Below are 284,983 nucleotides of genomic sequence, written 5' to 3'. Positions count from 1 at the left end.
TTTACTAACAGAACATAGTTGCAAATCCTGAAATGTGTAGGATGCTTATTTGTTTATCAACAATATCATCTTCCAGAAATAAAAAAGTATCTTTAAAATCTATCAATTGTATCATTGGTGCTTTTACTCACCATAGCTTGAGGATTATTTGCAAATTGACTATCAAAAATAAAATATGTTCTTTTTTGTCTCATAGGTTTAAGGCTGTTTCATTAAAAAACACATTTTTTACTATTCATCTCCATGTAACTTTTTTTTAACATATTATTGCAGCTCTATGTTATATTTAATCACATTTGTTGCTATGGTTTGAGGTTTTCATGTCCATCCATCCATCTTCCTCCGCTTATCCGGAACCGGGTCGTGGGGGCAGCAGACTGAGCAGAGATGCCCAGACTTCCCTCGCCCCAGCCACTTCCTCCAGCTCCTCTGGGGGGACCCCAAGGCGTTCCCAGGCCAGCTGAGAGATGTAGTCTCTCCAGCGTGTCCTGGGTCTTCCCGGGGCCTCCGCCCAGTGGGACATGCCCGGAACCCCAGGAGGCATCCGGACTAGATGCCCGAGCCACCTCAACTGGCTCCTTTCGAGGTTTTCATGTATTTTTATAAATCCCAGGACTCTCTGCCACCTTGAGGCTCAAAAAGTCTACTTTCATAGCTTGCCTTGCTTATTTAGTGCAAAACAAGTCACCAAGCACATTTTTGCACAGATTAAGTCCATTTTTCAGGAAGTTATCTTACATTTTTTCCCCTCTTGTTTAATTGATAATTAAGTGTTTTTGGTTTTTTTAAGAGAGAAGTTGTTCAATTTTAAAGCATCTTTTTCTGCATTGCATCTTGTGGGGCTTGGAGACTAAATCAGTAGTGCAATTTCTTAACTGATCTGTACTTTCACCAGCAGGGTGGAATGGATGGTCCATTCAGGTCCATTCACTCTGCTGTTGCCATGGATTCACAGATCAAGGGAACCCCATGCATGTGTGTCACCTTAACAAAGCTGCCTTCAGACTCTTTTAGGGTGCCACTCTGCAGTCTACTTGGGTTAAACATTAGGTATCATGTACATTTTAGGGGGAAATATGCTATTAAATCAGATTTTTAAAACGTACTCCACTTTCTTTGTGCCACATATTTCCTCCTGTGCAGCTTGGTGAATATCGTTTATTATTTCGTCAAAACATTGGTGCACGGATCCTTTCACAAGCACAAATGGAAGCTCTGTCTTTGCTATCAGGAAGGACTGAGAAGGACCAACACTTGGATCCAGAGCCAAGACTGAAAGCAACAAAGGGTGCTCTGCTCCCTCCATTTCTTTCCATTTGCCTCACATTTTTTGCTCCAGGAATGAACAGACTACCACATGTGTGGTGATATGAATTTTACTAACTACATTTTATTTCATTTGTAACAGTCACATGTAGTCCAACCTTTGAACACTTGTAGAAGTTACTTATTGACTTTGTGTGGGTTTTTGCTCATGTGATGCAGTCAGAAGTTAGGATTGGTTAAAAATCTTCAAATAAATCCCAGAAGGTTATCTTACTGTAAATGAATGTGGTTTGTTTTCAGTCTAACTTTGTGGTCGTCATTACATTAGATCTCTCATAAGCCAGAGGTGTGGCACTTGTTTTTCCCTGCAAATTAACAACAACATTTAAATTGGAATTTATTTATTTTAGCATATGAGCCTATAAATTAAAACAACAATAATGAGTTTTGCACATTCAAACTGAAACAGTCTGTGTTTTAACAAAGTCTTACTATTCCTCTTTTGCCATCTACTGGGCTAATGTCTGAATTACCCAAACATTTACCGTACTCACTATCAAAGGCCTCATTGGGGTTATCTGTTTTGTGGAGCCTGTTCCAGTTCTCTTCAGGTAAAGGCAGGACCTCCCCAGGTCACCAGTCCATCTGTACTTCAAAAGAAACCAATGAAAGCTGTTTGTAGCCTGTGGCAGGAAGCCAGAGGTCCCAGGGGAAAAAATCAATGCAAGCAGAGGCCCACAGCCTGGAGTTCTTCTTTCCATGAGCCAACAAGCAAATCAACACCACGCAGCTCTGAAAAAGCAATAACTGTGATGTTAAAAATGTATGTTTTCTGTTGCAGAGCTTGTTCATGATATATTTTAGTCGGGTAAAGATTTGGACATCACTAAACAAAAAACAGTTTATTTACCTGCATTACAAATATACTTAGTAAGGGTTTGACAATTAATCGACTTAATCGATGCATCAATTTGTATTCCTAGATCCAACCAGATCAATCTGTCAAAGGCAAGTTGTTAATCAAATTATAAAATTATAAAAACCATCATAAAATCATTCTAAAATTGAATAAATTGATTACACCCATATTGGAAAATACCATTTGTATTGAGATATGGTAGGTTTATTTTACTATAACGTTAAAACAACAAAGTACCATCATAGCGGACAACACACACGTGATGTCAGCAAAAACTGATCAGTCCGTTATTCCAGTCTAATGAGTGTAAACACTTTGAATTTATCAAAGTCATGTGACCATACAGTGTGCTAGAATGTTCCAATAATGTTCCCTTTTGATTATTTTATGTGGAAAAAGAACAGTGGGCCAAACTTTAAGAAACTAAAATGTGAATGGATTTGACATTCCTTCTTGTTTACTTGTTTGTTTGGACGCATATTTCATTTACACTTGATTATCTTGAAGAAATACAAGGAATGTGGGAAACTTCACCTGCACTGTTCAGTAGCAGGGATTTCTCTCTGAGTCACACTGGTTGAAGTTTTAGCTAAAGATGTCCTGGATCCATTCTAGGTCAGTGAATCGAATTGTTTAAAATGAACACACTTGACTCTGAATCGTATCACAATTACCACTAATTCTAATATGAATGTTAAAATGAATTGTTACACCCCTAATACTCACTATAAGTGAGTATACTTGAAGTTATCTTTTTAGATACTATATTGTTAACTTCAAAAGTTACAATTTAGTCTGAAATAGTATTCAGTTAGTATACTTCCTACACTACACTTACAGTACATGGTCTGCACTCGATAGTAAACTTCCTGTAGACTAGAGCAAACACCAAGTATGCTTGATAAAATAAACTATTTTTTGCTAAAACAGGTTTAATTCTTGAAAAGCTTAAAGGGTAAAATTGCAATCAATAAGATATTTACATTTTATTTTACTAAACAGTAAAATTCTTTCAGTTGTTTTAAACAGGGTGTTGAAATGACTTCCAAGAAAAAAAAGAGGAGAGCAATAAAAACCCCATCTCTGATTTGAACCCAGACTGATGTGGTCAACCATTATGTCAAAAAACTGCTATGGGCACTTTGCAGTAGTCTATTGTCTTTGTGTTATTTTTGATCAGGACATGTTTAGCTTTGTAGCTTAAGGTGTGGATCCTTCTCCTTACTTGATTACTTACCTTAGTCAGACATCAGGTGGCGTATCTGATCTAGCTCAGCTGTTTGTCTTGGTTGAATTAAAGACCCACTATGATGAAAGTGCAGTTTTATAAACGTTTTCTTGAAGCATTTTTCTGATGATGGAGGACATACATAAAGAACATCAAGTTTAAAATGTATGAACATTTTTTTGTTTAAACTGTTGTGAATCCGGAGCAGACGAAAAAATGCTGTTTTTAACCAAAATCTAAAAACCTGTTTACTTCCAAGCTATGGACAGGACTGTTGGCGCGGGGCAAGCCCGCTCCCACTTCCTTCCCCTTTGGTCCCCTCTCTGTTTACATTTTCTATTGCTACCTTACAGCCCATCACAACCCCAACCTAACATTAGCGGAGCAAGAAAAAATGGTGGGCAGTATTGGAGAGACCCAACCGTTCAGTTTCGATCCAGATTCCAGCTCAAATGAGGAAAACAAAGATGCACATGGATCTATTTCTCTGTAAGTTGATGCACCAGAACTGAGTGCAGGGAGCTTGTGGTTTGGTGTTGTATGTCCTGTCACATCTACAATCTTTTTCCCACTGCACCTTTTGTTCTGCTTTTGATTCACAACAATTTGAATGAAGAAATGCTCATTTAAGTTTAATTTGTATGCCCTCCAACATCACAAAAATGCTACAAGGAAATGCTAAAAACACCAAAAACTTTAATCAGAGTGGCTCATTTAAGAATACAGTTTTGGTTTGCAGTGGACCATTTAAGGCCACAAAATCAAAACTTCTGTTTTTACATTTTCCAATACACTCTATCTGCATGAATGTAGAAGTTGGTAAAGAGTGAAAATAATCATGCATGAAAAGAATCTGCTTTGTGGTTTACACGCAAAAACATTGATTAAGCTTGACATATTTTTCTTGGATATATTATATTATTTCAAACATTTGAAGATTATTTTTGCTGCAAGACAGCAAATAAGGCTTAATTTCTGCAAAGAAGATGCCTTTTAGTTTTTTGAGATTTTAGCATTCTGCAAACTGTTGTATGTGCGTTATGGACATTACTTGAACAACAACATGGATTTTTCTTTTATTTGATCAAAACAATTGGAACCAGGTTAATTTTTGTTTGGTTTGAAGTTTTCTTACAATGCATGTAGCTGCTCAGCTTTTTTTCAATGAAATGCGTTGAATATTGTCAAAATTTCTTAACTTTTGCTCAACTATCCTGGTTTTTGTTTTAATTTTCTGTTGGTTTGTCAACCAACTATTATTTTGTTCTACTGGAAATGTTAAATGTGTATGTATTCCTTTTTATGTGCAATGTTGGGTTTTGTTGTTGTACAATTTGTCATTTCATTTTATATTTATATTGTATTTCCTGATTGAGTCAGCAAAAAAGCAAAGCCACCCTTCTGTCTACGGAAGTTTGAAGATACAAAACCATTCCCAACTGAATGTTTTTCAGTTGGGAGCAAAATTCAAAACTAACAACAATAACTTGAATGTTTGGACAGTTTTTGTGTATGTCTAGGGAAAAACAAAAGAGAAATCATAAAAATGTGTAAACATTAATCTCAAGTTCAAGTTCCTATTTTCCTGTATATAACAGGAGGAACTGATTGGCTGTTTCAGTAAAGGCTGGGTATTGTAGGATATGTGCGGCTCTGAGGTGTTGTAGATCTGTTTTTTGCATCAAACTCCACATCCCGCTACATTTTCTGCTGCCCAGGCTTGAGTCAATCATTTCAAAGTGATCTGCTAAAAAGGATGAGGGTAAGGATTTTGTGGTTTTGTTTTGGTCTTGGTCATTGTCGTTTTAGGTTTTCTTTTTGTCAGTCACACCAGTTTCAGGGTCATGATCCACAACTGTCTTCAGTTCAGTTAATTACCCTCAGCCTATTTAAGTGTCTTTGTTCCTGCTCATCCTTGTCAGGTCATCTTCTCTGCTGTATCACCTTTTTATTTCTCCCCGTAGTTTTTGTCACGTTTCAGTTCGGTTATTAAATATTTTATCTTCTGTCACCAAGCCTTGTTTCCTCCATTTTGGGTCCTCCACCACCAGTTCATGACAATGAAGTTGAAGAAAAACGTGCTTGTGTGAAATGAAAACTGGACAAAACAGCTGCATATCTCTGCAAAAAGAGATATCAGATATAAAATAAAATCACTAGAAAGCAATAAAAAGATCTGCCCATTCAGCAAGAAAATTCAACTTGAAGATTTTTAATAAGATATTAAACGATAGAAACAAGGAATTCCACACAATCATTCAAAAAAAATTTTTTATTTTATTTTATTTATTTTTTAAAGCAAACTGTTGGAATTACTTCTAACTGAATTCTAAACAGCCCAATAATAAGTCATTTTTTGCTAGTTCTAAGCAAACGGTTTGTATTTTTTGAGAATGTATGCACCTAACGCTAGTCTATTTTGATTACAGTGACAAAAACTGGTGGAATAAGTATAAATGAGTCAATTTAGGACAAATTATGAACAAAATAAGAAAAAAAGTTGGCTCATCTTGAGAAATCCTCTTAAAATCGAAAACTGGCCCTTATTCTTAGAACTGAAATCTAAATTTGTGCTTCCAAAATAGTGACAATCAATGCCAGTCTAACTTTTCAACATTTATTGAACTTTAAAATAACATCCTTAAAATTAAACCAAAAATTGCAGTGAATTTTGAGAGTTTGGAGCAAAAGAATTTGACTCATTCTGATAATAATGGGACAAAAAAAATCTAAACTGTGCTGATTTGGAAAAAAATTATTTTGATTTTGTCAAAGTGTAGAGCAAAGACAAGTCAAAACAACTTCAATCCTTGTAAAATATCTTGAATTTCTAAAAATAAGGTTTTAAGTGTTTGAAAGGATCAAACAAACAGAAGGATTTTCCTAGGTTTAAAATGACACTAAAGCAACGATTTCTATTTCAAGTCAGTGGAGCAATTGTACCTGTTAAAGACATGGATTGTAACTTGCAGAAAACCTGATGACAGAATAAAATGTTTAAGGTGTGAAACAGCATCTCTTATTTTTTCAGTAAATACTTTTCCTGACTTGAATTGGTGTGTTGTTTGCTAAACTTGATGCGCTGAGATGACAGAGAGAATTGGAGTGTGCAGCAGTTTTGATTAGAGCAGCTATCATACAGGGTTAACTGTTAAACCTCAAGAGGGAGGAGTTAGTGCAGTTCAGTGGTAACACACCTCATCCCCATTTGTGGTTTGCTGGCCCCACTGAATACAAACACAACATGGAATCCAATGGCGGTAAGAAATTTAAGCTTTTTTTCACTATTATGCTTTATTTTGAATGTATTACTGCCTTATCCCTGTCCATGTGGTTGGCACATCAACATCTTCTGAAGTAAAAACTTTCTGTTGCTTGTTTTGGTTGAAAGTGACAGCTGTGCTGCTGTCTATGAACAGATAAAAATTAACCAAATAAGGGCTTCGATTAAAAAACATCTCCAAAAAAAAATGCACAGTAAAATTGACATTGTGGGGATCAGTTTATCTGTCAAGTGTGTGTCAAGGATAAATAGTCAAGTGCACAGAATCAGATCAGCTAATGCCGGGTGTCTTTGTATCTGCAGGGGACTATGACCCACATGTCAATAAAACAAGGGTTCATGGGGGATAACAATGCTGTGCAGGACAACCAAATCAACTTAAAAGTTGGATTTTTGCTGTTTTTACTCCTTGGGTTTGAGTTCATACTTTGCATCAGAGACACATGGACTCAATGTCAATGACATGTTGGACTGAACAGATAAGACGTGTTACAGATTACAGACTGCAGTGCTGCAGCTGAGGACATTTTCATATTTCCAAAAGCTCCTATGGGAGGAAAGGAGGAGCAACAGCATCTAGTTTGGACCCATGGAGCTTCATCTCCAAAGGGAAACATAAAATTCAATTCTAAATTTTCTAAAAGCAATCTGAAAGCAAACTTTAATAGAGGCAGTTTTTATGTTCATGTTTGACGTGAAAGTATTTCCATGTTTTATAGTAACCCTCCTGTTTAAAGGGGACAAAGAGTACAGATAGTGACAAAAAGTCAAACCCTGTTTTATGGCGTCTCAGACGATGGTCAAAGTCAGCAAATCTGTCATCCAGGGCTCAGATAGCCCTGCTGCTGCTGAGGCCTGTCATCACAGTACTGTGTTGACTGAGAGAACCACATCAGGTAAGTTCCAGTCAATGCACCATACAGTGGCTGACATGCAACGATCACGTGTGTGGTGTGTGACGGTTCTGCAGCTTGTCAAGTGTTACTGTATAAAATCACTGTATAAGCAGGCTCCTTAGAAACAAGTCAAAAATGTTTAACCAACTAAATTAAGTAAATCTGCCAAAAGGATAAGAAGATGGTCTTACGACAAATTTTAATTTTGAGCAAAATTTCTAGTTACTAAGACATGTTTTCTCAAACTGAGATTATTTTGCTATTGGAAACCTTTCTTGATAAGACTATTTTTCCAAAAATAAGACAATTTTTCTTGAAACAGTGATCTTTTGACTTTATGTTTTTCCAGTGTGTACAAAGTGTGAATTTTGTGTTGCTAAAATCACCACTATTGTTTGTTGTTTGTCTTTCATGCTTTGCTGGAAACCACCGGTTTGACAGAGTAAGTGAGCTTTTCTTCGTTTGCATCAATGCCTCTTCAGTCAGTGAGCAGCGTTCTTTTTAATTGGCTAAAATGCAAATGTCATCATATAGTATGAAAATCAGAAAACACATGGACTTTTAGCCCATCAGAACAAGTCTTACTTACCCTTGTGCTATCCTAGGCACTTTAACATTGGGAGTGGGGTCATCTAGACCCTACAAGACAGTGCGCTGAACCTTTTTTCTTCAATGATTTGTGATCTTCACTGGTGTCCGTGGATTACATGAAATCCTCTTCACCTTTATCCACCTTTTTCATGGATAACACGTCACTGTAAGGGTGGGGTCATCTGGACCCCATAGGATAGCACAATGGCTAATTGGTCTTGATGGCATTAAGAAAAAGGGTTAGTAAAATTCATTAGCTGAGCTGGCAGATATTTGACTTGTTTCTGGTCAATTTCTACAAAAAACAAGTCATTTCTTGCAGAATTAAGATGCTTTTTTGCAAACTTGACTTGGTTTTGAGAACTTCAGTGATAAGGTTTTAGAAGATGAAGTTGCATTAACATAATCTGTACTGTGATCAATAGATAAATCACACAAATATCTCAATAAATGAAGAGTTTGATTAAAAAAATACAAATATTTAAATGTAAAATGTGTTCCTCAGGGAGAAAAACAAAATTATTTTACACATCCAAGTTGAGCAAACTATTAACTTTGTGGGTTTTTTTTAAGTCACTCTTTGATCTTCTTTTAAGAAGGTTTGTCTTTAATCCAAAAGAAGGAATAGACAATCCAGCGATGACGGCTACAGACAGCACAGGTATGCGGCATGCAAGCCTGTAACACTGTAAAACCAAACATTAGAGAGGTCTGCTGTGTGAGGAAACACTTCTCTACCTGTCCCGCTTCAGAGCAGGAGTCAACACCCAGACCACACCTGTATGTTCTCAGACGGGAGGAGGACGAAGGCTTCGGCTTCGATCTGCCAACAGGGACAGAGAAGGACAACGGACATGTGATTAGAAATGTTACAGCAGGAGGGGCGGCACAGCGCAGCGGCCTTAACGATGGCGACAGAATCCTGGAAGTCAATAACTGCTATGTTGATAGTTTATTGTGTTCTGAAGTAAGAACTTCCCCTCATTTAAAAAGGACAAGCATTTTGATCTATAACAGATCTAATTTATTTTCCTGTCCATCAAACAGGTGGCAAGAAAAATTAGGCAAAGCGGACAACAGTTATGCTTATTAGTGCTGGATGGAGAGGCGTATGAACGTGCTCTGTCTCAGGGTGTGGACCTCCAAGGTCTTGCCAGAACACATAAAGGAAATGATTTAAAACCGCCCAGGCTATGCCACATCACCAAACACCCAGACTCTGGCTTGGGTGTCCACTTTGCCCCCTTAGAAGGTAAAGCATCTCTTGAAGATCCCATTGGGATTTCTGCAAAGCTGAGGTCAGTGCAGAGGGAATCAGCTGCTCCTCCTTTGTCTCCTCCTCAGGAGAAAAAGGTCGTTTCTCCGTGAATGTGGTGGCAGGAGGTGCTGCTGAGAAGGCGGGGGTGCTCAAAGGAGATCATCTGGTGTGGGTTGATGGAGCAGTGGTGTCCCATCTCACACACTCTGCCCTCAGTAAAATGGTGCGTCACTTCTTCCTGGGATGGTGTGTAAACCTTTCGCTAAAGTGTGGAGTGGATTTATTGAGCTCTGTTTAGCATTCATCCTCCTCATTTAGATGAAAAAATGTGGCAATCACATCACCATCATGGTGATAGACAGCGAGAGTGAGATGATCTACAGGCAGAAGAAGATTCCCATTCTTCCTGCCATGGCTGTTCCACATAATCTGCCTTTTCGGGCCAGAAAGCTCCACCTCAGCAGAGGGGATGAGGGCTACGGTTTTGTCCTTCGGCTGGAGAGGACAGTGTCAGGATGCACATGTAAGAGAACTTAAAAAACAGGTCAAACATTTCAAAATTTCATTGTTTGACTTTTAAAAATCCTAAATTTTTTGGGGGGGACAGATCATTTTCTACGTCAGGTGGACAGGGGGAGCCCTGCAGAGGAGGCTGGCATGACCGATGGAGAGATCTTATTGGAGGTCAATGGAGAGTCAGTAGAGTCACTGACACATGCCGAGATCGTGGATAGAGTGAGACTGAGTGGAGACAAGTTGTCCCTCACCACCATCAGCTTCCCTGGGTTGGAGTTTTACACAAAGGTAAGCCTCACTTTTCACACAAGTTCATGTTTTCCAGAAATGATTTATTTTCATCCATTGTGGTCTTGGTTTATTTTAAAGAAGGCTTTTATTTTCACGTCTTGTTCGCTTTGTTCTCTCCCTGCAGCTTGGTCTGTCCCCTGAGCTCTTCTGTGAAGATGATGCTGCCAAGAAAGAGGAGGACAAAAGTGTCTCAGCCGCTGCAGAGGTAACCAAATGACCAATAAAAAAAGAAAAAGACTCACACCATCCAAGAGCTTTTTCTCTGCAATAAAACTCGATGGGCTATGTCCCACATTAAAGATTTAGTTTTATGGACTCCCATCAAGTTCATCAACAAGCACAAGGCGGGAGGGGGGCAGAAGACTTTGGAAGGGCGGCAAATGAGAACAGACGAGTGGAAGGACATAAAACATATATTTCCATCAGTTCTAGTATTGCTATTAATATTTAAAACCGCTTGGCTGAGGTGCCATTACTAATACATAAAGCAGGTTGTATTGATCATTTTATTCAGCTTTGTCAATAATAATACTTATATTGACTAAAAAATGTGGGGGGGGGGGGCTGCCGCCCAGATAGTCCCACCCCTGGTTCCACCTGGTAACACTGAAAGCTGCAGTGTAGAAAGATGACGATGTATTTTATCCCAAAAGAAAAAAGTAAAATGTGATTGAGCCTTTGTCTTCACATTGAAGATATTTTTAGCCAACTGATCTCAAGAATGAAGGACCAGGACTTAAACAACAGCAAAAACACAACACTACCTTAGGAGAATGCAGGTCACAGGACAGGACTAATCCTTTTTCAACATACAACAGTCTTTAACACAAGTATGAGACTATTTTCTTTCCTGCATGTTAAAAGCAGAAGGTGAGAAAACGTATAAGCTGTTGGGAGACTCACATTTTAAAGGGCCTATACAATGCAAAATAAACTTTTAAGTGTATTACAGTGTTCATTCCTCATTATAAACAACCCTAAAGCGGTATTTTGACACATTATGATTTTATTGTTCTTCAGAGTTTTCCTCTGAAAGGCCGGTTCTAGGTTGACTTCATGAAATGGGGATGGCAACCCTCAAGGAGCAAAAGGCATTGCCTCAGAGATTCAGATCATTCTTTAGTGTGCCAAAGGTAATATGGATATGCAGAAAGACTGGAAACTAACTGAACTGGTATCTTTAAATGTTTTTAAGAACAAGCTCAAAGCATCAGAGACTGAAACAATAATGTGCAACTGCTTTTTATGATGTATGTGGTTTTAATTATTGTTTGTTTTTATGTATTTTTGTATTGAAATGTGCTGCCTCTTGGCCAGGACTCCATTGGAAAAGAGGTTTTTAATCTAGATGGAACTTTCCTGGTTAAATAAAGGTTAAATAAAAATTTTAAAAAATGGCATAAGATGCCATAAGCATGATATAAGGCATTTACCTGTAAAATATTAGAACAATAAGCAGGGGGAATCATTCTTTCCCTTTTAAAGGTCAAGGTTTCTACTCCCAAACATCTTTTTTCTGTTAGACTGAGGAATAAGGCGTTTAGAGTGTCTCTCTAATGCATTACTATGTTTAAAGACCCACTCTCATAATCTTTTGATCTATTCTAAAAGCCTTCCCAGCGGTCTTTTGATTATGATTATACCAATTTTTGCTAAAATGAAAACACCTGTGTTGTTTTCTATGACAGTTTCTGTAGAGCAGCAGTAGTTCATTAGAAATTAGTCTCTGAATTGTGGGTGGGACTGTTGCTGAGTGAGTGCCCCCCCCCCCACTTCCTCTCTTTGTTGCTGAGAGCTCTCGGTTTACAGTCTATCCTGTTAGCTTACAGCCACTCTCAACCTAACATTACAGATGCAACAAAAAAGGTGAGTAATACTGGAGATATCCAGATGTACAGTTTAGATCCAGATTCCAGCTCAGACGAGGAAAACAAAGACGCACACGGATCTGTTTGTCTGCAAGCAGCAGGAAGCTTGTGGCTTGGCCAATGTATTTTCTACGTAGCAAATGAGCTCTTTTTCAAGCAGTTTTTCCTCTGCTCTTGATCGACAACGATTTGAATAAAGAAATACTGACAAATTCATTTTTAATATGTGTTCTCAAAATGCCACACTTTGTAGCTAAAACAGAGAGATGTTTGTAATTCGTATTTTGAATTATGGCTTCACTGCTGTACTGCCACATAATTTTCTCTTTGTCACATGCATGCTCCTATTTAGATGTTTATTCTCACAAATCTGTCTTTTTTCTTTAAACTTCATGTATGATCACAAAAAAATGGTCATTTTTTGTTTTAAACCATGTACAGGTACAGAGGTACAGACCCATGTCAAGATTTTGCTGTTTGCTTTTTGATGCATAACCATGAAACAGCATCCTGAGGGGTTATTTCCCACTTTCTAATTTGAAACTCTTTTTCAAGGCAGGGTACACCCTGGACAAGCTGCTAGTGCATTGCAGTGCCACATATCTAAATAAACAATGAAAATAAGACTTTTAAAATTAACCCAAATAAATGACAACCAAAGAGTCAACTTTTGTAGTTATTCTAAAGTATTCAGGTAGATACCAATTGTTTTCCAATTTTTGTCTTCTTTGGCTTTCTAATTTTATTTTTGTCTGAACCAACTTTAAAAAAAAAAAACATTCAAGCTTTGGTCCATTTTCTGTTTTTATGACAACACAGAATCAGTCACCTGTTTTCAGTCACCTCTTTTCATTTGTGTCTCAGCAGGAAGAAGAGGAAGTCTCCGTTTTATGAATTGCAGTCATCAACCAGCAGAGGAAGTTTCAACGTCAACTCACCCAAAACAAAAAAAGCTTTAGAATGGGAATAAGAGAACATCTAGAAAGCCCAAAGTGAAAATAGACCCTGTGGACTGAGACTGAGTTGAGCATGTAGAAAACTGCAACATTTCACATCAACAAAAACAGAAAAAAATGGGAATTCCGCTACAGCAATCTTACGCAGAAAAGGTCGTATATGACTTAGCAATGTCTACATTTAAACATATTGAAACTGGTGAGGAAGCAATCTTCTGAGAGGACTTTTTTAATTTTGGGGAAGTATTAAAAACAACATAAACTGTCAAAATATACAGAAAAGAGTCTTTGCAGGAATGTCCAAATGAAGTCTGAATTATGCTTTCTTTGAGTAATATCAAGATAATATGATCCGTTTGGTAAATGTATGATTTGCTTCTTCTGTTATTTTGCTTTTAAGAATATTTTTGTCTGTATGTTTTTCAAATGTTTAGGTTACCTGTGTACATTAATTTAAAACTTTAAACAGAGTATAAGACAACAGGTGACAGCAAAAAGGAAGAGCTGTTCTAAACAGTAATGCAGGACTTTTGAGCAGATAATAACAGCCAGAAAATGCTTATTTTCATATGACAGAACCTGCTGTTTAAATATTTATCTTTGAATAAATCATATAACCTTTGCGTTTATCATATTTTTCCTGTGACTTTCACTGCAAATTATGTGTGCTACTTGTACAGGAAGAGGCTTATCTAAAACCAAAGTGGTTGCGTTTAAGTGTGTGTGTTTTGACAGAATAAAGTTTTTTTTAATCACTTTGAAACGTTTTAAATAAATTAGATTACACAACAGTATGTTATGTTGTTAATAGTAATAATTTCATAAAAATAGTATGTAAAAAAGCATTTTTTGAGCTTTTCCCATTCAGTTAATTAAATTTTAATTGTACTTTTTCTGTTTGTTATTAATAAAAGTCAAACTTAAGTCTTTAGGTTAGGCGTCTTGGATAGTTCAAATACATTTTTACTGACATGAAATGAACATTTAATTCTTACAATGACTTAGTTCTGCCACAAGCTCTGTGGGTTAAAAAAACAATATGACGGTGTTTTATCACTAAATCTTGGCCCTGGCTAAAATTGATCACTTGATTATAAAGCTCCAGCAACTTGTTGCTTTCTGACGCTTCATGATCTTACCATGATCGCTACTATAATCACCCCTCTAACCCCCCCATCTGTCATCCCTCTCTCTTCTTTCCTCATTTTCTTTTCCGTCCGGCCCGACAAAAATTTTTTTACAAATATAATTAACATGAATAAAGTTTAGCTGAAATTACAAAAGGGGTTTATTTAAATATACATCTGGTGTATCATAAGATTCACAACCCCTGATGTAAAAGTAAAATATTCAACACAAAAGGTTTTCAGCTCTCATCTGTTTGCTTAGCTGTTGGACAGGACAAGTTCGGGGGAAAATGATCATGTCATTGCAAGCCAACTCCACAAGAGGGCAGCAGAGAGAAGCTGTGGAAGTGAATTTGTTGGTATTAAAGGCAAAGAAGAAAATTGTCAGGTTTCTGTTCAGGCAAATGTTCGGGCAGTTGCGGTTCCGGTCCTTGAGGTGACTTTCAGTCGGCTAACAGTAGTGGGGTTAAGTCAGCGTCGACAAACACTTCAACATGGCTCAGGCAGTGCAGAAATTGGTCGCTAAAGTACCTAGTCTCGTCGGCGGTAAGACGTTAAAACATTTTAGATTGTTGTTATCGACTCACGGATTCATTAGGCAGAGTTACGCATTTTAGCGTCTGTTGCCCACTGGCCGGCACACACTCACCTTGACGCTGACACGTTTTGTAAACTACGATTGAATTTTGGGTATTTCTGTTTAATTTGACGGTCTTTGCACAGGCCATTGTTTAATTTCCCATGTCCTTTCAGCTTTGGACTCGAGCTGCACGAAAATTAAAAATGTTAACATTTTATTGTTATGCTAGGTGGCTAATGCTAGGTAGCAGCGCTCCGATGCTTTCTACTACTAGTGCTGCAGCTTCAGTCCCATATACATACGTTTCTCCGCAATAAATACTAAAATAAAATGTTCATGATTTAGGCGTGAAGATTATCGTAAAGCAGTTTTTCTTAACTTTTTGCGATCTATGACAAGTATAGCAGATTAGCATTTCTCTAATTTCTAACAAAGTTTAGGTGTCGGTAAAATAACATTCAAAAACTGTAAAAAAGTATTTGATTGAATACCACTTTTGCCTTTTGTAGACTTTTGAAACGTGATATATATTTTTAGCAGTACATTATGACCTGAAGTTTAAGTTAATTAATCGAATTAATTTTTAATTCAACCTAATAATTGCTGTGAAGCCTTTTTTCATTTAAATTCGGGACATCGTAAACGATGGGGAAAAAACCCCTACAAAACAGTGGTTTAATTTTTTTTAATTTTATTATAAGACTTAATACTTTTGCTTTTACACCACCAAGGGTTTTTTTCCCCATCTGAAACGATTAAAAAAAACAGGTCCTAACTAGTGATCAAATTTAACACATAGAAAAACAGCAAGAAAACTTCAACAATCCTCAAAATTTGTTACCATAAACTGTCATTAAAACTTTGATCTAAAATAAAAGTAGGTTATTGTCTTTTAAGTTGGCACATCAATGATCAAAAAGGAAATGTGTAACAATGTTGAAAAAGCATTAAGCCCTCACTTCCATAGGGAATGGTGATTAACACGACCAAAATAAATTATGTGCCAATTTTACTGTTATTAGTTGCAATTAATGTGATATTTTGATGCTGTTAACTGCAAAATATTTTAACAACAAGCAGGGAAATCATTTCGTACTTTAAAGATCAGAATTTCTGCTCCCAAACTACTTTTTCTGTTAGAGTATCAGAGCTTTCTAAATGGCTCTCTAATGCCATCGCTTTGTTTAAAGGTCCAAACTCTCTACTTCTTTTAAACTATTGTCAAAGCGTTCCCAGTGGTCTTTTTTTATGATTATGCTGTTTTGAGCTCAAACAAACAAACAAAAAACTGTTTTGTAGGACATAGTTTCTGCAGAGCAGCAGTAGTTCATCAGAAATTCAAATGCAAGTTGTGGGCGAGACTGTTGACGCAGAGTAAGCCCACCCCCAATTTTTGTCACCCCCCTTTTTACACGCCCTCCCACTAGCTTACAGCCCCTCACAACCCTTACTTTACAGAGGCAACAAAAATGTCTGTGATTAATTAATTGCAATTTATTCGATATTTTGACACCCCTAAAATGAATGTATACCATCTGTTTATTCTTTGAAGAAACCAAGATGTTAAAACTCTAACCTAGATCTATTCATAACTATGTCTTAAAATTTGTCAATAAAATTTGCGTTGTCCAAGTTTTTCAAGAAAAATGTGTTTTGCTTTCCACAGCCGCTGTCACCTATTCCAAACCTCGTCTTGCAACCTTCTGGTACTACGCCCGTGTGGAGCTTGTGCCCCCCAGCCCTGCTGAGATTCCCAAAGCCATCGAGGGAGCTTCAAATCTGATCAAGGGTTTCCAGACAGGACGCCTTGGTCAAACCACTGTGAAGGTACACGAGCAGCAGACAGACCACTGAATGTGTGTTGTTATGCATCCATACATTAAACTGGAAAAGAGCTGGGCATGTGAAAAAAAAATGTAATAATATTTATTATATTGTCAAGCTCTCGCGTGCTTTGGCTGATCTTGATGTTTTGATGAGGTTTTTTACAAAATAAAACGGGTGCAAAAGATTGAAATATTTAGAATTAAAAATACAAAATATAAACATTTTGACATGATTTCAGATTATTTCAGTTACAAAAAATAATTTAGAAACTTCGTCTTAGTACTACGTTTAATTGCAACTGATCAACAGTAAATTTCCCCAATTAAAGATAACAATAAAGCGTCCTGTTTTAATAAATGAAAGATGATTACAACTACAGTGGAGGAAGGAAGTATTTGAACTCCTGTTGATTTTTTTAGTTTTTGTTTCCTCACTTAATAAAAAAATGATCTTACTGGTAGATTCATTTGAACTGCAAGAGATTAAAAAGAAATTACAATTTTTAGGAATTTGTTTAAACTTATTCGCATTTCATTGAGGGAAATGAATATTTGAACCGTCTTGCCGCAACAATTTAGTATTATGTGGCAAAACCCTTATTAGCAGCACAGAGGTCAGAGGTTTCTTGTAGTTGGTGAACATGTTTCTGCACATAGGAGGATAAATTGTGGTCCACTCTTATTTACTAAATCATTCTGATTTGGTGGCTGTTGCTTAGCAACTCAGAGCGTCAGCTCTCTCCATAGGTTTTCTATAGGATTGAAGTCCAGAGACTGGCTGGACCACTCCATGACGTCGCTCCGCTTCTTCTGTCATGCCTTGGTTGCCTTGCTTGTATATTTTGGGTCAATATAGCAGGAGGACTTTGTGATCTCTGTAAAATGTTAAACCATTGCAGAGTCAAGGATTCCCAATGGTTTTTTTAGTGACTGTGGTTCCAGCTGCTTTCAGATCAACAACTAACTCCTGCTGTGTTGTTTTCATTTCTCTCTGTTCTCGTGATCATGGAAACCCCACCAGGTCAGATCTGGTTTGGAGCCTAAAGGTGGATTGATGGTCATGATGCACCAACAGTTGTGACCTTAACCTCCAGCTTCTTGCTGATGGTTTTGTAGTCCATTCTGGAAATACTTATTTCCTTCAATGAAATGCAAACAAATGTAAACAAATTCTTTAAAGTGGATTTCTGTTTTTTTCTCTCTGATTTTCTATCTCTGTGTTCAAATGAGTCTGGCATTAGGGTGAAAGACTATTTCTTTTTAGGTGGACAAACCCACAAAATCAGGATCAAATAGTTATTTCCTCCACTGTATCTTCTAAGAGCAGCAGATGTTCAGTCATTAAGACCAATATGAACAAAAGGATTTTGTGTTTCAAACCCCAAACATTGTTTTTTTATGGTAATAATTTCACATTTGACTGTTTTTTGTTTTTTTTTTGTCTGACGGTTTTCCTTTTTTTTAATGAATTAATGAACAAATATAAGAAATAATGTGCAATCTATGGGGTTGTTCCATAAGTCTATTCTAAAATAAATGTGTTAACTGAATTCGAGAGCCTCATTGCTGACACGAATTTATTTATTTTGCAAATGATGTTTAAAAAATAGTTTTCTCTCTCTCAAAGATTTGATTTAATATTTTGCATCGAAGCCATTGACAAACATTTGTTTCAATAAGTTGACAATTTGGTCTAACCAAAACAGTGAAAACTATTGAGAGATGTTTTATTTAATGCTGACATTTTTAAATGTGAATGATGTAAATATTTGATGCATATGGGAAAAAAAAGTGACGTTAAATGTTTTCGTTACAGGATGCTTTAAGGAATGGACTGGTGGCCACTGAGGTTCTCATGTGGTTCTACATCGGAGAGTGCATCGGCAAAGGAAGCATAATCGGCTATGATGTCTAGATTTTGGACTTGATGTTTTGTTCTTTGACCATTGTATGCTCAGCTTCCTGTAAGAATCCTGGGAACCAATAAACAGAAATTTATTGTTTTTTGATCTTGTTTTTTTTTTAAATCTTTTTTTATAAACGTTTAGAGATGAATATGATTTATGAGCAGCACACTTTATCTGATATAAAGGGAAAAGTGGCACAATTTCCACGCAACATATTTTTTGTTAGCATAGATAATAGCTAGCTTGTGATTAGCTGCTCAACCCTGGTTCTTTAGATCTTCCACCATGTCTGATTTCCACTTCTCCCTTCTGATTTGTTGACTAAGATGTCTTTCATGTTGACTGAACACACCTGATTCAGGTAATGTGCATGCCCTGACTGGGTCTGGATCTCAACAAGCAAGGGGGGATGCGAATTCAGTTTAAGCACTGAAAGTGCTTTTAATAATAAACAACCAAAATTATAGACAGCCTGAAAATGTGCTGTTGCATGACTTTAACGTGCATGTTTGAAAAATGAAGCCAACCAGATGAGTGCATGCAGGGCAGCAGAGAAGAGGCAGAGCTGTAAAACAGTCGCGTCTGGTTGTGGCACGCAGACCAGCCCAACAGTCTCTATGGTGGATCTTTTTATCCCTCCGATTCTCAAACAGCTGCACCTGTGCAGGAGGAGGACAAATAAGGCAGGCAACAGGAACAGACTCATGCGGCCCAGAGCCGTAACAGTGCAGCAAAGCGTGCTGGAAGATCTGGAAAACAGGTAGGTAGATGTTGAGGACCTGGCCTGAGCAGCCTTCCTCTAATTGGAAAAGTCAAATAGAAACGGACTCATTTTAACCTTTGGTGCTCCTGGACAGCTGCTGAACAGTCTGTTTCTGACATGAGAAATGTACAAACTTTGAAACTGAAACGATCAATTTCATAGAAATCGTAAAAGGAAATGGCTGTTTGTGCTCGCTAGCTGCACTGTTCTTTACGGTTTTTGGATTATGCTCATACTTCTTGCACACTAGAGCATGTTAAACTGTGAAAATCTCTTGCCTAAGGCAAATATGTTATGTTTTAAATTAGTGAAGCTAAATTGGTGAAGCATTTCCTGCAGCCCTTCTGGGACTAAATTACTTATTCTTTATGTCTTGTAGAGTGAATTTTAATAGGACTAACTTCTTTTTTTTTTTTTATTGCATCACCTTGTGACTTTGCCAAACAGGAGAATCCAAAGAATAGCCATACTTGTTTAAATAAATGCATTTATACCTCTTAATTAAAGGAAGCATACCAAAATATGTCGGATAGTCATTTAGAAATCGTTAATTTTATGAATATCTTTCTTTGAAGTTTCTATACAATTGTCATTCTGCTAATTGGCAGTACCACATTTAGCCTGGAGAGGGCGCCCCTAGACCTTAAGCGCGCTTTGTGGTTAATTGTTTCGAAAAATCTACCATTTTTACACATAAAAGGTTTAATCTCTGAGTACAAATACAACCGCAAGTTACTTTAGTTTTGACATTTTTATAAAACAAAACAAATTCTACACACTTTATTTGCGGGTCAAGCAACCCAACCTTCACATATTTTGTTCTTTATTTAAAGTACAAATTTACAAATCAAAAACAAGCCCTTTACTGCATAGTAGTTAAACTCTGGCTGTCCTACATTTTGGTGGACATACCTGAAATGAAATAAGAGCTTGGTCAAGAAAAAAAAACTGATCACGAGAAGAACAAACTGATATAATAATAATAATAAAAAGATTTCACTGAATCATTTAAAACTAATGCTAAGCATGACTGTAAATGGCATGACTGATGAAATGCTGTGTTTAATTCAGCTGTAAAATTGACCAACATCGGTTCATCATGTTTTAGAATTTGCTGTAAAAACAAAACATTTTGCGATTCAGCCTTTTGATATTCACAACATTAATACTTTAAAACTTCAAGCAGAGTTGTGCTCTTTGCTTAGCTTCAGCAATTGTGTACGGATTATCTTCATTGACAAAGCTACCACTAAAAAGGTGATGTGAATAGAACTGTAAGTACAGAGTAAAAAAGTGGAAGCACACTGAACATTTGCCGTCAAACATAACCTCATGACTGTTTGGTATGATGTTATAATAGCTGCAAAATACATTCTTTCAAAAAAGCACTGATGAGTAATATAAAAATATGATCAGAAAAGTGTTGACATTACTTGACGTTACAGATTTTTACAGATGTTCCGACCCCAAAACCTGGATAGAGGGGCTCTTGGAAGGTGGTCTGAAACCTGTGCAGGAGGGTCATGGTGCTGCCTATGCTGTAAAAGGCCAATACACCTGCCATGTGGTCCAGGTACACGCCTATCCTGGGGGAGTGGGGGCCGTGGACTGCTTTGTCCACTCGGTTGTGCCAGGCAGAGTAACCTGAGTCGGAGCAGAGAAGACTCCAGGATTTGTCGTTGTAACCCAGAAGACAGAGTGAGCCTTTGCCCTTTCTGCTGAGGCTTTTGTAGGCCACCCCGATGGAGAATTCGCCGCTCCACTCGATTTCCCAGTAGAAGCGGCCTCCGGATAAGGCCTCTCGACACAGCACCTGTGCAAAACTGTCAAACCTCTCTGGGGTTTCTGTGTAGGGCTGCAGGTCTCTGGTGCGGATGACTTTTCTGCTGTTGTCTGAGATTTTCAGCTCCTTGTAGGCTGTGCTGGGGTCCAGTTTCAGCTGGCAGAAGTCTGGAGAAAAAAATGGCACACATTTAGATAGAATTGCAGAGGAAGAAAAAGAATCGGTGCAAATGAAGAATGCATTGATGTCAACGTGTGCTTTAGCTGCTCACATTTGACAAAATCTGCTCTGGTCTTTGGCTCTGGAGGATGAGAGTTGTCCACTGTGATTTCTTTTCCTGAAGAATAAAGAGAAGAAGCACTTTATGAGTCTAAGTTGAGCTTCTTACATAAATGCCTTTTATTTCTTTTATCACCAGTGATTTCCTTTTTTTGTTTTTTGCTGCATTTTAACCAAAATCTTAAAAATGCAATCGATGAGCAGTTTGTTTCACACAATTTACTCTGCAGACAGTGCAAAAATAACATGCAGACAGTCACCTCTGCTCCTCCTGTCCAATGTTCGGCTCTCTGTCTGGTAGACCGGGACCTCATTAACTGTGAAGCAGAATCACATTCAGCGTTATCAGCTCGCCATGCTAAAGTGTTGACTCGTGTGTTTCTCTTGTAACCCAGGTCACACCTGATTTGGAGATTTTGAGCATCTCCTCCCTGCCGAACTCCTCAAGCCGCTCCTTGATCTCTGCCACAGCTTTCCTGACGGCCCCGAAGGAGAAGTCTGGGTTCACCGTCACTCTGGGGATGAAGCCGTCATCGGTGGGGGTGCAGAGGTAGTTGAAGTTCTGAAGGGTGGAGCCCACAAAGGTTAGCAAAACCACAGGAACCAGAAGGCAATGTTAAAGCTGTACACTGCAAAATTTGTAGAAATAAGTCAAAATTCTTACCCCAGTGGCAGAGTTTCTTTAAATAAACAAACAAACAAAAATCTGCCAATGGAGTAAGAAAAACCTTCTTACTAAGAATTCTTATTTCAAGACAAAAATACTAGTCACACCACTTTCTTAAGATTCGGCTATTTGATGTTGTGATACAAATATTTCATAGAAAACAGGAGGTTTTGCTGATATCATTCTCAAAAATGCTCTCACTCTAAGCATTTAAGGAGTGCTGCTTCCAACTATGTTGCTTATTTTTAAAAGATTTGATTAGATCCAAATCAATGTCTCCACCAGACGGGACAGTCCCTGCAGACGTGGATGTTCTAATTTTCTCTGTGCCAAACCTTTCTTCTCATGAAGAAATACCCGCAACTGATTAACAATAAAGGAGAACAGATTTTTGTCTGAACAGAGTTATTAAAGTGCAATAATTACCAAGAATTTATTCTTTTTTTATATTCTTTGTGTATAACAACATGAAGATTGTTTGATGTGACACTCTTCATCACAGCTGTGATGAAGAAGTAGAAGAACACAGATTCGGTTCATGCCTTGCCTTGGGCAAGACACATTCTTCTTGTAGGCTGATGCCAGTGTTTGACAGTGAATGGGACTGTGACTGTAAAGCGCTTTGGGGCTTCAAGGAAGTGGTTAAAGCGCTATACAAGTTCACGCCATTTACCTTTTACCATACACAGCAGCTCACTAGCTGTGTGGAGGATCTGTGAAAAGGTCTCACCTGCAGGAAGTGAATGTGGTCTTCAGTGCTGTAGAGCTGCTTGAGCCCCGACTCCTTCTTCTTCAGTTCATCAATCTCTTGCTCCAGGCGCTCGATCAAAGCCTCGGACTGGTTGAAAGCGGCCTTCTCGTTGATGCCGATCAGCTTTGTCACCTCTGACCTCATCCTCTCGATGGAGCGAATCATGTCCTCGAACATTTTCTGGCTGTCCACCATGGCTCTTTGGGCCGAGTTCTGCCCAAAACACGGATGTTTGTGAAAAACGGGACCTGCGGCGTCGTATTTGTGTGGGGATGGGTTAGTTTACAGACACTTAACCCTCACCTTGAGTGAATCCACTGCTGTCTTGAGCTCTTCCAGCTCCTTCACTCTCTCCTGGCATTTTTGTTTAATCTCGCTTTGGGAGACTCCCAGAAGTTTCTGCAGAACAAAGAAGAATTACAGAGCCATCTTTATTGTTTTTTTCTGTCAGCAGGCACTCCTATGCTGATAACTTCATAGGCCTCCTTCATTTTTGTTTTTTTGTTTTTTTTGTCGTAGTTGGCAACAGAAATGGCATTTTGGTGAATTCATATAATAGAAGGTTTTTAGGGGGAATTAGCCTCATGCTTGGCGGCTGTGGACGCACATTCTTTCTCATCAGAATATCTGGGGGGGGCTTTGGCATGTCTAATACACCCCTATGAAAGAAACTACTTAATTCTGCACGCTTTTATCTCAGAGGGAGACGGGGGGGGGGGGTTCTGTAAGGGAATTCTGGCCGTGTCAGGAATGTGAATCTACCGCTGCCCAACTTTTTAAAGAGATGTTTCAAGGTGCAAACAGGCCTGAATAGAGGGCTTCTAATTCTGCTTTTACTCAAACCCACCGGCCCATTCTTCAAGATAAGCTTGAGGAATGTTGGGAATCCGATGGGGGTGGGGGGGCTACACAAGAGGGGGAGGGTACAGAGCGCGGGAGATGGAGGGAGAGTTTCTGGTTGTAGATCTTCGCATGACACAAACCAGACTCTCCGTAACGCAAATGCATTACTTCATCATGGGCTGTCAACTTGAAGCCTTCCATCCCGGTCTGGGACAGCTACAGCAACTCCCACGTTCACCCTGCAGGGTCTTCTGACAGTCTGATCCACTACGCTCCGTTTTACAGTTTGTGCAATTTGTGAGTCACTTGGAAGCTGGAGTACAAGTCTGAAACACTAAGCTGTCACTCCCCGACATTCCAGCACCAGGCCACATCCACTCCCACAGGTGGGAACCAGCTCAGACCAGGAAAGTGTGGAGTTTCTGTGTGTTTATTCACAGCTGGATCACCACATTCTCTGGAAAGCAGCTTTGAGGGGTGAGAAGTACAAGGCACCCCCCCCCTCCCCCCCACTGTTCCACTCAGCTAATCAGAGAGCTGGATTTGTTTTGGCGGTGGTGAAAGCCTGCCAAGGTAGCTGATAACGCGGGTAAAATAGGTCAAAGTACAACTGAACAGTACAACTGCAGAGACAGCAGTGAGAAAAAAACACTGTTTGCTTTTGCTCAGGTCCATGTCAAGTTTGTGATGACTCTTCACATGACAGATGAGCGGCTGCAGACGCGTGACGGATGTCTTAACGGTAGTTTTTGAGTGAAATGAGAAGCTTTCCCACCTGTTTCTCGCCCCTCTCCGCCTCAGCAGACACAATGTCATGGCCCTTGTGTTCGCTGACCGTGCAGATGGCACAGATACACATCTGGTCAGTCCGACAGAAGAGCTCCAGGGACTTCTGGTGCTGAGGGCAGATCTTCCTGTCCAGGTTTCCCAACTCATCCACCAGCTTGTGCCGTTTGAACGTGGCCGACTCGTAATGTGGTCTCAAGTGCTTCTCACAATAAGATGCCAGACAGTTCAGGCAGGACTTGACAGCTTTGAACTTCTTCCCAGAGCAGAAGTCACAGGGAACATCACTTGGTCCAGCGTAGGCGTTTCCCTGCGTCGCCGTGAGGTTGAGGTTCAGACCGCTCTTCTTGATTTTCTCAGCCACCATGCTGAGAGTGGCGTTGGGTCGCAGCACAGGCCGCTGAGTGAACGTGATCTTACACTGGGGACAAATGTAAATCCCTGTATAGTCAGCCTCATTCCAGTAGCCACTGATGCAGTCCATGCAGTAACTGTGGCCACAGGGGATCGCCACAGGGTCCTTCAGGAGGTTCATGCACAGCGAACAGCTGAAGTAGTCTGAAGATGTCTGATCTGCCATTGCGATGGACTCCCAGCCCAGTCAGACCTGTGGAAGCAGAAACAGAAGAACAGACGTAGACAGAGAATCCGTTGAATCGTGTGTAGGAGCCCGCCCTCAGGAGTGTGGTACTGCCTGCCGAGGACAGGAACTACTTGTATTTCTGAATTCCTGAAGTTATTGATTGAAAGCAGACAAGTCCCTCCCCCCTGCGCCGTGAGTGCCTCAAGCCCTGCCCAGTTCAGATAAGCTGGTTGAGCAAGAATCCCGAGGGAGGGAGAAAAAGAGGGAAGGAGAGACAGCGGGCAGAGCAGGGGAGGAAAGAGTGAAGGAACGAGAATGAATGAAAAGTAAAAATGTAAAAGCACAGAATGTGCGTGAAAAACGTTTCCTTTTCCTGCACAGCTCGCTTCCCTCTTGCATTTCTCACGGGGCTCATCTGTGGGTGAACTGTGGACACAACTTTTTGGCAGCTGCATTTCCACCTATTGTTTTCAGACAGAATCGCCATTGTCTACACCGGGACAAACATTAAACTGGCCGGCCGAAAGAATTTAAGGGACCACCACCCAATAAATAAACAAACACAGAGCTCAAGCTGAGTCTCTGAATGATATCAAACACTCCTACTAACATGTTAGCTCTCAAAAAAAAAACAACTTTAAAGACCCACCCTGATTTAAAAAAAAAAGTGTTTTTGTTGTTTTTAACATGTTCCTGTGGCATTTTTCTGATCATGGACGACATATTGATGTGAATTGGGATCAGACACAAAATGAAGTTTGAACAAGAGCTAATTTCTTATTTAGGGAATATGCTGGGTGGGCCACAAGCTCCTTACTCCGCTCCATTCTGATGCATCCACTTACAGACATGTTGATCTTTGTTTTCCTCGTCTGAGCTGGAATCTGGATCAAAATTGTATGGATGGATAGATCCAATTTTGCTCCCCATTTTTGCTGCACGACAATGTTAGTTTGGGGTTTTGAGGGGCTGAAAGCTAGCAGGAGAGTGTCTAAACAGAGAACTGGAAGGAAAGGGGGAGTTGCTCCACGGCAACGGTCCCACCCACAACTGAGAGGTGAATTTCTAATGAACTACTGCCGCGCTGCAGAAACTATGTCCTAGAAATGTCACAGGTTTTTTTATTTTTGCAAAAAATGACATAATCAGAATTAAAAGACTAGTGGGAACGCTTTTACGGCAGAACAAAAGATGATCGGAGTTGTAACTCACAGAGCAGCCTGACCAGTCAGGCGACTAAAGGAAGTCAACATACAACTGTCAAATATGTGTAGTATTATTCAGGGAGCAGGAAAGAAAACAGTCATGGCGGAGACAGTCAAATCACGAATGCAGGTGCAACTGCAACATTCCTGAGGTGTTGCAATTCATTGCTTTCACAACAGCCTGCACGCTTCAGTCAAGTTACGTTGCATTCTTGACATTATTAAGTGTTTCCTTCACATTATAAAAACTCACACTTTATGATGAGCTGACATTAAACATAAAGTCTGTTTGACGGGAATAACTTAATCTAAGTTTTTCATTGTGTGAGTCATTTAAAAAGCTTTTTGGTTCAGATAATAAAAGGAAAAAAAACTTTGCTGACTGAAGCAGAATGATAAAGCAGTTTAAGGAGTACACTGGCTCCACCCTAAATTCATATCTAGCATTACTTCATGCATCTGGTAGTTTCACCTCACTATATTTGGTCAGGTTTCTGATAAGCCAGTTCCCGCTTCCTTCCTCTGGAGTAAAGGCTGCACTCTGCTTACAGATTAACCAAGCAACTCTGTTGATTTAGAATAGAAAACTGGAGCATGCATTATAAGGGGCAGGGCAGTTTCTATGAAGAAACCAAGCCTAATAAAAGAAGAGAGGTCAAATTACTGGAATTAGGATGATTTGGAAGCATCATTGTAAAAGTTGTAAAAATCTTGCTTTGCGTTGATAAGGAATATAAAATCCCTAAAGTCATCGTTAGCGCATTTGAGCTCAAGTGCTCAGTCGTCATTTTATGAGGTGTGAGTGGAGGAGGAGCGCAAGTAGCTGTCAATGAAAAATACATATGTGATACTTCAAATTTAAAGGTTTATCATCAACATTAAAAAGCAAAAATTAACCAAAAGACACTTCATGTTTAAAGGTTAATCATTAACATAGAAAAGCAGAAAAAACACAGAAGATGCTTTGTGTTTAAAGGTTTATCATCAACATAAAAAAGCAGAAAAAACACAGATGATGCTTCCTGTTTAAAGGTTTATCATCAACATAAAAAAGCAGAAAAAACACAGATGATGCTTCCTGTTTAAAGATTTATCATCAACATAAAAAAGCAGAAAAAACACAGAAGATACTTCATAATAAAAGGTCTGTCATCAACATAAAAAAGAAAAACATACACAGAAGTTGCTTCACATTTTATCAATATTTATCATTTAGTTCTCCATGCCTCTGTTTGATGCAGTGCGATTCACGTACTGTCCCTCTTTTCCCACTCCCCCCGAGGGGGAGTGCTTCCAGATTCCAGTTGGCTCATCCATGCTCCTGTACCTGACCAAGTACCTCGTCTTTTGCTTGCCTCTTCTACTGCTCCCACACTTGGGTGGATCCTGCTTCTGGCTCATTTCTCGCATTATATTAAATTGAATTGAATTGAATTATTTAAAAACACAGAAGATGCTTCGTGTTTAAAGGTTTATCATCACATTAACATATTGTTGTTACCCTTTCGGCACATCCTGTCAAGGGTCACCCCAGCAAATCAGCTTTCACTGATTCTCACAGGTGATCTGGCAGACAGTAAGTGCAAAGAATACAAACAAAATAATTTATATTTAAAGGTTTATCGTGAAATCAACATGAAAAATGCTTGTGTAAAGTTGTAATCATGGGCAAAGTTGGTGACATTTTATAAAAATGTCATACAACTCAAAATGTCAACCCCTTATTATAAGGATATTGTGAGAGGCTGAGCTGACATGATCCACAAAATGATTTGGACTGAATATCCATTCAGTTTATTCAATATTATCAAGCTTGTATAAAACACAGAGCTATAAGTGTGATAAGCAAAGAACAAAGCAACAAGGCGGTTAGAGTAAAAACTTCAAAGTGAGCTGAGATCCAAGCTTTTGCCCCTGAAAGAATAGATTGGAAACATGTCTCTGTTTTGGGAACCACCCATCTCAGCAGAGAGTCTTATGTAAGCAATGAACTTCTGACACGTAGTCACTTGATTCATTCTGCTCCCATAGTTCTCTTTGTAATATCTCAGATTTTGAAGCTTAAGAGATAAAGATGAGATGAAGAGTTCTGTTCGGTAACCTAGACAGAGAAGATAAATGGAAGTTATTGTCTTGTATGAAGAATTTTATTAAATCAAAGTCCACCTTGTAGATAAAAATAGAGACAGATGGCAAAGCCTCTCCCATTTCTATTCTAAAGCACAAAAACCGTCTGCGTTTTGCTTGCTAACCTTGAAAAAACCACGTCATCAATCTGACATTCCTGTGGAGGTATTTCGGGTCACTCCTTTTTGCAACATTGCTCAGTAAGGTTGTCGTTAATTTGTTTATGAACAGCTTATGTCTCATCGCAGCCTTCCTGTCAGGTTTAAGTTGGGTTTGTTGCAACACCTTCATTCTTTGTTTTTTGTAACACATCACTGCAAAGTTGGACTTGGGAGTCCTCAACTTATTGCATAAAAGATAAGTCACTAAAGCTTTAGGATGGCCTGCCATTTGCAATCAGAATCCTTTGGTATGTGTGGGTTTGTGGCTGTCTAAGCGACTGCAAAGTCCCAGTGGGACGTGGCCTCAAAACAAACTCATAGATTGTGTCTCTCACCCCCTTGACAGTTGTTTGTGTTGTGGTCTTGTCTCTGTCATGAGCGATTACGAGTGGAATTGACACTTTAAAGCTTTTTCTTCATATTTTTGAAGATTTACCAATCGACCAAATTGTCTGAAAAATGATCCAGAGCAACAATTGCTTCTTTGCAAATGTTTTTTCCTCCTTGTAAATGTATTACTTTTAACTTGAATGCTGAAGAACATGTTAAGCATTGGTTTTCATCAGATGTTCATACATCCCGATGATCCATCTGATGGATTTCTTTTGTTTTAGGCAAGTGGAAAAGTTGTGTTGTTTGGCACAAGTCTTAAAGATACAATTACTCTTTGTAAGATAGAGTAAATTGCTCTGAAGCTGCCTTTTAAGATAATACCACAGAGGTAATAAAAAACACATGTGCCAGCAGGGGTGTACAGGGAGAGGAAGGTGAAAAACAGTCATCTAGATCCATTTTATCTATTATTTTTTACAGAAAAAGTTTTTAAAAGCTTAATCTGGACTTAGTTTTTCTAAGATGACGATGGATGGACTCTTATCCTATAGAAATTCTTAATTCTCAATCTAAATGTTGCTGTTTTGTCCTAATAATTAAGGTGTCATGCATGGAAACGTTTGAGTTGGTATTTTATTGAACTGTAGCTTTGTGCAGTTAGTAGGAAATAAATTAATAGAAATATACTTTTGTAAATTGCTATCCAATAGGATGGATGGTGTGGACTTTGTTAAAAGTCTGCGTGGACTCTTCTGGGAAACTGTGGGCCCACCAATCTAAATATTAGTGGTGGCACTCCCTGGCAGCTGATCGGAGAGAGATATCCTAAGATGCTGAACTAGTTTGTACACAACTTCAACATTGTTATTTTACCATCAAATGACTCCACAAAAAGATGCATGTTGGTTTATACCCTGGAGAATTCACAGGTCAGAATTGGCCACTGTTTCTTTTCTTCCTATTTTCTATTTATATGCTTTTATTTTGAATTTTTTTTAAATTGCTGCTACCCAAAATGAACAAACAAAAACGTCAATCTGACTTTAAAAGCCCAGAAGAAATTTGTTCTTGGGTTCTCCAGGGTTTACATTCTTCCCTTATGGTCAAACCATTCAGCAAAGAAAATCATTGAAATCCCAAACTTTGAACCAACAAAATCAATGACAGTGAGTCCTTTCAGAGAGAATGTGCAACTTTTCCTAATAATAACTCTGATATGATAAAAAAAACAAGCTGTGACTTCACTTTTTCATCACTTTCTGAATTATTTGTAGATTGCTGATTTGAAAAAGAACTCGTTTAATGTGTCCGGCGAGATGCTACATTTAGTCTTCCAGGTCAGCTTGCTGCTTTTGACACAAAACAGACCCTATGTAAGGCCTGGTGCTCTGGTCCAGCTCTGCTGGCTCCGACACAATGGAATCTTTTAAGCAAGCTTCCCTGGCCCTCCTGTTATCTGGGCTATCAAGTGTAGTTGCATTCCTCTTTCCACCCCAACAGGACTGAAACTCCACTCAGACTGGGAGGTGTGGTCACCGTTCAAAGAATTAGACTTCCAGCTCAAAAGATTCAACTTATTGGAATTTATTTGTGTGTAAAAATGAATTTGTTTTTCAATGTAAACTGTTTTGCTGTTTAATCAGTGTTAACCTGCAAGCAGGGTCGACTTTCAGCAGGATAACGGCAGTGAAAAAAAGTTGGTAATTAACTGGTCTCGGGTGAGATGAAGGTCAAAATCTCTGGAAGTTGACCAGCTAAAAGCAGCTGAAGTTTTAGCTTTACAGCGATAAGTCTTCTGATCAGTGAGTCTGATGAAGTGATACCTCTGTTCTCTGCAATGATAGCTGTATTGTGATTATTTAAAGGACCGAGTATAACGTTGTTAAGCAAGAGGCTAATTTGAGTGGGAATATCTGCTGGGCAGTCGGACAAAGGGGAGTTGGACACACCTGTGATTGCGTCACTGTTTTCTAACTGCTGTATTTGCATTTCTGCCTTTGCCTGGGTTTGTTGTTTATTTTACTCCAAAAAAGAAAATAGTTGTCAGTTTTGCAGATTTAGATACAAAAAGATTCAGAAAGTGTTCATCAAAGCTTTCGTTTTCCATATTCAGAGCCAAACTTTCAGATCTATAGATCTTCAGGTGTACATTTCTTTCATTCCCTGTGCGTTTTGAAAGGGATGGAAGTTGTGTCCTTCCTTGCCCCGCCCTCTTTTTACTGGTTTCGGCTCAACCTGTTTGACCTCCTTCTGTTTACTCTATATAACTTGCACCTGTACTACCAGTAGGATCACTTTGCCACAGTGCTGACACAAGTCCAGGTCCCTCCTCACTGCATCTTCACTGAGTTAGAGGGAACACCTACGTTTTCTCCATGTCTTTTGAGCAAGACGCATGCTTCCTCTGTAAGGAGGACCTCAGGGACCCTGTGTCCATCCCATGTGGACATATCTTCTGCTCCATCTGCCTGAAGACCTACTGGGACCATGCTGACCACACAGGCTCATACCTCTGTCCGCAATGCAAGGTCAATTACAACAAAAGGCCTACGCCAAGACGCATAGGAGGCTCCCGCTATGGAACCCTCAACCGCAACTCCGAGCCCTTTCCGCCACCGCCTCCTTCTCCTGACTACAACTACGCTGGACCCCAGGATGTAGGCTGTGACATCTGCATCGGCAAAAAGCACAAAGCCATCAAGACGTGCCTGATGTGCCTGGCTTCCTACTGTGAAAAGCATCTGAAGCCTCACTTTGAGTCAGCTACCTTCAAGAGGCACAAGCTGGTGGATGAAATCGGCCACTTGGACCGGCAGATCTGTCCGCAGCATCAGAAGGGTCTGGAGCTGTTCTGTCGCACTGACCAGATGTGCATTTGTGTGCTGTGCACGGTGAAGGAGCACAAGGGTCACGACATGGTGTCAGCTGAGCAGGAGAGAGCCGAGGAGCAGGTGGGTGACATTTTAGGAAATGTTTTAAACAAAACACAAAGCTCCAGAATAGTTTCTTGTACTTTATATGGGACTTTTGGGAATGATAGCAGCAGTGTGAAATCTGTGAGAAAGCAGCTAACAATACATTAAACAAAGCTGGTTGTCCTTTGTCTTTCCTGAGTTTAATGAGCTCAAATTTAAACAGACGATACATTATTTGGTCGAACGAGTCGATATATCTATTTTTATTTTATTTTAGCAAAGGCTTGGTGCCACCCAGGCAGAGATCCAGGAGAAGATTCATGACCGTCTGAAGCAGATGGAGGAGCTCAAACAAGCTGTGGACTCACTCAAGGTCTGTGACCCGATCATTCATCCAACAGATAAGAGCCACTGCAAACCAGGAAACAGTCCTTCTTGTAGATGGCAGCTCCTCTAAGTGTTCTGAATCTGCGTGCCTCGCACTTTATATTAGAAAAACCCGTTTTTTTTTCTGTGCAGAACTCAGCCCAGAGAGCGCTGCAGGAATGTGAGAAGATGTTTGGGGACATGATGCGCTCCATCGAGAGGATGCAGCAGGAGATGGCCAAGCTGATATCCACCAACAAGAGAGCGGCACTGAGCAATGCCGAGGGCCACATGGAGCGCCTGAACCATGAGATCGCTGACCTGAAAAGAAGAGACAGTGAGATCACCCAGCTGTCCCGCACTGAAGACCACATCCACTTCATCCAGGTTAGCATGGCACCTGAAACAAGAGGCATGCTCAAACTAACTCCAATAAGTGCATCATCTGTAAAAGTCATGATATTTTTTATTGTCAGACTTACCACATGCTGATAGCCCAGACTGAGGCTGAGGAACTGCCTTCAGTTACTGTCAACCCCTACTTCTCCTTTGGCCCTGTGACCAAGGCCGTGTCTGAGATGAAGCAGCACATGAACGAATTCAGCAATGATGAGCTTGTGAAGGTGGCCAAGACAGGTGAGCGTGGATCACCACCAGAACACTGACTTTATTACTTCTCAAAAGCAGTTATCTCCACAGCCTTAGCCATGCTAACTCCTGTGTGTTTTTTATTTAATTTTACAGTGAACAAAATGAGCTTCTGTGAACTGGATGATGCCAAAAAGAAACGATCAATCAAAGGTAAGTCAAGACAATAATCTAGCATCTCGTTGATGACGATGACAAAGAAGCATGTGGGATCTAAATAAGTGTGGACAAGTTTTAGTGAATGAAGTCAGATCCTTTTCTGAACTCATATTAAGAGTGCTGTAAGAAGAAATACAGTCCTTTCTAGCTACCGGTTATCTTTTCTGAGACAGTTGTGATGACTGTCATTGGTGCACATTGAGCAATTGTTTTCATTTTTTTTCCGTCTACACAATTTTAATTTGAAAATCTGTGTTTTGCATTTGCCCCCACAGCTGAGGAAGCTCCCATGTACAAGTCCATGCCGGTCAGAGAGCCCCAGTACCGGGATGACTTCCTGAGATGTGAGTCTATTTTCTGCAGTGACGTTGCTCTCGTCGCTCAGTTCAGGAAATCTAGACGCTGCTGAGATTCTCTGTCAGACCCTGTGGCTGACCACTAAACCCCAACGCTTTCGAAACATTTCCCATCCTAGAGTGTTGACAGAGACAGGGACAGATGCATCACAAGTATTAAAAGTCGCAGGCACTTGTTCAGGGTTTGTGTTTCCCTTACAGTTGAAACACCTTTTTTCACTTGTTTTAGTAGCTCTAAAAAGCCATTTCCATTCGTTAGTCCTGCTCCAGGAGCATAGAATTTCAACTGAAAACAGACTGTTTGAGGATGGCTCTCACCTTAGACTTGAAAATGTTTGGGGAACAAGTTTGTGGTCAAATTCACAAACACTGTTGATGCTTCTGGCATTCCAGATCATAGGCCAGCCAGAAATAGCCGAGGCTATCGAGTGTCCCATCAACTGTGACCTGCAGAGGCAAAGGTGCACAGCAGGCAGGTGACCCGCTGATCGTTTTGCTTTCTGTGTGTCCAGCCATAGGGTCTCACACCCTTTCTGTGAAGCATGACATTACAAACGTTGGTTAAACTTCTAACAGAGCTAGAAAACTTCATGACGTCCTGCTAACCTTAGGACCCTGTTGTTTCCTGTAGGATGGTGATGGGTGCTTTATCCGCCTCCTAGAATTTCCTCGTTTATGTTTAACTCTAACAATAAATTCTCCCTCCTGCTGGATGAATGTTCACTCTGTCTTCTGTCCCTCTGCAGATGCCTGCCAGCTCACTCTGGATCCAAATACGGCCTACAGACAGCTCTACCTGTCTCGTGGAAACAGGAAGGCCACCCTCAAGAGAGACACGCAGTCCTACAGCGATCACCCCAACAGGTTCGACTCCCTGCCTCAGGTTCTGTGCAAAGAGCCCCTTGCTGGAAATGCTTTTTACTGGGAGGTAGACTGGAGTGGGGAGGGGGCAGCCATAGGAATTGCCTACAAAGGCATCAAGAGGACAGGCTACGGTGACCACGCCCGCATCGGTCACAACCGTAAATCCTGGAGCTTCTTCTGCTCTGACTCCAGTTACTCGGCCCGCCATAGCAAGGACCAAGTTGAGATCAACGCTCCGTACTGCCCCCGCATCGGGATTTTCCTGGACCATGTTGGAGGAACCCTCTCCTTTTACGCTGTGGGGGACACCATGTCTCTCCTCCACACTTTTAAGGCCTCCTTCAGCGAACCTGTTTATCCAGGGTTCTGGGTTTGGTATGAGTCTGCTGTCACCATCGTCCAACTGTGAATACATTACAAATCAATGAGTAGGAAAAATATTAACACAAACTACTTTTCCAAAAAGATTTGATTTATATATATATATATATATTTAGATTTTTTTTCAAAGAGAGATGTAGAATTTTTTTACATGTGTACTAATCAGGGGAAGTGATTTGTGATGAATGTGAATAATCTTTGAATGAATGTAAAGTTTGAAAAGATGAAAACAACTTACTGCAGTTCAAACCTATTTTAGTCATTTTGTATCTGTATTTTATCAATAAACATTTGGTTTCATGCTGTGATTTTTCATCCTTTTATTTAAGTAAAACTTATTTTACCACAACTTTCAGCTTCTTGTCCCTTTTTGCTCACTAACATGAACATCAGGTATAAAAATGTAACATTTAGAACTACTAGACACACCTAGATTTAACATGAAATTGAACCTCGTACGGAAAGGACCTCACACTCATTTGCCTGTTTGGAGGAAGTGCGATCTCGGGGAACATCCTGTTCTGTGGCAAGTCACAGGAATTTACCCCGCCACCACTCCTACACTGTATGACAGAGGCATTGTCTTTTGACAGTTCACAATCAGCAGTGCCTTGATGATAGACTAATTTGTCGTAAAAGGATTTCATAAAAGTAACTCCAATAGTTGGATTTAAGCAAAGATCGACATCTGGACCTAAAACGGCACAAAAGACAAAAGAGCTGCTCCATGAAGTGTTTCCAAAGTCACTCAACCCAACGGACTCTGGTCCGTCTACACAAAAAATGCAATTTGTGAGTGCCTCTCAGCAATTCAAGTGGGTGCTGCTGAACTTGTTTGCCACACCCAACAACTGACGCCTGAAATGAAACAACGATGAGTTTGCTTCATCCTTGTCTCTTTCATTTCAGTCTTGAAGAACCTGTCATTTTCAGCATCCATCTGTTTCCTGAATGAAACATTATGATCTGGAACCCTTCAGCCTTGAGGGTTGAATTTGATGATTTATGGAAAGGATATTAAGACCCCCTCTGTAGCACTTCAGAGGGGTCTGCTCCTTCGAGTTATTTCGTCTAAACATTTTCAACAATTTCTCTGAGGATAAAGAGATTATCCTCAGACTTGGCAAATAAAAAAGGGAGATGCAGTTTTTTTACAAGGTAAATAATAAGAAACAACACCCATTCCTACACTTCATACCTTATGTAGGGGTTGTTTACACTTACTCCCTCTAACTGAAATATCTCTACAAGCATCATTTAGTTTCATGTGGCTTCTGTCATCAATCCTATAACTTTGGTTTATTAGTAGATCTCTTACTATAACTTTGTCTATATGAGGATCCTTGCACAACATTAATCTTGCATCCTCTAGTGGAAAAATCTGTGCAGTGCTGCTGGGCTTTTCTTCAGACTAATCAGGTTTAGTCACATCCTCTGCAAACCAACAGGGTTTCTTTTGGGTCAAAATGGAAAGTTTTTGAAACCTCTTAGTTTCTCTGACCAGTTTTGGTTCAGGAGATCACCTATGGATTATATAAGTCATGATAAAGAGAGAAAATTACCATAAGGACTTCAAGCACACATTATAAAAGCAGTGCATATTAAGGGAGTACATGTTTTTTAATGCATGATCATATTTTTACATTTGTTGGGAAATAAATATATGAATATTTGTGATGTTTTAGGTTTAATTATCTTTTTTTCAAGGTAACAGCATGATAAGTTGTTTAAAATGTGACGTTTTCTTATGCATTTCTTTAAGTTTAAAGTATTTTTTTAAACTACAATTTTAGATTCCTTGGTTTTATTTTGTTCAGATGACTGCAATCCAGGTCTTAAATTATTAGCAACCTGAGTTTATTTTTCTTTCTAATCTTTAATCTGTATTTGAATGCTTAAAATTTCAGTTCTAATAGTTATAGGTATCAAAAATGCCAAAAACATTATTTGTTAGGTAGTAAATTTGACACACAGAAAGATAATTTCGAAGTATTTAAGTATTTTCAGGTTATCATTATCGTGACGATCAAGACAAAAACGTAGCTTTCATCTCAAAAACAAATCCGGGCTTTTACGCCAGATTTGTAATTCACATTTGAGTCTATAGAGGGCAGTCCCAATAAACTCTAGTAGCGGAACTGAACGGCTTCGCATGTTTCTTGTCGGACACATTTAACCAGTACTCCCTGAGAAAGAAGCGGCGCTTCTCACGTTTTTTAAGTGTGGCTGCGGAGGTGAGTCCTGAGTTTGTAGTAGATGTTAAAATCAATTTGGACTTTAATATTTTCACCCAAGTAGTATAGCCAATTTATTTTTAAGTACTTCCGCGTGTCATGCAGGCTTTTATTACCCGGCTAATATGGCGTGTGCTGTTGTTTTGCGTTATGAACGGTGTGAATGATGCTAGCTTGTTTGCTAATATCGTTAGCTGATGTTACCTGTCGATTTTCTCCCCCCGTATTCATATTAGAAAATAAACTAATTTCAGTGAAGTGTCAATTTTTCTAAACCTGATTTACTAATACTTTCCTTCCTAGATATGTTTCACAAATATGCGTATATATATTTTAAAATGTCAAAGAGTGTTGACTAAGCTTTGCTGTTGTGTTGTGTGTGGTCATTCATTGCTGTCACTATGACAACGGACAGGACAAGTGGAGCATAAAAGGAATTCCACATTTATATTGCTTTGACAAAGTCTATGTGGAAAACACTAAAACATTGGTGAATGGAGGATGCAAATTTTAACTCTCTTTGGAAACGATAAACATCCAAAAGTGTCATCGATATTTGAACACACACATAAGGAATTCTTGCTGTTCTTTTTCATAAGCAGGATTTTTAAACAAACAATAAAAAATGCTCTTAAGATTTAGTCAAAGATCAACGAAGGCCTAAACTCCTCTGAAAATATTTGTTCTTTTGTTTACGATGAGGCAAATTGTTTTAAAAATGTTTCTTTGCATTTTTTTGTTTTCTTCTTGTCATTGATGTATTATTCTACAGATGGCAACTACAAAAGTGCCAGAGGTTCGGGACATTACACGGATTGAAAGAATAGGTAAGACCCCATGCAGATTTTCAACACTTTAGAAATAAATGGTAAGCTTAAATTGAATGGTAAACTTTAGAACATGCCTTATCTCTACATGAGCTGTGTGTATTTATTTTTGCTATGATTTCCCGTATGTTTGTAATATTTTGTGTAATAGTTTCATCTTTGTGTGGTTAGGGGCCCACTCTCACATTCGGGGCCTTGGTTTGGACGATGCTTTGGAGCCCAGACAGGTAACGTGCAGCACTTCTGTTTGTTGATCTCTGTTTTGACCCAAGACTTCAGTAGTTTTAGGTGTTTGTAGTTTTGATAAAATTATGGCTTTTTTTTGTAATTCATGTCCTTTAAAAAGGCAAAAACTTAACAGAGGAAAACATATTTGGATATTTTTAAACTGCTGTTAAACTTGAGAGGTTAAAATGTTTCGAATGTACCTTTTAATGTTTTGTTGTGTGTGGAAACAACATGAAGCAGTATAGAGGTAGTCAAGTAGCAAAGCGAGACTTGATTCTAAAGCCCTGTTGTCAGCACTAAACCCACATGTTGTGATTCCAACAGGAAAGTCTTTTAGCAGCTTGTTTAAAGCATTCAAAATGTCCCTTAAGTCAAAGGATAAAATCCGAATGAGGCATATTTGCTGCTGAACGAGTTGAGTTCCCTGTTCACCTGCAGGTGTCACAGGGGATGGTCGGCCAGCTGGCCTCCCGTCGAGCAGCAGGGATAATCCTGGAGATGATCAAAGACGGACACATCGCCGGCAGGGCCGTTCTGATTGCTGGCCAGCCGGGCACGGGGAAGACGGCTATTGCTATGGGTGAGCATGGGACCAGAAATGATGCATACAAGTTTCCACCTGAGGCAAAGTTCTGTTGGCTATTTGAGGCTTGTTGCATGTTTTTCTTTCATCTACAGGTATTGCTCAGTCTTTGGGCCCTGACACCCCCTTTACAGCTCTGGCTGGAAGTGAGATCTTTTCCCTGGAAATGAGCAAAACTGAAGCACTGAGCCAAGCTTTTAGAAAAGCTATAGGAGTGAGAATCAAGTAAGTATATAAACAAGGTTTAGGTTGTTTTTTTTGGATAGAAATTAAGTCCGCTCTCTTCCCCCCCATAAATCCAGAGAGGAGACAGAAATCATTGAAGGGGAGGTGGTAGAAATCCAGATTGACAGACCCGCCACTGGAACAGTAAGATCCTTTCACTTCATAAACAGTCTTTCCATACCATAGCTTTAGAAAACGTTGATTTATTTAGCTGATTCGCCTCATGTTGAGCTGGTTTGCTTTAATCAGGGTGCAAAGGTGGGGAAGCTGACTCTGAAGACTACAGAGATGGAGACAATATATGACTTGGGGAACAAGATGATTGAAAGCCTCAGTAAAGAGAAAGTTCAAGCCGGGTGAGTTCATCTTCTCCTCATAAAGCAATATAAAGGTTTGGGTTTTGTTTTTTTCTCAGTCCTATCTAAATGGAGCTTTTCTTGTTTGTCTTTAAACACACTTTTTAGTGATGTTATTACCATTGACAAAGCCACCGGGAAAATCTCCAAGTTGGGGCGCTCCTTCACTAGAGCCAGAGACTACGACGCCATGGGAGCCCAGGTAAGATCTCTGCATGGGACAGTTGAATACCATACTTTGAATTTGGGTTATAGTCAAATACAAAGTCCACCTGAAGCCTCTGTAAGTGTTATCACTTGAAGATTATAATGAATACTATGATTTCAGGGTTCCCTTGCTATATCACAGTTCACCTTTCGCTTTCTTTTACTGCAATTCTGCACGTTTTTTTTTTCTTTTTACAGCACTGTGTTGTGCGTCCTGATTGGCTGTTGACCTTGTCAATTAATCCCCTCTCTGTTCTTTACACAATGTGCTCATCTTACCAGAGTTACATCAATCTTTTGTCACAATCAGATCTTTGTTTTCATTCTATAAAACAGAACTTTGAGAGTTTAAACAAGAGAGACAAGTGTGAAAATGTTCATGTTTGTCTGAGAAAAGTGTAAAAAGTGTGTAGTGAGGAGGTTTACGGCCTTGAAACATCTGTAATCCTACTTCACGGATTTCACCTATCGTGGGTTATTTTTAGAACGTAACCCCAGCGGTAAATGAGGGAACACTGTACTTGAAAATGTAACTTCAGAACTGGTTAATCTCAAAATCTTGGGTTATGATGACATTGATTTGCATAAAACTTATCTGAATATTGTTTATCCCGAGAATCCTTTCTGCTCAAATGAAAAAGTGTCTCAAATAATGAAGACTTGAAATGAAAAAAAAAAACGTGGATTCTGTCATTTAAGCTTTAAGTTTCACTCTGTCAAATGAACCACAAATGAGTAATATATAATAAAAAATAAAAAGATTTAATGGACCACAAACTTGGTCAGTAGCAGATGTTTGTCTTTGCAAACAGCAATGACTGCAACTCAAAGAAGGACACTAAACAAAATCTGACAGCAGACACGGCGTAATAAGGTGGAGGGATGGAACACAGGGAGCAGTGACGTCTTGTTCTGCAAAAGCAGGTGGGGTTGAAGCTGTGACATAGTTTCCAATGCAGGAGTTCATTAGACATTTGCCTCTGATTTGTCGGCGCGAAACAACCTTCCCGTCCCTGTTGCTGAGAGCTCTGTTTTTACACTCTCCCACTAGCTTACAGCCCCTCACAACCCCAACCTAACATTACTGCTGCCACAAAAATGGCGAGCAATGTTAGTTCTATCCAGCCGTACAGTTTAGATCCAGATTCCAGCTCAGACGAGGAAAACAAAGACATTCATGGATCTCTTTGTCTGCAGGCGGATGCATCAGAATGGAGCGGAGCAGGGAGCCTGTAACTGCCGATTGTAGTTTCTACGTCATAAATGGGAACATTTTCAAACAGGATCTGCTCCTGGTTCACAACAATTTGAATAAAGAAATAGTCAGAATTGTAATTTTCTTGATAAGTTTCCTCCATCAAGAGAAAAATCTCCCAAGAACAAAATAAAAAACAAAAAAAACAGGGTTTTCATTAGAGTGGATCTTCAAATATGTTTAGGGGATGCACTTAAATTTCAAAATTCACTAAATGCGGTTTCATTACGAGAATGGTATTTGTTTTATATTTGTTGTTGGTGTTGATATTCCAGCCAGTTTTGCGTTTTACTGACACTAATTTGAAAAAACAAAACAAAAACTAAAGAATTTAATCAATTACAATTGAGGGTAAAAGATGATCTAGTGATTTTCTCTTGAGAACCGTCAGCTGATCCTTAAACCGCATCAGCTGTAACTGCTGTCCATTTCCTCTGCTTGCAGACTCAGTTTGTCCAGTGTCCTGAAGGAGAGCTGCAGAAGAGGAAGGAGGTGGTGCACACAGTGTCCCTCCATGAGATCGACGTCATCAACAGCCGCACACAAGGCTTCCTGGCTCTGTTCTCCGGAGACACCGGAGAAATCAAGTCGGAAGTCCGAGAGCAGATCAATGCCAAAGTGTGTGAGTGGAGGGAAGAAGGCAAGGCGGAGATCATTCCAGGGGTACGCCGCCGCCTGCATTTTGGGATCCTTTTTGTGTTTGGTTGAGGGTAACTGTGTGTGCATGCGTGCGGCTCCAGGTGTTATTTATTGACGAGGTGCATATGCTGGACATGGAGTGCTTCTCCTTCCTGAACCGAGCCCTGGAGAGCGACCTGTCTCCAGTCCTCATCATGGCCACCAACAGAGGCATCACTCGGTACTGTTCATGCTGCTGATTCACTTCAGCTGTTTCCTTTGATGTGTATGGCTTACGCGTCCTTCAAAACTAATGCTCTAAAATTTAAAAGTTGTTTTATAATCTTTGATTTTTTTTTTCTCCCCCCCACAAAAACATTCTTTGTTTTATTTTCGTACGTTTTCCCACAGAATTCGTGGCACAAACTATCAGAGTCCTCACGGCATCCCCATTGACCTCCTGGACCGGCTGCTCATCATCGCCACGTCCCCGTACACCGAAAAAGAGACCAGGCAGATCCTCAAGATCAGGTGGGAGCGCGGGTTTGCTTCCCGCCACCGAACCCTGCTCCTGTTTTCAGCATCACTCACATCCACTTCCCGGTGTTTCAGGTGTGAGGAGGAGGATGTGGAGCTAAGTGAGGAAGCGCACACGGTGCTCACTCGAATCGGCATGGAGACGTCGCTGCGTTACGCCATCCAGCTGATCAGCACTGCAGGGCTGGTGTGTCGCAAGCGCAAAGTAAGCTCCACTACAAGAAGATGCTCTCAGCATCACTGTTTTCTGGTGTTTTGGTAAATGAGAACATGTGACTGTTTTCATCACGGAGGGATCTTTTTGTTTGTGCTGCTTCAGGGGACAGAAGTTCAGGTGGAGGACATCAAACGCGTTTACTCTCTGTTCCTGGATGAGGCCAGGTCCTCTCAGTACATGAAGGAGTACCAGGATTCCTTCCTCTTTAACGAAACACGTAAGTTTCAAGTTTAAAAACAAAAACCAAATCTCAACACTTTTGAATTTCTCAAAGTCCCACTCCGATCCCAGTGTTCTTTTTAATTATGATGTTGCTGTTTTTTGCCAAAATCAAAAAACCTGTCGTTCTCTAGACATAGTTTCTGCTGCGTCGCTCGCAGTAGCTCATTAGAATTTCACCTTTGAGTTGTGGATGGGACTGTTGGTGCGCAGCAACTCCGCCCCCTCTTCCCGTCCCGTTGCTGAGAGCAGGGAGCTTGTCTCTCGCTCAGCATATTTTCTACCTCAGATACGCTCTTTTTTTTTTATGTCCTTCTGATTCACAACAATTTGAATAAAAAAGTAATCAGAAATACAATTTGTATTCTTCATTTTCTTTATTTAAGCCTCTATATCATCAGAAGAATGCCACAAGAACACACATTTTATCAGAATGGGCCTTTAACTGCCCCCTTTTTGCATTTGCAATGATAACTTTTATACTCTCCCTAAAATATTGAAGGACGAAAAGTACATTGAGCGTGTTTTTGTGTTGCAGAAACGGCCGTCATGGATACTTCATAACGAAAACACAGCTCAGCTTCTCTGCTTCTTCTCTCCTAGATTCAAGCAGTTTAGGACTGAATCCCCACTTTGAGTCAAGTGATTACCTGAAGTAGAGATGAAATATGAATTCATTAAAGTCCTACATGTTTCCATTGGTTTGCTACTCATTTGGTGTTGTATTCAGGAATTTGTCATAAAATCACAGAAATTGTGGATTTACCGTAACTGTGTTAATCAATGAGGCCTTTAAGCCAGGAAACCCATTCCTGTGGTTTGTTCTTTGTTTTGATTTGTCACTGCTTGTTATTTTTGAACAATTAAACGGACTTTTGTAGTCATACTCGGTATTTTTAATGTCTCATTGGTTTCTAATTCTCTCCAAGGTTTTATTTGTGATTTTAGTCTGAACACTGAGACCAAACCTTTACGGTTACATGTGTTTCCGAGTACAATGACGCACCTTAGCAAACGTGGGTTAGAATTATGATGTAATTTATGACAGTTGTTCTTTTTTTTATCTATGTTTCGCATGGTGTGGCTTTTGAAATGGATTATGAATTACAATTATTTGTTTAATGTGCACTTTTTTTCATAAAAAAAAGCTTTTGAACACAAGTGGAAAACTTCAGAAGTGTTTGAGTTTCACCTGAAAAAGATTGAAACAAGTCACTTTAGTTATTCTTTGCCACCACCAGGTGGAGCTCTATGACTTCTGCTCTGGCCTCTAGGATTTCTGTAAAGGCAAACTGATGCAGTGATATTTCTGCTAATCAATGAAGTGGTCATGTGCTAGAGAGGGCAGGCGGTTTATATATAAAAGACTGCAGACTGAGGTCAGTGGAGAAGCATGTTCTCATGTTGTGATGGTTTATTCGGACTGAAAGAGAATGAAGTAGTACTAGAAGTTCTAAAATAATTCAACAGTCGTCCAAAAACTCTCACTTTAGAGTCCTAAAATATAAATTAGGAATCCATCTGACCTAAAGGTATGTAAATGAAGTTCATGCTATTGTGACCTCAAGATTGAGCCCCATTGATCTCAATAACATCTCAAAGATGTTTGAGGCAGTTATTGGATAAAAAACATTTTGGTCTCTATAAATGATCTGAACCAAACAGAATAAAACAACATTAAATCAATGCAACTTCTAGATCTGCTTTATTACTTTAATATTTTTAGTGAAGCTTGAAGACTTGTTGGGCCTCCGTTTATGTCCAGATTGGATTAAAGTTTATAGAGTTTTAAAAAGTACTTCTGTGCCTCACAACACACATTGTTATTAAAAAGGAGTTTTTTACATCACAAAATATTTTAATCAAATTGAGCAAAGTTCTGCCCGAAGCAGGAAAATTCAATTTATTTTCTTTGCAGTGACTAAGAAGTCTCTTTCAGCACAGATGAGTTGCTGTTGAATTTTAATCTTTCAGTTCATTCCAAACAAGATTTTTACACCCCGTCTGACTTCAATAGACTAAAATTTGTTGCACCTTCTTCACAATTCCACTTTAACAAAACTGTCCCAGAATAAGAACGGGAGTGCAGAAAGGGTTGGATGGAACTGCTTCATGTCTGACGTCACACTCTGTCAAACTGGTTAAATGTTTGCAACATGCAGAATGGTACAGAGCAAAAAAGGCTTCTTCACACATATGAAGTTGATTTCTTAAAAAATAAGAGGATTTGCGGAGTTTTTGAAATACCTTTTCAGGATTTGAATGGATATTTAATACCCGTAAATGCTAAATAAAAGGTTATTTTAGACAATCAACATGTTCTGTCTGAGCTTTAACAGTCCTGCTGTGTTAACCCAGAGCAAAAGTCAGTCTGCAAGTATAATTGAAGTATAGTTAGGCTATACTATAAGTGATACTATTATAGACTTAAAATGCTCTTATTTAGTCTGAAAAAATATTCAGTTAGTTATACTATACATAAATGGTCTATGCTATGCTTACACTTCTTTTTGGATAACATCCTAACAATCGATTCACATAAGTTATGACAAATTGGTTTATAATACTAAAAAGAGTCTCTGTCTTTTGTGTAATTGCATGCTTTGTTTCCCACCCTGCACTTCTCTTCTTTCCTTAAACAGACTTTTCTGGTTTTTCAGCCTTGTGGACTCTACAGGAACTTTAATACTCAATGATGTAATTATTAAAGCTTTTATTTAAAAATTATGAACACGTTGCACATTTTCCAAGGATCCATTCATATTTTTCTGCTTTGCTGGGGGACCCTAAGGTCAGCTGAGGGACATACTGGTACTGTAGTCCATCCATCACGTCCTAGCTTTCTACTGGAACTCTGAACGTCAGCCTGATGGGACATGCTTGTGACATTTTCCCAGGAGAGGCTCCAGGAGGCATCTGGAGAGCTTTTTGAGATGGCTCTACTCCAAGCTCATTTCTTTAGATTCTAAATGATCACTCGTCTTACAGAGGAAATTCACAGGGACTGAGCTGGAAACTAAAGGATTTGCTTTTCAGCTCTTTCTCAGAACAGATCGATACACGGCTGCGTCACTGCAGCTCCACACCCCTCTGCCTGTCAGCCTCATGGTCCGCCTTTCTTTCTCTCCTAAGATCCCGGAACTCTGCCACTTGGTGCAGAAGCTCCACGTCTGCCTGGAAAACTGTTCATTTGAAATATTTCTTCTGTGTGTATCTACATGAATAGGCAGACAATAGTCTACTATTTTAAAAATCCAAATAATGTCATACTGGCCAAAGATTTTGGCTGTTTAGTCTGATGAAAAAAAAAACACCATAAGAGTCTGGATAAAGGCCTGCGTCTGTTGATGGACCTGGAACATCTACCTTTATTGACATTAGTGTCCGAACCACTGCTGAGAACACTCGTTCAGTCTCCATCACGCCAACAAGACATGTACGAGTCTGGGGTCCGTCTGCTTGGTAGATCCTGACACGGCTAGTTAGGTGAAGCAAAAGTGATGTGATGCTTCTGCTCTGCGGCTTGCTGGGACACAACAGCGGAGTATCTCTGGCCTGTGTTGCGTGGAATGGTGGGACCTTGTCTGTCCACGGTCGGCTGGCTGCCCTCAGAGCGAGCCGCCTCCACCATGACTTCACTTTTATCCATTTTCTTTACAGAGTTTGCGTCGTCTTTCTCTGCTGCTGTCTTCTTTGATCTTCTTTCCCGGTGATTCCCTTCTTTTGTTTTGCTCCGTTCTTTTCTAGAGATTAGAAAATATACAAAACATCAGGATTAAGGCAAAGCGAGTTTTCCAATGGTTTGGTTTTGGTATGATACAGAGCGTCATACTTGAAGTTTATTATTTCAAATTTTCTCTCTCTATAGAAAGAGCTGGTGTTCATCATGTACAGCAGAATCATATCACATACAAAGGCTCCCTGAAAGACAAAAGAACAGCAGTCATTTGCCTATCAGCTGATAAAATAATATTTTAGTCTAATAAATTACTTACTATACCCATCAGAGCAACACCAGAGCCAATAGCAATTATTGTAGGAACAATATTGAATTTCCCTGCCTGCAAAACAGTAAGATTTTCAGTCTAAAGCCACAATGGTGCCCTTTTACTCAGGAAACAAACTGCTCATAACTCTGCCATACCTGACCATTGATCATTATATCAAAGCGAATCCCATACACTTTATACAGAGTGCGATAAGTTTCACCCTTTTCATCCTTGTAGTACCTGGCATGTCTGCAGGGCAAACGCATCATTAGATCAAGCATGCGTGGAGGCCGACAGTGTCTCTGTGTCCGAGCAGACGACACACCTGAAGTTGTATCCTGATGTGATGGAACTGTTCAGGTTCATGTCTAGTCGTGTGAAGCTGTACCGCGGGTTACACTCAGAGGAGTCTTTGTCCAGGTCACAGTTCCACTCAATGAGAATGCCCACAGAGCCGCCCTGAAAGACACAAAGGAAGTGACCGCAAACACAGATTAGAGCAAGTCACAGATGGCGCTGGGCGATGTTATGGTCGCCAGATGCTGCCTGATATGTTCTGCAGCTGAAAAGTACAAGGTGTCTTTGTTATCCTCATGGGGTTGAGTCATAAGAAGCAATACTGGTGAACCTGAATGTGTGACAGTGGAAGGAGGATTAAACCCAAACATATGACAAAAAAAAACAACTGAACATGACAAAGCTTCCATTTCCCAAACTAAAACAGAAAAGCGACATGGAGATATTTTAATCCTTGACATGTTGTTACTGTCTCTTTCAGCTGTATAGGATGGGCTTAAACATAATGACTGGTATGAAACCTTAGAAGGAAGACTGAAAACCAGCAGTTCTCTGCAAAAAACTACAAACAACTCTGCAAAAAACCAAAGGAACTTGATATCTCTCACAGAAAGGTGACGATAAAAAAATCTGACAAATAGGATGTCTTCTCATTCATTGATTGCTTTTTTTTTTTAAACAGACAAAACAATTCCTTGCAACTAACTTCTAGGATGTATTTATTTTAAAGTAAAATCTCAATTTATGTATGTACTATTTGTGTAAACACTGAACTTTTTAAAACACATAATGACAAACTAGAAAAGAGACTAAAAGGAAAGAAATACTAGAAATTCTATTGTAAGAAGACCTGGAAAAAATTATATAAGGTTAAGCAGATTGAAGAAGATAAAATCCTAGGACCGTCTGTTAAAGAACAAATGAAAAACTAGTGTAACTGAAACGATGAGAGGGAATTATGGAGATGAGAAAACCTCAACATCACTGGAGGTAATACATAGCACCAGTGATTAAAAAAGGAAAACCAGCATCCATGTGACATCCATTAAACACCAAAACTGACATGTAACTGCAGTAAAAGATAAAGAAGACTGAAGATCCACAAACTCAAAATCACTAATACCTGTTGAAAAAAACCTGTTAAGAGCTGAAATAATAACAGACCAGGAAGGAAACGAGACAAAAACCTTACTGGGTGGTCATCTCCCTTTATTTACCCCCAGATGGGAGGCAGATTATCAGTGGTCTTGAACGTCTTCCAATTCCTAATAATTGTCCCCACATTTGATTTCTACACACCAAGCTGCTTACCTATTGCAGATTCAGTCTTCCCAGTCTGGTGCAGGTCAACAACTTTTTTTCCGGTGTCCTTTGACAGCTCTTTGGTCATAGTGGAGTTTGGCGTGTGACTGTTTGAGGTTGTGGACAGGTGTCTTTTATATAGATAAACATTTCAAACTGGTGCCATTGATACAGGTAAAGAGTGGCAGACAGATGATCCTCTTACAGAAGTAGTTACAGGTCTGTGAGAGCCAGAAATCGTACTTGTTTGTAGCTGATCAAACACTTATTTTCCACCATAATTTCCACCATAAACTGGATTTTCTGGTTGTTTTTTTCTCATTTTGTCTATCATAGTTGAGGTCTACCTATGATAATAATTACAGGCCTCCCATCTTTTTGAGTGGGAGAACTTGCACAATTGGTGGCTGAATTTTTGCCCCACTCTAGATCAACCTCTGATAGAGGACGTACGGTTCCCTCCTTGCCCACCCATGTGTCTGAGTGTTCTTTGCCAAAATACTGAATGGTTCTTGGTGGTTGATGTTCGGCAGCAAAGCCTCCATCAGTGTGTGAATGTGTGTGTGCATGGGTGAATGGGACTGGGACTTTAAAACGCTTTAGCCTTACCGGTAGAAAATCGCTATATAAGTACATGCCATGTACCAAATTTGTCCTTAATCCTTTAATACCGCAACTTTAGCTTTGATACTTTCTTTTTCCATCAGTAAATATGCTTCCAAAATCTTAACACAATCCACTCTCTCTACTATACAGTGTGTTCAAATGGAATTTCTCTACCTTGGCAGCCATGTCCTGGAAATCATTCCCAGTGTTCCTGACCAAATCTCGGAGCCGGAATATGGGACAGTAAGGATGGTTCTCTCTGTCGTAGGAGCATTTCTTCAAGTAGCTGTCATCCGAGGTTTCAAGGACATTGGACCTGAGAGGTTATAGAGGAGTTAGATCAACAAGCTCCAGAGAACTCTTCCTAAACAAAGCAAATCTCAATATGCACATATGGTAATGATGTAGAGACATTTCTAAAGATCAGAGTTGAACAGCATCATAATGACAAACTAACTGGCTTTAGCCCTTTGGCTCAGCTAAAGGGTTTTAATGGTTTGTAACAACACTGTTAAATCCAGACTGATAACAATGTTTTTTTTAGTTTGTATATATAATTATGTTGTCTAGAATCTATCGTGACTTGATGGTTGAAAAAACATTCAAAGCAAAAACCAACTGAAGCTTATTTGTTTTTTATTTATTTGTGGATCAATTCAGAGTGATCGTTAAATTGGGGGCCTTCTCTTTCATCATTCTTAATAGTATTTTACCATGAGATGTTCTTGTGGTGCAATGTTCCCAGAAGCTCTCTGACATTACCCAAGTCTCGACCACCAGACAGAAGGTGACACGTGCTCCATAGAAGGAGGGGGTTTCTTCTAATTGAAGGGTTTAATGCAACCTTTTCTCCTCAGTCTAACACCTCTTCTCACTCCCAGATGGAGCCTCTCAGACGGTTTTTGAGAAAGTCCCGCTTCAATGAAAACCATGCATTTGGTGTTTTTAACATGTTCTTGTGGCACTTTTCTGATGATAGAGGGCAAAGAAAATAAGCACAAAATAGCATTTCGAAGGTGAATTTCTTATAAACTCCTGCCGCTCTGCAGAAACTAATTCCTAGCAAACGACAAAGGGTTTATTGATTTTTACTAAAAGCCATAATCAATAGACCACTGGGAATGCTTTTACAATGGATCAAAAGATGAACGCTTTGAGCATCAGGAAAATCACAGAAAAAATCCAATCCATTGTTATTAGACTTGTTGAAAATGGAACGTACCATTGTAGTGCGTGTGGTTAGTGTATTGTGAAGTGTTCGTAACACTATGTTAGTTGAAAGTACGGGTGTCAAAAGGTTGCCCTTTCACTCTAGTTGTAAAAAAAGCTTTAGTCACTTACAACTGCCCTCATGACAAGATGCGAGTAAGAAATGAGCAAATCTGTATGGAGCACGTAAGTGGCCCACAATTATTACATAAAACGGAACTTTTGGGCTTCTTGTGCAGTCTGCAGGATTTGGCGGGGCAAAAGAATAAAAAATCTTAACAATGTGCCTGCATCTCACCTACTCCAACCTTACCTACCCTTACGTGTCGTATAAGTGGTCACTATGAACTCTTCCCCACAGCATACCCATTGAAAAAATTTTGCATGAAAATCTTAGCTCTACGGGTTCTCTCAGCGCTGTACAATTTGGATATTTTGTATGGACCCCCTGTGCGCTCCATACAGGGATGCTCATTTTTCGCCTGTAGACAGCTCCGTACCCACTCATAAGGGCAATGGTAAAAAAGTCCTTATTCCGTGTTGAGCTTGGCTACCAAAATAGATTTATGGATTTGGTGTCTCTAAAGTCTTTGAAGTTATGTTTGTCTGGCTACACAAGAGTCTGCATACCCCATAGTAGGATTCCAAAATAAATGTTAAAAGACGTGGCTGATTGATTACCACAGTTCTCTGTAACATTAGTGAAGTATCTCACCAGACCATCCTGTCTGGAGTCACATGAGGTGTGCTTAACTAGACTGAGGAGAGAAGTTTAACTTGGACTTTAAACAGGGAAAAAAAAGCCCTTCTTCCAGAGAAGACATCACCCTCAGCCTACCAGTCAAGACTGACGTCATTTAAGAAAAGCTCACAGGGGGCATGTCCTGCAGAGAAAAGCTTACTCAAGTTTCAGAGAACCAAGACCAATTACTTAAGCTTGCGTTATCCAAATGAAATAATGGTGCAGTGACCCAGCAGTTTGTTGCTGTTCAATAATGCAGATCAGGAATTCTCCAAAACCTACTAGATAAAGAGTTTAAGATTTATATTTTTTTGACATAATCAATAGCTGCTTTAATTTCTAAATTATTCTTAATAACAAAAATTAAAAACTTATCTAGATACTTCATCTGTGACCTTTATTTAGCCTCATTTTAATCCTTCCCCTCAGCCATACCTATGGCGTTTCATCTCTGCCATAAAGGGAAAGGGCGTAAAGACAACTGAGCGGGCGTATTCAGGAACTGAGTGAGTAAACCTTACAACCGCGCAGGCGACCCTGCATTTTAAAACTGCAGGCCTGCAATCCTAACTGAGCGGTGATCCTCCGGGGTCAGTTTCTCTTTGCGCCCTCACCAGTGTTCACACCCGCTGAATACCGCCCCCCAAGTGACAAAAACGCCCCCTTCACACTGAGCGTAAACCCTGGTGAGGGCGCTAAGGAGAATTGACCAAAAAACAACCGTCTGCATTTACTACAGCTGTGGCGTCAGTGATGGAGCAGTGAAAGATACCTTATTGATACCTTATTGCTAACACGTTGGAGTAAACATCCAAACCATTTTCGGACGGTGAACTTATTGAAAAATGCTGAAGGCTACAGAAGTCTTGTGCCCAAAAAAGCAGTTGACCTTTGCCAACATGAGTCTGTCAAGGATTACGATTGCAGTTACAACATCTCAGAGGAGACTTGGGTGGCCAAATGAAGGAATCCAGTCATTTATTGTATTTTCGGTCACTGTTGATGAGAGCACCAACATCACAGATGTATACAGCTGTGCATATATATTAGAGGTGTTGAGGAGACCATCACAGCGGATTTTCTTGAGGTAATTGACACAACAACATCTGCTGAAATAGTGAGCTCTCTTTTTATTGCGCCAGACGATGTTGGAGTGAACTGGTCACGTGACGTCTGTCTGGTCTCTGATGGCATCCTTTTAAAAGTCAGGAAGAAGGCAGGTGTTGCAACAAAATTCAGGCAGCCAACCAGGAAAAGATTCTTGAACATTTCATTGTGTTTTGAACACTTAAATGACAGCAAATGTGTTTCTGCACAGGATTTGAATCCTAATAGTAAATGGTGTATACTTATATATCGCTTTCTACCTTCCTCGAAGGCCCAAAGAGCTTTATAGTCACAGACCCATTCACACACACATTCACACACTGGTGGTGGCTCTGCTGCCGAACTCTGGCGCCAACCTTCCACCAGAGGCAAGGTGGGGTTCAGCGTCTTGCCCAAGGACACTTTGACACATGGGCAGGCAAGGCAGGAATTGAACCCGTAATCCTACAATTGGTGGTCAACCGCCCTCCCACTCCACCACAGCCGCCCCCCTAATTATTGATATATTGATGGCCGGGTGAAGTTTCAGGAGAGAAAGGAGGTTAACTCCAAATTCTTATGTTCACAAATGGTTGCAAGTTTAATTTAGTTTATTTTGTCATTGATTTGCACATTTACATTTTGGGTAGGTCTTTCATTTTTTTCCATATCCCCTCTTGAGTTTGTTATCGGGATTGCTTCAGTGTCAGATGTAAAATATTCAGTCTGTATAAAATTGAATAAACCAATTTTTTTTTTTTTTTTTTGTGAAATGCATTTTATTTGAGAGACATTGGCCTCTGTGAATGAATGTGTTATAATAAGTGATTAGGCTACCATGTTGGTTGAGGCATTTTGTCCAACTGAGTAAAACAAAAAACCAAAGCTGTATTTTGCTTTTATGTTACTGGTCCGGTCAACTTGGGATCAGACGGGTTGAATGTGGCCCCTGAACCAAAATGAGTTTGACACCCCTGCTCTAGCGGCATGTGCAGCATATCAGGCTCACCACACTGGCTGCTTCTCAAGACACACTGTTACTGAATCTGACTTCCAGACGTGTAAAGTTTCAGATCATTTTGAGCAACCCTGATCTTGGAGGATTGTATTACACGTCCATCTCTGTCAGACACGTGCACTCCAGCTTAAGTGAGGAGCTTTGGAGAGATGTTTCTGTGCTTGAAAGAAGATCCTGACTGATTGTTAGCCGTGGATCTGCTTTCCTTCAGGGTGTGAGCAGGGAACAGCAGTGAGTGCAGTGATGCATCTGGCTGGGCAAGCCCCATTTGATCTGTCAGCTGTCCAGAGCAAGGCCCGTTGTCAAGGACGTCTCAGATGACTGTTTCACTGTCACATTGACTGCAATGCATGGACTGGTATAAATAGAGGCTGGCTGCATACTAAAAAGCTATTTAAAGCAGCCATTGAAACATGTATACTCCCTATCTGACACAGTGCCACACAGCCTTGAAACCACAGCAGACATGAGCAGACACTTACAGCCACTTACTTGGAGAATTCAAATTTTGGGAACCTGATGAAGTTCTTAATGTAGATGGTGAAGTTTTCTGCTTCGCTCAGTAAGGCCTCCCTTAAAGCAGAAGACACAAGACTAAGTAAGATCCTGCAAAAAAACACGTTACAGTCCACAAAGGTTGAGAGTGGAACACAGTAAAGTGGCATTAAACAGTAGATTTCTGTGGTTATGTGAGGAAGGAAGAACTCTCACGTGGGTCTTTTGCTGTGTTCTACAGGACACCAAGCATAAATTTCACAAGTCCCGGTGCTGTTCAAGCACAAGCCTGTCATTATTCCTACCAAGAAGGAAAAAAAAAGAAGTTTCACCTATTGACTGTATAAGAGAACTGGACTGAGCGAGTGTGACATCACCCGAAGAAAATGTCTTGCTTCCGCTTCCAACAAAACGACGCCAATTTCGTAGCCTTTTTTTTGCAATACAGCCATCGCCATGTTGGAGCTAGACGTCATCAGTAAGCAGTGATTGGTCTGAGTCGCTCTGAAAGCACATTTTTATGGCAACCACTCGCTCCAATCAGGGCTAAGCATGTTAGAAGACCACACCCCTACCCCTGAAAGCTGGCTGGGGAGAACCTGTCAATCAAACGCTTTGAATGTTGGACGCAGGACAACATTGGCCTATTTTTATTGAGGTCTCTGATTGGTCAGTTTATAACTGGAATAAGTTGTACTACAGAAACAAATATGAAAAAATGAAGATTATCAAGAACTTTAAAAATGAGGTAGCAGAGCAAGAATGGTCATTCTTACCAACAGAATGATTGAGGAATAGCTGTTAATTTCTCTACAGAAGTCAATTAGATTTTGGAATTTTATGACAAATGGGTACTTCCTGTTTGGAAAGCAATAAGGAGGGCGGGTCTTTCCAGTTCTCTGTAGTCAATAGTTTCACACAATAAACCAAATTACCGAAATGTACTACTAAAACTGTAATTTTGAGAACATTTTTGATTTGATTGACTTCTTAGCGTGGAATCCTTACCGTGACCAGCTGCAATGCTCTCCCCTTCAAGACAGTCTTCATCACTCTGGCACATTCCATTTGGCACCTTAGGACTCTTAGAGCAGAGAACGCTTTTAGGAGGAAAACAGGGATACTTTGAACAAAATATGTGATTTTGGTGCACGCTCACCTCAGCACAGAACCCCAGCCTCTGATTAGGGGTCTCTATGTAATTTGTCACAATGAAGAAAACCTGCTCCCCCTGCCAAGAACAATTAAATCGATGAGGGAGATGGAGAAGCAAAAGGTTAAACCAATTGCTGTCCAACAGGGGAGCAACATTGTTAAATCAGCTTTAAAGTTGACAAACATCGACAGACTCACGTTTGGAGGTATGACGTAATCCTCAGCGCTCCACAGGTAAGGTCCTGTCTGTGAGGAGTTGATCAGAGAGACTCCTTTAACTTTGGTGATAACTGAGGTCTGGACTGCCTCCTCTTTCTCCTGGTACCCTTTCTTCACAACAAACACCCACCTTGGATATTGACCACAAATTCAGCACTTTTAGATCTTTCAGAGACATTCTTTTTACTTATATGAAGCACATAATCAACATTTTACGATGATTTCAGGACACATAGATGCAGAGAATATTTCTGCAGTTTGTTCTAAGCAAGTGAGTTATTTTCTGCATGCAGCTCTGACAATGAAGCAGTTTTGCAATGACATGCATTTTGCATGCATTCATGCATGCATGTGAGAGCTGCACTGGGCAGAATATAACTTTATTGCTGCTCTGTAACATGAAACGAGGGGAGATTTCAAAGACAACATAGATCAAGTCAAGAAACGTTATGTGTGTGGATTCACACAAACAAAGTCTGATTCCAGCAACAATTTTACACCCATGATATAATACCACCACCAAATCATTTATGTTTAGTTTGAGAAACTCTCACCCGATAATGTATCCCAGCACGGCCAGCTGATACAGCCTGAACAAAATCCCGATTCTCCTGTTCTCAGCGATGACATACTTCTCTGTCTTGTAGTTAAGGAGAGAAACGAAGAAGCCCCCCCAGCCAGACATGTCTCCCTGCAACACGCTGATCTGGACTGAGGTGGTGATCCGGGTGTTCCAGCTGAAGTGCAGCAGGCGATCCCACTGCTGGGGGGTTGGAGGCTTCACCTCACAGAGAGGAGTTTGTTTTCTAACTCAACTTTAATGACAGAATAAAGAACAGAAGTCCACCTGGACTTTAAATCATTCTACAAAACACCAGAAGACATGCAAAAAATATGAAGGCTACATCTTTTAAAGATGGGGTGTCCAGCCTTTTTGCAAAGATGCCCCGATTTGGTGGAAATGTGTGAAAGCCAGTCCTTACAAATAATATTAAATGCAAATGAGCTGAATGGCACATTTTTCATTTCTTCAAATAAATCTGTTCTTCTCGTTTGGCCCTTAAGGCTCTGAAGGTTAAGTAGCTACGGGTTTTTGCCACAGGTTTACAACGACTTATAACGTAATTTAGCCGATTCCATTCAAGAAATTCTAAAAAAAAATCTTGGAAAGTGCACAGGACCGCATTGGCAGGTGGAAATTTGAATGTGTGCTACATTTGGCCGGACTTTGGACACATCCGTTTTCAAAGGAACTGCATATTTTTAAATATTTTTTATATTTTATGTTCAATAAAATAATGTAAACCTCTGAACTGTAAATGTTGATTGTTGATGAGCAGGTTGCACAGTATTTTATTGTTTTTTCTTTTACCTGTTAGCTTTTGTCTAGTTCATAATAAAGTTTGTTAAAAAATAGAAATAAATTAATAAAATAATTTCTAGGACAGCTGTTGGTGGACTTTGTCAAATGAAGGGAGACAAATGCTGTGGTCAGAAAAGAGGAAGATCAGCAGAGAAACAGAGATCAATCAAGGACAGGGATGGAAATGTGTTAACAGGTTCCCCAAGTACGATGGAAAGATGGAAGAACTTTGAAGATCTGATGGATGAGGAAACTGTTAAAGAGCACAGAAGAGAAGAGGTTGATGCTGTGGAGTAGGAAGTAAAAAACATCAGTAAGGATGAAGTGAGGACGATACTGAAGAGAATGAAGAGTATGAAGCCAGTTGGTCCAGACAGCATATCGGTGGAGGTATGGAAGAATTTAGGAGAGGTGTCAGTAGAGTTTCTGACTGTTTAACAAGATCTTGGAGAGTTAGAAGATGCCTGGGTAATGGAGGAGAAGTGTTCTGGTGTCAAATTTTAAAGACCCACTCCATTTAAAATCAATTTTTTTGGTGTTTTTAACATGTTCTCGGTGCTGGTGGACATTTATGAATACAGTTGTGAATCAGGAGCAGATGCAAAAATGCCATTGGAAAAAGATTGTATTGTGTGATGCACGAGCTACTACGGCAAGCCACAAGCTCCCTGCTCTGCTCCCTTCTGATACATCCACTTAAAGACAAAAAGATCCGTGTACGTCTTTGTTTTCCTCATCTGATCTGGTATCTGGTTCAAAACTGTATGGCTGGATAGCTCCAATGTTGCTTACCATTTTTGTTGCACCAGTAATGTTAAGTTTGGGGTGTGAGGGGTCGTAAGCTAGCAGAAGAGCATGTAAACCGATGAATGATGGGAAGGGGGCGGCTCTAATCAACTACTGCTCCTCTGCAAAAAATATGTCCTAGAAAACATAACCGTTTTTAAAATTTTAGCCAAAAAATGGCAAAATAATAATTATAAGACTACTGGGGACGCTTTGAAAATAGATGAAAAGATTATCGGAGTTGGACTTAAAGAAAGAAGACATACAGATTTTAGAAACTATAAGGGAAAAATCTGATGAGTTACACAGTGAAGTTGTGGAAAAGCGAGGTGAAGCTAGACTGAGATCAGAGGTGAAAATTTGTGGACAACGGTTTGGTTTTATTCAAAGAAACCAAGAACTTCTTTGAGTGTGTTTCTGGAGACGAACAGAGAAGGACAGAAGGAGCTGCACTGTGTCTGTAGATCTAGAGAAGGTCTATGACAGAATACAAAGAGAGGAGCTGTGGTTTTAGTTTTAGAGCGTTGTTCATGACATGGATGAGAGCTGGAGGACAGTGGTGAGGTGTTCTGTTGGTGCTACTGAAGACTTCAAGGTGGAAGTGTGACTGTGCCAGGATCAGCTCTGAGCTCCTTCTTTTTTCCACGGTGATGGACAGACTAACGGGTGAGGTTAGACAGAAATCTCTATGGACCATGATGTTTGCAGATGTGATCAAAACAATTATAAAACAATTAAAAGAAAAATCCTAAATGTGTTGGAATTTAAGCAGCTGTCTGCTTCTATATGACTAGCAACATTTTTAGAGCTTGATGATGAAGATTTATGTTAGTTTTGCTTCAGTTTGAGACCATAGTACATAAGTACATAGTACAAAAAAGGTGTAATGATTCATTTTAACAATTCAATTTATATCATGATTAATATTAGTGTGTATATACTTTAATTAACTTGATATTTATTTGACTCTTCTGTCTAGTAGAATTAAGCTGTGGTTCTTCCATTTTGGTCTTCTCCTGCATATAAAGCGATCATTAACATTAAACCACGTCCCACTCTTCAAGGTGAAAAGTTGCAGTGGCTCATCAGCTCTTTGACCAAGAAGTGTCCTGGCCTTCACAGGTGCATTGCCGGGTTAGAACTATGTGGAGAGGGAGTTTCATAACTACACATGCCAATGTAGCTTGAAGAGTTCAAGTCTTCTAAGGCAAGAATTGGCTCAAACAGCTGCTACTTTGCTTAACTGGAGGAATGTATGGGGATATTGTGGGGCATGTACTGCTTGGGAGAGGATTTACTGGGACAAGTGAAAACAGACCATTCTGGAATAAAGTAACCTCTTCAGCATACAGTACTGTGGTAGAACAGGCACGCCACCAGGAGGACAAAGGCTGTCTCACAGGGGAACTATCGAGTTTGAGAACACTGTGGTATGACTTAAGGAAGGAACTGTTGGAAACTGCTTTCACATTTGATGGGTCTGTTATGTTCTCGCCTGGCCTCAATTAGGGATATGGAGGGGACCCTGTGTCTATCTGTAACCATCCTCAAACACATTCTGGTTTGCTGGTAAAATAAAATAAAACAACAAACTGAATCTTGACCAATAGGAGGAGCCAGAGACAGCAGGTTTCTGTGTCCTGGGGAAATGCTGTCATGAGCATAAGACCCTTCGATCCTCTGAACTAGTAAGACGTATGTTTTACAGATTTCTGTTCAACCCATATGAAACAAAAAAACGATATCTTGAATGTAATCTTTTTGCATACATCCTTGTTAACTGCTAATAGGTCCGGTTTTCCTGTAAAGTTGAAATTATTGGATGAAGCGATGTTCCATGTCAGAATTCTATGTCTGTTTCCTCATTCTTTAGTTTGTGTAAAAAACACACCTTGTTGTACCATAAATAATTTGAAACTTTTTTATCCACTGTAATCTTGTATTTGTTGTACTGATAAAATAAAACATTGTGGCAGGAGCATTTTCAGTCAGCAGCGTATGTTTAGATTTCAAGTCATTCAGGACTTGGAGATCATTTAAACTCAAACAGATGTCCTCTAGATCTGTTTTTCCAACCAATGTGCTGTAAAACACTAGTGTGGTGTCAGAGATGGTCAGGTGTGCAGTGAAAAATGATTCAAATGTACCTAATTGGTATAAAAAAACAATCATTGCCAGGATATCAGTTCTTTTCCTCCAAACAGGTTTCACACTGAGAAAGTAGAAGCATTACCTTTTCATTCTTATTCAAGACACTTTGATAAGAATGACTAAATTGTCAATATGGACTATTTTTTCTTTAAAAAAATAAACGATTTTCAGCTGGTGGTGTGCTTTGTGATTTTTAATCAAGGGAAAGGTGGACCTTGACTCAAAATAAGGGATGATAAACTCTGGTCTGGTCATTGGCTTTTATCATTTCAACCTAATCTTTGAAGTTAAATTACTGTGAAAGAGCTTAGCTTCCAACCCAATGGGCGATTGTCAAACTTGTAACATCAGCTCAATGTGTTATTACTGTACTTAGTTTTTTTTTTAAACCTTTTACACTTATAATTTCCTGGGTTCATCGAATTTCATGTGATCTCAATTTAAATTTAAATTGTACTTATAGTTTGGTTAAATTGCTTATTTAAAGATGACATTTCTACTAAAGCATAATTAATATCAGCATTAGGGGAAAGAAACAAACTGATATATCACGGTTTATTGGGTCAGGTTGCCATTTAGGTCAGGTAAAAACATGCTGACATGCATTCATTTACTGGCCACCCCTCAAACGCAGGACAAGGTGGAGGGTGGATTCTTTCTGGATGTTGTAATCGGAGAGGGTGCGGCCATCTTCAAGCTGCTTGCCAGCAAAGATCAGCCTCTGCTGGTCAGGGGGAATGCCTTCCTTGTCCTGGATTTTAGCTTTCACGTTCTCAATGGTGTCACTGGGTTCAACCTCGAGGGTGATGGTCTTGCCAGTGAGGGTCTTGACAAAGATCTGCATGCCACCCCTCAGACGCAGGACAAGGTGGAGGGTGGATTCTTTCTGGATGTTGTAGTCAGAAAGGGTGCGGCCATCTTCAAGCTGCTTACCGGCAAAGATCAGCCTCTGCTGGTCAGGGGGAATGCCTTCCTTGTCCTGGATTTTAGCTTTCACGTTCTCAATGGTGTCACTGGGTTCAACCTCGAGGGTGATGGTCTTGCCAGTGAGGGTCTTGACAAAGATCTGCATGCCACCCCTCAGGCGCAGGACAAGGTGGAGGGTGGATTCTTTCTGGATGTTGTAATCGGAGAGGGTGCGGCCATCTTCAAGCTGCTTGCCAGCAAAGATCAGCCTCTGCTGGTCAGGGGGAATGCCTTCCTTGTCCTGGATTTTGGCCTTCACGTTCTCAATGGTGTCACTGGGTTCAACTTCAAGGGTGATGGTCTTGCCAGTGAGGGTCTTGACAAAGATCTGCATGTTTACACCTGTGAAAAATGATTTTGCTTTTAGTATTTGATATTTATTGTCTCGAATGTACACCACTATAAATGTATCATCCTGTGGAATGTTGGTGAATATATATATATTTTCCTTTTTTTTTTTTTACCTAACAACATTGGCTAAACCATCTTACATTCACATAAATCCAATAAGCAGGTCAATGAGTGATCTTGAATATAAGTAATTCTCCTGAAACATCTTCATTCATCGGGGGGACGATTCGAGAAGCTGCGCCATGATTTTACAAAACGCCATCGTTAGCGGTTTCCTCCCTTTAGCTAACGTTCAGGCCAAATAACGATGACGCCAGAAATTTGGTGTCGCTGTGATTCAATTAGGTCAGCAATTGTCTTTAAAACCGTTGTTTTAAAACAAAACAGTAACGACGACACTGAATTACTACAAACAACAAAAACGTGTGACGAAACAATTACTGCCCAGTCAAAAATCAAGAACATTTTTAAATGCTTTTTTCTGATGCGCGTCGGCGGTTGACAAAGTAAAGGGGGATCTAATTTAGTAGCACCGAATGTTTTATAATGATAACCAAACTATGATAAAATAAAATAAAAACCAGTACTTACAGTGTCTGGTGATGTACAGGTAACAAACGCCGCAACCCTAAATGAAGGCGCACGCCTCAAAAACGAACGTTTTTATTTCGTCATTTGACCGTAAAGTATTCATCCGCCAACAAAAATAGTCCAAGTGTGTGGCAAGTCTGTTATGTTTTATTAAATCATTCAACTCTACTTTCTTAAACCAAATCAATTTATATTTTAACATCAGTGTTGGGTTTAGATATCTTTTAGTATTATGCATTTAATTTGAAAATTAGATTCAATTTTAACCATATTATTTTTCTGTTTTTCAATCAATTAAACTAAAATAATAAGAAAAGATTATGTTAGCCTAGGGATCGTTGTCCGTTTTTTAAACAACTGAAACAAACGAATAAAAAAAGAAACATTTTTTAGCCAAAATCTTTTTTTAAATAATTTCGTCATCTTTGTAAAAACAAAAATGAAACTTGTATGTTTTTGATACATTTTTCTCGCAATATAGTTTAAATAGAATACATTTGTAAATTGTAAAATAAACGATGTTTTCATTATCTGAAACCGGAAGTACTTGTGCAATTCGTTTTTTCCAATAAACTTTATTGCACAGTTTTCAAGTTACAGAAATTCACATTCAGTTGCACAATAAAGAAACAATTGTAAATATCAAACACACATAGAACACCAAACAATAATAATAGTAATAAGCCCTGTGTGTGTCTTTTTTTTTAAATGCTCATACACAAATCAAGTTAGGGTGAACAAACGTTATAAATGCGCATATCCTTGTCCAGTTCAGTTACTTATGAAAAGTTTTCAGCAACCCAGTAATCCTAGAGTGAAATCACATCTGAGTTTAGTTCTAAAGCAATCCATGCTAACACTAACAACAGATCCTGAGAATTTTTTTTCAGAAAAGAATGTCAATAACACAACATAAACTATTTTAGGTTACATTCATTAGTGGACAAAAACGAATTAGAATAGTAAACAAGAACAAATGCTTCAATGAGAATGAAAAACAAAAAACATTGTGGACAGTACCAGTACTCAGACATTAAATACTTTTTTTATTAATATCTCTTGTATATAATAATGTAAAGTTAAAGATATTAAATTTGATTAGGTAAATTTTAATTTAAAAAAGTGTAAGCCAAACAGACAAAAAAAATCTGAATCTTATTTGGATGTTTTTCAACAAATAATATTATCAATTGACAAAGTCAGAAGAACAATTAAAATAGATCCCATAAAATTTAAAAGTCCTTCAGAGGCTGGATGAGCAAAGAATACGCCCAAACAATAAGCAACTATAGAATTAATAGATTATTTTAGCAATGAATTGTGGTTATTGTTGAAACAGTTGTTTTGTGAGTGCATAATAAAAGTCACTCCGCAGAAAAATGGTGAGTTGAATATGGAATAAGAGAATCCACAGTGGAAACTCCTGTTTTATTTGTTCCTCACAAATGAAACATATCTACTATACTGCAGTGAGAAAGAAGAAAAAAACATCAAGTATTCCTGAATATTAAACATTTTGGTGTTTGTTTAGACAGATGCTTATTTTAAAAAATGACCCATGTCATTGTAGCATCTTGTTGGAAAATCACACCTACTCCTGGGGCCTGTTTCAGAAAGGAGGTTAAGTGTAAACTCTGAGTGCATTAACCCTGAAATCAGGGAAACCCTGGGTTTTCCGTTTCAGAATGGGAGGTTTGTTAAACCAGAGAAAGCAGAGTAAGTCAAACCCGTTTCTGAAAGAGAGGTAACTTTTACTCGGAGTCAGTATCCATGGTTACTTATGCTGTGAACCAAACCTGGTCGGGAGCAGGTTTTATTCTCCAAACTCAAGGTTTCTGCCGGTCCCCTCCCCTTTTTAAAGACGAAGCGGTATTTTTCGCTTTAACCTTCATTGCCCACATTTCCGTCACACAGAGACGGTATAAGCGACAAGAATGGCTTGTCCTTTTTTGGAGGACCCAATAGACGAGGAGGCTGCATTAATTCATAGAGAATTATATTTACCTCGTATGAGGATTTTGAGAAGACTCAATTTTTTGTCATTTCCCCATACGTTTTTGTTTGAGCATTACCGTTTTTCGTTGCAGTCAATTTAATATATACAATGAAAACAACATTAGATATGTATTGCTATGTAGATGTTTCATATGTCAAATATTGTCAACAAAGCCTACATCCATGACATGCTCACATTTGACCTGATTGAATTATGTTTTTATACTTCATTTTTAGCTGCTGCCATGTTCTTTTAATTCCTGCAGGATTGCATCTACATGAAAATGAAATCAGGGACATTGAATTAGATTAATGTAACAATTACTTTTTGGAAACACAATTTGCTAGCACTGCTTACTTTCTTAATCCCATATAAACCTATACCACTTGATCAATACAAGGGTAGTGTTGCAGCGTGTGTGTGCTGAGCGGGGTGCGAGTGCAGGTGCAGATGGGGGGGGGGGGGGGTGAGCACGGAGCGGAGGTGTGTGCGTGGTATATATTGTGTGTTCGGAGGACGGAGCACTTAGTTAAATAAAGAGAAGGTGTCATTCCCAGAATAACTGTTTTGGAGTCATTCTTTATCCGCTCTGGAGGTTGAGGGTTTCCAACGGGAAGTGAACCCCGAAGGAGAATTCCCTTCGGCCCTGAAGGAAATCTCCCCTGCGCTTCTGACCACGGTCGGAAAGACGAGAGAAAAGAAAGGAGAAGTCTTCACGCAGCGTAGACAAAAGTTCACTTTGAAAAACACAATTGCATGTATTAATATTAAACTGACCAACGTTTGCAAGAGGGGAAGGTTAACAAAAAAGTCCTCTAAACATTACCGACGTTAAAGGCATTTCCCCCCCCCAGATTGGTTCTGTACACTATGCAGCATTTCATGCATTTACACCAGGAATAACACTTCAAAAGTACACCTTAATATCGCCATTTTGTTATTTCACACCTTACGCTATTTAAAAAGTTATTACAGCCAATATTTATAACAATGATTTAAATGCAAACTTCCGCATTAACTTGAGCAGCTATGTTTTCCACGCTAACTGTCTCTGTTTTGCAGATGCAGCGGTGTTGCTTTTCTTCTGGAATATGTGCTCATATTCACTGTAACTCTGCAGCAGCACGTCAAGTTCAGCTGGCGAAAAATACGCAGACCTCTTTTTTTCATGGTTGCCATGGTGACTCGTGATATCTGCGCTCCATTGATAATGGCTTCTTATAGACGCGGTGCGCACGCTCACCTCCGAATCAGTCCACTCAGAGTTGATTGATCTAACTCGGATCAGCTTCTCTGAAACAGAAAACTCAGAGTTGTTAATCTCCCGATTGACCAACTCAGAGTTCAAGTTCAACCTCAGAGTTGGTTGAACCTCCTTTCTGAAACAGGCCCCAGGTCATAAGCAGCAAGGACAGTAGGTAAATATGAATAAACACCAGAGCATCAGCACTTTAGACATGGAGATCAGTATGACAGTCAAAGTTGGCATCAATCATACATGGTAAGCTAAATAAGTTTGCTCATCGTATCACAGTTCACAGGTTTCTTAATTCCAAGACAATGTTGGATTTGTTTGTCCCACCTTTTAAACTTAGTACTTTCAGAATCAGGACTGTATAGCACTCTTGCCTCACAACAAGAGGGTCATGGTTTGATTCCTGGTTGGATTCCTTCTATGTGGAGTTTGCATGTTTTTACTTGTGCACCCTGGCTTCTTCCGACAGTCCAAAAACATGCATTGTGGGTCAGTTGGTCACTCTAAATTGGCCATTGGACAACAACAAAAACAATAATAATAATAATAATGATAATAATAATAATCCATTTTTTTAAAGTGCCTTTCACGAAACCCAAGGACACTTTACAAAACAAAGGTTAAAAATAATAATGAAAAGCACAATAAATATAAAAAGACAAAATCAAAGTGAATCAGGATGGAAAGGCAGAAATTAACAGATGAGTTTTGAGTTCAGATTGGAAACTTGGTAGAGAGTCTATGTTATGGAGGTCAGGAGGGAGGGAATTCCAAAGTTTGGAAGCGGAGCAGCTTAATGGCTCTGCTTCCCATGGTGACGAGTCTGAGGAACAGAGAGTTGAACAGAGGAGGAGGACCAAAGAGAACGAGAGGGAGTTTTGATATGGATGAGGTCGGAGAGATAAGGAGGAGCCAGGTTATGGAGGGCCTTAGAGGTAAACAGTTGAGTTTGAATTTGATTCTGGAGGTTATGGGAAGCCAGTGCAGCTGGTGGACAACCAGGCTGATATGACTGAAGGGAAGAGGTTCTGGAGATGATGCGGGCAGCTGAGTTCTGGACCAGTTGGAGCTTATTGAGGGTTTTTTGAGGGAGACAAAGAGAGGGGAATTGCAGTAATCTAAGCGGGAATTGACCAGACTGTGAACCAATATAGATGATGAGTGGATGGTGAGGGAGGGGCGTAGACGATTAATGTTACGTAGATCTAGGATGACACCCAGACTCTTCACCTGAGGGGAGGGGGTGACAGAAGATGAGTCGATGGCAAGAGTAAAACTTGTGGCTTTGGAGAGGGTGGATTTGGAACCAACGAGACGCAGCTCAGTTTTGTCCCTATTGAGTTTGAGAAGGTTTGAGGTGAACCAGTTTTTGATTTCAGATAGACAGGAGTGGAGGAAGGAGGGTGGAAGAGAGGTGTCAGGTTTGCTTGACAAATGGAGCTGGGTGTCTTCAGCAAAACAATGAAAATTAACATTACATATACAGAAAATATTACCAAGGGGTAGAAGATAAGTAATGAAAAGGAGAGGACCAAGGACAGAACCTTGGGGCACACCAGAAGAGATAGAGGAAGGCTGAGATTTAAATGATTTAAGCTGAATGAATTGGGTGCGACATACGAGGTAGGATTGAAACCAATTGAGGGGGTTGGAGATGATGCTGACGGAGGAGAGCCCTTGGAGGAGGATGGAATGAGAGATGGTATCACAGGCTCCACTCAGATCAAGGAGGATGAGAATGGTGATTAGGCCAGAATAAGCTGCAATGAGAAGGTCATTGAGCAGAGCAGTTTCCGTGCTGGGTGAGGGGCGGAAACCAGACTGAAAACCTTCCAGGAGATTATTATGTTTCAAATGGTCATAAAGTTGGGAGGCGACTATTTTCTCAAGAATTTTGGAAATGAAGGGAAGGTTAGAAATTGGATGGAGATTATTGGTGCCATTTTAAAAAGTGATGGGGCAGTACCAGATGATAGAGGAATGAATAATGGCAGTAATAAGCGGAAGGAGAGATGGGAGACAGGGTATATCTAAGGATGTTGGGAGGGGATTGAGATAACATGTGGTGGGTTTGGATTTTAGGATGAGAGAGGAAATGTCATCGTGGTCAGGCAGTTGAAAGGAGGAAAACATATGATTGAGAGAGAAAGAGTCAGGGATGGGAGGGAGGAGAGAAGTGCTAAGCTGTTGATGAATTACTTGAATTTTCTGGTTGAAGAATGACATGAGGAAGGGAGAAGGTCAGGGGGTTTGAAAATAGTGTTCATCAGAGAAAAGAGATTTTTTGAGTTGCCTTTGTTTGTGGAGATAAATTCAGAAAAGTAGTTTGTTTTTGTGATAGAAACCAGGTCCTTATACTGAGTGATTTATAGATTTCTTTATGAATGGTTAAGCCAGTTCTTTTATGGAGTCGCTCTAGCTGGCGACCTTTGGCGTAGGAGCATGTGAATGTGTGGCCCTGCACCAGATTTCCAACCTGTACCCTTACCTTCACCCAACAGTTGCTGGGATAGGCTCCAGCAACTTTTTGACCCCGAAAGGGATTAAGCGGCTTCAGAATATGAATAGATGGACTTTTTTGATGGCTGCAACCATAAACATAAATTCAGGTTTATATCCCAAGCATATGTACAAGGACCACATCAATCAGGACAAATTCAATCTAGAAATAATGTAGAAATGATCAATATATTTTAATAATGACTATACAAAAACTTTCGCAAAAACGGCTAACATGTAATGCCATTATGTTTCCTGCCTGAAAGATAAAAGTTTAACTATTCCGGTGATGGGGACAAACCTTTTAGGGTCAAGATGGCAAGCAGCAAGTTGTCTGAGGGTAGACTTAGGATTCTGTAAAGTAGAGCATTAGTCAAAGGGACCAAGCTGACCCGTTTGTCTGATTATACTGGCATATGGAAGCACTAAGGTAACTAAAGCATCCCTTAATGCCTTATTCATCTTTGAGGTAGAGTTTCTGGGTTTGGAACAAAAGCACCCCAGCATGTTGGTTTGTTGTGAGACTTCCCAGCTTGGATATTTTTTCTGGAGAAAATTTAGACTGTCTTTGAGCCAGACCTGTTAAATAGAAACAAATGAAACATCACATCCTATAGTTATTCTTAAGTACAACAACATCTGTGAGTTTTTTCAAATAGCAATATTAAAACTAGTTACAGTTGCTGTTGTACATAATGTAGAACAGCGTGCTAAAGAAGGCAGGAGGTCCTTACAGTCAAGCCTGAGACAGACTTGTCGGAGGTATCTGTCTTCAACAGAGGCATTCCTGGGGCGTACTAAACTACCCTGACTTTAACCCTGAACTCTGGCTGAAATGTGCCTAAACTTGCTTACTCTGGATATGTGGGTTCCAAAAGACCGGATATGAGTTAGCGTAATTACGCTTGACTTGGTAACCCTGGATTAATGCGCGTGCACAGCAAGTACATAAAGAGATTCTCAATGGATCGCCCATTTCCAGAGTCACCATGGAAACGCGTGGAGAATAAAAGAGAGTGTTATACTTTTGAGACGGAGTCTGAGATTTTAATGACGGCGTATGAAGATTATGCGATTATACATCAAAAAACTAATACGGCTGCATCAGCAAAAAGAAAGAGTTTCTGCTTGGAGAAAAATAATGGACCAAGTAAACGCATGAGTTTCTATCTCATTTCTATTTTCATTGAAAGTTATTTAGTTACATTATTCAACCTGATTTCTTGTCTATCCAACTCAATATTTTTTTACAACTCAAATTTACATAGTTGTAAAGAATTTTTTTTTTACATAGGGCTGCACGGTGGTGCAGTGGTTAGCGCTCTTGCCTCACAGCAAGAAAGCCCCCAGTTCAAGTCCCAGCTGGGGGACACAAAAAACACAACCTTTCTGTGTGGAGTTTGCATGTTCTCCCCATGCATGCATGGGTTCTCACCCAGGATCTCCAGCTTCCTCCCACCATCCAAAAACATGCTTCATAGGTTAATTGGTTAATCTAAATTGTCCATAGGTGAGAGTGAATGCATGTGTGATTGTGGACATTCTACCCTGCAACAGACTGGCAATCTGTCCAGGGTGCCCCCTGCCTTCAGCCACAAGTGGCCAGGAAACGGAAAAGGAATAGTGAATGAAGGAAATTTACGTATTTATCTAAATAAATGTCATATTACTCTAATTCAATTAAATGTTTTGCATCTTCATTTATAATACTTCTTGAACTCTCATATGTCTAAGTTTGAGCCTGCAGATATTCTCATTTTTATAACAATAAAATGAAAGAAACAAGAAGAATTCACATTATGCATGTCTTTTACCAGTTCTCCAAATTTAACATTTTGCTACAGAGCACTAGTGGTGCTAAATAACCTATTCATCCTCTCCCTCCATCTCACTCATAACAGGACAAATAACTAGACAATACGCAGTAAAAGAGCTACAACTAAACACATTTGGTCAAAAATCCACACTTAAACCCAAATCCGTCCAGACAGGGAAAGGGAATGGTATCCCACAATTCCTTGCGGTGCCGATCTAACATTAGCACCAAAGTTACACCCACTTGATTGAATTAATTTGAATGAAAGTAAAATAACTGTCTGATAACTAGGTGTTATTTTTAGGCTGACTTAACTAAAAAAAATATTTATCTTACCTGAAGCAAATAATTAAGTTAGATCAATGTAAAAAAGTTTATCTCTACAACATCCATACGTGGTCTTATCACCCTCTCATGGAGGAAAAAGTGTTATCTGAGCTTCTTCATCCACTAAATTATCTTCAAATGGAAACGCCATGCTCCTTCACCTCTCTGAAAACAAACTAACCTTCAACTAAACATACTCCAGACCAGGTTATGTTCAGAGCATGAGTTGCTATGGCCACTTGACATATCCTGGAACGTACCTCCATTTTTGGAACCGAAAGCTGAGGTTATCCGCTTCCTTAGCCTCAAACTTATCAAGGTAACTAGCATAACCTGCTTTCTGGAATACTCTCCTGGCCTACAGGTCAGGGAAGTTAATGTTTTGACCTCGTGCCAGAGGAACATTCCTGGGCTAACTTGTCACCACAGTACGGTGAAAAAAAGGCAATGTGTAAAATGGCAATTAAAATTCGAATGTCTGGAATGAATTGAATACCAGATGTGGTCATTTGACCTGCTTTTATTTTTACTTTGACAACTTTACTAAACTGACTGGGTCCATCTTGGCAGAATATGACTCCAAACCCTGAACCTCTGAGTTTTTTGGAACACATTCCATAAGCTTGTAAAAGCTGACGATCTACCCTTAATTTAAATGGCCAATCTCTAGTTTTTGATTTTTGTTTTTTCTTTGTAACTGTCAACAAGGTTGTGGTCTCTTGATGTTGTTATGATAATTAGTTCTGGTTTGAAGGGCTTCCTGTTAACATTGACCCACGGTTCAAAGTTCACCAGCCTTCTTACAGTTTTACTAGGCCAAACATTTTCTGGAAAAGTTATTTATGTATTTGAACACAAAACAGTAATTCTGTTTTTTTTTAAATAAAGTTTCAGTTGATGATTATTCTCTCGTGAAAACAAAACACTAAATAATTGGAAACGTCATCTTATGCCAGGTTTTACACCATTACAGAACTGTTATGCTATTTTTAACAAATGACACGTCTGATCTCTGAACTTTTTCATCAACACATATTGTATCTTTATATAGCATCGACTTTTCATCAAAGCCCTCGTGGTTTTTTTTTCCAGATTTGGTTATTTATTTACAACTGGAACATATTTATTGAGAAATTTAACTGTCAAATCCATTTTTTTTCCAATTTACAACAGAGGAGTAAACATTTAAACTAGTGATAAACAATAAAATAATTACTTTAAAGTTTTATTTTATCACTCAAAGAAAAAAACATGCGTATATTGAAATATGTGCAACGTTTTGCATTATTGCGTGTTGTTGCAGATCAGTGTGTTGTAGTTGTGAGTCTTCAGCACAATCACATGAAGCAACAAGTGAGTGTGTGTTTGTGTTGGCTAAAGTTAGTTTGAACAAATACTAGAAATTACCAGCGGACCTGAATGCAGCAAAAGTGAGCTCTTAATGAAAACGCATAAGTGCGGAATTTCCATGCAGCCCCTGAATGCACTTCCTACTGCGGCGTGTGTTGCTACTTAATTTGTGCACCAAAGTCAGAAGTTAAATCTTTGAATGAATTCTGAGATTGATCTTTGTGGTTGCCAAGTGAAGGGGAGGCAGACACTTGGTTGTGAGTTGGAGCCCCCGGTCAGAGCAGTGCTTCACCAGCCAAAGTGGCTACTACTACTAGTGAACTTCTGTTTGACAAGAAGGGATGACCCAGAAAGGCTGTGTTACATTTCAGCAGAAAGTGGCAGCAATGCAGATTTGCTGAACTCGGTGGTCATAACTGAGTTGCTATTTCTTTTGAAGAATAATCTTTTTTTTTTTTTACCACATGCTATTTAGGAAATGTTTTCAAGATGCCCAACCTCCTCTCATTTTAGAGCACAAAAATCCCAACTACCCCTGGCTACAGTGTGCAGACCGAGGCGTAGCTCAACGTGCCCACTTCATGTGATTCTTCTTTGTTACCGCAATTGCCGAAGGACCCCGAACGGTTATTGTACCTTTACCGTATTTTCCTTCGGCTTTTATAAATTTTCATGTTACTTTTTTTTAATTCAGGAAAAGATTAGTTATTTTATTTTTGGCATATATGAAATAGAATAGAACAAAATAAAATAGAATACTTTATTAATCCCTCGATGGGGAAACTCCTTTTGTCAGGGGCATCACACGCCTGGATTAATAGTTTTTTCTTTTTTCACTTTTTTTTTTTTTAGAAAAAAAGACAACCCTTTATTTGATGCTGTAGGAAAAAGAAAGGCAGACTGAACAAAACGTATGCGGCGGTCGCCAACTAAACGGCTCGTGTCACTTAAATATTTCATATTTTGCACTAGACTAGAAAATATATTTTTTTCCTGCCTCTGTATTCTCTTCTGCTCAGAGGACGAACACCCCCCTCTTCTTCCTCAGCAGACGCAGCAAGTCAAGGCCAGACTGCAGTTTGACCTACTTTTGAAATCTCGCGATAGCCTGTCGCGTGACAGCCAAAAAGCTGGATGAGAACTTGGTAGCAGACATGAACCCTGGGCTGCAGGCATGTGGTAAACGGCTGCAATCAAACCTGATGGCAAATATCACACGAACACTTAACGTAGTTTGAATATTTGCGTCACACCAATTAATGAATGTTAACTAAAACTAAGTTAACTAATGTTAGGCAGTGTGTATTGGATTTCTAAAATTTCCACCGTCAAGATGTTTCAAGACTAGCTCTTCATTCCTTTAATTTTTGAACAAAGGCAGATAAGATATGGGCAATGATTAAATATTAACCTTTCCTTCATAGAATTTTTTGGAAGAGCCTTCATTTTCAAGCAGTTTTTTCCATTGACATTGTTTGCCCAGATGAAAGCCATTCCTCTGACCTCACCCATTACTGCTATAATTTAATACATTGTTCAGGTTCACCTTGCATACTTTTAGACTATTTCTGATTGAATATACCTTTTTATCTAAATGTAGTGTTGTCATCTAAAACACAGGATGCTTTCGAAGCTGTACACCACTAATAAAAAATGGAAACCAAATATAACACTTAAAACTGTTTATTTAATCAAATTATAATTTGGTCATTTTTGCGACAGAAAATCTTAACTTTACTGGCCACCCCTCAGACGCAGGACAAGATGGAGGGTGGATTCTTTCTGGATGTTGTAATCGGAGAGGGTGCGGCCATCTTCAAGCTGCTTGCCAGCAAAGATCAGCCTCTGCTGGTCAGGGGGAATGCCTTCCTTGTCCTGGATTTTGGCCTTCACGTTCTCAATGGTGTCACTGGGTTCAACCTCAAGGGTGATGGTCTTGCCAGTGAGGGTCTTGACAAAGATCTGCATGCCACCCCTCAGACGCAGGACAAGATGGAGGGTGGATTCTTTCTGGATGTTGTAATCGGAGAGGGTGCGGCCATCTTCAAGCTGCTTGCCAGCAAAGATCAGCCTCTGCTGGTCAGGGGGAATGCCTTCCTTGTCCTGGATTTTAGCCTTCACGTTCTCAATGGTGTCACTGGGCTCAACCTCAAGGGTGATGGTCTTGCCAGTGAGGGTTTTGACAAAGATCTGCATGCCACCCCTCAGGCGCAGGACAAGGTGGAGGGTGGATTCTTTCTGGATGTTGTAGTCGGAGAGGGTGCGGCCATCTTCAAGCTGCTTGCCAGCAAAGATCAGCCTCTGCTGGTCAGGGGGAATGCCTTCCTTGTCCTGGATTTTGGCCTTCACGTTCTCAATAGTGTCACTGGGCTCAACCTCAAGGGTGATGGTCTTGCCAGTGAGGGTCTTGACAAAGATCTGCATGCCACCCCTCAGGCGCAGGACAAGGTGGAGGGTGGATTCTTTCTGGATGTTGTAGTCGGAGAGGGTGCGGCCATCTTCAAGCTGCTTGCCAGCAAAGATCAGCCTCTGCTGGTCAGGGGGAATGCCTTCCTTGTCCTGGATTTTAGCCTTCACGTTCTCAATGGTGTCACTGGGCTCAACCTCAAGGGTGATGGTCTTGCCAGTGAGGGTCTTGACAAAGATCTGCATGCCACCCCTCAGGCGCAGGACAAGGTGGAGGGTGGATTCTTTCTGGATGTTGTAGTCGGAGAGGGTGCGGCCATCTTCAAGCTGCTTGCCAGCAAAGATCAGCCTCTGCTGGTCAGGGGGAATGCCTTCCTTGTCCTGGATTTTGGCCTTCACGTTCTCAATGGTGTCACTGGGCTCAACCTCAAGGGTGATGGTCTTGCCAGTGAGGGTCTTGACAAAGATCTGCATGCCACCCCTCAGGCGCAGGACAAGGTGGAGGGTGGATTCTTTCTGGATGTTGTAGTCGGAGAGGGTGCGGCCATCTTCAAGCTGCTTGCCAGCAAAGATCAGCCTCTGCTGGTCAGGGGGAATGCCTTCCTTGTCCTGGATTTTGGCCTTCACGTTCTCAATGGTGTCACTGGGTTCAACTTCAAGGGTGATGGTCTTGCCAGTGAGGGTCTTGACAAAGATCTGCATGCCACCCCTCAGGCGCAGGACAAGGTGGAGGGTGGATTCTTTCTGGATGTTGTAGTCGGAGAGGGTGCGGCCATCTTCAAGCTGCTTGCCAGCAAAGATCAGCCTCTGCTGGTCAGGGGGAATGCCTTCCTTGTCCTGGATTTTAGCCTTCACGTTCTCAATGGTGTCACTGGGTTCAACCTCGAGGGTGATGGTCTTGCCAGTGAGGGTCTTGACAAAGATCTGCATGTTTTTACTTTAAATAAAGAGCAAAAATACAAAAAATTAAAAAATGTTTTAAAATTAAATAACGTGTAAATCTATGTATACACTGTTGTAATGTAAAATTTATCCGTTATATCTGAGGACAAACAGTCAGGGGCAGCCATTTCAGTTAGACTTAGGGCGCCATTTTGATATCTCGCTGACCTTCTTTGTTCGTCGGTCGAATAGCACTACAGGCATTTCTGCCATTTACTTTTATCTGAAAGTAAATTATAGCTTATCAAATAAAAAGAGGCAAAGGATATAAACATTTATGGCGGGGGAAGAAAAAAACCGTATCCTAAATTACGAGTCAACGTAATGTAAACGGAGAAGAAACGGTTCGCCAGCAAAACTAGTATGCCTTTGAATTAAAAAATAATAAAAGGAAAACTTTGAATAGTTAAAATTCAGACTTACACTTTAACTTGTGGCTGTTAGACGAATACTTATTTAGTCTCCACGACGACGTCGAGCTCTCTGCGAATGCTGAGAATAATGCCGGACACCCTGTCTCGGCAGGCTTATATGTTGGGTCTGCGTCACATGTTGAAATCAATCCGCATGAAAAAGTAGTCCGTCAGTAAACATAAAGATGACGGCGTTCAACCTAAATTTTTGAAAATTCCAATTAAAAACACGTTGGGATAATTTCTTGGCTGGAAAAGAGAATATTATATCAAAAACTTTATGTCTAAAAGCTTGTTTATTTCCAGAAACAGTAGAGATCGTTCTCGGCGGAGTAATACATCCTAACGTCCTCCAGAATTTACCAGAACCATATGGCAACAACCCGTATCCGAGATCTTTCGAGTTCCTGATTGGCCAACCTTCTTGTTTGTCAGTCAGCGATTGGTTGCTGCTATCCAGAAAGTGTTGAATGACAGTTTACCCGGATGCTTGAGGGTGTTTTTCAAACGAAATAAAACGTATTTAGAAACATGTTGTTTAAGTGTCTTCAGACATATGAATCATTAGGTTTATGTTGTTATTCATAGACCACTAATGTATAACCCCGACATTTTAAAAAATGTTAATCAAGTCTGAAAGGGCATGACTAAAGGTCACGAGGAAATGAGAAATTATGCTGATGTCACTGTTATGTGAATGTCAAAAAAATAAAAAATATAATATAAAATAATATTAGCGACAAAAAAATAAATAAAATAAAAACAACCGAAAAGCACTACTTCGAAATATCATTAACATTTGCAACTGACATAAACCTGCTTTTATGTTTCAAAACTATGGCCATTTAATCAAATGTGACTTTTCTTTTAGGAGAGTAGTAATTTTTACATAAAACAAACCTAACCAGTTCTGATCATGTTTTGAATGGCACAAAAATGAGATTAGATATCAACATTGTTGAACACAGTCAAGATTATCTTGATTTTTTGAGGGACAGGTGATTGACTCATGCTTGAGAGCCGTGATGTTTTCTTTAAGTTAGAGATAAAAGAGTTCCATACAGGTTATTTCTTTCCCAGTCTTGTTTGACGTTATACTGACTAATAGAATATGTTTTAAAGTTCATCTTGTTGGCATCATGGTTACTGTTGTTTGTAACCAAAATAACTACTCTTGGAATTACATAATATGGTTCTGGAAAACAATCTATTGTTAGCACATACACCAAATGTGTTGGTAGAGTGACCTGATCAATGAAATGATCTTCTATATTTAAGGTTGATAGTCCATTGAGAGAATCACAAAAAAGTTCCACTATAGTTTGACCATTGATTTTTGTCCTAACCTATGACTCCTGAGCAAAGTGAGTGACAGATCAGATTGGAGTCTCACTGACTTGGTTTTTATTTTTAGAACACAAAATGGACAGAGCTAAGTTGGTCTTAAGATATTTATTTGGGTCATAGCATGAACCCAGTCCACCCAGCTGCCTGTCACATGACACTGAACCTGTGATACTGCTCCCCTGCTTTCCACCACCAGGCCTCATCTTGTTGGGCAACTCAGAAATGTGTTTGTGCAAGTCAGCTGTACTTTGCCCTTCCCCTTTTTTCAAAGAAATATTTGTTCCAGGAAACCTAATTAGCTTTTTTTGGTGTAGGCCTTTGTGAAGGCCAGTTCAGCTGTGAAGCAGTTACACTTAAGATTAAAATGTTTACAGCAAAGCATATGTATTAATACATTAACCAACAGTTGCTCTTATGGCAGAACTAGGGCAGAGGTTTTTCTCTAATCAGTGGCGAACTTCAGACCGGCTTGACGTGTTCTGCCAGAAAGGAGGACTGGAACCTTCTGGGTGGAACATCCTGATCCACGTCAACAGGTTTCACAACAAACAGTTCCAAGTTTCAGCTGACCTTTATGTAAGTGTTAGGTAAATGAATTCCTTTTCTACTAGATATTCTGGAAGCACTGCTGTTTACTGAATTGTACTAGCCCTATTAGAATAACGGTTTTGATGCATTTTCTTTTTCCAGACCATGGAACTGGTGAAACACTCAGGCAGCTGCCACTGTGGGGCTGTCAGATTTGAAGTTTGGAGTTCTCCGGATCTCCACGTCTTTCATTGCAAGTGAGGAATTTTCAGTTATTTAACACAAATATATCTGTATATTTTAAATGTCTTTTTCCTGTAGCTGGAAATTAATTGTGTATATCTATATATCTATATCTATTTTTTTCAGCTGCAGCATTTGTACCAAAAAACAAAACCACCATTTTATCGTCCCCAAAGATAACTTTAAACTTTTACAGGTAATTTACTAGCCAGGATTTTAAATCATGGGTCTAAAACAATTTTTAACATTAAAACATAAATGATTTATTTTTCTTCTCAGGGGAAGGAAAATCTGACGACATACACCTTTAACACTCGTGCTGCCAAACATACCTTCTGTAAAACCTGTGGAGTTCAAAGTTTCTACACGCCGCGCTCCAACCCCGATGGCTATGGTACAACCATTCCATGACAAGAAAATAACTGCTTTACTGTCAAATAGTTTAATTTCAAAAGAAGATAACGTTCTTTAAAACAGAAAAAATCTGACAATGAGATTGGAGAAAAAAAATACTTTTTTTTATAACAAGACAAAAACAACACTACAGAAATATTTTACATATGTACTTAAAAAATTATGCCACATTTATTTGGTTGATTTAGCCTTTTTTAAAAAACAATAATTTCCTAATTAGAAAAGCTGAATAACTGTTTCAAAGAAGAAATGTATGTATTTTTATATACCAACTCAAACATTGATGAAATCTAAATTCTATTTACAAGCCTCTGTATTGGCAAAAAAAACTAAAATTTAAAAAAATATTCATCAATGTCAAACGTTTTTGATTTGAATATTTCTCTTGCAAAACAGATTGATCCATTTTACAGCAACATGGTGTTTAGAAAATATCACTTTTTGCTGTGTTTACAAATGAACAAAGGAATTTTTACTGCTTTTAATTAGCTATAAATTGAAAAACAACACACAATAAAGTCAAAGCAGGAGCCAAAAGGCTCATAATGGGTGAAGTTTCGTAACAAAAGAGCCACATGTTGAGACGAAAGAACCACCCTTTGTCAGTGTCATCGTTGTTTGTGCACAGGTGTTGCTCCCCATTGTCTGGATCCAGGTAGCGTGCGCAGTGTGACGGTGGAGAGGTTTTGTGGTGAAAAGTGGGAGGAGAGCATGGAAGCACACAAGACTATCCGAGACATGTCCAAACCCAACGAGGATGTGCAGCAGAAAGAGTAGACCCACAACAAAGGCGTTTATTTGGTTCAATCTGTAGTTAGTGTTATTTTACACAAACACAACAGTCATTCGTGTTTTAAAAAAAAACTGTAAACATGTTTTACATCATAAAGAATAAAAATATATATACAAATATATATACATATCAAAAAACAGTGTAAAATCTGTCTTTTCAGAGCAGCCAGGCAGTAGATTTCAACTTTAACGTAACACAGAGGTGAGCTTTTAATAAATTTTGGTGATCTTTGGTCCCCGTGGAATCACCAGGAATGTGTTTACAAACATGTAGCGTGAGAAGACGATGTAGAGGCGGCGAAACCACAAGAGCTGAGAGCCATGACACAGCATGGCGGCCTGGGAGAGAGCATGATAAACCCCATTTAAACCCTGGACTCCTCACTTCTTCAGCACAAACACACCATAATCTCATTACATCTCGCTCTTTAAGAGTCAACAGGCTGCTTACTTTGGCTTGTTTGTATCCCTGTGAGCCAACAAGGACGCAGAAGTGTGATGGCAGTAGCCAGCTGAGGGGAAGCTCCAGGAAGGAGAAGTACTTCCTGAGAAGGCCAACAGTCACCAGCGAGAGAAAGGTGCATTCTGGGAGTGAAGACAGAAGCAATGTTCATTGTCCTGTAAAGTTGATGCTCAGCTAAATAAATGAATACTAAAAAGGACACAGAAAGGGGAAGAGAACAATAACATACCATCACATGAATGAGCAATAAAGCAGCTCATCTTTTTATTAGGCCTTCAAGAGTTTTGATGCCACACCTGAAACTAGCTGGAGCTCTGAATGCCCCAAAGGAGACACCTAAAGATGTTTAATCCCACCTTTAAAAGAGCAGCCACTTTAAGGCTGATAACAATGAAATATCTGTCCTACACAGCAAAGCCGCTTTAAGATTTAAATTAAACTATTTCTGTCTTGTTTTACTGATATTAAAGCAAAAGGGATGTTATCAACTCCTGGGAATCTGTCCTGATTAACTCAAGGCCAAGTTAATTAGGTTGTACAACTACATTTCTTGGGCTAAACTGAAACGCCTTCTTTCATGACTGAACTTTAGAGCAGGAAGTCGTGCATTTTTACTGCAACTGTTAATGTTATCCCTTGTCTCCAACTGCTGCTCATCCCCCTCATCACTTTGGCTGCATGGATGTTTTAGGCATACATTCAAATTCTTTCACAAGAGTTTCTTTCATTGAAAAAATTCTAAAGATATCATCATCTGAACAAAGAATGCCCTGTTCGTACACAAATGATCTCTTTAATATGTTTATTTTTTATCTGTAAAAAAAAAAAAATCTGACAGCACAGCATAATGTATTAAATTTGAAACAATTCATTTACTCTACTTCCACAGTCCTTGGCATATTTGAACCTGTTTTCTTTAATTCAGAAGTTAGTTTTAGTGACTGTTTTATATATTTTTGGTTTATGATTGACAGCTACTTTTACCGACTTATGTAGAGTTCAACCACAGTTGCTCCAAATGGTACGTTTGGCATCAGGACCGATGGGATCCAGTCGTTCAGCTCACTTGGCTGTTTGGGTTTCAAATAATTCCAACATGTTTGTTACTTTTGCTTTTGGCGTCAGCCCGCAGCAACACGCCGCTTCCTTCTCAAAAATCCCTTCATTTTAATTTGAAGTTAAAAAAAAAATTCCAACTGTGTCATTTAAAAAAAATTCAGAAGAAATGGAAAGTAAAAATGATAAAAGACACAAAGATGATTCAGGTGCATGAGGAAAGCCCCCCCACCCTTCCCCTTCCTGCTGTTATGCTGCTACTAGCAGAGCATAGCAAGGAGGATGCACAAAACAGCGAGATTTGTGGACAGTAGAGGGCGCTGCAGACTCACACAACCTGGACCAGTGTTCATAGCTTATTGCAGCTGCTCAAGATTTAGTCAGAATAACACAAGCTCCTAAAAACAATATTTTGTAACAGTAAATCTGAGGCGGCCTACATTTTTTGTGGCAAAACCTACCGTTGGGCACTTCTCCGGTGGAGACGAGATGTCTGCAAGGGTGAAACAAAAACCAATATGACTATCACTCATGCTGCACATTTATCCGTCAATCTATTTGCAGTTAAAAGTTTTCATACGTAGCATGCATCGCAGCAAAGTTTCCTTTCAGTCCGGCAGTTCATACGTGTCAAGAAAAACACAGTGGGAAACAAACAAGCACTCGGTCTTTTAGCCCAACTTGAATCATGAGATGAGATTTGAACGGATCAACTGTTATAAACAGATGCGGCTCACGGAATGACACAGCCTTTCACAGAAAACAACAGCACAGATAAGTGGGTAAAAAGTCAGGGGCATTTTGGGGACCATCATCTACATTTCCCAGTGAACAGGACTCTTTTTTTTTAACAGTGTTTCATTGAGTTTGCAGTGTTGGCCTCTCCAAACCAACTCCCCTCTCTGCACTTCAGGGACAGGATTTATGGCTGTTTGTTAGAAGCAGAGAACGGAGCCTCTGAGGACTCTCTTTGGATGACATCCCAGCTATGCGACGGACCAGTTCTGAAAAACACTGCGTGACTGTGTGTGTGGCTTTGTGAGGAAAACAGTTGGAGAGACCATCGTTTTAGTGGAAATGCTCAGGATTTTCCTGGACAGAGTTTTATGATTAAAAAGCCTTCTGCTTTCAATGTTTTAACCAGGTAAAACCCATAAAGAATGCAGTTGTGGAGTCTAGTTTTTTAATGCTAAAGCTAGAATTACCTGATAGCTTTATAGATGGCTACATGATTGGCATGGCCACTCACTCCAGACCCGTCAAAAGTCAGCACCTGAAAGGATAAAACCAGTGGAGGAAAAGTCAGTGTCAAAAAGGGAACAGATGGAAGGAAAAAAAGAAGAGATTTGGGACTGAGGCTTTGATGTCTGTGTCCCACTGCTGAGCAGCTAACAATCTGATACTTAAAAAGCCCGTCTTCTGCATGCATGCTCAGAATGAAACAAAAGAAAGTGCGTGACTATAGATATGAGCTGCAGTGCTCACTATTTTTTCCTGCGATTACCACTTTCTCTGCACAGTCTAGGCTCCTAATTCTCGAAATAACTAAAAAACTTTACAATATTATTGGACAAAAGAGAAAGAAAAAAGATGCCTAATCAAAGAGGCATTCAGTGCAAAGCAAAAAAAAAAAAAAAAAACAGTGGCATTTCCGTGTTTTTTCTTGCTTTGATTCTTCAGAACAAAAGTTCTTCTTTCGTGTGACCACCAGGACTCCAGGCTTTTTTTAGACAGGATGGGAGGAGACGAGATGTTTGTTAGATAACCCAGAAATCAGAGCAAAGTGTACTGCGCCAGTTCAAAATCTAAATCCTTGTTTTTTCTGCCATAGCTGCAGTGCTGTCTTTAGTCAGAGCTGCGATACCTTTGGCTGCTGTGTTAGAGCAGATGCAGACAAAAGAAAGACTGGGTCTATATTTGCAACAGTCTCTGTTTAAGATAATATCACGGAACAGAACTGAAGTGGATGAAAATCTCTGAATAAACACTGGAATTGAATTTGAACTTTGTGCTGCAGCTGAGACCATTTCCCCTGGTTTTCCAGAGACTAAAAATGCTGTGTGGGTTGGACTGAACCAGATGGTGGCTGAAAGGGATTATTACAGAAACCACAGTCATACTGAGATAATGAACAGGGAAGCTGTGGCGCTAAAACCGAATCATACAGGGCAGAAATTCGTTACGCAGAATGGCATGGAACGTAAACAATGTAAGAAAATATAAAACCAGGAAAAGAGAAACTTGAAATGCAATAATTAAATACACAGCTGAATATACCAGGTTGAAGGTGTGAGCTCTTAAATGCTTTGCTACTACAGAGGAAATCAATGCAGTGCTCCATTCAGCTTTGGGATCATCTGGAAGTTTTCTGGAAGACAAAAACAAAGTAAATGTTACATATGTGACTTGCTTAAAGACCCACTCCAATGAACTTGTGTTTTTGGTGTATTAACATTCTCCTGGAGCATTTTTATGATAATGAAGGACATATATAAAAAAATACTATCAAAATGGCATTTCTGAGTATTTCTTTATTCAAATTGTTGTGAATCGGGAGCAGATGGAAAAAAAGACGTTTGCAAAAGCTTGTATGTGTGACGTAGAAACTACAATCAGCCACAAGCCCACTGCTCTGCTCCATTCTGATGCCTCCACCTGCAGACAAATAGATCCATGAACGTCTTTGTTTTCCTCGTCTGAGCTGGAATCTGGATCTAAACTGTTAGCTACAATATTGCTTCCTATTTTTTGTCGCTGCAGTAATGTGAGGTTACAGATAGGTGACGGGAAGTGGGGGTGTGCTTATTGTGCACCAACGGTCCCGCCCACAACTCAGAGGTGAATTTCTAATGAACTCCTGCTGCTCTGCATAAACGATGTCCTAGAAAATGACACTGGTTTTTAGATTTTGGCTAAAAAAAAAAAAAAAAGAATAATCACAATTAAAAGACCACTGGGAACGCTTTGAAAATAGTTCAAAAGATGATCGGAGTGGAAGTTTAGGATGGAGTGCGAGTTCAAAGGGTTTAAACATGTTCATTAGTCCAGTGTAGATTCTGTGCACTGTTACAGAATGGGCTTTTATTGGGTGCAAGGATGAAGAAGTACTGAGAAGTTCAAAGGTTAAGGGTGGGAAGGCCAGCCTTTCATCCAAAACTGCAGCCTGGAGGGAACACAAACACAAAGCTCACATCAAACGTCCCGACTGGCCTGCTAAACATGCATAATCACTTGGTCCCCCCCCCCTTAAAACTTTAGTAATAAGTATTGTTTTCACTTGCATCTTAATGCCCAGACCCGTCACAAACATTTGTAGACCTAAAAGTGTCTAACAGTCCAGCGTGAAGAGTTAGAGACTTAAAAATGTTTTGGACTAAGCTCACAGGAAACTAAAGCAGTCAACATCTGACTTTAAGGGAAAAAATGAGGATCTTGAGACTTCAGAAATTTGTGAAACAAAAACCCCGAATCAGAAAGTAGAAGGTTAACAAACAGAGGGGAAGACATCAAAAACGTTTGTACTGTTGAACAAAGGTGAAACGATTAGCTACATGGGAACTCTTGGACTCTTTTTGAGGATTTGTGGAGCAAATCCTCAAAAAGTTAAGTTCGGCTTCTCGTATGTCTTCTTGCGCAGCATTTTGTCAGCCGGCGCCTCCCTGCCCTTCCCGGCCAACAATGATCTGGTGCCAGCTGAACAAGAAAAGGGAAGTGATGGATTAGAGCAGAAAGCTACATGTGACAGTAGGGTCAGGCTTTGGGTGTATGAGATGAGGCGGGTGGTCAGCATAGCTAGGGTGGGAATGTTGCCGGGAGGGGGATTCACAGATAGTTTCAAACGGTCTGTGCAGGAGTGGATGCACTGCTCTGGCACTTTGATACCACTGACCTACATACAAGAGAAACTGCAGGCATTTTGACTTCAACTTTAGAATGTTATTTGAAACATGATGTGCTGTCTAAACCTCGTTTTTTTATTTAAAAAATGTCTCATGCAAAACTAGCAGCTTAGTTAAAACCCTAGAAAAGGTGTACAAGTTTAGGAAAAAGTACAGGAACTTCTTAATCATCTTTTTTTTTTTTGCATTTAATTTATCCATAATTTGATTACATTTCATCTCACAGCAACTGCGCTGAAGCAAAAGCTGAAAGAAGGAAGGGAAAAGACAAAAAAATACAACAAAAGATTCCAGACACCTGACCTTTCTGAAGCAGCATACAGGCTGAGTGTCAGCTTCGCCATGGCAACAGTGCAAAATGTCCTAAAGTAACCTACCCACCCTCTCTTTGCAGCTTTGCATGTGGATGTCTAATTGCTTGCAGGCATTTGGATGCGGTTGTTGAACTATGGCCTACTAATGAACTATGAATGTGTGTGTCTGTATGTGTGTGTACACATGAACGTGTGTGCGCGCCACAGAGGGCTTGTTTAGTCTGGTCACATGGACCACAGGCCTGAGAAATTGCCAGACTTTTGTCCGCACCATCAGATCATATGTCCTGCTGGGAACGGCTGAGATGTAACAACACGCTGACAGCGACTCCCACAGTAAACCGCCTGCCGTAATGAGGCAGTAGCAGATTTGGCGATGGCGGAACCAGTCACGTGTTTTCGCATTACTTGCTGTCACGTGTTTTGCTGCTGCTAAAATGAAAAAAAAAAATGGTGTTAAGAGTGGAAGCGAGGATGTTTTGAGAGCAGATTGTGCAGAGAAGGAGAACGACTGAAGGAGGAGTGAACGGAAAGGCAACCGTTTGGCCGTGCAGCCGCCTGTGAATGCAGCTGATGAATGTCTGCAGACTTAAAGCACAGCCAGAGGTCAGTGCCAGGGCTGGAACCTCTCACTATAGTTTACTCCACTGTGCCATTGATCAACATCCATTTAAACCTTGTCTGGGGATTGGAGAGTTGCTGCAGCTTTCCTCTCCACACATTGACTGCTGTTTACGTCTCTGCAGAGGTTTACACTAATCCAATTAAAAACCAGAGCTTTACATTTGTGGTTCACTTTTATAGGAGATTTAGGGGGTTAATTTAGAGTGTACAAACAGCACTGAACTCAACGATGACAAGACAGAGTGAAGCTTTGGTTGAAAGCAATGAATAATGCAACAAAGTGGAAAGGTTGGATTTGTGCAGCGAGCAGCTATAATCAGGCCAGAGTGCAAAGAGAGGTCAACCCAGGCAAGCGGGAGACGGCGGAGCGCGCTCACATCAAGCTCGATCACAAAGGCTCAAAGTGCACTGAGGCCCCACACAGTGTCAGCACCGCTCTCCCATTCAATATCATTAGATGGAAACTCCACATTGATATAGGAATTCATGTAATGTTCCTGTCGTGTGACCAGCCTCAACCAGATCTGTCAGCGTCACATGTGACCCACGCTTTGTGCTACCAGCTCGCATGACAGCACCCTGATCAACCCGACAGCACAGCAGACCGGAGCGAGCACTTTGTCAACATTTATTTATGCAACGTGGAAAGACGACATTAAGGCCAACTTTTGATGACACGGCAACCTGTCCTAGTTACTGTTTGAACTATAAATAAACCGTTCCCTGCGTGCCCAAAGCAAATGTTTCCATCTAACAGATTCTAAGGATCTTCTTTAGGAGTTTGTCCTTTGCTAATCTCACTGTGATGTTACTCACTGAACAGGTAAACACCGCCGTTTATGACTTGACTGAGAATTTGGAGAGATCTGCGCCTGTAAAGTATGGAGCCCTGGAAAAAAATAAAGGTTTCCTCAAATTAATATTTTGTGGCCACAAATTAGCGTTTTGTGTGCACAAAACACACAAAAACAAACAAACAAAAATGAGCATTTGGGGCACACAAATTAGTATTATGTGGGCCCAAATTAGTATTTACTGCAGACAATTTAGTATGTTTTGGGCTCAAACTAGCATTTACTGCACACAAAATAGTTTTTTTTTGCCAAAAATTTGGATTTTGTAGTCACACATTTGTAGTAGGAACTGATGATACAAAGGAATTTGTGTCCACAAAATGCTAATTTGTATACGCTTAATACTAATTCATGGCCACAAAATACTAATCTTTGGCCGCAAATGAGTATTTTTAGGGAGGAATATATGTAACAAGAAATTACAGAAATACAGAGCTAAAATCGGAAACACATTTAGAGAAATTAAAACATCTCATGTATGAAAAATTTTCTGATAAAAGGTAATTATGACCATTAAAATATTTTTACTATTAGACTCCTAATTATTTTGAATGTTTCAAATTTGAATTGACAAGGTTAAGAGCACAGCCAACCCGTTGTTGGACTCGCACAGACGCACAAAATGAAGAACAACCTGGAATGACCTACATTAGCAGTGTTTAGAGCACAGCCAAAATGTCTCCCACTGTCCCTGGCAGTTGGCTCGAGCAGACGTGGACACGGGGAGGAGGAGCAGCGGGGAAAGAGAGCATGAGAAAGAAGGAGTTTGGTTGGGGGGGGGGGGGGGGGGCACAACGGCTGTGAGTTTTGAACTCTCAGAAAACACGGAAGAAGGAAAAAAGGGCCATGCTCCAGTTCAGCAGAAGTTCAGACAGACCTCAGATCGAAGTTCAAATGTTTTCTGGGGGCGCATGATAACGTGCACGTGTACTTTAGACGCAAGCGCACACAAGCAGCAGTCTGTAGAGCAGACAGAATGGGCAACCTGCCAGCTTAATACTGAGTGTTCCAGGTCAGCCCTGGAGTTCATGCTGCTCTCCTGCTGAGCCAGCCTGCAGAGACTCATGTAATCACATGCAGGCAGCGCAGGGCTTTCTATAAACTCAAAACCTATTTCAAAAAGGAAAATGGTGATTTGAACCAGTGCCTAAAAACAAATCATTGACATACACGCTTTCACAAAAAACTAACAATCTTCGAATTGTCTCATCACGATGGTACATGAAAATTCTTGCTGATCATGTGAAGTTTACCATGGAATGCAGATATGTTCAAACATCCTGCCGTCTATGAGAAGGAGATGACAACTGTTAGCGCATCCAGTTACCGACTTTTTCTGTGCACAGACCTTTGGCGGAATGAGAGAACTGGACTTAGTCCATGCACACCCTAACTACTTGCAAGCGGGCTGCATGAAATATGTCAATCAAACATTTTAAATATTTGATATGAGACCACCAACTTTTACCGAGCCATCAGTTTCTAACTTGAATAATTTAAATAACAGAAAAAAAAAAATTCTGAAAAAAATATGATAAGCAAGAAGATGCTTTACAAAAAGGTATCAGAGCTAAAATGGTTATTCTGACAAACAGAATGATTGAGTAATATCTTATTTCTCTATAGAAGTCTATGAGATTAAGGCTTCTTGGAGCCAACAGGTACTTCCTGTTTGAAAACCGGGTGGTGGGGGGTCACTCAGTCCTGTTCTCATATACAGTCAATGGTACAGCCCGATGCGCAATGTTTACCTACATGGGTTAAAAGAGTGTGATGTGTTGTAGGGGAGTTTAGGTCTATGTTTTACATTTATTTACTTATTTATTTTTGGAGTACAGCACTTTCTGCTATTTTGTATGAAAATAAAGACTGATTTAATTTAATACTAAACTAGTCTATGGTTCTAACTGGAACTGTTGAGTAAGAGACTGAGGTGTGTAGTATGAAGGAGTTTAAATTCTGTGTATGGTCTACCCTAAAGCCAAGTCAGGGCTCTTTTTTAAAAAAAATTTTGGATGAAGAGAAATGACTGGTAATGATAGGCAAAATTTCCAAGTGAGCTTTGATCACTCAATCAGTGAGAGGAAGTTAACATTTCTCTTTGAATCAAACTCACACTTACTCCTCATCTATTATGGTGATTCTGGAGTTTGGTATTCCCAGAACGGCACAGCTGCTGACAAGTTCACGATGACGTTCCGGTCCTTGATTGTAATAATTTCCTGCAAAACATCAGAGTAAATTGGGTTAAACACAAAACACCAGTTATTCTGGGTCATATTGTTGTAGTACTGCAATATAAAGGGTGGAATTTATGTTTCTTTCTTTAATAAAACATACTCTTAGCAAAAAAGTAGTTTATTTAGGTGTACTACTACTACAAGTATATTTGATTTGAAATTTCCTTTTTTTAATATTGTAAATGTGAAATGTTCCAATTTAGTCTGAACTGAAGTAGTTTTCAGTTAGCAAACTTCCTAACCACACGTACATGTTCTATACTATATACTCAAGTATACTTAAGCTTCAGGCGTCATACTTTTGCTAAGGGGTACACAGTTACAATCTCCTATTAATTAGTCAGCACTAATAAAGTCTTGATCATTTAAATTGACAAAAATATATTTAAAAAATAATTAAAATATAAAAAAGTGAGTACCTTCTGATAAACAGAGTAAATGAACGCTAACATTTAACTCCCTGAGTCGTATGATCGTCGGCGCAAAGAACATGCACTCATCGTCCGGATGCGCAGTTACGATCAGGGCAGTGACGTTAGCGTTGTTTAGTTCTCTGTCTGCGGATATTTTCATCACACATTTCAAAGACTTCACCAACGTCCGCCTATGTTGGAGGTAAATGTATCGTATGCATACTAAATACGATAAAATCACGAAGACAACTAAGTAAACGTACATTGTTGTATCCGTTACGATAAACAATCCGTTTAGGAACAAGTCTGATTGGTTCCACCTGAAAGCAGTTGTCTTTTTTTTTTTTAAATCCTCCACTGTGGTAAATAATATAATATATAGAGAGTAAATAATTATCTAAAAGCTCTGGATTTCCTAAAATATCTTTTGAATTGAAACTCTACAAATATTTTGTGTGTTTTTGTCTTAATTTATTTTAAAATATATACACGCCTAAAAGTGACTTCTACTTAGATATTTCTGGTCTGCATGCAATTAAGTCTGTATTAGTCCTCTAAAATGTTGATTTGAGTCGATAAAATTTAGTTTGAGCAGGGACTTTAAATGTTAAAAGTATAAACACGGGGGCATTACCGGGATGAGGGGAAGGAGTTTCTTGTTACACTACATTGTCCTTACAGGTACATAAAAACACGTATTCTTTTTTTTACATCATGCTTAAGCTTTGGGATTTATTGATTATTTTATAGTTTTTCTTGATATATCTTAGATAAAAATAATTTCAAATAATTTTATTTTCAGCTATATTGGTGCCACCAATTTACTTTTGAATGCACGCTTTTTATTGCTGTTAGGACGTCGACCGACAAATGCGGCGCAGCTTTTACTCGGCTCAGTCGTTCACAACCCGCGGATTTATAGTCAGTACTTTACGCTATTATCCTCCCCGCGTACCGCTTTTCCCAGCCTTAGAACCTCCAGATATGCGGTAAGTCTAAATAAATAACATATAGCACATATACGTTTCCATCTAGCAGGCTACAAACCGACTCGGTTTACCTAAAAAAAAAAATCAGCCATGCAAGATGGCGACGTGGTCGAGAATTCAAAGGTGAAATACATTTTGACTTAGCTAGTTAATGTCTGCGAAACCCCAAATGTGCCTATAACACCTCAAGTGCTAATGTAGCCACAAGTTTATATAGTCGTTTCTTGTTGTGCACATTTCCGGGGATGTTGTGGAAACGGTTACCACTCCCCCCCAACAAGATAAGCTACAAATCCAACAACTGCGCTTATGACAGTGGCTAAATGACAACACAACATTTTTCACCCGATTCTCCAAACATTCAAGGCGAAAAAAGTTCCCCAATATTTCCGATCCGCGGATATTATCCATAAAAAACAAAACTAAAAAAACAATGTGAATACTATTTACGTAAAAATGACCACAAGCCTAAGTTATGGGGGAAGGATATGCTGTTTTGGTTATGGTTACAGTCTTGAACAATAACGGATGCTATAGAAAAAGAAACGTGGTTTCGAATGCAAACAAGAAGAATTTTATATGAAACACTTAAAAAATAATCTGGCATGAAAGATTCACAGAACACCTTATACCTTAACTAGCCCCGGAACGTTTCTTATTATTTCACTGTGTTTTGCAGTTTTTGCTGCTTTGTGTTATAGTTTGTTTACCGTTTCTGTAAGATTTTTTTTAATTAATATATGCAATGCTAAACCATTGAAGATGTTGGATAATCTTTAATTGGTGGAAACAATCCATTCATTTATGTAAAACAGCCTGTAAGGAGATTAGACAAGGTGGAGTTGTAGCAGAACAACTATATTGTTTTTGGTTGTACTAACAAAGCAGATATTAGCAGCGTTAGAAATAAGGGGAACAAATGGTTGTCCTGTGGACAACCTGGCAAGTAATACTTGGTTGTCCTCCCCAATTTTTGGTTGTCCTTCGATACCAATATTCAACATCAACGAAACCTACTCAGATGTCAGTACTTACATCTTTATTTCTTCTGTACATCTAATATCAACTGCCTCTTATGATGGACATTTAAAAAACTCTAAATATTAAAAACAAACATTTTACTAAATATTGAAGCATCTGGTTACACAAACTATTGCTATGTAAATCAAATACTGTTACAGTCAAATAAAAATACTTTATCTTACCCTATATCAGAAAATTGATTACATTAACCAACACTGTAACCTAATGAGTATTTTTTTTTAATTTAGAACACTTGTATGGACTGGGACTAGTACAGCATTCCAAATATAAAGTAATATTTATATGTGATGAAAAGTTATAATTTGATATAACATCTATTTCAAATAAACACGTGTGTAAATGATACCATGTTTACATTGTGCGCTGCAGTAGCAGTAAAGACTAATATCCCTGATCTTTTAAACCAGACATGCAGGTGCAATGTTGTCATTTTTGACAAGTAATTTCAGACAAGTTCCTCAAGGGATATGTCATCATCATCAACGTCCGACTCAGTCTGCAGGGGCTGATGCCGCTCACGTCTTCGGGCGTACTTGGTTCTTTCGGAAGTCACGTGACATCGTCTGTGCACACTCGGTTTTATCTTAAAAAGTCGGACGTCGGTTTCCCAAAAACTTTGAAAAATAGTTGAAAAATCCCAAAATGTTGAATAAAAGACCAGGTTGTCACATGGACAACCATCAGGTTCATTTTTGATTGTCCTCCGTGAAATCTGGTCGTCTTGGACAACAGGATAACCGCTTATTTCGAACGCTGTATTAGGGACCACAAGCCACAATTTTATAGGTTCCAGAGACAGAAGCTGGTGAGCACCAAGGATCGAACTTCCAATTCTGAACACAAAAAAAAAAAAGAAAAGCCCAATAGACCTAAAATTAAGGAAGTTACCAATATTTCATGCCTTTGTTTTGCGGCTAGAAAACTTGGTAATAACTGGTAGATATATCAAGGTTTTTTTTGTCCTTTTCGACACCACATCTTCTCTGATTACATTATTCAAGAGATTCTACAATTTTTAAATGTTTTTTCAGTAGATGGTTCATTTTGTTATTACATGCTTTAAATCTGCAGAGTTCAGTTTATTATTCTGTATTAAGGGGTTGAACCTGTGACTGCTCCTTACTGCGCTCATTAACATTTTCATCACCGTGTGACGTTTAAGACTCGGGTCTGCAACGAGGAATGTCGCGCGTTTCATCAGGTTTCCTCAGTTTTTAAGGGATGGTTTTGGGGACCTACCGGTAGTTTATCTTGTACCTTTCACAAAACTGTGAAATCGACCCAAAGTCAAGAGAAAGCTGCCGTTGACTCACAAATGTCCGCTGAGTCCACTGTACCTTGTTCCAAATCAAAATCCCAGTAAGCACAGTGACACTTAAATTAACACTGTACATTTTCCAATGCGTAAAACAAGTTCTTCAATGGTGAAGTGAACATGCACAAACGGCATGCGCAGTAACACCCTTTGCTGTACCTACAGATATGAAGCTGTTAAAGGCATATATGTGCTTTCTTTTTTGTTTTTTGTGTCTCAAACATGCCAACTTTGTTGATTTAGTGTGAAGACAAAATGCACTGCAGAAAACTAGGCTCTTTAGAAAACAACAGATCATTTTCTTTTTTTTAGGTAGTAATAACTTTGCTAAGTGAGTTTTTGAGTTACCTTTTGTAAGGTTGTGCATCTTTCCCTCTTACAAGATGCTATACACATCTCTAACACACTGTCCACGAATTGATATGTAAAAGATTCAACTAATTTCATGGTGATAAAATACAGTTCAATTATTTTACCTAAATGGAAGCAATGTAGATGTGTATTATTTATTTGGCATTTAAAACTATAAATGGAAATGCACTGAAGCAGAGAAACTTGTTTTTTTCTTAATGGATCGTTTTATTCATTTATATTTAAGCAACAAAAATAAAATGTAATAACTGCTTCAAACAAAAATATATATAGTTTGGGTCTTTTAGACTGTTTTGTTCTTTGTAAATAACAAAAATATGTCGTCATAATTATTGAAGTATTGTCTGAAGTGCAGTGAAAAATGGGTTATCATGTGTTAATAGCATACAACACACATCCCTCACTGCGGTTTACCTTCAGCCAATTGGAATTGACCTAATTTGGTAGAAGCAGGTTTTTGATTGGTCTTGTTTTTGTTTGGACGCAACAGAATGAGAATTTGACAAAGTTTGACAGAAATCGATTATATACTTTCCAATTTAAACCTTTTTTACCAACATGTTTTTGTAGTTGTGATTTTTAACTGATACTTCTGTTGCTCAATCGATTTTTCTATACATATCTTTATCTTTTTCCTCCCTTAAACCCTTGTCACTGTGTCCAATTGAATTTTACAATTATAATGTTGTATTAGAAACGACTAGTTTAAGTCTTGAAATCTCTTGAAACTTGAAACAATCTTGTCTGAAAAGGAACAAAAACTAAATTTTTCTTTTAAACCTTGCATAGTTATATTGACTCATTTGTAAGCATCTCTTAAAACCAGAAAAGAGCATGCCATCTTAGATTATGTGTTCATCATTGGTGCCTATATATCAACAGTTAATACCACACTAGTAGGAAGTATTAGAAGCACACATCAGATAACTTGATCATCAGTCTTTTTTAGTTGTTAGGATACCATAGTTGGAGCAGAGGAAGGCAATTTTAACAAAACAGGGTTATCTTTTTGGCATGATAAAGTCCCTTCAAGTAGCAGCACAGACTCTTGGCAAATACTGAGTATCTGCAGAAACTGAGGTATCTGCCAAACTTTTAATAAACGAGATGGGCACTTGGCAAGCAAATGCCTCTTCTAAAGCCAATGCCCGAAAAAGTACTGACAAAAGGAATCAGAGATCTGCACAAAGATTTAATGGCTTCTTTGTTTGACCATGCTTCACCAGGTTCACTACATTTAATCTGCTACTTTATGCATAATCTAGATGACGGGCACTAAACATACCAACTCCATTAGAGCAAACCTTCACATCCTAACCAAAGACTTCAAAAAAGACAAATAATCGAGTTTGCAGAAGAGTGAACTGAACAAAAAATGTGTTCTTAGTCTTTGTGTTCAAATTTAGAATAATTGATGCATATATAGTATTAATATAGTTAACTGTGCTCCACCAAATTGTTTTTTTAATCACTCCAGAGCTTCAAAACCTGTTGATGCACACTTACTTTGTTTAACAATGCAAATCTATAAATCATTAAGTTGTATTTATATTGTAAATTCAGTATATCAACTAACTAAAGCTACATAATAGTTGTGATATCTAACAAATTTGTCAACAGTCTGCGCATATCACATAACAACTTTGGACTTTAAAGACTCTTAGAGCGCTGCTGTCACACTAGCAGGTTTGATTTACAGCAGGGATTGTTGAATCAGATCTATTTTTTTTGGGAACTTTGAAAGTTCTTCTCCTCTCGTGTGGACCAAGCATGTGAGAGTCAAACTGCATTCACCTCTGGATGCTATTCGCGCATTAGGGGCGTCAAGTCAATGTACAGACGCGATCTGAGGACCCATGGTGCGATTTGGGCGTCGGGTGCGCTGTGTCAGCGATCTGAGGACCCGTTGCTGCATGATTTGGGCGGCAGACGTGGCTAGGGCGTGTAAACTAATCAGGGACTCGGGCTTTGGGCAAGTGGCCCTTTGAGTAACCTGATCAGCACGTTGAAAAAAATCCAACATGGCTGCTTGATGAGCAAGCACATTTTTGGACAGGCGTCGAGCAGTAAATTTGACGCACGGCAAAAGAGAGGCGTCCGTTGGGAATTTGACGCGTGAATTGCATCCGCTGTGACTGCAGCTTAACGGTCACTTTTTTTTTTTACAATAGATTAACCAAAGTGTGGATGTGTTGTGTATTACGCAGAACGAACGAATTGGCCACCATACTGTAGAAGCTACACTGTTCTAAAAGATTTAAAATGTCTGATGAAAAGTAATCATAGTGTTGGAAAGGGGTAGAGGCGCTTATGACGACATGATAATCAGATCATCCATTGTTTTTTCTTGTTTCTATTCTTGGTCATGCGAAATCACACCCAAAGTCTGCTTGAATTTGCACCAATATTTCAAGCAGTTTGACTCACTTTTGAGAGCACCACGTGTGGACGCAAACCAGACGAAGGCGTGAGACTCTGTGCATTCTCTGCCTATTTGTGAACTGAGTTTATCCCTGCGTAAATGCAGTCTAGAAACTGCTGCTTGATCACAGAAATTCCAATGTTTTTAAAGGGTTTTAGCCATGAAACACACCATGAAATATGGCTTCTCACACGCTCCATTGAGCAGGAAACTGTTGGTGAGTTGGACATAATTCTTGTTATAATAGTTTAAAAATGTACATTTTGAAAAGTTTAAAATGCAAATTTGGGCAAAATATAGTATTATTTCGGACAGAAGAATTGTTGACATCGGATTTACGTTCTATCTTATAGCTTTTAGTGCATTATAATGCACTTAAGGATACATTCTCATTATATATTTATACGCATATAATTTTTTCATTTTTGTCTATTTTAACAAACGTTTTGATCACCACAAACTGGTTCAGTCCAGCATCACTCTGTGGCTTCTAAACATAATGTAATAGTGTGTGCATTCTGATTTCTTTACATCTCTTGCTGGCAGGCTAAAATTCTGAGAAATACAGTACAAAAATACGAATACCTTCGTTTAATCTTTCCTTGAGAGGGTGGACAATTTTGATTTAGGCATATTTGAACCAGACAATCTGTATCAGATACAACTGTATTTGGTCCTAAAGTGTAGTTTTTTATTTAATTTTTATTACTCTGTACCACGTTTGGTCAAACTGTATCAAGGCTGGCTTGCCGAGGTTGGTCAGAGGACAGTGCACCAGATTCTGGTACCATGCAGGTGTGGTGCAATTGCTAAATGTATCTGGTCACAATTCCCCAGAGCTATCAGCCCAGAGGGATCGTATCCCACGCTGTGACCAGAAAGGATGAACAATACCAATAACCGATGATTTTAGGCTTAATAACTTTCTGTTACAATTCTGTTGGAATATGGTTTTGGTTTTCCGTGGCTTCCTTTTTCTTGTTGAGGTACATCTATTTTTGATTTCCAGTCCTGCAATAAAATAAAATAAAACTGGAATAATATTTTTACAATATTATTGAATCAAACAAATACAAAAATACTATCATCCAAAAGTTGGCAATGAGATATAACTGTATGTGATTGTAATGGGCATAATTTGCAAAAGTGGCATAAAATCTGAAAACAACTGTCCTTTTAGAAATGTTCAAGGAAAAATTCATTATTAAACTTTATTATTTTTGTAATAAAAGAAATGTAATAAATGTTTTTGAACTTTTATTTTTCCATTTATTATACCAATACATACAGCTTCTTGAAATAAATCGGTAAGCTCTCTTAGTGTGCCGCTTTTATTTAGGCAGCTAAAAGATTTTAATTTTTAATGACCTTGATAGGTAAAAATATCAGAACTTTTCATAAAGGTAATGTGGGCACTCTTGCTTTCCGTCACCTGAGCCAGAGAAATGGAAGATGCACTTGTTTTCACCTTATTACTCACTGTAAGCATCAATGGTCCATGAAGAACAATCCAACTGAGGAGACGGAACGAAACATTTATAAGGAAACCCCTAATTCTAATTCAGCATAAAACTTTAAAGTAGGAAAGCATTTTTACTAAATTATTTTCATGTAAAAAAAAGTAAGATGGTGCCAGCGAAAAGCACAATGCGGACAAGCTGTCTGTTTTAGTAATGATTCTGTACTTTTTAAGGTTCAGTAAAAAAGGACAAAAACTGGAGTAAGATTTCTTTTATGATTGCTAAGCTCTGCATCAAAACCATCACGCACACAAATTCTTAATAGATTTAATAAACACTGTCTTTAGACACATCTATTTACCTAGCAGAAGGGGAAAAAAATTATTTTATTGAATTGCAATTATGGGCTGCACGATATGAGGAAAACTTGCGATATGCAATATTAGTAATCAATATTGCGATGACGATATAACTTGCGGTACATGGACAAATAGAAAAACAACCAAAAACAGAATTTCCCTTTCAGTTTAAAAGTTTTACTCAAATGACCATTGTCTACATAGTAGGCTTACATTGATCATACAAGGGCTACATCCGATTGGTCAGCATGTAAAGGCATCCATCTGATTGGTCAAATGCATATTGTATCTATTTGATTCGTCAAATACTTGAGGCTGCCATAAGCAATGTACTTGTTTTACATGTTTTACAAATGGCAAAAAATTCTTAAACTTAAGTTTCCAAATCACTTAAATTATTATATTTTAAAACCTTTTTGTTTGATATTGCGGCAGACCTTTCAAATATTTTCATTATCAGAATTTAATCAACATACTATTTAAAACATTTTTTTAATTTCATGTCCCCTTTCTGAAAACTGCTATTGTGTCTTTCTTCATGCAGGTGGTTTGTGTCTCCAAAAATGGTCTAGCTATATGTTGTGATCGGTGAAGCATCAACAGTCTGGTACAACTGAGCCAAGATGTCCAGCAGCTCGGGCTACCCCCCCTCCCAGGGGAGTTTCAGCAGCGAGCAGAGCCGATACCCACCCCACTCTGTCCAGTACACGCTTACGGGCTCACGCCACCAACAGGTAAATTTACCTTGTTGTCTGACTCGACCGTCACCTTTGGTCCAACTCTCTCACTGAAGTTTGTCTTTTCTGTAACCTTACTCTGAGGTATGTTTGTAATAAAGTAAAAAGGCACCAGAAAGGTTTTTTTTTTTAATTTCACCTGTCTGTTCATTGATGCACCCTCTAAATCACCAAATGGTTTTGACACAAGATTGGCAGAGTGAAGAGATACCATGGGAAAACAGGAGTAACAGATTGTTAGAACAATGATTTAATAGCTTGTTTGTCTCCCACTACATAGAAAATAAAGGGTGGTCATGAAAGAAAACCACTAAATGTCATCTTCATTAGCTCTACTCCAGATTATCTGTTTCAACTTTTTTTAAATTCAGCCGTTTCATATATATGGTCTTTAACAAGTTACTAGTTCCTTAAACCTAGACTGAAGTTGACTTGAGTGGATTTGAGATTAGAAACGTGAGTTGTTTTGATTTGGTGTTTGATTTTTAAGAACTTTCAAAGAAAGATTTTAGTATCAGTATTGGCAAACACCTGTTTGAAAATATCAACATTTAGGAAATGATCAAAAATCAATAATCTTTTCGTCCAGTGAAGCTTTTTCTCTTCTGATGTAAACAATTCACATGCAAGGAAGCGGCAATGCAATCTTTTTACTGTACAGCAGGGAAAACCAGAACATGTAAAATTACAAGATGTAAGACAGTGGTACAAGGAGTACATTAGACTAAAGATGCCATATTTTTTCTAACCATAGGGCACACTTAGTCCTTTAATGTTCTCAAAAATGTACAGTGCAGCCTCTAAACCAGGGATGGGCAAACCTTTTTGACTAAAGGGAGAAAAAAAACATTAAAAAGGATTTTCAATATAATTTATTCCTGTTTGGTGAGCCAGATTGCATAGTTTGCCCACCTGATGCACCTTTTGTATGAATTCTAGTTGGGTTTACTGACCTATAACAGATTTTCTGTGGAACAAGACACTGTCAAAATGTTTTAGGATATATCTTAAGTTACGGTAATTACGAAGCCATTTTACGGTTTGTTGAAGTACTATGGATACCATTATGAAGTCAGATTGGTTGCTAACACAGTTCACAAGAAAAACTTCCCATTTGCCCCTTTTACCAATCGTCTGCCTCTTGGTCCTTTTAGGCATTCTGGGTAGTGTAGTCATATTGCATTATATGATCACTGTGATTGCTTAGTACGCCCTGTCATCTGGTACGCTTTATGTATGAAAATGGATCGTTCATTTTCTGTTTATTGATATTGAGTCTTATGGTATGAAAAATACTGGACACAGCTTTCAAGTAAAGTGGATGATTATTGCACTTTTACAGGTTTTATTTTAATACAAAAACATTTGCCATGGACATATTGCATATTTTGGTAACAACTATTAGCAGGCAGAGAAAAAGAGAATCAAAGAAAAAGAAAAGTACAATTATTGTTACAGTACCTTACATTATTTTACTTATTTTGGCTAGATATAGATCAATTCTACAAAAGTATTTGTTAATTTATGACATTTCTGCTTGGATAGATGTCTCTTTTGTTGTTGTTGCTGGTTGCTTAAATCTACATTGCAATGTACAGAACAGAAATGTGGATCTGCGCTCTGCATTGCTTTGCCAATGGTTGTTTCTTTGATTCAATACGGTACAGAGGTGACATACTCTTTATAAACTCCCCCTTCTTCCACTTTCGGCTTCTCCCATCAGGGGTCGCCACAGCGAACGAGTCGCATGGTAGATTTGGCAATGTTTTACGCCGGATGCCCTTCCTGACGCAACCTTCTCAAACCGGGCTTGGAACCGGCAGAGGTAGAGAAGGGAACAGGGAGCAGCCCGGAGTCGAACCACTCCCCAAGGAGCTTATATTAACACTTCAGTATTTTAGATTTCCAATTAAGACCTTAAAGGCCCACTTTAATGAAAATGGTGTATTTGGTGTTTTAAAGTGTTCTTGCAGCATTTCTCTGACGGTGGAGGACATGTATAGAAAATTGATGAAGATGGATAAAGATAAAGACGCATGAAGAACTTTACTAGAAATTTACTAGATATTCAAATCGTATTTGTTGTCAAAATATGATTATTTATTTTTTGACAACAGAAACATTTTTATTTATATTGTTATTCACATTTTTCAAGTACTGTAAAAAAAAACTGGATAGAAATGTTACGTTTTAGATTCATTTGTTTTTTTACTGTTGGAAATATTAACAAAATAGATGATAGAAAAATAGAAACTTTTTCAAGAACCTGGTGCTTACAATGTTTTAGTTTAGTTTGAACTTTGTTTGGTTTTTTTTTTTTTTTTTTTTTTACTCGTCTTGTCCAGCAGCTGAGCAGACAGATAAGACCTGAGGGCCTCTTGTGTTGGACAGATGTTACTATTAAAGTAGGAGGCTACTATTCTTCGGATATGTATATTTGTATACACCTTTATTTAAAATATTTCTGCATACATTTCTTTTTGCACTCGACTGGAGCGAAGAGAGGCAGTGGGAGATCAGGGGTGGGGAACAAGGGTACAAGAAGAAAAAAGAGAAGGGTGAAGAAGTTGGAGGATGATTAAAAAAGAGGATAAGGTAGAATCACAAAAGGAAGCAACACGTTGCTCATGGTTTATCATTATTATTATTTTCAAATGTAGATATTTATCAAAAGGGCTGGCTCTAACTACAGACACACTCATCCACACACTCAAATATTACAGGTACACTTGTTGGCTGCAATACATACAGTCAATTGCCCCTTTATTAGGTACACCTTTCTAGTACCGGGTTGGACCCCCTTTTGCCATTAGAACTGCCTAAATCCTTGGTGGTAAAGATTCAACAAGGTACTGGAAATATTTCTCAGAGAAGTTGGTCCATATTGACATGACAGCATCACGCACTTGCTTCAGATTTGTCGGTTAGACATCCATGATGCCAATCTCCTGTTTCGCCCAAAGGTGATCTATTGGGTAGAGATCTGGTGACTGTGTGGGACATTTGAGTCCAGTGAACTCATTGTCATGTTCAATAAACCAGTCTGAGATGATTCCAGCTTTATGACATGGCGCCTTATCCTGCTGGAAGTAGCATCAGAAGATGGTACACTGTGGTCATAAAGGGATGGAGATGGTCAGCAACAACAGTGAGGGTTGGCTGTGGGGTTGTAACCAGGCCAACTGATACTAAGGGGTCCAATAGACCAACACCATCAGCCTGAGCCGTTGGTACAAGGCCGGATGGATCCATGCTTTCATGTTGTTTATGCCAAATTCTGACCCTACCATCTGAATGTTGCTGCAGAAATGAAGACTCATCAGACCAGGCAATGGTCTGAAAATTGGACAATTTTCTATTGTCCAATTTTGCCGATCTTGCGTGAATTGTAGCCTCAGTTTCCTATTCATAGCTGACAGAAGTGGCGGCTGGTGTGGTGTTCTGTTGCTGTAGCCCATCTGCCTCAAGGTTGGTAGTGTTGTGCGTTCAGAGATGTTCTTCTCCGACCTCTTGCATCAACAGGACATTTCCACCCACAGAACTCACTGGATATTTACTCTTTTTGGATCATTCTCTGTAAACTCTAGAGATGGTTGTGGGTGAAAATCCCAGTTGATCAGCAGTTTCTGAAATACTCAGAGCAGCCCGTCTGGCACCAACAACCATGCCACGTTCAAAGTCACTTCAATCATCTTTATTCTCCATTCTGATGATCAGTTTGAACTGCAGCAGATTGTCCATGTCTACATGCATGAATGAATTCAGTCCCTACCATGTGATTGGCTGATTAGAAATTTGCGTTAACAAATAGTTGTGCTTGATAAAGGTGTGCTTAATAAAGTAGCCAGTAAGTGTACATATCAGGTCACACGCACATACATATGCATACAAACACATGTCAACCATATACAGTCGGTACAGAAAGTATTCAGACCTCTCTAGACTCTTTCACTCCCTGTACAATTGCAGTCATCTGCCAAAATCAGGAATGCTCATCCCACCTCTTAGTCATGTACACTGAGTGCCCCATCTTGAGAGAAAAAAAGAGGTGTAGAAATTTCTGTAAATTTACAAAAAACAAAAACTGAAATATCCCATGGTCATAAGTAGGGCTGCACGATATGAGGAAAACTCATGATATGCGATATTGGTGATTAATAATGCGATAACGAGATAATTCGCGGTATATAAACAAATAGCAAAACAACCAAAAAAATCATTTCCATTTAACTGCAACAGTTTAAAAGTTATACTCAAACTGACCCTTGTCGACGTAGGAGGCAAAGATCAAACATAAAAGGGCTCATCTGATTTATCAACAACGTAAACGGGTCCTTCCGATTGGTTAAATGCACAAAGGGATTTAATTCATCTGTTCAATATTTCAAGCTGCCATGCGATTCTTTTAGCACATTTAAGGTAAACATTTATTGCGATTTTCGCCGTCTTTTGCGGTATGCATATTGCACAGCTTAATGTCGCGATAACGATAAATTTGCGGTATATTGTGCAGGCTTAGTCATAAGTATTCAGACCCTTTGCTGTGACACTTAAATTGAACTCACATGCTGTCCATTTCTTCTGATCCTCCTTGATGATTCTGCTTCTTCATTGGAGCCCAGCTGTGTTTAATTAAACAGATCAGACTTGCTTTGGAAAGCAACACACCTGTCTATTTATGAACTCACAGCTCACAGTGCATGTCAGAGTAAATGAAAGTCATGTGGTTGAAGGAACTGCCCGAAACAGAATAGTGGCAAGGCACAGATCTGGCCAAGGTTACAAGAGGTTTTCTGCAGCACTCAAGGTTCCTAATAACACACTGACCTCCATAATCCTTAAATGGAAGAAGTTTAGGACGACCAGTATTCTAACAAGACCTGGCTGTCCAGCCAAACTGAGCAGTCGTGGAAGAAGAGTCTTGGTAAGAGCAGTAAAGAAGAATAGTCTGGTTTATCTCTTAAGCCCTGCTGCTAGACCCTGACATCGGTTCTTTTCTGTTAAGTCAAAATTTAGTGCCATAGTTGCAACAGTTTTCTTGGCGCAAAAAAAATTCAGTGCAGGTATGATTGATTAGTATGCACATGCGCACTGTTTTTCTTGTGGTTTATTCTTTGACTGGAAGTAGTGCACTGTGTAAGGAAACAAAAAAAATCGCAGTATACATTCATCTGACTTATTTTATCTTTGGAATGGACTACTTGTATTGCTTATTTTAACTTTACTGTGCAGAATACAAATGTAGGGAGAAAGTGGGAAAAGGAGCACAGAAACAAGGTGGTCTTAAATTAAACATTTACCTTCTCATTCAGGAGAAATGTTTGTTTTTAAGTTGTAAAAACAGTTTAACTCAGTTTATGGAGATTTTTTTTCCTCTTAAGCTTCTGTTTGTGGCACTTTTGTTCAGAGATGTGTGAAAAGTTGAGAAACTGCAAGCTATTGTAGCAGAGCCGGTTTGGTTGATAGTTCAGACAAATTTTGGCATGGATGTACCTTAGGATCTTCTCGTTCAGAAAACCACATTAGCCACGAGAAAAAGCCAAAATGTCGGCCATTTGCAAAGATTTTCAATGTCTACTTGCCCCAGTCTCAAAAATATCGGCTATTTATGCACAAAATGTCTTTAAACTTGAGGGGTACCTACAAAATACTATTTTAAACAAATATTTTAAAATCTATCTATTTTAAATGGCTAACATGCTTTTCTAAAGGGGAGATCCTAAGGTACATCCATGCCTAATTTGGTGCTTGTTCTACAAATGGACAATTATTTTAATTACTGGCTCCACTCTTACTTTTATGTTGGAGTCATTTTCAGAAACTCCTAGTTCAACTGTTTTAAAGGATATCAATTGTTACCTCATATATAGACCTTGGTTTTGTTCTCTTTTAAATCTATTGCTTAGTTCTGTAAAAGAAATGAGAGCATTAAGTTCAAGGACAAATTCCCAATGTGAATTTGTTTTCTGTTGTAATTGATGAATGATCGTTTCAAGTCATTTTTGTATGACATACTTCCTAGAAAAGTCTTTTCACTGAAAACGCTCAACAGACCATTTCTTGGCATTGGGTTGTTTGCTTAAATCCTGGACAAAACAGACATTTGGAAATGTTTCCTTCAACTGTATTTGCTTGCTCATGTTTGTTCAGCAGTCATACTGAACTGATAAGTTTTAGCTGTTCCCTGTATGTTTAACTATGCTTAGAAGAGTTCAGCCAGTTATGTCTATGGTCTGCAGAGATTGATGACCCAGTGTCATCTTTTTGGATAAGTTGTCATTTTAGTATGAATAGTTATAGTACAACAGTGTGCATCTATGGCCTCCTTTACACTGCAGGTCTTAATGCTCATATCCGATTTTCTGACTATATCCGATTTTTTTTGACGACCCGCTTACATCATCTTTTAAAAGTGACCCGTATCTGATTTTTGCATTTACACTATACATTGCTGAAACTATCAAACGTAGACGTTCTGAGGGAATACGTAGCAGCATTTCCGCCTTCCGCGGACCTTTTTCAGATGTTTGTGATTGCGGTTGTCATGGAGGCAAGTCGGCGACGGAAGGATGCGTTGCCTTGGGCGCTCCAGAGGGGAGAGGAAAAAGGAGGGCTGCTCGGCCGTCTTATATGCTCTCTCTGAGTTTTGAATGAGGAAGTGTTTGCAGACGTTGTGCTGTCCGAACAGTTTGATCCAAGTGTTGAACCTTTCCTGCGCGATGACTTCTCTTTTCTGACCGTAGTCAGAAACACACGGGAGATTTCCTCGGGGTTCACTTTTTCGTTCTGAACCCTCAGCCTCCAGAGTGGGTTAAGAAAGACTCCAAAACTTTTGGGGGAGACACTTTATTTTTAATTTACGGTTCTCCGACAGTCCCCCGCTCCGCGCTCACACTCACTCACTGTCCTTACACAAACACACACGCAAGCGCGCGTGCGCGCGCTCACACACACACACACATGGTCCCCATCATACACGCCCTCCAAAGAAATAAACGGCTTCTAGCCTGTTCCATAGCAACGGTGTCCCGCTTCATTAGTTACCGTTTGGGTCCGGACCGGACATAACAGCGGTTTCCAACTACGGTCTGAAGCCTGAGGCTGAAAGGTAACACGCTGACAGCAAAATCAGCACAAAAGCACCTTAATAAGTCATGTGATCTCAGTTGGTGGTGTCCTGAGTTGACGTCACTGACGTACGACTCGCATTTACTGGGGAATATCCGATTTGTCTGCTTACATGGCACACGCAAATGCATGTATCCGATTCGTTTCCGATTTATTTCCACATATGAGAGAGGCCTGTATCCGATCTGAGAAAAACGGAATCCATGCACTCTTGTCCTGCTTACACGTTCACCGATTATATCCGATCTGTGCCACATGAGAGGAAAAGATCGGAATTGGGTCACTTGAACCATGCAGTGTAAAGGCGGCCTATGTGAATGTTTGTCTTTCTGCTCACAGTTGTAGCCATGTCTTTCCACAGAAGTGCATTAACATCTCCTGCTCTTAGAAATAAGAACAAGAAGCTTTATCAGCAATGTACATGTTAGGAAATAATAAATGTTTGTGTAACAAAAAAAAAAAGAAGATAAACAGGGTTAAACAGTTTTCTTGAAGTTGGCTCTTAGTTGTGAAGGTGAAGATGTTGTGCTACAGTCTGTTGGTTCCAGCTTTACAAACACTGGGTCTGCCAGGGGGAAGGCTGGCGAGTAGTGTGTGTCCTGGGTTTGTGGGGTCGTTTCTAATCTTTCTGGACTGTTAAGAAACGCGACCTGAGTAGATTTCACATAGACGTGGACACCGTGATGTGGTAGTGGTAAACTGTCTTGATGAATTGCTAAAGTTGCTGCTGTGACACAACATTATGTACAGCAGAGGTGCAGAAAGTCAGTTCCTTTTCAACCTTTTAAAAATAAGACATTGCTAGAATTTCTTGAAGATGTAGCTGGTGTTGGATCTGGATTGGAAACTCTGAAAGAAACTGTCCCTGAATCTTGAAGTTTGTAAACACGGTTGACGTCCTCGCCGTAGATGGTCAGGCCTGAAAGTCAAACTAACTTTAACTCCTGGAAGTCCATGATGACTTCTTTTTTTGTTGTTTTTTTGGGGTTGAGGGTTGAGATGGTTGTGACGACACCACACTTGTAGTGTCTGGACTTCCTCAAATCATTATTATTACTGATCAGGTACACAGAGATTGTGTCATCAGCTAATTGAATGTGTTGAGTGGTTTAGTATTGTGTGTGTATAGAGTAAACGAGAGAACGAGCCCTGGAAAACTCCAGTGTTCAGGATGATTGTTGAGGATGTGGCAGTGTCCGTCCTGATGGAGGTGGGTTCTCCGCCATAGTCTGCAATAGACTCTGTTGTGTGTGCCAGTCTACTGGGGCCGATGGAGTTAAACGGCAAACTAAAACCCACAAACAGCACTTGCATTTACATTTATCAAACTTTAGTGCTTTTATTGGATTAATAAAAAGAAAAACAGAGCATTTTTGTGTGTGATTGGCTTAGTTTGACAACGATCCCGGGTCCTTGCCAACGCTCAGAGTATGAATGTTGCTTTTAAGCCCTTCAGTGTTTTTGCCAGAGCTCCGGATTAAAACCAAAGTAATATTGTTATTTCCAGGGGTTGTGCTACTGAATAGGAATTTTTGTGTGCGTGTAAAGCTGTCAACTATCATACTCATTAAAACTGTCTAATGTTTGTTGTCATTGTGATTTCTGTAGTTGTAGTCATTTTTGCTTTCGTTGTGATGAGCATAACAGCTTGTTTCTCCAATGAAGTTGTTCCTTTGTTCTCTGTTTTTTAATCATCCTGATCTTAATCGGGTTTTATTAAAGTGTATTATGTTCCTTTTTTCCTTCAGGAGTTTGCCGTCCAAGACTATCGTACTCACATGCAGGATCCACAAGGTCGGAGAAGGTTGTCTCTACTTTCTGAATTCCACCCTGGGATTGAAAGGTAGGAGCCTCGTTTTAATTGCCTCATTTTGATTGTACCTGTTTTTTTCACTTACTTGACCCTTGTTAAGGTTATATTTTTCCTGATATGAACAGTAGCTTTTCCACCTGCACTCCTTAGCTTCAGACACATTTCCCTCCATGTTTTCATACACCAGGCCTCCAGAGAGGCGTCATGGTTACGAGCCCCAGTTCCACTCCATCTCAGCCCAGTCTGAGCATGAAGCCTTGGAGGCTAAACGCCCTCGCATGGAGCTCGTTCCTGAGCCCCATATCTCACGCACCCCTCCCACTTCGGGTGGCCTTGGACCGCCCATGACACACTCTGGACAGGACAGTTTACGAGCCACTGTGGAGGTAAAAAAGGTGGGGCCTATTCCTGTTACGCCTTTGTGAACCAGGAAGCTCTTGTTTTTATACTTTTTGTGTATATGCTTTGCTGTGTTAGTTCTAAATGTTTGTACAATGATGTTTTTTCTTTGTCAGGAGTCTCAGTACATTGTCAAAGTGGAGTCACCAGCTGCAGGTGGACCCACCCTACACATGGGTGAGGAACAGGACAATTCTCCTTCCAAACTGTCCAAGGAGGAGTTGATCCAGAGTATGGACCGTGTGGACAGAGAGATTGCTAAAGTGGAGCAACAGATTTCAAAGCTAAAGAAGAAGCAGGTGATTGCAGTTTCTTTATATACATTTGTAAAGGACTTTGAACCAGATTTTTTAGATATAATTGTTTTTTTTAAATTTATTATTGCGATAATGATTTCAGTAAAATAATGAGTCATTAGAAAGAAGAATCTTAAAGGAAAGATTAAGAAGACATCAGCGACTGCATTTATACAAACAGGTGTCCTTTTTTTTGTCAAGTTAGTTGTAAATTCAACAAACTGCTCAAACTAGTAGCTGTTGATTCCACTCCCTATGAGAGCTGCTGACCCACCTTTCTTTTCTGTCATTAGTATTTTAATATCATGCATTTTATTATATTGATCCAATGTGTTGTCCTTTTAAGTTTGAAATCTGTAACATCAACAGTTTTTCCATTTTTTTTTCATTCTTAGTACTGGACTTATTTTTCTATAAAGGTTTGAACTTTGACAGTTTAAACAAGAGAGAATAGTGTCAAAAATGTTCATGTCTGTTTGAATAAGTGTGTAGTGAGGAGCTTGATAGCCTTTTAACATCTGTAATCCTACTTTGTGGATTTCACCTATCGCTGGCTATTTTTAGAACATAACCCCAGTAATAAACGAGGAAACACTGTATATCAAAAGTTGAACAACTGAAGGAAAAAACTCTTTTTTGACAGACGTCTACTGCAGCAGAGCTGATTACTTTTACAGTGTTCCTGTTTTACTCAACATCAAGAAACCTCAGAACCAAAATCTCAACTTCCATCGAATTTAGAAAGCATGAAGAACAGGGTTAATTGAGTTCTACCTTTTCCACAAATGGGTGACAAAAAAAATAAAAAATACCAAACCTGGGCACGTGTTTTTAACAAACTTGGCGTTTTGTTTTTTTCTACTATGATGCTGGTTAAAATGTCCTGTTTCATTGTTGTCCCCTAGCAACAACTTGAGGAGGAAGCGGCGAAGCCAGTGGAGCCGGAGAAGCCTGTGACCCCTCCCCCGGTGGAGCACAAGCACCGCAGCATAGTCCAGATCATCTACGATGAAAACCGAGTGAGCTGTCTACTTCAGACACAGAAACACTCTCACTAAGCATCAGTGTAGCACTGAACTGATTTCAGTCTTGTTTTTAGCATTTTAAATTCTAAAATATGTTTAAAAAAATTAGATAAACTAATCAAAGGATTTCCTGCTCCTGCTTTCGAGCAAGAATTGCTGCAAGACTTTTATGAACTACAAGTGATTCTCTTGGTACTACCACAGAAGGAACACTTTCTGCTTCTGCAGACTGCTCACTCATTCCGTGTCAAAAATGGTCTCAGCACGCCCCAAGTTTGAACCATACCATAGGAACCATACCCCAAGTGCCATAACCATAAATAAACATTAGAAATGTGCTTCTAAATGATTCACCTCCACTGGGCACAGTTTTGTCATGTTCTTCTGATGATTCTATCAGCTATTAGGTAATCGAGCTTAAAAAAAAAAAAAAAGCAGTGGAGTCAGTTGAGCTAAAGTCAAATGCGTTTGCAGGCCCTCTCTGGATGTAGGATTACTGAAATACTAATCACACGCAATGGTGTGTTTGTGGAGGTCACTGCAGTTCATCTCTGTCAGACAGTGTTGTGGTCAGATAGCTTGCCTTTTCCGTCAACCATTAACCCTTTAGGCTGCAAAGCTGCTTATGCTTTGTGCACGACCCAGTCTGACAGCTGTGACTGTTTGTCCCCATCTGTTAATGACAGCATGTCATTTGGCATGATAAGCATCCATTTTCATTCTTCTCATCTTAGATAGTTAATAGTAAGCAATGACCAAAAAATGCTTTTGTCCTTCTAAGGAGATTTATGAATGTTGGAATTGTTTTAAAGCCCCCCCCCTTTTTTTTCAACTTAGTTTAGCTCAATTACGTTTAAATGTAGTTTAGCTTTTTTGTTGTATTCCTGCAGTTTGTGATACTGTGCTCCATTTTAATTTTGTTTCAGTAGTTTAAGTTGGGGAATGTTTGCATGCATTGTAAAGTTTTAGGAGTAAAATATGGGGTCAAATCAAGATCAGCTTAAAGTGAATGAAAAACCAGATTGGAATTTTAAAAGATAGACATTGTAAATTTAAAGTATATATTGAAAAAATTAAAATTTTAAAATTGAAATATTAATTAAAAAAGAAAGAAAAGTCTACACTGTTATCAATGGGAAAGATGTTTATTTGTAACAGCTGCTGTTTTGTGTTTTCAGTGTTTGTTTTTCCACACTTCTGTCCTCGAACATTCAGGGACATGTTAACAACAGACACTGTTCTGGAGCAAAAATGATGTCACCATAACCTCCCTCACCAGGTGTCAATCATGTCCCGGTAGCTGATGGGCCCAAAGCCCCATCCCCATGTAAAATTAGGCTGAACTCCAAAAGCACAGAAAATTCTGAATGAAACTGTAAGTTGAGGACTGAGAGTAAAGAGTGAGGAAATGTTTTTTTTTTTTTTTAAATACAAAACAGCAGCTGTTACAAACATTTTTTTTCAGTTGGTAACAGTAGCTGCGTTTACATGGACAAAAGTAATCGGAAAAAACGCCTGATCAGAAGAAAAGTGTCATGTAAACACGCCGTTCGGAATACTCTGCTCCGATCAACTCATTCGGAATTTCTTTCCAATGGAAATAGGTGGATTTTGCTGATTGTTGATCTGATCGCGGTGCATATAAACAGTTTATTCCGATCGTGGGTTGCTACTGGGCTGGTTTTGCGTCATGCATAGACGGTGTGGCGCTCCAGAGGAGGCTTTGGAGTGCAAACAGGAACGGTCGCCTGCTCCACCCATGCAAAGCGTGTCTCTGAGCAGAGCAGCCGGACTCATAGCTTTGTGTTTGCGGGGAGTGGAGGGTGCTTTGTTACAGTGTGCGCTCAGGGGGAGGCTTTGGACCGCAGTCCGCCCGGCTCTGTGTGAACAAACTGCCGGACTCATTCCCCGCTCAGGTGTCTCCGAGCGTGGAATAGAGAAATGCTGCGCAGTCCTGAGAAACCGTGTAAACAATCACGTGGATTTGTATTACCAGTCCTGTCCAGACAAATAAAGGCTGATGTTGTTCCCACATATGTATGTGCAGCCAAGATGCAGATTGCAGCATTGACCTTACGGATTTTAACTGCATCCACGGCTAAATGTTATTAGCACGTGTTAGCCTGCTCCTAACTCTTATTCCGGGTCAGTTCGACCAAGGATAAAGCACCGGCCGCACAGATTAAAAAAAATTATGAGTGAACAAGCACCTAATAATAATCATAACAATAAAAATGGCACATTTAGAAGATCATCTCGCTCTATGCTGCAGCTTTGTTTGTTTACAACTGAACTCGATTACGACCGTTTTTCTGTATTTTTGATAGGTCTGCGTATGTCAGAATTCCGATCAAAAGTGTGGCAAATGTAAACGTTTTTTATAATCAGAGGAAGTTTTCCTGTACCCATGTACACAGTTCAATTCTAATCTGATCTTTGCTCCGATCAAAGATATTTTGCACATGTAACACCAGCTAGTTTTAGGTTTGTAGCTACTTTTCTATTCAAGCTTCAATATATACACCGGTATATATTTTTTTCCAAATTTACAACCTGGTATTTCTGATATTACATTCACTTTAGGCTGATCCTAATTTGCCCTAAAAGGAAAACCTCTTAAATATATACTAAAGCAGATTATATTTAAGTAATTCTAGTTTTTGTAAAATATGTTTAAAAATGACTAAACTGGCTCAGATCTTTGTGCTTTTTTTATTCAATGTTCATTATTTAATCCTCTCTCCTTAGAAAAAAGCAGAAGAAGCCCATAAAATTCTGGTAAACCTTGGTCCCAAAGTTGAACTGGTACGTTAGTAAAGATGATCAAAATAGTATCTTTGTGGCTGATTTTATTTAATAAATTTTTCTTTTCTTCAGCCGCTGTATAACCAACCATCAGACACAAAAGTGTATCATGACAACATCAAGACGTGAGTGTGGATTTTCCTTTACCTGTTTAATAAAGTTGTTTGTCTTGCTGCGTGTAACGCTGCAGCCTCAGAGCTCACCAAAAGGCCCCAGGTGACTCTGACCTCAGTTCACATAAAGCCAGCTGATAATTCTGTCTAATCTGATCGCTCTGTCACCTGACCGAGGTGCTCTGTTGAGGAAGTGAGAATGTGTTTGTCTGCATTTGGTGACTTTAGGGTAAGTTGTATTAAGGGTTGAAGGCTGTGCCATCAGGGTCAAAGCTTTTATCAGCGTGTACCTTGGGAGCAGCCCATCTGGCTCAACCTTTTATCAGGACAGAGACCAATCTTGTGTGAACCTGCATAAAGTTCGTCGTCTCAGGGTCAACAAAAGACTTCCCAGTATTTTGCTCCACACTCTGTGTCTGTGGAATAAAGAAAAATCAGAGTTTAATTCTTTTGATAACTTATAAAGGTGAATTTATTGTATTTATTATTTTAATGAGATAAAAATCCACAAGAGTATTCAGTTGTCTGATCTATTCCTGTTGTTGTTGTTTATTTTTACAGAAATCAAGTAATGAGAAAAAAGCTGATTTTGTTTTTTAAGAGAAGGAACCATGCACGTAAACAAAGGGTAAGTGTCCCGGAGGCTCACGGCATCCAAAAAAAAGGAAAAAGAAACAAACACCTACTTATGTTTCATTGATGATGATGATCATTGATCACTGGAATTCATGTCTGAACCTTTTAATATTTGTCCTCCATCATCAAAAAATGTAACAGGAACTCATTAAAACCCCCAAGACAGGATTTTCATAGGAGTGGGTCTTAAAACACAGTGAAAAAGTAGTATTTAGTTTTTAATTACATTCTTATTTACCAGACCCATTTATATTTCACAGCAAAAAACAAATCTTATCCGGTGTATATTTTAGTCCTATTTCATAGAAAACATTTTAAAAAGCACTTTTTCGTTTATGCTTGTTCCTGCAAATAATAAATTCCACAGTTTTTTAAAGAGGCTTTGTCAAAAAATTAGCTCAATTTCAGTGAAATGTTTGCTTTAAAGCCATTTTTTCTCATAAGAAGTCTGTGAATTCTGCAAATACACTCAGTGAGATTTAATTTTTGCTGTCTCACCGAAATCTTAGGAATGATTTTTCAAAAGGTGAAGAACTGCAGCACGACTAGCTGAAGATGGCTCTATTCAATGTCAGATCACTTTTAAATAAGTCTTTTATGATTGTGATCTGATTTTAGCCAATGATTTAAGCTCTCTGGTTTTTTTTTTTTTACTGAAACCTGGCTTGGCACTGATGCACCAGCTATTCTCACTGAGGTCTCTTCACCTAAGCTTATCTTATTATTTTCTATCGGGGAAGGAAAGAAATGTGGCAGAACAGCATCAATTGCTCACAAAACAATAACATCTGAAAATATTGTACTTAGCAAATATTCTTCATTGCCATTGTGATACTGTGTATGTTTTTAAACTTAAATCTCTAGGCGTTGTGCAAGGCATAAGAAGCGCTTTTTCTAAAGAAAGTTGGATTTGATTCAGCTGTTTAGCTAACATGTTACTGTTCATTGGTTGAATGTAGTTTCAAATGTAGCTCGACTGACCCCAAATTACATCAAAGGGCTTCCTAACAAAGAAAGAAAAACTCACAAAATACTGAAGGAAAGTAAATTTTTCCCAAGATTGTGGAAGTTGTAAAATAATGCAGGTTGTTTATTTTCAGAACAGGAAACACCCTGGTTTCCCCCTTCGTCTGTCTGAACCGTTACCTTTTTGTGACCAGCTGAATAATAAATATTTGCTGCATCAAAGAGTTCAGAGAAATCTACAGCCTCCCTTATCTTTTCAGATATTGCAGAATCACTTGGTGCTGTAAAACTCTGCTTTTTGTGTATCTGCAGCTCAGTGAGTTTAACTTTATCTGAGCCCTGCAGAACATTGTGGACTCTGAATGATGGCAGAGAGCACATGGACTCGCTCCAGCAGGAAGATGAATTGTTTGTTCTTGCTGCAGAGGCCGGAAATGTGGCCGTGTTGTTGTCTTGGAAGTACTTTTCCTAAACATTTTAACGGTTTCAGCTCTGAAACGTTAAAAAAAAACAACAACAGCTGTGAAAAACCGAGCAAGGTGGTCAAGTGTGTCAGATTTGTAAGCTGCAAGAGTCAACAACAGACTCAAAATCTCAACACTTACTGTATACAGCGGCGGGATGAGCGGTTCTCCACTCACAGCCATAAAGCGCCGAGCGCAGATCAGTTTTAGCTTTCTCAAGTCAACTGTAACATTTTTTGCTCAGTTTTAAATAAGTCTAAACTTTACATTCACTCTCTGAGGATAACATTTGGTGCAAGTCAAGTAAAAAACAATTATTTTGTCATCCATCCTGTTTTGTTTTTTGTGATCCTCCATCAAAAAACACTACAGATTTCTCCGGCCTAATCAAAGTGGGTCCCCCTTGTTTCAAATCAAAATGAATGAGATGGTTCCATAAACTACTGTTTTAGGATAAAATATGAGAAAAGGCTTTAAAGACTCACTATAATAAAAATCCTGTTTTTAACTTGTGGCATTTTTCTGCTATAGAGCACATATATAAGGAAAATCAAGCTTAAAATTACATTTCGGGGTACTTCTTTATTGAATTCCGTTTGAAGAGCTTATTTATGAAATAGAAATTATGCTGGGTGGGCCATAAGTTCCCTGCTCCGCTCCATTCTGATGCATCCCCCTGCAGACAAATAGATCCATGAATGTCTTTGTTTTCCTCGTCTGAGCTGGAATCTGGATCCAAACCTTTTGGCTGGATGACTTCGATGATGCTCGCAATATTTGTTGCACCAGTGATGTTAGGTTGGGGATATGAAGGGCTGTAAGGTTGCAGGACAGCGTGTAAACAGAGACCTCTCAGCAATAGTGCTAATGGTTCTGCCCACAACACTGAGAGGAATTTCTAATGATCTATGACTGATCTGCAGAAACATTCCTAGAAAATGGCACAGGTTTTTTGATTTTGGCCAAAAACAGCACAATCGTACTCAAGCGACCGCTTTTAGTGGATCAGTATAGTAGATCTATAGATTAACTTAGTGGGTCTTTACAGAACATACTTTGGGTAATCATCATGTTAGCGGAATATCATTAAGGGTTTAATGTATTTTAATACCATTCTTTATTCCTTTTAACAGATGATGTGATATTTTTTTTTTTTTTAATTTAGGGCAGCTGTAACTATCTTTGCTGTTGAATTTCTGCTAAGTTGCAATGCCGATAAGTCAGTCTGGTGTGGGTACTGAGTGACGGCGAGCCCTGATCCAGTTGTCTGTTCTTTTACACGCAGGAACAGAAGATCTGCCAGCGCTACGACCAGCTCATGGAAGCTTGGGAGAAGAAGGTGGAGCGCATGGAGAACAATCCCAGACGCAAAGCTAAGGAGAGCAGGACACGGGAATATTACGAAAGACAGTTCCCTGAGATCCGCAAGCAGAGGGAACAGCAGGAGCGCTTCCAGCGGTAACACTCCTAACCAGTCCAGTCATTGTAGAAAAATAAAAATAAAAAAAAGAAATCGACTGTTTTTATCTTTTGTATATAGCACAGTGTGGTTTGTATGGGGGAAATTAAAGTGATGTGTAACTATCAGGTCTGTTAGCCTGATGAATCATTTTATTTGAATAAACAAGTTGCACAGAAAATAAAGTGACATCCAATAATGAGAAATACTTTGACTTTGCTGTTCAAATTTCATCTTTTGAATCCAGTCAAATGTGCCGATTTGTTTTCTTCTACAAGGTAGAAGTCCAAATAAACAACACTGTGCCTTATATGGTTTGAAATTGTACAAAAAGAAATATTAGTGAGTCATTTGTTCATGAACAGTTAAAATCTGAGAGTAAGTTTTTGTTTTTTTTAAGGTCCAAGCCTTATGTGAGATGAAGAATTGTTTGACTCAGAACTAAAGAGAGACGAGCTGTTCTAATAGGGGAAAACGTGTGGATTCTTTGATTCTAAGTGGAATTAGAAAAATAAAAGTGTTTCATGGAATCCCTGAACTTGTGAAATGAAATCGATTCTATCTTTATGGGAGGAAAGAACAGTTTGGAGTTGAGTCTACATTTGTTGATGACAACAGGGCTTTATTTTGTTAAGTAAAATATATTTCCAAAGGATTTTTCTCTTTTTGGGAAAAAATAAAAACATTTTAACGTTAACATATTAAAGTTGGCTGCTAATCTGGGGGATTTTGTTGATAGACATTGGAAAAAAAGACATAACAATCAAAGGAAGAATATTGGTCTGATCTTTGCATTGCCTTTAAACGTAATTGAGCTTTCCACCAAAATAAACTACTTATATTTTTTCTATTCTTTCATACAGAGTTGGACAAAGAGGAACTGGTTTGTCTGCAACAATTGCAAGAAGCGAGCATGAAATTTCAGAAATCATAGACGGTCTCTCCGAGCAAGAGGTTAGTGTTTATGCAGAGCATTTATTTGTCCAGAAAATGGCAGAGATTCCTGTGATTTCTTATCTTTTTTTTTCATGAATGCATCAGAAAGCTTTCAGAGTTAAGCTGCAGCTATCAGAAAAAAAAAGATAAGAAAAAAATCACTTGTCTATTTTTAATGGCGAATGCGTTACTAATACTATAGAAAAACTGTATTATGTTTGGAGGATTTAAAAAAATGGATGCATGAACAGATCCAGGACATTTAAAATTATCAATAACAAACTTTTCAAAAATACCTAATTTTTAGAGGATAAATCATAATTTACTTGAATATAAAAGTATATGAAATTGAATGTGTGGTATTAAACAAGACTGCTCTTTGCTAACCCCTGAGCTCTGTGCTCTTCAGAACAACGAGAAACAGATGAGACAGCTGTCAGTCATCCCTCCCATGATGTACGACTCTGAGCAGAGGAGGGTGAAGTTCATCAACATGAACGGCCTAATGGATGACCCCATGAAGGTGTACAAAGCCCGGCAGTTCATGAATGTTTGGACAGAGCACGAAAAGGAGATCTTTAAAGAGAAGTGAGTTTTGTTTATGACACTAAATATCTGAATCTGTGGGTTTTTACTGCGTTCAAACAAACCGAGACTCCTCCAAAGAGCAACGTGCTTTTCACACTGCAGAACCTTTAACACCCAAGATTCAGCTCCAGTGATGATGCTCTTCCAACTACTGTAACTATTTGACCGTTTATGCAATTAATGCTATTCCAATGGATTGCGCAGCAGGTAAACTTTATGCTATCATATTATATTTAAATTGGACCCTTTTTAAAGTCCAAAAACATTCTTCATAGGTGAATTGGTTAATCTAAATTGTCTCTAGGTGTAAATGTGAGTGTACACGGGTGTGTGATTTGTGGCCCTACGACAGACTGGAGACCTGTCCAGGATGTCCCCTGCCTTCGCCCACGAGTGGCTGGAATAGGCTCCAGCAGCCCTGTGACCTTGAAAGGGACAAAACCGATTTAGAAGATGAAAGAGTTGCTATTTTTGTTAAAGCTCAGCTGTCTGTTGCTTCTGATCATAGTTTCATAAGTTTGTCTCAGGTGCCATTATACTTTGTTATAAGTTATAAAAGGATGTTTAACTTAGTTTGGTCTTAATTAGTTAATAATTTACATAAAAATGGATAGCTTAAATAATGCAATTGGGTAAAAAAGAAAAAAGAAAAGAAAAAATTCAATTATTTACAATTTCTATGCTGCAGTTTAATTCCTAAAATTCCTAAACCAGTTCATTTCAGAACATTTCAATAAGGCTAAATTATAAAACGATAAAATTAGATGTAGTAGAAGTAATACTAATAGTAATAACAATAATAATAATAATAATATTTCTCTTAAGAACAGAAAACAGAAGCTTAATTTGGATGTTATTCCCCCAAAATCGACATATAATAGGGTTACAGTGGAGAGGGAATTTTTACAAAACTTTAAAACTCCAAGTGCCATAACCATATTTATTGTTTTTTACTAAAATCAGAATTCTCTTTCCAGGTTTGTACAGCACCCCAAAAACTTTGGCTTGATCGCTACATATCTGGAGAGAAAGGTGAGCTATGTCCATTTTTTTTAAACAATCTTTTAAAGTAAAAGTCTAAATGGAGACTTAGAAGAACATGAACGCCACTATTTATAATTAGGCGTTTAGATGCTGTCATTAAAATTTTGAGATTTCTGATCTATGATAATTAAATTTCCACTCCGATCATCTTTTCATGTGTTGTAAAAGTTTCCCCAGTGGTCTTTTTTTTAATTATGATCGTGCCATTTTTATCCCAAGTCAACCTGTGCTGTTTTCCAGTACAGTTTCTACAGAGCGGTAGTAGTTCATTAGAAATTTGCCTCTGTTTGTGGGCAGTACTGCTGTTGGCATGGAGCAACCCCGCCACCCTTCCCTTCCCCATTGCTGAGGGAAAGGGAGTTCTGTTTGTGCGCTGTTTGCTAACCGGGAGTTTGCATATTTTCTAATAAGTTATTTTTCCAACTGAATTTTTTTTTGTCTGCTCCTGATTTACAATAATGTAATTTAAAAAAATACTCAGAAATTCAAATTGAGCCACATTTCTTATATATGTCCTCCATCAGAAAAATGCAATAAGGGGCAGGTTAAACACACCAATTTCATTGGAGTGGGTCTTTAAGAGTGTTTAGTTCTGATAGACCAGACAAATGAAAGTAACTGTTGTGCCCCTATTTTTTTTTTTAGAGTGTGGCTGACTGTGTCCTGTTTTACTACTTGACAAAAAAGAACCAAAACTATAAGACGCTGGTGAGACGAAACTATGGAAGACGGAGAGGAAGGAATCAGGTAAACCTAAACTTTCCCGAATATATTTTGGTATTTTTCCTCCACTGTGTTAAAGAAGAAAAAAAAATCAGTGAAAAGCAAATGTTCCTCAGTGGAACAGCAGGAGTCTCTCTGTTAGGACTCAGAAGGCACACCTGACATTCATGGTGTGATTATTGTGTAGGAGAGTGATCCACAGAGACCTTAATGTGGCAACTGATTCAGTGTTATCATGTGATCTCCTCAAATGGCAAACAATAAATCTGTGACAAACTAAAAAGGTTTGGGTCTTTGGATTTAAATGCATCTTCAAATCGCAGGAGCATATTATCTGCTGCGTGAGGGGGGGAAATAATCGAGACTGGAAAATACCACTGTTGTGGTAACCCTTCATATGTCTCTTTCCTGTTCCCTTTTCCATCTTTATGAGTTCTGATCTCCGTTGGTTTCTGAATGTACCTGCAGGATTTATCTGGCAGCTTGACCCCGAGAGAGCACAGCATGCTGATTGTTGCTGGAGCGTTTGCTCTGCTGTTAGATAAACAAAGGAAATGATGTGCGAGTGATGCTTAACCAGATGGGAGATGCTGAGACTTGACTCAGTAGATGAATCTGCTGAGTCAACTTTTTTTGAACAGTCATTCTTCTTTACCAAATAGCTTTGTGGTAATTGCTGGTGGACCACCAATTTTTTTCTTTCTAGAAAAAGGTCGATTCTAGATAGATTAGACTTTCGATGGAAAAGGATCACGATTTGGCTTTTTATCTTGAGTTTTTCCTGCTGTCATGGACTTAAGGCCCGTACACACCGGGACGAATATTCGCCAGGCGTTATTCGCCAGCGTTTTTCGCCACATTTTTTGTGTTCACACCCAGGCGATTTTCGCTGACGATGAGTGGAGTGAACATGCAATTTCATTCCCTGACATTAGATGGCGCTTAATGTAAAACAGAAATACTCCTGTACACAAGGTGGCGCTGCGCAACTTTACGCTTCTTAAAGTCGCTTTTCACTCAGAAGAAGAGAGCAAGTATTTACACGCTTGTCAGAATCAAACAAAGAAAACATGAATATTTCAAGCACCAGTAGCTCCAACTGGTGCTTGGTTCGGGGATGTTTTAGAATGTCCGTCATTATTTCTTCGCGGCTGTGTAGACGCTACTTGGCGTCTATCTTCTTCGCTGGTATGTGTGCTCAGCAAGGCAGTTTTGTGTTTGAGCGCCCCCAAGTTGTGTTTTACTGTAACTTCAGAAGCTCCAGACACGTGAGCAAAAGCGCCATTCTCATTGGTCGAGTAGATTTCGACGCGACGCGTCGAAAAAAAAAAACGAACCCTTGACGCTTTAACGCGTGGCGTTTTTTCGCGTCGGTGTGCACACTCTCGTTGGTGCCCTTTGTTTTAAACGTCGGCGAAAATCGCCGGCGAAATTCGTCCCGGTGTGAACAGGCCTTAAGTTTGTAAAACAATAATCTGAAGTGAAAATCAAAGGTTTAAACCAAGGTGAAAGTAGATTTTTGTTTATGCCGGTACTTCAACAAACCACGTCAACGTAAAACTTTTTAATAGCAGTATAATATTGCATATTAGGGGTGTAATAGTTTGACGATGAATTGATTTATCCAAACAGATTGATTTGTCTGATTCAAGTTGTTAATTGAATCAAATCAAACTATATCATTTTGAAATCTTTTCAAAAATGAAATAAAGTGAAAAGTGATATTAGGAAATACCATTTGGATGGAGAAACTGTAGGTTTGAGTATAACGTAAAAACAACACACGTGTGATTTTAGCAGAAAACTTATCAACCATCATTCCAGTCCAATGAGTGGAAACACTTTGAAGTTAGCAAAGTCATGTGACCATAGAGTGTGCTAGAATGTTATGATAATGGTCCCTTTGGATAATTTGGATGTGGAAAAACAACAGTGGGTTGAACTCTAGGAAACTTTAGGAAACTAAAACGTGAATTCATTCATTCTTGTTTACTTGTTTGTTTGGACACATATTTAATTTACATTTATTTATCTTGTAAGAAATCCAAAGAATCTGGAAAACTTCACCTGCACTGTTCAGTAGCAGGTATTTCTCTCTGAGTCACACTGGTTGAAGTTTTAGCTAAAGATGTCCTGGATCCATTTTAGGTCAGAGAATCAGATTGCTTAGAATGAACAAACTTCGTCTATGAAAAATGAATCGTTGCAGCAACACAGATGAATGCAGTTGAGAATAAATCTTGATTGTAAATAAAAATGTAGACGTGGCTTTGTTGAGAAAAAAATATTTAAATGGATTATTGTACTGAAGAACTTGATAAATGCAGAAAATGCACTTCCTCCTTTCTCATTTTTTTCTTCTCTACTAATTTTGATTTGTACATATTCACCCTCACTTGCAGTCTTCTTCCTGATCAATCTTCTCTGCACTCTTCATTTTTCAATGACTTTTTCAAATAGAATTTAATTTCTTTGCTGCTTGTTTCACTTCTACCATTGCATTAGGTTTTATCTTGAACTATGGAACTAGGATCCCTCCTTCATGTGGACACCCCTGAGGTTTCTTCTTTTATTCCAGAATCCGTTTTTTTAGGAGTTTTTCCTCACGGCGAAGGAGGGTCTAAGGGCAGGGATGCCAGTTTAGTTTAGTCAGTTTGTTAGTTCAATTTAGTATTTTCCTATTGAATTCTATGTATTCGTGATCCTTTTGATTTTATGTTTACTTTACAATTACCGGTACGAAGCTCATTGAGACAACTGTTGATGTGATTTTGGGCTTTACAAATAAACTGTAATTGAATTAAACTATCAATCACAATGGTGTTCAGAAAACTGTAGGAATCATTTATTGTTTTTCTTGTCTCGTTACAAACTAACTAACCTTCAAGTTTCACATAAATATTCCTCCTTGACTGAATGAAATGAGTAACCCCGGATAACAAATCAATTTTTACTGAGTCGCTCATACTCAGTCTGTTTGTTTAGGGAAGGGACAGAATCAGTGGATAAAGTGAGGGGAGAGAGGGACGTAAATGACACCATGTAGTGATAAGACACTAAAAACCACAGAGACGCTAAAATGGTGAGATAAAGTGCTGCCTGGTTCACAACCTGCAGCTGCTTTTGTGTGAGTGTTAAAGCAGTAAAGAGGCGCCACACAGCTGACCTTCCAGTTGGTACGGCGTACCTCCACCAGATCTCATACTGACCGTAGCGGCTTACTTTCAGCCCTGAAACTAATTTTTAAGTGGTTAGAACATTGTAACCTTGTAACTTGTTTTATTTAAATAGAGCAAAATCTTCTACCATGATCCTTTTTACACGTAAACCAAAAAAAAAAGAATTATTTTTTTTTCTCAATCTATAATGACTCTAAAGAGTACTGCATTTCTTTACATTCTTGCCAATAAAGATTTATAAATCAAATCCTTTAGCATTTCAAAGCATTTGGGTTTGATTAGATGAAAATGTATTGAAATACAGTATTCTCTTGTTTATTTCAAGGTTCACACTCTAAAAATAACCTGCGAAAGTTGAAATCCATGAAGAAAGATTAATTCAAGACGGTAAAACTTGTCATAATACACTTGATAAACTGCAAAGTTGTCACACTTTTCTCTCTTGTTTAAACTCAAAGTTCAAACCTTCATAGAGAACCTGGTCCAGTATTATTGAATGAAAGCAAAGATCTGGTTGCGATCGAAAATGTATGCAAACACGGCAAACTGAACCCATTCTGCAGATCAGACAAGGTCAACAGCCAATCAGGACGCAGGACACGATGCCATGTTGAAAAACGAAAACCATGCAGAGTTGCACAAAATGAATCTGCAAAACAGCGAGACCACAAAAGGTGAACCACAAAATAGCGAGGAAACGCTTTGCATCAGATTTAAGTTTATAAGTCTATTGCATTATTTTTCCTCTGGAGTCACACATACCATGCATCATAGTTTTCTGTGTTTTCATCTATTGTGAAGGTTTGGATGCAGGCAGTTTTCTGACGGCTGAAGAGTTTTTTCATTTAATGTCGAATGAAATAGTACTTTTAATGATAAAATCCCATTTTTGGTTTTAGTTATTGCAGTATATTTTGGATGGTGCATATATTTCCTGTGTGCTTTTTTCGTAGTTTAGCTGCAGCAGATTTGTGTTTGACAGTTTGGAGTGAACACAAATGTGGAAATGTTTTCCTCTGGAGCAAAGGATATTGGTGGTGTGCTTTAAGCGGCGTGGTTTGAATGAGCGGGCTGAGTCGGTGTGAAGGGAAAGGGCAGAGTGAACAACAGGAGCAGTGGAATGTAGGGCAAATGAGTGAAAGTGAGTTTGGGTCTGGGAGGGGATCAAGAGAGACGGAGTCAGCGCTGGCAGCTCATCTGCTGAGTTTGTGCTGTGCCCCCCCCCCCCCCCATCCTTTGCTTTTCTTCTTTTCTTTCGACTGAAATAGAGAAGGGTAGAGCAAAAGAAACTCCCCCCATTTTTAAAGCTGTGATGGTACAGTCCTGCCATCTGACAGGCCCAAAAAACTCACTGTGCCTCTGTGAGTGCCAATCAAAGAGGAGTGCTCAGCAGGGATTACCTTGAGTGACCCTGCATAGATTAGTGTGTGCATGTGAGATGGACAATTCTTTGGGCGGCTTAAGCGGCCTGATGACACGCTTTCCTGGAATATGTGCGGCGATGCCGTGGCCCAGCAGCCCTTCTAAGGAGCTCCTCCATGGTGCCGTCCTGCCCCTCCACCGCTGCCGATACCAGCACTATGGAGGCACCGGAGGGTAATTTCACATTTGCAACTCGAGTAAGCTTTGGCACACAGCAGAGGCGAGGCTTTTTCTGAGCAGCAAATGAACGAGCAGGTATGTCACCAACTTTTAGACCGCAGCCTTTCAGCTTTAGACCAAACTGCGTTTGTGCCTGTGATTTCTAATTTGGTTTTTACCTGTTTTAGCCTATGTCGCACCATCTGTTCCTTTTTTTTATGCTTGGGCATTTTGTTTCATAGCCTACTTGTTATTTTGAGAGTTGTAGTCTGCCAAACACGGCTATTTTAGGGTAGGTTTTCTAGGACATTTGCAGGCAAGGTTTTTGTTTAACACCCAAGTCGAGGCTTTGCGGTTTTCTACGAGTAGACTGGATATTATGGCATTTGACTTTTACGACACTGATTTTTAGCATTTCATGACTAAATTAACCACATAAGATGGAGTGTTTGTTCAACATGTCTGCTAAGCCTTATGGATAAATACTTTTAATCTAAAAAAATGTTTTTTGGACTTGTTTTGCAGTTTCATGTGTGCACACAAATACATTCTAAAAATAATGCAGACTTTGGTCTTTCTCTAGTGATATGGCTGCAGACATAGCACGCAATATATTTTAATTTATTTCTAAAATTATTTTTTAAGAAGGTAATATTGCCTCTTCACTTTCGGCTTTAGCTGGTTATCAGTCTTAGAGCTATTTCCACATTTTTGGCACATGCCAAGTTTTAAAGAGCATGTAGACTTCTTTAGTATGATCTTTATGCATGTCAACTCCACTATGTGCTTCATTCATAGCTGGGTTTATTGCACTTGTTGTGAAGCTTTAAAGTCTATTGTTTAGCTTACGAAGCCCATTGAGACGAATATCATTGTTATATTGGGCTATATAAATAAAAATGAATTGAATTGATTGTGGGATTTTCAGCTTTTTATACCAGGCATTTATGGGGACATATGCATATTTGAAATGTAAGCAAATTGTAAGATTCTATAGCTAAAAGAAGGTAAATCATTAAATGTTATTGTACTGTTATGATTCAGCCCAGAGCTGTGGTAAATCTGCAGGTAGTGATTCTATAAGAACACCATAAATTTTGCATGTAATTCACCAAGACACAAGCCTCCACAGACTCTCGATTTTTATTTATTCATTTTTCTTCCTTCACGTTGTCTTCTGTCTGTTGCTTGCTTGGTTCAACACAGTGCATTAGGTTCAAGAAGGTTCAGTTTGCATGTAGCTCCTCAGTTTATTGTTTGATTTGCTCAGCACTGGAACAGACGATCATTGTGCAGCATGAGCCTCAGATTTCAGAGCGGAGCAGTGTTGCAGTTGACATAAAGATGAAAAACGCATGAAGCTACTGCTGAAGACTCGCAGCGTGTCCATCTTTGACTGGATCTGTCAGAGAACATTATCAGATAGGTAAACGTGAGACCTAAATGTATATTATAGTCCATGATAGCAAATCATGCTAGAACCTTTTTCACATTCTACTTCCGCATTAACAACATGTTTAACATAATTGTGGATTATGGAGCTATAAATTGTTGAAGAGAAATTGATTTCTGTAGTCTATTTTGATTCAAGTTAAGTGCTTTGATTTATTGGTTTATTTCAAGGACTATTTGTGGACAAAGCAATTAGAAATCACACAGATATACCAAACTCACCTCAGCAGTAAAATACATTAATTGAAAAAAACAAAGACAAAGAAACTGATATGTAAGATTAAGATGCCATCCTCTTCACATATTTTTGCAATAATGCACGCACTACACACTTGGGTTACATTAGATTTATTAAATATAGTGGTTATAAGGTAAAGTCAAGTAAAGTTTGCTTTATTGCTTGAAAAGGATGGGAAGAAGCAAATTTATAATCCCACACCTGTTGAGTTATTTCAATAATGTAGTTAATTTGGCTATTTGTTTGCATATATTTTGACAAACCATTGTGCTGTAAAACCGACCTATTTAATCCATGGAAGCCTAATGTGTAGAGTTGTAGACTTTCTAATGTGTTTCTTTTCTATTGGTATTTTTTTTATTTTTAACTTGTCCTGTCCAACAGCTAAGCAAACGGATGGGGGCTGAAAGCCTTTTGTGTTGGACATATTTTACTTTTACAACAGGGGTTATGAATCTTATGATACACCAGATGTATATTTCAATAAACCCCTTTTGTAATTTCAGCTAAGCTTTATTCATGTTAATTATATTTGTAAATATATTTTTGTTGGATTGGACGGAAAAGAAAAGGAGGAAAGAAGAGAGAGGGATGACAGATAAGGGGAGGGAGTTCTATTGGTATTTTTGTTATAATCACTTTACAATCACTCATATTCAACGTAGACATATATATTTGTTATTAGAAAGTTACAGTTCTTTGCTGGAGTATTTCTCAATGACAAATTGTTATTTAAGACCCAGTGTTTCAGCCGCTGATCAGGTTTTACTGATATAACTGTGTCCTTAGTAAACCACCAAGTTACCATGGCAACACCCAGCTTACTTGATGCATATTTGATACTCCTCTTCACTTTTTCACCCTCTTTTGTTTACTTGGAACAATGCCTTCGAAAAGAATGAAGCATTTGACCAATTGTGATCTAAAAAAAAAATGTTTTCTTTCATTTGTTTTCCTGCTGTGGGGTTGCGGTGTGGCATTAGGTAATGGTTCTGAGTTAGAAAAAATGGAAATTGACTCGTTTTTTCATTGTATGAATCACTGCAGACATGTAACTTGACAAAACAAAGTAAGCTTTATTTAAAAGCACTGAAGACAACAGAGCAACTGCGTGTGAGTGGTGTGTCATGAGCAGGCTCTGAAATGCACCTGTTTGTCTTAAGGAACTACGTAAAGTGGTAGCAGTTCCCAAGCAGTCGTCAATCTCTTTTGCATATAAATGTGAATTGCAGAGACTCGGTTTTGTATTGTGCAGATGAATGCAGATCAATCAACTTACTTTAGAAACGCATCTCAGACTAGTTTATCTATCTACAGATCTTGGCCTGACACTTGAATTTCTTTTTTTCTTTTTTTTCAAAGTAAACTGGAGGAATTTCAATAACAAATTTGGCATTTTCACTTCACAACACAATCCACCAAGACACAATTTGCAACATTCTGGTGGCAAATGGTAATAGTGCCTTCCAGTGCTAGGTCTCTTTGCTGTTTGTACTCAGACCTTAATCCAGCAGGCCACATATACTGCTGAGTTAAAACATGATGAAGCATCCAGACTTCTGGTTCAGTCATGTCGCAGTAAAATAGAGTTCTCTTGCTCTCCTTTTTTCTACAAGCTAAACCTCAAGCTTTTCTGCAGTCCATATCTTTCTGCTTTTTACCACTGAGAGAAGCACATTCCTTGGCCCCATCTGGTACCAGCATGGGATGTTTGGTTTGGCATCACCAGACTTTGTTCCAGCACAGCGCTTTCATGGAACATTCAGGAGGAAGCATTCTGTGGTGAACCGCCCCAGTAGTCTTCATAACGAATGTTGCTCTGTCCCCAATCTCTGTTATTTTATGTTATTTTTACTGAAAAAAAAAAAAACTAACAAACAACTATACATGTAAATACACACATATCATGTCATGTGTTTGTTGGAATGTAGAAGTCATTTAATAACTTCTGCTTTTGTTATTTCTTACCGACCGTAACTGAACTAACTGAAAAATCATGTCTTAAAGACAAATGATTTAGTGGGGTGACCCTTTGATGTTAACTACCTGAAGTCACTTATCCAAGCATAAAATAGTTCAGTAAACTATTTTTATACCCTTCCACTTTTACCCCGGTTAAATTGAGTAAAGCCGGGCTGGTACTTGAATACACCAAATAAAATTTAAAAAAAAGAAAATAGTACATGTCGAGGGCCGGACTGGCTCAGTCTTTATTGAGAACTTGCAAATGACCTTCTTGCATGAAATGCCATCTGTAATTAACGAATACTGCACAACACATAACAACATTCATCAATCAAATAAATCTTAAAAAGCTGCTGTATTCATTTCTTTTATCCAGATTTTTTTTATTGTAATTTCTAATGAAAACCTTCCCCATTGGACCAAAAAAGCAATAAATAATTTAAAGAAAAATAAAGTGCAGGTAGCAAAAAGAAAAGAAGTGGAAAAATGAAGTTTGTATTATAGCTCAGTTTGTAACTTTTTGATGCACTGACAAAGCTTATAAAACAGTTCATACAGCAGTATAATAGAACGAATTTGTTTTCTGAAGCTTTTTCTAGAGCTTTTCTGTCTTAGTTTTTAACTGACATCAGACCAAGAACAGACAAAATCTGCTTTCCTGAAAGAAAAACACAATGTGCTGAGGTAGCGATGTTCATTTAATGCATTTAATCTCAGTGTACTGCAATGCTGGATGCTGATTTGTCTGATATACTTTGTCTCATAGAGTTGGGGATTAAGTTTGATTTGATTCGTCTTTCTTCACCAAAGAAGCAACGACTTAGGCCTTTAACAGGCTTTAGCAGTGCATTGTGGGATTTGTAGTGTAGTAAGCACTAGCAAAAGATAGTTTGGGCTAGTTTAACGTGGCTTTAAAAATAAATTCTTTTGGCTTCTCTTAAGGGTCCCGAGATTGCTCACTTTGTTGTTTCATACAACACAGATCTTCAAAATGTAGTGAGTCATCTGACATATTAACTAGTCATTACACTAACAGACACGTTGCTACTTAACGGTTTATTCCCCACACAGATCTGAATGAGGGTGTTTGGAACATTGAGTTCCGAGTGAACTTTCATTGGCTCTGCCAAATGTTTTGGCCAAATTGCATTAAGTGTGCACACCATTTAATGATCATTACACCCTTCAACCTGCTAGAATATGAAAAATAGGGGTTCAACAGGTTAAACAAAAAGGCAGAAATGTAGTACATCGAGTTGTAAATGTTGTTTGTTCTTCACATTTCATGGTTTAATTTTAAACTGGGATTTTTTTGTTCCTTTTTTTTTGTTCCTTTCTTTTTATACAAGCTAGTTTTACTATCAACAATTCAGTGAAGTGTAGCATCATACTAGGCTGATTATTCTTGTCTGGGTACTTTCACTGCAGAGTTCCAAAAAATGTGCTGGTGCACATTACAGCGGTTCCTCATTTATTGTGGAGGTTATATTGTAAAAATAATCTGCACTGTTACTTTGGTACCCTCAAAGACATCTCATGTCAATGACAGAAAAAGTCCTTAAAAACTGAAATTCCACTAAAGTTGAGGTTAATTCTAAAATGTTAACTGTAAGAAGAGCATGACGTAAACTCTTGACTCTCTAAAAATCACATGTTCTTTTGTCTTTGAAGTAATTTTATATTTGTTGGGTCAATGTCACAGTAAATATTTAATATTTGTATTTCTTATTGCTTAATCACTGAATAGACTTTCCATCCCCCTATATTTAGCAAATAACACGTCCCTCACAAGAAGATAAGACAGAGGACAAGAACGAAGAGGAAAAATCTGAAAAATTGGAGAAAAAAGAGGACGAGGAAAAGAAGGACGAGGAAGAGAAAGATGAAAAGGAGGATTCCAGGTTTGTTTTTTCTTTAATAGTTCTGCACAATGTCACTGTTTTTAATGTAAATCATATTTATATTTGACAGGTACTAGTATATCCTGAGTACTAAACGGGACAACATTTAATGTGCTCTCTGGACTCAGTTGCATCTTTCTTGTATTCATCTTGCAAGTTTGGGTAGTGTGACTTGTGTTGGCCACATTTCGTCTTTTAGTTGTGATGATCTATTAAACATTTATCAAACTGCCTGTTAAAGTATAAGTGATGTTAGCTTTTCACAGTTTTCAGTTACTAGTTTATATCACTAAAATCTCCACCTCTGTGTATAAATTTCTGCTGGCGTGACACCTGACATGTGGAGAAAGGATGCAGTACGTACTGATCTGTCAGTCCAGCTAAAGTGTTCATAGTTTGTAAAGTCGTTTTTTGACAGAGTTTTCATAACAGAGAAGCCCACAAGAAGAAGCACCATCGGCCAACTGACATTTGCTGGACCAGCAGCTAATAACTGTGTTTCCCTCTGCCAAACCACAGGGACATTGGCAAGGACAAGGACAAGTGTGACGGTGGGGAGGACGAGGACGGAAAGGAGCAAAACACACCGCGTGGCAGGAAAACCGCCAACAGCCAGGGCCGCCGTAAGGGAAGAATCACCACGCGCTCCATGGCCAATGAGGCTGCATCAGTGGCAGCTGAGGAGGCACCTCCCCCTGCCCTGGAGCCCGCTGTGGCAGATCCTCCACAGCTCTCCAAGTCTGACCCAGCACAGAAGGGGCCCAAAGAGGCAAACAAACCTGGGACACCAGTAGCTTCAGTGGATACTAAAGGTAAAACTGTTTAACACTTGTAGAATGACAGTGTCCGAAAGAAAAACCTGTTTAATGTTTCCAGAATCAGTTTTTTGTATTACCAAAATCACACATGTACAGATTTTATACTGTCTTAACAACACAACAGCAGAAATCCAAGCATACCGGATTTTTCCCAGGGATCAACTGTTGTTTTAAAATGTTGACCCAGATAAGTGTGTTTTTATCTCTATGAGCAGACCACCAGTTTATTTGCTTTTACAGACTGCTCAAAACAAACGTTTTCTAAGGATTTGCTTGGATAGAGTCAAAAGATACTTTTGGTCCTGAATGTTCATCTCACTGTCTTTGTCTTTTAATTTGAACTGTTATTGACTGTTGTTTTGACCCGCCCTCATAGTTACTGGACAATGACTGAAGAGATCTTTAGTCACGTGGTTGTGTTTCCAAGCCTTGGTCCATAAAAGAATCGGCCGCTTTATGCCGGTCTGAATACAGACCAAACATACGTTTCAGGACTCGATCTGGAACAAATTAAGCAGACCTTACCCGGAACAAATGATTTTTCCAGTCTTAATGCAACCATAGTCGCAAACACCTTTACGGAGGGGTTGGTCCGTATGGGTGCTGCAGGATTTAGGATTGCCTGCACGGGGAGGGTCATAGAGAAGAGCTCAGGTGTGTCTTGCAGTTCCCTTCAGGCTCGCACAGCCACCTAAAGGGATATTATGAAAATGGAATGTACCATTTCCAAATGGTACCATTTTCTGCTACCATTTTTCTGCATTTTCTGGTACCAAATTCTGCTCACACAGGGTGTGTACTTTAAGGGCTTCTCAAGCAAAATCAACTTTTTTGAGCTTCTGAGTGTATAATAATGTTAATTCCTGACTATAAACAAACCTCAAAGCACAAATGTTTCTGCTCTCTGGGCTCTCCAAAGGCGATTGATTTTAAAATTTCAGGCTGGCCACTTGCGTGCCCCATACAGGCTTACAGATTTTTCACCTGCAGACAGCCCCTATGCATCTGTAAGGGCAGTTGTGACTAAAGCTTTCAGTGGGAACTATTTGGAGGGTGAGGAAGAGATGCTGTTTGAGCTACCTGCTTTCATGCATAATCATAATATCAGTCCTTGAACCTCCAAAGACCTGCAGCTTGTCTTTTGGGGAGCAGTTTTTGTATCTGGGTGAGTCTGTTGCATTGTACAATCTAGCATTGATTCCTTTATGCTCAAAGTAGGTGGGGGTGGTGGGGTAAAACTTCCAAGGGTAAATCTGCAGCTATATTAGTCTAAATGTTTACACAGTCTCAGTGGGTGTCATGGAGAGTGGGCTGGAGTTCATTCGTCCCTCTCTGTGCTAACCATGCAGTTCTGTGAATTTTGTCTGTGGGGGGCAGCAGAGTAGCCAAGCTGTATCAAGGAGGAGCTTGCGTTTGTTTTTGTTTCAGATGTTGCAGTGTAAGTGGTGGGAGGGTTTTAGAGAGCTGCTCTATCTGCCTATTTGTCTCCATCCAAGGCCATTTTCCAGAGAGGGAGGCACGGCTCTCAGCTCCTCCACTGTCTGGCACTACATCAGCTGACCAAGGCGCCCTCCCCTAATGGATTAGAGAGGAGGAGGGTTCACTCTGGGACTGTGGGGAAGGAGGGGATAGAGCAGAAAAGCGAGGAAAGACGGGAAAGAGCATGATAGGGGGAGAGGAGGCAATCAGCTAAAGTGTAAGTGAGGGAACAGGTCTCGGCTGCCCCCGAGTGTAAACAGATTAGAAGATTAGTGACCATGAGAAGCAAGTGGCTGAGGAAAAGGAGCGCCATTCGTTTTCTTCTTCTCCCCCCTTTCACTTTCTGACGGCCGGCCTTTTTCCTTCTGCCAGTGCTGATGGGGCTTTCTCTCCTCTCTGTGATTTAGCTGGTGCCGGGGAAACCGGAGAAACTTCTCGCTGGACCGAGGAGGAGATGGAGGTCGCCAAAAAAGGTATTGTTTTGATTCATTTATGCCTGTCTCATCCCTCTCCTTTTCCTGCCTCCCTGTACGGCCGAGGCTCTTATCCATTTCATGATCTGTATTTTTTTCTCTTCCGTTTTCTGTTTATCTTTAATTACCCGACATTGTAGGGCTTTTCCCTGTCCATTCTCTGCATGCGCTAACATTTCTACAAGTGCTCCACAGTTCAAGAGTCAATAGGGCTTAGCATATCTAGTAGAGGTTTTCTGATTTGAACACATGCATATTTCAGTGTTTCATGTGTGTTTAGGGGAACTGCATTCCTTTCAGACATATTTTGCATTTTCATCATGCTATGCGACATTTAAGTAGATTCTGAATGTCCAAAACTGGTTGCATCAGAAAAAAAAAATTGCTAGAGCATAATAATTTAAGTGCTTTTGCTATACCGAGTTGTCCATATGTAAAGATTTCTGGCTGTAAAATGTTTTGAGCATGTGCAAAAAAAGATTTACAACTTCTAAAATGTTTTACACCCTTACCGCGAAGGGGGGTCTAAGGGCAGGGATGACCAGTTTAGCTTAGTCAGTTTGTTAGTTCAATTAAGTATTTTCCTATTAAATTCTATGTATGTATGATCCTTTTGATTTTATGTTTTACTTTTTCAATTACCGATACGAAGCCCATCGAGTCGACTGTTGTTGCGAATTTGGGCTAGGGTTTTATTTTTCAAGTCTCCATAAAGACACATGCACAAGTTTTCTTTTCTAAAAGTGCATACACACACACACGCACACACACACACACAAACACACATATACAAATGCAAACTCTTGGTTTAGGCTCAGAGTTTTGACATTAATTTGTCAACTAATCAACACCTTTCTTCCTGTCATCAGCAAAGTTGTTGGATTGCCTCCCACTGGCCAATCAGATTGCACAATATTCCCATGATTCAAATTTGATATTTTTTTTTGTTTTATTATGTTTTGAAAACATGAGATTAGTTTTACTGTCGGTCTATGATATCATCAAGCAAAGGACGGCATCTTGATTGCAGAAAGGAACCTTTAAAGTCCCACTCTGATAATCTTTTGATCGATTTTTCAAAGGTCTGTAATGATGATTCTTTTAGCCCAAAGCAAAAAACCTTTGTTATTTTTTTTTAGGACATAGTTTCTGCAGAGTGGCAGCAGTTAATTACAAATTTGTCTGAGTTGTGGGCAGAGAAACACTGCACCCTTTCCCTCCCCGTCACTGAGAACTCAGTGGGGGCTTTTGGTCCGCCTTGTGTAGTTTCTACGTCACAAATAAGCTGCTACGTCTGCTCCTGATTCACAAATACTCAGGAATGCAATAATCAGCTTAATTTTTAGAATATATTTCATCCATCACCAGAAAACTTTCTTCGGAACGGGTCTTTAAAAGGATGTCTGTAACGGTCTAAATGTTAAATCTGAACACTTTCTTCATAATTGGGACAGTTCATTAAAATATGGTTCTCTGCCAGCCCAGAAAATCTGATTTTGAAGATGAATCAACTGATGTCTTATAATTTTGCAAACATATTTAATGTCAAATGAAAGCAGGTTATTGATAAGAATGAAGGTGCTATGAAGCTTGGTTGTTTTAAAGCAAGATTGAAGATGAAGCATTAGGATTTAAATGTCGCTCCTGTTAGTCATTACCTGTTTAGTCATAGGGTAAACCTGATTCAGAAGTCCCGTTTGTGCAACTCATAGAGAAACACTTTACAACTTTTTACCAAAGTTTTAACTGTCATCTGTAGAACATGTGTATGATACTTTTGGGGGCAAATGTGAACTAAGGGCCTCAAAATTAAAACAAACAAACAAATAAAACTTAAATCTTTTTTAAAAAGAGAACTCTTTTGTTTATAATGTGTGCTTTGTTGTCTATATAAATGCAAATCCTAGCTAAAGCTAAAGGACTTTTTGAAGTTGCTGCTTTTTTATTGCTATTTCTGAGTTAGTCCTCAAAACGTCTGGAGACTCTTGTGAGGTTTCAACTTTTCTTGTGTGATTCAGAGCACTTTATCTTTGTCCCACACTAACATGCTACGTGGCTAACCGCTATGTTTAATATGTGATGAAATTAGGGACAACTAAAAGATTTTTGAGACATCTTGGAAATTCTTTTGGGAATTGATACGAGCCTCTGTACCTTTGTATGTTGTAGCGATTTTCAACCAGCTTGCACTGAAAACCATCCGACTCAGATGTTTAAACAAAATATACAAACTTCTTCTTTTCAAACTTAGCAGTGAATAAACCCTTCACCATGGATGCACGCCTAACATCTGCTGTTTTAAGATTATCTTTTGCAGAGCTGCTTTCTATTTTCTACCACTTTTCAGGTCAGATAGGTGCCTCTTCATGTCTCTGACTAACCAGCAGTTAATAAGTTAAAACCTTTCAAGGATATTCCTAGTATATATTTTCAAAACACTAATGGATAAGGTGTTGCCATGGCGATGATGCGCACATCTTAAGCTGAGTTTGAATTGTGTCGAGGCCAGCAGGGATAAAGAGGTTGAGTCGGCGCAAAGATCTTTTTTCCTGCTTCTTTTAGTCGGCTTCCTGTTGCTGGGAGGGAAACCAGACATCGGTTGGTTTCATGTACTTATAGCTGAAATGCTCAAGTCTCTAAGGGTAACGGAAATGTTGCATTTAAAGTATTCAGATATATTCAGTGCCTGGATTTCTTATGAGACAGTATTGTTCTGAAACCCTCACTGCATTGGTGATCAACTTTATTGTACTGGTGCTTTAAGCTTAATTTTTTTCCAGAAAGTAGTGTAAGGAGGAGTTTGTCACATTGGTGAGGGATTTTAAGTCTGTCCCAGTAACTCTGCACTGCAGATTGGCAGTTTAAGTTTAGGCAGCTCCTCTGACGTGACTGTGCTCTGGCTTGAAGTCCCACTCTGATCATCTTTTGATGTTTTGTAAAAGTGTTTAGACAAAATCAGAAAACCTGTCTTTTTCTAGGACATAGTTTCTGCAGAGCAGCAGTAGTTCATTAGATATTCACACAGGACCACTGGCGTGGCTTGCCCACATTTCCCATCTTTTGTTAGCATGCTGTCCTTCTAGCTTAAAGCCCCTTACAACCCCAACCTAACATTAGCAGCGCAACAACAGTGGTTCTAGTTTATGGATCTAGTCGAAAACAAGTGGCTGTATCAGAATGGAGCAGAGCATAGAGCTTGTGGCCCGCCCGGGTTTTTGTCTACTCCTGATTCACAATGGCTTGAACATGGAAATAATCATAAATGTAATCTTAATTTTCTTTCTATATGTCCTCCATCACCAGAAAAATGCAACAATAATTTGTTAAACACCAAAAGCACCACATTTTCATCGGAGGGGTTCTTTAACCTGAAAAAGTTGGTGGTGATGCCATTAAATAATATTTTTCTTTCAAGTCAGCCGTGCCTTTTTTTTAATCTTAAAGACACTTTCATCTGTTTTTTGTTTTATTTTGGACTTTCTAGTTGTAATTTAGCTTTACACTGTTGTTAGAAATTAAAAGTTTAATATGATATTGATAATTAAAAAACCTGTATGTCTACAGCCACTTTTAAAATTGAACTACAATGGGATTTACAGTAAAATGTAACAAGCAAAGGAAAACGACTGAAAGTGTAAGAAAACTTGAGCAGAGACCCTGGTTAAATATCAGGCAATCAGATCCAGAAATAACTTTCCTTCTACTTTTTTACCCATTTTAACTGGGACTTGGAGCATTTACTTAGCCTTTTCTGTATTTTCTGTGTAGATTCAAATGAATCTTTTTCAGCAAATGTTTACATTGTACTTCAAAAAAGCAGATATTTAAAGTCTGTTGTATGTGTCTTTTTCCTGCTCCAGGGCTGGTTGAACATGGCAGAAACTGGATTGCCATAGCCAAAATGGTGGGCACAAAAAGTGAGGCACAGTGCAAAAACTTCTATTTCAACTACAAGAGGCGTCACAACTTGGACAACCTTCTGCAGCAGCATAAACAGGTGGAGCATTTGCAGACTGTGTTCTGTCGAGTTTCATGACTTTATCACTCACCGCGATAACATGAATACAGAATGACTTCTGCTCCTCTTGTTTCCCAGGATTCTCGGAGGGCGCGTGCTGATAGATCTCAAGGGGAAGGCCAAGCCATGGCATCGCCCGATGATGACGAGGACAACGCAGATGAGAGCGAAGGTCAGAAAGATGGCCGTTGGGATACGTGAAGTCTTTGTTTCACTGGCAGTTTCAGACATTCCCAGGCAGTCTGTACAAGATAAATCTCTTTATGTGGGTTACAAGTTCAGGCCAAATGAGGCTGAAAAGGCTTCAGGCTCTTTTCAAGAAAAGTTGAGGACACAGTGGAAGAAGATAGAGAATTTATTGATGAGTAACAGTTGCAGTATGGGGAAAACAAGTCCCCTTTGTCATGTAGGTATTATTGGTGCTAAAAGCCTTGACTCTTGCTCCATGCTGGCAGTTTTTTAGAGATAAGAAGAAATGATCAAATCAGAAAATCATTGGCATTTTGGTTACATCCACTTGTCCTGTTCTAATTGGAAATCCCAAAGCTGTTTAGTTTGAGGGAGAGATGCTCACAAGTCCAAGTCAAATCTGAAGTTTCTTTGTTAATAAATATTTTATGTTTTGTTGAATATAATCCTATATTATTATCATGTATCATATATTAAATATATAATAGATATAATACATTCTATAGATTGAAATCATTAGAACATCATAGAGAACATTATAAAATTATCATTTGAAATGTTCAGGTTTATGTACTTAAAATTATTATATTTATCATTAAATAAAATTTAATATAGAAGTATTATAAAATAGAGGGTTTAAAGAGAACCACACAACTATTTTGATTTAAATGGATAATTTAGGATGAATATGTAAGATTACACTTGATAAGAGGTTATGGGGGCCGGTTTAGCTCATGCTGGTTTGAGGCGCCTTCCATCCATGAAACCTGGGTTAGAATCCGGGCTGCTCCCTATTCTCTTCTCTGCTGCTGTGCCGGTCCCAAACCCGGTTGGATTGAGAGGGTTGCGTCAGGAAGGGCATCCGGCATAAAACATTGCCAAGTTAACCATGCGACTCATCCTCGAGGGAGGGTTGTTTCACTGTGGCGACCCCTGACGGGAGAAGCCGAAAGTAAAAGAAGACACTTGATAAGAAGTTCCTCTGTTATTTTTTCTTCAACAGCCTGTTTAATTGGACCGATGTGTTCATAGCTGTCATGCCAACTGCACCGCAGCGCACAGACAACAGAAACGCTTAATGTGCAAGCGCTTAGAGGTTCTTTTTGAGTGACTGACCTTGGACCACTCGAGAAAAAATAAGTCACATTAGCAGATACATCTACAGTTAGGAGTCAGACGCTGAACGCTCACACCTTTCTGAAGTTTAGGAGGAAAGAAAACTCCAGATCTGGTAGTGGAGTGCAGCGCTCAGTTTAGTTGGAACACACATGTGCAGTGGATGTTCGATTGGTCAGCTGCGTGTTAAGTGACGTACTTCACGGCGAGGCAAACAATTGGCTGACGGCAATATATATATAAAAAAAAAAGTTTTTGTTTGTTGTTTATTTTTGTTTACCCACACTTCCTTTCGCATTCGACATATTGGGCCCCCCTGATCCATATTCACAAATGATCCGTTTTTTCTTTTTTAATATGAACAGTGGAATTATAATGGGGGAGTGTCTTCACTGACATAAACTTAATACAAGTAAGAAGAGAAAAAAAAAAAGTTTTTTGAGATCAGACAGTGATGCCCCAGAGGTAAAGATGACTACAAAAACATCACAAGTCCACAATCTGACGTTTCCCCTCTGTAAGACTAAAGTGCAACTCAAGTCCAGGAGCCTGGCGTGGGAAAAGTTGAGCTTAAACTGTAAATCCCAACGTGTGTTAATGATGGTTCTTTTTTGTACATACACACCATTTATTCATGAGGCTCCAGATGTTGAGCTCAAGTCTCAGTTTCTGTCCTGGCAGGTGATCCATTCTGCTGCCAAAATGGCAGCACATTTATTATTCAAGTGGAAAAATCGAGCCATAATATTTATTCACCAAAAGAGTGTTTCCATTGTCCTCTGTAGCGAAGGCCCATCTCAGTTTGCTTTTACGTGTTAGATGCATCTGCAAAGTGTAGTTTCTGCACTTTCATCACCATGGCAACATCTGCAGGGGCTGAGGAAATACACACCAAGCTGCTCTGTGCTAGGAGTTTCTTTTTCATAGATGAGTAGTTATCAGATATGGAAAAAATGCTTTTACGAACACTGACTCGCTGCCGTTGTACATTTCTGTCTTTGTGTGCAGAAACCATCACAAACACTAAAAGAGCTGTGGATCCTTACTTAGGTGACAATCTGATGCGATTCCCAAATCAAGACCACCAATTTACAGATCTAACCATTCTCACTACCAATGTTCAACATATTATGTTTGAATGGTTAACTCCAGCAGCAAACATCACTGTTGTTTATGTTATTTAGTTTTTCCTACCTTAAAGTTTAGCTGGCTACTGTTCTATTTGTTAGAGGAGAAGACGATGGTAAATGAAGACACAGCAACACCTCAATGAAATAAAAAAATTTAACTACTAGAAAGCACTCACTGTCCAATAATCTGAACTGAAAACAGAGTTTCCAACACACCTGTTTCATAAACTCATTATTTTTTTCATCTTTAGTGGAAATAATAACAAACTTCCACTTTGGTTGAAAAATTTGCAGGTCCGTTCCAGTACGGCTTCTCCACCACGCTAGCAGACAGTCACATGACCAGACGTCACGTAATTGATCTCAAGATTTCTGTAATATTCTCATTTAAATAATAATTATTTAAATATATAAATTGAACTCCAGTGTCAATTTTTAAATCATTTACAAAGAACACACTTGATAGCTTTACTCTGAAATTCTTAACCAAGACGTTACTTTAAAGGTTAGTTAACTTTCAGTCACATTAAAGCTTTCATTTTATTTGGTTTATGTACCTAAAATCCAACATTATTCTGCATATTTGAGAGCTGATTACATTGCCTGAAGTGTATTTTTTTTTTTTTTGCTACACTCTACTACGGTATATTTTTCTTTGGAACAGTTCGTGAACATCAGAGTATTTGGATAGCCGTTACAGCCCTAGACACTCAACAATCAGGAAAGAGAGAAGGATCAGAGACAGCAGCAATCATTTGTGCCTCAACAGAAAACAGTCAAAATAGTCAACAAGATGTAAGAAACTTGTGGGGAAAGGGCATTTACATCATCAGTTCAATGTGAATTTTATATCCTGCCAACATTTAGAAATTTCACCGATGCGAGTTCCTCATAGTCTTCTCGTTAGATTAAGGCTTTGTTGACTTTCAATTGCCTGCAATATTTACTTTTTAACATAAATCAGTACTATATTCCAATGCATTTTTATCTATAAATGCATTTTTGTTATTACGTTTTGTTCTGTTGTTTTTAATAGTTCTCATTCTAGTTTTGTTTCTTTTTTACATGCATTAATTAATCTTGAAATGCTTCTTCAGGTGGTGACAACAGCTCGGACACAGAGAGTGCCCCTTCTCCCTCCCAGGCTGACTCATCAAAAACTGCAGACTCTAAGAGGGAGGAGAGCACCACAGGAGATTCCCAGAGCACCGACAGCGACAGGGCTCAAGCCAGCGATGGAAAAGCTACAGAGCCCCCGTATGGAGAGCTCCGTGTTAAGCAAGAGAAAAGTCCAGAGAGAGAAATGGGATCTCAGGAGGAGAAGACCAGAGCGGCTGCTTTTCCTGGTCCAGTACATCCCAAAACTGAGCCTCAGGATGTGGACATGAAAGCCGGAGAGGTTCAGGTCAAGACGGAGCCTGAGGTCAAGGAAAAGGTAGAAAAAGGAGAACACGGCGAAAGGCAGAGAGACCTCCACTCTGATAATGACTCAAGTGCAACCTGCAGTGCAGATGAGGAGGTGGAGGCAGAGCCGGATAGACAGAGGTAAGCGCTCTGCATGCTTGTGTCCCATTAGCAGAACCCTGAACAAAGGGTTACTAACACATTTATGCCCAACTCTGCAGAATGTACACCATGGAGAAACCAATGCTGCGCAGCCCTCCAGGCACTGTGCTTGTGCCCTCACCCAAACAAGCCCACTTCAGCATGCAGCAGATGCAGCATCGTGCAGCTAACATCCCCCCCATGGTTCGTTTCTGGTGTTGATATCTTCACAAGCCCGGAAAAGGCAGTAGCTTTGTTGTAAAAAGAATAAGACGTCTTGAGGAGTATAAAATGTATTTTCCTGATCTGGATAAGTGGAAAAAAGTAATAATGGAGAGCCTTGTTGACTTTCAGTTCAACACACAGTAAAGAAAGTTGATCATTGGCTTCATCTTCCAGTCCTGGAGACATACCAATGCTGATTAAAGGGAAATTGGTTTATTGGTAATTGATTTTTATGGGCTGCAGGACTTTAAACTACTGTCTTCTGGGAAACCTTTGACAGCTTAATAGCATACTTGCTCAAAATCATAAGGTTTATATGACAGCTTTGGCGTTGAAAGTTGACTGGAAAATATGAAAATTTGACTCTTGGCAGTTCAGGAATTTTGAAATGGAAAACATTTAGGATGACTGTCTATAGCATATAATAAAAATGTTTTATAATAGACTAATAGAGTGAATACTTTAAACAATCTAAATTCAAGGAAAAAGTGTTGATATAAGGGTTTATGTGCCGTATTAACTATGTTTTGTGTGCTAATGCAGATCCGTAACTCATCCAGACTTCTTTATTTGTCTCGTCTTTAACGTTGAAGGTGCCTGGTCCCTATGGCCCCGGTGGAGTTTCCATCACTGGTTTTGCGATGTTTCAACACCAGATCAAAGCCGTGCATGACTCGGCCCACCAGGAGGAGAAGCAGAGGCAGGATCTGGGAGACCTGGAGCGCAGACCTCCTTACAGCACGCGGAGCCCCACTGTAATGGACAGAGATGGTGAGCAAACTAAAGCTTGTTAAGTCTTCTGCTGTTTCTTTTTGAATAATCTCTCTATATGGGCTTGCTTAGTGAGCTTCTTGTCATTACACTTGGTCTATGGTCTTTTATGACAGCCTTTATTTTATGCTTTTGTGCTGTATTTTGCAGAAAAGGAGCAAATATTTTCTCATAGCTGAACAGTAGCTCGGTAAATTGAGTTGTTCGCACTGATCTCATTGAGCGTTGTTCAAAACAGGGTCCGGTTCCGTTTTAGAAGTTTTATGCCGCCAGCTTGTCGCAGCATTGTGCACTCCTGGTTAGTCTCGCACAGTTCATGCACTCAGAGGTGGGGCGTGGAAGTCAGGGTTTGATTTTAGCAAAGCTTTTAGCACTTTTAGTAAAAATTGTGTGAAGAGCAGCTGCCGCTAAGCTGGAAAACATTGACACCAAAATAGCTCACGTTTTAGCAGGTGGTGGTGTCAGCTGTGCAGGTCCATTGGTTTGCCTCAGCTCCATGCTTACTAGCATTGGGCTTTCACTTTAATAGGGGCTATTTTCCCTGTGTCCTTATGCCTGTGTACTGCAGGTAAGCCCCTACCCTACGGGCCTTATGACATGATGCTGGCTCTGGACCAGGAGCGTCTCTCTGGTCAGCCAGGCTCTCCCTACAGACTCCCCCCCAGGGAGCTGAGGAAGTACTCACCTCAGCATGACATGAACATCACCAATGCTTCCTGCTACAGCGTGTCACCAGGTAACGCGTCCATCTTCACCTCCTGCTCCACCCAACACGTCTCCTGCACCCCAGAATAAGTATTACATTTAGAGAAGAGAGGACTCCACAGCAGTGTGGAGTTGTCTTCTAACTGCTTTTGAGCCTTATTTTCTAGAGTAGAAGTTGTGGGGGTTTTTCTGCATAGATTGGCTGTGGTTGCAGTCTTATACTCAGGTGCAATCTTATATGTGAAAAGGCTACAAACTTTTGACGCTAGTTCCTCCCACATATGGTGGGAAATTTAGGTTTATGAACACATTTTTGGGCAAGCGTTGAGCAGCAAATTCGACGCTAGTTGAACGAGAGGAAGTTGACGTGAATTTTTAGTGAATCACGTTTTGTGCACGCAGCATTTTGCCAGGCTTGGCGTTGTACAGACGTGTTGAACTTTTCTGCCAAAAAGTGCCACTTACGGTATACTCCTGTGTGACTTGTATAGGATTTTTGTCTTCTTCATTTTTCACTTTTTGGCTGCTGCAACTTATAGTGTAGGAGAAATGGTACTTAAAAAAGTCAGCTTGAATTTATTTTTGCCTTTGAATTTATTTTTGATGAACACTGTGCTCAGAGATTTGTTTTCTCTGTTGTGAAAATGCTTTTCCTTATAACCAAAGCATTTCCTTCTTAGTGGAAACTTTAATGTGTGTTATGCCTCATTGTGCCCTGGGGTTGTGGGGTCATAGCCTAAAGGTCTTTTGCACAAAACAAAACACGCAAACCCATTTGTAAATAATATGTTGGGTTCAGGATCCCGAATACGAATTTAACAGCATTAATAAGACAGTGAAGCATAAAGGCTGCAGTTCGAAATGACAAACTGGACGAACTATCTGAACCTAGATGCGTTACCTTGCCTGGATATGAAAGAAAAGGAAAAGAGTCAATGCATAAACTGAGCTAACTCTCTGGACTAGCATAAACATGAAAAAACTAGCTTCATTTTACCATTATATCTCGCTTAACACGAGCAAAAAGAACAGGGTTATCCAGACCAGAGTACCAAACAACAAAGCATGACCTGCCACATGACTCGCTAGACGGGTTGCAGTGATGTCACCAGTAACAGCCCACCCACCATGCTGGAGGGCAGTGGTGGAACTAAGTACAAATGAGCATGTAATTGGGGTATATCAATGGCAGTTACGGCCAGTAGATCTTGTAACTTATCAGCAAAAGTTACGATACGTTGAATGAATAAGTCCTTACTGTCTAAAGAAAGGCCAATTTACAGTGGAACCGACCAGTTTGCCAGTGATAATTTAACTTGCCTTGGTGAATTGTCTGCTTCTGTTGTACAAATATGTACACCAGCAGCTTTTTAAATGCATTAAACTAGTGCATCTTTGGTTAAAGTTTACACATTCTCTGGTCATGGCGACCATAAACACCACAGGTATTGACCATTTTTGCACCTGAAATTCAAAAGAATTATCTCAGTGTACAGCGTGTTGTTGTGTTGCTGGCATTTGTGATAGTTCCCTTGCCCTTCTGGCATGGCGGACAGGAAGTTCTGTGACATCATTTGCAACCCGTCTATGGCACTCTGTTGATGTTGGGGTTGCGGGATGCTGGAGCTGGAAGCTAAAGGCATATAAGCTGTAATGCTGACAGCTGAACCCCCCTCAAGAAACCCAAACTTTAAAAACAAATTCACTGGAAGTCACACAAAACATAGCGAGGCTTCGCAAAAAAATGACGACACACTCAACAGAGGAGAATTATTGGTTGTAACAGCTGGGCCAATAAATGAGATTCAAGTGCAAAGTTTATATTGAGGTTTAGTTTGGTAACTGGAGCTGTCTGAGCAACGCTGCCGTTTGGGTGAGTGGGTCCCGGTGCAGAACACTGACTCTGAATAGCTCTCTATTGAAAAATACTTCCTTTTCATAACCTTTACAAAAAAGCTGAAATGACTGAGATGTAACAATAGTTGTGGTTTACCCAGAAGTTTCAGGATATTTAGGTGTTTTGCTGTACTTGTTGTGGACGTTTGACAATTTTTGTTGGTTGAAATATAAAGATGTTTTTTTAACTTTGATGCTTTTTGCTATTATTTGTTATTGTTTATCTCTTTAACTCCTTCTGCCTAGTTCTTTCTGTGGAATATTAGATTGTCCTTGCAGAAGTGATGACAATCTCCATTAGTCATAACTCTATTTAGTCATAATTGTTTGTTTTTTTAGAAACTTCTTGGGATTAGTATACGTTTAAAGTTGTGTTGTTTTGGTGTTTTATGATTCTCATTAAATAAACTGTGAAGATGATGAGTAGAATGATTTCAAACGGCTAAAAAAATGTATGATGGAGCAACAAAAATATCCTCCAAAGTCTAGTAGATTTTCTGAACCTTGGATCAGTGCTTCATTTAGCAGAGTGTTCTTGAATTGGTAAACTCTAAAGTCAGTAAACACCCTCTTCAAGCTCTTCAAACAGTGCAGCCTGAGTCATAAGCAGCTCAAAGATGGAGGACTTCTTCCAGACTCAACGGAAGGAACAGCTTTGCAGAATTTCCAATTTTCTACATTTCTGTTGGAAAAATAATGTTTTGAAGGTTTAAATTTCAAAGTACTCAACAGTTCATTGCTTTTTATCTAGTGAAATGTGTTCTCAATTCTAAATGAATGTTAAGGCCTGACGTGCAGCCTAGCTGCAACAGGAATTCAGGAATTTATAAATATGGCAGAATAGAGTTGCTTGTATTCCTCTTAGCTCCTTTTAAGAGCTGTTGGGAGGATATTAGGAGGACATGGAAATTCTATGGCGTTCCATGTCCTGGATAGAAACTTTTCAGGCCAGTTTCTGTTTAGGTTTGTAGAGGGTAGAGCATTATGTACCCGAGTCTCAGAGAGGCCTGAGTCGGTGGATGTCGATGTGTTACGATCCTTTCACCCCAATCAGTTTTCCAAGGGGACATTAAAGCAAATGACTGGCATAGGTTAAAAATGACCAGGAAAAGTGGAAGTTATTAACAGTGAACTTTTAACGGGGACTTTATTATTCATGGGGATTTTAGAATTATGGTACACAAAATATTTCTTCAAGATATTTTTACAGTGAAAATCAAGTTTAATTTAGTTGCAAGATGAAAGCCTTTAGGAAACGTGTTTCTGTCTTATATTATTTTTTGTCTTGGGAGATATTTAATTTCTCGGTTAGTCAGGGGTTCTTTTTTCTTTCTTTATACCACCAGTTCTCCATCCTGCTCCAAATCAGCTGGCCCAGAATATGAACGAAGGCGTCCGCGTGTCGTTTCCCAGGCACAGTCTGCCTCCAAACATTCCCTCTCCTCCTCCCCTCATTCCAACCACCAAGCCCACAGATAAACCTTCCTTCATCCAAGGAGGCTCCATCTCCCAGGTAAGACATACTTTCTTCTATGGGGTCACACTAGCCTCACACTTGTCTTACTATTCCATTCTAATAAAATTCAGTAACAATAACAGGCAATACGATCCATGAATGCAGCGAGGTGGGAATTCTTGAATAGACATGGTTTTGTTAGTGGGATTTAGACTCAGTGAAACTCCATAAAAGATTATTAACATTACTTGAAAGCATGTTATTGTTGTCATGAATATCATAACCTGAACTTGAGTGCATTGCATCCATCCATGGTCCAGGGCACTCCTGGAACGTATCTCCCATCCCATGCTGTCTATGGTCCTGAGGGGACTAAGAGCTCTGTGGGCTCCATCTCTCTAGGTCTGCCTCGACAGCTAGATCCCCACAAGCCTGGTAGGAGCACAACTGTACTCTTTGTAGTTTCAGTGTTCAGTCAGTCAACCACAAATGATTTTCTGAAACTGCGCTGGAAATGCAGTTTCATCTCTGCAGGACAGCAGAGGCAGCTCTGCTAAAGGCAATGAGGGCCTCGCTTTCAGAGGATCAATCACTAAGGTAGTGGACCAATTAGCTCCTTGTTTCTCCAAACTGTCGTCCTCTTACTCTGTTCTGAATGTAGATTCTGTTCCTCTCCCTTTTTAAAATAGGGCACTCCAGCCCTTCCTCAGTCCAATGTGGCTGCTGACCTCCTGAAGGGGACACTCACAAAGCTCACTCCAGAGGACCTGAGCAGCCCAGACAAGACCAGGGGGGAGCAGATGGCTAAAGGTCATGTGATCTATGAAGGCAAGAGTGGTCACATCCTCTCTTACGATGGTAAGAACTTACATGCTTGTTAAAAAAATCTGGGTTGACTGACTGGCAGTAATCATTTATTCATCTTCGAATCCATTTGTCCCCTTTCGGGGTCACGGGGTTACTGGAGCCTATCCTGGCCACTTGCGGGCGAAGGCTGGGGACACCCAGGACAGGTCGTCAGTCTGTCGCAGGGCTGCCAGTAATCAGATATTTGCAAATTCACTTCGTAGATGCGATCATCATAAAATACCCATCGTGTTTCAGTCATTTTTCTGATTTATTTCAGCAAACGACACAGATAATTTTAGTTTTAGCTTTTTTAAATTTTGGATCAGATCTTAATTTGTACTTTGTAAGGAAGATAGGGGGTTGTCTTGAATACCCAACACTGCCCAAGGTCTCCTGTGTTTTGCTTGTGCAGATATAAAACTACAAAATATATCAATTGAAGATGGAAAGATGTTGGGAAGTATCAGCTTTTTGGGTAGAAATCTTTAATCTGATCTTATTATTAGATATAGGGTTGGCATTTAAGGAAATTTAGTGCATCAATTGTATGGAAAAATAACTAATAATGATTTGATAATTAATAAAAAATAAATGATCATAATAGTTAAAAATATATTAATAATAAATGATAATTCTACTGTTATTATGTAAAAAAAACAATTTTAGCATCACTCCTACAAAAATTTGAAGGCACCAAAGGCCAAGACTGCACGCCAAAACTTTTCAATGCGATTCTTCGCCCGACTGAAACACAAAGAAGTAGCTTCAGCCTAATGGTTTGTGTGAAAGAGGTTCTGTTGACCACAACTGTTTGAATAATAGAATGATCTGCATTGTGAAATAGTATAAAATTCAATAAATATGTTGAACTACAGCACTATCTGCTGGTTGAAAGGAAATAATAAATATGGCGAAGGACTGCGAAACGGACTCGTTAAAATCCTTTTTTTTTATCAAGCAATTTGTATTCGATGATTGATAAATAGTCCCCATTTCTAATCAGATAACTATTGTCATTGGATAAAGGAGGATCATCCTGCATTCATGTTACAGAAAATATCTATCTAACTTTGGAAATTAGACAATGATGGGACATTTGGTCTTGGTTTAAACTGGCTCACTGTGCCTGTTCTCTTCATTTCTTCACCAAGCTGATGTTAATGCTGTTTTTTTATTTTTATATTTACAGCTATTAAGAATCCGAGGGAGAACACCCGCAGCCCCAGAATAGGCCACGACTTAAAACGCTCCCATGAGATGATGGAGAGCTCCGTGGGGAGAGGACACTCCAGCAGGGAGGGAACTCCCCTTGAAGGTACTGTACCTCCATCCGCCCGGAATATACAGAATGCTCTGGAGTGTTCTTGCCATCAAAGGGTGTTTCCACTATGTTTTTGTCCTTTCAGGGTTAATCAGCAGAGCCTTGCCCAGAGAAGGTCTCCATGGCGACTCAAAGGAACGACCACTGGCTACTGGGTCCATAATGCACGGTAATTCTTAAACTAACCACACTTGTGTCAAAACACTCTTGTGTAGACTAAATGGAAGCTAATATCTTTTTCCCACTTTCAAGGGACACCGAGAACAGCCGCTGACTCTTACGACGATGCAATGAAGTATGGGAAGCAGATGAGGACAGAGAGCCCACCAGTGCGCTCTTTTGAAGGGTCTATTGGCAAAGGCAAGCCCTATGAAGGAGTCAACACCATCAAAGAGATGGGACGCTCAATTCATGAAATCCCTCGACAGGATCAGTCTGCTCAGGACATGTGCAAGACCCCTGACCTGGCAGACAGAAGGGTGATGGAGGGCTCCATACCTCAGGTTAGACAAACCAATTCACATCAAATAAAGTTTTTCTGAATATCTAATTCAGTAAATACAAAGTCACAGTATGCTATGAGACGCAAAACAAGTTTTAATGACCTTCTGTTAAAACGTTTTTCCTTCCTTCAACAGATTCACCCTCTGGGCCAGCCTGCTATCAAACACAATGTCAAGTCATTAATCACTAGTCCCAACAAGATGACCCACGCTATGCCCCAGCTTGAGGCAATGGACCGAGCCAAATATGAGGAGAGTAAGGCTGTACGGCACACCTCTGTGGTTAACTCCACCGCATCTGTCCTGCGCTCGACACACCAGGAGGCTGGGAAGGCTCAGCACAGTCCCAGCATGTACGAGGACTCCAGTGCTCGCAGGACCCCTGTGAACTACAGCAACAATCCTGTTTCCAGAGGCTCGCCCATGCTACGCTGTCCAGATGGTAGGCTATACCAAATCTATTCAATTCACAGAAGAATGCCTTCATTCTAGAAAAAATTGAATTAGATCATTTTACTAAAGATCATTCAGTTGCTAAAAAAATGGCCACATTAGAGTTATTAAATGATTCCTTGCTTAGGCCATGAACTGACCTTTGCTTTCTGGTTTAGACTTGAACAAAAAATAACTGCAAGTACATTAGAAATTCTTAGATCAGCCGATCTTCTAAGCTATTTGTGTCCCTCTTTCTGAAGGTGGCATGAGCTCTGCCAAATCCGCCGCACATGACAGAAAGAGTGCCATGACCCCAACACAAAGGGACAGTGTCCCGGCCAAGTCCCCGGGGTCAGGTGGAGATCCTGTTGCCTCTCATAGTCCCTTCGACCCCCACCACCGGCCTGTTGTTCCAGGAGAAGTTTACAGGGCCCACTTGCTTCCACACCTCGACCCAAGCTTGGCCTTTCACAGAGGACTAGACCCTGGTACAGAGTTCATCTCTTCCCTTCCTTATTGACAATTAAAAAGAATAAAAAAGCAATTAACCTTATTATGAGCAAGCTGACGAAAGCAGACTGGCTCCTGTAATTCATGGGCATTGCAGATCATGCATTTTTCAGCTTTTGACGTCAGCAGTGATCAGTTTCTCTGACCCTTCTGCTCATATATTTCATTGCTTTCCCTTTGTTTGTTTTTTATCTTGTACCACAGCATTCATGTTCCCCAGGCAGCCGTCCCCAACAGGATACCATAACACCTACCAGTTGTACGCCATGGAAAACACGCGTCAGACCATCCTCAGCGATTATATCACGTCCCAGCAGATGCAAGTCATCCCCCGGCCAGACATGGCAAGAGGATTGTCGCCAAGGGAACAGGCTGTTTCTGTCCCTTACCCAGCTAACGCTCGAGGTACGGCCCTTATCATATTGACATCTGCCTCAACAGGCAGGGGAAAGCGTTGTAGTATGCAGACTGTGTGCTTGTGAAGTAGTGGCTACCTTTTCCAGACGCCCAGAAGCAAATGACCGTCATAAATTTAGAAGATTGATTTGCTATTGAGATTGGGGCTGCAAGTGATCGGTCTTTGACTCAGTTCATCGATTGGGTCGAAATCTCCATTTGCAAAGTGGTTGCCTCTCCCAAGTTGACCACTATTCCACGCCGTTTGCAGCCCTTTTGCATACTGATCAATATGTATTTACACGAACAGACGAAGGGGATGGGTTACATCTTAAGTTCACATGGTGTTCATACATTAAAAGAATTGATGGATTGGTACTTGTTACTCACAGCTGGCCCTTTGCTTCTGTCTGTAAAAGGGAATATTGATCTAGCCCAGATGCCTCCAACTATCCTGTTGCCTCATCCTGGGGGAACAGGTGCTCCCAATTTGGAACGCACCGCCTACCTCACTGGAGCTCAGCCTCCTTTCCCTCCTAGGGCTTTCAACCCAACTTCCATATCACCAGGTGAGACCCCTGCCCCTTCCCTACATCCTGTGCTCCCATGAACTCCATGTTCCCTAACGCATTGGTAAGAGTGAAAGCCTCTGGTAGCTTAAAGTGTCAGATCAATGCATTCAGTTAGGTGTTATTCTACGTACACACCGGGCACGTGTCACACGTTCAACATTGGCCTAAACAGGAATTCTCAAACATGCTTTTAGCATACAGTGTTCACAATGGACTGTCGCTATCTGATAGTAGTGCATGTACTCACAGTTGGAAGAGGCTTGGTGTGAAATGTCAAAGTGGTGAAAATGTCATTTCACAGCTCTTTCACAGATCTGTTCCGATATATCAAAGACTTGGTGTCATTTCATTCCAGCCGAGCGCAAATTGCAATTATTAATTTTTCCTCCGTGATAAATTTTTAAAAAGGTGACACTTCTGTGTTTGGAAAAGGACGTTACCATACATCACTACCAAATCCGAGTCTCTGTTTGGTCAACGTTCAACTGCTTTGACTTTTTTTTTAAGCACGTTCAATGGCCACACGTTTTGTACGTAGAGCCTGAAAACTGACTTAAAACATGGCGACACACGAATGCAAGAATTTTCAACACTGAAGCCTGAGACGCAGAGATTGAGAGCTTGACAACAAACTGAATTCAGATGACAGAGCAACCCAGTGGAGACTTTTGGAGTTTTAAGTTTTTTTCATGTGTTGTTTCATAATGTCTTGTTTTTCCCTTCTCAGGTCATCCAGCCCATCTGGCCTCCAGTGCCGAGAGAGAACGTGAGAGGGAGCTGCAGGAGAAGGAGAGGGAGAAAGAGCAGCGGGAGCACCGCGAGAGGGAGCGGGAACGAGACTTAAGAGAGCGAGAAAGAGAAAGGGAGCGAACTAGTGAATATATGCGTGGAAGTATGTGCTTTTCCCACCATTAATATCATTTTAATATACGCTAGTTACAAGGTTTGCTCTTATTTCGTGCTCCTCCAAGGTGGACAAGAGCATCCAGTTCGACCAGGAAGTCGAGGTTACCTACACTCCCCATCTCCCTCACTCAGGACACAAGATGTGGTGGTGCAACAGAGACCAAGTATCTTCCAGGGAAAGAGTGTCATCACCTCTTTAATGTAAGCCAAAAACTCAACAACTAACCTAACGTATTTTCCGGAGTATTAAGTCGCAGAAGCCAAAAAATGCATGATAAAGAAGAAAAAGCCATATAGAAGTCGCTCTGAGGTACAAGTCGCATTTTGGGGGGAAAGTGCAACACTTCTGAACAAATCCACCAAGCCCGCCGTAATACTGCATTCACACCGAACGCCATTCATGCATCGTCCTCTGCCTCTTTTTTGACACACATCAGATTCGATGCTTGGTGCTTGTCCAAAAATGTGTTTAACTAGATCCTTCAGATGTATGTGGGAGAAGCTACCATTAAGCTATTAGTCTCATTGCTACATGAAAGCATTGGCTGTATGGCTCATGAACAATGCCCAAAACAAACGGATGGTTTCCAGCCAATGGTTACAGTGATTCCGAAACCAGTACAACCAGCTGTTACTCGCCATTAAATATTCTTTATCAGCCGACAAGGAAGCCGACAGGCCATTGTGCTCTTCATCTCCGCCCGCCTTCCTCAGAAATTCGTGCAGCACCTTTCTCGAGCGCAAAAGTCTCATACATGCGTCTTGAGTTGTCTGAGCTTGTGAGATAAACTGGAGGAATCGCGAGACAGCAATAAAAAAAAAAAAACGTGAAACCGCGAATATTGAAACGCCAATAAGCGGGGGAACACTGTAATTAAATTTTGATCCCATCCCTTTTATCTGAAAGGGCAAAACTGAAGGCAAATGAATGCAATTTTTCCTGGCATACTGCCATATTAAATAGAGACATTACACAGTGTTAAATTCATTTCTATTGACCTGAGTCATGTTGTGCCGCTGAATACTAACAAAAAGGAACTGACTTTAGTTTTACTGAAAACCTGCTGCATCAGCTGATCATGGCTTGAGGAATAACTGAATTGGAGCAGTTAATTCCAAAGACTGTTCACATGCTCATTACACGCAGCTCTGTAGCAAACACTTTATCAGCGCTAAGTAGGTCAGCTCATCAGCTGATTTTGTTTGGCTATTTTTCAATCTTTACAGCATGAAAGTGAACTTAACACACATTTAGACCATGTGTTGTTGGGTAACTTGACATTTTCATATCATGTTTTGGACTAGATTTACTAATCATAACCTTTAACATAACTTGTCAAAATCTCAACTGTCTACCAAATCTTAGTTATCTTTCAGATCCTTTTTTGTATCGTGACTGTTTAAGCCTTACATATATTTTGATTTTGGCAGTAAACATGGGTCACTGACTCTATTCAATTGATGTAACGACTCCTTGCTTTATCCTTCATGTGGCTAATCCATGTAAATATGGTTAGATCATCATTATTTTTAGACTTTATGGCGATTCAGTGCAGCTGGCCTTTTTTTTTTCTCCAGTATGGCCGCATAAACAAGCGGCCTGTCTTTTAATTGTCATTTCATTTCCTCCATGGCACTAGGGGTAGCTTCGGAAGACAGATTTTACCCGTTCAATGCTTTCTTTAAAATCAAATTGTTTCACAAGTTTCATAAAAAGGTTTCTTACATGGCTTTTTTACTGTATTATTTCAATCAAACCACAAAAAGCCTGAATAACAGAAGCACGGATCACAAATAACATGTCATTTTTCCTGTCTTTAACAATACATAGGAGGAAAGATGCTCTGATTTATTTATATGTTTTTGTGCTCATTTAGATTTTGAAATAAAAGGAGTTGTGAGACAATTCTTTGTCAAAAGTCTTTTCATTTGAAAAATAAAGCAAATGTACAAACAGCCTTTTGATGCCTTCATCTTATTTCTGTTTAGGGCTCATCCACCTGCAACAACATCAGCATCCCAAAGCAGCTCCCGCTTCAGTACCGCAGCAGACGCTCTGGCTGCCTTGGTGGACGCAGCCGCTTCTGCCCCTCAGATGGACGTTTCCAAGGTGAAGGAGAGCAGGCAAGAACCAGACGAGGAAATGGGGACATCTGTTGCTGGCAGGCGGGCACCCAGCCGCTTAGAACAACAGCAGCAGGAGGCAGAAAGGCGATCTCTGCACTCGCCATATAGTGCCATGTCTTTGCCAGGTGGCAAACCCCATCCAGCTTACTCTGAGGGCCCCGGTAATGGGGCTAAGGATAAGGTTCCTCAGACCAAGTCCCGCATCGAAGAGGAGCTCCGAACACACGGAAAGACGACCATTACGGCTGCTAGCTTCATCGATGTCATCATCACACGCCAAATAGCTTCAGACAAAGACTCCCGTGAACGAGGCTCGCAGAGCTCGGATTCCTCCAGCAGCTGTGAGTATCTTCAGTTTATGGCATACAATCTTGTGCTGCATTCACACAGAGTGTAATTGGCACAGCAAATTTACGTAGAACGCCTTCAGCTGCTTCTGAATGACGGCTGCTTCCAGTGGTACTTCTGTCTCTCTGTGATCGGTTTAATGACTTGCTGTCCTGCATTAGTCCGAGGACGGAAAGAGTTAGTATAAGAATAAAATTGAAGGAACATTTTTATTATTGTCTCAATGCAAAAAAGAAAATATTATGCAGTTTAGCAGGACAATGATCAGATTCTCCTTCATGTTGGTTTTGGACTTCATCCACTGATCACATAAACACGTCACAGGTCCCTTGTTGGTTGACCTGACGTTTTTGCTTTGCCAAAATTCAAATTTTTGAACTCTCGCTGCGATACCCAAAATGCACCACAACACCCACAACGCACTGCTTCCAGACCACTGTGCTGGGCCAGACTATCACATCGTGCTGTACGACCTCTGATTGCATCTGTACATTGACTCAACATTGAAACTGGACGCCTTTGACGCGCAAATAGCATTCGGTGGGAACGCAGTTTTATTCAAACTTTTGCTTCGCACCGGCACGAATATGAGCAAAATGGTTGAACTTTTCATATCGTGACCACACCTTCATGATTTAAAGTCCCACTCCGATCTTTTGATCATGCTGTTTTAACAGGAAAAAAAAAACTTTGGTTGTTTTCTAGGACATTTAGGATTTTTTCTTGATATTTTTTAGAAATTCACCTCTGTGGGCGAGACTGTTGGTGTAGAGCAGGGGTCGGGAACCTATGGCTCGCGAGCCATATATGGCTCTTTTGATGGTCACATGTGGCTCGCAGACGATGCGATGTCAGAGGCGCGCAGTAGTAGCAGTGCTTAGAGAGAGAAATCTGCGCCAGCGCTATCAGTTACTATTATCTATTATTTCACAGAGTTTGTACCAGCTGAAAACCTGTGAATTGCCGTGGCTAAAACTGCGCGCTCCCGTCTCTGAGAAAGAGCGCGCAGATGCGGGGACGGGATGTGTGAGGGAGAAAGCAGAGGGTGGGGGTGAGGTGTTGTGGGGACAGGCAGCAGGTGAATCGCGCAGGGATTGTAAAAACGTAAAACCCGCTTCCCGTCACTCACTGTGGCGTGTGAGTGTGTGTTTGGCTCCCCGTCTGCATGTGAGCAGTCTTTGTCACATCTACAGAACATTCAGACCTACGATGACGTTTAAAGTCTCAACGCCTGAACGAAGCAGAAACTCACCACGTATCAACCAGACTAGACCATCAGCAAAACTACCACGAGAAATACTCATCATTTATTAGCAACAGAATAACAATGTTATTAAAAAGAATCCACAGACTTATTGTACTTTAAAAATGTTGAAATTAAATCAAATGCACACATTCATTTGTATATTTAGTTTTAAACAAATTGTCGCGGACTGAGTTGGATGGCTGTTGGGCCGCGTTAAAAGTTCTGGAGTTCATTGAACGCGTCAAGCAGAGATCTGATTGGCCCTCAGTTCTGTCGCTCAGCCTGTTGTTAGGTAGTTTGGACCAATGGGGTTCAGCTATGGGCCGAATAAGGGAAATGGGAGGGCTGCAGCGGGAGCAGGGGAATATAAAGTTGGGAGAAGCGCTCTCGTGTCGGCGGGAGAGATTCAGGAGTTGCTGAATTAATTGAAGGGCGTTTGTTGCGGTCTGCAGTAATCGGAATAAAGAACTTTAAAAGAGGTTAAGTCTCCGTGCCTCAGTGTGGGGAAGGGACACTACATTATTGTATGGCTCTTTCGAAATTACATTTCAAAATATGTGGCATTTATGGCTCTCTTGGCCAAAAAGGTTCCCGACCCCTGGTGTAGAGCAACCCTGCTCCCCTTTCGGTCACCCATCTGTTTACGTGCTCTCCTGCTAGCTTACAGCCACTCACACCCACAACCTACCATTAGCACTGCAACAATAATGGAGAGCACTATTGGAGCTGTCCAGCCGTACAGTTTAGCTCAAGATGACAGCTCAGATATGCAAAATGAAGATGTTTATGGATCTATGTGTCTACAAGTGGATGCCTCAGAATGGAGCCGAGCAGGGAGCTTGTGGTTTTGTCTATTCCTGATTCACAATGACTTGAATAAAGAAATACTCAGAAATTGAATTTTAAGCTTAATTTTCTTTATGTATATCCTCTATCATCAGAAAAAATCAGAAACACCAAAAATTACATTTCATTGGAGTGGGTCTTTAAGAAAACTAAACTACTGTGTAAACGTTTCTTTCAGTATCATCTACTCGATATGACAACTCAACTGGAGGAGCCATTGAGGTGATAAGCCCTCCAAGTTCTCCGGTCCAATCCCAGCAGGACAAACCAGAAGATGGGCAACAGCAAGCAGCAGGTATGAGTACAGGAAACTCCACATTTCCCTTTATAGATATATTATAAAGCTGCTTTTGTCCAGTCAGTAGTGGGGTGTGTTCAGCAGACTAAATATATCGATATGTTGTCGTTGGCATCATTTAGATGGCCAGACCCCTCTGACAGCTGAGACTGTCAGACAACATTCCACCACAGCAGTCTGGTCACTAGACTACATTAGGAGTCATACTTGTTACCTGAAATGAACTAAGGAGAAACTTCATAGCCTCCTAACAGACTTTTCCATCGTAGCTTAGCATAGGTGCTAATGTTTCCATTCTTTTTCTCAATGGCTTAAAAGGGACACCCCCATGTAAATGTGCCTATTAAAGATAAGCTTCTATTTTTGCTCCACTTGTATAATAGCTAACATTTTGATTGTTAGTTTGAATACGTTTTATATATTATAATATAATCTGCACATTTCTGCAAAGGTGGGCAGTTTTCAGGCTAAGATGAAACTAATAAACTTTGTTCACTAAGAGTGTGTTTGTGGAAAAATAATAAGCCACTTTATAATTACTTTTGCCACTAACTTTATTCTTGTTACTACAAAATATTTCCAGCATATGATTCTATGTTTGTTTTTATTATTTAAACGTTATCCTTTTGGTCTGTTGTCCACCTTCCAGTCAGCATGCGGCCGTATGAGATGAGCCGATACCGGCCTTCAGGAGAGCCCCCTCAGCCTCCCTCCTCCCAGGCAGATAGCTACACCCAGGTCCCTAAAACTCACAGAGTCATGACCTTGGCTGACCATATTTCAGTAAGTATTATTGTGTGAACATATTTTTATTTCAAAATCAAAGGAAACGCACTGAGATTTCCTGAGGTCTGTGGGGGCAGCTGATATTTTTAGAACGTTCTTTTTTTTTTTTGCATATTCTTTTTTTTACTTTTCTGCCATGTCTTTGTAGTTCTCAGTCCCCGTCACAGACGTGTGTATTATAATGTATAGTTGTTATTGATAGCAAGTTGAAAATGCTGTTGTGATTTACGATGTCTTAAAGCCCCCTGCATCATAACAGCTTGACTTGAACAGCTCGCTAAAAAGGAAGAGGCCTAAACCTTGTGAGCTTAGCGAGGAACCACAGGGTGAAGGGAACGGCACAGGGAGGAGGGGATGCTCTCCCAGCAGGGAGCTCCCACACAGAAACTAGGTCAAAGGCTGTGAGTCTCTCTGCAGCCAAGGAACAGTTTTTCTTTCTTTAAGAAAACAAAGCCCCCTTGAGCAAAGCATGCTGGGGAAATAATAAACTATCACAGGGGTGATTCATCTAACCAGTCTTGAGTTTATACAAATGTAACATAATAAAAACTGGATTATCAAAAATCCACATCAAGATCCAAGCTGGTTGGAAATGGTCTGAGGGACTCTTAAAGCATAATCCAGTTAGAACTGTATGTGGGGATCGTTTTCCAGAAACTTCATTCTGACTTATTACACAAACAAAATTTGATAACTTTACTGGAAAGTATAGAAAGAGGAAAATTTCCTAATAAAAGTTTGATATCATAAAGTTGGGAGTTTAGGTTTGAAAACATAACCAGAGCTCTAGTGTTGACATTCTTTCAACAACTGTAACTTTTTAACCATTGATGCACTTAACATAAATCCAACAGAAGCAAAGAAAATCTGCCTCTCATAATGTGTTGGAAATGTTTGAAAAGCTGCTTTTCTCCACGCGAGAATCAGCTGATTCCTATTAATCGCACAAATGATCGAAGACCTACGATGCTTCAAAGAGCGTTTATTGAGGTTTCACTGGCAACATCTGCTATGTAAGCTTGCCTCTTTATTCAAGTAGAACTTCATTCACTACAAAGTAAAAGAGTCCAATTATAAAACACAAATACAATGGGTTAAAAAAAATCTATATTCACACAATATCAGGAGGACTGCTTGTTTTTTCTTTTTTTTTTTTTTGCAAAAACCAGAGAACATTTCTTTTATCGGCCAGAGATGGTCACATCTTCAGCCGCACAGCAGTCTCATTGAACATGTTCCAAGAAAACGTCAAGCTTATATTTCCTGGCAAGTGGCCTGTTTTCAGAAAAGCCAGAGTCAGAGAAGTCCTGCCAAAATGGCAACAGCCAGACGGGCTTAATTCAAACCACTGGGTCATGTGACCACATCATCTTTCGTGTCTTTTACAGTCACGATAAATAAGAAAAGATTTTGTTTTTAATTTTATGCAAAAGCTGTTGCAGTTTTGTTGCCTCTAAAGATAAGCCTCTGCTTCCAGTTTCAGCCATCTGTAGGTCATTTTACAGCTTTATTTGAGATGCAGATAAACATTTTGACATGACAGTTCGATCAGCTGTAAAAGTAACCTCTGTTGTTCCCTTTAAAGCAGTGAATATATGGATTTATGTCTAATTGACCGGGTTTTTGTTATTTCCTGTAACGCAGCACATAATCACCCAAGACTTTGCCAGAAACCAGGACCCGCCAGTCTCTTCTTCAGCCTCTGCCACATTCCAGAGTTCAGTTCCACCTGTGTCATCGTCGGGTCGGGTCAAGGGGCCTAGTCGGTACAGTCCTGAGAATCAGGTCGCTGCTTCACTCCACCAAAGGCCGGCAAGCAGGGTTTCTCCAGAGAATCCCCCCGACAAGCCCAGAGCGAGGTACATAAAGTCACTCATAATTACTAAGTCGCGATTTATAGCCTGTAATCCACCGACATGTTTTTCCTCTGGTCTGTTTTTTCAGGCCTGGGAAATCTCCAGAGAGAGGAGGCAGGCAGATGGAGAGCTACGAACCCATTTCTCCCCCGCAGGGATATCAAGGCATGGACAAACTGGAGGGAGGAGGACCCTCAGCACAAAGGCGAGAGGCTGACAACTCTGAGATCAGGTCCAGGATCTGCTCAGTGACCCCCTTTTTACACTGTGATGCTGTTGTTTCAAAAAAACAAAAGACTTTTCCACTGCATTTAGATCCAGCCCGATAGAAAACTTAAACATCATGAGAATAACACATTTGTGAGTTGACTCAAGCTGCTGCCTCTTGAATTACAATAACAGTTTTGAATTTTTGCAAATTCATTTTGCTGAAGTACATTTGTCTTGTTAACACAGTTTGTAAACATCCATTCACCCATTGGTAATATGATATTTTTGTACAAAGTTGGTTGTTGTTCTTTGGAATTGGATGTGACTCTGCTTGGTCTGAAACAAGTTCCTCTGATCAGACGTTACCTAATGCAGAGTGGATATGGAAGTATGTTATCCATACTGGACCAAGTGAGTTAGACGTCACAGAAAATAGCTAACTTCCAGCTCCAATCAAATGAAATCAATTTAGTCGCCAATTTTGGCGGTTCGGATGCTGCCATGTTGGAGGTCACTAAGCAGTGATCGCTCATTTCAATGGTAACCACTCTCAACAGTCGAGTGAGCTTGTTGGAAGTTCCACTTGAAAGCAAAATCTGTCAATCAAATGTTTTGAACTTTGGACATACTTTTATTGAGGAATCTGATTGGCCAGTTTATAGCTGGAAAACATTTGAAAAAATGAGAATGATCGAGAACATGCTTTAAAAAAAGCCATCAGAGCAAGAATGGTTATTCTGAGAAATCGAATGAGTTGTTTACTTCTCTATAGAAGTCCATAGGATTTTGACATCTTGGGGCCAGCTGGCACTTCCTGTTAAGGAGGGGCCACTCAGTCCATTTGCAGTCATATGTAGTCAGTGTCCCTACTAGGGATTAGGGCCTAAGGTTTTACCCCCTCTAAAGGCCCGTACACACCGGGACGAATATTCGCCAGGCGTTATTCGCCAGCGTTTTTCGCCACGTTTTTTGTGTTCACACCCAGGCGATTTTCGCTGACGATGAGCCGAGCAAACATGCAATTTCATTCCCTGACATTAGATGGCGCTTAATGTAAACAGAAATACTCCTGTACACAAGGTGGCGCTGCGCAACTTTACGATTCTTAAAGTCGCTTTTCACTCAGAAGAAGAGAGCAAGTATTTACGCGCTTGTCAAAATCATACAAAGAAAACATGAATATTTCAAGCACCAGTAGCTCCAACTGGTGCTTGGTTCGGGGATATTTAAGAATGTCCGTCATTATTTCTTCGCGGCAGTGTAGACGCTACTTGGCGTCTAACTTCTTCGATGGTATGTGTGCTCAGCAAGGCAGTTTTGTGTTTGAGCGCCCCCAAGTTGTGTTTTACTGTAACTTCAGAAGCTCCAGACACGTGTGCAAAAGCGCCATTCTCATTGGTCGAATAGATTTCGACGCGATGCGTCGAAAAAAAAAAACGAACCCGAGGCGTTTTTTTTTTTTTTGACGCTTTGGCGCGTGGCGTTTTTTCGCCTCGGTGTGCACACTCTCATTGGTGCCCTTTGTTTAGTCACGAGGCGTTAAACGTCGGCGAAAATCGCCGGCGAAATTCGTCCCGGTGTGAACAGGCCTTTACTCTGCCCTTTGATTGTTTTCAGGAGTGACTCCCGGTCTCCAGGGAGTGTCAGCTACCTGCCTTCCTTCTTCACCAAACTAGAGAATACATCGCCAATGGTTAAATCCAAGAAGCAGGAAATCTTCCGTAAGTTGAACACCTCTGGTGTTGGTGATTCTGATGTTGGTAAGTGGGTCTTTTCTTCGTTTTAGTCTGTTTCCCAATTAACTCTCACTAATTCTTTATACTTGTTAATAAGCATGTCAAAGTGTTCTTCTGAGCGTTATTTTGTGTCCGATGTTGTTTTTGGGTTTTTACAACATTAGATTGTTGCATTGCAGGAAATACACAACCAGGCACAGAAATTTTCAACTTGCCTGCTGTTACCAGTTCCAGTGAGTATGAAAGCCAACCCAGCACAAGCCTCTGTTTAGCTGGTTTCCTCTTTCACATTATAAATGCTCCTTTTTTGTCGTTTATAGGCAACATAAACCCAAGAAGTCAGTCCTTCAGTGACCCGGCCAGTAACTTGGGTCTAGAGGACATCATCCGCAAGGCTTTAATGGGCAACTTGGAGGAAAGGCAGGACGAGCACCAGGGAGGAGGGGGGCCAGGGGGCCTGAGCAACACGTCTGCTGCCGATGCCCGCCAGGAGGCCAGTCCATCCCCCAGTATGGGTATACTGAAGCACCTAGCCAGCAAGCGTACACGCCCAGAGGGGATTCCTGCTGAATTTACGAACACTTCTTGTCGGTTTGAACTTGCAGGGAAGCAGAAGCAGAGCAAAGCAAACAGCCGAAAATCCAAGTCGCCTAACCTGAGTCAGACCTATACTGGAGGGGAGCGTCCCTCCTCAGTGTCGTCTGTCCACTCTGAAGGTGATTATCACAGACCAACCCAACCCCAGTGGAGCTGGGATGACCGACCATCATCCACAGGTGAGCTGCTTTTTTTCCTTTACCCATAATAACCACCAGTATGTGCTTCTTATACACGATTGTCACTGTTATGTGCGCTTCTGCTCCAAGGTCCAATGCAGTTCCCGTGCAATCCACTGACCATGCGCATGCTGAGCAACACGCCACCCACCTCCATGGCCTCACCCTTAATCCAGAGTCAGCAGCAACAGCAGCAACAGCCGCCTCCTGCTGGCAGCCAGCAGCGGGTGTGGCAGTCTCTGCTGTCAGAGCAATATGAGACCCTGTCTGACAGCGACGACTGAGCGCAGCCCGCCGCAGCTCCAAGATCCAAACCAGGAGGCTCGTCCGTTCATGCCCCACCACTCCCAGAACCAACCTTGTTCCTTTGCAAGTTTTATATGTAGATGGGGTGGTGCCCTTTTTTCATTTTTGGTGCTATGGCGCCCCCTGGCCGTTGGCTACCTGCAGCAGCACGTAAAAGGCGAGACTCGCCGAAACTCCTCCAGCCTGTCGGAGAGACAAACGTCAACCGAGTTGATGACATGGGTTATGGTTGAAAAGAACTTCAAATGTACAAAGAAAAAGACATAAGAAGCTATTTCTGAATTTTGTCCGATTTCTGTAAAGATATACTTTGTCTTTGAGAAAATCATCTTATGTAAATAGAGTAACCTTTTGCAGTGTTTTTTCTTAACTTGATTCTTGTTTTAATGTCGCTTTAAATTGATCCACTTTAAATGGGAAGAGCAAGGGTTAAATCTTCAACAATGCAGTTGCCCCCCCTCACAGAATCCTCAGAAATTGTCATTGGGAAGCTAACAGAGACTGGACCTGCAAACGAATACTTGACCGTGAGTGGCGTCCACCAGACAACCACCACAGCCTGGATAAGGGAGCGGCAGCGGTATCACCTTGCTGTACCAAGGTCTCACCTTGGCACAGCAGAGAAATGTTGTTAGAAAAGTTTCAAACACTGGTGTCAAAGCAGGAAGTTGAGAAAGTCAGAGGTAAGCTTGCAAGAGATGTTATCTTCATGACTACTCCTGTACCCTGACAGGAAAATGAAAATGAGCCAATGTGCTTTTGCCCCCCCCCCCTCCTTTTTTTTTTTTTGCTCCGTTGATACTCGTCTCGCCTCTACGAGGTCACTTTTAAAAGCTGTCCAGAGTTTTTGCATTTTCAAAACACAAGTATGTCAGGAAGTTTTTCTTTTGCAGGGGGGTGCTTTTTCCACGCCTTGTAACTTGAGAAAGAAGGCAGCTTTAACTAATTTTTCTCAGAGATATACATTGGTGTTTGATGTTTTTATTTGTCTCTCTGGTCCCTTTTCTTGTTTTTCTTTTTTCCTTTGATACTGTCCTGACAAACATCTTAACTCTGTAAAGAGTCTTTTCATAATGCAAAAAGACAAAAACTAACCAAACCTAAAGAATTATCTGCACCATTGTTGCACTTTCTTTGCATTGTGTTTTTTGACAACAAAAGGCATACTACCTGCTGTGTAACTTATTCTGCTTCCAGCCCACTACTATGCTAAGATGTGCTTAAACTTTTCCCATCACTTGCAGAAATCTGGATAGTTTAGCTTCCTGTCTTCTCTTAACAGCTCGTACAGAATATTTGGGTGTTCCACCTGCATCAAAGTTACAGTTTTATGTGCATGGTACCGTTAAATATTTAGGAATTTGCTGTCATGGTGATTCAAAGCCATGACCACTTAATCTCTGTTTTCATTGTTTTAATTAAAGGACATAAAGCTTTGAATATGACTTCTATTAGGTCAGCATCATAACAGGCAGTAGTCGTTGCTTTCCAGTTATTTTGAACTTCTGTGGGGAAAATGCATCATTATGGTTTTCATTCTGTTTAGTGCTCTAAACTTGACACAGTTTAATTATGACAAACTTTAAAAAACAAAAAAAAAACACCTTGTAGCACATGCTCAAATTTCTTTTCTGTCATCATTATTCATCCTGTTTAGATGGGATGTTGTGTTTACAGAGCAGTGTGTGTGTGTGTGTGGGGGGGTTTACAAACTTGAATCTTAAGATCCCACGTGAAGCCGGACATAAAAAGAAAAATTTGATGCATCTTTTCAGCTTTCTGTCAGACACAGTTGTGACCTTTTGTCTTTTTGAAAATGAGACTTGAATCCCCAAGTATCCTATGATGTTAAAACGCAATGTTTGTATCGCACAATGTCTGTTAGTAGGCTATTTCAAGAGTTCAGACCAATCAAATAAAGTGGATCAGTTCTCTACCACAGAAATACATGACTGTTGTGCAATGTTATTGTCAGGTTTTTGTTCCATCAATTATAATTATGCTGTTTATATCCCAAATCAAATAGCCTGTTTCGTTTTCTAGGGCATAATTTCAGCGGCAAAAGTTCATTAGAAATACACCTCCAAGACTGTTGGCCTGCCCTACTTCCCATCATCCATCTTTTCACACGCTCTTCTGCTAGCTTACAGCCCCTCACACCCCCATCCTAACATTACCGGTGTAAAAAAAAACGTGAGCAGTATTGGAGCTATCCAGCTGTACAGTTCTGATCCAGATTCCAGCTCAGACAAGGAAAACAAAGACGTTCATGGATCTGTTTGTCTGCAAGTGGATGCATCAGGATGGAGCAGAGCAGAGAGCCTGTGGGCCGCCCTGCATTTATTTCGTCACAAATACGATCTTTTGCAAATGGCACATTTTTTCGTGTGCTCCTGATTCACAATAATTTGAATAAAAAATACGTAGAAATGCAATTTTGAGCATAATTTTCTTCATAAATGTTCTACTTCATCAGAATAATGCTACATCAACATGTTAAAAACTAATAAATTGTACCTTGAAGTTAATCATTTGTTACCATGAATGTGCATTTTGTGCGCTCAAAGTAACATTTTGTAAGCACAATTAAGGATTGTGTGTGCACATATTAATGATTTGTTTGTATTTTGTGCACATTAGTATTTTTTGAGTATTATGTGACCACAAATTAGTTGTGGGCGTTATGTAAATAAGGTCGTTATTGTGAATAAGAGCATATTCTTAATAGCTTTTCTGGTTGAGTAAAGGTTAAATTAAAAAACTGAAAAATCCTCAACACTTTGCTAAAACAGCGACCACAAACTGCACAGCAACTAACCAAACGCATTGTTTCACAGACTTCTTGGAAACTTGTAAAGCGGAAGCAAATAAGGTTTTATTTTGAAAGGCGGCGGTGATTTACCGGAAGTTGTAATGCTTTAGTCGCCGTTCATTGGCTTCTGGAGGAGCTTTCGTCACCGTGAGTCAAAATGCGATCGTTTTTACCCGCTGTGGCCGAACAACTTTTTCGAGATATCCAGCAAACATATCACGAAACATCTCGAAGTAAGAAAAGAAATCCAGCTGACTGACTCTGTGTTTGCTAAATGCATTGTGGGTAAAGCGAACCCCTGTAGTTTCAAAAAGATAAATTTAACGTTGATTTACTGAAGAGACAAAAACCCAAGTGGATTTACTTTATCAACTAAAACTATTTTTGTAGGAGTACCTTCGGGCATAAGCGTCAAAGAATTTTTTAAAGTCAAAATCATGTAGTTCTTGTATGTAGCTGTAGCAGTGTAGCTATGTTGCTTTTGGGACGCTAGGGGGCGCTGTTGGATCTTTCATCAACGTAAAAGACCGGGAAAGACTCCAGGAATCAGTAAATGAGTGTTTACAGAACTCAAGGCTTCCTATTAAGAGTTGATAATGCAAAATATGAATATAATTTGTGCTAAATGTTATTTAAAAGAAATGCATTCTTACATTTTATTTATTTTTTAACTATCTTTTACACCTACAGAAGTCTTATTTTTTCAAAATAAACAGAATAATTCATTTTTAACTTGTATCATGTCTAAAAGCTTATTATGGTTTGTGTTTTTCTTCTAATGATAACTTTTAATAATTCTAACGAACAGCTGAAGGCCATTTTAAGACTAATAACTAAATCAATATGTCAGACAATTAAATTTGAGCTTTTTTTCTTAAACCTTGGTAAACGCTGCGTGTAGCATTTTGGCATACGTTTTCATAGTAGTCTAAGACAGATGCTTTCTGAGTGTTATCATTTCCATTTAAAATGTTATCCTTTTATCTCGGCAGTTCCTGATGACCTGTTGATTGCGTAAGTGGTTTTTTCTCCGTATTCATTCACGTCTGTTCATCAGATCTCTGCTCCTGTTTTCTCAGTCTGTGCTTATCCTTTAATGGCTCATGGTTTTTATTTTTGTTTTTTTTTTACAGCCGTCTGAAATTTCAGTTTCCATTCATGTCATTGTTATCATTTAGTGTGATTAAAAAAGCAGTTTCTATTTAAAATTTCCTCCAATGTGAGAACAACGCCGCAGAAGAAGGCCTTCGATGTGTTGCTGCTTTATTTTTTATCTGGCGCCATGTCTGTTGTGTGTAAGCCTGTCTGGTCGCCTTCACTTGTCTTTTTATTGCACTCTAAATGTATCAATAAAACTAGTCATCCATTGTGGTATGTCTAATGCAAAGAGGTCTGACCATTGCATGGTCATTAGAAAGTGTAGAAACCACAGATGGCTGGTTTTTTATCATCTAATTCCACCCTAATGAAAGAGTTGTCAGACAGAACCATGATGCCTTTTCTTAAGACTCACCGGTCTGGGTTAGTGTGGAAAGGTTGTGCCCCGTCTATGTCAGCACAATCACATCCTGTTTGTTGATCAGGAAGTTTCTGGTTAAGGTTTTATCACACTAGGGTTCTCAACAACCTATTTTTCAAGAATTCTTCTTACAAATTCATCTGATTATAAAGAAATGCATCTAAGTGAAACCAATTCTGCACTGCTTTGATTAACTGGACCGCAGAGATCTGTTTCTTAAATCATAATTCAGTTATGTACACAGAACACTCAGCAGGGATGCTTGAAGATGTAAAAGTGAATCATAATACAAGAATTCCCCTCCTGACAAGTTTTGCATCATCACAGCAGTGCAGGGAAAAGGCCATTTACTGTAAATTATTTTGCAACAAATGGTGCACATCAACAAATTTTACACGATACTCTGATACATACTCTGATAACAATTGCTTAAAGATTTTTTTTTTTTTGTTAAACTTGAATATCCAAACTGAATCAGGCTCTGAAGCTGCAGTGGTACCACCACTCAGAGTTTGAAACTCATTTTAAACTACTGAATATGATTTTATTTCAGTGCACGCCAGCTTCCTGCGTTGGTTCTCACGCTTCCTCCCACTCATCCTCCAGGTTGAAGTTTGTCTTCGGCTCCTGCGCGTTACCGGCCTTGGACCTCGTTGACCACCGTTCCGTCACCTGTCTATCTTCCCCGAGTGGTCGCAAGGCTTTCCAGGTGTGTCTGCGCTGTGCTAATGACTTACAAAGTGGATGGATTAACACTTTTCACTACAGTCTGTTTACAGCAACCATGCATGAGCTGCATTATTATGTGCATGAAAGCAGCGCAAAATGAATGGATTATGCAGATTGTTGTTATTTTTTTTGTCATCTTAGACACAGGTGATTAAAAAAAACCTTTTTCTCTGTCAGTGTTTTGGTGAAACTTTCTAACATTTGGCACAAACAACATTGGTTGCTATGGGGATCGGTGTAGTTCTTTCATTGAGTTTCGTAACACTTGTGCTATCCTAGGCACTTTAACGTTGGGAGTTGGGTCATCTAGACTCACTAGACAGTGCTCTGAACCTTTTTTCTTCAATGATTTGTGATCTTCACTGGTGTCCATGGATTACATGAAATCTTTCCACCTTCATCCACCTTTGTCATGGTAGGGAGAACACGTCAATGTAAGGGTGGGGTCATCTAAGATAGCACAAGGGTTAAGAAAGAAAAAATGAGGGCAGTCAGCCACACAACTGACATCTTTTAGGATCTTTAACCTTCTTAGTACAAAAACTTTCATTTATCAATGTGACCAAAAAAAAGTTTGGTATAAATTCAGTCCAGCGTTCTGTGGTTCAGATACAGGCTGCATCTTTGTTCAGAGGTCACAAGTGCCTGCATCTGTGTGCCTATCTGTTTATACACTCCTGATCAAAATCTTAAGACCAGTTAAAAAAATGCATGAATTTTCATTTTTCATGGGTAGATTTTTACAGGGTTCTAAGCTGAGCTTCAAAACACACAAAGAAGAAGAAGAAATGGGAACAAAAGGCCAAACATTTGGAGCAGACAACAGTTTAACTGTTCATCAGCTGATCAAAAGTTTAGGACCATAGCACTAAAAAGCCTTATTACGTCCTCAAACCAAAAATTAAAGGGTCCAAACAAAACACTCAGAAATGAGTAGCTCCACCCTTCTTGTTGAACACCTCAAAAGGTTGTTTTGGCATGCTTGATGCATGTGCTTCTAAAAGGCTTTTGGGAAAGTTGTGCCAAGTGGTGAAGATGACTTCATGAAAGGTAGCCACTAGGGCTGCACGAAATGAGGAAAACTTGCGATATGCGATATTAGTGATCAATGTTCCGATGATGATATATATAACTTGCGATAAATGAACAACCAGCAAAAACTTTTCCATTTCACTGCAAAATTTTAATTTAAATAAGGGTCAAAATACCTTAAAGTATTGTCCAGATTACCCTCGTCTAATTAGGAGGGCAACATCTAACATAAGAGCTCCATCTGATTGGTCAAATGCATAAAGGGATTTATTCAATTCATTAAATAGTTTAGGTTGCCATAAGATTGTTTTAGCACATTGAAGGTTTCCCATTTATTGCGATTTTCGCTGACTTTTGCGATATGGATATTGCACAGCTTGAAATCGCGGTAACAATATATTTGGGATTAATTATGCAGGCCTTGTAACCACTGTCTGGATCTGATATCCATTTTTGTAAACTTCTCTTACCATCCATACCCAAATGTTCTCAGTTAGATTAGAATCAGGAGAACATGCAGGATGGTCCAATAGAGGGCGGTTGTCCTCCTGGTAAAGTCCTTTGTCAGGACAGAACTCAGGGCTGGACTCAGATGCAGAGTTTAGAGCTTTTAATCTTAGATAATGGCTTTTGCTGTGGCACAGGATAAGACCAAACACATTGGTACGGGACAAATGGAGACTCAGACTATTTAAGACATGAGGGAGGGAATCACAGGTGGAAACAAATAGGGAGGATTAGACAGTCACACCTGTAAGGAAACACACAAGGGCAGGAAGTAACAAGGCCTGAAATTAGAGGAAAGTTAGTTTTTCAAAATAAAACAAGAATTGCAACACGAGACAACACAGATGACAGACATTGACCAACTCAGGACATAACTATATATAACATAATAAGACTGATGAGACATGACACCTTTGTTAGGCGAGAGTTGCGGACTGTTGAAAAACCCAGTCGTCATCACAGATGAGAAATGCCCCCTGCAGCATCTTGACGCCCTCGCACAACCTGAAGCTCCATTGTTTCACTGAAGGAAAAAGCACCCTAGACCATGATGGCTCCTCCTCCACCGTGCCACGTAGAAAACATTTCAGGGGGGATCTCATTGTTCAAACGCTTTGCACTTCTGTGAGTTCTAAGGGACGCCATCCATACGTCACTACCAAATCCAAGTCCCTGATTGGTTTAAGTACAACCTGGTTTAACTTTCCACATGCATTAAATGGATGAGTGTTTTGTATGCAGAGCATGAAAACAGCTGTAGAAATGTGCATAGGGACGTGTGAACGCAAGAGTTTTGAAGGCAGAAGCCAAAAACGCAACTTTACGCATTTATATACACTTTTCTTTGAAAGTGGTCATTTGAACGTGGGTTGCAGGAGGGTGTTGTGAACGTGTCTTGAGATGCGGCAACTCCCTTCTACGACCCTCCTCTCACAGCACCCGAATGGGTCAACTCATATATGGTGCATGTAGCTGAGACGGTACCTCTTCACAGGTTCTGGGTGACAGACTGTGTCTTATAAAGTGTCGCTTCACAGGTTTGTCCACTCTCCACTACTGCATATACTGAAGCTTCTACAGTGAGGCTTCAGTATTGCTTTGTTTGATGATTGCTTTGTCCTTTGTAAGAAAAGACAAAGCAATCATCTACCCTGACTGTGCAGTAATGCTGCCCTTAGAATTAGACTTTATTCTCAGCAGGCGTAGCTTTGTTTGTGGTGGAGAAAGAAGGCCGTGGTCGCTGTGCCCCAAATTTCCTGTAAACTCCTTAAGTCTCCTTTAAAAATATTTTTCTGAATGACAATGAAACTAAACAGGAGCCACTTTCCCCTCAGCCTTTGAGCTGGAATTGTTTCACCTCATTCACTTCAAGGCTGTTCACCTGCACGCTGGGAGGATTTACACAACGCTCAGGCTTTTTCCACTCGGCCTGTGTTGATACAGCGGGATCCAAATGGGTTGTTTTTTTTGCTCATAGTCTTTGTAGACTTTAGATGAGAAGTCTGGAGTGTGACAGAAGGATGTTTTATTGTGGACATGTGAAAGAAGACAGCTTCAAGGCCTGTGTGGATCCTGGTCTTTGATTTCTCCAGTGCCTTCAAAGCCATTCACCGGAGGGAAAACTACAAACTAAACATGGGTATGAGTCTGTTGCAGCACATTTTTTACAGAATGGAGGTAATTGAACCACATGGTCACATGCCTTTTGGTCTCACCTTTTGAGGTCAGGACTTTGACCATCCGGGCTCCTCCCAGGTCTTCATTTTGTTCATCGTAGGTCTTTCAGAGGTGGACCTGCTGAGTTTTGGATCACTGTCCGGCTGCAGAACCTATGTGTGCTTCAGCTTAAAGTCAGAAACCGATCAGGAAGTCTTTCAGGTCCTAGAGGAGCTGAGCACCCACAGAATCTCCCTCAGTACCACCGTCATGTGTGACTGTTGGCATGAGTTTCATCCCGTCAAATGTTGCTTTCATCTATTTACTTTCATATTATCTGAAAAGAGACCTTCCAAGGAGCTCACCTTCAGTCTTGTCAGTTCAAAAGTGTTTGAGATCACCAAGATGTTTTCTGACAAAACAGAGACGATCCTGCATTCTCTTTTTACTCACCTCCGGAATTCTTTTTTTTCTTCTTCTGTTCAGTCAATTCTTATGCTGAAGTCATGAACGTCTTAGCCTTACACCTTAGTCATAAGTGCACTTACAGGTGGATATGGGGCTGTCTGCAGGTGAAAAATGTCCAAATTGTACGGGACATGCAGGTGAGCCTCACGACATTTTAGGGTCATAGACCATTCAGTGAACACAGAATGAAAATGTTCATGCACATTTTTTTCTGCGATCGACACAAGGGGAAGTAGGGGCGAAGTGGGTGAGATGAAGCCGTGCTGTACTGATTTTCCTTTTTTTTTTTCTAACAACCCCCCCCCCCCCAAGAAAAAAACAAAAAAAAAACAGTGGACTGCAGAAGGCACCTATTAGGGCTGTTCAAGTGATGAATGTGTGTTCCTTGCATGACTGTTGGAAATGAAGACAAACTAGAAATCAGAGTGTAGCTTATTTGGTCATCCTAATAGGCACACCTTGTATGTGCAGCATATGTGTGCAGTCAGTAAGGAGACTACCGCTATATGTGCACCTTGTTAATGGCCTGAATGTGGTGTAAGGGCACCGTATACAGCATCACCCAAATGTCACAAGTGCATACAACTTCCATCAGCCTTACAAATGCTTCACAATAGACTTACCACACAGACAGCAATAGTACTTTCCACTTTCTTAATGTCCCTTAAGGTCGCCGCAGTGGCAGTTCTACACTGAATTACTCCCTAGACTGTGAATTTCTTTCTAAGTGGACAAACTTGTGAAAATCATTCATTTCCTCCACTTTATTGTAAGGTTATTGCAAGGTTGTTTAAGGATAGATGGGAAGGTTTGTCCATTCCCATGAAGATCTATTCTTTTCAATTTGCTTCAGCATAAAAATGACAACAATGCTTTAACACTAAGTCCTAAATGTCTGAATTTCATTCTAAATTCCTGAGTGTAAATTAAGAAAGCAGAGTTTCAGCTTACAGGGGCTGTAGAATAGTTCAAAATGATGCATCTTCAGACGAAGAGATTCTCAGAGATATGCCTGTTTCGTGACAGCTGTGATCTTTTAGATTTGGTCTCCAGGAGAAGTTTTTAGCTGAAAGTAGACTGACTTCAGGCAGGATGTGATCTCACAGACTTGCAAAGAGCTCCTGGTAATAAAGTGGGATGTGGCATTTTCAGGAGCTTTTGCTCATATTTTTAAATAATGAAATGAGTCAAGAGCTGAAATATCCGTATACATGGGAAGAAGAAAAAAGCAGTGATTTACATGAGCTCAGCATTCAGCTAATTAGTCATTTCTGTCCACGTTTTTCTCATTACAGAAAGTTGTGTTACTCATGTTATCATGGTTTTGAATAACTCATGAGAACTTGGCATTTGGCTGCTGTGAGTTTCTACTTTACCTCATTATAAACAGTCTCTGACCTTTACATAAGGAGTGATGCACTTTTAGGGAGCAGAAGAATCTGTCTCAGAGTCCTAAATAAATAAAATCAAATTAAACACATGGAGTAGGAGCATCACCTGTCTGGGTAATTCTTTTAATTACCTTTTGGAATGATAGAGATGGTCGCACATTTTGTATGCTCCTTTTCAAAGAAAATGGTCGTAGAAATTGTGTAGCCACATGTGAACGCAGGAGTTTTGAATGTGGAAGCCCGAAACGCACATTTATGTCGACTTTTCATTGGAAGTGGTCAATGTGAATGTAGCTTAACAGATCCTAAAAACAGTATGATGTCACAGAGAAACCATTTATTGTTCATTTTTAAAGCATGTTGCCTCTGCTGATTTAGATTCAAGCAAAGTCTATGTAACACAAAGGTTTTTTTATTCTGAAATCGGCCCCTCAGGTCGTGCGCGTCATGACTGCAGATGCAGACGTGCAGCTTTTTGGTGTCTCTTTGAGTTCCCGGAGCTGAGCAGGGATTCATGGCCTCCGTGGCGTGGAGGCGGCGAGCAGAAAACTGTCCCAGCTCCAGCGACTCTGATTCATTATAAAGCAGAATTCCCAGGAGAACTGGACTTGATAAGCTCAGAGCCAGAAGTTCATCTGTCATGGTTACAGGAGAAAGATGTTTCTGGAAAAAGTCCTTTCATGTCTTCTTGGGTTTTACGGTAAGAGCAGCAGCAAAGGGGCATTTTCTGTGAGCCCGAAAGAAACAAAAAGGACCCGAGTGTGAGTGGGTTTTTAATGGAGCTGGCTTCTAAAAAGTTGAGCTCAGACTGGTTCAACTTGGTCACCACTGTGCTGCCCCTTCTGTCCTCATGTTCAACGTTTCTCTTTATCAATCTGTGCTGATCTGATATAATTGTCTCATTTGGACCTTATTTACAGCGAACAACAAATGAGGTGTTTATTGTCTGGTAGGTCAGATGGAGAGGTAATTTACCGTAGCCCTGCAGAATGATGGAGCCAGCTCTGGGAGGCATCAGTTAATGGGGAGCCGTCACCATGAGAAGGAGGTGGAGGCTTAAATCACTGTCTGTCAGCTGCAGACAGCGTCAGTGATGCAAATATCCTGAACATCAGGGTTCATGGGATCAGGCCATCAGACGTCTCTTCTAGGATGTTTAGAAAACTGCATCCACATCTCTAAATGACCAAGAAGCTCAGTAAAGGCAGTTTCATAATTATCTTATAGTAAGAAACCCTTTGAAGGAAAACATGAGTCTGATCCTTTGAACATTGAAGGATTGAAAGTTACATAAATAATTACAAAATAAAAGCTTGTTTCGTTACAGGCTCTGGTGTTTAGGCACGCCTCTGAAATATTGATCATTGTCTTAATTTTGGGTGTAAAAATATCAAACTAATGAAAATGGTGTTTCTTCTCATTCATTCTTAATAATATCAAAGAAAACTTTTACATATTTCATTAAAATTCAGACCAAATAGGAGAATAAGTCAAAACCCAATATACCTAATTTACTGTTAGTAGCAATATGTTTTGGCTTTTCCTAATTCAGTCTTACTCCCTCAAGACAAAAATTGTGTCAATGTTTTTAGTTTTGACTCTTAAGGAGTAAATGTACCAGCTCCTTGGTGTAATGTAGTTTAATTTTATTTTCTGGTTCTTGGGTCAAGAGCTCTTGGTTCCTAAAACGGTCTGAAACTGGAAAAGGATTTGTTCTTTCAGGCTGCAGCTCGGCGCTTTTGTGTCATTTTGAGATGTTGAGCCGTTTTGCTTTTAATAGCTGTGGGGCTGCGGCGAAGTGTTAATTTGCACTCATTTCTTCAGTTACGGTACTTTAAGGTGTTTTGGCAGCACCTGTTTGAAATATTTCAAAGTTAGGTGGGAAACTCAAAACTCAGAGACCAAAAGGTAAATGCACATCTCATTCATGAAGGCAAAATAATGTAATTAGTGTTTGCTGCATGAGGATCTGAATGACTGGGCAAAGGTTGTGATGTAGTGACACATCGCCATCACCGCAGATAGTTTGATTCCCTCTGCAAGACCGTAGGGAACATGAGCAAAGATAATCAACACACTAAACTCCAGGGACGGCATCATCCTCAGGTCTAAGTGTTTCAAGAACAGAGCTAAAATAAGTCCAGTGAGGGCTGCCAGAACCAAAAAACATCTTGAGGAAATATCCCAGAGCTTTGGCGGAAGTCTCCCAGCTAGTTACCAGTGTGTTGCTGTGTTGATTCAAAGATCAGTTTCAATGCTGCTGAACAATGACCAAATGTTTAAATCACAATGAATGATCATTTTAATTACAATGCTATGAGGTTTCCTACATTTCAGGAAAAAGTTTGCCCTTAGTGCTCTGTCTTAATGTTTTTATATGTTTAATTTAGAACTCTTTCAGAAATGTGTGGTCATTAAAAAATAAAATAGAAATGTGTAATTTAAGAAATAACGATATGATGTAAAATTACTTTGTCTAAATAAATAGAATTAAATCCATCACCTCCCGTGGATTAACATGAAAGTAACTGGAGTTCAGGATGTAACCACTAGGTGGTTTAGAGCTTAACAAGGTCAGTTTCTGTTGACTCATCTTTATTAATCTTATAACAAATATGTACCACCTGTGCCTAAGCCTTGAAACATTTCTGTTTCAACTAAATAAATAAATAAAAAGCCCATAGTTATACACACACAACCTCTGTAGCAGGATTGGGCGACCTACGGCCCTCGGGCCTGATCGGCCCGCTCCATGTTTGGTCCGGCCCCCTGAACAATATCAGAGACGCATGATTTTTTTTTCTCAATCTGACACCCGCGATGGAGACCCACATAGGAAGTAAAATTTTATTCACCCTTCTGTAGTCTATGCCCCGATCTGACAAAAAGCTACGCACCCTGTTCTATATTATGATTGGCTGGATATCTTTGAGTGCGATCAGATCCTTGTTTTCATTCTGTAATCCTGGACTTTTAATTTTTGTAAAAGGTTTGAACTTCAAGAGTTTAAAGAAGAGAAAAGTGTGAAAATGTTCATGTCTGTCTGAGAAAAGTGTATTTAGGCAGCGAGGAGTTTTACTGCCATAAAACATCTGTAATCCTACTCTGTGGATTTCACCGATCACTCGTTACTCTTAGAACGTAACTCCTGCTATAAGTGAGGGAATACTGTACTGGTGAAAGGTGATGCAGATATATGTCCAGCTGCAGCAGAAGACAGAAGAATTTGACTTTTTTTCATGATCGCTGGATGAGAAACAGACGTGTAGGACGCAGCGCAGCTGCTCAGTTCTATTTGTGAAGTTTAGCGCAAAATGTGAGATGTGTGAGGACCTGCAGCCCAAAAAGTTTCAAACGGACGATGAGGTGAGAAGCGCGACTATTTATGGGTTATATTTTTGAAATGTATTAGTATTTTTTCCGGACTTTTTTTCTTTGAAATTCACAGTTTTTTTTTTTTACTTCAGAAATAAATGAATGAATGAATGGAACTTTATTCGTATAGCACTTAACGACTCCTTCAGGGTACCAAACTGCTTCACAATAAAAGACAAAAGAAGTTGGACACATTAGAGAAAGAAGAAAGTTTTGTGGCCCTCAAAGAAAAAGTTTGGGGCCCTGCTTTAGAATCCATGTGGAATTGGAATATTTGTTGTTTTTCATTCTTCCTATCATACAAACGCCACATGAACGCAGCATTTCTCTAAGTTTGGGTTTTACACGAGGTACATCAAACGGTGCAATTGAGGGAGCCGGTTTAGCTCGTGCTGGTTTGCGGCGCCTTCCGTCCGTGAAACCAGGGTTCGACTCCGGGCTGCTCCCTGTTCCCTTCTCCACCTCTGTGCCGGTTCCAAGCCCGGTTTGAGAAGGTTGCGTCAGGAAGGGCATCCGGCGTAAAACATTGCCAAGTTTACCATGCGACTTGTTCGCTGTGGCGACCCCTGATGGGAAAAGCCGAAAGAGACACACAATACATCAAACGGTGCAATTGGCTAAAATGAGAACAAAAGCCACTTTTAAAATAATAGTGTTCTGTTTAAAATATATATTTTAAAACAGAACACTATAATTGGTGAATTATTTACGCATCTGCTCCTGGTCCGGCCCTTCTATCCAATTTTAGAACCCTTTATGGCCCACGGGCCAAAACGTTTACTCACCCCTGACCTATAGGAGCAGCCAATATGAAGTCTAAAGTGCTTCATAGACTGAAGTTTAGATTGTCCAACAAAATAATGAGGTTTCATTACCTTTGACACACAAGAACAATTTTTTGAAGGAAACATTTGTTATTTTCATGGTCAGTTTCTTACCCGGAAGGAGGACGACTGAATCTCTGAGGCACCGCCTTTCACTCCCTGTGGGTGCCGCCCATTTCATGACATCATCCTAAAGTCGGCCTCGGCAGCGTGTCTGCATTTCTCACACGAAAACAAACAACATCCGAATATGTGCAGATTGTGCATAGAATATGAAAGCATTTTAGCCGATCACCATTAGCTCCATGGAAAAAGTGGGTGCTGGCACCACAGACTCTTCCTGATAGGGGCTGTTGTCACTGATCTACATCACAATGTGAGAACCCACTTGTTTTTATGGATTGGGAAGGGTTTGTGCTCAGAGAACAGAGTTTTAGAGGAACACAGAAATGTGTGAACAGATCAAAATACTGCTTTGGGGTTGTTTTTTGTGAGGAATGAACATTATAATAATTAAAAGCTCAAAAAAGTTAATTTTGTAAAGTAAAGGCCCTCTAACATGAGAGTCAATGGGAAACGGCTCCTTTCTGAATCCAGTCTCCAGTGTTCATTTGAGGAGCCTTCTTTGCTTTTGGGTTTGCTTTATATTTGGGTTTTTGAGAAGAGTTCAGAGTTTGATGCACATCAGTAGATTTATTTTCCCTCAAATGCTTTTTGTCTCTATAAGCTATTGGTCTTTGTTCTGCCATTGTTCTTCTATGCAGCTTTGCTGTCACTTCCTGTTGCAGGAAGTGAAAGTTACACTAACAGAATTTTTTTTTGATAGGAATATTTTTAAAAGCCCTTTTTGACCTAACTAAAGAAAAGTTAACCTAACTGTTCTGCAGGTGCTGGGAGGCTCGGGACGCCTGTACGTGTGCCTCCTGTCCTGTCACTACTGCCCGTGCCCGGCGTTCAGTTACACCGTTCTGCGGAGAACCGAAGGCCTCTTGGTGAGTCTCACACAAGCGCGACCAAAGTCATTGTTGGTGGAACATCTGATAAACAAGGAAATGCAAAGTGACTGTCAAACTTCTTTAAGCTCCAGAAAACACCTAAAAAGATCTCAGTATTGCTTTGTTTCTCTAGAATGTGGGACGAGATCCACCTCTACAGTTTTTGTGTCATGCCAAAGAATTGAGTGCTGTTCTAACCTCCAATGAAACATTTCTAAACTCTAGCTCCCATAAACTTCAGTTAGGATAACAAACCTGTCCTACAACAGACTGATGACCTGCCCAGGGTGTTTCCCAGCTAGGCCCAACAGTGGCTGGGATAGGCTCCAGCAACCCAGTGACGCCAAAAAGGGATAAAGTGGCTTTGGAAAATAGATGGACGGAATTAAAAAACTTAAATTAGGAATACAGAGCTCCGGAACAACCTTCCAGACTGCCTCAAAGCCCCACAAAGCCTTGACACCTTTAAAAAAGGCTTAAAGACATTCTTTTTTAATAATTCTTTTTAGGACTGTTGTTGTTTTTCTTCCATCTTATTTAATAACTATTGTTATTCCTGTTTTATTTTGTAACGCTTTGAGATTTTTCCCCCAAAATGTAAAGTGTATTCTAAATCAAATGTATTATTATTATTATCATTAATTAATAAGTGACTTCAGCACTCTGAATATAATAATAGCCAACACGCATGTATCTACCATGGTTTCCGCCCTATAGGGCGCACCGGATTATTAAGTGCACTGACTGTGAGTGCTCTATTTTCATATATAAGGCGCATTAAGCAAGACAAAAGAGTCAGACTCTCGAACCCGTTTGCCGTGTTAGCATTTTCACAATACCTGTAACTTCCAACCTTGTTTAGGCCACGTAACAGACTGTTAACGCTAAAATAAACCTTACTGTGACTACGCTCAATCCTAAACCTTGTTAAGTAACACACAAAAAAAAAAACAGTCCAACACCGCTACATTAGCGTACTGACCAACCCTGTTTGCAACTCATAAAAAAACAGACTGACATTTTGACAGAGCGCCGTGTAGCTCTTAGAATCCCAACAACATCAGTAAACACAACCAGAATTAATCCATATTTAAGGCACTTTGCGAAAAACAACCATCCTCTGCTTCGCGTTGGATGGTTCAGGCTTACACAACATGTGTTGATTTCTGATAATGCACACTTTGTCGGCCATTATCCCTTACATAAAGAACTCCGGATTATAAGGCGCACTGTTGTTTTAAAAAAAAAATTAAAAAAAGGCTTTTAAGTGTAATTTAATACAGTACAGACCAAAAGTTTGGACACACCTTCCCATTTATTTAAATGAGAAGGTGTGTCCAAACTCTCAGTCTGTACTGTATATCAGAGCATTATCTAGACATTTCAGGGTGAAGCAGACCTGCACAGGAAGACATTGCAGAGCCTCAAAGACAAGACTGATGTTTTACTTCCTGGTTTTATTCAGGACCTGAGCAGCAGCATTCTGTATTGAAGCAACTGAATATTTCTCTTTAAGTTGGGTTTGAGCCGCTTGATTCTGAACCAGTGATTCTGGCAAAAAATAAAACAATTAAAATGTTAGGTTGGTGTTCTTCAGTAGAAGAAAGTCAGAAACTCCCCAGTTTCGCTCGATCTTTTTTTTTTATAAAAACAGATCCCCAGCTTTGTCTCCAGAGGAGCAGCTGTTGTAACTGCATGACATTTCCATTTCCTTCGGCCTGCTTTCATGACCTCAGTGTGAGAAGAGCCACATGAAACGAGACTGTGACATTTTTGTACCGTTCTATGACCAATCAAACTAAGCCTCGTTGTCCAGAAGAGACTTTGGTTCTAAAAAAAACAGGCCAGCTGTTAACAGGGTTAAACAGCGTTCAGTGTCGTAACTATTGAAGACATTTTAGATTGAGGAATCTGGATCCTGTCGTATTTCTCAACAAATCTTCTTTCTCAAATGTCACATAAATCAGAAAGCCTGATTACACCGACCAGGGTTGGAGACTAGAGACCTGGTTTCTCCAGGTTTTTAAAAAGATTCCTTTAAATGTTTTGTTTGAATTCCTTAAATAGATTAAAAAAAATTCAGTTATCATTTGGTCTGTGAGAACTGCATTTTAGGCTGAATTAAAATGAGTCCTGATCATGATGGCGCTGCCATCGTGTTTCACAGTTAAATGTTTCTTCTAGTCTTTCCTCCAGAGTGAGCAGCTCTTATATGGACCTATCTTGCCTCATGATCTCAGTGTTCTTCTCTTTTATTCATTTTAGAAGCGGACCTTCACCGATCACTGTTCCCTGTTCAGTCTTAAATTTGGCAGTAAATGTTTGAATGCCTGAAGATTTCCAAAGTCTGCTGGTCCTAAAGACCCACTCCGATCATCTTTTGATCTATTGTCAAAGCGTTCCCAGTGGTCTTTGAATTATGATGATGCCATTTTTAGCCAAAATCAATAAACCTGTTTCGTTTTGTAAGACATAGTTTCTGCAGAGCGTCAGTTGTTTATCAAAACCTCTCCTCCGAGTTGTGGGGGGAACCGTTGGAGTGGTGCTACTCCATCCCCCCTTCCCGTCACACATGAGAGCGCTGTACTGCTAGCTTACAGCCCCTCAACAAAAATGGCGTGCAGAATTGGAGCCATACAGTTCTGATCCAGATTCCCGATCAGACGAGGAAACAGAGACGTACATGAATCTATTTGTCTGTAAGGAGATGCATCTGAGTGGAGTGGAGCAGGAAGCTTAAGACCCGCCCAATGTTTTTTTTACATCACAAATAAGCTCTTTTTTGAATGACCTTTTTTGTCTCTCCTGCTTTACAATGATTTAAATAAAGAAATTCTCAGAAATGCAAATTTAAGTTTAGTTTTTTCCAATATATGTCCTTTATCATCCGGAAAACGGCACAAGAACACAACACCAAAAACCCATAGTTTTATCCGAGTGGGTCTTTAACTCTCAGAAATGTCACAGCTTTGTTCTGAACACGTTAAATTCAGATGAATTTGGATCCATGTGCTTTGGATTAAAAAGGTTCCACACCCTCCAGTGAGAGGACGATGAGACACTGAACACATCTGACTTTCATTTCATCCCAATCCGTCATAAATTCACAATTAAGATTTGTTTTGTAAATAAAACATTACCTTTTTTCTCTTTGGATTATTTTTTTATAGATGAGTTTGCAACTTTTTTAGGTCATATGCCCATTTTTAGTCTAAAACTTATAAACAATCATCTTTTAGCTGCTATCTTGCCAGTAGATTGTTTGTCAAAGCAAAGGAGTGTTTGTGTGGAGATGTTGAGGGCGTGTTTTTTTTTTTTAATGTCAGACCACTGATGGGTGTTTCTCCCTCTGGTGCTTTCCCAAATATTCTGAAGCAAGCGGCTTCAGCTATTTCTAACTAGCAGGGAGCTCTGCCTCCCTGGAGGTTGCTGCTAAATCCGTGTGAGAAACTGAAAGCTGCAGCAGACCATGGAGACTCCCCATGAGCCTTACTTCCAGAGGTCCCCATAAAATCCCAGAACAAGGTGAACAAAAAAAAGACCTTCTTTTAAGAAAAGTAAAGAGTTTATGCATTTAAGATGAGCTGTTGAGGGTTAAATGCTAAAAATAAGTCTAAAGAAGCAGAAAACGAGCTCGTGTGTCTGCATCTGCATAGTTTGATGGAAATGTTTAAACGAACCAGAGTGAGTGAGGATTTGTAAGAGGACTGTTTCCGCCAGGTAAGAATGTCCCTGATGAGATCTGTGAGCTGGATTTAGTGGAGGTAATTGCAGCTTTACACCCCCAATCATGCTGGGCCACGTGTGTTTAATCTGTCTGCGATCTTTTCCGGCAGTGCAAACACATCCTGGCCGTCTACCTGAGCCGGGCGATGGCTGTGACTCTGCAGGAGAGTGTGTCTGATCAGCAGATGTCCGTGCTGCTCAGCGGGACTGCAGCTCCGTGACACCCCCCCCACCCCCCACCCCACCCTCATCAAAGCAAGCTGGGCTCTGGTTTTCTCCACAGGCGACCCGAGCATGGGAGCTCTGCCGCATGTTCCTGCACGTTCTTCCAAAAGGCTGCAATGTTGTTGTTTTTTTTAAATAAATATTACTGATGTTAAGTGCACACTTTTTTATTTATTGTGCATTTTTTTTCTGAAGCTGCTTCAGTCTGGGAGAACAGAAGTGGCTCAGAAAACTTGTAAACATGTAAATGTCAGATTTTTCTTATATGTTTAAGTTTAAGATGAATAAAGCCAGAGCTTTAACAATATAAACATTGCCTTTATTAACAAAATAATTCACCAAACATACAGAAAGTTAGCAGACTTCCTGATTAGTAACGACATGGCACACAGACAACCTTGGGAATGGAAGGCAGGAATGCCGAACCAGCTCAGCTTTCTATGGTTTTACAGTTGAATCTGACAGAGAAAGCAGCAGTTTGACATCGACATCTTGCAGGAAGCTGGATACTTTGTCATTTTTTCAACAAATTGTCAACAAAGACAAAAACATGACATTACAGGTCAGTTTACAGTATAGATGTTGGAATGTGCTAAAGCGTGGACACACTGGTGTTTTAGCCCTTGAAGTCGGTCTGAGGCAGCTCATGTAGGGAGGCGGTGGAGGAGGAGTCCACCACGGAAAAACACGAAACAGGAAGTCTTTCATCTACGTAGTGATGCTCTCATGTGGTTAAAACACGCTTTTCCCGCATGCTCATCAACTATATCAGCAGACAGCACGAGTTCTGACTCAGTGCACACTACGATGATCCAACACCGGGGCAAACAGCCTGACTCTGTGACAATATTTGCTTTACATTATCTGCTTTGTGTTCAATCTTTTTCTTCCTCGCTTGTCTGTTGGCACACGGGAGCCAGCAGGGCTCAGAAGGCCAGAAAGTTCACTTCATTTCAGGATCTGCTTGACTGGCAATAGAAAAGAGTTGAGTGGGGCATGAAAGGAAGTTCAGAAATGAACCGGAAAGACTAAAGATGTTGGATTCATAAAACATGAGATACATCTGGGCCCAGAGCTCAGGTTAATGATGACTGATGCTGATATGTCATGTCGGGTTTCAGCACGTCATCGTCAGCTTGACATAAAGAGACTGAAGCTCTTTGTTGCTAAATGTTGCTGCTGTGGGTGAATAATGCTGAGATGAAAGCCACAAAGGCTTCCACTAGCACACAGAAACACATCAGTGCATCATTTTTCCTGCCATGGGATGATACAGACTCCTGTTTTCCTTCTCTGACTCTCAAACAACATAACTGTGGATTATGTGGTTGGAAGTGAAACTCTTCATGGATGAGGGTATCGGTTGGACCTAAAGTGACTTGAACACGGACTGTCTTGTGCAACAACAGTCTCGCAAAAAAACAAGTTTAGGGGAAAAAAGGATCAAATGCATAGAATTTTTTGACTTTGCCCAATTGCCTGCTGAACAAGACAATTTGTGACAAAAGGTCACGACTGACAACCCCAAATGTGTGGCAAGCCACTAATGAAACTGAAACCCTCAACTCTACTGTTTGGTTGAATGCTTCTCTTTACCAGACAGATCAGTAAAAGTAATACAAATGTTTAGAAGTTTTACTTCAAGAAACTTCATTTGTTCAAGTTAAATTTCAGATGAAGACCACTTTTTTTATCCCCTTAACCCTTGTGCTATCTTAGATGACCCCTACCTCGCATTAGCGTGTTATTCCTACCATGACAAAGGTGGATAAAGGTGGAAAGATTTCATGTAATCCATGGACACCAGTGAGGTTCACAAATCATTGAAGAAAAAAGGTTCAGCGCACTGTCTAGTGGGTCTAGATGACCCAACTCCCAACATTAAAGTGCCTAGGATAGCACAAGGGTTACAGACCCATTCTGAAGGAAATGGTGGCTTTGGCCATGTTCTTGCAGTAGTTTTTTTTATTATTATGGAGAACATTGATAAAACAAATTAAGCTTAGAATTGCATTTCTGGTTTTTCTTTATTCAAAATTATATATATAAAATTATGAATCAGCAGTAAAAAAATGGAGTTTGAAAAAGATCGTTTTTATGATGTAGAAAATACGCTGGCCAGGCCACAAGCTCCCTGCTCCGCTCCATTCTGATCATCCACTTGCAGACAAATAGATCCATGTACGTGTTTCTTTTCCTCGTCTAAGCTGGAATCTGGATCTAAACTGTACGTCTGGATAGCTTTGACATCGCTTGCCATTTTTGTTGCACCACCACTGACAGGATGGGTCTGAGCGGCTGTAACGTAGCAGGAGAGCTCCGTTACAGCCAAATCTGCCAAGACAATTATTTATGAATTTTTCAGTTTAGATGAGTGGTTGTCTCTGCTTGACTCTGAATCCAAGACATGAACAGTCACATGTTTGACATTCTTCATTTAATTGTAAGGTATAAGTTATTTAGTAAAACTTGTTATTGAATTTCATTGAGTTTTTTTAATACAAAGTTTTCAAAACCTTAAAACTATAAATAATCAAGTGAATCAAATATTCACAAATGGTTATGTAAAGTTTCTCCACACCCGTGATTGTTTTATTAGATTAAAGATTGAAATTGATGAAAACCGGAATGTATGTAAATACTAAAAATTCTTAACCCTTGTGCTATCATAGATGACCCCACCCTTACATTGACGTGTTCTCCCTACCATGACAAAGGTGGATAAAGATGGAAAGATTTCATGTAATCCATGGACACCAGTGAAGATCACAAATCATTGAAGAAAAAAGGTTCAGCGCACTGTCTAGTGGGTCTTGATGACCCAATTCCTTAATGTTAAAGTGCCTAGGATAGCTCAAGGGTTAATATATTCTTGTACAGGTAGTTCTGGGGGTGTCGAGAATGAAATTAAAAATAAATACATTTGTGAAGAATTCTTTTGATTTGTCACAAAACATAATAAATGATGACATTTCTAAATATTGTGAATTGAGTTTTGTATGACTGTGATATAAAACTAATCTACTGTTGAAAGGACTTGCCATAGAAATGTCAGTAAGTCATTTCCAGAAATGTTTCATTCAAACTGCATGGAAACACTTATAGGGCATTAAAAAAATGACTTCATTCAAAGATTCATTGCACTTAGTTGAGCAACAGAGTAGTTCTGCTGTACAAAGATATCTCTTTAATACTGATATGCAAACTGGCAGACCCTACAGCTGGTTGCAAATAGAAAAATAAATAAAGTATTTTTATATTTTCTTCTTTAGGGAAGGCAGTGATGGGAACACCTTCATTTTAAAAGGTTCACAAGCCAAACAAACCACAGATGACTACAGCTGTATCTTCCTTTAGGTCCACAAGTAAAGGTCTAGTTACAGTTTTCTTAAATTACATTCTAAAGCACTTTTTTTTTTCAACAAATAAATAATTTACCATCATGGTTGATATGAAGTAGCGGGTCAAAAAGAGGGGTGTGCTAACGTTGGCATCAGAGTGACAAATTGCATTTTTCGTTTGAATCCTCGTCACAGTCCAACAAATCCAGTTAGCTTTAGCGGTTAAAAAAATGTACAACACAAAAGTTAGGTAAGACTTGCTGTTGACCTTGTATTGGCCCCCTGACCATCACGGTTCATAAATACAGCACCACATTCAGGGCGCCATCGACCTCTGTTCTGTCAAACTCCTCCTTTTGTAAACAATTTTAAAATAAGAACTAGAGACGAAACAACCGAGCTGACGCAGATTTACAGCAGAGGGTCGATGGTCATGTGGATCTGGTCTCTGTTGCGTCTGCTGCCGTTGGAGCTCAGGTAGAGCTCCTCCCTGCGGCACAGGAAGTGCTGACTCAGAATCTTGCGGAAAGTGTTCCTAAACTCCTGGATGCGGTAGGCGTAGATGATGGGGTTGACTGCAGAGTTGGCATGAGAGAGGATGATGGCCACGTACATGACAACCGACGGCTTGTTCAGGTCCTTGTAAAACAGCGTGAGGCAGTTGAGGATGTGAACCGGCAGCCAGCAGATGGCAAACAGTCCCACAATGATGGAGAGAGACTTGGCGGCCCGGATCTCCTTTTGCAGGAGGCCCTGGTTCTGACTTCCGCCGTTGCCAACACACTTGAGCTCAATCTGTCTCAGCTGTTTCCTGGCCACTATGAAGATCTTCACATAGATGCCCAACATGATGAGCAACGGCAGCAGCACACAGACAAAAAAATTAAAGTAGACCATGTACTCCATGTCCACCACAGTCTCAAAGTAGCATTTGACCTTGCAGCTCTGCAGTAAGTGCCCTCTGTCTTTTGTCTCCTCGGAGTTCGTAGTGTTGTCCTTTACAGAGCTGTTGTTGCAGCTTTTGTTCTTTAAATTCCACCCAAAGAACGGGATTAGGCCAATGACAAAAGACAAAATCCATAAAATCGCAACGATCTCTCTGGCAGTCTTTCCCGTCATCAGCTCCTTGTACCTGCAGAGAAAACAGCAAACGTTCATCAGGTTTAGACAGACCAAAGAGGCGGTTCAGATTGCTGTTGGGCTGAACTGGATGCTCCAGTTCGAAGTTTTGTTCCTGTCCGTTATAAGAAGTTCTTTTGGTAAAACAATGCAAACTAAAAAGCTCACAGATGAGGTGTTGGTGCTCCTGAATCTTTCCTGTATTTGTGCTGATGTAGGTTCTATTCTGCACTAAGCGTTTTTACCACTGACTGTATATGAGAACTGGACCGAGTGATGGTGATGTCACTCATGGAGTGATTTACTTCCAGCTCTAACCAAAAAAATCTTTAAAAAAAATGGATTGGAAAAAAAATGTATCAGAGCAAGAATGGTTATTCTGACCATTAGAATGACTGGGTAATAACTGCTCATATCCCAACAGGATTATATGGGATTTTAGCTTCTTGGAACCAGTACTTCCTTTTTGCAATGCAAGGGCGGAGGGGTGACTCAGTCCAGTTCTCTATACAGAGTCAATGGTTTTTCCTCCTGTTGATATCTTGATTGCTCATGTCTGTGTCTGTGATGGTTGTCTTCACTATGTCTGGGTAACCAGTAAGTAGCTTAAAAGCTAATAGTCTTCTCAGCAGTTTTATCTCATGGTCAGGAAACATGATGTTAAGATGAAATACCAAAATACTAACTTTTAAATACTACGAATTATTCAATAGTTATACTGCAAGCTACAGTGATCATGGGAAAAACCCAAGTCTCTTTTTGTGAAATGACGTCACTCCTGAACATGACAGCAGGATGGAGATTGAAAATACAGGATTTTAGGGATTAAGCCAAAAGACATGTTTGGACTCAGGTCTTCAACAGCAGACACAGATTATCCATCATTTTCAGGAGCAATGATTAGACTTACTATTTGCAAAAGACATCCAATCTCTGGTGCCGGCTTAGTTCACCAGATAATGACTAGGTGGCTTGATACATAAAAATGGAGGTCCCAGTTGACTGTGATGCAACACCGTCACATAACTTCTTATAGACCTTATTTTATTTTATGTCGAAGTTTCACTCAGATAGAGGCTGGAACTTGATTTTTCAGGTGACTGCTGAATCCCCAGCCCTCTAACAACCAATTTGTTAGAGGGCTGGGGATTGTTTAGCATTTATGAAAAGGTGACAGCCCTATGGTGGACTGGCAACTCGTCCAGGGTGTACCCAGCCTTGGGCTAACATCAGGTGGCTTCAGTGACCACATGACCCCCGAAAAGGATTAAGTGGGTTTAGAAAATGGATGGATGGATGGAAAGGTGACAGCAAAAAAACTGATAACCACAGCTGAAAAACTGGCTTCAAATACAAACCTGTAGATGTCCACCTGTGTTTATAGGTTTATACTTTATAGCGATCGGCCATCGCTATGAAGTGTAAGTGGTTGGGATATGCTCCGACAGCCCCGTGACCACGAAAGGGACAAAACGGTTAACAAGATGGGTGATCGGCCATCACATCAATCATATCACGTTCCTACAACAATCATACTGTTTAGTTCATACGAAAGTTGTCTGGTTTTTCTTGTAACTGTCCATGAGTGGCGTTTTTACTTTTCAAGCCTGATGACGCAATCGTCTCCAGTCGTTCAGCGGTTTTGTGTTTTATTTATAGGGATATACAGTTTATATAAAGCTTGTCGTTTTATATATGCAAAGTTTTTTCTGATGATGCTTTCATCTGTATAAACAAGTTCATCATTATCATCTTCTTCTGTTTATTCCCTTTCGGGGTCACGTGGCTGCTGGAGCCTATCCCAGACACTTATGGGCAAAGGCAGGGGGACACCCTGGACAGGTCGCCAGTCTGACGCAGGGTATAAACAAAGTTTTTGATTAATTAATAGTGCAGACAAGGTAGGAGATACAAAAGGGTTTTTTGTACTTTAAAAGCCTCAACATACCAAGTAACTATACTTTTTTTTTTAAAGTTCAATTTGAAAGGATTTCCCACCCGCTCTATGTCTTCATCAAATATAGCTGAAGTTATAGTTGCATTTGAGAATAAATGTTGTGATTTATTTATTTTTCTGGTACCGAGTCAGAATGAAATAATGTCTAACCCCTTTTGTATTTGGAATGCAGTCTTAGCGGACTCGTCTTCAAAATCCAAGGACGTGGAAACGACAATTTTCGATCGAGTTTGTTCCGCCATTGCGTCTTCTAATCGCTCGAAAAAAGCTCAAGCTAAATGGGGCGATGTGCACGCCATCTTACTTCCTATCCGATGGTCTTGTGCCCAATGTGACCCAAGCAATTACAAAATGCTATGAAGTATAAACTGACCCTTAGCCTCACCGGTCCTGCATGGGGGTGGAAGTTTCTCAGTTTGGACTTGTTTGTTGCTATGCGATCTGGTCACATTGCAGCCATTGAGTCGACTTTGAACTCATCTGGACAACAGGGAAATCAAGAGAAGAGCATGAGGCGTCTTTTAGCTAAAGCTGGAAGGAATCCCTTGAATTAGCAGAGCAGCTCATCTACTTTAGAGAGAGGTTGAGGAGGGAAAGAATCAGGAGGACGTGTGCACATAGGTAGATATGAAGTGATAAGCAGGGATTATTTTGGCAAAGAAATATTCTACTGCTGTTTTGACAAGATTTTCAAAGAAAAAAACCACATCCATTCTTTCCTTCCAGTCTCCCATCAGATTTGAGGCTAAATGCCTGAAATGCAAGTCAGTGGCAGGAAAGAACAAGCAAAGGTGAGTCACATCCTTTTCCATCCAATGAAGCTTCATTATAAAGGAGTCCATGCATGTTTGCTGAGGTGCTCCACACAAACATGAGAGTGTGGTTCACAGAGGCATTGTGGGTGTTGTCAGCACAGAGAACGTGAGAACAGTAGAAGATCTGACACTGCATCACCTCGGTGTGCATCTAATAAAGACATGAAACAGGAGTCCATCAGCAGCAGGTGCTCATCCAGGCTGCACATGCAGAAGCGAGGTGAGTCACTCCCTGTCATCCTGACTGTCCCCATCATGTGAGCAGAGCTGGAGGCAAAGACAGACTTTCCTCAGAGTGCTCCGACGGGCGACCTCATGATTCACGCACATGCTCCCAGACACATAACTGCGCACACCAACACACAGAAGTCCGTCTGAGCTGGAGGTGTCACAAGAGATCCATCAGAGCTCAGCCGCTGCAGCACAGAACAGAACCAGCTTCACGCGAGACTTGTGCTTTGTTCAGAGGACTCCCCTTCGGTTCAGCGCCTTCAGGTGGACATGGAACAACCTGACAGGCCAGCCGACAAACAAACATGCAGCACAAGACTTTACTTTTATCCAAAACAGTTTTTGGACTAAAGACTAAAACTAATTTAGGATTTTGTCATGTTTCTGCATGTGATTTGAAAGGACGCCGATGCTCCTGAGGCCATAAAGCGAGCCTTCATGAGAGACACAGAGGACGAACTCTCTGCAGAAAAATCTCAAAATAGACTTGAAAAATACACCAGCTCTTAAACCGATTTTCATCCAAGCCTTAGCATAAAGTTGCAGACCTAAATTTGATGTTTATTCTTAAGGACACTTGAGTATAATTATAGCAAGTATACTGTGGACCAACTAAATTGGAACATTTTAAGTTTACTACAGGCCCGTATACTGTGGAGAGTATATAAAAAGTAAAATTCTAGTCTACCTTTAGACTTAGTACAGTTGTTGTACACTGAAAAGGCTACTATTTGCTAAGGAAGACAACCAGGTTTTTAATCAAAAGTGAGTGTTTACCTTTGGAAAAAGCTCTTAGTTACTGTAGAATGAATGTTCTGCCTCAAACACATTCCCTCAGCCTGAGTAGCATAGAAAGGACAAGGTTATCGCTAATGCTAACATTCTTTTTGTTTTACTTACACACTTAGTTGGCCTTAAGAAAACCATTTTTTAAATGACTAGTTTGCTTTTGAAAAAAGCTCTTATTTATTGCAGAATGAATGTTCTGCTTCAAACACATTCACTCAACCTGAATAGCATAAAAAGAACAAGACTAGCATTACTGATGAATTATTATTTTTTTTTACTTTCAAACTTGTTGGCCTTTAAAAACACCTGTTTTTTATAATGACCCTGAAAAATCACTCAACACAAAAAATATCAAAGATCAAAACAACAACTACAAAAAGCAAAGCAAATTTAAAAAAAAAATGTCATTACGTTTTAAAAATCAAAACAAAATTCCAGAAAGAAAAACACTATTCTAACAAAAATGAAACATTTCAGAAAGAAAACTTAATTTCAAGAAAAGAAAATGGAATGCTAAGAAATGAAACACAATCGGAAACCTGAAGGTATGTGTTATGCGCCATCACTGATTGGATGATGTTTGTCTGTTATTTCAAAGTTATTTGGCATGAAGCTCTACTGGATATTCTCCATACTAGCCATAAAACTTTTATTAGTATTTAGATTTTAAAGACGCATTTGAATAAGTCAACAATCAAACATCATCATCCAGTCAGCGACATCCCATAGTACCTACTTTTAATTTTTCTTATTGTGTTTTGTTTTTCAACATTTCATTTTGATTTATGGAAATTAGTTTTGTTTTCCACAATGTTTCTTTTGAATTTTTCTTCATTTTTTTGTAATTGTGCTTTGGTTTCTGGAATTTTTTGTTTCTAAATTGTAATGTTGTTTTTATTATTTTGTGTTGAGTGATTTGTTGGTGTGATTTGCACTTCTGGGCCGCCGTAGGTTTTCGTGGAAAAACCCCTACACTAACTGCAGAATGAAAGTTTCGCTTATAACACATCCTCTCAACCCCAATAGCTAAAAAAGTACAAGGCTAGCAATATTGTTAAAATTCCTTGTTTGCCTTTTTACCCTGAGCAGAAAGTAGTACACTTGAAGTTTAATTTCTTTTTAAGTATAAGTATGGCAAGTATAGTATAGACCATGTACGTTTAGTGTTAAAAGTATACTAATTGAATACTTCTTCAGAGTGAATTGGAACATTTTAAGTTAACATATAGATGGTATATAAAAAGTAAACTTTAATTTTACTGCCTCACTTTATGTCTCACATAGACTAAGTACACTTATAGTACACGTAAATAGACTATTTTTTGCTCAGAGAGACCAATTCAAAAGTTATTATTAGGCCTTGTAAACAGTAACTCAGAGCAAAATCATCGTCAGCCCTTTGAGAACTATTTTTGACGTCGCTCTTCTTCCATTTCTTTCATGAAATGTTTGTCTGCATCTGGTGGCTTTAAGAAACGCTCAGACCTGCATGAAACGGTGAGAAAACAAATGCAAACAAAAGCTGGAGGAGAAATCAGACCTGATGGGATGGACTCTTTTTCTGCCCTTTAATTATGATGGCAGGTCAGGCTGCAGTTGCTGGTTCTACCTAATTGGATTTGCAGCTTCATCTTCTTACAGCCTCTAAAGATGAGTGTGAGGGGGAAGTTGGTACCGACCGACTCTGACGTCAGACAGGATGTCTGAGCCGTCAAGGTGCAGTTTGGAACATTTCCCAGTAAAATAAAAGTCCGGTTTCCATAACAACACAGCTGCTCTTTCATCATTGGCTAAGTTTAAGCTTGTGTTTTATTAACAGCAGAGGTGCGTGAGTCCTGTTTAGAACTTGGACCCTGCAGGCATCCTGAGGGCCTGCCCTGGGGGAGCATAAATAAAACAGCACACCCCCCAAAAAGGGAGGAGAGCAAACTTCACAGCTCATCACGGTCTTCTGCACTGCGCTCTCCTTCCGTTCATTTCCCAGAGGATCCATCTCTGTCCATCATTCCCCACTCTCCCTTTCCTATCCCTGGAAACGGGGGGACGAGCGAACGGATTATGACGACAGCACGCCGGCATCCATCTTTGTTCTGCTCTATTCTCCCCGCCACAGGAGTTGCTGACCTATGCCAGGCCACACACAGCCCAACCGCTCCCAACATCCGCCTCCATGTCCGGCTGTGTCCACAGCCCGCCTCAGAATAATCCAACAGGTGTCTGTCTGAGCGGACAGTTAGGAGTTCACTTTGTGTCACTGCTGGCAGGCAAGAAGAAAAAGATGTGCTTCACAGACCACATATTTGAATTTGCAAATCAGAAGGGGGAAAACAAATCCCAACAACAAGCAGGGAAATCCCCAACCTTTTCCCTACAAGAGCCTTTCCTCCTTTATTCTACCGATTTTTGTCCAAATTATTAATTTGAGATGAATCACAAAACTCTAGTTTGTTGGCAAAACTCTGCGTGAAGTTTGACTCATTGCAAACGTGTTTTTCAAGTCAGGGCAGGTTTGAACTGGCCAGAATCCTGCTGGACAAAAAAAAACCTAATGGGAAGTCTGCTTGTGTGACGTCTTACAATAAATCAAAAGATGGACGCAGTGGGACTTTACTAGTACAAAACTATTTCTATTACTCCTAAACAAAAAACAAGAAAACCTTTTTTCTGAAATGTCTGTTCATCACATTTCTGTGTACAGAAGAGTTTTCAGCTTCATTCACTGTTTGGTTCCAAAACGATCACAGACCATTGAAGCTCTCAACAAATCCTAACGCCCAACATTGATCACGCAGTAACCATAACAGAAAATCTATACACACCTAATGGTTTGACATCACAGTCTGCATCATCTACTGTGGTGTCACTCAGGCTAAGATTTCACTATAAACCACGCCCCCCACAGCCACCGCCCCCACATACATACAGTTACAGAATTGAGCCTTTCCTCATCACTGATGGTTTAACGTCCATAAAAATAGGTAATTTCTTCCAGATCTCCCAGATTTCCCTGCTGTCATAACTCTTCTTGGACTTTTTGAAGCGTTAGTCAAGACATAAAATGTGTTTACCTCTGAGCCCCCTGATAACAAACTGGCAGCTCTCGCACATGGAGTCAATCCTTCGACGTTTCTGATGTGCTGCGATTATCCTAACCCCTTGTGCCATCCTATGGGGTCAAGATGACCATTGACATGTTCTCCCTACAATGACAAAGGTCGATAAAGGTGGAAAGATTTTATGTAATCCATGGACACCAGTGAGGTTCACAAATCATTGAAGAAAAACGTTCAGGGCACTGTCTAGTGGGGTCTAGCCCTTGTGCTATCTTAGATGACCCCATCCTTTAATTGGCGTGTTATCTCTACCATCACAAAGGTGGATAAAGGTGGAAAGATTTCATGTAATCCATGGACACCAGTGAGGTTCACAAATCATTCACTTGCTCCAAAAATTGATTCATTATTTTTCCTAATGTAACATAATTTTGCACATATTTTAATCATATACATGACTTTTATAAGAAACATAATCTGCATATATTTTGAATAACTGATCTGCTTTTGCCATGTTGATTTCTAAAAGTTATTTTTTTACATAATAATTTAAGTAATTCATCTTTGTCATGTGCTTTATGGATACTCCAGGGTTCTTAATTCTGTCTGATAAAAGCTAGGAACTGGATGATGATAAATCATGTAATAAAATGGTTACGGTAGAACAGGGGTGGGATTATATAAATTTGCTTCCTTCAACTCCCTTTCAAGCAATATTTATTAATATGTCTAAATATCCTATGTTTGATTTGTCATTGTATGAATGTATAACTGATGATTGTATTGTTGCTGTGTATTATTCTTATTTAATTGCTTGAAATAAACCATTTCAAATCAAATCAAATCAAATCAAAATCAAAAAACGTTCAGCGCACTGTCTATTTGGTCTAGATGACCCAACTCCCAATATCAAAGTGCCTAGGATAGCACAAGGGTGTTAGAGCAACGAGACAGAGGGACAGCGTGGCCAGAGCAGTTCTGGAAGATCTGTTTCCTCGTGAGGCTGAAGGCGTCCAGGCCTTCTCCTCCACCGAAACCATCTGCTGAAAACTTTCACCTGAGGCCGGATTTCATGAGGGTGCAGACTCAAGCTTGCACTCACTGATCTGATGATACGTTCACAATGAGGAAAAGACTAACTTTTTACTCGACTACAAAGTGACAAAGCCATAGACACTGCAGGTCAATCAGACACATGAAGGTTTCAGAGCAACTTTTCTCTCAAAGTGTTGTCAAACTGTCTGAAGTGTGTGTTTGCATGAGCATGACAGCCTCTGCCTCACACACAAACACACACAGAACTCATGTGACAGCTCTTTAGCTCGGCCTGCATCCAAAAACATTTACCACCTGCAGACGGACACGTCCCATCTCATGCTTAAGTTGTCAAATTTTCAATTCCTGGAAATATCAAGCAGCACTGCAGTTGTCCCTGCTGGCAGCTCATCCGCCCCCGTTTCCACGAGCAGAGGCTCCACAGCAGCCCCCGGCTGGCCTTTGCCGTCAGCTCCAGTGGAAGTGACGCGCAGTGGCAGCTATTGATCTGGTGGCTTCGCTGCTTTTCTGTCTAATTAGACTGCTATGTTTGGGGAAAAAGTTAAATCTCACTTGTGTAACCTTTGTGCTATCTTAGATGACCCCACCCTTACATTGACGTGTTCTCTCTACCATGACAAAGGTGGATAAAGGTGGAAAGATTTCATGTAATCCATGGACACCAGTGAAGATCACAAATCATTGAAGAAAAAAGGCTCAGCGCACTGTCAAGTGGGTCTAGATGACCCAACTCCCAATGTTGAAGTGCCAAGTATAGCACAAGGGTTACAAAGAAAGAACAGCTTGAAAAACCATAATGACCCAATAATTGACACCTTTCTTGAATGAAAATATTTTTAAAAGAGCAGAAAAGTTGCATGAAAACAGCAAAAATGAATAAATCCACTGAACAGTGGGTGGCAGAGATTTTGTATGACTCATTAAGGTTGTTTAGGAGGAATTTTGTTCATTATAAAATCATAGAAATAAATATTTCAAAGCCGAAAGTGGCAACTACATCTCTCCAACTCCAACACTGCAAAAACGGAATCTTAAGGACTTTTGTTTCAAGAAAGAAAATGGCCTATGTTTGATCTTGCAAGAAAAATAATTTTATCAAGAAAGTTTTTCAAAAGCAAAATAATCCTATTTTAAGAAAACATGTCTTAGTGACAAGAATTTTATCATCAAGAATTCTTCTTAAAATATTATTCTTGATTGGCTTTTTTGTTGTTGTTGTTGCTTATTTAAAGAAAATCTGCCAATGGGGTAAGAATTCTGACTTCTTTCTAAGAGCTTGTTTTTACAGTGTGAACACTTTCAAATAACTTTATCGTCTATATTTAAAAAGTATAGTTGTTAGTCATGACAAACCGTAAAATAAAACTCAGGATGTCTCATTTCAGCACAACGTCAAACAATAGTTGAGTGGAAAAAAACCCACAGTCAAGTATCAGTGGGCAGAATCAAGCCCAAACATCTACAAATGAGTTCTTGAAGCGCTGAGCAGCTGAAAAAAATGTTTAGGCAAAAGTTGAAAGCTGAAAATCAAAATTTAAAAAATCCGATTTTCATTAACGGACTGCATAAAAAGTGAAGCTGCACATTTGCATCACATCAGAAGGCTGCTGCTGTCTTTAGACATTAAGCTTCTGTCATTTGCGTTGATGTTCCTGGTAAAGCAGCAAACGGGAAATCCTCTGAACGTTTGGGAAGTGAAACCAGCCATGATGCGCCTCAGCTCATCTCCAGCCGCAGATTTTAATACCGTTAAGAGCTTCTTATCTCATTATCTGGATGATAACCAAGCTATTTTTCAATAATAAGGCAATACGCTTCATGTGATCTGAAGTGATACGGCAGAAAGCTGGGAGCACCTGCATGGAGGAGGAAGATGGGTTTCACGCGCCTCCATCACTCTTCCTCTGCGCACTTTCCCCTCTAAAAGTTCACGCTTCACGCTGAGAGTCACGTTTCAGAGACAGATGGATCAAACTCTGCGCTCACCTCAGCGGGATCTTGACGGCCAGATATCTGTCAATCGCAATGGCGAGGAGGCTGAAGATGGAGCTCTGAGTGAGGACCAGGACGAAGCAGGCGAGGAAGAGGCACCCGTAAAAATCCACATAAAGGCCCATGCTGATGGTGATCGCAAAAGGCATGGCGAGGCAGCCCACCAGGATATCCGCCACGGCCAGAGACACCAGAAAGTAGTTGGTGGCGTTTTTCAAAGTGCTGTTGATGGCGACCGCCCAGCACACCAGGACGTTTCCAGATACAGAGAGAAATGCGATCACAACTTCTATAACGATGTAGAACGTGTCCACCTTATGCTGGTCCGTTTCAGGACTCATGACTCTCACAGATCCTGGTCCTGCGCTTTCAGTCCCAGAGGAGCGAGCGGTGGTCCAGGAGTACTCCGCGGCTGGCTGCCATCTGATTCTAAAGGACTCGAGTCTTTTGGTTTAAGGAGCGCGGAGGACGCAGGGGGAAAGTTGGCCCGGCCTCGTGGAGTGGCGCTCGCGCCGCTCTCTGCTTGCAAGACTCACTTCACTGAGCCTGCGCATCTCTGCTGAGCGCTTTCACGCTTTCAGCGAGCGATCGCTGGAGCGCGCGAGGAGCATCTGCGGCGCAAGCAGCGTCACGCAACTGCCCCCCCCCCCCCCCCCACGGCACTTTTGAGAAGAGAAGAAAGCTTACTTTTAGAGATGCCACGCCCCCAGTCCAGAATCACACGAGACACATGAATGTCACTAAAGTCAGTTTGGGAGGAATTCCGAGTGAGCGTCACGCGTCATGGCTAAATGGCGTTTGGCTGCTGCACCCACGTGCCATCGCTGCGCAGTGCATGCGCACATCACAGTCACTTCATCTGGTTTCCGTCGTTCATTTGGTGTGGGTGGAGGGGGGGGGGGGGGGTAGATAAAGTTTTAACTATACTGCAAAACTCTACAGAAGTCTGAAACTAAGAGGTTTGCTCTGAAAAGCAGGCAGCTGTTGGAGTTCCTGCAGCTGTCAAGCCATTGCGCAGACTCCCTGGGCTCCGTGGGGGTGCTATGTAACACCAGTGGCGGACGTAGCAGTTTGGGGGCCCCATGCGAACAATGAGACGGGGCCCTCTGCAGCAGTTGTACGGTTTTGGTTTTGTTTTTTATCCTTACTTATAGGGTCAAATGTCCACTGAATAATTTCTTCTCTGGTTAATTTTTAGAAAGCGTTAAGAATCCAAATGTTTTAATAAGCATTTAAAAATTGAAACCACCTTTAATGCTTAACAACTGTGGTTCATATACATTGTTTTTACTTTAAAAAATGTCATTTTATTGAATAAACTAGTTTGTTTTACACTTTCTTTCTATAGGAACATCTTCTGTCTTTTTTTTAATTTGTCAGGTTTTTACAAAGAAGGCAAAAGAAGCTAAAATACTTGAATGAACAAAACAGTTTCCTACATAGGGATCAATAAAAAAAGTAACATTTTCAGTGACCATTTTCCACCGCTCCTTTTGTCTTTCTTTACCTTTCTTGTCCCCTTTCTCATTCTTGACTTTCTTTATCTTCCTTTTGAGTTTCTTTGATTCTGTTGTGTTTTCTTGTTTTGTTTTCCTGCACTTTTGGAAGTGTGAGGACACATTTTTTGCTTTTTCCTAAATAGAATGAAGTCTTAAAATCATGAGAAAAACAGTCAAAGAGTTACAACTTTAAGTAGAAAAAGTTGTAAATTTATGATCAAAAGAGTCAATGTTGTAACAGCACAGCAATGAAAGAGGTGAGATAAGCAGTTCGACGAACTCTGGGTTTATTTTTTGGAATGCCAACGTTTTAACATCACGGGGGGGTTATCCTCACCAATGGTGCAGAAATCAACAACACAACAGGATCAAACAACCAATAGCAAACAGAGCAGAACAGCCAACAAAACACAAAGGCAAAAACCCACACTCTGCCCATGGGATGGCATCCCACAACTCCCCACACTGCCAGACCCAACAGCAGGCCCAATGTGTCCAAGGTGATCATCACTATAGTATTTTACAATAAGAAAATTATCATTTCACAAGTTAGAAGTTGAGAATTTAATAGATTAAAGTCCTACATTTGTGAAGCAGTAGTCTGTTTGCTAAGAAATACAAACAATAAAAAAAAGGACCAATGCTGTGTTTGAGTGTGAGAAACATGGAGATCCTTGTCCTTCATTCATTCAGCGTTGGCTTCACAAACAAGGAAAAACGAAGTCTAGGCTACACGGAAAAGAATTTTGCAAGAAACTGGGCCTCTTCAGGAGATTCCTGACCCATAAAGAGTGGATTTCCAGCGAACAGTTGGTTTACGTTATCTGCAGTATAGTTGCAGAGGTCCAAAGGCATTATAGCACATAGATTGTTTTGATTAAAAACCATAAATGGCTGCACTGATGGATTTAGTCGGCATGTAATGTGCATGGAGGCTAACACAACCAACTTTATTTAAGAAAAAGCACGGCTTTTTCTTAGTTAGGTAACAACTATATTCTCATAATTTCACGAATTAATTCTTGTATATTATGTTAAGTACATACATCTCCTGTAAATTTTTTTTTACTTTTTTTGATGGCCCTAATACTCCGTTGTACTGCCTGTTTTTTCTTTTCTTTCCGTTGTACTGCCTGTTACCTTACTGTTGATGGAATAGTCCACTTCTGCAGAGGGAGGGGGAGGACAAAACACCTTTTTACATGCAGCCTTATCCTATTTCAGTGATTTGTTTTATGACAGACTTAAATATTAATGGGCGTGGAAATGATTTTAGAAATATTTTAAGGCAATCCCCTGTGTTTGCCTAATGGTAATTCTGCTCTGGCTATCATCCACGGAGCAACAAATGAATGAATAAAACAAAGACAAGAGATAAATGAAATACAATACTTTATTAAGAAAAAACACACCCTCTCTGAAAAGCTACACGGACCCTGTCCACCTTTCAATATGTACCTACATAAATAACACTTTGTCCTTCAAAATAAAAGTCTTCGGCAACATGGAAACTCCGTTTCAGAGTCAAAACAGACGCAGAGTTTACAACAGCTGTTTGAAAGTAAAATGTGAAGATTTGATTTACTCATTCATTAATACTGCAACAACAAAACCTGAAGATTTGTTTATTTCCATAAAAATATGTCTATAAAACTCAGCTCCATTTCAGATCACTGATGGCAGGATAATTTTTCTCATTTTGAAAGAATATTCAGTTTTCCGTTCTGCAAGGAGAATCTGATTCTAAAAAGTTCCCCAAAAGTGATGAACTGCATGTTTTTGTCTATTTGGCTGGTCATGCACAGATAATCAGGTAGAACTTGTTTTGGTGGGACATTTTGGCACATTTTTAGAAGTAATTTCTGAGAAACATGACATAATTCCGTTTTTTTTTTTGATCATTGAGGTAACAAACATGCACACAAGTAGAGAATCTCAGTCAGACGCTGTGATGAAAGTCTGTAATCTCTGCTCATCAAAGCTCTCAGTTTCGACAAACCTAAAATCTTATCCGAGCTTAAATCTGCACAAAATTCAAAATGTGTTTCCTGTGTGCAGCTTACAGTATGCTGCAATCCTGACCACAGATTCATTGTTAAACATGTCCTCCTTTCTTCCGCTGTAGCTCAGGTCTCAAAGTATTTGTAGATCTGGGAGACATACAGCATGACGCTCTGCCAGTCCGGCCTGTCGGTCCTCATCAGCTCCTCTATGTCCTGTTAGAAGAGAGAGAGCAGCAAGTTACCACATGATTTATTACCCAGAAACAGCCAGAAGAGATGATTTAAAAAATACAATTGATAAATGATGGTTCCAACACAGAAGGTTTGCATTTTTCTCTGATGATTCGAGTCTCAGTCTCAGAAAAGCTCTCAGTTTGTGTGCAGCACACCTCACCATGAAAGCATGCTTTTTACTTCTTCTACATTGTGAAATTGAGGAAATTTCATTTAACTACCTATTATTTGCGGCTGCCGTTGCGTCAAAGGATTTGGGGGGGAGGTGTTCTTCCTGTCCGTTAGGATTAACTTCCCCCTTGGGATTAATAAAGTTTTTTTTTGTCTGAATATATACAATCTCTCTCCCACCTCTGGTGAATTCTGTGATTATATTAGTTGTTTTTTTCCCCCCTGTTCAGAGTTTGTGGGCCGCAGCAGAAGTCTGACGGCCTCTGCAGGACAGATGAAGCTCATTTTGGTTTCAACACTTTGTGTGTTTTAGACTGGAGAGTGGGCATGGACACATGGGAGAGGTCTTTATTGATGCACACAATATCCTGTCCTGTTTTATTTCTTATCATTTTCCACTGGAGGATCAAATCTATTGGATCTCATGTCCAAACTGAATAATCTGGGATGAATGTGGTTTGTCTGGCCAAAAACTCATTACTTCAGAGAGGGGAGACAGCCATTCAAGCTTTTAGGGTAAAGAGCTGTGGGGCAGATAAGGCCAAACGACAGACCACCTGCTTTGCCAAAAGAGCCAGAAATCAAAGAAAAACAATAACTGGAAGAAGCAGAAGTCTGTCCACGATCGTTCTTTCCAAAGATCGCTGCGTCATTTCCTGGGGGAGTTGGTGAAAAAAATGCAGAAAAATCAGGACAAACGCCTTTTTCTTTTTTCTCAGGCCGCTGGAAAGGTTTACATTTCTGGAAAACAATGACCTGAACAAACACAGGAGGGACTGCAGGAAGGCTCGGTGGAAGCAGAGCAGTGCTCCAGCCGCACTGAGCAAGAGCTCGGCTGAATCTTTCTGCAGGGAGCTGAAAACAGCACCCGTGAAGTCTGTGGTGCAGCGGTCGACCCTTGATCGTAATATTGCAGGTTCGATTCCCGCCTTGCACACCCATGTGTCGAAGTGTCCTTGGGCAAGACACTGAACCCCACCTTGCCTCTGGTGGTAGGTTGATGCCAGTGTTTGGCAGCGGAGGCACAATCATTGTGTGAATGTTTGACTGGGTGAATGGGTCTGTGACTGTAAAGTGCTTTGGGCCTTGTAGGTAGAAAAGCGCTACATAAGTATACGCCATTTACCAAATACGCCGAGCGTGAATGGAAAAGAAATCCAAAGGAAAGCGTGCCAAAGCTCCTAAAGCTGCTTTTTTTTAATAAAAACAATCTTCGAAACCTGATGACTAAGACCTGATTCAGCATTCTTCAGCTTTGTGTGGTCATCTTTGGGAAATCTGTTCACTGCTGTGGATTCGTCACACCTCACACATAAGTCCCCCCACAGCTACTGCTGGCTCAGACCCCCACAGAAACTTCACTCCCAAGAAGCAGAAATGCATTCTGGGATGCGTCGAAACTTCTTATTAAGATAACAAAGGAAAAAAGTTTGTCAGCAAAGACCCAAGAGGGTGGGCTGCAGCCGGGTCAGAGCGGGATTCTGTTTAGTTTTTATAGCCACAGACATGGGAACAGTGAAACCACACGCACATGATGGATGGAGGAAAAATAGGAGAACAAATGTTAACTCTAATCTCTTCTGGTAACTTCTTTCGTTTATCAATGAAATCAGGCAGATGTGGCAGATGTGGTGTTTCTTCCAACCTTCAGTTCAGTCACAGCAGAGCGGTAATGAGCAGATGCATCAGAAACAGATGCAGGGAGATCAGAATTCTGTGTATATATCAACCAGACGAGCAGATCTGGAAACTTTTATTCCCACACAGATTTTTCCAGTGAATGCAGCGTTTGCCGGTGCAAAAGCACAAATGTCAGTGAGCTGAAGCGATGTGATGGGATTTTAAGCTGGTCCAACAGTTGCAGGAGCTGTTTGAGAAAAAGACTTTAAAGTTCCACTCTGATCATATTGTGATGATCAGAGTGGAACTCTAAAGTCACAAGATGATCAGAGCACTGGGAAGCATCCTAACCGTTCCCAGTTCTCCTTAAACCGAGAGGTTTGAGGAAAAACTTTTTGTCTGGACAAACCAGACAAAGTTTTTAAAGACAATTTTGGCGGGGAGGTTCATTTTACTCCAGTTTAGCACAAAGTTTAATTAACAAGTAGATGAAAAAGTGGAAATTTCACATTACGAAACGAAAAACATAGATTTTGAGCAGCAACATCCAATAAAGCCGTTTTGGAGATTACACCTCCAAATCCAACTCTTCAATGCGTTCCACCTCCAGATCTTTGGCCCGAGGAATCCATTTTTCAGAGAGGCTAAAGACTTCCACAAAAAGAGGATAACATTCTCTTTGTTGGACAAAGCAGAGATCTGTTTGGTGACTAGGAGACACCGCAAATGTTAGAGAAGTGAAAGAAAACTGCAGCTATCCAAAGATCAGGAGGAGGAAGGTAAATTGGCCATGACTTAGTTGAGCAGTTAGTAGATAAAGTCTGTAATTATGTGATTCACTTGTTGATACAGAAACTGAAATTTTAAGTTTTCCTCTTTTTTCTGTTGTGTTCAATGTAAAAGACAGTTTTAAAGATAACAATCTGGGCCGATTTGGTTTTTCTAATCTATTGTTCTAAAAATTCAACATGTATCTAATCTCTAAATTAAACTTTATCAGAAGAACATTGTAAGAAAAACTGTTTTTCTCTGTGTGTAATAGAAATATGTGTAATGGAAACACAGCTGATGTGATTATCCCTTGTGCTATCCTATGGGGTCCAGATGACCCGATCCTTACATTGACGTGTTCTCCCTACTATGACAAAGGATGGATAAAGGTGAAGATGATTTCATGTAATTCACAGACACCAGTGAAGATCAAGAATCATTGAAGAAAAAAAGTTCAGCGAACTGTCTTGTAGGGTCTAAATGACCCAACTCCCAATGTTAAAGTGCCTAGGATAGCACAAGGGTTCAGCCTGATACTTTGATGCAGTAATAGTCATGATGAAAAAGAGGATTAACCTGCATTATTCCTCATATCCTGCAGGGGGCAGTCCTTTTAATTGTTATGTTAAGACTATGAAAAAACTAATAAACTTAAACTCCCCCCCCCCTAGTAAGTTAAGTTTAAAGGTTCAGTTTTAGTTAGTTATTCCTTCTAATATCAACACATCATTACCAGTCAGGAAACAAAGCAGAAAAGGCTGGGATTTCAAAGTTTAAATGCACCCAATCTAACCTAAATCCGTATTAAAAAATAACTAACTGCATGATAAAGGCATTGAGGTCAATCAAAGTGGTAAAAATAGAATATAACTTTTTCTAAAGGGCACTTTCACAAACAGCTGATTGTTCCACACAACAGTTCATTTTCTCTGATAGTCTGCTTCACTTAGCAGGCGAGGAATCTGACCTGAACATCAACCAAACACGTGAACATTAGTTCCCCAGAGAACGAGGGTCTGGGTTGATCTGCAGGTAAGTCCTGGTGCACGAAGACACACAACTCTCCAAAGACTACAGTCAAACATGGAGTGACTCCATTAAATTAGTGTGTAGGTTGTGTAGTAGAACAGCAGTCCATTGGGCGAATACAAACTATAGAGCAAATAACAAAAAACTTGACAAATTTGTTGTGAGAAACTGTGCGCTACGAAGGTAAGTGTTAAAGAAGGTTTTCTTTTCATTCTTTCTTTCTTATTTCTGGACAGATCTTGTTTTATGCGATATTGCCCCCAAATGAGCAACTGATTAAACTAAATGACTTAATGCACCAGACTGACCATAAGTTTGTAAAGTGAACATGGAGGAGAAATTAATAATTGTAGTTTGTGGCCAGCTGGAATTCTATGAAACCAAGTCTCTTACATATCGGAATAGAGCTGTAAAAGAAAGAGCCTGGAGCAAGATTCATGAGATTTGCACTGCTTTGTCGTTTCACACCAAGCCTCTTCCAACTGTAGGTGGTTGACATGTGCTAGTAATCAGTAGAAAAAGAAGAAGAAGCCCTTCCCTGCTTGCCCGATGTGAACACCATGGACTAAATTAGTTTTCAAGAATGTGTTTTTAGCGCGTTCTTGGACATGTATGACATGACGCACATTAAGACATGCAGATTTTGATCGGATCAGGATTTTTTTATTGATAAATTTTATTCCCTTTATTTTAGATCTGGCTCCATAAATTCAGATTTCTGCTGAAGTGACCTCAGTCTAAATACTGGGCTTCACTTCACAAATAAACCGTCTGAATGTTTTTCCAGATGCAGTTGAAGATTTTGTGAAAGTCATCATTGAAGACTGATTACATTTCTGAGATTCAGACTGTCAGAAGAAATTGTACAGATTCAAAGCATAGTTTTTGGAGGAGTCAAAGGCTTCTCTGTGTTATTTGTGTGTGTGTGTGTGTGTGTGTGTGTGTGTGTGTGTGTGTGTGTGTGTGTGTGTGTGTGTGTGTGTGTGTGTGTGTGTGTGTGTGTGTGAGCGTGCAGTCCGCTGCAGCTCGGCTCACCAGGGAGGGTTTGATGCCAACACTCTCAGCGGCCTGGAAAGCCAGGGTCAGATTCCGGACCTAAACAAAACAAACAGGAGCTGTTAGGTGAAGGTGGAAGCCCCTGAACCCTTCCATCTGCAGATCAGCTGCACACACCAACAAAATCCCAACAAGAAATCCTCCTCAGGCTTTCGGAGAGCGTCTCCCAGACGTTTTGGTCATTGTACTGAACCAACGCTCTAATGTAAACCTTGAGTTTCTGTCTATGATCCAGGGTGGAAAGGGGGGGGGGGGGGGGGGGGCAGAGAGATAATTGGAAGGACAGATTACACTGTGAGGACGCCCAGTGTTTGGGCCTCAGGAAAAGTCACTCAGCAAGAGTTATTAAAGCCAACACGCGTCTATTGAATTATTCAGAGAGAAGGGCTGTGCAGCGTCTCCATCACCACCGCACGGCCCGCCGCACGCACCAGCCCATGATCTCCTTCATCACGTAGAATGTGTCAGGCCTGTTCTGAGGTGTTTATGTGTTGTTTGTGAAGCTGGAGTTGCACCACACACATGCACATCTACATTACTGAGCTGCCATCAGCGGCCGACATGCTTCACGACGGCTGCAAATGCTCCAAGGCCGCGCTCATGACTCTGCTTCATGCTGCATTTTAATACAGCAAACATATAAAGAGTACATGCAGTTTGTAATGGCTTCACAGCCATAAAAAGGTCTCATTTCCCTCTTGGAAACATGGATGATGGTTTCAATGGTAGTGGCAAGTGCACATTAGGCGCCAATGATCCAGTGTTTCCGGAGCTGCAGCTGTGGAAGAGGATGACAAGAGCCTGAACATCATCCACTCCACTCTTCTTCCCTGTGAAAAGCTACATCTGGAGTATCATTCTGAAAATCTGAGTTCAGAGCCAATTGGGTTTCTCAGAAAAGCCTCTAATCAGAGAGCATGTAGCACACAGTACCCTAAAGATGAGGTTTCACAGTGATGCTGATGCAGAGCGACAGGAAACCAAGGAACTTGTCTTATAAAAGCCTGAGCTGGTAATGCCTGCAGGAACCATCATTTTATTTGAAGGTGTCAGTGATTACCTCCTCATGTTCAGCACACATAAAAAAAGGATTTTAGCAGCGGAAAAAACAAACTAGCTGACGCTCCTGACCGGAATCCTAGACTCCACAACCCCTTAAGAAAATGCAGTTTAGGCTTGCATTTGTAATCCGGACACATTTTTATTTGGGAAATCCATTCATGGCTAATAAAGTCCATTCAATTTTGTTTTTAGGGTTTTTCTTTGTAGTTTTGCAACGGTAAATCTATGGAGTCAAATTTGGATCAGGAGTGAACTGAAAACCAGAAGTTCAAGTTTACACTCAGTTATTTTTTAGGTTAAATCAGTTTTGGAGTTTCTTCTTCTTATTATTTTTTCTTTCAAAATTCACAATCTGGTTTTTCATTCACTTCAAACTTTTCCTGATTTGACGCCATTTCAATTAAACTTCATTTTTCTTTGGTTTAGAACTTTTGCTAAATAAAAAACTCAAAGCCAAGAAAATGTTGATTTTGGGAAATCAATGTAAAAAAAAAAGTATGGAGTCAAATCGATTGGAATCATGAAATCAAGTTAATCAATATGAAACATTTTTACCACCATGTCAGCCTTAACACAAAATATAGTTGTGAAGAAATTTAAATTTAAGTAGTGTTTTCTTGGGACTTTCTAAAAAAAAACCCCAGAAATTCAAAGCTTTATTGAGGATTTTGAATGCTGCTGAGAAAAAACTGAAATGGTAAGCTTGAAAATGCTGTATGTATGACATGAAAACAAGTTTTACTTTGTAGCATTTTATTACTAGTTTCATAAGAAACTTTTGTTTTTATTAGATTTGACAAAGTAATAGTGGTACACAATGGTATGGTCTTTATTTTATTTGCATATTAAACAATGATTTCAGGCAATAAATGTTATACTGTTGGAGATCAATTTTGCCAGTGAAACCAAATTTGAAAAAGATCTGATTGCGATCAAAGATTTACGTAGATTTAATTAACTGAGTGCATTCTCTACAGGAGACTAGACATGGAGGAAATTTATTGACAAAGTCAAAAGCCAATCAAGAAGCAGAACAAACAAAACAAATGGAAAAAAGAAATTGCACCAAAAAATAAATAAAAAGCAAAACAGGGAGACCATAACAGATGAACTGCGATATGGCAAAGGAACACTGTAATCTGAAGTTGTCCTGTTGACCAGACTCTATTCACGCATGGAGCATTGACTGAATAAGATAACTGGACAAAGGGACCCCTCCCCCTTACGTTCCAAACAGGAAGTAACCGTTGGCTCCAAAAAGCCAAAATCCCACAGACCACTACAGAGAAATAAACAACTGTTAATCACTCATTGTGCTTAAACATTCTTGCTGTGATACCTTTCCTAACATGTTCTTGTTCTTGTTTTTCAGGATATGTTTTCTTTATGGCAAGTTATTCAAGTTATAAACTGACCAATCAGATGCCTCAGTGAAAGCATGTGGTGCCCGCTGGCCCCCACCTCGAACGATTGACAGATTCTCCTGAGCCGCTTACAGTGGAAGGAGGGTGGACTTTGAACAAGCCCACCCCTGATTGGCGACAGAAAGTAGTTGTCACAGAAATGTTGTCTCAAATCATTTCGGACCATTCGCTGTTGTCTGGCTCCAACATGGTGACGTCTATATTGTGGAAAAATGGCAAAAGAATTGGCTTCATTTTGCTGGAGCTGGAAGTAAGGCATTTTCTATGGGTGACATCACACTCACTCAGTCCAGTTCTGCTATACAGTCAATGGCATGAAAACCTGGAAATCTCTTTTGCAGGAGCCAAAACCCACCAACTCAGCTCTGCTGCTCTTCCCATTAAAGGATTTTTCCAGACAAATGTGACAAAATAAAAATATTTCGAAATGCTGTTACAAAACAGAGAAAATCTAAAAGTTTTCTTACATTTTGAGTCTTTAGCTTAATAAATAAAACAAAAGATGTTTTAAATCAGATTTTACTTGTTTTTTTTTTAGAGTTTTCTAAAAAAAAACAAAAAAACATTTGTTGTACTTTTACTCTTATCGGCGAAATCCTTTTTCTGAGGATATAAGGAGAAAGTCCGGATACCCCATTGAATGTGTGTACTATTGATGAGGACATTGATTTTCCATTGAGTGTGCTGAATTATGTCCTTAATTACTTGCTAATAAATTTTCAGCAAGTAATTTTTGAGTAGATCAGCTTAGATACATAAAAACATAAACATTGTCATCTTAAAAAATTAACTGCAAAACACTTTTATTTTTGCTTAGGTAGATCAGAAATGAAAAGCCACTGATTGGGCTACAGTTTTTTGGTTTTAAGCTTTAATTTACTTAGTACGGTAATACGCCAAAAATTCTTACCCGATGGCAGATTTTCTTTAAATAAGCAAGAAACAAAAATCTGCCAATGGGGTAAGAAAAATTGTCTTACCAAGAATTCCCATTTTCAAAAAATAAATGCAGTCACTAATTTTCTTGCAAGACAGAAAAAAGTCTTTTTACTTTTTAAAACTTTTACATAAACAACAGTACTATACTAAAATTATTTTTGCAATGGTTATTATACATAGGATGACATTTTTATTACATCTGATAAAAATTGAAATAACGCTGTTGTAACTTTCGACTGCTCTACCTGCTCATTTGTTTTAAATTGCCTTAGGAACAAAACCAAAGTTTTTCCCTCAGAAGTAAATCAGATTTTATGCTGTCCTTTGATAACAAGTTTTAGCCCCCTGACTACTCCTAGCCTGTTAGGCATCATTTTTCTGGGCCTGATGTCATCTGTAGACGAATCCAGTCTAACACAGAGAATTTTCAGAATTCTTCTTTTGTTTTTTAGAGAGATGTTCTTCACAGCATGACTTTGTGTCTTAAGTCTTCCTGTACTGTTCTACCTTATCTTGACTGATGAGTTCCTGGTAAGGGATGTGGGCAGGCAGATACGTGTGCAGCAGGGCGCAGAAAGCCAGGCCGTCGCTCCAGCTGCTGCTGAAGTTGGTCACATCGATGTTCTGGGAAACAGATGGACCCAAAGTTAAAAGTCCGGCCCGAAAAGTCACCAAATATTATATAACATATGCAGGCTGCTTTGTGACATCAACCGGTCAAGACAAAAAAACAAACAAACAAACAGGAATTAAGTCACAGAAATCTCCACCTGGCCCATGCATGCCTGGTGGAGTTTCCATTAGCAGATGTAAAGAAGATTCCTTCCCTAGAGTCCTGTGATACCTTCAATGATCTCGCCTGTGAGCGCAGAACATGAACAGCAGCACGTCCAGATTTTGTGTGTTTGTGTTTGTGGTGATTTGCAGAGAACTGTCACCTCGCTCAGCGCGTACACAGTGTATTTTGGGTCTAAAACAGTCGAGGAGTTTGGAGGAAAGACTTCCCGTGGGCCATTGTTTGGAGGTCGCACACTCCCCGTAGCACAGATAAGTTATTTACGGGGTCTTCCTGTTTCATCCCTCTCATGAGCTTTGGGAACCGGTGTGGAAAAGGCGGCGAGGATCTCCTCCTTACATTCCAGAAACGGCTTCACCTGCAGTGATTTGAGCTTTCTTTGTTTGCACTAAACAAAGTGCAGCTTAGGATGACAGAAGAATGCAGCAACAGTTTCTCCATCAAACTAAAAGAATTGTCGCCATAACTCATGAGGGGGTACAAAGAAGAAAAAAGCTGCAGATTTGCATTAAATGCTATTTTATTTTAACTCTTAAAGTTGTAATGGTTGCCACCACAAATCAGTTTCAACCATGACCTGAAACTTAAAAACATGGACAAGCACCACCGGCAATACCAACGTCATCAAACATCACATCATGACAACAGATGAGCTTCCTGTGCGGGCCTACTGTCTCCATAAAAAAATATATCAACATCAGCGATCATCAACATCTCAACAAGATGCTAACCAATGGCGTCATTGAACTATCATCATCGGCATGGGCTTCTCCAGTGGTCTTGGTCCTGAAGAAGTGCGTTCTGCGTGGACTACATGGGGCTCAATGTAGTTATTCAAGTATTTATTATAAATATTAGTGTGCAGATTGACTTAATATTTCATGCCCCTCCCGTAGACGTGTGTTGTGACGTTCGTCTCACTGAGTGGTGTGCGAATTGTTACAAAGTCCCACTTCAATCATCCTTTGATGCATTTTCAAAGTGTTTCCAGTGGTCTTTTAATTATGATTATGATGTTTTTAGGTAAAGTCAATAAACCTGGCCTTTTCTAGGACATAGTTTGTGCAAAGCTGCAGTAGTTTATAAGAAATTCAGCTCTGAGTTGTGAGCGAGACTTTTGGCGCAGAGTGAGCTTGCCCTCCTTTAGTTTACATTTCTTCCTGCTAGCTTACAGCCCCTCACAACCCCACCCGAGCATTGCCAGTGCAAACAAATTGGTGAGAAATATTGGAGCTTTCCAGCCGTACAGTTTAGATCCAGATTCCAATTCAGACGAGGAAAACAAAGACGTAAATGAATCTATTTGTCTGCAAGTGGATGCATCAGAATGGAGCACAGTAGAGATTTGAAATAACTACAAGCTTTTTCTGACGGCATTTTTACGTCTGCTTCTAATTCACCACGATTCGAATAAAGAAATACTCAGTTTTTATCCTAATTTTCTTGATTTGTCCTCCATCATGGAAAAAATGCCACAAGTGCAGGTTAAAAACACCAAAAGCATGATTTCCACTGGAGTAGAACTTTCATCCAAACTTTCCACACAACATGTAAAAGTGTGGTTCTCTTTTTTTGTTGCCTCATCACATGCTTTTTAAATGTGTGCTAAGGTTGCACTGGTCGCTGTGTGCATCTGTACACACACGTACTCCTTTGTGTTTGTTTACTGTTGCTCCGAGCAAGTGGTCTTCAGCCCGGCCCTGAGGACAGGAGCGCTGCGGATTTTCATTCTGCAAATCGAATCAGTGACTGATCCATAAACGTGACGCCAAGTGAATGCAATTTACTGCCTGATAGGACAGAAAAACAGCACAACTGTGAGACCCGAGGACAAAAATTTAGAATCACTCAGTCACTGCAGTAATGAATATCCTCTGAGCTGCGGTGAATTGTTGACTCATGTGTCATCCCTGATTGCTTTCATCTGTCTGGAGGCTTGTTACTGAAAACACTGTCACAAAATGAGAATCACTCAAAGAAAATGAAACGCTTTTGACAATTTCTTTGTAAGTGAATTTCGTCAAAATGTTTACGTTATTTTAAAAAATCCTATATACTATTTTAGACTTAGAAGAAAATAAGTAGACTTTTGTTTTACATACAATCTTATTTAGAACCATTTCTTTTTCTGATTTATTCATTATTAAACATAAATTAGGCAACAAAAAGTTAAATAAATGCATTTTGGGGAGAAGGATTGCAAAAGTATACGGGTGAGCATCAGCTTAAAAGATAATACCAGCGGACTTTAGTGAGCAGATTTGACAGGAAACACGACAGAGAGCTGTCAGCTGAAACAAAGGGAGGCATTACTTTAAAGACTCTAATTCAACACCAAAAAGATACTGCTTGTTCCTGTGCAGCGGAGTCCCAAATCTGAGCAAGAAGAGAGTTCTGCTGAAATGAAAAACATGCAGAGATTCAATTTCCAACGCAGCCAAAAGGGTAAAAACAGCAGCGCGTGTCAGTGGAACTGATATGCTCAAATGCAGCTGGAGAGGAACAAAGCAAATCAAAGCGAGCTGAACAGAAGCCGCCGTGAACTGTGGGTAATTTAGATGAAAGTGATCCTCAATGATGAATCACAAATGTGCAACGGACAAGAAGATGATAGGAGTTTTTTTGCAGGCTCAATTTCACAGAGAGATGAGCAACATTTCTGCAACTACTGATGATATGAAATCGATGTCATTTAAAATCAGAACACAGTCTTTGAACTTACAATAAATGACGAGAATGATGGACAGTTTTCTCCCTTATCAACCAAAACAATGTCTCGTTTTCTGAGACAATCACACATCTTGTTGTATGGAAAGACAAACTTTTCTTAAAAAAATATAGAAAGAGATTCTTTCAGAATTTATTTGGAAAAGCTGTACCCAGGTACAGTAGTCTAACTGTACATGAAAACCTTTTACCATCATTTTGCTGACATCTCACACAAATCTAATATGACAAAACTTAACTAAAACTAAATACCTAAAATGAAAAAAAGAAAAAAACATTGGGAACCACAACATGTGCACACCCCTGGTTTAGCCAATTAGAACCTGGAATCAGCCGTTCAACCCAATCAGCAGTGGGTTTAGGATAAACAAACAAGATGATTCTGCCTCAGAAGAATCTATGTTAGACTTTTAATGAATGCTGCTGAAATTGTTCATAACCTAACACACATAAGAAATGGATGAAAAAGTCAAATGTTTTGGAATGTGACAATGCACTGTGCCTGGAATGGTTGCTGTACAATCACAGAAGCATTTCAGGAATTTGTGGAGACCAAACTGCAACGCTCAGCTCAGAAGAACAGAAAGCCTGTTCTTGTTTATTTCCCATGTTCATTTTTGAAATGATAAAGTGAAGCATAAACTTTTTCTCTTTAACTTTAAACGGCAGATTTATCCTGTGCTGTATGAACAGGCAGACCTGTGGCGTCACGTCAGCAAACATTCTTTACAAAACCAGCCCCCCCCGCTCACCGCTGGCTCAGCAACACTCCGACCGGGGTGATGTGTTTGTGGACAGACGCACACATATAGACACACACACAGTAGCACAGACGGTTACGTAAAAAGCTGATAGGTCATGACAGAACGGTCATTTTTGTCTGTTCATGAGCAAACGTGTTGGGAGGCTCTGAGGGGGGCATATCCTAACCGGAGAGCCTGCACTGATACGTGTGTTCAGATGCATTGTGGGAGGGCTTGAGAGGAAGAGGAGTTACAGACAGAGGGAGAGGAATGAATACTAAAACAGCAGAGGACAACGGCAGCTCGGGGAGCCGGCTCAGAAAAGCAAACACAGCATCAAGCGGCAGGAAGCGTCTCGCCTGGAACAAAGCGCAGGGCTGCCGCTTTTGGGGCTCAGAGGACGATGTGCAGGCTGTAAAGGGGGGGGGGGGGGGGGGGGGGGGGTGGACAGAGTTAGGGCAGAGCAGCAAAAAAACTGTTCTGGTCAGCAGCAATGCATACAAGATACATGTGACCTGCTCCCAAAAAGGTCAATGCTGTAACTCAAAATTTAACTGTGTGAACTCTGGAAAATGAAACTTTTAGAACATCTTCAAAAATCAAAGAAAGGATTACAAATCGTGTAGGATATGATGTTCTAATTAGAGGGAGGTGGTTGAAATGAAAATAAAATGTTTTTCTTTTGAATCTTCTGTTTAGCATATTACTATCATATTACAGCATGTTATATGAAAATCTTTTTTTTTCCTTTTAGAAACTGCATCTTGTTACATCTTCAAAGACCCACTCCAATGAAAATCGTCATCCTGGTGTTTTTTAACATGTTTTTGTGGCATTTTTCTCAGGATGAAGGACATTTAAAGAGAAAACAAAATTAAACTTAAAATGGCATTCCTAGGAGGACTCTTGGTCTCCCTCCTCCTGGGCGGAGGCGGGCGGCCCCCTTTCTCCTGGACCTCCAGCGGGGTGGGTTGGTGGCTGCCGCTGCTGTTTCTGCAGTGTGGGGGTGACGCGCACCCTCCCTTTTTTAAAATTTCACTATCCACCTCGGTAAAACACAGACACTCACCTGAGCACAAGTGTCAGCTCACGTTTGCAGAAATAGTGTGTGTGACAGAATGAAACGCCTTACATGAAGCTGTTTGTATGCATGAAGATGTGTGAGTGAGCTGCAGTTTTATTGTGTACATGTTGACATGTCTGTGCGAAGATTTTTGGAGCCAACAGGTATAATTTATTTTGAGTGTGTGTGTGTGAACAGCCCCCCCTCCCCTTTTGACTATCATCTACACCTGACAGTAATGATGATAAACTTTCAACATGTTGCTAAGTGATTCTACCCCTCCCTCTACCTTCTGTAATCATCCTCCGACTTCCTTAACCCCCTTTTCTCCCCTTTCTTTGGTACCCTTACCCCCCCCCCCCCCCCCCCCCCCTCCATCTCTTACATTCCACTTTCTTCTTCTCTCTTCTCTTTTCCATCCGGTTCAACAAGAAATGTGTACAACAATCAATATAACTAAGATTTAGCCTAAGTACAAAAGGGGTTTATAAAAATACAAACCAATAGGGCCTATTGTAACAGTATAATCTGTCCAACACAACAGGCATTCAGCTCCAATCTGTTTGCTCAACTGTTGGACAGGACAAGATAAAAGAAAAAAAAACCTTAAAATGGCATTTCTGAGTTTTTTTTTCTTCAATACTGTTGAAAAAAACTTGCAGCAGTGACGTAGGAGCTACAGTTGGGAAGCCTCAAGCTCCTTGCTGTGCTCCGTTCTGATACATCCACATAAAGACGACTAGATCCATATTCATCTTTGTTTTCCTCATCCGGACTGCCACCTGTCTCCAAACCATGCGGCCATTTTCGTTCCACCGATAATGTTGGATTGTGGTTGTATGTTGCCAGAAGAAACAAAAAAAAAGTTCCTGTTAAAGGGCATTTTAATGTACAGTTTTAAAGGCCAAATTAATAATACATATGCATCAATTTAGTTAACAACATTGGAGTGTATTGTATCAACACAAAGTTAGTTGAACCTTTTATGCATCGATTTGTGGATCATGTATGGAGATGCTTATCCAATCATGTGAAAGGGAAAGGTACTTAACCCTAAAAAAATATGTTTTCCCCAAAATGTTAAACTCTGTTTCAGAATAAGGTGTTTACCACTGCTATGGCTGCTTTTTTTTAAGTTCAACCCTGATAACAAGTCTGACAAACAAGGCTGTTAGGAACATTTAAGTCTTTTCTTTTTATTTCAAATTCGGTAGGATTTAAACAGCAGAAATGACCAATAAACACAATAAAAAACCCAAACAGTTACACAAAACCAACAAAAATGAATGCAAACGAGTTTAAAACTCTGTATTAAACTTGTCTACCAACATTTGCCAATCCAAAAAAAAGTTTCACGGAAATATTGCACAAAACCAGAAGAGATTCTAAAATAAAGGCGCTCAGCAGTTAAAAGATAACGGTAAAGCAAACAGACCAACTGCTTGTTACCTTTTACGGCAGCTAAATAACTCAAAACTTTAATGAGGTCTGCAGTTTCCCCCTCATTATCTCCCATTTACTGAGCGGACCTTTGCTGACCTTTAAAAACTCTGCAGCCTTTTAAAGTTTAGCAAAAAATCTGCCAAACGCTTTTCTTAAAATGTCACGGTTCTCCCCTTAATAAGGTGCAACTTCTTTTCCTTTTAATAATATACTTGAATACATTTACCTGCATGTCTTGGTCAAAAGACAACTTGGGAAAGAAGTATTGGTGGAACCTTCTGAAACATCTGCGACTCTCAGGACCTTATGAATGTTGAGAAGCTCTTATTGGCTGAGGTCTCAAACTCCAGGCTACTGGCTCCCACATCCCCCAAATTTATATAATATGACCTTTTTGGTTACTTATGTATTTGATTTTAATTTCACATTTAACCCCAACTTTGTTTCTTGTATAGTAATAAAAAACTGATTGCTCTGTTTTTAAAGGAAGTTTGTAGAAGAACAGGACAAACATCACACATCACACTCCTGGGACTCATCAGAAAAAGAGCCAGTTAGGGGTTGGGTTTTTTAGGAGATACACACTTTCTTTTAGCTTTGAAATACAAAAGGATTATTTGCACTAATATGGACCTTTGTATCATAAAGCATTTAAAATAAAAATACTTTCAGAAATGTCTGTTCATCTTGCACTACTGCTTGAGCATTGATGGAGCCTCCAGCTCATGCGAGAACCTTGCTTAATAGTTACTACGGTTACATGATTTCATGATTAGCTTCCTCAAAAAACTGACTTTGATAAGCAAGATTTTATTGTGTTAAAATAATCAACAAATATCAAGTCAAAAAATAACTTAAGAATTTAAAATTTTTCTTGTTGCCACAAAAAAGCAAAAATATTTCAAAGTTCAAAGTGTAATTGCTTTAAAAAATACTAATTTATTGTTTGTTAACATGGTAACGAACAAAGATTATGTTATTTTGGATTTTCTGAGAGGATTTTAATTGATGCAAAACTATTGCAAGGAGTTAAGAAGGAATTTATGTTTTGGTAAAAGAAACTTATTTTTATTTAGAGAAATGCCAGTTGCCTTGTTCACAGTAATTTGTGTAATTTCTTTACAAGGTATTTCGTCCATCCATCCATCCATCCATCCATCCATCCATCCATCCATCCATCCATCCATCCATCCATCCATCCATCCCCACTGTATCCCTTTTGGGGGCAATGGGTAGCTGGAGCCAACCCAGCTACTGTTGGGCAAAGACCCTGAACAGGTTGCCAGTCTATTTCAGGACCACACCACTAAACAATAACACTCACATACACACCTAGGGACAATTTAGAGATACCAGCTAATATGAAGCAAGTTTTTGGACTGTTGGAGGAAACAGAAGAGCATGGAGAAAACCCACCCACGCACGAGGAGAACATGGAAACTCTACACAAAGAGAACCCAGCTGTGATTTGAACCAGAGCCTTCTCGCTATGAGAATAGAGTCCTAACCATGACGCCCCTGGTATTTTGTACAATTAGTAAGTGCTTAAAGACCAACTACGATGAAAATTGTAGTTTCTTTCTGATGATGGAGCACATGTATGAAGAAAATGTAGCTTAAATGGCATTTCTGAGTATGTCTTGATTCAATTTAATGTTCATCAGGAGCAGATGAAAAGATGCTGTCGGAAATTGCTTTGTATGTCTGACACAAAAGTTATTACTCAGCACCATTGGTCCTGCCCACCACTCAGAGGTAAAATTCTGATGAACTCCTGCCGCTCTGCAGAAACTATTTATTTAGATTTTGGCTAAAACAGCATAATCCTACTAAGAAGACCACTGGGAACACTTGGAAAATGATCAATAGATGATCATTCTGCATTAAACCGTTCACTGAGCCTCCTCCAATGTGTGTTTGCATCCTTATATTTTTAATGAAATACCCCACATTTTTAAAACATTTTATAAACAGACATTTAGTTTCCTATTCCTTACATCACAGTCTGTTAATTAGAAAATACTGTTAGCTGCCACAGCCAAAAGGAGGATGACATTATTTAATAGTTGTAAATATGAATGTTGATGTTCCTTAAGTGTTCTACTCTATTTGCTGTGGTCAAAAGGAAGGAGGTGAACCAAGAAGCTCTACTCTGTGATTCAGCTAACAGGCTCACTGGTTCTCAGTTTGGTCTTGAGAGACCGTGGTGGAAATACTCAGAGTTTTAGAGAATACAAGCGTGTTTTAAAAATTGAATTTGAATGCTGCAGCTTTAGAAGTTGTATGTTTTTTAATCTCTTAGATTTTCTTTGTTCTTGTCTTCGTTATGCTTTGTGTGTGTGCTTTTTTGTGTTTATTCTGCTGTGAAAGTGTCTGACAAACTTCAAATTTCCCTCATTACTGGAACGATTAATGTCTGCTTTTTGAACTCCTGTCCTCCTCCCATCCTTGTCATCCGACCCCCATTCCCCTCTCTCCTGGGGGGTCCGTTCCTGCCCTTCTTCTGTGCTTGTTGTGGCTGAGTTTCCCAGATGAAGCCGGATAAGCTGTGTCCTTTCAGGCCCTGCTGAGCCTTTGCTCATTCTTCCCTTCTTGAGCAAACAAGGCTTATTTTTGTTGGGTTTCTATGGGTAATTGAGGAAAAAAACTAAATAAGAAGTATCTGGTCATGTCCTATAATGAGACTTTAAAATGCTCTATAAATACACAAATCATGGCTCAGTTGTTTTTACAGCTGAACAAATAATCAAAAAAGTTTCAGTTTATTTAAGGTTTTTTTTTAAATGCAGTCTTTATTTTAAAACCTGTGAATGTATTTGCATTTGCAAAGTGAGTATAAGGTGCGTGCTTGCATTTCACATTCATTAGTTGTCATGGAGATAAAGTTAATTAGTGTGTCTTTGAGAGTTCCCATTGCAGCAGATGTTTCCCGAAGCATAACAAATGTCAATTAAAAAAAAGGTGATAAAGCACCGGTAGGCTGGTCCACTTTTTTTTAAAGTCCCACTCCGATCATCGTTTGGTCTATTTTCAGCGTTCCCAGTGGCCTTTCAAATTTTGATTATGATGTTTTTAGCTAATATAAGAAAAACTGTGTTGTTTTCTGGAAAATAGTTTCTGCAGAGCTGCAGTAGTTTATTAGAAATTCACCTCTGAGTTGTGGGCGGGACTGTTGACGTGAAGTAAGCCTGCCCTGACACCCCATCATCCCTTTGTCCTGTTACCTTACAGACCCTAAAAATCTAACAAAGATGTGACAAAAATGGCGGCGAATGTTGGAGCTATCCAACCAGACAGTTTTGGGCCAGGTCAAGTCTTCTACAAGTGAATAGATCAGAATGCAGTGGCGCAGGGAGCCTGTAGCTTGTGGGTTATAATTTCTACGCAATAACTACAAACTTTCTTAAAAGGCCTTTTTCATCTGCTCCTCATTCACAATGATTTAAATAAAGAAATACTCAGGAATGCAATTTTTAGCTTTATTTTCTATATATATATGTCCTTTATTAGCAGAAAAATGCCCCCAAAACAGAATAAAACACAATATTCATGAGAGAGGTCCATTAAGTCCCAACAGTGTTTCTGTCCACCTACTGAGGAGAGGAGCTGGACCAGCAGACATGGACACATCCTTCCAAACTGGCTCCAAAATGACCAAAAACAACAATTCGATGAAACCAGACTTGGTTTTTGTATGTCTAAAGCAAAGCTAACATGCTCAGAATCCCTTGTGAATTTGATTCTCTGGTCAAAGACCCCTGTCAGTCCCCCCCAACCCCCCTCCAGGCCAGAGTCAATCAGAGCCTGCTTTTAAGGTCTTCACCGATCGATCTGTGCTTCACACAATCTGACAACTGCATTGACAGAGCCTGTCTGGGCTCAGATCCCACTTTCCCTAGAGATTTTCCCACAGGTCAGCCGTTCAGCTGCCAGAGCGTTTCTGAGGTATGAGGGCAGAATAATGCTTCACATGTAGCTTCGTCGTGGCTTTATGGAGGTTTCTCCCTGGCGAGGTGAGGGGGGGGGGGTGCCCATTGTACTCTCGTGTAGTGCTGTGCGCACTGTACTTTCCTCACACTGAACGATCCGTCACAGGATGAACAGTGACAGCATCCATAAACATTCTGAATCCACACGGCAACGCTTTCACTAAAACAGGATTTCAGAGCAGCAGAGTTTTTCTCCAACATGACAGACTGCAGAATCATGCTTCTGTGCAGCTGTATTTACTCTTCTAACCAGTAATTAGAATCACAATCAATCTTTGAACCATCCTTATGATTCTTTTATTGATCAGAGTAAAAGGATCTGGCAACCACAGGCCACGCCCCAGACTACTGCAAATGATCAAACAATCTCCCAGATTTATTACACCTGCACCAGGCTGCTCTTCTACTATAATGAAACCACTGTTTGCTGAGAAGATCTGCCAACGAAAGGATTTAAATATAGACTGTAATGAGGATGACTCTCTCATCTGCTTTGTCTTTGTCGCAAACAGTCCGTTTTCTGGCACTGAGCCGGCAGATGAACCTGACACAGGAGCTCGTTTTCAGAACGCCCCGCCTGGAGGCAGAGAGAGCACGGAGGCTGAACAGAGATGGTTAAGCTGGCTTTTCACTAAGTGACCGGTAATTATGCGACCGGAAGAAGCCACAGACTCACTTTCCTGACTTTCCAGTAAAAGCCTAATCACTGAATCACTGTTATTGTTTGTATGCTGTTAGTCAGAAGCAGAAAAAAGAGGGAAGATTTAAAGGCCCACTCTGACGAAACCACGTTTTTTGGTGTTTTTAACATTTTATTGTGGAATTTTTCTGATGATGGAGGACATGCTTTAGGAAAATTAAGCTTAAATTCTAAATATTTCTTTATTCAAATCGTTGTAAATTAGGAGCAGACGAAAAAAGGCCATTTGAAAAGGATTGCATTGGTAACGTAGAAAATTCACTGGTCGGGTCACAAGCTCCCTGCTCTGCTCCATTCTGATGCATCCACATCTAGTTGACTATCCATGTCTGTCTTTGTTTTCCTTATCTGAGCTGACATCCATCCATCATCTTCCGCTCTTCTGGGACCGGGTCACGGGGGCAGCAGTCTAACCAAAGATGTCCAGACTTCCCTCTCCCTGGCCACTTCGTCCAGCTCCTCTGTGGGGACCCCGAGGCGTTCCAACCGAGAGCGGTGGTCTCTTCAGCGTGTCCTGGGTCTTCCCCGGGATCTCTGCCCAGTGGGACATGCCAGGAACACCTCCCCAGGGAGGCGTCCAGGAGGCATGCGCACCAGATGCCTGAGCCCCCTCAACTGGTTCCTCTCGATGTGGAGGACAGAGCGGCTCTACTCCGAGCTCTCCGCGGGTGACCGAGCTTCTCACCCTATCTCTATGGGAGCTCCCAGCCACCCTGGAGGAAGCTCATTTCAGCCCCCTGTATTCGGGACCTTGTTCTTTCGGCCATAAGCCAGAGCTCATGATCATAGATGAGGATTGGAAGGAAGATCAACTTGTAAATTGAGAGCTTCGCTTACTTTGCGAAGCAGAAAGCAAGGAAGCTGACATCTGGCTCAAAACTGTACGGCTGGATAGCTCTAATATTGCATACCATTTTTGTTAAACCTGTAATGTTAGGTTAGTGGTCTGAGGGGCTGTAAGCTAGCGGGAGAGTGTGTAAACGGAGCGCTCTCAGTGACAGGAAGGGAAAGGGGGCAGGGTTGCTCCACACCAACAATCCCACACACAACTTAGAGGCAAATTTCTAATAAACTACTGCTGCTCTGCAGAAACTGTCAAAAAATGAACTGAGTGGGAAGTGCAGGTTTATGTAATATTGAAATTTGGCAGAAATTGAGCCACAGAAGCAAATAGTTTCTCTTTTAAATTACAAATGAAATGTTGCTGTCATCTGGAAGGAGGCAACTGTTGCTGTAAAATCTGTGTACAACTTTTGGAATTTAAAATCTCCTTTCAAAATATGTGAGCAGCCCTTAAGGACCCACTCCAATCGTCTTCTGTTCTGTTCCAAGTGTTCCTAGTGGTCTTTTAATTATGATTGTGCTGTTTTTAACCAAGATTTTAAAAAACCTGAGTGGTTTACTAGCACATAGTTTCTGCAGAGCAGCGATAGTTCATCAGAAATTTGACTGAATTGTGGGAAGGACTTTTGGCGCAGTGTAAGTCTGTCGCCACTCCCCATCATCCCTTTGTTTTCACTCTCTGCTGCTCTCTTGCAGCCCCTCACGACCCCAATCTAACAGTACAGATGCAACAAAAATGGCGAGCTATGTTGGAGCTATCCAGCCATACAGTTTAGATCCAGATTCCATCTCAGACAAGGAAAACAAAGACGTCCATGGGTCTATTTGTCTGACAGTGCATGCATCAGAATGGAGCGGAGCAGGGAGCTTATGACCTGCTCAGTGTAGCATCTACGTCAGCATATTTTCATCTGCTCCTGATTCACACGAATAAAGAAAAACATTCACTAGAACAGCTGCTGGACTTTTCCAAGCTAAATTATTGCATGTTTAGATTTCTGTTCCTGTCCAGTGCAGTGAGTAGAATGAGAGGCCCGTGACCTGTGGGTTAAGCTTTTTATTTATTTTGTTCTTCCTTCATTCCTTATTTTTACAGCCATCTAGTGAATTGTATCATCTATTTAAGGATGAGGGCAGATGGCACATTTTTTATTAGCTTATTTAGAGGGTAAAATGTGAAGTTTATCGGTTTGAACATTTGTTTTACTATGTTCTGCTGTGAAAAAAAATTACTCATGTACTTTATTTTTTTAAATTTAGGTTTGATTCTGTTTATCATAGAAGCCTAACATTTTCCCAGACAAAGGATTATAGCTGACAGTAACTTTCTCTCATTAGATGCAAACTGGAAGCTGTGCTTACATGTGCTTCTGCAGCTCTTACTGTAAATGCATTCATGCACATCTATACACGCTTAATCCCTATGGAAAGAAGAAAAATCTCCAGAAGAGGGGGGAAAAAAATCTCAGGAAGGAAATAGAAGCAATTCTTGGAAACATCAGCTGAAGTTTTTCTAACCTCGGTGAAATATCACAGATGTCCACAGTTACAAAAAAATGTTTGTGGACTTTCTAAAAGTTTTCAGATGTGGTGTATTTGTCCACTTTAAACCCAGATTTCCCACTTTTTAAGAGTTTTGTAGTAAAAATCTTGGTTTAAAAAAAAAAAAGATTTTTGCACTTTTAGAGAAAAAAGTTTACCTGTTTAATTTGATAAGGAATTACAGAAAACAACTATTTAAGGAGGAAACTAATAATGCTGAAGTCTGTGATTATTCCAGAAACCAAATCTTCTTACTGCATTCTTGATATTTGCAAATAATCACACCCTGCAGCTAAGCCTTTTGTGTGAGGGGCTCACAGCTTTCAAGGCTAAATCATAATGAACCTCTAGAAAGGGATTTTTGTGAGCCAATATGTCCTGAACTCAACTTCTATGTACAGTTAAATTGTTTGATGTTTAAGAATGTCTTTATAAGGCTATATCAGCATTAAATAAACTTTTACAATGTATGAAACAGTTCAAAAAATAGCTGAGAAGGCTTTATAGGGTTTTATTTGTTCAACATTAAACACACGACTAATGATATAGATGCATAAAAGGAATATTTGAAGGCAACTTTTGAAAGATTTGGCTCATTCAATTTTAAACTAATGATCACTCATCAAACGTGTGCCTTTAAATAATAAATTTACACTTTCACCAAATGATGCTAGTTTATTTGGTCTGAAGACAATCCGCTGTGTGCTTTTCACCAGTTTGTGCTCTGTGGGACCCCTGTGCCCTCATCCTTACACAAGAGGAGGGTTACTCAAAGTTCAATGAGCGGCACTTTAAAAAATAGGAACTATCGATCTATCTGCTTGTTCAATAATTCTATTATCACTGACAAAGCTGGGCCTATTTTTGGAAGTTATCATCACCTGTGCCTTTTTGTACTTGGAACACACTAAAACAGGACTGAAGGAGACTCACAGGCTCTGTTTCTGACTATAATTAAGTATAATTGAGCATGCTGGAAAAAAAAACCCTCTCCAAATGGCAACTCGTTCAGAATTAGCCCGCTGGCACGCAATAAATGATTGCACAGGCAAATCTGTAATCCTGCCGGGCTTAATGAGTTCCTAAACTGGTTATTAAGGGAGAAAGTAAGCTTGATAATTGTCAGACATTGGCTCCATGAACTGAGAGCTGAGAGCAGAGCACAAGAACAACATGTGCAAGATTGACTGTGCATATAAAGCAGGTGAGTTAAATAAACATGTGTATAAATCCAGAGGGAACGCTCTGGAACATGGTTTCCATTACAGAGATGACAGGTGTGTGGGTGGTGCATCTGCAGAGCCATTACCCCACATTACTGTCACCAAAAGAGAAATACCTACAGTGGTGGTGGTGGGGGTGGGGGGTTGATACTGTGGAGATACATAAAGGAGATAACTTTGATAACCTGAAAGGTGGGGCTGTAAAAGTCACACTGTCAGATGTGAACCAGAGCCTGGTGTGGAAGTGGAAGGAGAACATCACAAGTTTGAGAAAGGTCTGAGGCCTGTGATCCCTACCGGATAGCCTTCTGTTTTCTTCTGGCACCACTTCAGTAAAGCGTTTCTCTTAGATCCTCCGTACTCCCGCGCCAGTGCAGCCAAGGGGTCTCTTCTTTCCACACTGTCACCAGGGAGACATGAACCGCAATCAGGGGAGGGCAGAGGGAGGGACAGCGTGTCACTTACAGTACAACGTGTTCAGCTCGTCTGCAGTAAGTGAACGTGGTGAAGGCTGTCATTGCCACAAACACTCATCTGAGAAGAAAGAGTCTGACATTAAAATCCCTCTTCTTTCTGTTCTTTCCCAGAGCAAATATCTTCCTGAAGACAGTCATAATGAAAAAGGTGAACAATTCATGTCTATAATTGAACGTATATGCAGCTTCATTTGGTGTCAAATTAAATTTAAAGTCCCGCTTTGATCATCCTATGATCTATTGTATACATTAAGTGGTCTTTTAATAATGATTATGCCGTTATTAGCCAGAATCAACAAACCGGTGAGGTTTTTTAGGACATATGGTGTGTTCAAATTCCCTCCCTAATCCAGAACTAGTAAAAAAACAACAACAATGTGCAGAACTATATATTGCTCTGGATTTTAAAAGCAATTCGGACACCATGCTCACTACTTTTAGTTTTAACGGCAAATATGACGTCCCAAAAACTTCTTTCATGTGAAAAATTGTTCAAATGCAAATCTAGTGAGAATTGATGCACATTGGTTTTGCACAGACTTCTGGGAAATGTTTAGGGCACTCAATTTTGGAATTGTAGATTTGGACAGCACTACAAAATGTTGAATGCACTATATAGTGCTCTATGTTGTGAGTAGTGAAGCAATTACAACACGACTGTAGAGCAGCAATAGTTCGCGGGACCGTTGTGGGCGGGACCGTTGACACGGAGCAACCCCGCCCCATTTTTCTTCTTGCAAGAAGCCCAAAGTAGGGAGCTTGTGGCCTGCCTAGTGTATTTTCTACTTCACACATATGATCTTTTTTGTCTGCTCCTGATTCACAACAACTTGAATAAAGAAACGCTTAGAAATGCAACTTTAAACCTCAGCATTCTTGGAACATGCTGGTAGCAGCAACCCTCCCATGAGTTCATGAGAGGGTTTTTTTCAAAATAAAATAGCTTACGGTTACCTGTAAAATTATTTTGTAGTAAAAGGAACATTATCTGTAAAAAGAAAAAGAAGCTGGGGACTTACTAAGAAAATGGATATCAACCATTGCAACAAAAAACTGTTTTAAAGGTAAGCTATTCTTTAAAGTACCTCAAGATGCTAACGAGGCCTAGGACTATCAAGGGTTAAGCTTATTTTTTCAATGTTTTCCATCATTAGAAAGACATGGTAAAAACACCAAAAACGCAATTTTTTAAATCAAAGAGGGTATACAAAACAACATCTAAAAGTAAAATCTGGAAATCATTAAACTTTCACTGACAACGCCTCAGATTTCTCTGTTCTGGCAGCTCTTTACTGCTGTGAATATTTTTTTATGTAAGAAATTTCAAATTTGCTTTGTAGTTCAGTTTGTTTGTTTTAAAGTTCAGATTTGGTTCATGATTACACTGGAGAGCGGCCAGCCTTTTACAGTCTCTGGAATAAAGAGGTTCTCTGTCATTCCTTGATCTTGAACTCAAATGTTTACAGAGATGAAATTAAACTGATAAGCAGTGACTGTTAAATGCATTTCCGCATTACCCCTCACAGGGGTATTTCAGCCCCCCCCCCCCAGAGTTTGTGGTTTAAATTCAGGCCATGAGACACGCTCGCTGTGCTGAGGACAGTAAACATTTCACACGTCACCGCTGCTGAATCCATTATTTCTCTGCTATTTTTATAGCACAAAGAGGCCATACAGCACCGGCGTTTTAGCATTAGTCAAACAGATACTCTAAACATGTTACCGGTGTTAGTGTCGTAAAATTCACATCAGTGGTAGCAGGTTTTTTGCTGCTTGGGATTCTGTAAACACAGAAGATGAGTTGCTGTGTGCCAAGTCGCAGCACAACCTCGGATGAAGACCAGTTGGACGGACACGTTTCTACACTAACTGATCTTCCATGTGACTTTTTGTTGATGCTGAGGATGTTTTTCCATTTTGACACACCCACACTTGAGCTGATGGTCTTGCTTCCTAAATAACAAATCTTTTCTGCTTGTGGTATCTCCCAACTCTAGTAGCAGTCCACTTCTCGTCGTTCTAAGATTTAGACAAATAAATCAACTTTTTTTTACATTGACCGGTTTGAATCAAACCAATTCTTTGACGATGCTGTCATTTACTGATATGCACCTGTATGTATGCTGTGTTTTCAGTTGACGGTGAGTCCGTAGGCCGCTCACCTAAGCTTGCTGTTAGCCCTGCTGTAGCTGAATGGCGCTGTACGGCTGCTGAGCAAGGCGGGGGCTTTGATGACTGACTCCAGAGAGGGACTTTTCCTCATTAGGCTACTGGGTTTTAACTCCTTCCCGAAGTTCAGCATTTTATCTGTGGAACCAAAAAGCAAGAAGCAGACGCAGAGCCAGGAGAAGGTCACAAAAGAGCCTGAAGAAATCCTGAATATGTTTTCACGCACTCTGGAAACACAGCAAACTAAAACAGGTCTTTGTGGAGCTCTCGCCCAACAGTCAATTTGTTCAAAAACACTTTTCAGACTCTAAAGCTTATTATTACACACATTTTTTTCTCAAAAGATAAACATTTTTAAATAAACCTGATGTTTTAAATCACTGCTATGTAACTTTAGGAGAGCAAAAGGAGATTGTGTATATGTGGTTTTCCTCGTTACAGATCAGTCAAAGGGTAACATGGTGAGCCTAAGCCGGCTAAAGCAGTACATGGGATTTGTCTTATGTGTCTTTGATTGCCACACTGGCAATCTGCCCAGGTTAAACATGCATGCTACCTAATTTCAGATGGGATTAGCGCCAAAGAGCTGTGACCCTCTGCAGGTATAAGCTGCAAGGACGGAAGTTCAGGTAAACGCAGGTTTATTTAAAGAGTGCGTCTTAAGTCCTAAACAGTGTACTGTGCTGCACAAATTGGATGTAAGGAAAATTAATATTTAAAAACATAGCTAAGGGCGCAGCTTTATGGGAAACAGTTTGGGTCTGGATTATTAGTTTCAACCATTTGTTTTAAAAAAAATGTCCAGAAAAGTGACAATTTTGTTAAAACAGATTTTCTTTGACTTAACCATACCTTAGATCAGCATAAAACATGATTGCAATTTGATTCTTCTCTCACAAATGTCTAAGGTTTTATTTTACAGTAAAACTTTTATAAAAAGACTAATTAGTCACATAAACCTGTCATTTTCTCTAACAGAACATCGTCACTGATAATCATCGGAGCCATACATACCACAAGGATGGGAAAATTCCCCATGATTGATCCTTTTTTCCAGCGTTTTTGACAGTGGTTTTATGTGTGAGTGTCTCTAAAAGAAAGCAGGAAAGAAACCTGAAATAAATGCACCTGCACAAATTCCAACTGTGCTTTTTTTCCACAGGAACTGTGAGCACCTGGATGGGTGAGACGGCAGCGGCGGGGGCAGTTCGAACAGGGATCCCACTTAGCGGGCTTCTTGACGAGGACTGCATCTGAACCGGTCCATCTGCAACAGTCCACAGGAATGCTAAGTGTGGGTCCTAATGAAAAGATCACATTCATTCTGGGGTATAAACGCATTTATAAACATTGCAGTGAAGCAGGCTGGACCAGCTCATAAGTAAAGTCTCAAGCTGACAAGCCGTATGGTTTAGAGAGTAACAAAGATCCACTTTAGGCCAAAGGTTAAACAGTCGTCGCAGAACCAACATTGGGTCTTCTTAAAGACCCACTCTGATGAAAATGGTGGTTTTGGGCTTAGTGTAGCATGTTCTTGTGGCATTTCTCTGATGATGGAGGACATGTATTAAGTAAATGAAGCTTACAATTGTATTTCTCAGTATTTCTTTATTTAAACTGTGAATCAGGAGCAGATGAAAAAAATGTCTCCCTGCTCTACCCTATTCTGAAACATCTACTTGTGGACAAATAGATCCATGTACGTCTTCATTTTCCTCGTCTTAGCTGGAATCTGGATCTAAACTGTACGGCTGGATAGATCAAGTATTGATCATCGTTTTTGCTGCAGTGGTAATGTTGGGTTGGGGTTGTGGGACTGTAAGACAAGAGATAAGAGAGCGTGTAAACAGAGATCTCTCACTAACAAGGAGGGGGAAGGGCTGCTCTGCACCAACGATCCCATCCACAACCCAGAGGTAAATTTCTAATGAACTACTGCTGCTCTGCAGAAACTAGAAAACGACATAATTTTTTTGTTTTTGGCAAAAAGGGGATAATCATAATTAATAGACCACTGTAAACCTTTTGAAAATAGATCAAAAGATGATTGGAGTAGGACATTAACTAACGGATAATAGCTCATTAACCTCATGTGCAACTTAGCATTTAAAGATGGACATAAAGGGGTGTATCTCACTCTTTCATCTCAGATGGTTTTACTTGTTTTGCCTTTATACGTTAAACACAAACTATTCATGAATCTAAATCTCAGCTCAGCTCTATACTGATGATTTAGAGCAGAAATGTCTTCAGTTTCATTTAGATAAAGAGGGAAATGGAGCGGTAGCTGCATTTATCCATTTTTCCAACTGAAAATGGCTTACAGGGAACTTGTGCATTTGACATTTTATTATAGCAAACTTTTTTTAATAATCTTTGCTGTAACTTTGAATAGCAGTGTAGTATATGTATATGTTTAAACAATGGTATTTCTGCCTCACATTTAAGCTGAGTAAAACTTCTGATGAGTTTATAAACTATGTTCTAAAAAACGTTTTTTATTCTTTTTTTTTCAGTTTGATAGATTACAAAATCCTTAATTATGTTCTGATGTTTTTTTTCTTTAAAGGTCCAAGTTTAACTTATTATATAGTGGAAAAGAAGCAAGCAAAACATTATTTGCTCCTTCAAAGCCAAACTGAGATGATGAAACCTTTCCTGTCATGCTGAGTTTGTTAGACATCAACTCTATCTAGATATGCTTCTTCCGTGAAAGTCTAGAAAACTGAAACAGTACCATCCTGCACCGTGCTAAAGGCCATCTCAGGTGAGAGTCCTTCACAAATGCTTTTTGCTGCAGAGAAATGGCAGGTATTCATGCTGCACATCACATCAGCTGTCTGCTCCTATATTTACACTGGTGGTATGCCCCATGTCTGTGCATCTGTGTGCTGAGGTGCTTGGTGCTCACTCTGTCCAACAGTATCAAAGGACTTTATGAGGGATTTAACAGTAGCTCCAGGCTCTGTGTTGGCATCTGTGCTGGCGTCGAGAGATGTGGTGGGGATCACAGAGATGCCGCACCAGAGAGGGCTGTTTTCAGACTCGGATACCCTCACCTCATCACCTTGAGACCTGGCAGACACAATGAAAAAGGTTGCTGCATAGACATACATCAACATAGCAAAGGTTTGGAGCACTAGCCATTGTGATTAGCAGGAACATCTAGACAGCGTCCACTGATTAGTTTTAAAAGTCACATTTCAGATCTTTAGAAAACAACCTGGATATCCATAAGAGTGCATTTTAAAGAGAGGACTTTGTTATTAAACTACGTTAGCTTTTTACAGATGAAGAGCAGAAGTAACAGGAGTTCCATTTATGCCAAAAATTGGCGTTTGGCCCACTGTCCATGTATTTGATCTATGTCTTTGCGCTTTTTTCCTGTTTGGCCCATTGTCTATGTATTAGGTCTATAACTTTGGTCCAATACTGGCATGGATCGAAGATTTGGCCATGGGCAGAGGACCAAAAACATAGACATTGCTTTTATTTAACCTTTTTTTTTTTTTTTACCAGGAAGTCCCTTGAGATAAAATCTATTTTTTAAGAGAGACCTGGCCAAGAGGCATTGCCACACACCCACCCACAAATGGAATTCCATCTCCCCCTGTGTGTGACTGACTCCAATGCATTTGACACTGCACAACTAGAACCGACGACAAAATACAACGACAAAGGTTACCAAAGATTTTGATGTTGACATCAACCGATGACATGAGCGATGACAACCACTGTCGACAAGGCTGTCACACTGATGGTCGGTCATCTGCCCACGTCAAGGGAGAGACCACGAGCTACCAACACGAGCAAATACTCGGACAGTGGACAAAAGACAAACGTGTTCCAAAGACAGACAATTGACCAAATACATAAGCAGTAGACTAGGCCTGCACAATATACCGCAAATTTATCGTTATCGCAATATCCAGCTCTGCAATATGCATATCGCAAAAGACGGCGAATATCGCAATAAATCGCAAACCCAAAATGTGTTAAAACAATCTTCTAGCAGCTTGAAGCATTTAACGAATCAAATAAATCCCTTTATGCTTTGACCAATCAGATGGACGCCTTCCCATTGTTGACCAATCAGATGGAGGCCTATTATGTTAACCCTGGTCCTGAAGAGCCTCAACCCTGCCTGTTTTCCAGCTCTCCTTAACCAGCTTGCTGTTGATTGGCTGACTCAAGTGATTTCACATCCTGATTGACTGAACACACCTGATTTTGGTTATCATTATCGAGCAGTCTAGGGAGAATTGGAAAACAGACAGGGTTGAGGCTCTTGAGGACCAGGGTTAGCCACCCTGACGTTTGTCCCCCGTGTCGATGAGGGTCATTTGGAGTATAATTTTTAAACTGTTGCAATGAAATGGGAATGATGTTTTTGTTTATTTTTCTATTTGTTTATTTACCGCAAATTTATCGTTATCGCAATATTGATCACTAATATCGCATATCGCAAGTTTTCCTCATATCGTGCAGCCCTACAGTAGACATACATAGACAATGGACCAAAGACATAGAACTAACACTTGGACAGCGGACCAAAAAACACAAACAAATTTTTGGCACAAATGGAACCCCATAAGAAAGTAAATCTTTCCTCTGATGCAGTTTAGGACCTCTGGACCTATGATTGAGTACAGGATGCAGAGCGTTTACAGAAATCAGGAAAGATTCATCCACACAAATGGAACCATAAAAATACAGGAATTCAGATGGGCTGGTGTACTTCCATTTATTTACTTTTTGAATGAGCCACAACCAGACAGACGTTTTCATTCACATTAAGAAACACTTTGACAGAATAAATAAACAGAACATTCTCATTTAAAAAGGACTTCTCACAGTGTTTTGTCTTCTTTTTGTGGGTGTCTTCAAAGATCCCTTTAGGCCTCGCTGCTTTGAATCATACGGCTTAAAACCGGGAGGACAAATGGAATCTGATATTCTGCAGTTTTCTGTAAAGATTTTGGATTAACATATAAATACAAGATGGAAAACTTTACATTTTAAAAGGAGTAAGTCTTAAACACATATGTGTGGTTTATTCTATATCAACTTATGTCTGCAAAAACATCTAAGTTGAAAGGATTGCCATCAGTAAAGAAATATTAATTTCAATCCTGGATATTGATGCATGAGTTTTGACCTTCTTGGGGAAATGTTAAAATTGTGAAAAGTGACCATGAAGTATAAAAGTTCATCTTGTATCAGCTGTGACTTCCATTACTGTAATATATAGAAATAAGAAAAACTTGATCAGTGAATATAGATGACGTCACCCCAAGGTGAGGTTTTTGAGGAGTTTAGAGTGCCACCTGCTGGCTAAAAATGAAACCAAATGTAAATCTATAGACCCGTCAAAATCAGACGTTTTTGTTTAAATAAAAGTTTTAAGGCAAACAGATGGAAAACTTGACCTCACAAATGGCCAGCATAAAACCAGAATCTATGCTCATAAACCTGCATTTATTAAATTCCGCTGTTTTTGGTATTACCAGTCCACAGTTTTTAAACCAAAATATTAAGAATCTTGCAATTTGCTACCTACCAAACATCCAACACATTCTTCCTAATTTCAGCTGTTTTGTTGCTTCCTTTTTCCTCCTTTCAACTATCAAAAAGGCACAAAGCAGCTTCTCACATTTTAAGCTGTCTCTCAGAAATGATGCACTTCCACAGAAATAAAAAGGACAACAACAAAAAGCATAAAGGGCACATTCACTGACAATAAAATTCAGCGTTTTTCTTTTTTTTTTTAAATGCTCTCAGGTTTAAAGACAGAGTGTCTTGAGTTCCCCTTTTTATGGTGCAGTTGCACAATGGCTCACAATGGAACTACAGTATTTGACTATATTGCATTCTGAATAACATCATTATAACACTGTCTTGTGTTGCAGGGGTCACGGCACTTCTTTAGTGTCCTTCCACTGCTGTTTTCGTGTCAAAAGTGGCTCCGGTGCTTAGTCTGCAAAGGAAAAAATAAGCAAAAGGTCAATTACAGTACATGACTATATGCAGTTCATGTTACCTTATAGACACAGGGATTTTCCTGAAGTCTGCTATTTTCAAAGCCAGCCCTAGATCTTAGATCAGCGTCATGCATACCTGAATGGATTAATCCAGTCACTTAGACTGAATATCATGTTTTGTTTATTCACCCAGTGATGAAGACGCTATGGAAATGTAATTACATGACACCAAGCATGAAGTCAATCCAGTCATGCTCGCGCAGCCCGCCCTGCTCTTTAATTTAAAAAAAAAGGAAGGGTCATTCATCAAATGAACAGCAGATGGCGCCAGATACATGTATTTAGAATACAGGAAGCCAGGAATAGAGAAGGGTCCAAAAAGTGCAGGTAGCCAGCATGTGGTAGAGTAGAGTCATACAGGCTAAAGCAGCAACATGAAGCCAAACACAGACAGGAAGTTCAGTGAGCAGCAGCAGCACACAAGGCAGGGAGAGGAGGGCTGGCTGGGAACTCACCTGGACTTTAACACAGAGAGGCTTGTCAGAGGGACTCGTCACAGAGGCTGACGGAGGTGGGAAGAGGATGCGGCAAAACAGCTAATCTTGGGCATACTTTTGCATTCAGACATGGTTTAAGACCAGCTGGAACAACCTGACCTACTGTTTGTAACCCTAATTAGCAGAACTGAGAGTTAATTACAGTCTACACAGATAACACTGTGCTTTAAGGAGAAGCAGGTGTCAAAGCTGGTCAAACAGATAAATAGGAGTGCTAAACACAAGCAGATCTGAGCATACACAAATGTTGAGCCTGACAGAATTATGAAAAAAGACAAAAACATCAACACACGCGTTCCTAACTTATACCATAAACACCATTGGTGTATGAATTTTTTTAACCAACTTTTAATTAAGCTGGCATCTAAACAGATTTTTTTCAAACATTTCTTAAATTGAAATGAAAATTAGATCTTTTAAAGAGTTTATTTTTTCGGAGGCTCAGGTTATGCTTTATGAGGGAAAAATAGCAGAAGCCCAAAAGGGAGTAACACAAACAGAAATAAAACTGCAGAAAACTCCTCAGCGACCAATAGAGTCGGCCAAATTTGCAACAAATGTGCAGGTGAATTTGATCAATAATTGTTTCCTTCCTTTTAACCCTTCAACGCGAGAGATGTCGTCTGCGGCAACAGAATGACACATGTTCTTTGACATGCTGAAACTCCTCCATCGTTGATGGGATCAACATGTATCGGCTGACTCTGATGCAGAGAAAAGCAGCTTTTCATAGCGGCTCTGCACCAATATGCAACACTATACTAAAAGCATGGTGGCGCAAAGCCGATTTCTCCATGACAGACTCAAATGATTGACTTTTTCTGTAAAGGACTGCTTTTGTCCACTTCAGAATCCACTAAAATTACCGTATTTTCCGGACTATAAGTCGCACCGGAGTATAAGTCGCACCAGCCCAAAAATGCATTATAAAGTAGAAAAAAACACAGATAAGTCGCACTGGACTATAAGTCGCATTTTAACTTTCACAACCTTATATGACACAATCATAGCAGACTGTTTATCTAATAATTTCACAGTAATTTTTTCTCAAACTTATTTATTTATTCTTTTCATGAAGCATCATTGGCCAACTAATACTCTGTTTTCATCCTGTATTTGTAGAAACAGTTGTCATTTTTATTGCATTTCTGAATCTATGAAATCATTGGAAAATAGAATATTATGTTCTTAGCCTTCAAGATCTTACTGTAAAAAAATTTTTGCTGATTCTCTGAGTCACTTAACATACTCTTAACACTTAACATACCTCATACATCAAATTGACCCAGGAACATCATCTCTGTTCTTCACAAATGAACATAACAGGAGGGTTAACAATGTATTTATTTCAATTTATTTCTAATATAAGTCGCTGCGGAGTATAAGTCGCACCCCTTGCCAAACTATGAAAAAAAGGGCGACTTATAGTCCGGAAAATACGGTACGTTAATTGTGTAAATGGTTGAAGAGTTATGGTAGTCAAAGGAATATCAACACTGCGGCTAAAACTCCAGAGTTAAAGGGTTAATGCCAAATAGGAAATTTTCAAGCCTCTGAGGCATTGGTTTCACATGACTTCTCAACATCTGAGCTATTAAGACAGAACAAGGAGTGTTTCGGCAAGACTCTGGCAGCATTCTCCAACCCTCAGATAGAGGAAAAAGAACGGCAGCCCACTGCTTCACAGCAGGAGCTGGAAGAGGGATGGCCAGCAGGTGTAAAGTAAACTGAAAGGGTAACGGATGCTGGAGATGGTACCTGACTCCCTGCAGGGCTTCCAGGTCAGCAGAAAGCTTGGCGCTACGATCCTGCTCCTCTTCCAGCTGCCTCCTGAGCGCTCGCAGCTCCTGCTGAGCCTCAACCTTGATGTCGTTGGCCACCACCACCGCCGTCTGCAGGTCTGCCTGAAACCGGCGCCACTCCTCCTTCTCGTCCTGCAAACACAAACAGATTATAGACAGCTGGATGGACAAACGGAAAGGAATAAACAAAGTTGATATATATAGTGGGGCAAAAACGTATTTCGTCGGCCACCAATTGTGGAAGTTCTCCCCCTTAAAAAGATGAGAGAGGCCTGTAATTTTCATCATAAGTAGACCTCAACTATGAGAGACAAAATGAGAAAAGAAATCCAGAAAATCACATTGTCTGATTTTTAAAGAATTTATTTGTAAATTATAGTGGAAAATAAGTATTTAATTAATAACAAAAGTTAAACTCAGTACTTTGTTTTATAATCTTTTTTTGACAATGACATCAGTCAAATGTTTCCTGTAAAAGGTTTTCCCAAACTGTTGCTGGTAATTTAGCCCATTCTCTTCTAGGGCGGACCTTCAACTTCCTCCAAAGATTTTCTATGAGGGTTGAGATCTGGAGACTAGCTAGGCCACTCAAGAACCTTGAAATGCTTCTTACGCAGCCACTCCTTCATTACCCGGGCAATTTGTTTGGGATGGTTGTCATGCAGAAGGACCAAGCCACCTTTCATTTTCAATGCCCTTGCTGGGACCCAATTTATTAATTACATTTGAGGGATTACAGCTCCTCAAAACAATGACGACTCATGAGATGTAAAGATTGAGCAGCTTAAGGAGTTCGGAATTAAACTTCAAAAGAAAAACCTGCTGCTTGTCTTTGGTTAGTGGCGAGGAAAAGACACCAAAAAAAGATAGGTGAAATGCTCAGATGTTAAAGAAAAAAGATGAATGTGTGCAAACCAACAATGTACCTTTTTAAAAAGAGTATTAGTATAATGCACAAAAAGGATTACTTCCATATTTATTCCATTTTTAGGACAAATACAAGACAGGAAGTGCACAATTGAAAAAAAATCAACATAAAAAAAAACCTTGTTTAGATTTTTTTTGTATTATATGTTAGTTAAAAAGCATTATATTTTAAACAACAAAGAAAAATAAATCTTACTCTGCACAGCTAGTGGTTGCCTAATGCATGTGCACACAAGCACTTATTATTCGGGCACTAAAACATAGGAAAATATTTGTCCCCTGGGGAAGTGAGCAAAATTAAAGCTCTTTAAATTTCTTTTAGATTCCTTACCTTTATTTGTTTGTTTAAAGTTTTCAGCTGTTTCTCGGTATCAGCTTTTTGCTCCTCCAGTTTCTTGACAAGATCTGTGAAAATAAGTTTCAAGTCTTAGAAAACGTCATCTTTTCTAAATTGTGAGCACAGAAATATTGCGATTATTGAATCTGAGGGCTGCGGTTTGAAACAAGAACAACCCATAATAAATAGTATGGTTGGGTTGAATAGATGGATTAATTGATCTGAATCGATCCAAACTTAATAGATCAATAATCAATACATAAAGTAGAGATCAATCTCTTCCGCTTTTACAGTGACCTAACACAAAACAGCAGTAAAGCAAAAGTATACTAGCTTGATGCTAACAGCATGTGAACTGTATCAGAGTATTATTAATATCTTAAGAACATATATAGATTATTATTGTTTTTCTTTACAAATATGTCTAAATGTGTAAACCTTGTAAATTCAATATTCAATTGAAACGAGTGAATTTAAACGATAGGAAAAAAATCGTGAATCAAATCGATTCTGGAAATTATTGGTAAAACTCAGATCTTAAAAATGTCTATACAACCAAGAGTTGTATCAAAAAGCTCTCTAAAAGTGTAATAACAGAGCTTGAACAGCTATTAAAGAGCAAATCAAAGTAAAAAATGCTAAAAGAATAACTTTAAATCCTCTATTCTCCACTTTTTTACTTGGTTATCAAAGATCCTTCTTAAATAAAGAATACCTAAACAGAAAAAGAGAACATACAATCAGCAGTAAATGCTGATTGTATGTTCTCTTTTCCCCTAAAATAATCCAAAGAAGCATATTCTGTCTGTTTTTTAAATTAAAAATATTAACAACTATAAAAACAATTAAAAAAATTAATAAAATGTTAGCTAATTTCATGAAGGAAAATCATTGAGGCAACAGTTGAGCACTAACAGTCAGTGATCTACGTACTCTCCATGTCAAGCACAGCTTGGCTGGTATGACAGTTGACAGCCCTCTGCTGCTCCACCTGGTCCTCCAGCTCAAAGATGGTCTCCTTCAGCTCCTTCACCTGGTTCTCTGCCTGGATCCCGGCTTCTTCAAGGGCCTTCACTCTGATTAGGAGTTCTCGCTCTTTTGCGTTGGCCTGGTCTTGAATATTTTGGCATTTGAGCTCCACCTGTTTCAGAAAAAGCAAAGACAATACATTAGGCACAAATATCATTTCTTTACCAGTAACAAACCTTATTGGTCCATCTGCTCAACGTTCAGGTTTTGGAAAACAATCATAAATACATCTGACATACTTCTTAACACAAAAAGACAAATACACCCTCGGTGCTGTCTGTTTTGTGTCACTAATCAAATCAGTGCAACTCAAACAGCAACAGGCAGGTCCCTGAAGGGATAAGATGTCCCAAACAGAAAAATGATGCCGTCGATCTGGATATTCTCCAGCTGACATCAGGCTCCTGTAATGCAGAGGGTTGTTTGTGAGAAAGTCATTAGGTGGCCTCGCCCTGACGTCCATGTGAGTCAGAGGTTCACACACCACTGAGCCAACCCTGCAGCTGGCATTTGACCTTAACAGAGATGACTTTACGAGTTGACATAGACAAAGCACATCCAGGAGCAGCAGCATGACTCACTCTGCTCCTGACATAACTCATTTTCTCAGTGTTAAGGGAAAACCACTGTGGCAGGAAAATACTAAAAACATGACTTCACATGATGAGGTATTCATTTGAGAAGATTTCCGATTTTTGAAAACAAACGCATATGGACAAACTGTCTCTTTAGGAACTGGAAACATTTGTTCAGACAGCCTGATCCTTGAGTCAGTACACTGTGGCCTCAGTTCACTTTTGGTTTTGTAAAACCCCTTGCTTTAAATAACAAAACTAACAAACACTCAAGACAACGTCTGAGCAGAGTCTAAGGAAATTATATTGAAACTATATTTAGTACCAGAGTATCTTAACAGAGGGTTAAAAAAAGTAAATCCCTCGCTTTAAGAACTATTGATGTGGTGGAATTTCCCCACTCCCATCATTTTTTGATCTGTTGTAAAAGCCTTTCCAGTGCTCTTTTGATTATGATTTTGCTGTTTTTTGCTAAGATTTAAACAAACTGTGTTGTTTTCTAGTGTTGCAGATTTTTTTTTGTTTCCAGGCACTGAGCTGCCGCACGGGCTCGTACAGCCCGTGCCAAAAACCGCTACTGCCGCCCAGCGTGTTTTTAAAATTGAATTATTTTGCTTGCCCCTTAAATATTGTGATTTGAATAGATAAATACTCAGAGATGCAATTTTTGAGCTTGTTGTTGTTCACCTCTTGGCATATCCTTTCAGGGGTTGCCACAGCTGATTTGCACAGGTGGTTTGGTAGAGAGTTTTTCGCTGGATGCCCTTTTTTAAAACAATTTTTTATTTTCAAGACACAGGGAGACCCAGATAGGAAGAAGCCCGAAGGGTCTTGCCTAAGAACCAACACTGGATTTTTTTTTTTTTTTTTTTTTTTTTGCTCATTTAACGCCCTGGGAAGCGAGCCCCAGGTTTCCTGCGTGCCAATCCTACACCCAACTGAGCCGTCAAGCCACTGAAAAATGCCAAAAGAATTAAAAATATATACTCTGACGTGATTTTGAGCTTAAATTTTCTTAATTTTCTTTATTTAGGTTTTAAATCATCAGAAACATCAAAAGTGGAGTGGGTCTTTAAACTGCACAACCCAATATTGTCTGAGTAATGTTCAGTGGAAGAACATTCAAACAAAACAAACACCAAAAAATGTTATCCTTTTTTTTAAAAACATGTTCTTCTGTCATTTCTCGGCAATTGGATGGCTCAGTTGGCTGTGTGTAGGACTGGAGCATGGGAAACAAGGCTTTGTTTCCCAGGGGACGCCGATGAGTTTCGTCCAGTGTGGGTCCTTGGGCAAGACCCTTCAAGCTACTGCCTAACTAGCTACAAGGTGGCGCAAGTTTGGGTCCCCAGCCCGGATAAAATACTGGGTTATGACAGGAAGGGCATTCAGATTAGAAATCTCTGCCAAACCAACTGTGCAAATCAGTGAAAGCTGATTCACTGTGGTGACCCTGAAAGGAAAATGCTGAAAAGTGAACAACAACTTCTAGCATTTATCTTATGAAGGAGGACATACATAAAGAGAAGTACGATTAAACAGTATTTCTGAGTATTTATTCAAACTGTGGTAAACAAGGAGCAGACAAAAAAAGATGCTGTTGGAAAAAGCCTGTAGCAGTTACATAGGTTCTACAGTCGGTCGGCCACAAGCTCCCTGCTCTGCTCCATTCTGATGCATCCACCTGCAGACAAATAGATCCATGTACGTTTTTGTTTTCCTCGTCTGAGCTGGAATCTGGATCTAAACTGTACGGCTGGATGGCTCCAATACTGCTCTGCACTGTTGTTGCACCGATAATGTTAAGTTGGGGGTGTGAGGGGCTGGAAGTTAGCGGTAATGCGTGTAAACAAAAGGATGATGGGAAATGAGGACGGCTTACTCTGTGCAAACAGTACAACTCAGAGGTGATTTTCTAATGTCCTGCAGACACCATGGGCCTCATTTATAAAACTTTGCGTAGGATTTGCGTCAGAAGTGGCGTACGGATGAAACATAGGACGTGCGTACGCACAGAAATATTCGGATTTATAAAACCATGCGTACGCACATCCTACGCATCTTTCCCTTAATAAATCACAACCAATTCTAAATGCAGCGCAGCTTTTGCGGCTTCATGACACGCCCATAGTTGCCCATAAATAGTCCGTGAAACGCCCACAAATGAATATTCATTGATTGCGAAATCATGGCAAACACCGAGAGGAAATGAAAAAAACGTAACTTCACTCAATGTGAAGTAGAAGTTATCGTTGGCGAGGTGGAAAAGAGGAGAAAAGTGTTGTTTGGAGGGCACAGTGTGGGCATTACTAATGGCAAAAAGGCACTTGAGTGCCAAACAGTGGCAGACGCCGTAAATGCTGTAGCCTCACAACCCCGGACCGTGGCCAAAATAAAAAAGAAATGGTCGGACATCAAAGTCGAGGCAAAAAAAACGTCTGGCGCTGCATCGCCAGAGTGTGTCTGCCACGGGTGGGGGTGTGTGTGTGTGTGGGGGGGGACACCGGAGCTGACCCCTCTTGATGACAGACTGGCGGCAATAATTGGGGAATCCCTTAAGTGGAGTGGTGACTGAGGCGCAGGGGGAATACTGACGCGCCAGATGCACCGGGTGACACCCCCCCAAAAGCTCCAACAGGACGGCTCGAGGAAGTCTGAACCGGCTCATAAGCCACTCGTCCTCGTTTGCCAGCAAGTATTTTTGCTGTCTAAAGATGCGTTCACTCCGAATTCTTCCATTTGCCACATCTTCTAAGAGCGCAAGATCTGCCATTGTGCGTCATTACGCATTGTGATGGGGCAGATGGGGCATTTTATTTCCCCCCATTTAATTACATCTGACAAGCTGCAGATGTCGGTAATAATCGACGTGGAAATGGGAAATTGATCAGCGCAAATGTAATTTCATGTTGCTTTCTGAATGGTTGAGACATACGCCATACATCGTTTTATCAAAAATAAAACAAACTAAAGGCATATGCATGAATACCATAATTCTGTAGCTTATGAAGAAATGTTTTACTATGAAAACATCTTTCCCTAGTGGACAATTAATGCATCTCTCTCTATCTATCCATCTGTCTGTCTAATTGCACCTATATCTGCTCCGCCAGACGGACACATTGACGAGAATATCAGTTTTGTACATTATTTCGTTCTGTTAACTATATTATTTATGAGGATGAATTGCACAACATGCCAATATTGCAGAACATATTTCACTTTTCTTTTGCAAATAAGTGTTCATTTGAATTTCTGTTGTACTTTTCGTTTGATTCTTTTTTTATTTGTTTCACTGCTGATCGATCAAATGGGTGTTCGTGTAGGCTGTTAATTGTAAGACTTGCTTTGTAAAGTCGTCATGTTATTTCTGAGAGGCAGTATTGTCATTTTCACTTTAACGTGTTTCTTCCATCTGCCGACGGCGTCGCCGTTTCTCATTTCACCCGTTTTTGTGCGTACGCCTGGGTCAGAGCTTGCGTGAAGGACCGCACATTTTCCCGTCAAGTTTGCTTTTTATAAATCTCAACTATTGCGTAGAGAGTGGCGTACGCCTTCTTTTGTGCGTACGCAACGTTTATAAATGAGGCCCCCTGTACATGCTTTGGAATAGACTCAACAAAAATATCACAAGTAACCTTAGGATTTGAATCTCTGACAGTTTTATAGCTTTAGAAATTGAATGTTTATTTTATGGGCTTTTCTCTTTCTCCATGCTTCAACCAACCACCAATTGTTTATTCAACTCCTTTAGTTGGTCCACAATCTTGCGAGCAAACAAATCACCAGGATGTGATGTCATGTGTATTGTACAAATGTATGGAAGTGTGCATCCTCCCACCTTGGATAGTGAGGCGCGGACCTGCTCGGTCTGAGCGTGCGCCTGATGCAGTTCCTGTCTCAGCTCCGTCAGCATCACCTCCAGCCGGTCTCTTTCAGCATGGGCCGTCTTCAGTAAACTCTGCAGCTCTGTGCTGTCACTGGCACTCTGCATGGCCTTCAGCTCAGCAAGCTTTTGCCTTTCGATATCCACCTGTGCCTTCAGCCTGCTGTTCTCCAATCGCAGATGTTCTGCTGTCGCCCTGTGCTCATCTGCAGCTTGGGATGCCTGACCTTTGCTTTCCATCTCCTTCTCCAACTCGGCCTGCAGTCTGTTTCTCTCCTCTTCAAGGGAACACACCTCACCTTGGGTCACCTGGTGTTCTTCCTCCAGGGCTCGCAGGCTGCCTGTCAGCTGCTGTTGAATGTTCACTAATTTCTCGCGTTCAAAGCGAGAGCTATTCACCACTTCAGCATACCGTTGCTCCAGTTCAGCTAGTCTGGGTCCTTGTTTACTGAGCTCCTCCTCCCTCTGAGCCTGAGCGTGGTCTTGCTCCTGAAGTCTAAGAGAAAGCATTTCATTCTTCTGGGTCAGCACCTCCACACGCTCTCTCTGCTGTTGCAATGAGGTCTGCAGGAGGCGCTTCTCCTCTGACAGACGCTCGTTCTCAGCGGTTAGCTCCTGCACCACCTGATGCTGATCAGACAGCTCCTGCAGAGTTGCCTGTAGTTCCTCTGCCGTGCTGTGATGGCTTTCCTCCATCTTGTTGATCTTTTCTGTTAGGCTCTGCACTGACAGACCTGCACCTGCAGCATTGTTGTCTGCACCTCCTGCAACAGCTTCCCCAGCCTCACCACTGCTCCCCAACTCTGAGAAGAATGGTATCTTCTCAAACTCGGAGGAGTCAGGGGATGTAGAGTCCTTTGTAACATCAAAACTGCAGGACACAGAGGTTTTAAGTGGGCTAGCAGGGGAGAGGTGTCCTGTTCTGTCCTCTGGGGTGACTGAGGAGTCCGATGTCAGGCCATTTATCAAAGGCTTGGAGCTTGTGTTTGTACTAGACAGAGGAGAAGCCTCTAAGCAAAGCAGTTTCTCCTTCAGAGTCTGGTTTTCTTCTCGAAGGTCTGCCAACTCTCTTTGAAACTTCTTATTTTTCTCCCTAAGCTCCCCAACTAAGACGAGGGCCTCAGCCACCTCTCCTTCTTGACTGGCAGTCGCAGACTGTTGCTGTGACACAGAGCTGGATAAAGCTAAAGAAAATCCTGGAGAGGTTTTGCAGCGCTGCAGCTCCAGTCGGAGAGTTTTGATCTCCAAGTCTTTGGCTTTGGTCTCCGCCTGAAGCTCCTTCACCTGACCCTCGAGGTGGCTCCTTTCCTGGCCCTCTGCATCTGTACGGGACTTGGTTGAACTGCGCGACTGCTTCGCCAAAGTAGAAAGACTAGTGGTGCTGGCGCTGGAAACTATCCTCCTAACAGAAGAGCTCCTTTGCTGATCCCTAAGAGAGACACGGTCTCGATTTATGGAACAAGCTGGTTCTCTTGGAGCTGGGATTCCAGACTTCTTGATCATCTGTGAGCCTGTAACAAAAACCAAATGTTGTGCTGTCAGCACAAACAACCCAGCATTTACAGCAACCCACTCTATAGAAACAACACCTCAAATTGTATATTTTGTTAATAATTAAAAATTGAAGCAAATTTGAATACCAAATTTTCACCAAAAAGGTCAGAGACAGGAGAAGAATGTTGAACTCATTTTGAACTTGGTAAATACCAGAATGGTACATAATATGAGTAATGCATGAAATGAATCCGATAAAAATTGGGGCTTTCACATGTTCTTGCCGCATTTTTTTGATGGACGACATATATTAAGAAAACTAAGCTTAAAATTACATTTCCCAGTATTTGTTCATTCAAAATGTTGTAAATCAGGAACAGATGAAAAAAATACAGTTTAAAAAGGTTGAGATAGAAATAGAATAGAAGGGTGGGCCACAAGCTCCATGAAAACTGAATGAACGCTTTCGCGTCAAAAGATGATTGGAGTGGGACTTTAGGTACACACAAAAGGATATTGATAAAATAAAGCCAACAAGGCTAAATTGATTGATGCGTTTCACTCCAGTCAGATGTTTATGACGCGCGTCAGTCGACTGGCTGTCACTGACAAAAGGGAGAACTTGGAAAGTTAATCGAGAAGAAATAATCTAAATGGAATGGAAGAGTCACCAGTGAAAACCTGGTCCACGACAGATAAAATGATGGGAAGATTATTAAAGAAAACTAAAAAGTAGAGGGGGAGCAGAGATCTGCCAAATCCAGAGCCGGCAGATCAGGACCCATAGAGGTAAAGTTTCTAAGATAACAGTGAGCTACTAATGCTGCCTTCACGCTAAATGCGATTTAAATTAGCATATTTCGCCTCTGCTCAGACACATGGTGAAATTGCTGCTGGACACTTGCCAAAATATGTTCATGAACCCACCTTCCTATCAAACGCGGGCGGCGCTATTGTCCCAAATATTTAGCCTTATCGGTACATGGAAGCATTGACTGTATATCTGTACTGATTAAACATTAAAAGCAGCTTCCCCTGCAGCACGAACTGCATTTAGTGTAGAGTAGGGGTATAACGATTTATAAACTTGTTAATCGAATCGACCTATACCATTATATAATCATTTCAAAATGAATAAAATCGATTATCTATATTGGAAATTACAATTTTGATTAAATCATGGTAGGTTTATTTTACTGTTACATAAAAACCACCAAGTGCATCACAGCAGACAACACACACGTGATGTCAGCGGAAAAGGATCAGTCCATCACTCATTCCAGTCCAATGAGTGGAAAGACTTTGAATTTAGCAAAGAAATGTGACCATACAGTGTACTAGAATGCTCTAATAATGTTCCCTTTGGATTCTTTGGATGTGGAAAAATGAAAATGGGAATGGATTTGCTGTTAATCTTCGTTTACTTGTTTGGTTGTACACATGTTTAATTTACACTTGATTATCTTGCTAGAAATACAAGCTTAATTAACAACTTGTGTCCAAAAGATACATTTTTGTCAGTAGAATTTTGTTGCAGCAAGCTTTCAGAGGAAACAAGTAGAATCAGCACACACAACAAAGCATGACTGTGTAAAAACAGTCAATAAATAGGCAGTGTGTTGTATTCACACTTGTATGATTCAGCGGTTTGGTCAGTGCATCCCATTCAAATACAGTTATTTGCTCTGACAAAAGTGCATCTGCCAGTTTCTCTGTGGCCGTTTCATGGCTGCAGCAGAGCTTAGCTCAGGCCTTTCAAAAGAGCCATCAATACAGATGGGCCTTTTCCAGACACTTCTGACAATGAAGAGAGTCTACTGATGCCTGGCACAAGCTTGCCGCTCCCTCAAAACATATTGTTTTCAGATAATCAGAAAAAACAGCAACGCAGACATGAAAGGGCGACAAAGGTCTCAGTGCACGCTACGCAATCAGACACAAAGGAGCTGAAGCGGCTCACAAAGACAGCACTGTGCCTCTCGCATGCATACATTATCACCAGACATAAAGACTGGCTAACACGTGCACACACCTCAGCAAAACACGCACAATCAAGTGGGTCAGTTTGAAATGGATTCCTGCGGTGTTGTGAAGCCTTTTGCCACTGACGGGGACACAGACCTTCCCCTTGTTGAGTGATCTGTGCATCTGTGGCAGGAAGTGCCAACATTGGCGCAATTTAACGCAGCTGTAGTTTTGTGCTGAAGATGCGAAGCCGTGTGTTGACTTTAAAAACGATGTCTAAAAATGACAATTGCAAAGAAAACGAAATGCATTTCTATAAAAAAACAAAAAACTCTGCTTTGAAATGATTAACATTTGCATGTGAAAAATAAAATCAAGGGATGCTTACAAAAGAGAAAGGTGGAACAAATAGTTTTTAATTTACACTTGATGAATCTACAACTACAAAGGTTTTTATGGGTCAAATAGTACTGCAGATAATTATGCCTGTAATTCACAGATAAAAAAAATGCATAAATAACAGAATAAGAACAGCAAAAACCTCTGAATTGTGGAAAATTTAATGGAAGGTGAAAAGCTAAATTGCTGCAGTGTTATAAATAGCTTTAATCTGCAAAATAAATGAGGCAGAAAAAGAAAATGTTTTCTATTTTTTTCTGTTTCTACAGGCTGCTATATAAAGTGGGTTATAGTGGTGCAGTTGGACTCATTTATCTTACAGTGACATACTGAGAGTGCAGGAGCAGTTATTTTCATCTGGATTATACTGAAACTGCACTCTGAAGGAAAAACAATGACTTGCTTAAAATCCCTAACAGCTTCTTCATCCTCATGAGTTCCAGTAAAAAGCTGTAACTTACACCAAGTTAGATATTTTCTCTCATGTATCAACGCAAGTCTTTTCTTTGAAAGGATCCACCAATCCAAATCATGGCAGTGCAGCTACTTCCTTGTGTTGTACCCAAACTATTCACACTTCAGCTACAAAGAAAGACAGAAAAACAAATTTCCCTACACCAGATAACTAACTTGCAAATGTTGAAACAGAAATACAGCAGGGCCAGCTCTCAGGTGCTTAAGTGTCGTTCACTGCTTTAAAGAGACTCCCTGCTTATGCCTTTGTCCCAACTACCCTTGCAGGTGGATATGGGCCGTCTGTGGGTAGAAAATGGGCAAACCTGTATAGGACACGGAGGTGGCCAACAGGAAATATCAAAGTCGCAAACCACTCGGTGACCCTGTAGGGTAAAAATGTTTATGCACAGGCTGTGAGTGACAGGTTGTAGTGAACACTCATACAACACGTAAGGGTAGGTAAAGGTGAAGAGGGTGAGACACCACGCAACGTCATACAGACCCCCCCCCCCCCCCCCAATCCTGTGCCTTGCGCAAGGGGCCATTAGTGCTGTTCAAGTGAAAGGAGTGTGCCCCCTTATGCATCCTTTGCACATCCCTTGGAAATGAGAAAATCAGAGTTTAGCTTGTGTATTTCTGTTCATCCTACAGGCATTTATTTGTCACCTGCACATCACATGCGTTCAGCATTTGCGCACAGTCAGTGTGCTAATGACTAAAGTGTGGCAGAAAGGGCACCGCACTACAGCATCACCCAAACGACATAACTTCCATTATCCTTACAAATATTTCACAATAAAACTTACCACACGCGCAACAATGGTACAATCCATTTTCATGATGTCCCTTAAAGTGGCTGCACAAACCTCAAGACACACCTTCCCTCCTTCTTAGATGCAGCTGCTCCTCTTTACGACCCTCTATGGGCCTGAACAACCCAAAAACCCACAGCATCCGTACAGGTCGACCCCCGTATGAGTGCATGTGACTTTAGCTGTTCTTGATGAATCTAGATTCTGTAAAGGGACATGCTCTATACCATGAAAATTATACTGAAAAGAGCAAAGACATTTGGACAGATTCTTAACAATGACTGAGTCTAAAGATCTGAGAAATAAAACAACCACTTCCTTGGGTCCTCAGAAGTTGAGTTTTATCTTCTACAAACACACGAATCACTGAGAGGAGGAGGACTCAAATAAAGTTTAAAACACTAAAATATAAATTGGAGGATGAGACTGTTGTCGCACTGAAGGTTCATTAAATATTTCAAAACGAAATAAAGATTAACTGGGTGTTTCCTAAATGAATTAGCCACATGTAACTGAAAGAACAACTTGAAAAAATAATGAGGTACTTCAGAATATGTCATCTGCCTGATCACAGTAATGCACAGTGCACACTTCTTTCTAGTTAATGAAGATAAGCTTTCAAATCACAGCGTGAGCTGTGTGGCTGGATTCAGTCCAACACCAGCCGATGTGTCAGCCTGCCAAAAGGTGACAGAGTGCATTGTGGGCAAAGTGCAGAGACTTCATTTTGCCTTAGCGGAGGGTAACGGGTGAGGAGTCGGGATGAATTAATGACTGCAGGTGGTCAAATGTCTTAAGTTGCAACTGTTTACCACTTTTCTCATTTCATTTTTAGGTTCCCTAAAATGTTTTGTGAAGCATTGCTGGAAATTACAACTGTCTGTATCTTGCTTTCCTGTTATCCAGGAGACAGAGCCTGAAAGACGCATTCCTGAAAGACATTCCTTTCTTCTTACAGCAAGGAGAGGAAGATACAGCTCAGGCTCCATGAATGCAATGGCTACTAAGCAGTAACTAGTTCACATGGTCAACACAAAAACCTTAAAGACGAAGATAAACATTTGAAAATGTCTAAAAATATTTCTGTCCTCATTTTGTCAAAAACCGTTATGATCCAGAGATGGATCAGAATGCTTTGTATTCAAGTTGAACATCTAACAACTTTATAAGTCACTGATAAATTTGTCTTAAATGTTGTCTGACAGCAGCGGTCCCTAACCATTAGGCCACGAACTAATACCAGTCACAGGGACATTTGGTACCGGGCCGCAGAGAAAGTTTTGTTTATCGGATTCTAAAGGTAGTATTATTTTGGAAAATGACTGGATCCTCCCCACCACATTTGACTCATTCTTGATGCATGTCAAGTCGCGCTCGGTCATGTCTTAAAAATCCATCCTCTACTTTCTTAAAGCAGCTGCTCTGACCGCTAAATTGAAACCCACAAGCCAGCTAATTTATATAAAAAAAAAAAGAAACAAAACATATTTGGAACGTTTCTTTTCGCAGAAAAAGAAATGCCTTCAAATTCAAAGAAAAAAGAAAGGTGCAAATAAGACAAAAACCAAATATGGTTTTATTGTGACAGTTGTTCCCACACACCATAATAAAAAATGCATACCATAATATTCAGCACTTTGTTGATACATACATAATGTTAGGAAATTTTATAGGGAAACTTTTATTAATGCATTAAGTAAGATTGAATAATAATTATTAGATAACTGTAAACTAATTAAATAAAGCATATACCGTCCCATGTACCGTCTCAGAAATGGGGCCAACATCAGTCACCTCCTCTACATGGATGACATCAAGCTATATGCTAAGAGCGTGCGAGACATTGACTCCCTGATCCACACCACCAGGATCTACAGTACTGACATTGGGATGTCATTCGGGCTCGAGAAATGCAGCCGGATGGTGACAAAGAGAGGGAGGGTAGTCCACACAGGAGGGGTCTCACTCCCAGAACAAACAATAGCAGACATTGAGGACAGTTACAAGTACCTTGGCGTTCCGCAGGCAAATGGCAACCTGGAGCAGGCAACAAGGAAAGCTGCAACAGCTAAATACCTCCAACGAGTAAGGCAATTCTTGAGAAGCCAGCTCTATGGCAAAAATTATACCCGGGCAATAAACAGCTACGCACTGCCAGTTATCAGATACCCTGCAGGAATAATAAGATGGCCAAAGGAAGAGGTACAGACCATGGATGTTAAAACAGGGAAGCTCCTCACCATGCATGGAGGGTTCCATCCCAAATCCAGCACCCTGAGACTGTATGCTAGCCGCAAGGATGGAGGCCGAGGACTAGTGAGCGTAGAAGCCACTATCCAGGATGAAACATCCAAGATGCATGAATACATCAAGCTCAAGAACCCAACCGCTTAGTGATGGTCTCAGGCAATGGAAAGCAGAGGATACTGTGCTGGAGGACAGATCCTCATGGGAGGACAAGCCCCCTGCATGGGATGTACCACCGGACCATAACTGAAGTGGCTGATATCAAGAAGTCCCACCAATGGCTAGAAAGGGCGGTCCTACAGGACAGCACTGAAGCACTCATCCTGGCAGCTCAGGAACAAGCCCTGAGCACCAGAGCAATAGAGGCTCAGATCTACCACACCAGACAAGACCCAAGGTGTAGGCTGTGCAAAGAGGCACCTGAAACAATCCAGCACATAACTGCAGGGTGTAAGATGCTGGCAGGGAAAGCATACATGGAGCGCCACAATCAAGTGGCTGGAATAATATACAGGAACATGTGTGGAGGATATGGACTGGAAACCCCTAGGTCAAAATGGGAAACACCTCCGAAGGTGGTAGAGAATGAGAGGGCAAAGATCCTGTGGGACTTCCAGATCCAGACTGACAGAATGGTAATGGCGAACCAACCAGACATTCTAGTGGTGGATAAAGAACAGAGGAAAGCCGTTGTGGTGGATGTGGCAGTGCCAAGCGATAGGAACATCAGGAAGAAGGAACATGAGAAACTGGAGAAATACCAGGGACTCAGAGAAGAACTAGAGAAAACATGGAAAGGGACAGTGGTGCCTGTGGTAATTGGAGCACTCGGGGCAGTAACCCCCAAGCTGGAGGAGTGGCTACAACAGATACCTGGAAAGACATCAGACCTCTCAGTCCAGAAAAGCGCAGTGCTAGGAACAGCTAAGATACTGCAGGACCCTCAAGCTCCCAGGCCTCTGGTAGAGGACCCGAGTTTGGAGGAGAAACCACCCGCGGAGGGTGAGAGAGGCGTAAAGTAAGTATATATATATACACATGTATTTTCACAAATGTAAAATGTCTGTGCCAAGAAAATGTAAATCTATTCTGCTCTACTTGCTCTACTTGAATGCCAAGAGAGGCATTCATCTACACAGGTCACCGGCCAAGCAATGAAAAAAAGGAGATCTCTTAATGCTCCAAATACACTGAACAATACTTTTACAAAAGACTCACTGAAGGAATAATGACTGGAGCTAGAATAAACATTTAAAAATGTAGAACTCATGCTGCTTTTGTAATTTGATTTCTGTAAATTAAAAACAGTTATAGGTAGATTAAAAAATAACCAGAGGGCACATTATATAAAGCAGCGAGGATAGAAACCCACTGTAACCTAAAGCTACCCCAATGCACGGAGACTGTCTCTGTTCTATTACAATTCAGACTACCGACCAAGAGAATAATCATAATGGTTTACCCAAGGAAATATTTCATCAAATCAGTTTGGTTAAAACAAATGTTTGCATTAATATATAATTTAAATAATTACCAAAAAACTGTTTTTAGGTTTTGCTGTGGGAAAAACAGCTACATTTTGCTTGTGTATGATGTTTTAAAAAAGATTATGATCCTTAATACTATTAAAAGTTTACCGGGTAATAAACCATAGTCTGATAAAGGTTTTCAGTAAACTATGTATTCTTTTTTTTTTTAAAGGAATTACTCTTCTTCTATAAATTGACCGAGTTTGGTATCGGCTGTAGGTCAATATTTTGGTGTGGTTTGTTTATTTAGTAAATCCTTCATCTTCAAAGTTTAAAAAGACAAATTAAATAATTCATTATCTTTTAATTTGGGACGTTTAGCCAGAAATAAATGGGTCAACTCTTACAGTAAAAAATGATATCAAATGTGTGTACATAATGCTTTTTCCAGCTTTTTCCCACCTGATTTTAGCGTCAAACAGCTTATTCATTTATTTTGGAGTTAAGGTACCCTGGGTTCAGTAATGTCCTATAACAGTTTAATTGTAGGGCCAATGCCAGCAAAAAATGTAGAAATCTAATCCGATTGATTCAAGCATTAAGGTATCTGTAGTATGATAGTGTGGGGCGTTCACCTTGTCTAAAAAATAAAGTCATGATAATGATCATGATTGAGCATTTACAGGGACACAAGTTGTACTAGGTTATTTCATACCAAATGGGATAACACAAATATGCGTCTTGTTATTGATGATGACAACAAAGCATGTGGGACCAGATAGGCAAATTAATTATGTCTATAATAGATAGAGATAGATGGCAGGAGTAGCACACTGTATATTGTTTTGTTTAGACTTTGCATTGGCTCATGAATCTCCTAACTGTCATGTCTAACTGAATTAATGGACTGTCATGTCTTAAACGCTTTCTTTCAGGGACAATATAAACAAATTCTCTTAATTTCAGATTTGAGAAAGTATCTGCATAAAGAGGGAAAATGTCTTCAACAAATCAGGGATAATGCCCTATCAGGTGTCCATTATCAGAAATTATTGGATGACGCGGAGGCATGAACTTTTCAACACAAAATGGAGGACGTTTGCTTTTGCTTGGTACAAAAGTTTCTGATAATGAACACCTGTTTGGGCATTATCCCGCTTAAACCATGGTCACTTATGAAATCAATTGTTAGTACTTTCAACATGTTATTTTTAAAATTTAAATTGTTTTTCACAAGAAGCTGACAATTTGCAACAATTATGCTAAACGTCATGAAAAGTGATACAAAGCATTGTTTCAGTGGTAGACGTTCACCTCTTACTGTTTGTTTTGGTCGAGATGATGTAGAAAAAGTTGGTTTTAAAGAAACAAAGTAGTTTTCTAGATTTCTTTTTTGCTAGAAATATGAACCATTAACTCTGATCATTTAGTTTTTATCAACCAACAGTTTATTTTAGTAATAATAATATTTGTATTCATTCTGTATGAAGCAGTAAGGTCAGCAAGACAGAAAGACAGATAAAGTTTTTAAAATTAAAGACAACATTGTGGTTGATGGTGACATTCGACAGAGATCCTGTCACATCCATCATAGAGACATTTGGAGGACAGAGTTCTTTTCTGGTATCAAGTCCACCCCCCTCCGCTGGCTTCATTCTTACTTTTCAAGCCGCACTCAGTTTAGCCAACTGAAATCCTTAAAACTTAACCCTCATTCATTCGCTCTGGTGTTCCGCAAGGTTCTGGTCCCCTCCTCTTTATGATCTACCTCCTACCCCTCTGCAATATTTTACGTAAATTCAAAATTGATTTTCATTGTTTTGCAGATGACACCCAGCTCTATCTGTCCGGTAAACCCAACTCTTCAATTTTCCTCCTTCCCCTCCTGGCTTTTGGAAATAAAAACCTGGTTCACCTTAAACTTCCTCAAACTCAAAAGCGATAAAAAATGAATTACTCCTTGTAGGTTCCAAATCCACCCTTTCCAGAGTTCCCAATTTAACGCTTTCCATTAATTCTTCTTCAGTTTTTCCTTCCCTCCCCTCAGGTAAAGAGTCTAGGTGTCATCCTTGACGGTACATTATCCTTTCAGTCTCACATCAGTAGCATTACTCTGTCTGCCTACTTTCATTTACGTAATATTAATCGTCTGCGCCCCTCCCTCGACGTCCACTCTGCTGCCATTTTAGTTGATAGTCTGGTCACTTCTCGCCTTGACTATTCCAATGCACTTCTCTTTAGGCTTCCCAATAAAACTTCAATTGGTAGAGAATTCAGCTGCCCGCATCATCACCAGAACTCCTTCCTTCCATCACATCACTCCCGTTCTCCAGCAGCTGCACTGGCATCCGGTCATTTTCAGGATTAAATTCAAACTTCTTCTCTACACGTTCAAAGCCTTCCACAACCTGGCTCCTTCTTATCTTTCTAATCTCAACACTCCCTCTGGCTCTCTCCGGTCTTCTTCTTCCCTTCAGCTTTCCGCGCCTTCAGCTGCTCAGCAACCCAACTCTGAAACTCTCTTCCCCCCTTGACCTCCGTGACATTGACTCCTTTTCAATTTTTAAATCCAGACTCAAAACCTGTTTAGATCTGCTTTTACAAATCACAATTTTTCTTAATCTGTTATCTGATTTTATTAAGATGTCAATTTATTTACTGTTTTTTATCATTAAGTTAAAGGGATTTTATTGTGTTTTACTTTTGAATTTGTACAGTGTCCTTGAGTGTTTTGAAAGGCGCTTTTAAATACAATGTATTATTATTATTATTATTATTATTATTATTATTATTATTATTATAAACTGTGGAAAAACGTTGTTCCGGTTGACAACTGGTGTTGAGGCCAGCGCAATAATACACAACATTTAGACTATTGGACTGGAACTGCTTTTTTAACTGTCCATTATCAGTTTTTAATGGACGTCCTACAGCCAATCAAAATCAAGTATTCACCCAGACCATGGTAAAATGAAGGATAAATTAAGTCATTTTTTCATGCTTTTTTTAACCTACCTTTTAACCATTTGATCGTACCCCACCATTCAAAATAAAAATAATCAAGCCTTTGCCAGGAAACTTCCTTACTACAATCAAATAATCTACTAAATACAAATGTCCATTTATCTTGGACATAATATTTCTATGTACACAAAAGCAAGATAACTTTAACCTTTACACAGAACAACGAGCTTTGAAGGTTCACAAAAAAGGAAGATTTTTAAAACTGGAAAGCTGAAATGTATCAGCTTTGATGTCCAGCCAAGACTCTATGAAACAAACATCACTGAAACAGCACTCCCCTCTCCACAACCACAAAGCACTCAGGAAAGGCCCTTGTATGAACTCCACCAACTGCCACGGAAAAAATGACTGGTAGAACTTCCTCAGAGTGCCCGGCTATCACTGACTGCACAGATTCTGCTCCGTGTTGATTTTCCATTCACATGTGGTATTAACATGACTCACTGATGTGTTACACAGTTAGAAATGAAATAGTAATGCTGACAGTGTTTAATATTTCCACTTTTACTGTAGAACAATTTAAATATAGTAAAATAAAATACTTACATATTTTTGGGAAAGGGGAAAGCAGACACTCAACAGCACCTGCTGGGTGCACCTGACAGGAGGGTTTATGCACACACAAGTGTATATTCTCTAGAATTTTACCTAAAAAATAAAGCCCAGCAAAGCAGAAAGTAACTCTGCCAATGTATAAATCAATAAATAATAAGCAAAACTATGGTTAGTCATGAAACCTTAGCCCACATGAGCAGAAACCTGAATTTGCAATATTTGCAAAACGTCACTGTAAATACTTTATTTAAAGCCCGCATTCAAACAGATATAACTGAGTTGTAGCACTGAAAAACTGAAGCACTTCTGTTGAATTGTATTTAACTAGAAACCCATCAAAATCATCGACATGCTGACCCTCAGGTTCTGCTCTTGGCTGCTGGTTTAAAGAACGCTTATGGAGACAGGAGTGCTTAAAAGAGGCTGTCAGTGTACTTTGCTTTCAATAATGACTAGCTTATTGCAGCAGACAGCTCACTCCTTAGCCTTCCACTACAAGCATAACACCATTTATCACATGTAAACGAGTTCATCTTGTTTTTACCTTCCAGCGCCAGAGCTGTTATTTCAGTTTCAAAAACAAGTCTGTCAGATCTCATCCGTCTGTTCGAGTGCTGATATTACAATCACAGGTGCTGTCAATTACTACATGCAGCTCTTGTTGCATAAAGAAATAATTTAAATAAAAGCAAAACAAACCACTTTTTAAAATCCGAAACTCAAAAATAACAGTCGCAGTAACAAAATAAAAGTTATCCAGTCCATAAATTGAGATAAATCAAGCATTTTTTTTTAAAATTATTTTATTTTTAAACTTGTCCTGTCCAACAGCTGGGCAAACAGATGAGAGCTGAAGGCCTCTTGTGTTGGACATATTTTACTTTAACAACAGGGGTTATGAATCTTATAACAAACCTGAGGTATATCTGAATAAACCCCCTTTGTAATCGAGGCCAAACTTTATTCATTTTAATCATATTTGAAAATCTCTTGTGTTGGACCGGACGGAAAAGGAAAGGAGGGAAGAAGAGAGAGGGATGTTAGAGAGGGGGGGATAAAAGGGCGGGGCCTATTCACTCAAACATACCTGTTGGCTCCAAAAATGTTCGCAAGTCAACATGTACACAATACAGATAATGTTCACACACGCATACCTACTCAAGCATTTATTTATAAAATTAACAAGATAAAACTTTTACCACCAGGAGTGTAACTTCATTATAAAATAAAAGCTTATTAGGGTTATGAAGTTTTCTATGAATGGAAGTTAAAGACCCACTCCAAAAGTAGTTGTGTTTTTGGTGGTTTTAACATGTTCTTGTAGCATTTTTCTCATGACAGAAGACGTATATATAGCGATAATTAAGATTAAAACTGCGATTCTGAGTATTTCTGTCAAATTGTGGTAAGCCTGGAGGAGATGAAAAATGCAGTTGAAAAACCAACTCATTTTCCTAGCTGTTTTGTTGCACTTCTAATGTTAGGTTGGGGTTATAAGTGGCTGTAAGCTAGCGGGAGAACGTGTAAACAAAGTGATCATGAGAAATAAGCACATGCCTGCCCACAACTCAAAGGTGAATTTCTGATGAACTTCCGCCACTCAGCATAAAACTATGACCAAGAACAGTGTTTTTCAACCGGTGTGCTGCGGCACAGTGGTGTGCCGTGAGAGATGGCGGGTGTACCGTGGGAAATTGTTCATTTTCACTGATTACATTTGTGATTAAAACAAAAGAAAAACTAATAAAACTTCATTGTGCTGAACCCAAACATGCATAAAGATGTGGTCTTTTTTGTGTAAAATTTATCAAGCATGTTGTGATCATATAACATTTAAAAAAAAAACTGTTTAGAAAGAACATATTACTGTTCTCATTTGGTTTTTGTAAGGTTACATAAAATTGCTTGTTAATAAACTGGAAGGAATACAACGACCTGGACAAATTTTCAACTCCTTTAGTTGAAATTTATTATTGAAAACTATCACAACTTTTAGGAAAAACAGCTGGAACTTCTGGCTTTTTCAGCCTTGATTATTACAAAAAATGCCCGCGCCATCTTGGAGAGACTGTACATCAATACAGACTATGGAGTCTCCTTTCATTTTAACATTTGTGAAGACTGGTGTGCTGCAGGATTTTTGTCAAGGAAAAAGTGTACCTTGGCTCAAAAAAGGGTGAAAACACTTTCCTAGAAAACAACAGTTTTGGGGATTTTAGCTTAAAATCGACATAATAATAGTTTAAAGGCCACTGGGAACGCTTGCAAATAGATCAAAATATGATTGAAGGGGGTCTTTAAATACTTTCTACTTTTTTAATTTTTTCCTATAAAACAAATTAAAAAGAGGCCAAAACAGTGTCTTCCATTATTCCTTACAACTATGTAAGTGATGCATATTTGCGTCATCTACATAATGCTGTGGATGCACACTGAGCCAAAACTGGAAGCTAATCTTGTTAAGCGTGCAACAGCTTGGAACCACTTCCTCCCATTCTGAGAGCACATCTTCCAGAAACACCACTGCTCTTAGAACGATGTAGCTGAAATGTATCTAAAAAACATCCAACGCAGTTAAAACAACATCCGTGCTCGCTGCTCTGTAAGAAAACGACTGTGGCTTGTGGGATTTCTGTTGAAAACTTTCAGTCTGAACAGAAAAATCAAAATCACAGAAACGATAAGATCAGGCAGCATGTTCAAGATTTAAATTATCTTAGAGAGAAAAAATATCAAAAGATTTATAAAAAGATGCTGAATAATAAGCATAAAGGTGAAAATGTTCATAAAAAATGTAAAGGTTATCGTAAATGCTGAGTGTGCTGAATAGGAAATATTAAAGTGTGAGATTAATGAGAGCGTCTCCTGTAGCAGGTTTCTTCACGTTCACTTTCAGGTAAATCCCACTCAGCACTTTCTCCCACCTGCCTGCTAAAATTGTGTGTAAATGTGCAGAGCTGTGAGGAAATAACACAAAACAAAAATAACAAAGAAAAAATAACCAATATTTAAACATACGTCTCTGCAAATTCATTACAGGAGGGCAGATTAGTAAGAATGAGTGCACCATCATACCTTCAGGGCAGATTTAGTCTTTTCTTTGTTCAAACTCATCTAGTCTGAGCATTAATCATGTCTTGTTAGTCAGGGATGAACTCAAACATGATACGATGGGAGATGAGCTTGTTTCTTCTAACAAGTAAAAAAGACCCACAGAGAAATGAGGCGAATTGAACCAAATCGTGATAAACAAACCAGACCTGACTCTGTTTCTTCCAGCCTTCCTGCCGTGTTCCCCATGTTTGTCCGCTTCCACACAACACCACACTAATCCAAGAATCCGTGACTGCGGGGGAGAGCCGTGTGTCAGAGCTCCTGTCTCTGCTCGGAGTATTCAATCACCACTGGTCATTCACATGAAGCCATGGAAGATGTCAAATTCCTTCCTCTCGGTCTTCGTGCCGCCTCGTTTACCACAGATTGTATCAGTGAGTGTGGGCGTGTAGGGTGGCACCCTTCTGGTCTCGCCAGGACGCGGCTGTGGATGCATGTGAAAGTGCGCCTGTCCTCCAGGATGGAGACCGTAAGTCATGCTGACAGGCAGCTGGCCGGCCAGCGCTGTGTGCACTTCATTACTGTTGTGATAAATGGAAGCCGCTCAGAGGAGGCGTGGCTTTCAGAGCCACACACACAGACACACACACACACAAGCACAAGAAGACTCCACCTTCCATTACCCTCACCAATGCCAGTTAAACAATAGTGGGATGATCCACCCCTCACAGCAAGCATTAGGGAGAGAGAGAGGAGGAGCTGGGGAAGACAGGACAGCCAGTGTCTGTGCTTTCAGCAGACTGAGATGACTCAACTTATGGCTCTAGTTTTCAATTAAACTTCCTGACTACCTCGACTTCTGCAACAAACAACAGGAAAAAAGGTCTTTGCACTTCAAAAAAATATTTTATTTCTGCCACCAACAAGAAGCAAACAGCAGCATGTTTGTGTGTGGCAGATCTGTTTTAAAACAGATGAGCTGCTTTAGTGGAAAGACAGAAAAATTGAATCTTGTCTTTGTCATTCAATATCCCTTTTTCCTCCCATCTATCCATCTTCAGATCCCGCGCAATCCCTTTTGGGTTTACAGGGTTGCTTGAGCCTATCCTTGCTACTGTTGCCCCAAGGCGGGGTACACCCTGAACAGGTCGCCTGTCTGTTACTGGACCACACACTCACATGCACACCTAATGACAATTTAGAATTACCGTTATCCGTTACCCTGTGATGCATGTTTTCGCGCTGTGGGAAGAAACCAAAATGGCTTAGAAAAACCCATACACACTGGGAGAACATGAAAACACCACACAGAAAGGTCCCCACCAGGATTTGAACCAGATAGAGTGTAAACCGTGCTGCATCCCTTTTAAAAAAAATTCATTGTTAAATGTGATAGCCTAAACCACATGGACATACATATTTAGGCAATCACTTGAAATTAACCACATCTTTATAAAACAGTAAACGATCACGAAAACTTCTTCAAAATAGTAGCCATCATGCTGACATTATACCGGTAGTTAAAAAATATGAGACAAAAAGGTCTATGCACTAATAAGAACAATAAAATACAAAAAATTCACGCTTCACGATGATCTCCTCTTGAAGAATCTGAATATGGCGCAAAAAATAAAAGACATATGGTTCTTGTGTGGTGTAACTAAAACACAAACAGTTCTATGAGATCTAGTGCTGGGTTCGCTGACATGGCTCCTTTCATCTCCTTTTCCCTTGACTTTAGTGGACTATCTTCTCTATATATTTTTCAAAACATGTTGCAGAATGGTGATTTTAAAGAGAGCTTCACAGCTGGAAGCAGACGCCTTTCTGCTCTTAAGAACAGTAGAACTTTCTCATGGATTTTTTATCTTCATAAAAAGCACTGGTGTCTTGAAAATTGGTTTGTGTGAACGTCCTGTAGGCCCCCGATTAATTAATCAATTGCAAGAACTACATTTTAAAACCAAAATAACACATTTTTGTTGTAAATCAGTTAAGAAAAACCTGTATACCTAAAAAAAAAGATTGAAAGATTTTGTAAATAACATTTCTTTCTTCCATTCAACTGTAACTAAATTGTTAAAAAAAGAGATCTGATATTTGAAACAGGGCAAACTTTTTTTCTGTTTATGACTGGGGTGTCCAAACTTTCTGTTACTGGTCCTGACTAAATCTGAGAGGGCCAGATTTGGTGAGGTGTAAATGTTTAAGGGCCGACCAATTGACCAGCACTCTTTGATACATTTTTATCACATTAAATTTTATGGCACTGTTCATTTATTCACATAGAAAACAAATACATCTAAATACATGTTTACCAAAATGACTGTGAATTTGTCAATTTTTCGCATTGTGTATTTCCAGTCAGCAGGTCTTGTCTAGTAGTTCCTCTTGATATTGAACTTATTGAAAACATATTCAAGACATATTATGCAGACACAGTTGTTTAGATTTCAGCAAAAAATAAGCCAGTTTCCACTTGTCCTGGACGCAGTGGCCCTCACTATCAACTCTTTAATTTATCAATTTCATTTTCTGAACCGTTTCCTTCAGCGTTTTACCCTTTCAGAAATGTCTTCTTGCTCTACTTGAAGTTGAACTTGGTTCTCCTCTGTAAACAAACATGCTTCTCCTCCACCTAAGAATGTTCTCTTCACTGCAGGAAGCTCTTTTTTTTGGAAGAAGTAGGAATACTTCAAAACCTGGGGAAACCGTTTCTCTCCTCTTGAATATCAGATTGAATTCTCCTGCTCCACTGATGCAAAAGCTTGTGGGAAAAGGAGGTCAGGTGTGTTATCAGAGTTAACACCAAATGTATACAATAATTCCAGTTTTAAAGGCTAATTTTTGATAAACTATATATGTGAATTCATTTCTGTAGACTCAATATTTTAACAGAGGAAGAGTTTGAACTGCACAAGCATGGACATGCCTTCACAATCTTACTGAGAGTCGATCTTTTTTGCTGTGGCTGAGTGCGTATGCAGAATCATGTGTCTCAGTGGACTGAAGCATGTTTGATTAATTTATCTGACAGTTATGGGGGAACACCATACCTCTCTTCTTCTGCCTCTCAAATTCTGACAACCAAAGGCAGACATGGTCCTCAGAGACAGCATGCTACTGCTGTCTGGGCTGTTCATTCAGTCTGATATTTGTAGGGTAACCTACATTTCCTTTTTTGCCAAAATTTCACAAAGATCAACCATAGACCATCTCCCTAATCTGACAACAGAACAGCACCATAAGTAAATAAACATAGTTACGATTTTCTTAAAAAATAAACATTAAAAAAGCTGTTTTGAAATATCATATTGAAGCATTTTTCATTGGGCCTTGGGAAGAAAAAAAAAAATCACAGAAGAGTTCAAATGTAGTCAAATGTGAGGGTGAAAGCGAATTCATTCCATACCCCTCTGGCTCCTCCCGATGTAAGGGCATTTGGAGCTGTAGTGGTGTCTGAACTTGTTCTTTTAAAGGGGGAGCCATAGCGACTTAGGGCTGGGTATCCCTCTGCCGGTTGGGTGTTCCACGTCGAGCTTGTGATGTGGAGGAGAAACACATTTCGTCACGTGGGTGTGCTCTGAAGCACAGAGGTTTACGACTAAATGTAAGTTATAACATTTTGTTTTCGTATGACTTTATAAAGTTATAAAACCAACGTTATTATGCATTTTCGCGTCTGCAGCTACTCGCTAAAATAGATGACAAGACGTCATCGAGTGGTAGTAACATCTGAATTTGAAGGCACTATTTTTTCATACGTCTCTGCTTGGAGGGATAAATGTAGGGGTAGGGAGAAGCCGAAGGGGTAGGGGAAAATTCGGATTTTGCTTAAATCATCAGCTTTGGCCCATTCATAATGGGCTGTTTGCACCAAGTTGGTTTTCAGATTTGTGAAATATGCAAGCTCTCTTGAATTTTGGTGCAAACAATCAAACTATAATTCACTTAAAGTTCCACTCTGATCAACTTTGGATCTAATTTAAAAGCGCTTCCTGTGGTCTTTTGATAAATGTCAAATTATCGAATTAATCGCAATCAATTAATTACAGACAAATTAGAGCGTTTTTTTTTAAAATCACGTTAATCTAATTTTTGATCTAATAACTATTGTTGTGTTCTGAAATAAAAAAACAAGGCATAAGGCTCATCGAGGAGTTCGTCATCATTAATTAATGGGGTAAGTAGAGGGCTAATCGCATGGGAGGGTAAACTGTGGAATAAAGTATGTTAACATGTTTTTGGAATTAAAACATTTGTGGTCAATATTTTTGGATTGCTCAGAAAAATCTTCCTTCTGTTTTATGTGTTAAATTAGAACCTCCCTGACCGGATGTTTTGTTCTTGTGTTTTAGTTTTTCTTGTTCGAAACTGAATTGAATTTGATCTTTTACTGCAACACAATGTTATGAATGTCAAAGAAAACATCTCAAATTGAGGCTTTTTACAGCAATTATTAGGCTAAAAACAATTTTGTTAAAAAATAGATTACTTAGATCATTTAATTTACAGGTCACAATTAATTAATCGCACACAAAAAATAGTCGCATGACAGCACCAATTACAATTACTGTGTCATTTTCAGTCAAAATCGAAAAACCTGTGTCGCTTTCCAAGACATTGTGTCTGCACGGCAGAAGGAGTTTTGAGTAGTGGGTGGAATTGTTGGATCAAACCTGCCCCCCCAATATCACCAATTTTTTCCACTTTTTTCCACTAGGTTACTGCCCCTCATACCCCCAGCCTAACATTTTAGCAGTGCAACAAAAATGACGAGTAATATTGGAGCTATCCAGCCGTTCAGTTTTGAGGCCAGATTCCAGTTCAGACAAGAAAAACAAAGACTCACATGGATCTAGTCGTGAATCTAGAATTGAGTAGAACACTGAGCTTGTGGCCTACACAGCATTTTTTTCTGTTTCACAAATACAATTTTTTTCTCTTAATTCACAATAATTTGAATAAAGAAATACTTAAAAATGCACTTTTAAGCCAAATTTTCTTCATAATTGTCTTCTAACCTAAAAAGATCCCACAGGAACATGTTAAAAACACAGAAAAAACAAATTTTTTGACTGGGTCTTTAAAAAATGAAAGTCTTGGTTCATTTGCAAATAAAATCTAAATCTAATCTAATGAATTTGAATGCACATGGAGTCTCTAGTAGAGCAAAGAGTGGAAGCAAACCAAAAGAATAAATGATGAGTGTGGTATGCATTTCGGGAGAAAAAAGCAGCCCATCAGCATAATTTCAATAAAATGCTAGTCTGAAAAAGGTTGGAAAAATGAGATTAAGAATGAAGACACTAATCAAAAGGAAGGATGACTCATTGCTTTTATTTTTTCCCCTATATGGTCATAGCTCCTTTCAGGCAACACAACCCTTAATATAATAAACCCTCACTGACATTTTTCTTTAACAGTATGGCCTGCTCTGATCTTTGGGTCACTTACAACTGTGCAGTGTAATATATCGCAAACAAAACCAAATGAAGGTGTGATAGGCAGCTTAGTCTGCTTTGAGGCTGTTCAATAATGCCCAAGCAGCAAAAACCTGTCTTGCATGCATGACAGAGACAAAAGTCACGTACTGTCTCACGGCCTAAATATAGGCCTCTTAGACTCACTTCAGGCGTGTCACTCAAGCCGAATTCCTGTCATATCCACCATTAGACAACTCTTGTGTGATTAGCCAAAAATAAAAGGGAGGGTAGTGATGTATGAATGGGACAGAGTAAACGAGTGACGGGTTCACGTGAATGACTGTTTTGATCCAACAGACAAAATATTCAGAAATAACTGGTTTATCCAACTAAGAAAAGAGTTTCTCATCTATTTTCCTCATTTTTTGGACAAAACACTTATACTTGTTCAATTTTAGTCATACTGAGAGCAGTGGCGCAAAAAGTGGGTATGCAGCATATATGTCGCATGGGGCGCCGGCCAAACCGAAGTTGTGAAAACTGAAAAAGTTTTTATCCTGTGACTGAAACAGCACTTCAGGTAGCAATAATTAAACTATTAAAGTCACAAAAACCTAGATGCTCATTCTGGTTTAAACTTCTGCTCACCACCTGTTCACTTATTTTGGGAAAACAAGTGCAAGCATACATGACAAGTCAGTCCCAACAGAGAAGAACGAGGAGAGAGGTTCAGATGATGATTATGATGATAGAGAGAAAGAGAGACGATCAGCTGATGATGAAGAGGGAGAAGAACAGAGAGGTGCAGAGGAGGGGGCTAGGGGAAGGCATTACTCAGAAGATTCTTCTAAATGGCCTTCAACACACAAATTTGGGGAATCGTTGAGGCAAAACATGGTTGAAAATGGCTCAAAAATGTTCTGCTGGGTCATATCCATTCAGATAAAAAGTAATGAGAATTATAGATTTAAACAATAAAAGTGTTGTGTGGATGTTTCGAAAGCCTTAGGAGGGGTGGATGGGACGTTTTGTTTATGTGCATTTATGTCTGTGTGTGTGTGTGTGTGTGTGTGTGTGTTTGTGTGTGAGGGGGGGGGGGGGGGTGTTAATGTGGCCCCATACCCCTATGAAATTAGGTAGTTGCGCCCCCTGACTGAGAGTGAAACATGCCACTCCTCTCACTACTTTTTTCTCTCTCTTTGGCATTTGCTCAACAAATGAGGAATCTTCCTTTTTTGCTTTAAACATAGTTTTCCTCTTTTTTTACTTTCATGTCTGCCAGTGTCACAGCTATGCTGCATTTTGGCACTGCTGCTTTTGTCCTACACGTTTGTTCACTTTGTCTGGGTTTCTTCCACTTTTGAAGAAAGTGTGGGAAGGATGTTTCTGACAGTTTTGCCCTGATGTGTTGCAGAGTGTTTTTCAGAATAAAAGCAGATAAACTGCAGTTCTGAGCACTTTCAGTGTTAAAAAAGCTTGTCTTTAACCTTAAAATTGCCATTTGTGGGAAGAGCTCCTCTCTGCTGTGATCTCATGTAAAATCAAGTGTTAAAAATGATTTTCCTCAATGCAGGCTGCTACTAATACACACTGTTTTTGAATATCACAATATTTACATGAAAGAAATGTGGAATAAAATGGAATAACCGAATAAATAACTAAACTCAGTGACTGACAGAAATGCTTAACTGGTTCAAAGCAAATGTGAATGAAGAACACACATTTATGCCTAGCTGTCTTCCCCATCGAGCTAGTTATTTATAGAAAAGGCAACTTTTTTGCACACATCCCCATCTCTTCTCCATATATGCTCCAGAGGGACTTCTTCCTGAGTAGGCTTTGCTGAATTATTGATGAAATGTTTTTAATAAGTCATCAGAAGGGAGTTAGGTTTGCCCACTGCATGGTGACAGCATGATGGAGTTGGAAAAGTGCCAAGTAGGACAGAAACGACCCTCCATTAGTAAAACTAACACGTTTAATTCAGGCTGACATGCTACAGGGGCTGACGAGGACGTGGTCAGAATGCGTATCAGTTCAAACTTTTTAGCTTGAACTATTAGTAGGTGCGCATCCCATCAGCCTGTGTGTACTAAATAAAAATAATTACATTTTTTAACTATATAGCTCAGTTTGGTTTGGACAGCTTTAGAACCTGCTTAAATAACGAGTAAAACAAATTTTACAATCCCTTTTTTTATTGTTTGTTGTTATTGTAATTGACCCTTTAATTTTTAGCAATCTTTGCTTTTGTTTTAAGCCTCTACAAACCTAATAATTTATACTCTAAGTTTTTGATTTAATCAAATACATTTTATGTACATGTGTGTGTGTGCAATTTAATCACTTTACAGAGATAAAGAGATACTTAACCGAGTTGTATTCCAAAATACAAAGATGATCATTTTAATTCTTTCCATTTGCGTTTATTAAAGTAAATATTTTACGGTATTCCCCCTGTGTTCGCGGAGGTTAGGGACCAGAGACACCAACAAATACAAAGAATCTGGTAATACAGAGAACAACCCAAACCCACCCCACCCACCCCATGGCCAAAGAATGTCCGATCCTTCCTCATCAAAAACCCTTTTGAAACATTTTTGATGCTTTGTGAAAGATTTATTATAGAACGCAGGAATATTATTTAACATAAAGAGTTTCTTTTTTATTCAGAGCAATACTGTAGCGTACTTAATAACGCACATTAGGAGTGTCTCACTGTTTCTCTGCGTCTTAAAACCAGGAGCTCGTGCTTCCTCCTTAATCAGTTAAGTGCCGGAGGTCCTGCAGTGCAATTTGAGCGTCGGCATGGCGCGTCAGTCCGGCAGCAGCGTGTTTTGAGTTCCGCTTCATCCAGAGGAGGCCGTTTTCATCCACCATTCATTAATTTGGATGATAATTATTCCCCGCGATTATCTTCCTCAGCATTTCAGGATATTTTCCATCCATTTCTGAGTCAGCTGATCCCATTTCTTCATGCAGGGGCACAAACGTCGGTTATAGTGATATAGAGTTATATACTCGCTGTTAAATATTCTTTTGCAGCCGGCATTGAAGCAGAAGAGCCGGCGTGCTCTTTATCTCCGCTCCTCTCCCTCGGATGCAAAAGGCTCATACAAGTGTCTTGAGTTGTCCGAGTTTTTGTGATGAACCTGAGTAGTCACGTGACTGACAAAAATATCTGCAAATACGTGAAACCGCGAATATTGACACACGAGTAAGTGGGGGAACACTGAACGTTTTGCCCTTCAACATGAATCAATCCAAACTCTAGTTTTAATAGGCTGCATTTCAGAAGGTCCAAAATGCTACAAAACATTCCTCCAATCCATGTTCAAATTTCATCCTTGCCCATGTGTAGATATTCAGGACCCTAAAAGTCAGAATTCAAAACAATTATTTAACGGAGGAAGAGGATTGCCAAAGCTTACACACGTGGCTAAGCATTGCTGCCTTTTCAGATGTCAGTGTTGGTTTTTTACACGCCAGTAAGTGTGCTTCTTCCGACCCGTTTGACTTATCCACCCACTGTCAGACTCGATATGTCTATTTGTGCACTGGTGTCTTGCAGACGGCAGAGTAACCCATCTGCTCTGTGGGGAGACTGATGGAGCAACAAGCAGCAATTCTTTAAGGAAAAAACCTGAGCATGTTGGTTTTTACCCTAACAACAATGTTTGAAGGTATTTATTGTTGGAAACAGAAAACATTCAATTCAAGCCTCAAAGCCTATTTTATGCATGAATACACAACAACATACAATAAAAAGTAAAAATTGTACAAATTTCAGAAAACCATTTATTTGACACCTTAAATTTGGTAATTTACCCAATTGCAAAATTAGGCTTAAAATAGTATATTTAGCAGGAAACAGTCAGAACAGTAAGTGATCAAATCTACATTGTAGTTTAATACAGCTAAAATAGAGAAATGCTAATCTGAATTTTACTAGCTATAAAAGAGTCTAAAGGCCCTCTTTCCTGTGATTTGTAAGATTCTTTTGTAATGAAATATTCAATCACTACATCTGTATTTGAGGCCTCTGACAAGCCGAGAATAACATTTATATAGGCTACAATGTGCATAAACACAGCAATGCGTCAAGCTACGATTTAATATGAAACAGACTTCATTTTTAACCTTTAGTCAACATCAGTTCATGCAGAAAACTTTCAAACTCATAATGGTGACATAAATTCTCAATATGAATAAAATTCGGGTTAATTTCACTTAAATTCTTACTATTAATTAAGAAAAGAAGAGAGCGTTTATTTCATGTGTTCATTAAAGTCCCATTAGCTGTCGCACAGCTGGGTGTCTGAAATTTGCTGTCTGCATTGGACCCTGGGGATCAGTGAGCTGTAGACACAGCTCCGCTTGAAAACCATTTGGTATTTCCATTTCTAGAGTCTTTGATATGACTCGACTGTGGATTTGAATTCACGACCTTTCAGTCTCAGGATGGACACTCGACCGGAAGGCTACGCCGTTACCGTGTACCGTCAAATCGAAATCCCTCACACAGACACGCAAAATGAAAATGCAGACTTTGTCATTTAAGGGTTTGAAATTATAATGTCCATTTTTGATCAAAACTTTAAAAATCTTTGTGTCTAACCATGTCCTTTTGAAAAATAGGAAGAAAAAAACTGGAAAAAAAGAGAGAGAAAAACCCCCCAATAATCTTCCCTTCAAGTTGCTACATGTCAGCAGCATCTTAGAACAGGAGTGGGGAAACTTTTACAGAGCCCTGGAGCCACCTGGTGGCTGCTTGTATTTAATTCAAGTCCAGAGTTAGAAAAACAATCAAACAAAATAAACAGTAGATGCTTGTCAAAGCTTAAGTTCTCTTACTTGAAACACTGCGGGGGCGGGCCTCTGCCAGATCAGAGATGGCTCCTGAGGTCACAGTCTTCTTCAGTCGGGATCCTGAGGCAGCAGCTCCCTGTGCCGGCTTTGCTAAGGCATCATCACTGCTGGCTCTTTTCAGCTACAAAAACACGCGTTGGTCAGCTAAATATTTAGGTGTAGTGTCTGGATAATAATGTTGAGGAGTTGCTTCACCACCATTCATTTGAAAAGCTGAGACTGACGAGTGCTTGCAGCTCACCTTGCTGTTGCGTTGATCGGAGGCGGACATGCTGGAGAATCTGGAGGTCTTCGTGGCTGTAGAGGTGGAGGATGGAGAGGCCAGAGAGGTGTGCCTTACTCGCTCCTGGGTTCCTGGCTTGGGCAGCCCCGCTTTAGTACCACCCGCTTTGAGCATTTCTGCGCTGTCAGGAAATTCTTCATACACTAAGAACAACAGAAGAAAGAAGGAATCGTTTTATTCAAAAATATTCATCCGTCCATCTTCCAAACTGACGAAATCCCTTTTCTGGTTCACAGGTTGCTGGAGCTAACCCAGCAACTGTCAGGTGAAGGCGGGGTTCACCCTGAACAGGTCACTGCTCTGTTGCAGTGCTAACACAAAAATAAGTATTTTTTAATGAGAGATTTGTTTAAAAATAGCAGTGCAGCATCTTTATCTTCAATACAGTACTAACTAAAGTTTAGGAGTTTGTCACAGAGAGCTGCTGCTTTTTGAGCAACAAACAGTAAAAACGGCTGAAATACATGAAATTAACTGGAAATCCAGGGCTGCCAACTCTCACGCATTTGATTGATTTCTCAGTCTCTTAAGCCAAAGTACACTTAACGTTACTTTTTTCCCAGTTTCATTTTGCTTGAATTAACCCGTTCAGGCAGAAGAAACTCTCGTAAGGTCCATAACTTAGGCCTGCAGAGGCTGTGGTAATTGATTAGACAATTATATTAAGTGGGATTCTTTGTTGCAGGAACAGATTAAGAACGATTGGGCCTGACTCAGTTTAACAACTGGGTTTCTGCAGAGCAACAAGAGGGTCAGTTAGAAGCAACATCAGCGGTTGCAGCGGTATCTGCTTTTTAAATAAAGTATAGATAAATCATATTCTTGGTGATGTTGGAGTCCTGATGGCTTGCGGGAATTCATTTCAAGTTTTATTTAACACAAAAAAACATGCATTTCTGTTAATAGGACTTCCTAAATGCTAGTAAAGGCAAGAGTCCATTTGTGGTAGATATGGTGGAGCATTCGTACCACAGTTTTGAAGCCATTGCAGTGAGTGCTGCTTAAGTGTGTCCATTTAAAATTTGGAAGTACACTTTGAGTCTGTGGCTTTTTGTATCATTCTGAAAGGTTATAGCATTCGACAGTGATAATACAGAGCAATGGTGAATCCAGCCCGGGAGCCTAAGATGGATCCGAGGCTCGATTGGATCACGAATTTCCTTTGTTGTAAGTGCCAAAACAGGCAGACAATAAGATACAGTAGACATCCATGAAGATATGTTTCAGAAACTGACAGAGGCAAATGTGGTCTGATTTTCTCCTAGCCTGTGCTGAAACAGAACAGGAAATACACAAAATAGAGCGATTTTGAGATCTTTTTTAGACCTATTAAAGAAAAAATTCATATTCAGCCAAACCAGTTTCTGATTGCTGCAATATAGAGATTAAAAAGTTAACAGAAAAAAGTTCCAGAGAAAAGGGTCTTGTGCCTTTTGAATAGTGGAGGAAACACTGCACTAATACTTTCCTTTAATAGGAAAAGTAAGTAAACCAAAATAGTTAGTGATTTATTTCTACCAGGTTTCAGGAGAAAGATTGGGCCAGACACTGGGTACAATTGCAAAAGCGGGTCATGGTGCTGCTCCACTCAAATGTGAGGTGGGCCTAAACAAGTTTGGCCCTGAATGGAACTTTATCATCATTAATGACTATTAAAATAGCAGGCCTTGAGCTGTGTTTCAAGTAGGAGCCAGCCAGTCTTTGTATGAAGTTCAGTTTTTATCTCATGTTAATAAGGTGAATAATTTTTTTGTGTTGATCTTTAAAATTGTTTTTTTTATTACTTTTTAATTTGTCTTTTTTTACCTCGTGGTGCTTTATTTCACACAACCCTTTCACAAAACTACACTTAACTGATCTTATGACTTGCCGACGTATAGAGTGACTTTTCTTTTGTCTCATTTTAAGCTTTAATGAAAAGTTGGCAGGTCTAGGAAGCCACACGAATAAACCTAAAATAGGCTTAAATTAAAGAGCAGTCTATTTTGCATTAACTGCCAAAAATTTACATTTGAATTCACTCCTTCCAATTGCAACATTACTGATTGTATTTACAAGAGGTAAAATAAAAGCTAGATCAAGTTCAAAAACTGATCAAAATATTAAGGTTCAAAATTTCAGCTTCTTTAAACTTGGATTATGGAGCTAAGAGGATAATAGACAGGCTAATTGGAAACTATTGTGTCTAGACCACCGGCCTTTTCTGGTATTCTAAAATTTAAAAGCCATCAGCATCTAACATGAAAGCATCAATTTTCCCCAGTAACTCCACCACTGGAGCCCTTCCTGCAACAAGGAAGAGTAAAACCAGAGATCCCTTTTTGATTTGCTGGAGAAAGCAGCATCAGCCAGCTCTGTGTAAACACATCCGTCCAAACTCGCTGAATTCTTTTTAGGTTGCTGGAGCCTATCTCAGTTGCGATCAGACAAAGGTGCATTACACACTGGACGGTTCACCGCTTCACACGGCAACACAGAGACAAACAACCACACACACTAACATTCACACCTAAGGGACAATTTAGAATCACCAATGAACCTATGAAGCATGTTTTTGGACTGTGGATGGAAACCGGAAAGAACTCACACATGCACGAGGAGAACATGAAAACTCCACACAGAAAGGACCAAGACAGAGCTTTCTCGCTGTGAGGTGAGAGTGCTAACAAGTACCCCACCGTGCAGCCCATTATACACATCTATGGTAAGACGTGGCACAATGGTAAAAATCAATGAATCTGATGGGAGTGGAACTGGAAGGAAAATTAGAGAAATCAACTGAATCTAATGGTAAAAAGCTCTGTAGCTTCCAAAGGACAACAAAAGTCACTATTCTGATTGTGACGAACTGATGCTCTGGGTTTAGAAAACAGTGGAGCTCTAATGGAACACAACCTAAAAGCACATAAACAGAAGAGAAACGGAAGATCATAAAGAAAAAAAATACATGTTCCCCACCTGCAGACCTTTGAAGATTGCATTTTGTTTTCATCATGCTGCCCTTTCTAGAACTAAATGTGAAAGCACTCAAGGATATACTTAGCAAATAACTAATAATAAAAACTAAAAACTATTTAACACATGCAAAGATTTAAAACTTTGTTTTCAGACATTCAAGATATCTGATCAGGTTTAAAGTTGTTTTAACTTCTTTTTTGTCTGCAGCTTTTCCAGCTTTATAATAAATTGTTGTCCCATTACGAGCTAGGACCTAGAAATAAGGACATTATTACTCCTGACAACAGAAAAACTTGATTTAAGACTAAAATAAAAGCATTGAGAAAGATAAGAAACACTGTAATTTTCTGTTTCATTTTAAGGATGTAATAATGAGGTTCAATCGAAGTTGACTGTTTTAAGAGGATTTATTAAGATGAGCCTAATATTACTTCAAAATGTAAATCAAACTACAATTAAGTACATAAAAACACCAAAAATACAAACCATTTCCTCAGAACTGCAAAAAAAAAATATTATTGGGGTGTGCAACAACAAGAAATCACAAGACTCCTGAAAAATGATCCAACAAGTGTCTTTTCTGTCAACTGCTTGTGTAATCAAGCGATTGTTGGTTTCATTTTCTTTCTTGTGGTTTAATTTAAATAACTAATTTTCAAACTATACAATAGCCAGACTGTCAAAAATATGACACCTAAGGATTTTTGTTCTTTAAAAAAAAATAAAGTGATGGAAAAATCAAAAACAGAAGAAATAAACACACAGGCAGAGCTTTATGAATATCAAAGTTAACATGGTTAGAATAGGTTACATATAACTGATTAGAAATACATAAACAAAAGAAGGTACTGTTATTCCTTTTAAATGTTCTGTTTATCAAGTTTATGTGTGCTAAAGTTTGCCTGGATACAAATGCATTACACTATTTATGTTAATGAATGAAAGCATGTGTTTTCCTGGTGGTTCCTCATATGATACCAAAGGCTTCTTCAGGCAATATCCTGTGACTAACTCCTGTCTGACATCCAAGTCAAACCATTGAACCTTTTTAGCTGGCACAAGCACAAGCCTAACCTGCAGCTTAACCTGATTTGACATCAACTTTAGCAACTTGAGGAAGTAGAATAAAGGATGTTTAAAGGAGAACTATTCTGATTTACTTTTTGACAAACTGGATCTGAACAGAAACAAGCAAATATAAGGAATGTTTCAAAGCAAAGTTCATAGGTGTAATGGCTTCAGCGTATGAAATGCCTCACATACTTTCATTTTCTCTTCCTTGAACAAATCAGAAATAAATTCTGCAAATGCAACCTTGTCATTTTACTCTGCAGAGCCATGGTTCCAAGAGGGCAGATTTGTGTCCAAACTATATACTGATGACCCAAATGTGAAGCCTAAATATGTCTGAAAGACCTTACAAATGCCTGAGACTGCAGTCCTGCAACTGAATAAGGAGTATAAGTCCAATGACTGACTATTCTACAAAAACATACAAATGTGGACACAGTATTTCTAAATTAATTTAAAGAGATTTTACAAAAAAATACGCCTTAGTGTGTTTGTGCTTCACACATTGTTCTAATTTGTGACTAAATAGAAAAACTCATTTTTTCCCCTCAATGCCGTTTTCAAAAATATAGAGCTGAATGTTAAAACTAAATGACAGAAGGTGGTGGAGGAGGTTCTTAAATTCCTCAAACCGTTGCTGATGGACAAAACTGCGGAGAACAGATAAAGAGAAAACGGCAGAAGTTTAAACCAACTAACACCATCTGTCAGTTGGAAGCTAAAAAGACCCAGATTATTCTAATCTGTACACAACAACAAGGTTTTATTAAAAGTTTTTAAAAAAAGGACAATTCTGGGATTTGTTAAAAGTTCACAAATGTTACACAATTTTACACCATTTTTTAATTTACAAATCAATCCTTGAGCTAAACTTACTAAATATGTTTATTTTTTTTTATTTCAGAGTGTATTCCGATTGGAAAAGTCGGTATGTCCGGACCGAGGGAGCGGTTCCTGGTCCCGGACCAGGGTCTGCTTAGGTGTGTTCAGACTGAACATTTGTTCCGGATTATCGAGGGAAGAGAACTCTGGTTCACTTTAAGCGAAGCAAGTGTGTCCAGTCTAAATACACCCTTAATGCCATTAAAAATGAAACAGTTTAGATGAATTATGTCTTTCAGTAAATTCTAGTGTAGCATGTGAAACAAGAACAGTAAAGACGTTCGTGCTCACCTGTGCATGCAAACTGCAGATGAGCGGCTGCTCAGCCAGCAAAATCAGTATATCATATATGCAAACCTAAACTTCATTCCCACAAATGAAAGAATTTATAATCACTGTTTAAATATTATCACTATGCCACCAAATTAAGGTACAATTAGGGTTACAGAGGGAATCAAGCAAAAGAGCCACAACAATTCAGTGATCTAAAAATTAGGAAACAGCTTCAGTGCAGAACAAACAATGACCTGCTTTGCAAATGCTCCTTTTACAGTATGTATGCTCTGACAGACAAAAGGGGAAATTGAAATCTAAATTAGCTACTAGCTACATGTCTGAGCACAAACATCCCTAAGTTGATCACTCTAAGAAAACATCTGAAAAGACACTAAAACATACAAGTATAAATATCTGAAAGCCTCGTTTATCTCCTGAGTCTGTCTAAGAAACGATCTCTAAAAGGTATAATTACAGCAAAGCCTGTATACAAAGTAAGCGTACCTTTAACCTCTGTACATTTATTCTAACGAAACCCCACATAAGTAATGTTGTTCTCTCACGTGTTTGGTTTTAGGGCTTGTTTCCTCGGTGATCTCCTCAGCGTGGATGCTTTGTGGCCCAGTTGATGAAAGTACTCCGAGCAAATGCTGTCTTCCTCCACACAGCAGTCAGGAAGAGGAAATGCTGCAAGCGCCCAACCGCTGCTGCCTCACCACTCACTGAGTTAAAGGGGAAAAGTGTTTGAGTCTCCATGGTCATGTTTCTTCTCCTTACATGATGACTAGAAACAAAAGAAGAAATGAGGACCCAGAAAGGGGAATGGATCTTTGACACGAGACAAGATAACTCTGGGCTCTCTGTAGTTTCAATTTGACAAAACCTGACATCATACAGGTCGTCTGAGAAAAAGCCTTCAGTTTCACTGTGAAAACTGAACCGAAAGGAGTTTCTGTACACACTTGCATATTTGTGTCTTAAATATTTGACAACAATAAATCTATACGCTCAGCTACCAGCAGCCTTTTCTGTAGCTTGCGGGGACACAAATGGTTGGTAGCAGCTCACAAAAGCCGATCTTGTCTCAGAGGGTGGATGACTTGTGCATGGGTTGGAGGTCAGTACTGAACCAGCAACATACAGCATGCCAAAGCCATGGGAAGATGTGGGTAGAAAGAGAACTGCACTGCTCAGTAGAGCTAGCTTGTGGTAAACCAGGAAACCTGATCTAACCGCACCCATGGCATTAAATCTGTTTTTAAAAATGGATTAGAAGGGTTGGAATAGAGTGAATGTTGTTTTTGAGCCACATCAGCTGTCATATTTTTTTAAATATACAGATTTTCTGTATGAATCAGGATGAACTAGTGGACAAAACTGGTGTGTCTGTCAAGTATTGAGAAGTTCCTGTGTGGCGATAAAGATTCTCACAGATCTCACTGAACGTTTAGGCTTTGGAATCAAACATCCTAACAAAGATAAAAGATGCTCTATCTTAAAACCAATCTGCAATGAGAGCATTGCTGACCCAGTAAATCTATCTTTGAAGCACATAACCTATGTGCCAGATACCAAAATAAGACAACTACTCTTCATCTGTATCCTTCCTCTTCACCCACACTGGCATCCAGAATATGAATCTGGTGGTTTAAGAGGTTTCCAAACACAGCAGGATTCTTTCTAAATTGTTTCTTTGGTCAAAACTTACTGCAAGATTTCAAGTGACAAATCAGAGACGTAAGGAAAACAAAACAGGAAGTAGAAGGTCCCTGGGGTGTGAAAGCATTAAAATAATAAATAATGATGGAATATGAAACTGTGAAGATTAATGGTGAAAAAAGGTAATGTGGCTCTCAGGGGTTTCCAGCTTCATTGTGAAGTTCGAGGCCGAATGGAGGGACCACTGAAAATCCCACTTAAGTAAGACAATGGCAGACACGTGGAGTTTGTGCAGTAAGTGCTGCCTGCGTCACGCTCGCTTTCCTGTCTCTGAAAGCTGAATTCACCCCACTCACAGGAAAAACACAGCCAAAGCAATAAAAACCCAGCAATGATGGTGACTCAGATAACCGGCTAAAAAAAGAACTCGTCATCTGACAAAATTGTAATGCTTTGAAAACTAAATTACTAAAAGTTATCCCTATAATATTTATCGGCAAATGGTGTAAACTACCAAAGTTTGGCATATTATTTTTGCAAAGAGGGCCAGATTTGGTTTGGTAAAAATGTGTGAAGGCCAATCATTCAGCATGCATTCTTTGAACCTTTAATAACATTAAATGCAAATAAACTACCTATTTAATGAAAAAGTTTTTTTGCAATAGGATACTTTTCATTTCTTCACATAAAGCAGAATTATATCTAAATACATTTTTGCCACAAATATTGTGAATTTCACATTTGAAGGCCAGAAATAAAATAAAATAAACCCAAAGTCAGTCTGGAGTAAAATACCTTTTGTGATGATTAAATCTGGGTTCATATAAAATGATATATGTGAATCACTTTTATGCTATATTCACTCCGTGCATGTGGAGCGGATTCTACAATGCGTTACAAGCACGTTCAAGAACCTGCAGTAGCCTTGGTGCAAAATGTCAAAGCTGTGAAAGTTTTGCAAATCTTGTGCCAAGCTTTTTCTTTCACAGCTCTATTCTGATAAATAAGAGACTTGGTGGCATAAAATTCCATCTGGACACAAACCGCAATTATTAATAACTCTATGATCAATTTTCAAACAGCTGGCACTTCTGTAAATTAAAAGGGACGCCATCCAAACGTAAGTACCAAATCCAAGTCCCTGATTGGTCAAAGTAAGACCTGGTTAAACTTGCAACGCCTAACACTAATCCTAGCCTGAAAACAGTCAAAGAAACTTGTGTAGCTATGCATGAATGTAAGAAGCATGAAACACACATATACACATGTTTACATAGACTTTTTATTGAAAGTTTTCGCTTTAAGACGCATTGCTGAAGGCGGTGAGAACGGAGCTTTAAATGCTCACTGTAAACTTCTAAATTTAAATAATGTGAACAGAAGAATAACAAACAAGTATCAAAAGGAAAAAAAACACAGTGGTTTTAATCACAGAAACAAAAAAAAATCTGTTCTCTTGTTTGTCCCTTAAGGCCTTGAAGGTCAAATAGCCAACAGTTGTCGCCGCAGGTTTACAAGTTTTACAATGCAATTTAGCCATTGGGATCAAGAAACTATTGTTCTTAGAAAGTGCTGGGGCCACACATTGATTTTATGACAGGAAACTGCATGCCAGTAGAAATTCTAATGCGGGCTGCATTTGGCCCCTGGGCCGGACTTTGGACATGCTTGCTCGAAAAAGTGGAAAAATATTAATTTTCTACATCACTATATATTTCAACTGGAATTAAATTCGACACCTAATATAGATTTTTGAACTTTTTATGATAGGATAATTTTCCTAATAGCATTCCATAGTTAGTATTTTACAGCTGACAATGTTATCAGGTCTTTTTCCAATGAGATAACACTTAACAGATTGAACCACGTTAAGCAAAAGGATATAAATGTGGCCACAGTTTTCTCTCTCTGATAACAATGTATCAACATGGTCATGATTAATCATTTCTTTGCTACCACATACCATATAAATGAAGTTTTATGTTTAGTCCAAATCAAGCTAAAATCTTCAGGCATCTACGATGTAACAAAGCATAAATTGAATTGGTGTCATTAATTGGTGGAAATTCTTAAAATGATTCTTCTATTTTCTCATCTGAACTGCTGCTACTCTTCCAGGTGAGAGGTCAACATGACCCTGGCATGACATGACATGACATGGCAGCAGCTACAATAACTAATAAAACTGTTTGTGCCTCAAACAATTATTTGATTGAGAATTAAGTCTTAGTAACATGCGAGGGGTTGACCTACACAGGTGCTGTGGGTTTTTGGGCCCATGGAGAATCATAGAGAGGAGCGGTCACAACAAGTAAACAGTTGGACTGTCTTTCTTTTTTCTTTTTCTGTTTGATAACATGACATTCAATTGTTCCACGGCTGATCTGTTGCTTCATTATTCTCTGTTTGTGTCAGTTACAGTGGCCATTTTGGTTCAGTTGTTCTCCGGGAACGGATTTTATTCAGACTGAGGAATCTCAGAATTAACTGAAGCTAAGTACTATTGGAAACGAACCGAGACCACCTCCGATGATGGGTCTGAGAGCGGTCTTGGTCCCAAACCATGGTCTGCTTGATTGTATTCAGACTGAAAATTTGTTTTGGTTTATCAGGGAGAACAAACTCTGGTTGATTTTAACTGGACAAAATGTGTCCAGTCTGAATACAGCCTAAGATTCTGTCATTTTGTCAGTTTCTGATTATTTCCGTTTTCTTTCATGAACAGAGGGGTGAAGGTTACGTGGTTACGTGTGCAGGCCATGCACGAATGTGCTACTGTGATTTTTCTGATCACATCTGCAGCTCTGCAGCATCTGCAAAACAGCTGTGCATCAGAAAGTGGTGTGTGCAAATGTCTGATCTTAGCTTAAAGTGAAGCAGGAAGCGTGTGGGTTTGGATCCCATGCTGTGAAAGAGTCTGTGTTCTCCCTTTGTGTTCCTCCATAAAGAAGAACACGTAAAAATAAATGACACTTAACTGAAGTTTCAGTTTTGGTCAATCTTGAAAACCCCCCGCAAATAAAAACAACTTCATGATGTTGCACAATAATCATGGAGTAAAAGCTTTGGAATCAGTTATACAGACTTTAGCAAACAGTGTAACTCAAACTTGTGGCAATATATTGTATCTTTCATATTTTTGTTCTCGGAAAAAACAAAATCAATGACAAAAAAAGATAGTGGTTAAAGCACAATAAATGGTGCCCAACGAAGCAGCAGGTGAGTGTATTCTTCCCTAAAAAATATTAGAAATCATCTTCATTTGAGCCTAAAAAAACAGCAATTCTGTATCTGAGTCAGAACAAGGCACATCGTGAAAGCTTAATGCTTATTCAGCATCTTTGGAGGAAGAAGAAATTTTGCTAAAATGTGCTGAGCTGATCACTTTCTTCACTCTGGACAAAGATCAACAAGTTTTCTGGTTTGTATTTTTGGCTTCTACTTTGGATGTTTGAACTTCACAAATAAAATAAATAAAATAAAAAAACCACTCACTTTGGGATTCAAGCCGAGTACTTTTGACAGCTCATTACAAAAAAAACCTTCACTCTTGTTTTAACTTCAATTAAACTATTGTAAATACATGTCGACTTTAAAACTCAAGAGAAGTACCGGTAGTCTGAACTGTTTATACATATCCCTTGACAAAAAGTAGAACATGTGACATTTTTTTATGAGTATACGCATAGATCTAGCAAGTATCTTAAACGTGTAGTTTAGGTAGTATACTAACTGAACAGTTCTTTGGACTAAATTGGAACATTTTAAGTTTCCAATATATGGATAGTATATAGAAAGTAACCTTCTAGTATACTGCCTCACCGTTAGTATAGACTAAGTATATTTGTAGTATACTTAGACTACTTTTTGCTAAGGGATGAACAAAGACTATAAAAGCAAAAGTTTAAAAAAACAACAACAACTGTCTATTGTACTTTTTGAACAACTAATCCAGCAAAACAACCACAGCCAATCATCCTCTAACCACGACATGCAGTCTATGGCAGCAGACTTGGTTATGAACACTATGCGTGCGCGTGCCTATCTTTTTTCTTTATCTGCTTTATCTTTCTCAGAGTCATGTCTCCTTGAGGACCAAACTTCCTGCTCTGCCCGTGTCAAAGTTCTTGTCAGATAAACAGTCACTCAGAGCCACGTTGCAGAAGGTTCAGTCTGCCCAGCTGGCCGCATGTTCTGAGTGGGTGGACTCCATAGAAACACGAGCAGCGCATCCACAAGAGCTGGGACTGAACAAAAATACAGACACTAAATAGAGCTCAGTGAATTTCCACAATGGAACACCGGAGTTCAGCGGAGAAGCGTTCCCGTCTGTGTTCTTTCAGTCTGAGAGCAGCCTCCTGAATTGTGGTATGAAAGCTATTTGCTGTGCTCTGTGGGTGTGTCGGCTTCACTTGCACGGGGACAGGGAGATTACAATTACTCAGAGATCTGTTAGAGACAAAGAAAATATTTTTATGACACTCTCCTCCCATATGAATGTCACAAACATGCAGACTTGTTCATCCGGTTCACTTGCCTGAACCAAGTTAATCATTTTTAAACAGCAAAGATTAAAAACAAATGTTGTGCAGCTCTTTAACAAGACTGTTAAGCTAGGCTATGCCTAAAATTGGGGCTAGATGACACACTTGGAAAAACAGTAGCATTCCTCAGAGCCACTGAGTTGAATCAGTAATCATGAGTATGATTGTTGTTAAGTATGCAGTCTCTTTCCTGGACATTATAATAAAAGTCTGGAGCTCCCTCCTTCGTAAACAAATAAATAACTCTCACACAGAGAGACAATTTACACTCACACACAAAACCAAGCTTCCAAGGAAAAATATATAGCTGGGCCTACGTGCCCTTTACAAGCAACTAATTTTAGATGCACCTTCTGAGACATACACTTTTCTGTTCTTTCAACTGAAAGTCGTTTTAAAGTTCCTGTAAGTTCCAAAGCTAAAAGAACAAACAATCCAACTGTAAGAAAATCAGACATTGCCTCTTGACTATAAAAAGCTTTCTTCTTAAATCTCCCTCTTGATTTTTGCTGGCAGAATCAAACAGACAGCCCAAGCCAGGCGGTAAAGTCGAATTCTGCTCATTTGAGTGTTTCCTAACACTTCCCTGCAAAAGACTGAGAGCTTTCTTCAAACAAGACATACTGAACACCAGAGCTGCTTTAATGTGAGCACACAGAGGGCACGCTCACACAGGGCTAGTTCACACCAGAGTTTGTGTCTTCAGATGGTCTGCTTTCTTTGGCACGAGGGGATGTTATAACTGGAATATGTTTTCAGGCAGTTTTGTCTGCTCGTGAAAGTGCAGTGTGAAAGTAGGTCCTCTTCAAGTATTGGACAAAGACCAATAAAATATGACTTCAAAGACTCACACAATGAAAACCATGGTTTGTTTGTTTTTACATGTTCTTGTGGCATTTTTTTTTCACGATGAAGCACAACTAAATCCATGTACGCCTTCGTTTTCCTTGTTCAAGCTGGCATCTGTATACGGATATTGCTTGTCATTTTTATTGCACTGGTCAATGTTAGCTTAGGGGTGTGAGGGGCTGTAAGCTAGCAGGAGAGAGTGTAAAAAGATGGATGACGGGGGTTGGAGTGGGCCTACTCTACACAAAACAGTCCCGCCCACAATTCAGAGGCGAATTTCACATGAACTCCTGTCGCTCTGCAGAAACTATTTCCTCGAAAACACAGGTTTTTCATTTTGGCTAAAATGGCATAATCATAATTAAAAGACAGATGAGATAGCTTTTAGTAATTGGGTAATCCAATTAGGCAATACCAATGGATTCTAAAGTTGAGAAAAGCAGCTTTGTGCTGATATGCAACATTGCTTTTCTTTGCATCAGTATCAGCGGATTCACATAAACGGTTGAAGAGTTCCTTACGTTGAAAGGCCTGTGCTATTTAGGTGTCGCTGGCGACATCCTTGGTGTTAAAGGGTTATTTCTCTCTGACCTCTCGACACAGACTGTCCAGTCAGTCTAAAGCAGAGGTGCTGATTATGTCAATAGAAGGACATGTGGGTAGATCGCGGGTCATCAGAGATAAATAATGAAAAAAAGAAAGTTATATTTTTAAAAATCCATCAACAAATCATCTTCCTCACCCAGACGTACGTGACTGACATGCAAAATGGCGAATTGAACATCCTGTGATACATACGTCACTGCACATGCATGTTTAAATACGCTGAGCGCCATTGGAAAGCCGCTAACGGCTACGCTGTGCACCGGATCCCCGGCGGAGGACCACTTTGGCCCGCAGGAGTGTTTATTGAGGCCCAGGTGGCCCCACGTGCCTCCTCGTTTGGGAGGAAGACCGAAACGCCCCGACTGACTGAGCCGTCCTGCCACCGCGCCTGCTTCCGGCTCAGCAGTTCCCGCTAGAGCAGGGGTGGGCAATTCCAGGCCTCGAGGGCCGGTGTGTCTGCATGATTTCCAGATAGTCTTGCCCTACTCATGGCTGATTACCTAGTTTAGGTGTGTCCAGCCAATAATCTTGCCCTACTCATGGCTGATTACCTGGTTCAGGTGTGTCCAGCCAATCAGAACATGCCAGAGCAGGGTATGCTGGAAAACATGCAGGAATGCGGCCCTCAGTGCCCACCTCTGCGCTAGAGGGATCTGAGCCCACTCAGGTGGCAGTGTTGTCGTGAAGCACACACTTCTCAAGCGCTGTCCACAAAGCAGGGCCACCATTCACTCAGTCCTAGTAAAGCCAGCCGTGCTTTAGAAATGTCAGGTGTATGGTTTACAGTTTACAGTAGAAACACGATCGTCGTGGCTTTCTGTTTTCATTATAAAACACCTTGTCTTTTTTAATTATGTATTACTACAAAGATTTGTGTACTCTTACTGTGTAGTTTTTGAGTCCTTAGTACATAAACATAGTATTTTAGACTCAAAATACTGTATAATTTTTCAACTTTTGATTATTAGGACATAAACTGCATTTTAGACTAGAAACAAAACAGCAAATATATACAGTATATATATGTGTGTGTGTAGATATTTTGGAGCTTGTCGTATTAGAAGTAGCTCGCATGCCAAATAAGTGTGGGCAGCCTCGGTGTAAAATTGTATCAGTAGATATGGTTCCATGCTTACAGATTAACTCACACTAAAAACTCATCTTTATCAGATTAAAGGCTGCTTCTCATTTCTACTCTGCTCTCTTGACAGTGAGCTTTAAAACGGACTGTTTGGCTGTTTGTGGGCAAAAAAATAGAAAAACCTGTATGTGGCACACAGGTGGGCCACACAAAATTTTAAGATTGTAGACCGCTCAATGAGCCTACATTTCTTTTTTTACGGGCATGCTGCGAGTGATCGTAGGTCATAGTGGAAATCTAAACAACACGTAAGTGTAAAGGCCCGTACACACCGGGAAGAATATTCGCCAGGCGTTATTCGCCAGCGTTTTTCGCCACGTTTTTTGTGTTCACACCCAGGCGATTTTCGCTGACGATGAGCCGAGCGAACATGCAATTTCATTTCCTGACATTAGATGGCGCTTAATGTAAACAGAAATACTCCTGTACACAAGGTGGCGCTGCGCATCTTTACGATTCTTAAAGTCGCTTTTCACTCAGAAGAAGAGAGCAAGTATTTACGCGCTTATCAGAATAATACAAAGAAAACATGAATATTTCAAGCATCAGTTGCTCCAACTGGTACTTGGTAAGGGGATATTTTAGAATGTCCGTCATTATTTCTTCGCGGCAGTGTAGACGCTACTTGGCCTTGGCCTTCGCTGGTATGTGTGCTCAGCAAGGCAGTTTTGTGTTTGAGCGCCCCCAAGTTGTGTCATACTGTAACTTCAGAAGCTCCAGACACGTGTGCAAAAGCGCCATTCTCATTGGTTGAATAGATTTCGAAGCGACGCGTCGGAAAAAAAAACGAACCCGAGGCGTTTTTTTTTTTGACGCTTTGGCGCGTGGCGATTTTTCGCGTCGGTGTGCACACTCACATTGGTGCCCTTTGTTTAGTCACGAGGCGTTAAACGTCGGCGAAAATCGCCGGCGAAATTCGTCCCGGTGTGAACAGGCCTTAAGTAAGGGTGAAGTAGGTGAGATGGTGAGACAGATTTTTTTTTTTTTACAATTCCCCCAAAACCTGGGCATGGCGCAAAGGGCCCGTTGGTGCTGTTCAATGCACACTCCTTGCATGCACTTACTGTCGTTGCAGCCTGACTTTTAGAAAAAAGGAAATCGAGCAATAAGAGCGTAGTTTGTGTGGGAATCCTACGTGCACTTACGTTTCACCTGCACCCCGTGTGTCCAGCATTTGCGCACGATCAGTAAGGGGCAAGTACTCGCAGTGCATGACAGGACAGGACAGTGCATGACAGCATCACCTGCATGTCATAAGTATCCGTTACCTACATTATCCTTACAAATACTTTACGATACATTACTCACCCGCATGACAATCCATTTTCATGGCATCATACGGGACAACCCCCCATTCAGGTGCAAGTGAGTAAGGCAAAATAAGTTTCAGCTTTTGAATGTTTCTCCAGCCTAAGTGATTCCAGGACAGCATGGGGGCTGAGATAGCTCTGAGAATTGACCTTGTTTTCCATTTAGAACGTCCCACATCCAGATACCAAAAATTCTTCTCTTGGAGCCCAGCAGCCAAGGTGATCACTTTACTGAGGCCAGCACACAACTCTGATCTTACTCTGTGTCACTGCTGGCTATAAATACAGTAGGAGGAGTGCTGACAATATGGAGGTGAGATGAGCAAAAGGGGAACTTAGAGAAGACTGACCACTTCAAGTTCAGGATGACGAACTCCACTGAAAACAGAACTGAAATTAAGAGCAAACCAGACAATTCTTAAACCGTACAGGCTGATGGTTGTGTAACATGACTATCCGTCATTACACTACAAAATGATTCAGAGGATTATTATATAGAAGCATGTGTTGTAATGACATGAGGTGCTTTGAAAAAGGCTCCCTTTTTAAAAATGGTTAGCCATTAGAAAGTTAATGTTTGTAATTACCTACAAAAATAGTCCACACAGATCTTTATAAATGACATTTCTGCTTATTATGGTTTAAAAAAACTGAGTAAAAGTGAAAGCTGTCATTTGTTGCCTGCTAGGTTTCTCCCAAAATAGTTGCACATGTCCCGCCGAGGCCGGCCTCCTCTATAAGCACCAGATTTCAACAAGAGCTCTGCAATTATGTTTTACAATTTAACTCCCTTTGAGCATTACTGGCAAGTTTAATTAGGCTGCAGCCCATTACTACAAAGGCTAATTAGTCCAACAGAATATTTTAAACAACAGAATGAGTAAAAATAAAGACGGTCATTAACACAGACCGATCCTGACTATAAAGCCCAATTAAACAGTTCAAACTTTTACAAGAAGTTCTACTGAAAAACAAAATATAAGCAACTTCTTTCCAAAAAAAACAATTTAAAGAGGAAAAATGTCTGATCACACAAGGAAGCACAGATTGAAGTGCAGTAAGGGTTCAAATGCAATAAAACAAAGTTGAATTTTCAATCAACATTAGCAGAACAGAGACAGCGTGTTGCCAAAAGAATTTACTCATCTAAACAAATAATTGAGTTTACATTTAATAAATTAATTAATTAATAACAGAATGCTTTTACAAACATTTATGAAAGAAAGGACTGCTCTTAAGAGATCTGAACTCCACCCTGGTGCTTCCACATGACATGTAAACAGGCCAGTTGGGAAATGTCTACTCTAAAATAATTTTCACCAGTCACCTGTTAGAGGGTTTATGTTGAAGTGGAAGTGATTCGGAACAACAGCAATTCCACCATGAAGAGGCAGGACGCAAACTGACAGAGGGAGGTCGGTGGGTGACAGAAGTGCGCAGTCCTCCAAAACTTTTCTCTCAAGACTCCAAACTTTAGATCAGCACAAGAACCGTGCTTGGAGAACTTGATAGAATAGGGTTTTATGGCCAAGCAGCTGTGTGTGAAATGCATGTGGTAAAGTATGATGCATTGCTGACACCTTCTCCAAAGAATCCAACTTCTCTGTCTGGAAATTTGATGAAGGAATCTGGGTTTGGTGGTTATTAGGAGAACAGTACTTGTCTGACTGCATTGTGCTAGTGTGGGGTTTGATGTGCGTCGCGAGGGTTTTGTGTGGGATTGTTCTTCGGGACAAGTTAAAGAACACTAGCTGTGGTTACATGGACAAAAGTAATCGGAATGAACACCTGATTAGAAGAAAAATGTGTCATGTAAACATGCCGTTCGGAATACCGTGTCCTGATCAGACTCATTCGGATTAAAATTTCTTTCCGATCGAGCTAGGTGGGTTATGCCGATTGTTGATCCGATCGTGGTGCATATAAACAGTTCATTCCGATCATGGGTCACTACTGCTCTGGTTTTAAGTCATGCATAGACGTTGTGGCGTTCTAGAGGAGGCTTTGGAGTGCAAACAGGACCGGCCGGCTGCTTCGCGCAAGAGAACTGTGTCTCTGAGCAGAGCATGCAGACTCATAGCTTTGTGTTTGCGGGAAGGGGAGGGTGCTTAGTTACAGTGTGCGCTCCGGCTGAGGCTTCGGACCGCAGTCTATCCCGCAACTCTGTGTGAGCGAGCTGCTGGACTCATGAGAACCATGTCCCCCGGGAGGACTGTGTCTCCGAGCAGAGCTTGGATCGCCAGCCCACACATCAGAAATGGGGCGGTGTGTGAGCTGACAGATGCGTCTTTTCAAAGCAGAAATGCTGCAAAGTCCTTAGAAACCGTGTAAACAATCATGTGGATTTGTGTTACCAGTCATGTCCAGACAAAAAAAAAAGGCTTATGTTATTCCCACATATTTACCTGCAGCCAAGATGCACATTGCCCGCATGGATTACCTGTTCATCCAAGGCTAAATATTGTTAGCACGTGTTAGCCTACTTCTAACCCTTCTTCCTGCTCTGTTCCACCACAAAAAAGCACTGTTGCCACGGATTTAAAATAAAATGATGAGCGAACAGGCGCTTCATAGCAATCATAACAATAATAAAAGCATGTTAAGAAGATCATTTCGCTCTATGTAGCAGCTTTGTTTGTTTACAACTGAACTCAATATTTCTTCTTCTATGGTTGTTTCTGGTGTTTTAGAAAGTTCTGCGCATTTCAAAATGATTTATTCGGACTGAAACTGTGGCATATGTACCGTGAACATTTTTAAATCAGTAAAAGGTTTTCTGGGACCATGTACACAGTTTAATTCTAATTCGATCTTTGATCCGATCAAAGATATTTTGCACATATAACCACGGCTACTGACGGCTTCAGCATAGCTGAATGAAAAGCCTATGCAAAAGCGAATAAATACACGTTTTGGGCTTCCCCATTCAAAACACTCGAATTCATGCACCACTAAGCAACCTTTTTAGGTCCATTTTCAGGCTCTACATACAAAACTGAAGCCTTGGAAGTTAAACCAGATCCACCTTTACCAATCAAGGACTTGGATTTAGTAGTGACGTATAGGTAGCAGTCTTTTAATTCACGGAAGTATCGACTGTTTGAAGTGATCTCGACGGAATGACTGCAATTTGTGCCTGGCTGGAATTACATGACACCAGGTCTTTTTATATATCGGAATAGAACATTTCGCACCAAGACTCTAACATATTTATGTACACGCCTATCAGGTACAATAGCCCAGTGTGAACACTGTATACTAAAAGGTTCATGGCATTTTGGGATGCGCACATGCCTGGTGTGTATGTACCATGGGAGCAAAGACTTTGAGTCCGGCTTTCTCGTACAACATCAGTGTTTGCCTCACAAATGAACTTCTGGAAGAACGGTCCAACAACTCTACAAACACTCCTAAACTTTTAGAAACAGTTGACGCTATTGCAGCAGCAAAGAGGGGAACCGTATCCCATTGAAGCCTATGGAATACAGTCATGTATTAAAACACAGATGAATTAAAGTTTTTGGCAATGTGGTGGACTATAATTTTTTAAGCGCATTTCAATTAATACCAGAAAGTTCTTACAAAAAGGTTTGGATAGTTCTCTGGTTTAAAAAAAAAAAAAAACATGAGGCATTTGATGAATTCTGCAATATTTGTAGAGATTTCTACACCTTTACAAAAACTACATGATCTACTGAATCAACCAAAATTATTTTAAAATAATTTTCAGAAACAGGACGGACTAAAAAATACCTTTTACAAAAAAAAGAATGGATAATGAGGATGTTTGTCACATAACGTCATTCAAGTCCAGCATTACGATGAGTTCATGAAAGGACCTAAAATGAACATTATCTGTGGAGTGAACGGATCTACAACACCAGCGGGGCGACTCGGAGTCCTGTTGATCTCACGACTCCTCACAGCAGCGAGAGCTCGTCTACTGCAAAATGAATGACGGACATTTAAAGCCCTCTGAATGGAAACGGCGTCCCAAACGAGGACCGGCGTCCAACAACACGCGTACACGTCCAGTTAACGTCAAATAATGTTTGTCCTTGAATAGACGGAATGACATCCCAAACAGTCACATTTTAAAGCATTTGACTGTAAATAATGTAAACAAACAAACACGCTGCCAGCAGTCACCTGGCGTTCGGCGTTGACTTGTCCACGCCAGCAGGGCGCCTGTTAAATGACCGAAACAGCGTGAATGATAAAGTTTACATCCTTTAGCTAAAAAACCGGACGAAACAAGAAATAGTCTTCTCTCCTGGAAATCTACATACAGCTTTTTCGACACAATAGCTCCATCTTACCTGCTCAGTAGAGCGCCGAAACGGCTTTTGTCAGCTCAGGATGATGCTGTTGCCGCCTCGCGCGCTCAGACACCGGTCTGTGCCGGACCTGGAAGGTAGGTGGAGCGCGTGCGACGGGTTTGGTGCAGTGCGCGAGTAGATTTCTGGGAAATGTAGTTAAAATTAAGCAGAAACGCTGACAGATAATAAACAAAATGTCCCCAACATACCTTTGTTGTTTTTAATTTTTTTTTCCAAAAACAATTATTTTTGTAACGAACAAAAATAAATAAAGCAAAAAAAAGTAACATTATTTCCTTAAATTAATTATTTGTGGCAACAGTTTAGTATTTTCTGCGCACAAATAAGCATTTTGTGGCCAGGATTTTGTATTTCCTGGCAACAAGTTAGTATTTTATGGATATTTTTGTTCACACAAATTAGTATTTTATCTGAGAAAATAAGTAATAGGAAATCATTAAACTAAAATATTAATTTGTGCACACAAAATACAAACTTGTAGCCACAAAATGCCAATAAATGTGGCCATACATTTCTAATTTGTACGAACAAAATAGGAACTGTTGCCATAAAATGCTTATGTGTGTGCAAAAAATACTACACTGTTGCCACACATGGTAATTTGTGCACACAAAATACTAAATCATGGCCACAAAATGCTTATTTGTGCACACCGTTTCTTAACCCGCCCCTTCCGGGGTCACGGGGCTGCCAAATCATAATCTGACTGCTGTTGGGCAAAGGTGAGTTACACCCGGGACAGGTCACCAGCCTGTCTAGGGCCAAACAAAATCAATTACCCATCATTCATTTATGTTTCAGGGTGTGGTTGAAGACTCTTTGAGTAATTGCTCATTTTCTTTTCTGTCCAGTCCAACAAAATGTTTTTACAAATATAATTAACATGAATAAAGTTTAGCTGAAATTACAAAAGGGGTTTACTTAAATATACATCTGGTGTATCATAAGATTCATAACCCCTGTTGTAAAAGTAAAATATGTCCAACACAAAACGCTTTCAGCTCTCATCTGTTTGCTTAGCTGTTGGACAGGACAAGTAAAAAAAAAAAAAAGAGTAAGTCTGATCATAGGTTTAATAAAATGAAATAATTGTCATTTCTGCAGCTCAGAGCCAGATTCACATCAATGCAATAAGAACTTTCTCTATTTGCCTCCCTTTTTTCTTATTTTTATAATAATTGTTCGTCATAAACAGATCAGTCCTGCCCTTTGCTAAAAATAGTCTATTGGGAGTACTCCACATGTACTTAGTCTGCACTAAGTCAGATAGTATATTAAGTTTACAGTTTATATACTATCTATATTTTGCAAATCTACAATGTTCTGAATTAATCCAAAAAAAATTCAGTTAATATACTTCCCACACTACATGTACATAGTATTCTTACAATACTTATACTCAAGCATACTAAATAAAATAAACTTCAAGCTTACTATTTTTTACTATGAGGGTTAACCTTTTCATCTTGTTTGTTCAAACCTAAATATTTATATGTTTATGCCTGACTAGATATTACCTCCTAAAATACATCAGTCAGCCACATTAGAATTATTTGAATTGACATGAACATAAATGTATTTACTCGGACAAGAATACTGAAGTTTGGCATCAAGACTTGTACAATATATAAGAGTGGGGGACTGGAATGAACCACACAACACGCTAACCAGCCGGGACACTAAGTGCAATGAACAGTTAACAACCACAATATGTCCCAAACATGACAAAAGGTGAAATAATGAAAAGGTTGGGACACTGCAACATTATTTTCACTCTGCTAATCTCTCTTTTAAATTGTATTCCTTATCTCATTTATGAAAACCGTGTCAGTGTTTGTTGTTTTGATGACCTCTGTTATTCACCCTGACTTGAGAGCTGCCGAAGAAAATTCCAATGCACTTGTTTTACATGTACAAATGGCAATAAATTATTCATTCAGACTCAAAAGTTTATTTGGATGATGCAATACTGAGAACAGTCGCTAGATGTCACTAATATTACAATGATTAAGAGAGTTAAAACTAAAGGCGCAACTCCCTATTAAATAAACACCTGTTCATATAGATAAATGTCTTTGCTTACTAGGCAGAACAAACTTATTATTAAAATATGATGGCTCATAAGTAAACAGTTTTACAACACACAATCCAGATAAATGTTTTCTTTCACATAAAAATCAAGATGGGGTCTTTAAATCAGCTTTTTTTTGTTTAAAAGCAAAAATTCCCAAATTATAGCTGGTATTCTGGACGTATTCATATAGACACACACAAAAAATTAAGCAATTCAAAAACGGATTTATTCGTTCCCTCTCACACAAACATGTTTCCAAACATTTTGTTTTGGGTTTTCTCAATACCCCAAAACAAACCAACCGATAAAACGTTGTCCTGAATTTATTTTGTATTTTATAAATAGCCCGATTCTATTTGAAACTCCCAAAACTTAAAGTTATAAAGACATTAATGTTGTGAAAACAACATTTTATTTTATAGTTTGGTAAGTTATTTTTGAATTCACTAAAAGAAGTTCCTGTTAGCTCCTTGTAATTTATGGCAGCAGTTATATCAAAATGAAGAATGAAGTTGCCATGTTTGTCTGGCGAAGCAGAAGTTGGCACTTTCTTTTTTTTTTCAGAAGTTGGCACCAATGAGTTGGTTGGCACCTGTAAACCGGAAGTGCCACCGCGACATGATGCCGTCACCAAATCAGGCGGGTCCTGATGACGTTGGGCTTCAGAAAACTTTAAAAAAAAAAAAAAAACTTGCATGACCACTAGTGGCCAAGCATTGCTATTACAATCATGATTGCAACTGTTTTTCCCGCTTCTTACTTTCTGTGTATACATAAGTATGGACATAAACCTTTATGTAAAAATATGTCAAATTTTACCAGTTAGACAAACATTAATCTTGAATGATAAAATAATATTGGAGCTTAAATTTTTTAAACAGATACTTATTTTAGACACATTTTAATAGTTATAAAACAAGTAACAGTAGCTTTGATGTCTATTTCTGAGACAATATCTGTATAACTATTTGTATAAAAAATATATTGATAGGTATTTAAAAAATAATTTATATTAATTCCTAATTGATGTTTTATTTTACACATTAACTACATTTTGTCCCAGAGAAACACTGAAATGAAGCAATTCAATATTAAATAATACATTTATCATAGAGTATTAAATATTAATTATTATTTAAATTAGTTCAAAACAGAAAATAAATAAAAAATACCATGACTTACTTCATTAAGCCTACCTAAAACTCGAGGTGAAATTCAATTAATAGTTTG

The 284,983-nt window shown here is 39.8% G+C and overlaps 13 protein-coding genes across 30 annotated transcripts; 7 read left to right on the top strand and 6 right to left on the bottom strand.

Moving 5' to 3' along the window:
* Positions 1 to 6,590: 6,590 nt before the first annotated feature.
* LOC101173245 (Na(+)/H(+) exchange regulatory cofactor NHE-RF4) lies at positions 6,591 to 13,705 on the top strand. 4 transcript variants are annotated; one of them, XM_011483783.3, is made up of 9 exons: positions 6,591 to 6,673; positions 8,780 to 8,844; positions 8,936 to 9,150; positions 9,231 to 9,435; positions 9,528 to 9,664; positions 9,760 to 9,964; positions 10,049 to 10,245; positions 10,373 to 10,453; positions 12,981 to 13,705. In XM_011483783.3, the coding sequence occupies exons 2-9, from the start codon at positions 8,823 to 8,825 to the stop codon at positions 13,008 to 13,010; spliced, it is 1,092 nt and encodes a 363-aa protein (XP_011482085.1). In that variant the 5' UTR covers positions 6,591 to 6,673; positions 8,780 to 8,822; the 3' UTR covers positions 13,011 to 13,705. The 4 variants fall into 4 exon arrangements, with proteins under 4 accessions (XP_011482085.1, XP_011482087.1, XP_011482086.1 ...); XM_011483785.3 differs by having other exon boundaries at positions 6,592 to 6,673; positions 12,984 to 13,705; XM_011483784.3 differs by having other exon boundaries at positions 6,624 to 6,673; positions 8,783 to 8,844.
* Positions 13,706 to 14,573: 868 nt separating this feature from the next.
* atp5mg (ATP synthase membrane subunit g) lies at positions 14,574 to 18,614 on the top strand. Its single transcript, XM_004076629.3, has 3 exons — positions 14,574 to 14,745; positions 16,446 to 16,606; positions 18,422 to 18,614. Exons 1-3 carry the CDS (start codon positions 14,694 to 14,696, stop codon positions 18,518 to 18,520), a joined length of 312 nt encoding a protein of 103 aa, XP_004076677.1. The 5' UTR covers positions 14,574 to 14,693; the 3' UTR covers positions 18,521 to 18,614.
* A 1,402-nt stretch (positions 18,615 to 20,016) lies between these two features.
* Positions 20,017 to 25,177, bottom strand: LOC101172838 (tripartite motif-containing protein 16). The gene is made up of 7 exons (XM_004076627.4): positions 24,374 to 25,177; positions 23,059 to 23,154; positions 22,735 to 22,968; positions 21,740 to 21,899; positions 21,598 to 21,654; positions 21,330 to 21,395; positions 20,017 to 21,225 (listed from the first exon to the last, which is right to left on the bottom strand). The coding sequence occupies exons 1-7, from the start codon at positions 24,962 to 24,964 to the stop codon at positions 20,705 to 20,707; spliced, it is 1,725 nt and encodes a 574-aa protein (XP_004076675.1). The 5' UTR covers positions 24,965 to 25,177; the 3' UTR covers positions 20,017 to 20,704.
* Positions 25,178 to 31,168: 5,991 nt separating this feature from the next.
* Positions 31,169 to 34,831, top strand: LOC101172601 (tripartite motif-containing protein 16). 3 transcript variants are annotated; one of them, XM_020709062.1, is made up of 8 exons: positions 31,169 to 31,744; positions 31,986 to 32,081; positions 32,228 to 32,461; positions 32,551 to 32,710; positions 32,819 to 32,875; positions 33,157 to 33,225; positions 33,631 to 33,709; positions 33,984 to 34,174. In XM_020709062.1, the coding sequence occupies exons 1-7, from the start codon at positions 31,169 to 31,171 to the stop codon at positions 33,681 to 33,683; spliced, it is 1,245 nt and encodes a 414-aa protein (XP_020564721.1). In that variant the 3' UTR covers positions 33,684 to 33,709; positions 33,984 to 34,174. The 3 variants fall into 3 exon arrangements, with proteins under 3 accessions (XP_020564721.1, XP_020564722.1, XP_004076674.1); XM_020709063.1 differs by having other exon boundaries at positions 33,631 to 33,713; positions 33,984 to 34,138; XM_004076626.3 differs by lacking the exon at positions 33,631 to 33,709 and having other exon boundaries at positions 33,984 to 34,831.
* A 1,775-nt stretch (positions 34,832 to 36,606) lies between these two features.
* On the top strand, positions 36,607 to 42,686 carry ruvbl2 (RuvB like AAA ATPase 2). The gene is made up of 14 exons (XM_004076625.3): positions 36,607 to 36,716; positions 37,489 to 37,543; positions 37,715 to 37,770; positions 38,210 to 38,351; positions 38,450 to 38,579; positions 38,657 to 38,723; positions 38,829 to 38,935; positions 39,044 to 39,137; positions 40,842 to 41,060; positions 41,138 to 41,256; positions 41,427 to 41,546; positions 41,628 to 41,757; positions 41,872 to 41,986; positions 42,527 to 42,686. Exons 2-14 carry the CDS (start codon positions 37,489 to 37,491, stop codon positions 42,550 to 42,552), a joined length of 1,380 nt encoding a protein of 459 aa, XP_004076673.1. The 5' UTR covers positions 36,607 to 36,716; the 3' UTR covers positions 42,553 to 42,686.
* Positions 42,687 to 44,684: 1,998 nt separating this feature from the next.
* LOC101173001 (P2X purinoceptor 5) lies at positions 44,685 to 56,097 on the bottom strand. The gene is made up of 12 exons (XM_011483781.3): positions 54,661 to 56,097; positions 54,086 to 54,236; positions 53,892 to 53,963; positions 53,741 to 53,816; positions 52,949 to 53,033; positions 52,730 to 52,810; positions 48,357 to 48,498; positions 46,303 to 46,436; positions 46,133 to 46,226; positions 45,984 to 46,049; positions 45,821 to 45,909; positions 44,685 to 45,731 (listed from the first exon to the last, which is right to left on the bottom strand). Exons 1-12 carry the CDS (start codon positions 54,789 to 54,791, stop codon positions 45,467 to 45,469), a joined length of 1,386 nt encoding a protein of 461 aa, XP_011482083.1. The 5' UTR covers positions 54,792 to 56,097; the 3' UTR covers positions 44,685 to 45,466.
* A 2,850-nt stretch (positions 56,098 to 58,947) lies between these two features.
* ubc (ubiquitin C) lies at positions 58,948 to 73,454 on the bottom strand. Its single transcript, XM_023962289.1, is given in 3 exon segments — positions 58,948 to 59,714; positions 71,291 to 72,900; positions 73,329 to 73,454. Coding segments are annotated over 2 exon segments (2,301 nt in total). The 5' UTR covers positions 72,894 to 72,900; positions 73,329 to 73,454; the 3' UTR covers positions 58,948 to 59,016.
* A 1,430-nt stretch (positions 73,455 to 74,884) lies between these two features.
* On the top strand, positions 74,885 to 77,593 carry cenpv (centromere protein V). 2 transcript variants are annotated; one of them, XM_004076623.3, is made up of 5 exons: positions 74,885 to 75,241; positions 75,356 to 75,450; positions 75,563 to 75,632; positions 75,716 to 75,830; positions 76,479 to 77,593. In XM_004076623.3, the coding sequence occupies exons 1-5, from the start codon at positions 75,080 to 75,082 to the stop codon at positions 76,625 to 76,627; spliced, it is 591 nt and encodes a 196-aa protein (XP_004076671.1). In that variant the 5' UTR covers positions 74,885 to 75,079; the 3' UTR covers positions 76,628 to 77,593. The 2 variants fall into 2 exon arrangements, with proteins under 2 accessions (XP_004076671.1, XP_011482080.1); XM_011483778.2 differs by having other exon boundaries at positions 75,137 to 75,252.
* pigl (phosphatidylinositol glycan anchor biosynthesis class L) lies at positions 76,620 to 86,808 on the bottom strand. The gene is made up of 7 exons (XM_004076622.4): positions 86,512 to 86,808; positions 85,975 to 86,074; positions 80,439 to 80,529; positions 79,367 to 79,434; positions 78,623 to 78,654; positions 77,094 to 77,227; positions 76,620 to 76,981 (listed from the first exon to the last, which is right to left on the bottom strand). Exons 1-7 carry the CDS (start codon positions 86,768 to 86,770, stop codon positions 76,853 to 76,855), a joined length of 813 nt encoding a protein of 270 aa, XP_004076670.1. The 5' UTR covers positions 86,771 to 86,808; the 3' UTR covers positions 76,620 to 76,852.
* Positions 86,809 to 87,353: 545 nt separating this feature from the next.
* On the top strand, positions 87,354 to 159,707 carry ncor1 (nuclear receptor corepressor 1). Of its 10 annotated transcripts, none has more exons than XM_020709054.2 (46): positions 87,355 to 87,494; positions 95,011 to 95,200; positions 104,080 to 104,174; positions 104,332 to 104,530; positions 104,660 to 104,842; positions 105,745 to 105,858; positions 108,613 to 108,669; positions 108,742 to 108,794; positions 109,344 to 109,410; positions 112,134 to 112,306; positions 113,171 to 113,261; positions 113,653 to 113,831; positions 114,809 to 114,863; positions 115,521 to 115,622; positions 125,784 to 125,914; positions 126,434 to 126,726; positions 128,619 to 128,684; positions 132,545 to 132,681; positions 132,781 to 132,874; positions 136,235 to 136,682; positions 136,763 to 136,886; positions 137,501 to 137,678; positions 138,247 to 138,414; positions 141,626 to 141,792; positions 142,056 to 142,170; positions 142,247 to 142,332; positions 142,425 to 142,593; positions 143,774 to 143,899; positions 143,991 to 144,074; positions 144,158 to 144,408; positions 144,544 to 144,850; positions 145,104 to 145,331; positions 145,558 to 145,758; positions 146,169 to 146,318; positions 147,049 to 147,213; positions 147,293 to 147,428; positions 149,217 to 149,695; positions 151,973 to 152,089; positions 152,742 to 152,875; positions 154,523 to 154,737; positions 154,823 to 154,966; positions 156,562 to 156,704; positions 156,860 to 156,913; positions 157,001 to 157,195; positions 157,286 to 157,456; positions 157,547 to 159,707. In XM_020709054.2, exons 2-46 carry the CDS (start codon positions 95,090 to 95,092, stop codon positions 157,738 to 157,740), a joined length of 7,149 nt encoding a protein of 2,382 aa, XP_020564713.1. In that variant the 5' UTR covers positions 87,355 to 87,494; positions 95,011 to 95,089; the 3' UTR covers positions 157,741 to 159,707. The 10 variants fall into 10 exon arrangements, 8 of the variants coding, with proteins under 8 accessions (XP_020564713.1, XP_020564714.1, XP_020564715.1 ...); XM_020709055.2 differs by having other exon boundaries at positions 104,332 to 104,539; positions 142,256 to 142,332; XM_020709056.2 differs by having other exon boundaries at positions 104,332 to 104,539; positions 154,823 to 154,939.
* Positions 159,708 to 160,634: 927 nt separating this feature from the next.
* zswim7 (zinc finger SWIM-type containing 7) lies at positions 160,635 to 177,176 on the top strand. Its single transcript, XM_004076621.4, has 5 exons — positions 160,635 to 160,807; positions 161,567 to 161,588; positions 162,700 to 162,802; positions 172,963 to 173,067; positions 176,907 to 177,176. Exons 1-5 carry the CDS (start codon positions 160,732 to 160,734, stop codon positions 177,015 to 177,017), a joined length of 417 nt encoding a protein of 138 aa, XP_004076669.1. The 5' UTR covers positions 160,635 to 160,731; the 3' UTR covers positions 177,018 to 177,176.
* A 3,013-nt stretch (positions 177,177 to 180,189) lies between these two features.
* Positions 180,190 to 192,028, bottom strand: adora2b (adenosine A2b receptor). Its single transcript, XM_004076713.4, has 2 exons — positions 191,369 to 192,028; positions 180,190 to 181,494 (listed from the first exon to the last, which is right to left on the bottom strand). Exons 1-2 carry the CDS (start codon positions 191,713 to 191,715, stop codon positions 180,774 to 180,776), a joined length of 1,068 nt encoding a protein of 355 aa, XP_004076761.1. The 5' UTR covers positions 191,716 to 192,028; the 3' UTR covers positions 180,190 to 180,773.
* A 2,220-nt stretch (positions 192,029 to 194,248) lies between these two features.
* Positions 194,249 to 281,767, bottom strand: specc1 (sperm antigen with calponin homology and coiled-coil domains 1). Of its 3 annotated transcripts, XM_011483763.3 has the most exons (16): positions 281,659 to 281,746; positions 267,794 to 267,952; positions 262,002 to 262,186; positions 261,746 to 261,881; positions 235,946 to 237,501; positions 231,434 to 231,641; positions 230,495 to 230,568; positions 229,193 to 229,368; positions 223,808 to 223,971; positions 222,072 to 222,163; positions 221,911 to 221,986; positions 220,890 to 221,034; positions 218,549 to 218,651; positions 203,690 to 203,806; positions 199,737 to 199,796; positions 194,249 to 195,089 (listed from the first exon to the last, which is right to left on the bottom strand). In XM_011483763.3, the coding sequence occupies exons 3-16, from the start codon at positions 262,155 to 262,157 to the stop codon at positions 195,000 to 195,002; spliced, it is 3,153 nt and encodes a 1,050-aa protein (XP_011482065.1). In that variant the 5' UTR covers positions 262,158 to 262,186; positions 267,794 to 267,952; positions 281,659 to 281,746; the 3' UTR covers positions 194,249 to 194,999. The 3 variants fall into 3 exon arrangements, with proteins under 3 accessions (XP_011482065.1, XP_011482067.1, XP_011482068.1); XM_011483765.3 differs by lacking the exon at positions 267,794 to 267,952 and having other exon boundaries at positions 281,659 to 281,767; XM_011483766.2 differs by lacking the exons at positions 261,746 to 261,881; positions 262,002 to 262,186; positions 267,794 to 267,952; positions 281,659 to 281,746 and adding an exon at positions 251,672 to 252,051.
* Positions 281,768 to 284,983: the final 3,216 nt, after the last annotated feature.

This window comes from Oryzias latipes, chromosome 14, assembly GCF_002234675.1.
Source record: "Oryzias latipes chromosome 14, ASM223467v1".
In the NCBI taxonomy this organism is placed as follows: Eukaryota; Metazoa; Chordata; class Actinopteri; order Beloniformes; family Adrianichthyidae; genus Oryzias; species Oryzias latipes.
Note: the sequence above shows the minus strand (reverse complement) of the source record. Positions and strands in the feature narration are given on the sequence as shown.

Excerpts from the sequence above, each read along its gene's own strand:
- LOC101173245 (XM_011483783.3), top strand. The coding sequence starts at position 8,823 with ATGACGGCTACAGACAGCACAG. Across the intron at positions 8,845-8,935 it reads GACGGCTACAGACAGCACAG|AGCAGGAGTCAACACCCAGA; the intron begins GTATGCGGCATG and ends GTCCCGCTTCAG. Across the intron at positions 9,665-9,759 it reads ACTCTGCCCTCAGTAAAATG|ATGAAAAAATGTGGCAATCA; the intron begins GTGCGTCACTTC and ends CTCCTCATTTAG.
- atp5mg (XM_004076629.3), top strand. The coding sequence starts at position 14,694 with ATGGCTCAGGCAGTGCAGAAATTGGTCGCTAAAGTACCTAGTCTCGTC. Across the intron at positions 14,746-16,445 it reads AGTACCTAGTCTCGTCGGCG|CCGCTGTCACCTATTCCAAA; the intron begins GTAAGACGTTAA and ends TGCTTTCCACAG. Across the intron at positions 16,607-18,421 it reads TTGGTCAAACCACTGTGAAG|GATGCTTTAAGGAATGGACT; the intron begins GTACACGAGCAG and ends TTTTCGTTACAG.
- LOC101172838 (XM_004076627.4), bottom strand. The coding sequence starts at position 24,964 with ATGGCAGATCAGACATCTTCAGACTACTTCAGCTGTTCGCTGTGCATG. Across the intron at positions 21,900-22,734 it reads ACCACATTCACTTCCTGCAG|AACTTCAACTACCTCTGCAC; the intron begins GTGAGACCTTTT and ends TCCACCCTTCAG. Across the intron at positions 21,655-21,739 it reads GCTCAAAATCTCCAAATCAG|TTAATGAGGTCCCGGTCTAC; the intron begins GTGTGACCTGGG and ends TCTGCTTCACAG.
- LOC101172601 (XM_004076626.3), top strand. The coding sequence starts at position 31,169 with ATGTCTTTTGAGCAAGACGCATGCTTCCTCTGTAAGGAGGACCTCAGG. Across the intron at positions 32,711-32,818 it reads TGTGAAGGTGGCCAAGACAG|TGAACAAAATGAGCTTCTGT; the intron begins GTGAGCGTGGAT and ends TTAATTTTACAG. Across the intron at positions 33,226-33,983 it reads CCGGGATGACTTCCTGAGAT|ATGCCTGCCAGCTCACTCTG; the intron begins GTGAGTCTATTT and ends GTCCCTCTGCAG.
- ruvbl2 (XM_004076625.3), top strand. The coding sequence starts at position 37,489 with ATGGCAACTACAAAAGTGCCAGAGGTTCGGGACATTACACGGATTGAA. Across the intron at positions 38,724-38,828 it reads ACAGACCCGCCACTGGAACA|GGTGCAAAGGTGGGGAAGCT; the intron begins GTAAGATCCTTT and ends TGCTTTAATCAG. Across the intron at positions 41,547-41,627 it reads AGGCAGATCCTCAAGATCAG|GTGTGAGGAGGAGGATGTGG; the intron begins GTGGGAGCGCGG and ends CCGGTGTTTCAG.
- LOC101173001 (XM_011483781.3), bottom strand. The coding sequence starts at position 54,791 with ATGTCTGGCTGGGGGGGCTTCTTCGTTTCTCTCCTTAACTACAAGACA. Across the intron at positions 52,811-52,948 it reads GAACACAGCAAAAGACCCAC|GGAGGCCTTACTGAGCGAAG; the intron begins GTGAGAGTTCTT and ends TTCTGCTTTAAG. Across the intron at positions 46,227-46,302 it reads ACATCAGGATACAACTTCAG|ACATGCCAGGTACTACAAGG; the intron begins GTGTGTCGTCTG and ends TTTGCCCTGCAG.
- cenpv (XM_004076623.3), top strand. The coding sequence starts at position 75,080 with ATGGCAGAACTAGGGCAGAGGTTTTTCTCTAATCAGTGGCGAACTTCA. Across the intron at positions 75,242-75,355 it reads AAGTTTCAGCTGACCTTTAT|ACCATGGAACTGGTGAAACA; the intron begins GTAAGTGTTAGG and ends TTCTTTTTCCAG. Across the intron at positions 75,831-76,478 it reads CTCCAACCCCGATGGCTATG|GTGTTGCTCCCCATTGTCTG; the intron begins GTACAACCATTC and ends GTTTGTGCACAG.
- pigl (XM_004076622.4), bottom strand. The coding sequence starts at position 86,770 with ATGTACGTTTACTTAGTTGTCTTCGTGATTTTATCGTATTTAGTATGC. Across the intron at positions 86,075-86,511 it reads TTTACTCTGTTTATCAGAAG|GAAATTATTACAATCAAGGA; the intron begins GTACTCACTTTT and ends GATGTTTTGCAG. Across the intron at positions 79,435-80,438 it reads GAGCTCACACCTTCAACCTG|GTGCTGACTTTTGACGGGTC; the intron begins GTATATTCAGCT and ends TTATCCTTTCAG.
- ncor1 (XM_011483773.3), top strand. The coding sequence starts at position 95,090 with ATGTCCAGCAGCTCGGGCTACCCCCCCTCCCAGGGGAGTTTCAGCAGC. Across the intron at positions 143,900-143,990 it reads GGAGGGAACTCCCCTTGAAG|GGTTAATCAGCAGAGCCTTG; the intron begins GTACTGTACCTC and ends TTGTCCTTTCAG. Across the intron at positions 156,705-156,859 it reads TGTTGGTGATTCTGATGTTG|GAAATACACAACCAGGCACA; the intron begins GTAAGTGGGTCT and ends GTTGCATTGCAG.
- zswim7 (XM_004076621.4), top strand. The coding sequence starts at position 160,732 with ATGCGATCGTTTTTACCCGCTGTGGCCGAACAACTTTTTCGAGATATC. Across the intron at positions 160,808-161,566 it reads ATATCACGAAACATCTCGAA|TTCCTGATGACCTGTTGATT; the intron begins GTAAGAAAAGAA and ends TTATCTCGGCAG. Across the intron at positions 162,803-172,962 it reads GTGGTCGCAAGGCTTTCCAG|GTGCTGGGAGGCTCGGGACG; the intron begins GTGTGTCTGCGC and ends ACTGTTCTGCAG.
- adora2b (XM_004076713.4), bottom strand. The coding sequence starts at position 191,715 with ATGAGTCCTGAAACGGACCAGCATAAGGTGGACACGTTCTACATCGTT. Across the intron at positions 181,495-191,368 it reads GCCGTCAAGATCCCGCTGAG|GTACAAGGAGCTGATGACGG; the intron begins GTGAGCGCAGAG and ends TTTTCTCTGCAG.
- specc1 (XM_011483765.3), bottom strand. The coding sequence starts at position 262,157 with ATGCTCAAAGCGGGTGGTACTAAAGCGGGGCTGCCCAAGCCAGGAACC. Across the intron at positions 223,972-229,192 it reads GAAGCCCTGCAGGGAGTCAG|GTCTCAAGGTGATGAGGTGA; the intron begins GTACCATCTCCA and ends TGTGTCTGCCAG. Across the intron at positions 221,987-222,071 it reads CTGCCGTCTCACCCATCCAG|AGACACTCACACATAAAACC; the intron begins GTGCTCACAGTT and ends GCTTTCTTTTAG.